Genomic DNA, 206,379 nt, shown 5'->3' with positions numbered 1-206,379 from the left:
AAAAAATTGGATAAGAGATTAAATGCTTTATTTTACCCTTTATGTGTTTTTTCTCTCTTCAACTGTTTATATTTTTAATTTTTCTTTCTATTTTTTTTTCTGTGCAGTGAGTCCTTTTTGGGTTTCAAGCCCAAGAAAACAACGGGCTAATAACGCATAACTGCAACAGTAATTTCTTTCTACACCCAAACAATTTGATGTCAAACACTAAAAAATGCTCCTTCAAAGGCATTCAAACAAAACATAATCATACTATGTTATCTAATGTGACGAAACTGATAAAATTAAGATTAGAACAAACACATCGTTGTAAAAATGAAACTTAAGATTAATAGGCCTCAAGAATGACAGCAAAAGATAAAAACTAGTATTAAAAGAGAACAATGATCTTCTCCTCAACAAACCAACTCCTTCTCCAATCTCAAATCTTGATGTTTTGTGGATCCCTTGGAGATATCAATCTCAATTAAGTTTTCATCCTCATTCATCTCATTAATTTCTGCCAAGAGCTCTGTGAAACCTTGCTGTTTGAAAAAACATTCTGGCCACAACTCTGAAAAGTGGTTGTTTGGAAGTTTGATTTCAATCAAGCCATCCTCCTCCTCATAATCATCATCTCTATCAAACACCAAGTTATCAGATATATCAAGATTCTGATTTGTACTGTGATGAATCTCAGTACTTTCTCCACCCATAGTTGAACTGGTGCTGCTTTCAGTATCTGATGGAAGTGAAGTTTTTGACTTTGGATCAGCTATTTGCTCACACTTCTCAGCACTGAGTTCAAAACTTTTATCTTTATCCATGATGTTTCTGCTTTCACAACTTTGTTGGGTAGTAATATCTCCCAATGAAGGATGTAACTCCAATTTCTTCTGGTTATGTTGGACAAGATTTTCATGCAAGGACCCTTTTGGCCTTGCCAGTGTGACAAGAAACATGGTAGATAGAAGAGCAATCAGTAGTGTACCAAGGGGAGGAGAGGATTCAGAAACTGAAAAGAAAATGAAAATTGAAAATAGAAGGACAAAAACCAGAGTGATTGGTAATAATAAACTGCCAAGACTTGGACACAGCTTGTGACTGATCTGTTGCGTTGTTACTTTCACCATGATCATTCGCTAGAAATATACTTCTTGTGTCAAAGGCAAACCAAATGCAAAGGCTGCAAGAAGTACTGTTGAAAAGGAGAAGATCTGTGGAAAAGACTACAAGAAAGGGGTGGAAAATGTGTTGTTCAATCTCTACTTTTTTGACCCTCCTTGGTTATAGGTACAGATTCTCTTGGAGATAGCAAAGCTATCTGTTTTCCAAGAATATTTACAACCTGAAAGCCTTGGAGTTGTCGAATGCATGTGCCAGACATATATGACCCCTCCCCCACACATGGTTAGATACCTGACCCAACAAAACAATTTTATCAAATCAATGGATAATGTGCTCAACAAGGACCTTACTTCTCCCTCTATTTTACTCACAACCACAAAAAACTCGTTTACAGAAACCCAACACACCAAATCAGGAGGCTACAAATTTCTCAAAACAACACTTCTTTATGAGAGTTCCTTTCTTGAGACACTTCCCTAGATGACATTTTCTTGAGACACTTCCCTAGATGACAATTTTCCGTACTAGATTTCCATCACATACATCAAACAAACGTTTGAATTCATATTAGTATGACTTTTTTTGCCGCAATGAAATTTGAGTGTGATGGCAGGTTGACAAAACTCCCCTGCAAACAACTACAATTCTTAATAAACTAAGACATTAAAAAAAGCAATGAGCAATATTTTGTAGTTAATGAATTATCTACTTGATATGATTGCTTATGCTCATCATACATACAAAAGTAATTGTTCTAGAGTCCTTTTCTGCTTCTGCATGTCATGCTCATGCAGACTCTAATGAAGTGGAGGCCCATTATAGAATATATGTATACCAATCTGTATTATCATGAGCAATGAGCCAAGCCGGATGTTGTGTGATAATGGATCATCTGCTGATCTTCTTTTTAAGGTTTTGATTCTATAGCAGCATAAATCATGGAAATCTCGAAGAATCAGAAGTAAATTTAAAGGGCAACATTCATTATCGAAGAATGACGATATTAAGGCCAGATACAACGGAAATGGACCGAAGAGGACTAATATATATGTTCCGAGAAGGCACAAGGAGCGCACAGATTAGACTAATTAAGAGTACACTTATTCTTGATTACACTGAGTGTTCTAGATTGGAGATCACCAATACTTTTGTTTGGAACACATTCCTTTCCTGCTGCACACCATATCAGCTACTAGGACCAACTAGTTCCAGTTTTCATTTACAAGGTTTGAAGAGTTTGCGTAAGTAAAGAGTATGTTCAACCATTTACACAGCTACATGCCTATATTTTGTTCTTGATTATGAAACAAATTAACTATTAGATTTTCCTAATTATTTTAGACCAAGATGGTGCTATGTAGACGTTACACATGCAGCTAATAGTTGTTTCCAAAAATGAACAAAAATTTGGTAAAAGGCTTTCAATGCACATTATCTTTGTATTGATTTCTAGAAAAGAATTTTCAATAACATATCAGAAACGTGAAATGTCCCTGTCAGCTTTTTCACCCTTTTCTACCTTGTTCTATACAATTCTTAGCCTTAATCCCTCTCATAATCATTTGCTCGTGCCAACGCAGAAATGATGTTGTAAAAAATGAAGAACAACAGACAAGAAAGCCATGGAAACAAGGCCATTCACAAAAAGACATCGCATTCATCGAATGCTTTGTCATGACTTTGATTTGATTGTGTTTCTTGGTGGGAAATCTGGTGCATTATTATGCCTTCTCCTCAATGATATTGTTCTTTACATTTTTAAAAGTCTCTTACTTTTCATCATTTGTTTAATACTTTTCATCAATAGTGTTTTCATCATAATACCATTATGTTATGAATATCAACATTGTATTATTATAAGTACTAAAACAATATCACTCCACTTAACGATTTGATATTTTAAATTATATAATTTCAAATTATATTTGAAATTAGGTAATATTTTTTTAATAGATTGGAAGGAGTTTTAACATAAATATATTGGTCATGGAAAATAGAGAATAATATAAAAAGGTGTAAAAAGGAAAATATTATACTAAAGTTGTAACAAAATAATTTTTTGTCTTTTGAATATTACTAATGAAATATTGATTAGGAATTAAAATACAACAGAGACAGCATTTATAAAAAATGACTTAATAAATAATATTTGCGAATCTTTTTTCTTAATAAATTTTCAATCATTCTACCAAAAAAGGAAAAAACAATCTAAGCATATGCTCTGAAGAATCCCATTCGAGAATTTCAGTGACAAAACTACCCTTTAGCAGTGGAGAACTTAAGCCCGATCTTTATACAATTTTGCCCCAAACGAAAGGGGCAATTGAGGCACGCGATCAAACGCGCACAGCGAAACCCTAGAGTTGGGGTTTAATTGCCCTCTCAATTTCCTCCACAAAGAAAGCATCTTTAATCTCTGGGTTGATTGATTTTTTACGTAATATTCTTTCTCGAGATCGGAGTTGGTGAAATTTTGAGTGTTCTCTCTTCAACAGGGCTTCATCGCCCAGTTCGCGTTCAAATCCATGGTCGTCAGTTTACGATGGACCCCTCTCCTCAGATTCAACAACAAGAAGACGAGTGGGGTATGCCATTTTTTTCCTTCAATTTTTGTCTTATTTGGTTCTGGATGAGAGAACGTAGAGCAGAGAACGAGTGTAGAAAACAGGGATCTTTTTGAGGTTGTTTTGTGTTTTGTGTTTTCCTCTTTTTCTTTCGATGGGGTGGGGTTTTACTAATGGATTTGTAAATGGGGGTCTTTAGATTGTTGAAGATGGCAAGGATGATTTGTTTATGCGTTAGTGTCAGATTGAATCTTGTTGATATATTGCATCTATGAGGATCTTATTTCAATCACAACGCAAATTTTTAGAATTGGATTGGTTATTATTAATGTGATTAATTAATTCGCTGTTCTAGTTTGTGGGTTCTGTCATTTTTTCTGATTTTTTTTCTTTCTGGGGCAATTGCCTGTGTCGCTCGGTGCTTATGTTAGGATCGTATCCGTGTGGAATGCTTATAGGTCCAGCTTAATCTGATTCAATTTTTTAACGCTGTTTTATTTTTTATATAAATTAGGGGCATTTAGTTAGAGTTGAAATCATGTCCTTGCATACAGAGAATTTTAGCATTGATTTAGGTTTGTTATTACATGTTCTTTATGTGTATTCTTACCGATGAGTATGTTTTAAGTTTTGTGATTTATTGTGCTGTACGTTTGCAATGAAAATGTCCTAGTCTGTGACTGTCTTGGAAGATTTTTTCTCACTGACTATGGAACAGTTGTTTCTTTCCTCTTACAACTTAACTTCTTCGGGGGGAAATGCATTTGATTTTTAATGGATGGACTCTTTTTTGTGGTAGACACTGATGGATTTGTGATTCCAAGTTTGGGAATTGAAGACTCTGATCAAAGTAAACCTCATGTTCCTATTGTAGAATCTTCGAATTCTGCAGCAAAGGTTAGCTACAGAATTCTTATTGGAGACTATAATTTCCTGTCCTGGTGCGAAGACAATCTGAATGCTAACTACATTAGTTTGTTGTAGGCTAAGAAGGAAGAGAACATCTATCTGGGCCCACACGGAGCACCTCCTTCACTAGCAAAACAGCAAGAGCTAAATTCTTCTAACCGGAAGCAGAGGCTCAAGCAAAAACTGAAAGAAGCTGACAAGAGAAATGGTGGGATGGGTAGGGAGAATAAGGTGGATAATCTGAGGGAGCTTGTGGGTGGGGGCAAAGTAAGTGTGAACGTGGTAAAGGGATCCCCAAAAGACTGGTTAGATCCACATTGCCAAGAATCTCAGTTTGAGAGAAGGTAATGCATTGGAGATTTTGGTGTCTTTGGACTATTTTTTCTTGGAGATTGTCCACTTTAGCACCTTTTGTTATACAGTTTGATGTTTCTCTCGAGACACCCAATTTGGGAGGTTATGTACCATGATAATAAATTTATCACTTAGGGTGTGTTTGGAAACGTGGTAGGGTGGTGTTGAAGAGAAGTTTTGTACTTTCAATTTATTATACGAAGGTTGAGTTGGATTGAATTGTAATCCAAACACACACTAAGTCGATTGATAATAAAGGTCTTGTGCCGCACAGTAAACTGTAGCTATTTGTGGGAATAGACTTGATCTCAATAATACCCATTAATGTAGACCAATGAAAAACATTGAGGTGGTAATGAAATGAAATAGATTTATGAATAGGATGCAAAGTGGGATTCGATGAAATTTCTTGTAATAATATTATACAGTACGGGCTTGAATTTGGAATAAAAAATAGTTCTGTAGTATTGACTTTGTAAAAACTGTTTGATGATGCACCAAGAAAGTGCTACAAAATGTCTTTAGCCAAAAAAATATCTTTAAAAATGTGCTACAAAATGTTACTAATATGTTTCATTGAGGCAATGATTTCCTTAAGACACGGGCGAACAAGATTTATTATTGGAAAGAGATATGGATAAATCAATAATAGTGATATTAGATTATGAATCCAACTCATTGGAGAAATACTAAGTATAATAGTCCTCACTTTGAATGCCTTGTCATCACGATAGTAATTATAAGTTTACCAAAGAATGACATTCCTACCCCACTCAATATCCTCACTTCTAACTATACACATCAATCACTACAATGTCCTCAGTTCTAACTTCTAAGTGGCCACTGTCAAAACTCTGAAGAAACCTATTCATTCGATGCCTAAGAACTCCAATCCAGCTGCTGTCGGTGTCAAACCCAGCCCAGACAAGTATTCAGCATTACAGAACTTGCTCAAATGTCTCATTCCACTATCGCAGAGTATGGTCACAATTGTGTGACCAGGACCAATTGCCTGTGCTACTCTAACTGCTCCGACACAGTTCATTGCAGAAGAACTGCCAAGGAAGAGCCCATCGTTCTTCAAAAGAAACCTGATACAGACATCAAAGACGACAGTCGTGACAAGCTCAGGCATGATTTCATGTAATCATTTTTTTCTGGTTGAGACAGAAAAGAAAAGAACAAACAAGTGTCAAAAGTAAGAAAAGTGGGATGCCAACAACAGAGTAAGTAACAAAACCTTGCCATTTCAACAGCCTCCCGATCGGTGCCTCTAAAAGCGCCATGAAGTTTTGCCATCGCAAAATTCTTTGTTATCCTGTTAATTCCAATTCCTTCTGTTATAGTGTCGAATGGATTCTTAAGTCTTCTTCCTTCAGCCTCCTCTTTGGTGTACATCACTCCCCGAGTTACCTTATTAAACAAACCAGAGCCTGGAGGATCTACGAGGAAGCATTTGATGTCTGGATTCTTTTCCTGTTGAACATAGGACAATAAATAATTCAAACGACTTTCACACTCAAAATGGCATCTAAAAAGTGGAGGAAGGTGGGCTGTGGTGAACCTGGAGAAACGTAGAAACACCAGCCACAGTGCCACCAGTGCCTGCTGCTGCAACAAATGCATCTAACTTTCCATTGGTCTGTTCCCAAATCTCAGGTCCTGTACCATTGTAATGGGCCCTGAAGTTCGCTAAGTTCTCAAACTGATCAGCAAAATACCCACCTTGACAGTCACTAGGAAACAGAGAGCTATAATTGTGTCCATCAGATTCATCGCCATTTATTTTTGCAGTGTCCTCCTTGCCATTCAGTTGTGAATTTCTCTGTTTCAGCGCAAACTCATTTGCTTCAGATGCCCGTCTTCTTGCGATATTCACAAAATGGTCTTTGTGAGTAATGGACACTGGTCGCACTCTTTCAACAGTTGCCCCAAGGGCTTCAAGTATTTGAGACTGAAAATTGATTCAGGCAAGACAATCATCAATCACATACAAAATCTTAGGAGAAACTATTAAATGGTATGGGACAATCACGGTTTTGACTAATCACATTCTTTTTTACATAGTGGAAAATTTGATGATGTGTAATCTAGAGATTCACCGAGACTATAGATGCGTGGTAGTCCCGGACAATCTAAGGTGGTATTCAATATGTACTTATGAATAAGTTGTTTATGTAACTAAAAGGAAAATAAGGTTAAACAGTTTTCATATAAGATATAAGCTATCTTAACAAGAAATCCTGCACAGTACAATATTTACAAGATTTAAGTTCTTCTAAACGGGAAAAAATGGTCAAACCTTCGAAGTTTAGGACTAGATTGATTTGTAGAATTGCAGGATTACATTACAATAATTATAAAACACCTTCTCAATGGCAGCATCATCTGGTATAACCACGTGGGTTTTGCACCCATAAGCAGGAGCAACAGTGGCAATGCTAATGGCAGTACTTCCAGCACTCCCTTCGGTGACTATTCCACCTGGACGTAGCTGGCCAGATTCCAGAGCCTGCGCCATCAATCATAGAGAAAAGCTTCAGGCTGATACGTACAACTAATCAGATTGAGAATGAATAAATATGATGACAAAATTGACATTGAACACCAAAGAAAGCAATTGTGTTAAAAAGGAAACTAGCAAAAGGATAAACAAACAAATAAATAAATAAAGAGTAGTGAGAAATCGATAGGATGAACCGAAGCTTTGATAATTGTACGAAAAACAGTGAATAACAGCACACGATAATGATTGAAACTACATTGAGTTAACCTCTTGAATGATTTGAAGAGCAACACGGTCTTTGACGCTGCCTCCGGGATTCAAGAACTCGCACTTGCCGAGAATCTGAGGAGAAATTGGAGGTGAGCGGAATGAATTCGTAAAGAGAAGAGATGAGAAGAGATAGAAAGTTACTTGACAGCCAGTGGCAGCGGAGAGGCTGTTGATCCGAATGAGAGGGGTGTTGCCGATGGCCTCCACGAGCCCATTCTTCCTTGATACGTTCTTCTTCCTAGAGCGGCGGTCACAGATGAAATACGTGGTGAGAGCGACTGAGATAAAGATTGCAACACCAACACCGACGGCGCCTGCGCTTCTCGCTGCCGCCGGCGCCATTTTTCCTTTCCACCCTCTGTTTCTCTGCTCCACTACCGCCATTCCCAACACCATAAACAACAATCAAAGTTATTGGGCTTTCTCACATGCTTGGACCTCTCTTTTCTCCTGGCCCATTTACAATAACACTCCCCCAAATTGCTCCTGCACCTTCAAATTTTCCGCACACTGTCTTTATAAGAACAAAAAAAAATTTACACTTCTAAAAATATATTTCTTAAATGTATTAAAAATCTGTTAGTTTTTTAAAACAAAAATTCCACATTATTTAAATTTTAAATTTAACTATTTCGAATTATTTATCCAAAAACATCCTATTGCAAGATTTGTAGTTGCAGTTGTAAATTTTTTTTTAACATAAAATTTAAGAACTTTGAAAATATTTTTTGGAAAAGCTTCTTAAAATATTCTAAATTTAGTTTCATGTCGTCCGTCGGTGGTGAAGTATTCAATTTAAAAAAGTATTTATTAGATTTTTAATATTTTTAAAAAATTCAAATTCCGTATCTATATTCGATTTGTGTGTTTGTCAGTGTCTATGATAAATATTATCGTCCCTTCTCATTTCAAAGACCGAAAAACCAACGAAACAAACACTTTTTTTTTGTCTGAGACTCTCTCTCTGCACACCTTCAACATCACTGCCATGGAGATCCAAGAGCAGGTCCTGAAGTTCAGATACCATTTTCTCGGGGCACTTCTCCTCTGTTTGACGCTCTTCTCTCTCATACTCATGGCTCCAAGATTCATCACTCTCTTGGCCTATTTCTGCCCACTCTTCCTCTCCACTGCCCTAGTCCTCGCCCTTGTCTTCGTCTTCGCCAAGACTTCCCCCTTACCCTCCTCCGACGCCACTTCCCTCCACAGTGCCGGCCAAGGCCTCCTCAATTACGTCGCCGGCCACCATGACCTGCCGTTCGACACTCGCCACAACTCTGATTAATCAAGCTTAGGTAAACACACTGCTCCTTATAATTTATGTTTTGTGGTTTTTTAAGAATAATTATGTCTTGATGTGCCGTTTAACGGTTGGGTTGTGTCAATTAACGTTGTAACTCCCTCTCTCTTGTTTTGGAAATTGGTTTTGCAGAAAAAAAGGGGATAATTGGTGAGAAGTGAAGTGAAAAATGGAGTTGCTGTTATGGCAGTGGTTTTAGATTTTGTTGACAGTGACAGTGAAGGATGAGAAGTGGCGTACATGTTGATGACACTTGATGAAATAATGCTTAGGTCATTGTATCTTGCGTCAGTCTATACAATTTTGTTGCTTTATTAGTTAATCTTCTGTTTTCACAACACAATTTACCAACAACACTTCATCTATTGTTTTTAGGTTTTGTTTAGAAACATAATTTTGATCTATAAGACTTTGAAACCTCTTCTTAAATAGTATATTTGTGTTGAATATTTTTCTTGAATGGTGTATTTGTGTGAAACACGTCTTTTAAATGGTGTATTCGTATCAGATACGTTTTTAAATGATATTCATGTTAGATACGTCTCTTAAATGATATTCGTGTTAGATACGTCTCTTAAATGGTAGACACCAGATACGATAAAATGTTTAATAAAAAATATTTATTAAATTTATGACAATTTTAATATAATTATAACACAATTTTAAAAATAAAAAATAATAAATTTTATAAAAATTCAAATTTAATGAATAAATATTTTCTACTAAAAAAAATTAAAACATAGTTATACATATAAATATATAAATATTTATTATTAATTTATATAATTTAAAAAGATTATAGATATATTCGTCTTAGATAAATACTTTAACCAAACACCAAACACCAAACACATTTTTATTTGTTTTGAACTTTTTAATGTATTTTTCAGTGATGGGAATCTAAAACGGCTCTCGAAAGTTGTGTGGAAGTGTCGTAGTCGAACAGTGTGCATCATGTGCCTTTCATCTTAGCTGCTAAGTATTCATCTGCAAAACAAAAATAATACTTTTCAGAACCCTAAAATAAATACATCAATCTTACAATCATTTTAATAATATAATAACACTTATTAATATTTTAAATTGAAAATTAAAATAAATATAATTAAACGTTATTATTTTAATTTATTAAGTAAGTATTTTTTGTTCGATGAATGTCAGAATATGCCGAATCGGTTGACTAGGTCACCACAGTTTTTAATCTCAACTCACGTTTCAATGTAAAAGGTGTGTGAGAGAAAAATATTTTAAATAATGTTAATCAAAAAAATTTCTAAGGATCTATGCATGATAAAAAAATGTTAAAAAGTATTGTTTAAGGTTTTTAAAAAATGCTTTCGGTCAATTCAAAAAGTCACCTTTAAATGGATTTAAAAATTTGTTTGGTCAATTTATATCATCTATTTAAAAATAAAATACTTAATTTGAATAAAATTAATAATTATTTATTATGAATTGTACTATTCATTATTTAAGATATAGCAGTTATAATATATGGTGGAAAAAAACTCCTAAACAATTATGACAGATTACAAGTATTCAAAATAATAGGATACACGACAAAAAAATTGACTTTAACAGTTATCATAAAGTAGTTAATTTATTACATTTCAATTTAAGCAAGTTTATAAATATTATTATTCTCTAAAAAAGCAGTTTAATATTATTTTTTTCATTCACTCACTTACAAAATCACTTATATTTTTATTGATATTTAAGCATTGAAAAATCTTCTAAAAATTCACATTATTCATACAATATCTCGAAAAAAAGACAATTTATCCTCGATTAAAACATAAATTATGTAAATTATATATATTCATTTTACAATAGATATTAAAAAAAAGAGTGTTAATATATTGACCATTATTCATTAAATTATAATTAAAAAACAATACAATATATGATAATTTTGAAATTACATTGTGTTAGATATATTTATTTGTTGTGATCACATTTATAAAGTGATATATTTTTGTTTTTCTATATAGTTATTAAAATAATTTTTTTTTTTTTATGTATAAAAGTAATTGAGTACGACATAAGAGACAATGATGCAGAAAATGGCATTATGGTTATTGGTGGACCAATACTTTTTATGAAATTGATTGCAATTTCAGAAACTACAACACAAGCCACGTATCATAGATCTAGAAGCAGTAGATAACAGCCACACAACTTTAAGCACAAATATGTTTAAATTTTCCATTTTCTTTCTTCTTTTCCTTCTGTGATGATATCAACTTTGAATTTGCAATTTCGTATAAATTATTCAGATTGCTTATTATAATTAGAAAAAAAGCACATATTAAAACAATGATAAGTAATTTAGTATACTAACTTAACTCCCTTCATTGCTTAATTTTAAAAAAATATAATTTTAGTTTTATTTCTTTTTTTAATCTGTCTTTTTCTAATATAAAAATTTAAATCAAATTTTAATTAAATAGAATATTACTATAAAAATATCACAAACATATATTAAATAAATATATATTATATATTTCATTTCACATTTTTTAAAAACGAATATAGTAGACTTATATACACTTTTTTATTTTAACTCATGACAAAATCATAATAAAACTCTGATTTGAGTCTAATAATGTTATCAACCGATAAAATATTGAGATTATTAAATCATAGCATTTAACAGAAACAATGAATATTTGTCAGTGTGTAGTTGAACAATTATAATAAGTTTTCAATTTCCAATCGATATATTTAAGATATACACTGTACATTTTAAATTAGCTTATACGAAAGTGGTTTGTCACTGACTTTTCTGTTAACTATTATTTGTGAAAAATATAAACACAAATAAAAAATATATTTCATTTTAAAAATAAAATAGTGTTGACAAAAGAAAACAAAGAAAAAAGGAAATAATATCTTTATTTTTTGTTAAGTAATGATGCTAGCTAGGATTCTACTTGTAATTATATACTAAAAAAATTAAATACATAATGAAATTTTGTTTATGACTTAGTTTTGCATTGAGCTTTTCAGAAGATTGAAATTTAAACCTAATTTACAAAATTGATTCTGAAGTGTAAAGTTTCAAGCTTACATTGAATTGAAAAAATTAAGTATGGTCGTTGATTTAGTGTCAACAATTTGATGGTAAGAGACATGTCAATTCGTTCAAAAGAAAGAAAAAATAGAAAAATATATATTGTCAACTTATTTTAATATATAATTTTTCATCGATTATACGAAGAATGAGTATTTTTGTCATTTCATGAAAAAAAAAAAAAAAAACCTAAAATTTTAGGTAAAGAAATGAGATTGTATACTGGATTAGGTTGTCAATATATCATCAAATTAATCATAGAGGTTGTATACTGAGCGTGTTTTCTTCATATCATCAATCAATAAGAGCAGATTTTCTTCATATCATCAATCAGAGGTTGTATACTAGAAGATGTTTTCAATATATCATTTATCAAAAAATATGAACACTCTACAATTTCTAAGATGAACACTCTACAATTTCTAAGATGACTGAGCAAGTGTTATATCTGAAGTTGACAGTGTACCAGAATCATCAACATCTAGCTGTTCAAACTCCTGCATCACAAGTGATATATCTTCTTCACTGATCTTCCCCATCTCTTTCAGCTTATATATAACAAATTCAGCAGCCCTATGAGAAACAAAACAGATAAAACAAAATTAATGAAACCATGCTTTTATCATTGATTGCATGATAATATATATGACTTTGAAAGAATGCTCAACTAACCCAACACTCCCATCCTCATCAAGATCTGCAGCCTCCAAATCTAAATTGGTCACTTTCCTTGTAAGCACCCACTTCACAAGTTCCTTTTGTCTGATTTCACTGTTTAGCTCTGCAATGTAGAGGAAAAACTGAGCTAAAGTAATAGTACCTGTCAATATCCAAAACACTGCAAATATTCTTCCTGCTTGAGTTGAGAAACTTTTGTCTCCATAGCCAAGGGTTGTGATTGTAGAACAAACACAGTAGAATGCATCAATAACATCCAATTTCTCAACAGTGACCAAAAAAATTATCCCCGCAATGATCAGAATCAAAAGGAGGAAAAAGACTACAAAAAGTTTGTATCTTGTTTTGTTGGTCTCAAGCTCCCTTAAAATTCCAGTTAAACCAACTTTTTGGTGCATGTGCATAGCTTTAACTATCAAAAGTTCCTGTTTCTCAACTAAGTAGTCTGCTGCTTTGCTTACAGTTATACCAATCAATGCCATCCCAGAGAAAACAAAGGCACATGCAAATAGTTTTGTTAGGTGGCTGTTTGGTACAAGATCTCCATATCCAACAGTGGTCATTGTAACAATTGTGAAGTATAAAGCATCAAGAATTCCATTTGTTTTCGTCCCCTTAATCTGGTCCCTGACAAGGAAGAAGATCAAAGCACCTACACCTAAATATACTGCGAGGTAGATAGCCACTCTTTTGAAATTTGGGTGTAAATTCTGAAATATGGATGCAGTTTGAGGAGTTGATTCTTTGCCTTGTCTCTCAGAAGGAACACCTTCTGTGTGTGGAGCACTTCTAGAACGGTGTAACCTTCTCCTGTTTAACTGCCGTTTAACCTTTTGAGTCTCATCCAGTGACCCTGACAGCAAGGGCTCCTTTACATCATTGTTGGCCATGCAGCTGAATTAAAAAACAGGGATCGGTAAAGTAGGACCTGATTCAGTTGCAAAACAGTCCAACCAACAACATCAGTCAAATAAGAGAGGAATGTATATGCACTATATTAGAAATACAAGTAGTGTTAGAGATCCAACATTATCATAGATAAGAACATTTCATAGCTGGTTTTATAAAGTTTTGTTAGACTTAAAGTTCACTTTTTAATAAGATGTTAGATTACTAACAAGAGTTTGTTGTCTTTATCCCATAATTCTTTTCATTTATATGTTGCTCAACTAATTCACTTTTATACATGAAATTTCAGCTAGTACTTGAATTCCAACAACCTCTCTCTTAAATGAGTGTCTTCCACACTAACATATTATTCATAGAGCAGATGCATTTCTTTGGTGGTGACCCTCACTTCAACTTTCAACCACAAACGCAAGATGAACTCATTTGGATAATTGCATACAAGCCATATGGATCTTCTCAATTGTGTGCCTTGACTTCCTTCTTTTGAAGAAAAGGCAGAAAATGCATCTATTTCTTCTTAGCTAAAGAGGAGGACTGTGACTTTGTAAGCATAATAACTAACATAGGGGCTTATCAGTATCAAAACATTGACTTTGCAAATGTGGTTCTAGTTCCAAAAAGAATCGTAGAGCGAACACAACTAATGAACAAGGACTTCTTGTTTAGCTCTCAATTTCTCAGTGTCCAATTTAAAACACTTCAAATTCCAATGAAAATTATTCCAGCTTCATCATATTTAACATTCCTACCAAGTTTTCGACATAAAAAAACAGAACAAAAGGACTAGAAAATGTGATAAACCTGAAGTCAACGAAGTTTGATTTTGGAAAAACAACACAGTTTTGAAGTAAATTCAAAATTCACCTGTAAGCCAAAACAGTTACCAGCAACAGTAACCCAAAATTACAGAAAGCAAATCGGAGTTTATGCCTTAAATAGCAAATTGCAAGCCTTTGAAAATAAATAGAACATGGTTCAATATCACAACCTAAAGGCAAAGGAGCAAAAACAATCCCCTTTATAAGAAGTTGAGACACTAGTGATGTCTTAAATTCGGGAGAAACTAAACTAACAAAATGGATCTGAGTTGAAAGGTTGATCATGCGAAAGACTCATTTCAAGGAGCATGAAATTTCCTCCTTTCCAGAAACAACCAGTGCTGTTCAAGTTCAACCTATCACAGTCTTTACAGAGAAAACAAGTTTGAGAAATTTATAGATCACGGATGACTAATCAACAACACCCAAAAGAGAATTCAAACGAAAACAACAAGCAGTGGTGATTCCAAAGAAGTAGGAATCGAGCTTGTAGAAGAAAGGCATGTGCTGAACCAAGAATCGAAGAGGAAAAAACCCATCACAACAAAAACAACTGAAATTGATAGTATGAGGAAAGGTCTAACCTTTGAAGTGGTTTATTGTTGCTGGAGGAGATGAGATAAGAGTATGGCAATGGCTTCTGAAAGCTTCTGATTCAGTGAAAGTGGATCCCATTTGACGTAGTTTCTTCAGAATTTAATATTAATCACGAACCGATTTGCTCGTCAAAGAGAATACTGGTTTGTTTATTTAGTAAATAGAAAATTGGTTCTTTTTTCAGAAGGGACAAAACAAAAAGTCTCATGTACGTGGTCCACTCGGTAGTTGTTCATGTTCTTTCATGTTTCCTCAACTGTATTTTAGTTTATCTTAAAAGGCTGGTTATATGTGATTCAACCATAATAACTTAATTATTTAGTTAATGAATTTTTTTTATCAGCATTTAGTTAAATTTAGTTAATGAAGATGGATTTGTAGTAACACCTCCTAACATTCTTTCGAAATTTATTTTCCCCCATCCAAATCAATAATAAAAGTCGTGATGTAATTGTCTTTCATTCAAATTAATAAGAATACAGATTATTTTGTACGTGAGTAAATGAATAATAAGGTGACATGAGAGATACTTTATCTTAATTGTTTAAGTCACTTTTTTTTTTAAATATAATTTTATTATTAAATTGACTTGATAATTATTAGATAATTAATATAAATTATAAGATGAATTATCATAATTATTTTTGTTTCAGATAAGAGTATGAACGACTTTAAATCTATAGCATTCAATTTAGTTAAGAATAAGTGTATTCTTAATCGAATGTTCATATAATTTCTGGTTTTGTGTTCTCTAATTTTTTCCGTATTAAGTCTCAAGATGGACTTACTTCAATAATAAAAGTTAATTATTCACTATCTCTTAATTTGTGTTGATAAAACATTACTATCTTTAAATATAGTATCAGATGACAATGTTTTTATCCAACAAGTCACACTCGCCCATGATCCTATAGTTTTAACATTTTTTATACATATAAATCCCAATAATTTTGATAGTTGGCACTAATTTGATGATCTTTTCTTCTCATTGAACAAAAACAAATTCAGGTTACAAAATACATTAATATTTTATTTTTTCACATCAATTAAACTGATTATAAACTTTTTTTCTTCTTCATTTTCTCTCCATCTATATATTCTTAATATTTTTTTACTCCCAAATAAATCATAAATATCCGTGTATATATATATATATATATATTAATATATTAAAATCAAAATTTGAAGAGGAAGAAGATTAGAGGGCAGAAATGGAGGGAAAGAGGAGGAGGTTAGAATCGGAGTCACAAGCACAGAGCGTGATTCTTCTGATGAAAATCAAAGGTAACGAAACCATTCAAATTCACTTCCCCAAAGCCGAACAAATTGCTATTCAAATTGTTCTCTCTCTGCATTCGCAGAATTCACTCGAGCTTTGCTCACAGACCTCACCAACGGACGCTCACCACTCATTCTCATCGATCGCTTCAGAAGCTACTGCGCCGTTCCTGACGCCAACTGGTTCCCTTCTAATCCCAACCAATCACCGTTTCACTTTTTCGTTTCTGACACGTTTTTTCGCAATGCAGCTTTTGTGCCTCCGATTTGCCGTGCGGAAAGGAAGCTCTCACACTCCGCAAGAAATCCCACGCGCACAGACTAGGTCACTCTCCTTTTCATTTCACGGCTTCGAATTATTGTGTATATTTCCTTTTCGATATTCTTTAACTGTTTACGTGAGATGAAATTGTACACACGTTTCCGAATTACGAGGCTCTGTGTTTGGATGGGTTCCGCTTTCAGTTGTCATGTTGAGAGTGATGCTGATTGTTCAGAAACTTTTGCAAGAGAACAAGCACAGTTCCAAGAGAGACATTTATTACACGTATCCTTCTTTATTTTTGGGTGAGTCTTTCGATTTGCATGGATTGTATTCTTCACTGTAACTTAAATAGACGATGAATGAGAACCATTAGTTGGATGGCGAAATCGAGTCGAATAGTATTGATTTTTAAAACATTAAGGAGAAAGTTTGCCATTATTATGGATGTTGAAACCAAATTTCCTTTGAAGTATCCCATGCTTTTGTCACTAATTTATGGCTTCAACTGTGTTTCTCTTCTTCGTGGTTTGAGATCTCTATGCTTTGTGGATCTGGCTGTTATTATAAGTTGATGTTGCATTAGTTCTAGGATACCATTGACTAAAACATGGTTGTTGTTTCTCAATTGCTGCCTGGTTGAAATCAAGTTGATTGGTTTACAAGTTTCATTTCTACTTGTACCATTGCCCTTAAATACACAAAAAAAAAAAAAAACTCAGATGTTTTCTCGTGACAAGTTTGCAAAAATGTACCATAATACTCAGGTTCAAATTGTCACAATCTTGGGTATTATGTTGTTTAAAAGTCTGTGCCAATACCTGTTTAAAGTTTATGGTAAAGGTTTAACTTCCCATGACACACTGGATTTTTTTTTCGTGTATCTATTTTTTTTTTTACAATGCAGATCAGTCTGTGGTGGACCAAGCAATTAATGATACATGTATTCTTATGCAGTGCAGTCGCCATAACCTTAATGTGGTAGTTTTTTGCTCTATCATTTTTTTGCCATTTTTCTTTTGGTTTGGCTCCTGATGAATTTTGGCGGAAAAAACCTCTATCCAAGTTTCGGATATGCTTGTTTTGCAACTTATTTGTTGTTAGAGACAGAAAGATCTACGTTTTGGATGCTTATACTTTTTTAATTTTTCATTTTTTCAGGTTTCAGCAGGGAACGGGTACAATATCAGATCTCATCCAATCTTGGAAAATGCACTCTGTTGTCAAAATTTTCCTAATAATAATAGTAGTGGTTTTTATTTTCACATGTAATAATATTTCATGGATGTGTGTACATTTTTGTATAAAAATAAAATCTCGCCTCTGGCGCATCTAGAAAATAGAATTTGTTGTGAAGTTCAAAAGACACGTATTTTTTAATTACCCACTGCTGTAATGTTATGAGATCCCCTGTTTCATTGATATTATAGTTGATGATAGTGAAAAAATATGAGTCCATTAACGTACATCAATAACGCTAGCATTCGTGATTCTCCTCTACTGCTGCAGTAGTAATGATTAATTAATTTTCTCAAAGCTGATAATTTTTGCCTTCTATCGAGCTTTTCATATTATAATGACCTGTTTAACTAGAAGGTGCTAAGACTTATGGATCAAGTTTGTTTATGATGTAGGTTAATTATGGGCTGGATAAGATTCTCCGAAGGAGAAAGGATATTTGACTGCATAAGTTCTCCTAACAGTGTAAGAACTAAGAATGATCTGAATGAAGTAGTTGGTTTTTACCATTTAAACTAAACGCAGACATTTGACTTTTGTGCAGGTCCATCCCGTTCCCGTTCTTGTTGAAGAAGTTCAAGGTATCCTTGTTTCTAGGTGAAAATACTGCAATTGTTCAGTTTCCTTCTTATAATTATATTTGGTCTTCATATTAAGTTAAAATGCAAAGTGATTAGAATTGGGGAGATTTCCTAACCTGGTCATAGATATCATTAGTGTTGCGCAATACATATTAGTTGTGGAGAAAGAATCAGGTAAACAAATGCTTTCTTTTTGGAGAAAAAGAGGAAACAAAAAGAAGGTTCTATTGAAACGACCGTCCATGTTGAACTTCACTTGCAGTTTTCCAAAGACTGGGAAACGACCAATTCTGCAATGCAAATCACTGTATTGTCATCACTGTAAGCAATCTTCGGAAGACATTAGTTTCTTTCGCAACAATGTTTCTTTATTTGAATTCTATCTTAATACAGGGAAGAGGCTACCCAGATATTCCTACAAGAAGGTGTGAACTTTTTTTTCCGTATACTTAAGATGTTATGCTATCAAGCCATAAGCCAACTAGCCTTTTCATAAATCCCAGCAAATGTGTCTATTTGTGTGCACAATTAAGAACTTACAAACTTGATCTATCTTTGATTTTATGCATTTTGTATACTAACAGGTTTTTGCGGCTTCTGGTAGAGAATTTGCGCCTGCCTGTTTATTGCTTGGTAGATTGTGATCCCTATGGCTTTGACATTCTCACCACTTACAGATTTGGCTCCATGGTCAGTATTTATAAGTTTATCAATTCAGAAATACATCTACATGTATATAATTTTAAGGATCTGATTATCAAATGTATAGGATCATTGAGTGGATTGAATCTATCTCTATAATGGCGTAGTTAAAGTTTTATATCCTACCTAACTAATCCATTTCTCTGGATTATGCTAGCAAATGGCTTATGACACGAAACATCTTCGTGTCCCAGAGATACGCTGGCTTGGAGTTTTTCCTTCAGATTCAGAGAGATATTTTGTTCCAAAGCAGTGTCTCCTTCCTTTGACTGCTGAAGGTAAATACGATACTACTTGCAGTGTGTCAGATTGACCTAGTTGCACATCTGATCCATTAATACAGTGCTCTCAATATTCCTTGTAGACAAAAGAAAAGGTGAAGCCATGTTACTTAGATGCTACCTTGAAAAGGAGGTACCACAATGGAGGTATTGATCACATACAGTCAATGTCCTTGTCCACCTTTTTCAACTGGATTGAGATTTGTCTTGTTGGTTGTGAAGGTTGGAGCTAAAGCTGATGCTGCAAAAAGGAGTGAAGTTTGAGATTGAAGCCTTATCTGCGCACGCACTTTCATTCTTGTCAGATTCTTACATCCCATCTAAAATTGAACGTAAGTTGATAATGTAGCATGTTGGTCATTTATGTGTCAAGTTCTACACTAGCATTGCAGAATCGCATCCCACACAATGCTTCGAAATTCCGCGTGTTTTGCAAATTATAAGTTACTTCTGGGTAGGGGAATGGGCCTATTGGCTTGTATGGGTAGAAATGTGTCGGGCCAATTACTCCCTGCACCCCATTTTTAAAATTCTCACACTTTTGAAATTTTCTTTCGAGAAAGATTCTAAAACCCGTGAACACAAAATCTTTCTACAAAATTTTAATTTTAATTTTCAAAATGCTTTTTTTGGAAATGTTTGCTAAGGTTTGTTTTTTATAGGAATTTTGGAAAGTCTTGCATCGGAGAACCGACACTAAAGCCGCCATATACTGAACCGACAATACTTACTAAAAAAAGCCTATGCACACTGCAATACACTAATAAAATCATAATTTTATTATTTTAGTAATTTAATTTTATATTATAAAATACTTTTATGAATAAGTTTGTATTGACTTTTATTAGTTTAGTATACATAAGTAATTTCTATAATAAAATATTGTTTATTAATTTACTTAATATTAAAATCGTTGATTAGTATGTTATGTTCTAGACTTGCTTAATAATTAAATATTTTATTAGATAATGATTTTAAAATTATTAATGATTATAAATCATTAACAAATAGATTAATTATACAGAATTTAACAAGAAATAAATATTTTTAAAATTTATTATTTTAGATTTTTGTCATCCATCCCGCTTATCACGTAATAAAAATTAAATTGACAAGAGCTCAACAATCAATTATTGAATAAATAAGTAATTACTAAATAAAGTAAAATTTAAAAATTAAAATCACGTCTGTGTGTGATGATAAAATATAAGTTTTGTATAAAAAGTTATTTGAAACACTAATCTGAATAACTTATTAAAATAATAAGTTAAAAACTATCACAAAAAATTACCTTGCCAAACATTGTGTAAAACTAATCATAATGAATAGTTAGCAGTAGATTTTTTTTTCCTCACACTTAAATAAATTTTCCTTTTTCCTTAAGTTTTACTCACAATTTCAATTTAGTACTATTTTTCTACTAGATTATTAGAAGAAATATTGTAATTATATAATAAACTCATATAATTTTTTGCATAACATAGAGGGATATAAAGAGAATAGAGAAAAGTGTGGAATAAGATAATTAATGCGATAGAAACAGAGAAAAAAAAAATGTTGTTAATCATGTTTTAAAGTATTACTCTTAAAGTACAATATGACACTTTAGGCATTACCTGAATTCTTAAAGAATACAAATGTTTCCTATGCAGTAGCAACACGAAATTAGAAAGAAGCAAAAATCTTAATCAGTTATCCTACATAGTATTAATTAGGCTTTTCTCAGATGATTTGGTAGAATTAACATCACATGCAGAGTTATGTATCCCAAAGAACACAAAAGTTACTTTCAAGAGTGACCAAAAGATGTGTGGTGTACACCATGTGTGCCCTCCTCTTGGATTTATATCCATGTTTTTGCTTTGAAGTGCATTATTGATATAAAATCAGTGAAGTAATCAATTGCAAGCATACACCTCCCATTTCTCATTCTCTGCATGAAATTAACTCTACTTTCAAGGGGCTAAGCCACCTAATTGAAAGACCCCACTTCATTATTTTAAATGTAGTTATACATTATTGATATTGAAGGGACAATCTTATGGGCTGTCCTCATCAGTGTGATTTACGCATACAACTTCCTATGCTTAGTTTTACACATCAAGAGGGGTCAATAATTCGTGTCAGAGACACCCTTTTGATGTAACTATGTTACATATGTATTCTTCTTTATTCTTTATCTTGGATTTGCTTTCTTTGTATTATTGCCTTGTTTATGCATGCACGAACTAGTACTTTGTAGGACACAGAGACAGTAGTTTTTTTTATCTAGAAGGAAGATATCAATAAGACTTTACTACTGTTATGTAGTTTTTATTGTCTGGTGAGAGTTAGTCCAACCAAGTTTGGCATTAGAAGGAAAATATCAAACAAAAGCTTTCACTTTCGAGGTTGACTTCACTTTGGTGGAGAGGATCCACATGGAACTTAACCTCATTTAATGATAATCCAGTTAAGAGAAGCTGAAAATGAAATGCCCATAGTTTTATGCCTAATCACTGTAATGGCATTTATGAATTTTTGGCCATATGTACACCATGAGTGTAAATAATTGACACACCCTTGAGGTTGCTTTCAGAAATAACAACAAAATTCTCTCTCTATATGCTTTTATGAATTCTATTTGTAAGTAAAATAATATTCATCTAAGATAAGATTTCCTTACATTATACTATGCCCTCTTGTCTCTGTGTATGAACAGGTGTTATATAAACTTGATTGAACATAGAAGAGTTATCCCTTGGGTTTCTTGCCCTTTGGGACCATATTTCTCCTGGTCCTTGGCTCCTCCCACAGATATCAACATAGACAGCAGAGAATCCTAACATGGCCTAATTTTATGCAGGAAAAGTTGGTGCTAAACTTTAATAAGGTGAAGTTTTATGTGTAGAAAAAAGAAGGTGTCATGTAGTTTTATCTTTGTTTACCATTTTATGCAGAAGTGGTATTACAGATAAATCAGGGAGTATATGGCTGCAAAGAGAAAAAAGGAATTGCATACTAAGTTTGATTGATCCATTCTTTCTCTTGCCAATCCATGACATTAATATCATTTAATAAACATGGCTATAATAGTTACCACTCAAATTATTTGTTGTAGGCTATAATTGTTTATAGATGTCTTCAACTTCATCTGTATTATGTATAAGATCATATTTGTTTGGAGAAGTGAACTATTTTTCATATATTTTTTTATCAATTCTTTGAACCTGAAAGAACTGTGAATTAATTATTGATATTTCCTTGGCCATTCAGATTTTATATTTATGAAAGTTCACTTTCACTAGGATGTCCTAGGTTGGATTAGGTGCATGCAATCATTGACTTGCATTTGCTACTAGCCACTTTGAGAGATCTATATCAATCTTTCTAATGCATAAAAAGTAAAATGTTCAGTGTTTGATGGAAGTAAAAAGAATAATAACAAAAGGACATCAGTTATAGATAATGACTGTTCTAAAAGACAGACACATGCATGCAAGTAATTGCAAAACCTGATTTGTAACATAGTAACATGTTTTCAACTTTCCATTACAAGTACTATAGAAGTGTTCTTGCTAGATTGATACAAATGATTATGATTTTAAAAGGATCTTCAGGAAATATTTTGTAGGTGCTAAAATGTGCACACACAAAAAATTGAGGGTGTCACCTATATAAAATATATTAAAATTAAAAAATCTTTATATCAACTAGATTGAACAAATTAGTATATTTTTATTTAAGTTCAGATTCAATTCAATCTTAACATGGAGAACAACCATTTTTTTTTATTGTTCTTAGTTATTATTTTTTCTTTTAAAAAAGGATCTAGAAACTAGTTTTCATGAAAAATAAGTATGTAGACACAATAGAGACTAGGAGATTTGGACTCAAGAACTCAAACAAACTAACTAAATAAATCTCTCATCACAAAAGAAGGAATTTAGATTAAATAACCATGAAAGTAATGAGACTTTTAAAGAAAAAGACCTCTAATAAACAAAATATAGATAAATAAAAAAATAATAATACCGTACTGTGTTTGTACTTTTCTCAGCTATGAGTGAGTAACCAATTGTTTGGCTGAGCTGTAATAAGTTTTCCATTATTTGGAATACTGTTGAATAATAGAGAATGACCACACTTGAACAGGTTTTCTTACCACTTGTGATATCAGACAATTGGTTTGTATTTGTGGTCTCATCTTTCAAGAACTAATTAAACATGTTGTTATAAACATAGTACTAACATTCTTCTTAGTATGAATCCATGTTCTTAAATCACTTGTTTGTTTGCATTCATATTACTAATATTTTTTCTTTAATAAAACAACAGGAACTATCACATCTACTCCCAATTAATTTCTCTTTAGCATGTCAAATTACTCTAAATACTGCTGCTGCTATCAATCATGTGATGTGAGTTGCTGCATAATAAAAATTGTTTCCTTTTCACCCTATTAAGATCATATCCTATCATTCCAGAACACAAAACCGTCCAAATTTATTTCTATTTTGGTGCATGACATCATATTGTTAGATCTTAGCAGTGGTGATGCTTTTGATATATCCTCCAACTGTGCCATTAAAGTGGTGATCATTTACTTGGATTGTGGCTTCATTTTAAACAGGAAATTCATATTCAGAGCTTGCTCTTTGGTGAGATCAACCATAAGAAGAGAACTAATTTTGTAAAATTTCAGGAGATGCATATATTACATACAACTATAGTTCAAAAAGATAAAAGACCTCACAAATGATAACTAGGCCTCCCTAAGAAAGAAAAGAAGAACATCACTGTTGTTACTAACTCAAACCATGACTAATTTGAGCTTCAATTCTTAGATCTTCCTTCATCTTTCTAATGAAATCTTCAAATTTTTTGTTCAACTCCTCTGTGCTCAACATACTGCTTTCTTCTTCCTCTTCTATGCTCTCTTCAATCAGAATGTAATCAAGTTCTTCTGACCCTTTATCCAATTGTTCAGTTTCTTCATCTAGCTCATTCTTCTCTGCTTTCAAGAGTAGGTTACTTCCTTTTTCTTGTCCTTCATCTACCACAATGATCTTCTCTATGTTTTCTTGTACTTCTGCTTCAGCACAATTTTCTCTTTCTTTTACTTTCTCTGCTGTAGTGTTCTGCAACATTAACTCGCTGGCCTCCATAACTGAGAACTGGGATTGTGAACCATCATCTTTAATAAAAGTAGAAGGCTTATCATCAGAACTAGACCGGGAGAGAGATTTAGTTATACCAACAAAAACAAGGAGACCATTGCAAAGGAGAAAAATGTTGTTCTTGTCTATGTTGTGTGTGAAGAGTTGGGAAGGGAGTGTGGAGAAATAGAATTTGAAGTAATGTAGAAAAACAAGGAAGCAAGAAGGTGAGAAGAGGAAGGAACACACAGATACTGAAACGAATAATTGGGTAAACATAAGTAGATAGTAATGAGCTTTTAGGCTCTGAGCCAAGGTTGTTATGTTTTGGTTTTTAAGCTGATCCATAGTGTGCTAAAGAAAGGAAAGGAAATGACACTGGGGAGGGTTGGTGACAGAGTTTTGTATCAGATGACATGGTTGGTGTATGGGACTCACCTCCTTATATAGAATGCTGGGATGATCCTGTTCTTTTTCTGGTTTCCCAAAAGGCCCTAGGATGACAAATAATTGTGGGCAGATGGCATATTAGGCTCAGTTGCTCTTTATGAACAGTTCCACAAATGAAGATAACTACATGCAGGATAAGTGCCAGTTGTCTAATTACTGTATATATAGCACACATCCCACCAACAAACACTCGACACAACACGAAAACGGACACTTCGATACGTGTAATCTTCAAAATATAATACATGAAGACATGCACAATATGATCTATATGTTACATCATTATGAATTATATAAATTGACAATCAAGATTTATGTGAACAAATATGACTGAGTTTTTTCATTGTGAATGTTCAAAATGATTTTTTTCTTATAATACAATAAAAACTTATATAATAAATTTGAGTTTTTAAAAAATTATTGTATTTGTGTTTTTTGAAATTGTGTAGAATTATAAAAAATCTAACAAATATTTGTTAAATTCATGTGTGTCTGCAGAGACGTCTGTGAGTTTCATAGAGTTTTCTTCATGTTCACCAATTTGGGGTTTCCATGTCAAGTGGCACTCTTCATAGACAGTTGTGAAGGGTAAGAGAGAGAGTTGAAGGAAGGCAATAGCCTCCAAAGTCACCTCCACTTTAATCCCATAGTATAAGTTCAAAACCATGAGCTCAATGCTTATGTGTTGTTGGTGCTTGAACATGGCCTATGTAAGTGACAAAAAATGGTCATCGAACCGCGTACCACCTAATACATCTCAAGCCCTATAGTTATCATGCTGCATCTGAAAACTCTGCTATTGGATTATTCCTCAGAGAAATTAATCCTTATATTATATCCTACCCTACCAACATTATAATCACTTATTTGGTTCAGTGATTAACATTTTGAGTATGGAACATGTCACATTGAAAAGGTTTACTATTTCTAGTAATTCTACAATTCTACTGTGCTTCTCTTGTTTGAGTTTTTCAATGCAGGGAAAATGGAAAACAAACATAAGACAACCTGAGCTTAGAAAGAAGATAAAGATAGACATGCATGGAAGGTCAAGTTGTCACTTGGACTTTAGCTTTTCTTATTTTGGCATTTATAGAAAGCTATAACATAGATCAATTTTTTTTTTCTAAAGAGAGTGTGATCAAATTGAGCAAGGCCGTGGAATTAGATTTGAATTTAAAGGAATAGTTTAAACATGTATGGAATTATAGAGATTGAAATGACATAAGACTAGTGTCAAAATTTTAGAACAAAAACATATCTACAATTTTCATGTTGATATCTAATGTTAGTTTGATTATTTAAATAATTGATTTAACACTTTGTGAGAAATGAATGATGAATGTAACGATAGATGATGTTTGTTATTATTTGAAGTGTCAATCTAGCTGAAATGTCAAGTTGCATAATCATTCTTAATATGAAATTTTTTATAAAAAAAAGTGTGGTGAATCATAATCTATCTCACAAGATTAAAGTCTTAATAAATGAGTTTTAAGTGTAACTCAATCCTATAAAATTGAACTTATAAAATGAGATTTATCTTTACTTATTATTAAATGTTTTTATCATCTTTATTAATATAGAATCTTCAACATACAAAATGATATATATATTTTTAATATATATTTCTTTAATTTACAAAATTTCTGACTGTAATGCACATTTACAACTTTAGTTTCATACATCACTCAATGAAATACATTTTCAGGTAGTAATAGCAAAAGAGTGTGGGAATAGTAAATTCCATACCAAACACAAACAAATAAATTTTTTCTAAAGTATAACAACATAATTACACACACAAAAAAAAATCCAAAGTCCAAAAACAAAGAGTCTAATGAGTAAGTAATTAATCAATGTTTCTCCACATCATATTAAACAACATTCACAATCTTTAACTTTAAAATATGCATTAATCTCTTTTATATTGTAATATAGAATATCATATATTTTAGTTTTCAAATAAATATTCATTTTTTTATATTTTTAATAAACGATTTTAATTAATAGTATAGTAAGTTTAAATTATTTAAATAATTTTTATAAAATTAAATAATCAAAATGATAAATTGTATTTAATAAAGTGTTATTTATAATTAAAAATATTTTTTTAAAGCTATTTATATTGCGAATAAGCTACTACTAATTAATAAATATAAATAAAAAGCGTTAATACGAAGTAATAGAATAATAGCACGTAGCCAAACACGGTATAGTAGAAGAAGCTCTTTCTCAAGGGCGCTAGCGCAAAACCCTACTTGAACCCCTTTCACTCTCTCTCACTGCTCCCAAAATTCTGATTATGTCGTTGGGAATCCTTCGATCTCGCGCGATTTCATTTGCATCGAAGCGATTCCTCTGCACCAATGCAGCTTCCGCTCCTCTTCCTCCTTCTCCTTCCGCCGCCACTTCCAGGCGCTGGAACTTCCTCAAATACGCCGTCGTCGGCACACTTACCGGAGCCATCGGATTTTCCGGTTACGCCTCTTACGGTTCGTTTTTTTTTTCTTTCCATTTTCATTGTAGCCATTTATGGTTGATGCATTGATAGAATCTAAGTATATTTTACGTGTCTCTCTTTGTGTTCGTGTTTTACTTAATTCGGAATAGCCAATTTTATATGTTAGGGTTGTTATTCAATTATAGTAGTCTGGAATTTATGTTAGTCTTCTGTTTTTGTTGGATCGCGGTGTGCAGCTTACAATTTGGAGGAAATAGAAGAGAAAACGAGGTCCCTCCGTGAATCTACCAAATACACTGCTGCTGATGGAGCCACTGCGCTCGATGTAAGTTCTGATTCCTTTTCGAGCTTTCTTCATATTCAATTTTCTTTGCTGATTCTATGTTTTGATCTTATTATCTGGATTTGTTAGAAGAATCATATTACGGGTTTAAATATCTAGCCTTAATTTTGTTGATGGAATGGCCCTTTGGATTGTTGTTTATTGCTACGTTATACGAAGGTCCACCATTTTAATGTCCAGATAATGTTTTGATAGGGATTGCCAGCGACACACTTTGTAACGCAAATTACTATTGGTTAAAGTTTGTTGAAAATTACAATCAAGAGAGAGACTCATTAAGCAATAAATTTTTTTGATTATCAATAAATTTCAGCTAACAATAGAGTCTGTTCCCAACACTGTTCGTCATTTGATACTGTAGTTTTTCATCGTTTGTGTAAATACTTTATTGACATTCGATTAGTTCCTATTATTCTCCATCTTTTAAATGCTCTCAGTCGACCTTAGTGTTACATAGTTTTGGATTCTGACTGATTTTTATATAATAGTTATCAGTTTCTTCAGTTTAATATACTGTAAGGTGACATGTTCTAGTCCATATTTTGTGCAGAAATTTCAAGGTTTGCTCTATTCAACTGCAATGACCGGTGTGTTCCCTGAACTTTAGTCTGTACATCACTTATCCTGTATTAGTGTTACTCTGTTCCTTTAAATAAATGAATTATTCTAACCTAGTGTTCATATTAAGATAAGCCATAGGTTCTGTCTAATTATAGCCATTACATGCCCCTACTTATACTGGAGATTTTTTTTTTTAAATGGATGAGAATGTGGTATATAATCACGTTTCTTGCCACCACCTATGAAGGGTGTGGGGGTAGAAAAATAAGAAAGCAGGGGCGAGAACTTGTTGTATTGTTGAGGAGGATTACTGGAGACCAATTGACATTGTGTGGACTTTTTTTAGGGGGAGGGGTGTGGTATTCAATTCCCAATTCGTTATAAATATGTATGCCTTTGTTATTAATGACATGCTGATTCATTTTCATGTGATACCCCAGTGCCTGCTAAAGCAGTAGAGCTTTATTTGGATTCAAGAAGGCTAATTGAAGAACAAGTTAGGGTATGTGCTTGCTTTTTAATATACTGATTTTGGTTGACAGTTGTCATTTAAAAAAATTCTATTTCTTACCTTGTTAATTATGGTACTCTTGCTTGTTTTTAGAGTTATACAGAACCATACACAGACAAGCTCCTTCCTGATTTGCTTCCTCAGGAGCAACATGTGTTTACACTTGTTCTTGATCTGAATGAAACATTGATTCACTACATTTGGACGGTAAGATGTCAACTGCAAACCCACTTTTTCTTTGTTGGTAAAAAATATAATTGGTAGATCGTGTTATGCTTTTTCGAGTAACAATTCCCTTTATGAGAAATGGTAGCAGGCAGCACCACAGCCACATTCTCTTTTCAGCTCACTCTTTATTATTGGTTGAAATTCATGTGGGATGCACTAAGCTGTTGTAGGAGCCAATGATTTTGAGACTAGTGAATTTCAACCAACAGTGAAGAGTGTGTTGCTTTGCTTACATTCCTCAATCCTTTTTGTACTTTGTGTCACAAAAAATGCTTTGGATCTCTTATTGCATTGCTTCTTGCTAGTGGTCCTTACATATTGTAGATATATGACCATAATATTTAGTTTTACTTTTATATGGTATGTAGCGAGATACAGGTTGGCAGACTTTCAAAAGACCTGGAGTTGATGCCTTCTTGGAACATTTAGCCCAGTTCTACGAAATAGTGGTGTACACAGACGAACAGAATATGGTAATCTGATTTTTCTCTATATTCTCTATACTCCCCTGTATAAGATTTCCTTACATTTGTTGATTTGTGCAGTTTGTTGACCCTGTTATTGAAAGGCTGGATACCAAGCACTGCATTAGATACAGGCTATCAAGGCCAGCTACTAAGTATCAGGATGGGAAACACTTCAGAGTATGTTTTTGTGTTCTTATATTATTGTCTCTCAAATTATATATGTAAAGTCCTGTAGAAGGAGTACAGCCAATCATGGCAAATAATAAGAACAAGTGCCTTGGCAATATTACCTGTTTATGTGTATAAGTATAATATAATATTAGTAATATATAGTTTTCTTACACCTGAAGATTGTAAACAGAAAACGTAGAGTTTTATTGTGATACATCACATATGGTTTTCTGGATATTCTTTTATTGATATTTTTTCCCTTTTTCGATCCTTTGATTGGCAGGACCTTTCTAAATTAAACAGAAATCCAGCAAAAGTCCTTTATTTAAGTGGTCATGCTCTGGAAAGTTGCCTACAGCATGAGAACTGTGTTCCCATTAAGGCATGGCAGCAGCAAGATATAGATGACACGGCCCTTTTGGATTTTATACCATTTCTTGAGTGTAAGCATTCCTTTAAGATATGTTGAAGAATGAGATCATGTTTGAATTATAATTTTTTTGTCCATAACACTCCTGGAGTGTAACACTGTTCCCTTGAGATGTAATTATAAACAAACTCATACTTGAAATTATTGTGGTGACTTTCTTATAAAAGTTGTTACCTTCTCCTTATCTGTTTGCAGTTGTTGCCCGTAGTAGTCCATCTGATATAAGACCAGTGCTAGCCTCTTACGAAGGATGTGATATTCCCAGTGAATTTATCAGGCGTTCCAAAGAGCATCAGAGGTAACATTTAATCTTTTAGCAAACCTCAAAGATTATACTATTTTTAGTATATTCTTAACAATTTTAAAATAAAAAACTAATGAAAGCAGTGTATATAATTTTATAATTATAATGAAAACATAAACTTAGTAACAAGTAAACAAGTCAAACTTGTTCTTGATGGCTTTTGGTTCGTGTTCAATTATGTTTTTACAGATAGTTATGTGACTGAAGTGTTTTCAATTTGTTTTGAAGTAAATGACGAAACTAAGCTTTTGTTGTTATTCCATTTTCCTTTACATATCTACTCAAGATGAAACAGGAAGTAAACCTGATTCACCTTTACTTTTCTGGTCTAATTGCATTTTAAAGTTCACAGGATTTTTATTTTTTGCATCAAATTTGAGGATATTGTTATATTTCCTCTATGTTAGTGTGGCACATTACAAGGGACGGTCTTGAGCATGGATGATGAAGTTAGAGTCTTGTTTTCTGATCCATCTATGAACATGGGTTATATACCAGTGGGATTTTGGGAGTGGGAAACAGATGGGGTGGTTTTCATAGATATTACAATTGCTTGTCCCCCCAACCCAAGTTTCGACCATTTTATTTAAGGATTTGGGTGCATTTGAAATATTCTGTACTAGATGTTACGAGCTTCAAAAGATTCCCATGAGGCGTGGAATGTGAAGTCGAATTATAGTTGTTGGGTAGTTTATGTATATCCCCATAAGATTGACTCCGTGTTGGTGGCTTAAGGTTTTTGTTGTGCTTTTAGTTGATACACTAGTAATTTATCCTGTTTAGCTAACATTTTTACTCTGGGTATTTCCAAATGATGCAGGAGAATGCAAGACCAGAAGCATCGTAGTCGCTTCTGGAAATAAGATTGTCAGTTCCATTGCAAGTCTATAACAATTTGTTCTTTGTTGAGGCTAGCAAATGAGATCGTCAATTTCATTGCAAGTCGATTGATCAGTTTACCATTGATTTTGAGGTCACTGCAAGTTGACAAGTGATTACATAAAATAGAGAAAATGTAGATTTTGTTTTACGCAAGTCTTGCAACCCCATGTCTTCGAACTAGTTTTTTGCCTATTGTAATTTTGTTGCTGGAAAGCATTTATTAATTCAGGGGGATCGAGTTCTTTTTCACCTGATGAGTTTTTGATGCCAGATGTTTCTTGCAAGGTTATGTAATCTTGATTATATTTGCTCAGAAGTGGCTATGGATTCAGTTGCACAGTTTTTACAACTGACATAATATAAGATTTTACCTGATCGAGTTATAGTTCATTTTGTTGGAATTTTCTGTTCTGTCGCTTGATCCAGGTATATCATATTTTGATTTTCAACATCCAATGTTAGTGGCTTGCATATCTGAGTATTAATTATTCCCTCAATTTCATATTGATTGTCGATGTAGCATTAAAAAAGGTTTTCATATTGTTTGAGCTTTATAGTTTTCCAAGAAAATATTGGAAGTTTTTATTTTAATATTTGCTCTTTAGAGGAAGTACGTATTGTGATAATTGAGATACGACTAGTGGAGTTTTGAAAAGTAATAGGTTATAGATGTGAAATTTGTCCAACCAAATTGTTAAATAAGTTTGTTCATGGATTAGCTAACTGTATTTTTGATAATTTAACCTCAATATATTTAAAGTCTTCTAAGCAGGGAGAATTATTTGTTTAGGTCTTTAAATTAATTTTTTAAACTGTTTTTTAAAATTTTTGGAATTAGATGGTGTTAGTGATAATGATAGTAATCTATTTAGCACTTGGCATGAATTAATTGAGTGATGTTTTTGAAAAGTTTATCAAGACTTTAAATATGCCTTTTAGTCTTATTGGGATTAGTTTTTTTCCTTCTCTATTTAAAGATTTTAATATTTTAATTCTTCGGTCATGTGAAATGTTAGTTTTGAGTATATTTAGAAATAGATAACGTTAGTCACTATTCTTTTAAATTATTATTTGAATTTTTTATCAATCTTTTTACAAATACTAACCTTTCTTATTTTATTTCCAAATTGAGTGGTATAATAGTTTCAATATAAATCAAAATCCTTTTATTAAGATCAAACTCGAAGCACTCCTCTGTGGAGAGTGAAGTGGTGTAGCTAGTAATAAGAGTATCAGTGAAATTCGTCAAAAGAAAACCAAGATGAAGAGAAAGATTAGGTAAAAGTATATATATTTCCAAAGTCACTTTTAACATATATATAGATAAAATAGTAAATTATTTGATAATAATAAATATATAGAAGTTAAAAAAATACTTTTTATTTAAATTATTTTATTTTAGGATATTACAGTAATTATTTTATAAAATTATAGCTTCCTAACTCAGTTTGATCTATTAAACTGAACACTTCGTTCCGTTTGGCGTTCCAAGATCTTAACAATGATTATTTTATTTATTTAAAGTAAATGGTCCACCGACCAATCATGTCTAAATACACACTTTTTAATTTTCCTTCTTCACAAGCCTTTTCTTTTCTCTTCCATTGCCCTTTTGTTTTTAGTGTATTCAATGGAAGCATAAAGATGCAAGTGATAGTGGTTTCGTTTCATGGGAAGTGCTGCTTCAAGTATTAACAAGAGTATGAGAACGTCAATATTCTTTATTACTATGATATGATACAGATTAAGCTTATGGGAGCCTGTACACACACTAATCACATATCACACATACACATAAAAATAATTCCCTTAACAAATGAAGGGTAATATGTGGGATATGTAAGATTATTAACGAGTAGAAAACTAATAATGAATTATATAATGTGATGAAATACTGCATCTGATCTGAATGTTATAGTCTGAGCCACTCGTCTCCATCTATGAAACTCTTATGAAGGAAAGGTGCTACTTCATCATAGCTGAATGACTTTGACCAAGGTGCCCTGTTGCTTCTATCTGCTCCTTTTCCATCGCATAGATACTCACCAAACACTGCAGTCCTGAAATTCCATACACATATTCTGTATATGAATTCTATAATGGAATAATAACTTCACATTTCAACAAAAGCTAGTAACTAAACCATTTTTTTTATGCAATGATCTTGATTTAGAATAATATCTTACTTCTTTCTATCTGATTGATTCCAATCTGACCACCCTTCAGGAATGATAATGTCATCCATATTGCATTTGGAGTATATAATTCTAGAGTAGTTCCCCCATGCTCTGCCAAGGTATACTCTGCCACTTCCTCTGATATTGCACCCTACAAAAGAAAAACCTGTGTCTTCAGTTGCTGAATTCCTATGATGTGCTGCTATTGCTCCAAAGTCGTCCGTTATTGACTGCAGAAGGCAATTCTGCTCCATAGTTCTCAAGGGTCAGAATTAAATAAACTTGGTCACTGCTTTTTATTCTTGTAACATAGAAAAAGGCTCATCTTATATTATTACCTTGTAGAGTGATTTTGCACTGCCAAAGATAAAATCAACTTTTCCTAGGATGTCACACTCTAAGAAGTAATGATTTCCTGTGTTGTCCAAGAGACTGTCCTGTGCTCCCTTAATCCTCACTTGATAGAACATGGCTCTTTCACTGTTCACCCTCAGTGCCACTCCTTGCATCCCTTTTACACCAGCCGTTGCAATCACTGAGTTCTGCAACCACACAAAGATTGCCATTTGTCATGTGTTGGATCGGATAATGCAGTAACTTTTCCAAAAATTCATGCAATTTTAGCGGTTGAGTGAAACATGATGTATTTTTTAGGTTGCTTGAATGTGTTGAGAATTTTATACAAAAATTGTGTTGTTACCTCAAAAGTGATCCCAGTTGCACAGAAATAATCAGAGTCCACTCCAACTGTTGCTGTATCAAAGGTGCCCAGTGCCTGACCATTTGTGCCTCTATCAGATGACTTACTGTTCCAAGTAATAACAGGACTTGCTGTTTGATTTCTTTTCCCTACGAATGATACATAAGGCTTGTTCACAGCCACACGCACTTTCTCTCTGCAAATATTGCATACAAACAAAAGGGTATACAAAACATAAGGAAAGTTTTTAACTTCAACAAAAGTAAGAACAGGGACTTGATCACTAACGAAGTTTTTGGAAACCAAATAAGTGTTCATTACCCGAAAACAAAAGATTGTGTTTTCAAAAGGAGAATGAATAGAAACAAGGATTTTGATTAGAATTGAATAACAATGACACAGTGGTGATGAAAGTAAAAGATGAAATCCAATTTTGAAAAGCACAAAACATAAGAGTAGTTGCATATGATTATTTGAAATAAAACTCTAATTTTGAAAGAAAAACATCACCAAAGCTGCCATGTAAATTATGCAAGTAGCTACTGACCTGTAAATTCCTGGATAAATGTAAATTTTCACCCTATGTTTGTTATTTTCAGGAACCATATCCACAGCACCTTGAACAGTTTTGGAGTGTCCCCCACCATATTTGTTCACAACAATAACTCGAACATCGTCATGGCGCTTCAAGGTCAACCTTTGCTCATCCACCTGCAAATCTTCCCAACTAATGTAGTTCCTAATACCACCATGCCCATTTTCACCTTCTGCTAAATTCACACGAACCCACATCACGAAAACCGACACAAACAAAAACAGAACTCTGGAAGACACCAACTTCATCATCATCATCCCTGTGTGACCACACAAAGAATAAGAAACCAAGCATGAAGGGGCGTGTGTGTGTGTGTTGAAAATGTTGTTGAGGTGTTATTATAGGATCAAAGTGGGAAAACGAAACTCCAAATGAGAACAAAAAGCTTGTGTTACAGATGAATAAGTGGAGTAACGTTTTTTTTAGAGTTGAGGCATGGAGTAGCTGATAGCAATAAATGTGCGAGCGTTATGGTCATATATAAGCCATGCATGTTGTTTTTATGAAACATAAAGAGAGACCAACAAAACAAAATCATAGCTTTGTTTTTTGGTTTAATATAAGGAACTTAGAAAACCTGTCTTTGTGACTGAGACTTTTGTTTTTTGTTTTCTGCTTTTTTTTTAGCATAAACGTTGAATAAATGGGACTTTGTCTGATGCAGAAGAAAGAGTGTTGGGTAACTGAAAGTGTATTTTTTTTTTTAAAGTTGATCATGTAAAAGAACAGAACGTGGTATATGGTGTGAAAAGATGAACAAGGCAACAACAGTTAGAACGGTTGAAGATTCATGCGTGTAACTTCTCCCCACTATGTTACCTTTTGTCGTGGATCTTTCTTTTTGATTCATGCAACACTTTCAAATCTTCTTTTTCCCTCCTTTTATTTATTTATTCCTTTTCTTTTTGTTGTGCAACAATTTATTTTGATCTGGTTTGAGCTGGAAGTTATGGTTGAGCTACCAGTGTGAACGTTAAAGGGTTTTGTGAAAATGAAAGTGAAATGATTGTATCAACTTAGCATAATATTTAATTAACTGGGAGTGGAGACTTAATTGATTTCAGTAACATATTGAGTTATTCAAAAGTTGATGAATTAACTGCATTATGTTACATTAATTCTGAATTAACATTTGATGAATCATAGAGTTGGATTGCATTGATCTGAAGAAGAAAAGCAAAGAGCAGTTAAAGTTGAAAATCAGAATAATAATTGTGTGATGACAGAGTATATATATATAAGAACTGTTACAATAATAGATTACTTGCCAAATCATTTAAAGTTCTTGGTTTGTTCATCACAGAATCTCTGAACATTTAAGGAGAAAAGAATTAATAAGGTTGAGTGATGAGTCACGATGGAGTTGTTGGTGTCATGAGTTCCATGACAATGGAAACTATTAATATCTCTTTCTCTCTTTCTCATGCTTACCGTTACAGAAAACAATAAACATTCATTTTCACTTCCATAGATAAACTTCATTTTTCACTTCTTTTCCACCGTTTCACAGAACAAAATTTAAGGAAGTGTTTATTAAGCAGAGCAAAAGGTTATGATGAATTGAGAGGAACAACCAAATGATGGCTAAAAAATTACCAACCAATGAGAATTTCTGCTATTTTTTATCAGAAGATTCTTGTAACTGTTCATGTATGCATGGAACATATTTTGTGAGCATGAAGTTTCATTTTACTAATATATTCAAGGAAAAGATTTCTTTAACATCTATTATAATAATATAATAATATTTTTAATTAAAAAATAAAAGAAATATAATTAAAATATTAGCTTATTGGAATATGAAGGGTATGTTTGTATTGTTTATGTGATCTTATAATTAATATTTGTATTGTTTATATGAAGGGTATGTTTGTATTGTTTATGTGAAGGGTATGTTTATATTGATTATTAAAATATTATTTATGTGATCTTATAATTAATATTTATTATTTATTCTATTGCCAGCATATATGATTTAAAAAATATTCATATTTTATTTCTCACAAATAACCTAATCACCCACTAACTTTAAAAACATCTCCACTAATACACATCTTAATCGCATCTTATAATTTTCCTTAATTAAAATAAACTGATGTAATAATGAAATTTTAAAACTAAAAAATATATCTTATATAAATTAAAAATTACAAAAGTGTGAGGTTGTTATTGTGATATATCCACGAATGATACGATTACAAAATTTAACCAAACAGTTACAAATGTGAAACGTAAACAATCATACTTTATCAAGAAATGCAGCAAAACACTATTTGACGTGTGTTTAATTTCTATAAATAAATAAATATTTTTTTATCTATTTTTCAATGAAACCTCTAACACCCAATTAAAATTAATTATAAATTTAAGAATTTAATCACAAGCTTTTAAAAGGCAGGGATCTTAAACATTTTCAAATAATTTATAATTAATGTACTATTTTATGTTATTTGATTAATTCCGAAGAAGGTGAATTGTAGCCAAAATTACAGATGAATGGCTATAAACACTTTTGAAATGCACACAAAATTGTTTACAATTTAGGATAATTATGATTCTAAAACTATTTTTTTTTTTTTAAGATAGAGATAATAATATTTTATAATACATAAGTAGATGTAAATCTTATTTTATAAATCTTATTTTATAAACTGCTTTTATGAAATTGAGTTAATCTTAAACTCCATTTCTTTCATAATATTCTTGAGTCATGTTTTGTTAGTATATAAAGAGTAAATAAAGAAAGAGATGAACAGAGAAGCATGCATAGGTTTCTATAGTCTAAGCCATCCATCTCCATATATGTAGTCTCTGCTCACAAAAGGCACAGCTTCTTCTCTGCTTAGAGCTTTTGACCATTCCACTCTCTCACTTCTGTTTGATCCTTTTCCTGAACACTCATACTCCCCAAACATTGCAGTCCTGTCCAAACCACAAAAACAAAACAATTTTAGAAAATTCTTCTGGTTTTTTCCCAATGCTTTTCAAATGTTATTTTTCTTTTTCATATCATCATTAGTTATTAGCATTTCCAAGTTTTAAAAAATAATATTGGTTGAAGATCCAAGTCGACTATACCACGCACGAGTTGACTAATCTCGGTATGAGATGTGTCGACTAGTACCACACACAAGTTGTCAGATATGAGATGTGTGTTAGAGATCTTATAAGACTAGAGATAAGACCAATCATAAATATATAGTTTTAAGGACAAGTTTCGCTAATCTCGTCTTGGTATGAGATGTGTCGACTAGTACCACACACGAGTTGTCATATCACTACAAGAAAATCATCAAATAGAAACCAATTTTTAGAAACCAAAATAATTAGTTGCAATAGTAACTAAATTAGAGACTATTTTAGAAACTAAAACAAAAATTGGTTTCTAAATTAGTTTCTATTATTTTCTATTATGGTTAAATAGTTTCTAAATTGGTATCTAATTAGCAACCAAGGTTTTATCTACCAATTATTTAGTTTCTAAATTTAGTCTCTAAAACTTTGGTTGCTAATTAGAGATCAATTTAGAAACTATTTAACATTAATAGAAACTAATTTAGAAACCAATTTTTGTTTAAGTTTCCAAAATGGTCTCTAATTTAGTTACTATTGCAACTAATTATTTTGGTTTTTAAAAATTGGTTTCTATTTTATGATTTTCTTGTAGTGGATCTCAGTATGAAATGTGTGTTAGAGATCTTATATTGACTATAGATAAGACCAATCATAAATATATAGTTTTACGGACAAGTTTCGCTAGTCTTGAAGTTAAGAAACGTGTTAAAAATTCTACTTCAGTTACTGCTTCATACTATATGAAATTTATGATAATCTAAATGTGAGTTGGAAGTATACTCTTGTCTTGATGGATCATTCCAATCGCTCCATCCCAAGGGATTAATAACATCATCCATGTCACAGTTTGAATATATTGTTGTTGCATAGTTCCCCCATGCTCTCCCAAGAAATACTCTACCACTTCCTTTGATTGTGCAGTTAACAAATGAAAAACCTGTATCTTCATCTTCTGAGTTTCTGTGATGAGCTGCAATTGCTCCCCAAAACTCAGCTACAGAGTATAGAACACACTCCTGCTTCCACACACCAACACCACTTTGGTGTTAGAAGAGAAAAATGAAAAATGAAAAATGATCTTGCATGAACTATGTTTGTAGAAGAAAAAAAGTAAACATTGAAAACAATCAAAATGAGAAGTTATTTACTTGAAACAACGATTTGGCATTGCCAAATATAAAATCAACAGATCCTTGAATGTAACTTCGGTAGAAATAATGGATTCCTGTGTTATCAAGGAGGGTGTCTTGCTCCCCCACAAGCCTAACTCCATAGAATACAGCTTTATCACCGTCTACACGCAATGCTACTGCTTGACGTTTATCTGCATCTTTATCTACCAAATTCTGCAAAACAAATACACATCATTGCTTTTCTACTGCATTCTGAAGTTTGTTTAATCAGACATTCTTCTAAAAAAATAGCTAAGTATATCATTGTAGTGTCATAGACCGATCCTGATTATGTGAAATAAGCAGATCGCCTTCTGATATTGATACTGATATTAAAGGACATTAATTTCTGTATTAGCATAAATTAAGGGATACTGAATAATCAGTTTTATTGCTGAAATTGGATCAATAACAAGGCCAAACACAAGGAAGATAGGGTAGAGACTATATGTGAGACAAGACACAAGTGAGAAAGACAGCTTACACACTCGACTAAAAGTACACTTGTTCTTAGTTACTGGGTTTGAGATCGTCAATACTCTTGTTTCGAACAATTATACTATCTCATAATATCTCATAATATCTATTACATTGAATAATTATGCTTACTTCAGTTCCAAGTTAGTTCTTAATTAATTACCTGAATTGTGAGAGAAGTTGCGCAGAAAAAATCAGATTGTACCCACACAGTTGCTGTACTAATTGTGCCCATTTGTTTGCCGTTGGAGTCTTTATCTGATGCCTTTGTACTGTTTGTGATAATAGCTAAGCCAATGCCATTACCTATAGCCGCTATATTTGCATCCATTGTTATATTAGGTTTACCTATTAATGATATGAACGGCTTGCTTTTCGGCACATTCACTCTTTCTCTGCATAAGTTAATTGTGTGCCACCAAAACATTCATTACTGCACATTTCATTATCATACCAATGAGTAAGCCAAGAACTTAGGCTAATTCAAATCTAATAACTCTTCTTTTACAAACAAGCTTTGATATTCAAAAGAAAAAAAATTATCATCAAGCATAATTCCAATACCCATCCAACACTCCTATTCATAAGTTACTGAAAAACAAACAAAAAAGTTAATAAAGCCACAAAAACAAGTGTTTGATAAAAATAGTGTTCATCCCAAAATGGTGAACTAGCAAAGATTTAGGATGAGGAAGCTTAAAAGAAATGTGAAAAAGTATAGAAATCTAAGAAGTCAACTTTGAGTCTAACTCAACCTCATAAAATCGATTTATAAGGTGAGGTTTGCACTCACTTATATACTATGAAATGTCCTAATCTCTAGTCGAGATCTCTAACACACCCCTCACACTAAAACTACCAACTCGCGCATTGTACTACATATTATGGGTGGTCCAATAACGGTCCGATAGTGGGTGATCTAATAAGTCCAACAAACAATCGTTAGATAGATTCGAAATGATTCATATTAAGAAGTGAACTTTAAGCTAACTCAAGCTTATAAACCTATGAAAATGAGTAGAAAAAGTTAATTGTTGTTACAAACCTATAAATTCCAGGATAAATGTATATCTTGACCCTTTGTGTGTTGTTTTGTGGAACCATATCCACAGCTCCTTGAACCGTTGTTGAATCTCCATTACCACTTTGATCGACCACAATAACTCGACCACCAACGTTGGATGTTGTCCCTTCTTCATCCACCAAGAAATCATCCCACGTAATCACGTTTCTAGCATGATCACTATCGGTATCACCCTTCACCCCAACACACTTCAACAGCAAAACCAAGAAAACCAAACCTGATAATAACATTAACCTCATCTTAGTCCCAAACAACACACTTATAAACTCTGTAATGTGACAGAGAAAACAGTGTTGAAGGGTGAGAGAATAACAAAACTGTAAGAATGAGATTGGAGAGAATCATGTGCAACTTAATGAAGAAATGGAACTCAAAGGAGTGATTTTGTTGGTCTAGTTTACAAGTTTATAAAGAACTCATGAGCAAGAAGAAGAGGTTATAGTTTGTATATATTAATTAGGTTAGTTAAAGAAAAGGGTAGATTGAGAATGGTCAACATGCATGCATATATACATTCATATGCATGCTTGCGGTGGACACTGTTAGGTTATTGGGACCAACCACCAAATTAACCTGTTTCTTCCTCACTTCACAATTTGCTTTCATACTTCAATTTATTATATATTAGATTGGATTGCATTACAGTGCACGCAATGTTCAATGTGTCTGTGGCTACAGTGAAAGATACAGAAAAATCAATGTTGAGAAAATATAAGTTACTTCATGTTTTACTCAGATCAAATAATGGCTAATGGGTAGGGTGAAAACAATAAATGTGCCTTTAGAATGTAATGGTAATATATATGAAAAACTTACTTACACAACAACATAGTTAAACATATGTTACAATTTTTCAAAATTTCTATATCTATTTAATGATTCATGTTTTAGTAAAAAAATATTTTTCTATTATAATATGAAACAATTCATTGTCTTGTCAACATATCATCAAAACTCATCTTTGTATATTAACACTCATGCCATTGTTATTGAGTATAAACAACAATCAATAAAAAAGGATTTTACCTTCATTCATGGCTACCACCTTCATTGCTGTGCTATTCCTTATACCACCTTTCTATTTCTTTATTATTTATTTTAATATATTTTTGAATTTTTTTTTCTCCTAGTTTGTTAAAGTTTCTATTGAATTAAATTGGCCATTCCATTAATTTATCACACTAACTTAATCAATTTGATAAAATATTGCAGCCAATCATTCTCCGTCTTATTGACCAAAATTATACTGTTAGTATTAAAGAGATATTTTATGAAACTATTTTTTTAAAAAAAGTTATCTAAAATTATATTACTCAAATGCTATTTATTTATTTTGTAGCGTGTGAATGTTCGGTTGGGCCATGTTTGATTGGACCTAGATCGGCCGCGTCTGAGTTAGGGCTGTTTCTTTCTGCACCCCGACAAATGACTTCCTGCATCCATAATTTTTTGAAAAGACTATTTTATCCCTTTTAAAAATAATTTCCGAATTATATTTTATGGAATATTTTTGAAACATACTTTCCAGAACACATTTTATGAATTCTATATTTACCATTCCAAAAATTAAAAAATGTGTTTTTTAAAGGGATATTCGATAATGATGTTTTTTTTTTTTGGATTTTCTATTTCGAAAACACATTTTGATTAGGGAACCCATATTTCAGAAATATTTTTTGCTTACAGAAGTCTTATTCCGGAATCATCCAAAATTAACAAGGATAATTCAGGTATTACATAGAATGTAGGGGTGCAGGAAGAGAAATATAGGGGTGCAGGAAGAAATACTCCTGAGTTAGACATTGTAAGTCTGGCCCATAATTGAAATTTAAAAAGTCTCAATAAATTTAATATTTTTAATTTTTAAAAAATTTAGCGATTAAAATAAACCTCTTTGCCACCAATATCTGAGGTAAATAAAAAAATGAGAAGTAAAATTAGAATCAAAGTTGTATATGTATAAACCAGCCGCCGAGGAAGAAGACAATTATGTTTTGTCTTCCATGTCTTGTCCCAAACAAATTTTAATTTTTTAAGCCCTTCACTTTACAATGCCAATAATGTAAAATAGCTTTAAAATATTCAACTTTTTAAAATTATTTTCAGGACCCTAGATATCCACCATACCCAAAAGATTCTCTTTTTTTTTTCACAAACAGTTTATTTGTGGCATATCATTCAAAAACAACTTACAAAAAGCATAAAAACCCGTGTGCTATAACATATATGATACAAAATACATTTTGCCATACATAATTATTAGTTAAATATTTTTTCTATATTTAATATTAAATCAAATAACACTTTTTATTGTTTACAATAAGTTCCTATATGAAAGTATAGTATATAATGTATAGAGTTTCAAGGAGGCAGAAGAGAAGTGTAAATGACTCTTAAAATTGTATTTTTTAAGATAGGGTAGAGAAATGAATTATTTAAAATTGATTGGTAAATTATTCTAACATTTTTAAATTCAATTTACTAAGAAAGGAGTATTTTTTCCAAATTTTATAATGCATAAATTGAAAGATATTGACTTGTTAAATTTAAAAATGTGAACTTTTTTGAATGTGCATCCAAAGGGTATTATTATTTGTAGGAAAAGAGAGATTATCCTGAAGAACACCAAAATCTATCTTTGACAATCCACCAATGAATACAGTTCTTTCTACTTTTGTTATATTATATATCTTATGAAATTTATCATTCAGTGAAATTGGGATGTGGAATCTGCTCTCCTTAACCTTAATCTTTGTGTTTTCCTTCAAATCACAGATCAAAGTCACAGCATTTTTTCCTTCAAACTCTTCCAATTTTGCCTCAAAATCATGATGAGATGGTACTCCCTTCTGACTTCAACTCCAAAACAAGTGTCTCTCCTCTTTGTTAGCCACTTCCACTCCACTTTTGTCACTCCATCACCAAAACAAGTGTCCCAAATCCACCATCGTTGGTGGGGCTACCCCAAACCCAGTTTCACCCCCTCCTCACCCTCTTGCAGACAAAGGGTCAACACCTTGCACACTGGTTCCTCTGTAGAACAAATTCAAGTTCATGAAGTTGTTGAGCACGATGTTTGGATGAAGATGCAGGATGAAGCTAGATTTGATGCCACTGAGGAACCCATCTTGTCTAGTTACTACAACTCTTCCATTCTCTCTCACAAATCACTGGAAACCGCTTTGGCCAATCACCTTGCAGTCAAACTCAGCAGTGCATCACTTCCTAGCAGTGCCCTTTCTGATCTTTTTGTCAGGGTTTTGGAAACTGATCAAGCCATCATGGATGCTGTGAAGAGTGATCTGAGGGCAGTGAAGGAGAGAGACCCCGCATGCATAAGCCACGTGCACTGCTTCTTGAATTTCAAAGGCTTTCTGGCATGCCAAGCTCACAGGGTGGCTCACAAACTGTGGCTTCAGAGAAGGAAGATTCTAGCTGTCATGATTCAGAACCGGGTTTCTGAGGTTTTTGCGGTGGATATTCATCCGGGGGCTAAGATTGGAAGTGGGATTTTGCTGGATCATGCAACTGGGATTGTGGTGGGAGAGACGGCTGTGATAGGGAACAATGTGTCAATTCTGCATAGTGTGACATTGGGAGGAACTGGTAAGGTTTCTGGTGATAGGCACCCAAAAATTGGTGATGGGGTGCTGATAGGTGCTGGAACATGTATTTTGGGGAATATTAAGGTCGGTGAAGGGGCTAAGATTGGTGCTGGTTCAGTGGTCATCAAGGATGTGCCTCCAAGGACTACAGTTGTTGGTAACCCTGCTAAGCTGGTTGGAGGAAAGAACAACCCTGTTAAGTTGGATAAGATTCCTAGCTTCACCATGGACCATACTTCACATATTTCTGACTTTTATGACTATTGTGTTTAGACCTTGAAGTGTAATGTAATGTAGTGTATTCCTCAAACATGCTTTGGAATTTTGAGTTTAGAATTTTAGGTGAAGTGATCTTGATTGATTGGGGTGGCTCTTGTTTGTTAAGGGAGAATTCATGTTCTCCTACTAACAAAAAAATAACGATGAGAGTTCCCTTGATTAAAGGATGTTATGTATACCCTGCAGCTATACTTATGTATGTATACCTGTGTCACTGCTATATGTGAATTTCACTGTTATTGTTTTCATTATCTATTTTTCTTGTTGCTTAACCTTGTGGAGATTGCTTAAGTTCAGTAACATATGGTTCTGTCTGATTATTTGAAATTTCCATTCCAATGCTGTGAGTAATAAGGGTAAGAAAAGCCAGCTATAGTCATGATAAAAAAATCTTTGGAAAGGCTACTTCAAACTCTCATCCCTGCTAAGTTATTTTTATTTTTATGGTCTGATGTGTGTTCTCAGAGATATCTACAATGAAATTACTCTTTAAAAAACTTACATGCGTTGGTTTATGAATGGTTTTTGTATCTAACATGTGCTCCTAATCAAGAACAAAGTTTCTTTAAGTCAAAAGCACAGACAATTCAGAGGCTGATAGTTTTTGAGGTGAAGTTCATCGATCACTCTTTATCCGGCCATAACAGGCTAAACATAAAAAATGCCAAGGAAGATATAAGAACAAAATTTGAAGGGGTATGAAATAAAAGCCACCTTTTTTCATTTTTAGTAACACAATTTTGAGTAAGTTCTTTCTCCGAACAATTTTAGCTTTTACTGTGATTTGATGCATGCAAACAAGTGCATTGGACAAGTAACACATGGTTGTTCATCAGGTCTAACTACTAGTTTTTAGGAGATTGCAACAAGAGAATGCAAAATGAATGTTGCAAGTGGAATATAAAATGGTTAAGATAAATGGTTAGTCTACTTTTAAATAGTTAAGATAAATGGATAGTCTTCTCTTAATTTAATTTAACTTCTTATTCCGGTATCATTAATATACTCTCACATTTTTTACGAGTCGAGACTAAAAGACAATTTATATACTTCTTCTTTAATTCATTAAGATATTTTTATGAATAAAACCGTGATGAAACACTAATGTTCAAAATGGACAATACCTCTATGATGATTTAAATTAAGATTAGTGTTATTTTTTAAAATTTATATTATTGAAGAGAAAACAAATTAGATTAAAAATGGATAAATATAATGTATATGCTCTTACACTAAAACATATTTTTTTTTCTTTCCTTTACTTGTATTCTTAAATTAATTAGAGTATGTGTAAGTTTTTTATTCTTCTACAATTGATTACTAATTTAGTCTTTTTCTACACAATCTTTCAAAATTTACTCGTAATTTTGTGTTTATAAATATTTTTAAATTTTTTATACTTTTATTTAAAAAAACTTATTTATAGTTTTTCATATTTTTTACATATGTTTAAAAAATTGTACATGAATTGCAATTCATTCTTCATTCATAATTTAAAATACTTCTATATTAAATAAACTTTTTAATTTATACTTTTAACAGAATATTTCCTAGTTATATTTATTTTCTTAAGAAATAGTAACAATTATCACACATCTATTTTTTATCAAAAAAAAAAAAATCACACATAACTTAAGTATATAAAAATTAAGCTAACTTTTACTTTTCTTTTTTAGTTCTTTAACTTGGTTTTTATTTTCCGTTGATTCTTTAGCTTTCAAAAGAAAATCAATTTAATATATATATTAGTAAGTTGTAGACACTGCACTCTTGCATAAATTTTCGGTTCTTTTGATAATCACTTTCAAACCTGCGCATCCTTAGTGTGAGTATTTTTTTTTTCTGTCTTCTCGTTTTCAAAGTCCTAGGTTTTCAGAACATTGCGTTTTTATGTTCTTTTTTGTTGAATTGGAGCAGTTACTTAATGTTGTGCTGAATTGGTTTTGCAGGGTCGATTTGCATTTGGAATATGTCTTCGTTGTTGGATCTTCCTCCAAAGGGTGGCTTCAGTTTTGATCTATGCCGAAGAAATGCAATGCTTGAAAGCAAGGGCCTCAAGGCCCCAACGTTCTTGAAAACTGGAACCACCATAGTCGGTTTAGTTTTTCAGGTTTGGAATCCTCACTCTTCTATCTGGCTGTGATTTATTTGTTTGTTGAGGTTTACTTGTTATTAGAAGGGTTTGTGTTCACTCTTTTCTTTGCTTCTTTATTTATTCTGAGTTTGTAACTGAGATTGCGAGCGGGTTCCGTGGAATCATGGATCCAGACACAGGATGTGAAATCATTTTTCGGCTTGGGAATTGTTGTATGAATTAAATCATTTGTTCTGGTTGTCTGGCCTTATGGGGTTGCCTTGTGCGGCTGAAGGAATTTCAGCTTGTGTGAATGTTACTAGTTTGGTTGAACTGGGGTTGGGAGGCTTTGCTTAGCTTGTGAGGTGTTTATTGCTCTGTATTTTGTTAGGGCAATAGTTGGGTCTGAACTTGCATTGTTTGATAGGGAGAGAATATGTGATGCCTAGACTGGCTCTGAATATCTTTTTTGTATGTTTGGGAAACTTCTACTGAGTAGGACTATTATTCCACTCTCTCATCTGACAAATTTGATTATTGATGCCAAAAATATCTTGTAGTAAAATGTTTAATTTGGTTCTTCAATACATGGATGATTTTCGTGGGTTGGACTGGGTGGCATAAAGAAACCGTTGGCAAGAAAAGTAATGTCTTGAAGCTCTGCATCTATTTACAAAATTTGTAATCTATAATTGCCTACTTTAAGAACAGCTATCAGCTAATCAATTGAACTCAACAGTGGATTGAGCAGGTTACTTTAGCTTTTCTCCTGTCTAACTTGTTCCATCTAGCTGAGGTATAATCAATGAGGCTTTGATTTTAATGTTACAGCCTAGGTTTAAGACGCACATCTTTTATTGTAATTTTGAAACTTAGTTGTTCCTTCTATGGAGTAAATGCTACTTTCTTGTGTAATTGTGGGAATTGTACAATTTTGTATTCTGCTTATAATGAATGTTCATGACTGTCATTTAATCCCAACAGTGTTTTGTGACTTCTTATGTCGATTGCATACTTATACTTTAATTGATTTGTATGTTATAATCTAAAGTTGAATTTTCCCACATAATAAATTTGTCTCAGGATGGTGTTATTCTTGGAGCTGATACTAGAGCAACTGAAGGGCCTATAGTGGCTGATAAAAACTGTGAGAAGATTCATTATATGGCACCCAACATATATTGTTGTGGAGCTGGCACTGCCGCTGATACAGAGGCTGTAACAGGTATTTGTTTTAAATGCATCTTTCTTCTTTCATTATGCCTTATGGATAGTTGCATATGGATAATCTTTAGTGTTGCTTGATATTATTAAGTAGAACACTTGAAAATGAGAAGTTTGTTATTTACTGTAGACATGGTTAGCTCACAACTGCAGCTACATCGTTATCACACTGGTAGAGAATCACGTGTTGTTACAGCTCTGACCCTTCTCAAAAAACACCTATTCAAGTTGAGTTTCAGAACTTGCTTGTCAGTTAATTCTCTCTCTATCGACCACTGCATCTGACTCTTTTGAACCATTGTGCAGTTATCAAGGTCACGTCTCAGCTGCTTTAGTGCTTGGTGGGGTTGATATCACTGGACCTCATTTGCATACAGTTAGTTCATTGCTTAGAACTTTGCTGCTATTATACTTAAGTTTCCTTTCTATGAATGTCTATAGTTCAATTTCTCATTACTTTTGATGCCTTGCTTTACAGATTTATCCTCATGGGTCTACTGACACCCTTCCATTTGCAACAATGGGATCAGGTTCACTTGCTGCAATGTCTGTATTTGAGTCCAACTATAAGGAAAGTTTGAATGTAAGTAAGCATATTAAGGACCAGACTTGGAACAGACTTTAGTATATTTGCACTTGGTATATTTGTGTTAAATGGTGGTGCCACAGTGGAATCGTGTGATGGATTTTTTAGTGAACTGTCAGCAATTTGTGGGAGGTCTACTATGACAGTTCCGTGGATCACAATAACATGTTTGTAATTCATATTTTTGGCCTTCTGCCATTGATAACACTGGTTTGTTTGCACTCTGTCAAGAAGAAGTTGATCAATTTATAATCATTTCAATAGAATGATACGAAGTAAATATTTATTTCAATAGAATGATACGAAGCAAATATATCTATTTCAATTCTAAATGTAAAACTGCTCATTATATTTATTAGACAGTGGTGCATATTAACTTACCATGTTGAAATGCTTAAATTTTGTTTGAAATTTGAATTTGATATAGACATTTTGATGTGGTGTAGAGGGATGAAGGCATAAAGCTAGTTGTTGACGCAATATGTGCTGGTATATTTAATGACTTGGGAAGTGGAAGTAATGTTGACGTTTGTGTGATAACTAAGGTTAGTTCCTTCATGCCCCAAGTCTACCGTTCGTTCTTCGAAGAGGGCCGTCTAACTTAAATTTCTAAACAATTTCTTCACTGATGCTTCACAGGGACACAAGGAATATCTCAGGAACCACCTTCTACCAAATCCACGTACTTATGTCAATCCAAAAGGGTTTGAGTTCCCCAAAAAGATAGGTTTGTTGCTAACTTTGCCAATGTCTTATACTTGAGACTGTAATAACCTATGGCTTTGCATAATATTGTGTCAATAGTATTAGTAGCATGGCATTGTGTTTCATCATGTGAAAATTATGATTTTGGGAATTTAGTGTTATGAAGTATTGCCGAAGTTTTACAATTTTCTTTCAATTTATAGTAATTTGCATTTTGTCTCTTTGTAATTCCAAATTGAACTATCTGCTTGAACTGATGATTTAACATTGTGTAAATAGTATCTTTTGTTGCCTTATCTTTAAGTAAGGTATCCAATAGCTGTGCATATATTAGGATTGCTACTGAGAGTTTGAGATGTTAAAACAATGAATGGCCTGTCTTTTATTTTATGTATCTTACTGCATATCCTTAATCTGCTTCCTTTATTCTTCTACCATATTAGAAAACATGGAGTATATTCCTGTACTGTACTAAATATAAATTCTTCATCTTCATTGCAGAGGTTCTCTTAACAAAAATTACTCCATTGAAGGAAAAGGTTGAAGTGATTGAAGGAGATGCCATGGAAGAGTAACAATCCTCCCAGCAAATAGTTGGTGTTTTGAATATGAAAATTGTTGTACTGTCATCAGAACTTTGGCTTTTATTACCAGAAAAAATTAATTTGATTGTGGAAATTAATTTTGTCAAATTCTATATTGGATTGTCACTAGAGAATGCTTATTAACAAAACTCCAAATAGAAACAAAAATAAGTACCGAGTAGGTCTATACATTTTGAATGATGAAAGATGTTTTTTTGGTCTATACATTTTGAAAGATGAAAGATGTTTTTTTGGTCTATACATTTTGAATGGTGGAAGATGTTTTTTTATTTATCTAAGTTGTTTTTTAAGGAAAAAAAGCTGTCCCTTACAAGTTTAATTTTGTTAGTGAACTTCTGAGATAAGGAATCAAATTTTTGGGGATAACTGTCTTTAAGGAGCAATTTGTATATTACATTTAATTTAATTTAATAGGGCAGTTTGCTTATTAAATAATGAAATAAATTCAAAATAATAATTATTTTTTAAAGTATTCATTTGAAATATATTATTATCATCAAGTTTTTCAAATAATATTAAAGTATTAAATAGTTGAGTTAGTATTCAAATAATATTATTGATTGAAAACATTATATATAATAGTTTTGTTATACTAATAAATAAAAATATGTACATGGTGTCAATATTTTATTTTTCTACACTTGTATGGTCTTTGTAACATGAAAATTAACATATATTTGGATATACAAAATGTTGGATATCTAGAAAATATAAAGTGTAAAATCGCCAATTTTAAAGTATAAAAAGACTAAAATTAAGTAAATAAAAATTATAATTAACGATTGCATTACACAAAAAATATATGTTAACAACATCCCAATTCCAATTGATAAACACGGTCAAAACTTGTGTTTTGAATTTAAAAACAATAATCTTCATTATATCAATGTTAATAAATAAATATTTTCAAACCTCAAGCTATTATTTAATTTGAGGATTGTTTAAAAAATTAATATATTTAAGAAATTAATATATTTCAGTTGAATGTTTAATTAAACTAAATTAATATTAATTTAAATTATAATATAATATACTGATATTATCACTTGTGTTCCGAACAAACAATCATGCATTGTAAATATAAAATAATTTTATATTATCAATTACTTAAAATTACTATGAGCAAACATTTAAAATATTTATTGTAAAATTAATAAATTTACAATATAAAATTTATGATTGAAAACGATATAAAATTGATTTGAAGTCTATGCATAACCAGTGTTTATAAAATTATTGTGTTGAAAATTTACTAAATATTAAATAATATGAAATGAGAACAAGAATGAGTTAAATAGTTAAGATATGATATCAAGTTATTTTGAATTTATCATAATAATTCTTTGTTAAATTTATTAGACAATTTATTATATGTTGTCAGAATACTTATAATATAATATTATCTTATAAATTAGTTTTATAAGATTGAGTTACATTCGTAAACTATTTTAATGGTTTTTACTATATATCAGAATCAATTAATTTTTGCTGGAGAGAAAATAAAAGGAAAAGCACATTTCAAACAAGAACAGAATCATTCGTATCGTTTTGTTTGTTCACTTGCAATTTTACAACTAATATACATATTTAGTTCATGGTCTACTCTGTTTCTCTCCAATTGCTTTGCTAATATCAATAGTTTCAGATTTGAAGTGTGCGAGCACATGAAGATTCTCTCAAGGGTCCAAGGTCGTCTTTTTTTGTTTTCCCACCTTAAATAACTGCATTAATATTATCATATGAATACCCGTTTCACGGTTGTCTTTTATAATCTGATTTTTATTTTTGGTTGCAGTTCTAAATTTTCGGTTTGTTCTTAAATGTGGGAAAATAGACCCTTTGTCCTGCAAGTTTTCATCCTCCTTTTCAAATGGGTCTTCGTCTGAATTGCATGGGAAAGCTAAAGTTAATTCCTTTATGGATGATACCTCCCATTCCCAGGACAATGAACTGAAATCGGAGAGCATGAGAAAGATAGTGCATGATGTATGCAGGGTCTTGGACACTGGTCCCTGGGGACCTGCCCTTGAGGACGCCCTCAACACGTTTGATGACATGCCTCAACCAGAATCGGTAGTTGGAGTAATAAGGAGGCTGAAGCATGTGCAGGTGGCATTGCAGTATTTTAGGTGGGTGGAGAAAAAAACTGAACAGCCGCATTGCCCTGAAGTGTACAACGCACTTCTCATGCTCATGGCCAAGACCAGAAATTTGAACTACTTGGAACAGATTCTTGAAGAAATGGGTCAAGCTGGATTTGGACCCTCTAATAATACTTGTATCGAGTTGGTTTCTAGTTTTATCAAGTCTCGGAAGCTAAGAGAAGCTTTTGGTGTTATTGAAACAATGAGGAAGCTCAAGTTTCGCCCTGCTTATTCGGCTTATACCACACTGATTGGTGCCCTCTCTGCAGCTCATGAAGCCGATCTCATGCTCACTCTCTTGCATCAAATGCAGGAAATGGGTTATGAGGTAAGCGTACATTTGTTTACCACACTTATTCGTGTATTTGCCAGGGATGGCCGCATTGATGCTGCTCTGTCCTTGCTGGATGAGATGAAAAGTAACTCCTTTAATGCCGATATTGTCCTCTATAATGTATGCATTGACTGTTTTGGGAAAGTCGGTAAGTTGGACATGGCCTGGAAATTCTTTCATGAAATGAAATCACAAGGGTTGATGCCTGATGATGTGACATATACTAGCATGATAGGGGTTCTTTGCAAGGCTGGGAGGTTGGATGAAGCTGTAGAGTTGTTTGAAGAACTTGATAGAAACAGGAGTGTCCCTTGTGTTTACGCTTATAATACCATGATAATGGGTTATGGTTCAGTTGGGAAATTTGATAAAGCATACAGCTTACTTGAGAGGCAAAAGAGAAAAGGATGTATACCTAGTGTAATTGCATATAATTGCATTCTGACTTGCCTTGGAAGGAAGGGAAAAGTTGAGGAAGCATTTAGAATCTTTGAAGAAATGAAAATAGATGCAGCACCCAATCTTGCAACCTACAATATTTTAGTTGACCTGCTTTGTAAGGCAGGGGAACATGAAGCTGCTCTGAAAGTTCGGGACTCCATGAAAGAGGCTGGCTTATTCCCTAATATCATGACTGTAAATATTATGATTGATCGACTGTGTAAAGCTCAAAAACTTGATGAAGCTTGCTCCTTGTTTTTAGAATTGGATCATAAAGTTTGCACCCCTGACACAGTAACATTTTGTTCACTTATTGATGGCTTAGGCAGACATGGCAGGGTGAATGATGCCTATTTGCTTTATGAAAAGATGTTAGATTCTGATCAGATTCCAAATGCAGTGGTCTATACATCTCTTATTATGAATTTCTTTAAGTCTGGTAGGAAGGAGGATGGTCACAAAATATATAAAGAGATGATGCATAGGGGCTGTTCTCCTGATCTGATGCTCCTTAATAATTACATGGATTGTGTTTTCAAAGCTGGTGAAACTGAGAAAGGGAGGGCTTTATTTGAAGAAATAAAGGCTCGGGGTTTAACTCCTGATGTTAGGAGCTACTCAATTTTAATTCATGGTCTTGTGAAAGCAGGATTTTCAAAAGAAACATACAAGTTATTTTATGAGATGAAGGAGCAAGGACTACATTTGGACACCCGTGCTTACAACATTGTTATTGATGGATTTTGCAAGTCTGGAAAGGTCAACAAAGCTTACCAATTACTGGAGGAAATGAAGACAATGGGTCTCCAACCAACAGTTGTAACTTATGGTTCTGTCATCGATGGTCTTGCTAAAATTGACAGGCTTGATGAAGCATATATGTTATTTGAAGAAGCAAAATCAAAAGATGTTGATTTGAATGTAGTGGTCTATAGTAGTCTTATAGATGGGTTTGGGAAGGTTGGAAGGATTGATGAAGCATATTTAATTTTGGAGGAGTTGATGCAGAAAGGTCTGACTCCAAACACATACACATGGAATTGCTTACTCGATGCATTAGTGAAAGCTGAGGAAATTGATGAATCTCTTGTGTGCTTCCAGAACATGAAAAACTTGAAATGCCCTCCGAATGAAGTAACTTACAGCATTATGATAAATGGTCTATGCAAGGTTAGAAAATTTAACAAGGCCTTTGTGTTCTGGCAAGAAATGCAGAAACAAGGGTTAAAACCCAATACTATCACATACACCACCATGATTGCGGGACTGGCAAGGGTTGGGAACGTTCTAGAGGCAAAAGATCTCTTTGAGAGATTTAAGTCAAGTGGGGGCATACCTGATTCAGCTTGCTATAATGCTATGATAGAAGGATTAAGCAATGCCAATAAGGCAATGGATGCATATATACTTTTTGAGGAAACTCGACTTAAAGGTTGTCGTATACATAGTAAAACATGTATTGTTCTTTTAGATGCTTTGCATAAGGTGGAATGCCTTGAGCAGGCAGCGATTGTTGGTGCTGTCTTAAGGGAAATGGCAAAGTCTCAACATGCTACAAGATTTACTTGAGAACAGGTTGTATATTGTATTGGTACTGGAACCAATTAAGTGGTGGTCTTCTCAGAAAGTGCTTGCGTTGATAACCCTTTTCCCATTGATCATGCAAATTCTGAGACAAAGCAAGAAATTTTTATGTCCCCAGTTCTTTTGAAAGTATATGGTCCTAGCCTCAAAGGTAATTCTTACTAAATTACAGTAGTTATTCAAGTTCCAAAGTATCCGACTGCTTCATGTAAATGAGTTTTGATTGTTTTATGCTACACATCGTTCTAACTTTTTACCAATATTTAGTATGGGTTTGAGATTCACATGGATTTTCATGCTTGATGATTTTCCTGGGAACGAGTGTCTATAACTTCATTATTTTGTATGATTACATGTGTGCCACATTTTTTAATCTGTTTCGAAGATTGTAATACTGCATAGTATATTATTTAGATTCTTATAGATGTCTGAGCAAAATATTTTATGGTAAAAAAACAAGATAATAATCATGCAGTGGTCGATATGCCATGTCCATATTCTCAAATCACCTTGTTAACTTATGCTTGTTTGAGGCATAGGTATGAATGTTCTAAACCATGGATTCTGGGCCTTCATTGTTATTTAGTTTTGAAACATAATCATGATTTACTACGAAGGTATATTCTTAATGTGTTTATAAATTTTATTGCAGGGGAAGTTCCTAATTGATATCTCTCTTTTGTAATTTTTTCCCATTGTTGGAAGGATATTAACTCAAATTTGGCTGGCCATGGACTGTCTACAGGTTCTATCAATACTGAGTTAGTTCAAAGTTGGAGGCAATTTTTTTTACCAGTCTCACTCATTTGCCAACTCCTCTTGAATGATTCATTTTCATACACTTTAAATTTTCTTCAAAAGTAATTGACACTTCAGGAAAAGTGTATTTATGGTTACATGATGTTATTGGAATGTAATGATTTTGGCATCATATGAGATTTACTTCAATCCTGTGATAATATATTGTAATGACATTTGGTGTTGGGTATCAATAAATGTGATCAGAAAGAGAAAGAAAGAGGAAAATAAGAATGTGAATGGAAAGAAGAAAAAAAAAATGAAGATAAAGTAATTTTTGTACATTTTTAGTTAATATTTTCTTCTTCTTTTATTCACTATAATAAAAAAAATGTTTAAAACAACTAAAATACTCCAATAATATAATTTTAAGTTTAATTGCATTTAAGATTTCCATATGTATGTTTACGATGCTCTAATTTTTAACAATTCACATTTTTTTCATAATTTTTCAATTGTTCAAACTAAGTCTCGTATTTCAATTCATTCTATAAGTGGGATATAACATTGACTAGCACATGAAAAAGTATGTATAAAATATTCAAATAGTAATAAAATTAGCTTCTATTAAGTTTTATTTAAACATTTTATATATATTTTGCTTTTTAAATCTGTAAATAATATATTAAATGGAATGTTTAATTTAAATAACTATAGAACTATAAGGATTATGTGATTAATTAGACACAAATCTATTTTAAAATTAGTAGCAAAACTATAACAAATTTGCTCTCGCATTTTTTTTACAAACTCTATATATCGTTTGATTAAAATTTGAGCTATAGAAGTTTTATAGTTAACATTTATTTATATTTTGACATTTTGTTAATACATTATCATAATTTTTAATAACTTTCATAAAATTATAATCCGTTTTCTTTAATATTGTTCACGTCATAGGACTAATAGAAGGTAAGCGTGTACAAAGCAAGACAAAATAAGTGACTATAGCTTCTTCTTTTTATGAAAACAGTGATTTTCAATGGCTATAGCTAAATATTATAATATTTTTTTCTCCATGTTTTTGGACTAACTACAACATTATTCATTACTGAATATTAATAAACTATTTCGTGCACTTTGTTCTTTCATTTTTTTATTCTCGCGTGATTGATTACAACATCTCTTGCAGAATATCTGTTCATTTAATATTTCATTGGGTTGAATATTCAACAATGGGTTAGTTCATAAGTTCATAAACCAAATCATATTTTTCAAAGCTTTTGCTTCTCTTCTCCTAATCATAATCTTGATTTGGAAAGCCATTGTTGACTAATCTGAGAGCCAACTCGGTAGCATGGGATTGGAGCTTCTCATTTCCTTATCTACAATCCTTACTTTCTTCATCTTAGTGTTCATGCTAATCAACATATTTTGGAGATCAAAAGCAACCAATTCAAACTCTAAGTTGCCACCAGGGCCAAGGAAGCTACCCCTCATAGGGAACATACACCAAATTGGAACTCAGACTCATAGTTCCCTATCAAGATTGGCATGTGAATATGGTCCACTCATGTATCTGCAACTTGGAGAGCTTTGCTGCATAGTGGTATCTTCACCCGAAATGGCCAAAGAAGTGATGAAAACACATGATATCATCTTTGCAAATAGGCCTTATGTGCTTGCTGCAGATGCTATCACTTATGGCTCTAAGGGCATGACCTTCAGCCCGTATGGATCTTATTGGAGGCAGATGAGAAGGATTTGCACCATGGAACTGCTAGCACCAAAGCGTGTTGACTCCTTCAGATCAACCAGGCAGCAAGAGTTGTCAAATTTTGTCAAGGAGATATCTTTGAGTGAAGGGTCACCTATTAATCTCACTCGGAAGATTAGTTCTTTGACATATGGGCTTATATCTCGGATTCTTTTTGGTAAAAAATCAGAAGACCAAGAGGCTTATGTGGAACATATGAAGGGTGTGAGTGAGACAGTTGCAGGGTTCTCTCTGGCTGATCTGTATCCTTCTATTGGAATTCTTCAAGTTATTACTGGGATTAGGACTAGAGTTGAGAAGATCCATCAAGGAATGGATAAGGTACTTCAGAACATTGTCAGGGATCATAGAGACAAAACTTTGGACACATTGGCTTTTGGGAAAGATAGGGAAGATATAGTTGATGTTCTCTTAAGGCTTCAGAAAAATGGTGATCTCGAACACCCCCTATCAGACAATGTTGTCAAAGCAACCCTTTTGGTATGTTTCTATTAACCATCTACGCAAAATTGCCTCATAAAATCAAACACTTTGTACATGTGATGTTTTTTTCTCGTTTGGTTGATGATTGTTTGATACAGTCCAAATAGATCGATAATACAAGTTTATGGATATGACAAGAACACATTTTTTATTGCTGATTGAAATTTATTGAAAGTAAACAAATATTTATCATATATAAAATGATATGAGTTGATTTTAGATTGACACATTTTAAATGATTAAGCATTTTGAGATTAACAATTTAAGGTGAGAACCTAATTATTTACAAACATTTTTGTCTTGTAAGAAAACACAAAGAAAAAACATTTGATATTCTGATCTATGCCTAGTTCTTTTCTGCTGAGGTTCTTCCGATATTTGGTGAGACCTTGTCTTGGATGCTAAGATGACTGATTAAAGTGTGAAATGTCTCTTGTGTTCTTATTCATCTGTTTGACTATTTGGACTGTATCATAAAATTTAATGAAAATCATTGAAATATCAGTAAAAGCATGTTGTTAGTCATTTTTAAGTTATTTACAATAAGCTAAACTGATAGATTTGACTGTGATGAACTTTTGGGGATTATTGAACTTGTTAGAAGTGTAACAAACCCTGATATTTCTTTCAGGACATATTCAGTGCTGGAAGCGAAACTTCAGCAACAATTATGGATTGGGTGATGTCAGAACTGGTGAAGAACCCTGGAGTGATGGAGAAAGTGCAAACTGAGGTAAGAAGGATCTTTGATGGAAAAGGATATGTGGATGAATCAAGTATTCATGAGCTGAAATACTTGAGAGCTGTTATCAAAGAAACATTGCGTGTGCATCCACCTGCTCCATTGCTGCTTCCAAGGGAGTGCAGTGAGAAATGTGAGATTAATGGGTATGAGATACCAGCCAAAAGCAAAGTGATTGTCAATGCATGGGCCATTGGGAGGGATCCTAATCACTGGATTGAAGCTGAGAAATTTGATCCTGAAAGATTCCTTGATAGCTCAATTGATTACAAAGGTGATGAGTTTGAGTTTATCCCATTTGGAGCTGGAAGGAGGATATGCCCTGGCATCAATCTTGGCATTATGAATGTTGAATTCTCACTTGCAAATTTGCTTTTCCATTTTGATTGGAAGTTGCCTCAAGGGAATAGGCCTCAAGACCTTGATATGACTGAATCCTTTGGGTTGGCACTAAAAAGGAAACATGATTTGGTGTTGATTCCTATCACTCACTACTCACCTCTTTGAACACTCTATTGTATTCTTTAGTGTTCGTACGTTGAAAACTATGTACCATATTATAAATAAAAAATGAAACAACTTTTTTATTGAAATGGAGTAATTTTAAAGATTCTATTGCATTCTTTATCGAGTGTTGATATGTTAAAAACCATACACCAGATTACTGGTCAAATCATACTTACAAAGACCTTTAGAAAATCGAGGGACAACAATCCCGTTTGAAAAAAATATCTGCAAACCATCAAGGCAATTAAGACCATAATAAATTAATTCAGGAAAGTGAAACCATAATAATTATAATTAATACCTTAAAAAAAACAACAGAGACATTTGCAGTATCTTCACGTTCTCTTGTGTATACAGTCTCACTTTTTTCATACTATTTACAGTTATACAAACTAGTAAGTATTAGAAAGCAACAGACAAAATTTCATGTGTCCATATTAATGACAGCGACTAAACAAGTTATTTAGAAATTAGTAATCTTCTTACCACAAGAATCGAAACACTCAAGTAAGTTGACAAGACTATCTTCTTTATTGATCTTCAAATTTTGAGCTTCTCACTAGGTTGGACTTTCGACTTCTCTTTAAGTAGGGCTTCCGACTTCTCTCTAGATAGGATTCTCGGCTTCTTCTCGATGGGTGTGTACCTGAAGACGCTCCGATGTCAAAGTCAGAAATAGTTTTATGTTCATCAGATAAAATTTACTTTTTCTTATCTCTGTCTTATCCTCTATTTATAAGATTTTCTTTTTTTACTGGACTCATATCTTATTTGCACATTTCTTTCTACATCACTTTATTACTTTACACACTCATTAATTTGGATTCTTATTAAATTTATTTTATTCTTTCAGAGGACATAACCTCTCAATTATAGCTTTCGGACCATCAGTACAAGTACAATACTAAAAAGGTTGTTTAGACGACAAAGAAAATGAGAGGAAACGAAACTCTTTGCTATTAAATGACAATGACTGACACATACTATTTATAGTGTCTGTCATAAAGAGGCAAAGAATAAAACCTACTCTTTCCCTAGTCTTCCAGATGGCACATGAACAAACTGCTCCCATATAAAAACTTGAATATAATATACTTTCCTAAAAGAAATATATTAATTATAAATATTCTTCATTAATTATTAATAGCTTTAAATGAGTCACCCTCTCCCTTACACAACAATTACAATTTAATATTCTTTACACGTATTATTTTTATCTTTTTCTTACCTCTGTTAAAATAAACGGCGAGTTATCCGTTAATTTACGTGCGAATAGAATTTACCCAAATGTTCTTTTCAGTTATTTTATTTGAAGAAAAAAATAATTAATATGGTACAACAATGTTTTTTTTTTGTTTAATTAAATTTTACATCTTCTATCTTTCAAAATATTTCTCAATCATGATAAAATCCAATGAAAATCCAAGTTTAACTGTAGGAAGGAAAAAAAATAATCCACGTGGATTATGAGAGTTTAGACTTTCTTTCTTTCAATATTTCTTATTTTGCTTTGAAACTAAAAAAACCAAAATTTCCAATATATGTGTATATATATAATCTTCATTGATTCTCTTAAAAAATATTTTTTTTTAAATAAACATTTATAAATTAGCCCAATTGCAGGAGAAATGTATGAGGAAAGAAAAAGGGTTAGTTGGTGCCTTTTTGTTTTGCCGTTAAAGACTAATGAAAGTGAAAAGGTTGTTTCAATTATTGTTTTGTTTTATTTATAGTCCTTTTCTTCAGTATATGTCGTTCCATGTTCCTCTCTGTAACGCAGAGTTTCTGCTTATTACTGTTTCAAGTTTTGCTCTGTAACGCAGAGTTTCTGCATCGAATCAAAATCAGCAGCAGCAAAGCATAGCAGCCAGGTACGTTTCAAATCAAATCACATGTCCTTTCTTCCTTCGTTCTCTCATACCCAAAACAAACTTTCATTCTGCAGCCCAAATTCCATTTCTTCGCACCAAGTTTACGTGGAGCAGAGGTAACGAAGTTCCCCCCTCAAAAAAAGTCTGCGGCTTTTGGACTTTTCATGGCGTTTCAACCCAAAGCTGAACCTGGGTCCTTGGCTAAGTCTTTGCCAAGGCTCATTTCTACCGCCCTTGCAAAAGGGTACAGTGAAATGAGCATTTCTGAGCTTGTTTCAGTTCTCCGTGTTGCGTATCAGACGGAGGACTTTGATAAAGTTGAAGAAGAGTTGGTGAAGAGGGAGGCCAAACTCACGGCGGAGATTGGGCCACTCCGGGCGGAGGTTGGACCACTCCGGGCGGAGGTTGGGATACTCGGGGAGAAGATTCATATGGCGAGCCTCAACCGTATTGAAGCCGAAGAAAGGCTGAAAAGCATAGAGGAACAATGTGAAAAGGGGAAGAGATCCCAGGAGCATTATGAACAGTTGTTGAAGGAAGTGAAGAAAAATGGGCTGGTTGAGGAGTTAAGGAAAAAGAACGTTGCTTTAGAACGTGAAGTTTTTGAGCTGAAGGAGTTCAAGAGAAAAATGCAAGTGGATGTGGCTAGACTAAGGGCCAAGATCCCTGTGTTGGAGGAGGAGAAGGCTAGGGACAAGAGTACTCTTGATTCCCTTAAGATAAAGAACATGGAATTGGAAGAAGCAGTCAAGAAGAATTTGACTGTGATAGAGGGGTTGAGGACTGAAAATTGTAGATTGACAGATGAGAAGCACAAAAGTAAGACATCGTTTGAGTCTTTGGAGAGGAAATATAGTGAACTCAGTGCCAGTGTTGTGAGGCTGGAAGATGATATAAAGCTTTTGTTGAGTGGAGATGCCTCTAATTGTGGGAACACTGAAGTGGAGCCTAACCCTGGAGTTTCTTATGCTGTCAAAGATGAACAGGTTATTGATGACTACGAGCTTGAAAATGACAATGGGGAGCCTGTTCCTTTCCAAAGGACTAAAGATACTCGTCACTCTCTTGATGCTGCCACTGCTCACACTTCCAAAAAAGGGAACAAGGAAGATGCTCTACCTGCATCAGGTATGGAAATGAAAATTCTGTTATGTTTGCATCCCTTATATCTATAATACGGATTTACATTTATATAATCTCCTTTGAAAATGTTGAATTGGATCAAACTGAATGGATTAATGTACTTTGGTCATATTTCTTGGTAAGTTGAATCGTGATGATTTTATTGAGAGAAGGTAATAGCTATTTCTTGGCCAAGTTTACACAAAGAGTTTATTAATTTTGGAGAATAACCCAAGTTGTCCACTTGCAAATGCAAGGTAAGGAAGCCTACAAATGATCCACATAGTATGTTGCCCCTGTTTTCAGGCCAAGGTCGATTTTCCGTTCTTATCTCAAGTCAAACACAGCATTGTTCGTGTTGTCTTGTTTAGATGTTCAACTCATGGTTTGATTTGTAGAGTTCTGGTTATTCTATAAGATATGAAGATCCTGATTTTTAACTGTAACGTTGAGGTTTTCTTCTGCTTTATGTTCTATCATCATATTTTGGTCCCTTTTGGATACTGCAAATCATCTTTTTTGTGATTTCAATAACAAAAGAAAGAGCAAACTGAAGCAGGCAAGGTAACTCATTTTGTTTTTCCCATACAAACAAGATTGCATGTATCTGCTCTGAATTTGATAAAAGCATCCATTGTTAATTACTTGAAGAGCCAACTGTTTACTCGTATTACAGAATCTTCTAGTCTTTATTCTCCTATCTTTTGCCTGAAGTATAATGTTAAATAAGTTTTAACACATTTTTTGTGCTATCAAATTCAAATCAGAAAAGGAGATCATAGACCTAAGTGATGATGATGATGATGGGTGTAAATATCAAGGATTGCATAGAGAGAAAGCTATTTCTCAAACTATTGGAGAAAATGAACATGCACAGAGGGTTGAAACGATCAAAAGAAAACATGCTTCTGATATTGAAATTTCTGCTCCCACTTCTACATCCTATGATGATTTATTTAAAGTGGATACATCAAAGAGAAGTAAAACTTCGTTGCCAGGGTAAATGGGACAATGTCCTACGTTAAATATCATCACTAGTCATATGCCCATTTGTTTGGTTATACTGAAAACAACTAACTCACCCTTTTGTTTGTCCAACAGATACTTCCTCAGTCGCAGAATCTAGACTAGTGCAGGTGCTTCTCTACCCAATCTTATATGTGAAAATTGTATATTTTGCTATGCTATAGCCGCACTTTTTACCAAGTATGACTTTGTTCTAAATGCCTGATCTTTACTAAAGAATCAGATTAATCATATTTAGGAAGTTTTCTCTCCCAATCATGTTTTAACCTTTTTTTGTTTCATCCTCAAAGCTGAAATTATAGACTTTGTTTAAAGGGTATAAGTTCAGGGTAGCTCAGAGCAACATGTTGGTGAGAAAGTTTGTATTTATTAAGTATACTTTTTGTATGACTGAATTCTAAACTATTTATCCGTATATGTACAGAGAAAGTTGCATCCTTTCCTGATTATAATGAATTTCTGATGTGTTTCTGCTTTGAATAATTTCTACTGATTAGTGTTGAAACTGGTATGTTAAAGATTTGAAGCTGAAAATCTTAATTTCCATGACATTGTGGGGTTAGGAAGAAACTAACCTAAAGTAAAAGAGGTGACCAACTGTTCTAAACTATAAAGAAAAATTAACTATTTTTTTTTATTGAAATTTAATCTATTTTTAAAAACAAAATTACATAAAAAAAAAGTTTATTGCACTACTTAAACTACTGTGAGAGTTGAAATTAACATCCCATTGTAAGATTGAAATTTCCAAACATCGGACACACAAACCATAATATATTTTAATTTAAAATATATTCCTTTTGTAGTAATATAATGAAAACATGATATGGACTATGAAATATATTATTTTTGTTCTATTTTAAATTTGATATAATATAATTTGAAATATAACATAAAAAAACATAATAATTTAAAGTGTACTTTTAATTAAAATTTAAAATTAATTAGAACTAAAATCATACTAACTCTAAAATATTTTTATCGGTAAAATTAAAATTAAAATTTATATAAAAGAATATAATAAAATATCTATTTTTTATTTGGAATTTATTAATTACTAATAATTGATCAAAAATGTGATTTAATAAGTTATGACAGTTTTGGTCCGTCCATATTTGACCTATAAAAAGCATGAGGGGTCAGATCAATCCGTATAAACAAAGTCTACCAATGCAAATATTTTAATAATCATTTATTTTAATGTTTTACATATTCCACCTCATGAATTTATTATTGATAATAAAATTTAAATAAAATATATAATTTAAGATTAACATTCACGTATAAATATGTAAAAATTATTTTTTTCATAAAAAAATATAAAAGAAATCATTGTTTAATTTATTAAAAAAGTTATAACAATTAATCATCATTTTATCTTGATTTAAAAAACATTATAATTGATATTGTGTTTCGATATGAGATATAATAAAAGAAATTTATTGCAGGTTACGCAGAAGGAATCTAAAGAGATTAAAGAGTTTAAATAACTTTGTTCCTATTTTTCGTAGGTTGGAAGACGGATTCCGTAGGTTGGAAGACGGATTCGCATTATCATCCATATTCTTAACCATAACCAATAATATTTTGAATAATATAATATAATTTTTTTTAAAAGACTATACATTAAATATTTTATATTTCGAACAAATTTTTATAATAAGATTTTTAAATATTTGAAACAACTTTATAAAATTATCATATTTGAAAATGGACTATAATTTTATAGAAAATTATTCAAAATTATAATATTTGATATTTATTATTTAGCAGTCAAATTAAAATAATTTTAATAGGGACCGTCTAATGCATTGCTAGACCGTTTAACATCGAAAAGATGGTAGTATAGATAAGGTTAGATGATCCACAAATTCTCTCCCAACAAATCCAATAATAAAATGAATCAAATAATGTTCATAATCTATTTGCAAATAGTAAAATTAGTAATAACAATAAAGTAAAAATGAAATTTTTAAATCATTGTGCGTACAAGTAAAGTAGACGATAAAAAAAAAAAGCAGTTTAACTCTATAAATTTTCGAGCAACAATAAATTCTTTACTAGTTGATAAATATTCATTCAATCATCTATACAAAATTGAATTAGTCAAATATACAACAGACCAAAAAACAATTGAATTTTATTAATGAAACATGTATCCATTAATTTATTCATTACCTTTCGACACTCTAGTCAAATTTTTCTTTAAAGATTAAAATATTATTTTAAATGTAATTTTTAAATTGATATTAATTATTTTAATATTATACTAAAATTAATAAATTAGTAAATTTTTTCATATCAAAATATTTTATAAATTAATAATTAATAATTAATTTTATAAAATTTAATTAGTTCAAAATTAGTATCATAAATTTAAATAATAGTGACTAAAAATTTAAGTGTCTAATTATATGATGATTAGAAACTACAAAATTAATTTCTAATTTTATTATTTTTAGATACCAAAAATTAGTTTTTAAAATAGATTAAAAGTGACTAAAAAATAGTTTCCATCTACATTTTAACAAGAGACTAAAATAATGGTTTCTATAAAAAACTTTTTCTTATTTTTATTTTTAACTACCAAAAATATAGTATCTAATTATATTATAATTTTTATTAATAATAGATACCATTTTAGTAACCAATAACTTTTAGTTTATAAAATGGTATCTAAATTAGTTACTATAGAAACTATTTATTTTTGGTTTCTAAATTAGTTACCATTCAATCATTTTCTTATAGTGTTTAAACCATGTGTGTAATCACTAGATCGTCTAATTAAACTCTGTACTCTAGTTACAAATACAAAATTAACACAAATAATAGTTAATCTCATAATAAACTGAATTAAATGAATCTTAATTAAAAGAGTTATTTATGATTACATTAAAAAAAAATCTTTGACTAAAGCTTTAAAGTGTGAAAAAAATCAACCTCATCAATATGCAATAAATTATACCTTATACAAAACATCATATTGTGAAATATTATTTGCTGCCAATAAAAAAACGCGTTAACGAAATAATTAATAGAAATGACAATCCTTCAAACAAAACAAATACTGCTTATAAACATAAATAATCAATTTAACTGTAGATGTTCTGATACACATGCAATTAGCAAATAAATGAAAGATTACTATAAAGGATAATTTATTTATAAATTTTAAGGAGAACACAAACTTGCTACATTTATAAACCTTAAACACTCTTACAAATTCACCACAATTAAAGAAAACAAATCATATTTGCATGAGCTGATTTATATGAGTTGTCAACTCAACACAGTGTTCCTTTTCAGCATATAACTAACTTAACCACCAAACATTCTCACAAGCAATTTAGGCTTTCCAATAAGAAATACAAAGCTTCCCATCACCACTCCAAACACCATTCCACAACCATATCCTATAGCCACTGCTTCCCAACCAAATCCAAATTTCTCTTCTCTCCACAATGTTTCTGAAGAATGTTGATCATGCTCCTCCCTACATTTCACTGACAGTGGAACTCCACATAAGCCCAAGTTTCCCTCATAGGAATCATTCAAAAAAGAATCAAACTGCTTTCTCTGAGGTATTTCTCCCACAAGACTATTATAGGAAAGATTCAGCACTTCAAGAAAGTTCATATTCACCAATTCTGTAGGAATCCTACCAGTCAGCATATTTGAAGAGAGATCCAAAGACTCCAATTTTATCAAATTTCCCATGGATTGGGGAATAGGACCACTGAGTCTGTTGTGGGAGAGGTTCAGTCCAATAAGTGCTTGAAGCTCTCCAATTACATTTGGAATCTCTCCTTCAAATTTATTTCCTGATAAATCAATGCTCACAAAGTTTGTTGGAATTTTTTCGAATAGCACACTCGTGCCTTTTGTTGTTACAGTCGTAGGAGAATAATAATATAGTGAAATAATAGATGGCCATTGCATGTATTGCTGTGGATTGCCAACCACCTCATCTTGAACAATATTCTTCATGGATTCAAAACTTTGTATGTAGTCTTCTGGAATTGGGCTGCTGAAGTTGTTGGATGACCAGAAATGGGGTGACATGTGACTCCAGACCAAGAGCAGCAATCTGTTCCATTTTCCCATGTTGCTATGGCTGGATAAACCTGATGGCAATAAGAATAATAATAATTATAATAATCAGTATACATAGTATTATTAATAGTTAAGGAGGCCTTGAAGTGAAGCAGTGCAAGGTTGTCATGGGGGTGACAGAAGGAATGGGAGAATGAAAAATGAAAGAGCAGAAAATGGCAACAGAGAGGAAACAACCACCCCATTCCCATGGATGATTTCATTCTAACTTGTGTGCAGTCTACCGTGGTCACATAGACTTAGTATAAAGGAGATATACTTGGATGAATATTTTTATAGCCAAATGAAAAGTTGAGACAAGGTTTTGGTGGGTGAAATTAAGCTTTGATTGTGGTCCTAGACTCCTAGTTTGTCAAAGAAAGAAATTTCAAACCCTTCTGTTCAAATTGTTGGTGGATCATTGACTTTGCGGGTCAGAGTAGTCATTTTAGAGTTTTTATTTCTTCAATTATTAAGTTAAACAAACACTTCCTCTGTCATTTTCTAATTTTTTTAAATATATAGAAACTAACAAATACAACAATTTTTTTTTTGGATAAATAGATAATTAAGTACAATATGCCGTAAAAACTGGGAGTTTTTGTTTTGATTTTCCATCTTAAAACTTATGTTTTGTATCTTTATCCTACAGGGAGTGCCCACAGGAGATGAGTTGTTTTTAATACCACTCTGATATTAGTTTTACTTAATTCTTAATGATCTATGCATGCAGATACAATTAGAACTGAAATACTTTGGCACTTGCCCATTAAATGATGATGATGATTTCTGAAAAGGCCTCCTAAATGCACATCTCTGTTTCTTTCCATCATTATTCCGATATTACAATGTTGGCGCTATTACACTTTCCTATTACAAAATGCCAAAAATAAGGAACAAAATAACATAATGGGTGCGACACAAGTTTAATGGTAGATTTAGTAGATATCAAGAAAACCAAAGAAAATGAAACTTGCACGGTACATTTGGATTGAAACTGCTTGTCTAAAAAACTTTGCTATTTATGTATTAAAATGATTCTTGATCCAATCATCAAAACATCTTATGGTGGTGTATACAGATTCCAGTTCTGATTTCAGCAAAATGATATAACATGAAAGCTTACTATATCATTACCAATATCAATTTATATGATGCATTTAGAATCCGTTTGTAACTTGATATGCATCATGCTATTTGTTGGTGGAAGTATCTGTATGGTACATTTTCCATAAAGAAATTACAATTCTTTGTTTCAGTTTCAATCAGTGATCATCACCGTGTTCTCTAGCAACCTTGTTGGGGTGTCAACATACTCCTCAATAAGTCCTGCATCAATGTCTAGCCAAATCAGAAAATGGTGAAACATGAAGATGCATAGAATATCAATGCTATGCGAAGAATGAGAGGCTTTCCTAACCCTGACTAAGAAGCAGAACCATATCACTGTGAAGAACAGAAGTTATTCGGTGTGCAATGGTAATAACTGTGGAGTCAGTGAAATGTTGCCTAAGAGTTTGTTGACTCCACAGTTATTACCATTGGAGAGCTTCAAGCACTCATTGGACTGAACCTCTCCCACAATAGACTCAGTGGTCCTATTCCCCAATCCATGGGAAATTTGATAAAATTGGAGTCATTGGATCTCTCTTCAAATATGTTGACTGGTAGGGATTCCTACAGAATTGGTGAATATGAACTTTCTTGAAGTGCTGAATCTTTCCTATAATAATCTTGTGGGAGAAATATATAATTGGTAAATATCATGATTTGAAACGTACCTGGCTATGCTTTGTTGCTGCTGATTTAAGTAGCTGAGACTGTGATGAAGTATGCAATAGAGTGATCAAAGCTTAAGTTGTAGTATGAATATTTTTGTCCAAATATATAATTTTAAGTGTTACATAATTTAACTACTAAATATAAAATAGTTAAATTTTTAACATTTCATTTGAATATTAGTAATTTTAGGAAAATAATAAAGAGTTGTTAGGTTGTGATTGATTTAGTGGATATAGGATTACATTTATTATTTAATAAAGACCAAGCCATCTTATAATAAAGTAATAGTGTATCTTAATTTCACGTCACCTTCTACCTAGACCGACAACAATAAAATATAAAAAAGAACTTTTTCTACTATTCTGTTCCTTCTACTAAACTCAGAGTCTTGCCTACCAAGTTACAATCTTCCTAACCAAGTTACCCTTTTGTCTCTTACATTTTTTACTACACTTTTCTGCAATCAATTTCCACTGCTTATAACCTCTAAATCTTCAAACTCTCTTTTACTGTCCCATTCTTCCAACTACACATCTCATTTTGAGTTCAGCAAATTTTGTTTTTCAACTTCATTTTAACTGCCATGTTGTCTCACAGGCACCTTTCCAACGATGTTGTCCTCATCAAATTGCATCATTTGCCTTCATTATGATCCAACTTTTGGGAATTATAGCAGTGATGTCTCAGGCTGCATGGCAGGTTTTCGTTGTCTTTGTACCTGTGATTATAGTCAGCATTTGCTATCAGCTATTAATTTGACTGCAGCAAGAACTATCACGTTTAGTTGGAGTCTGCAAAGCCCCACTCATTCAACACTTTTCTAAAACAATTTCTGGTACTTCAACCATTAGAAGCTTTGATCAGCAATCAAGATTTCAGGAAACAAATATGAAACTGACTGATGAGAAAGACTGAAAAGGGTACTTTTTGCACTGAATCTACCCTGAAGAACAAAAAATAAAAGAGCAGAAAATGGCAACACACAGGAAACAACCACCCCATTTCCATGGATGATTTCATTCTAACTTGTGTGCAGTCTAGAGTGGTCACACAGACTTAGTATAAAGTAGATATACAAATTATAAGATGGATATTTAGAGCCAAATTAAAAGTTGAGATAAGGTTTTGGTGGTTAAAATGAAGCTTTGATTGTGGTCCTAGACTCATAGTTTGTCATAGAAAGAAATTTCAAACCCTTTTGTTCAACTGATTATTAGAAGTCAAGTCATTGCCGTGATTAAATTTGTCACAATTTTCTAACCAATGGAGTAATAATAAAATGCTTATAGGCACATCAATGGTTTGAGAAATTTAGAGTTTCTATATTTTGAGTATTTTGTCAAACAAATAGTATCAAATTTCTACCCTAACCATTACGGATCATTCCTAATACTGCCACTTGGAAGTCATTGCAGGTCAGAGTCGACACAGTTATGCTCTGATTTTATTCATCACAGAAATTTAGAGTTTTTATTTCTTCAATTATTAAGTTAAACAAACACTTATTTCTTTCTACACATCTAAAACCTCGTTTCCTCTGTTATTTTCTATTTTTTTAAATATATAGAAACTGACAAATACAACAATATTTTTTGGATAAATAGACAATTAAGTACAATATGCCCTAAGAAGTTGGAGTTTTTGTTTTGATTTTCCATCTTAAAACTTATGTTTTGTATCTTTATCCTACGGGGAGCGCTCAGAGGAGATGAGTTGTTTTTAATACCACTTAACAGCTGATATTACTTTTACTTAATTCTTAAGGATCTGGCCGATTTTGATTTCTACCAATTGGTTTCTATTTCATGATTTTCTTATAGTATACCGTGAGGTCCAACTCCAGTTTGGACAAATCCGATGATCACTGATTGAGACTGAAACAAAGAAAAAGTTTCTAGATAATGATGAAAATCTGGAGGATTACATGTATTGTAATTTCTTTATGGAAAATGTACCTTACTGATACTTCCACCGACAAATAGCATGATGCATGTCAAGTTACAAACGGATTCTAAATGCATCATATAAATTGATATTGGTAAGCTTTTATGTTACATCAGATCTGGAATCTGTATACACTACCATAAGATGTTTTCATCATTGGATCAAGAATCATTTTAATACATAAATAGGAAAGTTTTTAGACAAACAGTTTCAACCCAAATCTACAGTGCAATATTGAATTTGATGTATTATCCTTTATTACGTTTTTCATTTTCTTTGGTTTTCTTGATATCTACTAAATCTGCCCTTAAACTTGTGCCATGTCCGTTATGTTATTTTGTTCCTTATTTTTGGCATTTTGTAATAGGAAAGTGTGAAAGCGCCAACATTGTGCCATTTGTTTAATTTCAGACTTCACTTGGCCGGCCACAAAAACAAAATATTTTCTTGTCAATTAGAAGAAATTGAAGTGCATTTAGGAGGCCTTTTCAGACATCATCATCATCATTTAGGGGTCTAGGGGTCTAACTGTATCTGCATAGATCATTAAGAATTAAGTAAGAGTAATATCAGCTATTAAGTGGTTTTAAAAACAACTCATCTCCTCTGGCCACTCCCTGTAGGATAAAGATACAAAACATAAGTTTTAAGATGGAAAATCAAAACAAAAACTCCCACTTTTTAGGGCATATTGTACTATTGTCTATTTATCCAAAAAAATAATTGTTGTACTTGTTAGTTTCTATATATTTAAAAAAAATTAGAAAATGACAGAGGAAGTGTTTGTTTAACTTAATAATTGAAGAAATAAAAATTCTAAAATGACGACTCTAACCCGCAATAACTTCCAAGTCAATGATCCACCGACAATGACTTCTGATCCGTTGAACAGAAGGGTTTGAAATTTCTTTCTTTGACAAACTAGGAGTCTAGGATCACAATCAAAGTTTAATTTCACCCACCAAATGCTTGTCTCAACTTTTCATTTGGCTACAAATATTCATCCAAGTATATCTCCTTTATACTAAGTCTATGTGACCACTGTAGACTGCACACAAGTTAGAATGAAATCATCCATGGGAATGGGGTGGTTGTTTCCTCTGTGTTTCCATTTTCTGCTCTTTCATTTTTCATTCTCCCATTCCTTCTGTCACCCCCATGACAACCTTGCACTGCTTCACTTCAAGGCCTCCTTAACTATTAATAATACTATGTATACTTATTATTATTATTGCCATGAGGTTTATCCAACCATAGCAACATGGGAAAATGGAACAGATTGCTGCTCTTGGTCTGGAGTCACATGCCACCCCATTTCTGGTCATGTGACTGCCATCGACCTTACATGTGGTGGGCTTCAGGGTCAAATCAATGCAAACAGTACCCTTTTCAGTCTTTCTCATATGCAATCACTCAATCTTGCTTTCAATGACTTCTCTAACTCTCAGATTCCATCTCCAATAGGTGAGTTTGTGAACCTCACACACCTCAACTTGTCTTTTTCAAACTTTCAAGGTGAAATTCCTCCCCAAATCTCACATCTTTCCAAATTGCAATCACTTGATCTCTCTCTCCAACAGTTAAAGTGGAAGGAAGGCACATGGAAGAAGATGCTCCAAAATGCAACCGAATTAAGGGTGCTAGTTTTGAATTATACAGATTTGTCATCAACTTCAATGAGGTCACTCAATTTGTCTTCCTCTCTGATCACTCTAAGTCTTGGAGAAACTGGGTTGAAGGGAAAGTTGACAGATGCCATTCTTTGTTTGCCAAATCTGCAATACTTAGATCTATCAGGTAATTTTGAACTTCATGGCCAACTTCCAAGCCTGAGATGTAGTTCAGCTTCTCTCAACGTCTTACAAATCTCAGGTTGTGCATTCCAAGGGCCAATCCCTCCTTCTTTCTCTAACCTTACAAGTCTTACTTTATTGGACCTCTCATACAATTCCCTCAATGGTTCAATTCCATCCTCACTCTTAACCCTTCCACGTCTAAATGTTCTGCTTCTCTGTTATAATCATCTCAGTGGTCAAATACCAAATGTATTTCATCAATCAAACAGATTTGAAAAATTGGATTTGAATTGTAACAATATCCAAGGTGAGCTGCCATCAACACTTTCAAATCTTCAACATCTCATTTACTTGGATATATCACGTAACAAATTAGAGGGACCTATGCCCAACAAAATACCAGGGTTTTCAAATCTAGCTTTGTTATCCTTGACTGACAACATGCTAAATGGTACAATTCCTTCTTGGTGTTTCTCTTTGCCATCGTTGTTGTATTTATCTCTATCGAATAATCAGTTCACAGGCCATATACCTGCAATCTCCTCATATTCCTTGCAGGATCTAGTTTTGAGTGACAACAAGCTGCAGGGCAATATTTCAGAATCAATTTTCAACCTTGTCAACCTTACTTATTTATCTCTGTCATGGAACAACTTCAGCGGTTCTGTCAAATTTTCACTTTTCTCCAAGTTCCAAAATCTTGAAATTCTTAACCTTTCAAATTTAAGTCAATTATCACTAAAGTTTGAATCAAGTGTCAATTATAGTTTCTCCCGCTTAAAGAAGTTGGACTTGTCTTCTTTGGGTTTAACCGAATTTCCAAAATTAAGTAAAGTCCCAGTTTTGGAAATTCTCATTTTGTCCAACAACAAATTGAATGGAAAGGTGCCCAATTGGTTGACAACACCAGTGGACCAATTCTCTAGGAACTACCAACTCAGAAAACTTGACCTTAGTTACAACTTACTCACTGGTGGTATCTCTTCGTCAATTTGCAATGCAAGTTCACTTGAGATTCTTGTGTTGTCCAACAACAAGTTGACAGGCACCATTCCACAATGCCTTGCGAGTTCATCGTCCCTTTTCATTTTGAATCTAGAAATGAACAGACTTAATGGAACTTTGCCAAATACCTTTTCAAAGTACAGTCTCCAGAGTCTGAATCTCAATGACAACCGATTAGAAGGTCCTTTGCCACAATCTTTGTCCAACTGCATGCGATTAAAGATTTTAAATCTTGGCAACAATCAAATAGAAGATACATTTCCCCACTGGCTTCGAACTCTACCGTTTTTGAAAGTGTTGGTTTTGCGGGCTAATAAGTTGCATGGTCCCATTGTCATATTCAAGACCGAGCATGGATTACCCAGTTTAATTATTTTTGATATTTCATCCAACAACTTCAGCGGCCCAATTCCAGAAGATTACATGCAAAATTTTGAAGCGATAAGAATATTGTTCAAGATGAGGTGGTTGGCAATTCACAGCAATACCTGCAATGGGAATTTAGTTTTGCAGTATATTATTCACCTATGACTGTAACAACAAAAGGAACGAGTGTGCCATTCAAAAAAATTCCAACAAACTTTTTGAGCATTGATTTATCGGGAAACAAATTTGAAGGAGAGATTCCAAATGCAAAGGTAATGGAGGACGTTGGAGGTGCTGTAAGAACAGACGGGTCATGGCATGAAGCAAACTGTTTTTTAGATGGACGTGTAGTAGCTGGAGCTAAAGGCATAAGGCCACTAATGGGTCATGTGATAAAAAACCTGAATTATGCAGTTGCAGTTGCAGCTGTTGTTGCTTGTACTTGCTGTTTTTGGTCCCTCTGGTTTCTCTGGCTTTTGGCTCAGTTACTGCAGGAATAGCTTACTGCAAGCTCAAGGCAACTCTGGCTTTTCTCATACAAGCTGTGTTAGATGATGTTAAAAGGCCAAATCAAGGTTGTTGCTCTACAAGGCTGATATTGCTGGGTCTTTGCTCTAAAAGAAGTACTTGCTTGAATCATCAAGAATATGATCCCTGTTTTTAGGTGTTAGCTGTTTTATGTTCCATGGACGGTAGTTTTTTGTTAGGAAGGGAAGAAGTGTCATATAGATAGATATCATCCTATGTATCTATATACTTTATCTGTAAAGGAGTTAGGATACCCCTAAAGTATCCCATTTTAATTTATTTAATTCTTTGCTGATAAAAAAAAATAATCCGTAATACCAATAACAATGACCAAAGTGTCGGAATTTCTCAGATTGGTTGTTGTCTCGGCATTTCTTGAAAAATCCAGCCTCGGGCTCTTCAAGTAATTAACAACAAATTATTTTGCCAAATTCAGAGCAGATACATGTAATCTTGATGATTTGCAGTTATCTAAGGAAACAAAATACAATAGAACATAAAGCAGAAGAAAACCTCAAATCAAACCATGAGTTGAAGGTAGACCACCTTAGTCTATTCTTCAAAAGTAACAAACTCATTGTGTAAACTTGGGCCATCAAACCTCAAACTTGTGATGAACTTAATTATGACATTAATTGTTACTTCAACAACATGATTGGATGATGTGAGGAGTGTATCTACTAATTGTTGCAAACTATGATGAGTTTTTGACTATTTTAATGTAATCCGGTTCAGTCATCAATTAATCCAGTTGAGAAAGAATTGCTTCCTCACCACACCATTTCAAATAATTTACTCAACATGGTTCTTGCCAATAGCCATTTCCTTCTCTCAAATAAGTCATAATGGTTCAAGATACCAAGAAATATGACCAAAGTGCATATTACTCCATTCAGTTTGATACAATTCAATATTTTAGAGGAACTTATGTAAATGTAAATCTGTATTATAGATGTAAGAAATGCAAAGAGAACAGAATTTTCATTTTCATACCTAATGAACCTACAGCTTCACCCTTGTTCCCTTTTTCGGGAGACTGAGCAGTGCCGGCATCAACAGAGTAACGAGCATCTTCATTCCTAAAGCAACGTTCTTTGTCCTTAACTCCTCAATAGTAATATTTTCAACCAGGCCACTTTTCTTCACCTCCTTCAACAACTGCTCATAATTCTCCTGGGCTCTCTTCCCCTTTTCACATTGCTCCTCTCTCATTTTCAGTCTTTCTTCGGCTTCAATACTATTGAGCCTCTCCAGCTCAATCTTCTCCTTGAGTGACCCAAGCTCTGCCCTAAGTTTGGCTTCCCTGTTCACCAACTCTTCTTCAACTTCATCAAAATCCTTCATTTGAAACGCAACACGCAGAACTGAAACAAGCTCAGAAATGCTCATTTCATCGTAGCTTCTTTTATTGGTGCCAGAAATGGACCTAGGCGATGACCCAGGTTCGGTTTTGGGTTGAGATGTCATGAGATGTCCAAAAGACGCAGACTTTTTTTGAGGGGGAAACGAGGAAAGGAAGAAGCCGCTACTGGGTTACCTCTGGCGCAAGTAAAGTTGGTAGGAAGAAATGAAATTTGAGGTGCAGAATGTGAGTTTGTTTTGAGTATGAGAGAATGAAGGAACAAAGGAAGTGTGATTTGAAACGTACCTGGCTATGCTTTGTTGCTGCTCATTTTGATTAGAAGCAGAAAATCTAATTGATGAAGTAAGAAGATGAAGTGAAAAAAGTGGAAGCGGGAACGACGTATTGAAGAAAAGAACAAGTTACCAAGACAAAATTTTGAAGTAGTTCAGTAAACTTACAAAATTAAATACTAATTGATTCACATTCTCATTTTTTTTAATACAACCTTAAAACATATGATTCACATTATTTGATGCAAAAGAGACTTAGAAAGTTTAACATGTTCTTTACTAAATTTATATTAATTAAATATTTAACAAGAAAAAAAATATAGCTTTTATGATATGTATCAAATATATAGAACATATAGTTTGAAGAAAAAAAATCTTCAATTTATACAAATATTACATTTTCATGAAAAACGTAAAACCTCAAACAATGAATAGAAATTTGAAAAGTATACATATGCCCTGAAATAAACCACCAATTTGTTCTCTGTAAGACCTTCTATCTCGGAAATCATAATAATGGATGTAGGTAAGTGCTTCTTAATTGATTATTATCCTAGAAATCAAAAAGGTAACTATACCTAATTTTATTAGTTGATCAAATATTTAAAATGTTTAGTGCTGCAAATATTTTATCACTAGTTCGATCAAGTTTCTGCCCAGATGAGTACCTCAAGAATATATTTTTAAAACGGATTATAAGGAATATTATAAATTATGCTTTGTTTCAATGTATTATTTTAGCTTCAAAGTCACAACATTCATCTGTATCTTTATAAGTGACTGTGGTAAATGACTAATTAATTCAAGATATGAAAGATATATATTGGACAGTTTTATAAATTTAAAATGCTCATTACATTATTTAATATTAATGTCATGGTCTTAAATATTATAAAAAAGTGAAATGAAGGAAGACCTTTTAGAGGTCTTTTAGGATTTTTTTATCAAATGGTGCAATTTTATATGTTAGTTATATAAATATATGTTAATTATATGAAGTAAAGATATCATGAACCATTCTTAAAACTTCTGCATTTTCACAGACTCTCTCTTCCATTGTTGGCATAGTCTCTGTCATATTAAACTCAGATTCTATCCCAAGCTCCATTCTTTTATCTCTTCTGCTATATCTCTCTTCAATTCCTTTTTTAGTTCACTTTTCTGATCACAATTTCCTACTCTTTATAGATCTCAAATACTTCATCTTTCACACAATCTTACACTGTCCCATTCTTCCAAGTACACATCTCATTTTGAGTTCAGCAAATTTTGCTTTTCGTCATTCATTCTAATTGCCATGTTGCCTCTTTCCGACATACACTTTTCTAAAGATATTCTCCTCCAACCCGTTTTTCTTCATGGCTTATCCGGCTTCCTCCACCTTCTGTTGCTTGTCGCGGTTTCATTGTCATGGGTTTGGAAGAAATTCACGACACGTGTCAGGGATGAGTCTAAGGAGAAGCTCGACAACACCCTCTTTAAAACGACCGTGTTTGTTTCTCTGGGTGTTTCTGCTTTCAGTTTTCTCCTCTGTTTCTTCAATTACTTCTACTGCTACTCTAGTGGCTGGTCAGAGGAAGAGCTCGTGACCCTTTTGGATTTGGTGCTCAAAACAGTTGCGTGGGGCGTTGTTTGTGTTTGCTTGAACAAGGGGTTCTTCAGTTCAGCCGAAAGAAGGTTCTCATTCCTCTTCAGAGCTTGGTGCGTCCTGTACCTCTCTGTTTCTTGCTATTGCTTCGTGGTGGACATTGTTGTTATATCAGAGAGACGCGTTGCTTTGCCAACTCAGTACTTGGTTTCTGATGTGGTTTCCACTTGTGTTGGTATGTTATTCTGTTACGTGGGGTATTTTGTGAAAAACCAAGGTCAGGTTCCAGAAAAAGAAAATAACGGTATTCAGGAACCTCTTTTGAATGGTGGCGCAAATGATGGTGATGCCTTGAGATCAAAAGGGACCAGGGGTGGGGACACTGTTACCCCTTTCTCATATGCTGGAATTCTGAGCTCTTTTACCTTCTCTTGGGTGGGTCCTCTTATAGCTGTTGGCTATAGGAAACAAAGGATTGTTCGAGGAGTACAACTTCTTTTTCTGGAGGATTAATGCACTCCCTTCCACTCATGTCATTGTTTGGAGGGTGATTGAAAACCAGATTGCTACCAAGGTTAACCTGGAGAGACGAGGGGTTCATGTTGAGAGCAATCTTTGTTGTTTGTGTAGGGTGTTAGAGGAGTCAACAAGTCATCTGTTTTTCAATTGCAGAGTCGTTTGGCTAGGTTGGAATCTTTGTTACACTTGGTTAGGAGTGGGTTCGGTAAATCTTCTCTCTCTTGGGTCACATTTCGAGACGTTTAAAATTCTTGATGCGACCACTTCAGTTAATCTTATTTTAGGTAATGTTTGGATTGCGTTCATAAGTGAGATTTGAACATAAAAATAATTATTTATTCAACGGAGGAGTGGTAGACTATTATGAAGTCTTCTCCTTAGCACAAATGAAAGTTTGGTCTTGGATCTCATCAAAGATACATTCAACAAGTTTCTTGTTCTCTGATTGGTGCCTAGTTCCCGGGAGATTAGCTCGAGCCAAAGGCGACAGCGAGGCCCGTCCCAGAAATGGGGCGGGGAAGGAGAAGTGGGCATGTGGGTCTCCTTCACTTGATCCCCTAGTATGTATGTACTCAATTAATAGTTGCTGATAGAGTGGTGGGGTTGGTCTTTGGATTTTAAATAGTTTTTTAGCTAGTTGTGGCAGGATAGGGAGACGGGATTTTCTTGAGGTGTATGTCTCTATTGCTTTGAAAGAGGGGTTGGACGACCACCCCTAAAGTGAGCCACATTTATTATTTCTTTTCTTGCTGATAAAAAAAATAATAACAATAATGATGTTTTTAAAGGCTCTCATTCTTCACATGCTCAACTTGTTGCTGAGTACAGCGTGAGGTCCAACTCCACTTTGGACAAATCCGATGATCACTGATTGAAACTGAAACAAAGAAAAAGTTTATAGATAATGATGAAAATCTGGAGGATTTAAGGGCATATTGTACTTAATTGTCTATTTATCCAAAAAAAATATAGTTGTATTTGTCAGTTTCTATAAAAGTCATTATATCTATTCCTCGCAAATAAAATTTCTAAAAATATTCTTTAAATATCTATTCCTCACATAATTATAAGAAACAAGTTTTTAGATGAGTTGAAAGAAAGAAGTGTTTGTTTAACTTAATAATTGAAGAAATAAAAACTGTAAATTTCATTGATGAATAAAATCAGAGCATGACTGTGTCGACTCTGACCCGCAATGACTTCCAAGTCAACGTAAGTGGCAGTACAAGGAACGATCCATAATGGTTAGGCTAGAAATTTGACATATTATTACTCCATTGATTAGTAAATTATGACTTTGGCTTTCTTGAAGCGAAATAGGAACCCAAGTCATGCATGCTTTAATCACGACAAAGACTTCTAACCAGTTGAACAGAAGGATTTGAAATTTCTTTCTATGACAAACTATGAGTCTAGGACCACAATCTTTAATTCCTTATCCTTCCATGTATATTTCCTTTATACTAAGTCTGTGTTAGCACTGTAGACTGCACACAAGTTAGAATGAAAGCATCCATGGGAATGGGGTGGTTGTTTCCTCTGTGTTGCCTTTTTCTGCTCTTTCATTTTTCATTCTCCCATTCCTTCTGTCACCCCCATGACAACCTTGCATTGCTTCACTTCAAGGCCTCCTTAACTATGAATGATGATCGTTATTGCGACCAGGTTTATCCAACCATAGCAACATGGGAAAATGGAACAGATTGTTGCACTTGGTCTGGACTCAAATGTGACACCATTTCTGGTCATGTTACCGCCATCGACCTTACATGTGGTGGGCTTAAGGGTCAAATCAATGCAAACAGTACCCTTTTCACTCTTTCTCATATGCAATCACTCAATCTTGCTTTCAATGACTTCTCCAACTCTCACATTCCATCTCGAATAGGTCAGTTTGCGCACCTCACACACCTCAACTTGTCTTCTTCAAACTTTGAAGGTGAAATTCCTCCTCAAATCTCACATCTTTCCAAATTACAATCACTTCATCTCTCTTGCTCTGGGTATCATAAGTTAATGTGGAAGGAAGGCACATGGAAGAGGATGCTCCAAAATGCAACCGAATTAAGGGTGCTAGTTTTGAGTTTTACAGATTTGTCATCAACTTCAATGAGCTCACTCAATTTGTCTTCCTCTCTGATCACTCTAAGTCTTAGAGGAACTGGGTTGAAAGGAAAGTTGACAGATGACATTCTTTGTTTGCCAAATCTACAATACCTATATCTATCATATAATTTTGACCTTCATGCCCAACTTCCAAGCCTGAGTTGTAGTTCAGCTTCTCTCAACGTCTTACAAATCTCATTTTGTAAATTCCAAGGGTCAATCCCTCCTTCTTTCTCTAACCTTACAAGTCTTACTTTATTGGACCTCTCGGACAATTCCCTCAATGGTTCAATTCCATCCTCACACTTAACCCTTCCACATCTAAATGTTCTGCTTCTCTATAAAAATCATCTCAGTGGTCAAATACCAAATGTTTTTCATCAATCAAACAGATTTGAAAAATTGAATTTAAGAGAGAACAATATCCAAGGTGAGCTGCCATCAACAATTTCAAATCTTCAACACCTCATTTACTTGGATATATCACGTAACAAATTAGAGGGACCTCTGCCCAACAAAATAATAGGGTTTTCTAATCTAGCTATGTTATTCTTGACTGACAACTTGCTAAATGGTACAATTCCTTCTTGGTGTTTCTCTTTGCCATCGTTGCTGTATTTAGATCTATCGAATAAAAACTCTTCTATGGCATGTCATACTGTGAATAAACAATGGAAATTGTCAGACAAGTAAAAGTACATGACCAAATGGGTTGGTTAGTATTTAAGCTTACATCTTCATCCGAAGTTTGTTGTGGCAGTGATATGTAGCGAATGGTATGGTTAATATACCATTGCATATACGTGGTGGTGTCACGCAAATGACCATTACCATTAAATTGAACACCTTGAATGAGTCGATTATGTCGATCATTCCATAGCACTATCCATCTTTCATGGTATTGTGGCCAATACCTCTCTGTGCGGCCCCTCATATCCTCTTTATGAAGTTGATCCAGGTTTGGCGGATCCGGGGGAATGGTTTGTCGAAAGTCAAATTGTCGCATGACCCGATCAGCCTGGTGAAATTCAACTGTTGCAAAACAAATCAACGGAACAACAGCTCGACAAACAGAAGACACCTCACCAATGATCAATGCAGCAATATCATCCTCGGTGTATGGACACCAGATGAACTGCAGTACCATTTCATTAGAATAAGTCAATGGCAACAATGGATAACATGAGGATTGAAAATTGAATATAAAAGATAACCTGTTTCGACTGTAACTGGTCCAACATTGACCTTATTAATGACACTGAACTTGTAGGTTGGTGTTGCCTCTGAGAGAGTGCACGTGACCACCTGTAATAAGCAATTTGAAGTTTGAGGGTTTAACAAACAAGTTACTAATGTAGGCGTATTAACAAGTTTTGTGGAAAGTAAATGGGTTATAATGTTTATACCTTTTTGCAAGTGGATAACCAAGTCCAGAAGCAATGTCTTCTGCACTTAGGGGTGGCAAAGAAGGAGAGATGCACTTAATGCGTTCCCATGCCCAACACTGAAGGAGCAGCATACAACCACCAATATTGTCCTGGTTGAAGTTAATACCGTGATCTAATGCACGATATAAACAGGCAAGAACAGCTGAACCCCAACTATAACTGGAGACGTTATTCAAATCATCCAATAATAACAAATACATCAAATGCACCCGAGACCCCGATGTATCTGGCATAAGTAAACTCCCAATGAGGGTAAGAATATGTGCCCGTGCATAGTGAGCAACGACATTTTCAGATGCATCATCAGGAAGTTGATGGAAGTTGTTGTTTAGCCATGACAATCTTATTGTATTTCCTATGACAACATTTCCAGGGGGTATGATCCCCAACAAGTGTCTGCACATAGACACCCAATCCCCATTGGTGAAGCCGGTAACAGGTTCTCCATCAATCGGAAGACCCAATAGCACGGAGACATCTTCTAACGTCACAGTGGTTTCTCCGTGTGGAAGATGAAATGTGTGTGTCTCAGTTCTCCACCTCTCCACTAAAGCCATCACCAGGTGATGGTTGATGTCTATATTGGAAAAGGTGAGCAGGTGTCCGAATCCAACGCCATCCATCATGGCTTTAACACGAGGATGGACTAAATCTGCATGGTTCATAATCCATATTGCATGGCGTCGTGGACGAAGTAATCTTTCGTTCCCTTCCCAAACTGTCTTAGTCACATGTTTGTCTTGGAGACGTAAAAGAGACATGTCTGAAGGGAGTCTTTGATGACCAGCCATTGGAATGGATAAACTACAAGTCACACAAATAAATACAAAAAAAATTACATAATATCTGCATTATAAATGAGCTGCATTACGACCCACACATGCAAAGAAAAGAATTCGAAAGACTAACTACAAATTGCATCCGTAATGAAATGGATGAGGCAGTTCCAAATAAGCTGAAAAAATGTTCATATTGTCGAAACAAAGGACACAACAGGGGAAAAACACAAATATTGGTCTTATAATTTAAAAAGAAACATTTCATGATAACATTCAATCAAAACATGCTGCATCAAACAAATTTCTTAAATAATAGACAGAGAGAGAATTTGAGGACCTACCTAGATTGGCGTGAGAGAGATGGTGAGGAAACCCAGGGAGTGCCCAGTGTGTGAGTTGCCAATGGCGCTAAACATGGAAGAATAATTAATACATATCATAATGAAAATAAAAGTAAAGAAATTATTAATTAACATCTCTTCTTTAGACACAAAATATCCACAAGTAATGAAATTGTGTTTTAAATTGATTATTCTAAACTGGTGAATTGAAATCATTATATATAAGTGGCAACTGTCACATTAAACATAATAAGGTTTTCCTATCTGAGAAAAATAGCTTAACAGAGGAAGAATATACAATTAATATTACCTACATCTTCAAACACTAATAGAATAAGATGAGAAACAATTAAACAAATCCTAATAGAGGAAAAAGAAGTGAAATAGAGGAAGATATAGGATAATGGAATAATTTTTTACTAAAATACATGTTGGTCAGAGATATACTAAACTTATATCCTTGAAACAAAGTCTCAAATCTGAGCTTTGAAGATGAAAACAATAAAAGATAAAAATTTGATTAGGTGAGAAAACTCTAGTTAGTATAATTAGTCAGATTTTCCAATAAATAACAGTCATCGACCAAAGTCATATTTCATGCCAGTGTCATAATTATTCAGAAAGATACAAAGTGTGAGTACCATAGCTAGATATACAATTCCAACAAACTGATAATTTTAAACTAAGAACTAATATAAAATTCCACATATGATATTGGTTGGAGAACTTACTTCTCTTTACAGGGAGATTATCTATTTCAAAAAAATCAGCAGAGGATGTACATGTGGAAGTAGAAGGCTGAATATCAGAAGCACGTTTTCTTTTCATCATTTCAACCCTTTTTAGATGTTCATTTTCTGCAATTATTTGAGAATTAACTTTCTCTCCATGCAATCCTTGTGATGGACACCTAGCATCATCATCATTGTCGTCGTCATCATCATCACATAGGTCCACAATCTCCTTTTCCAATTTGAATTTTACCCCTGCAGGTACAAAAAAGTTGTGTTAAAATTTAACATTATATACTTCAGACGAAAGCTAGGAGAATAATAGTAGATTCCGTAATACAATTAACAATTTGGTTGTTGTCTCGGCATTTCTTGAAAAATCCAGCCTCAGTCTCTTCAAGTAATTAACATTAACAACGTATCCTTTTATCAAATTCAGAGCAGATACATCTAATCTTGATTGTATGGAAAAAACAATATGAGTTCCCCTAGCCTGCTTCTGTTTGCTCCTTCCTGAGTTCTTATTGAAAGAAAATATTATCATAAGAAGGAAAGAAAACACAAAAGAGATGATTTACAGTTACCTACGCAAACAAAATATAAAAGAACATAAAGCAGAAGAAAACCTCAACATTACAGCTTAAAATTAAATCTTATTATACGTGACCATGACTCTACCAAATTACCAATCAAACCATGAGTTGAACATCTAAGGAAGACAACAGGAACAATGCTGTGACGTTAAATAAACCTTAGGCATCATTGCACTGTAGACACCATAGGCTGGAAACAGGGGTAATTTGGCACTATATAGCTCCATCTGTGTGGGGGTCCAAGGAATGTCTGATCTACCATGTGGATCATTTCTAGGCTGCCATACCTTGCATTTGCAAGTAGACACCTTAGCCTACTCTTCAAAAGTAATAAATTCACTGTGTAAACTTGGGCCATCAAACCTCAAACTTGTGCTGAACTTAATTATGACATCGTTACTTCAACAACAAGATTGGATGATGTGAGGACTGTGTGTTCCTAAATTGTGTACTAATAGCTCCAAACTATGATGAGTTTTTGACTAGTTTAATGTAAAATGATTCAGTCATCAATTAATCCACAGTTTGAGCAAGAATTGCTTGCTTCACCACACCAATTCAATTAGTTTACTAAAACATGGTTCTCGACAATAGCCATTTCCTTCTCTTAATAAGTCGTCACGGTTCAAGATACCAAGAAATATGACCAAAGTGTATTACTCCATTCAGTTTGATACAATCCAATATTTTTAGAGGAAATTATATAAATGTAAATCTGTATGATAGATGTGAGAAATGCAAAGAGAACAGAATTTCCATTTCCATACCTAATGCACCTACAGCTTCATCCTTGATCCCTTTTTTGGGAGACTGAGCAGTGCCGACATCAACAGAGTAATGAGTATCTTCATTCCTTTGAAAAGTAACAGGCTCCCCAGTGTCATTTTCAAGCTCGTGGTCACCAACATCCTCTTCATCCTGGACAGCGAAAACATCTTCAAGATTAAGTTCGTTCTTCTCGTCTGTTAATTTACCATTTTCAGTCCTCAACCCTTCTATGACAGTCAAATTCTTCTTAACTGCTTCCTCCAATTCAATGTTCTTCATGTTAAGGGAATCAAGAGCACTCTTATCCCCAACCTTCTTCTCCAACACACGGATCTTGGCCCTTAGTTCAGCCATAGATTTGCCTTCATCTAGAATTTTTTTCTTGAACTCCTTCAACTCACAAATTTCACGTTCTAAAGCAACGTTCTTTGTCTTTATCTCCTCAATAGTAATTTTTTCAAGCAGGCCACTTTTCTTCACTTCCTTCAACAACTGCTCATAATTCTCCTGGGCTCTCTTCCCCTTTTCACATTGCTCCTCTCTCATTTTCAGTCTTTCTTCGGCTTCAATACTATTGAGCCTCTCCAGCTCCATCTTCTCCTTGAGTGGCCCAATCTCTGCCCTAAGTTTGGCTTCCCTGTTCACCAACTCTTCTTCAACTTCATCAAAATCCTTCATTTGAAACGCAACACGCAGAACTGAAACAAGCTCAGAAATGCTCATTTCACTGTAGCTTTCTTTATTGGTGCCAGAAATGGACCTAGGCGATGACCCAGGTTCGGTTTTGGGTTGAGATGTCATGAGAAGTCCAAAAGACGCAGAATTTTTTTGAGGGGGAAACGAGGAAAGGAAGAAGCAGCTACTGGGTTACCTCTGGTGCAAGTAAAGTTGGTAGGAAGAAATGAAATTTGAGGTGCAGAATGAGAGTTTGTTTTTAGCATGAGAGAATGAAGGAACAAAGGAAGTATGATTTGAAACATACCTGGCTATGATTTGTTGCTTCTGGTTTTGATTTGAAACAGAAAATCCGTGTTACTGAGCAAAGGGTAAGTAAGAAGATGAAGTGAAAAGGTCGAATAGAGAACCACGTACGGAAGAAAAGCACAAGTACGAAAAGAAAACTTTGAAGCCTGAGCGATTTCAATCAGTAAATTTGAAGTACTTGATATATACTTCATAAACTTAAATATTAATTAAATATGCTTCTTCTCTTCTACAATCATTATAGTTTAAAAAGAATTTTTTTTAATATATATTTATAATTTTATATTAAAATATATAAAAAATATGATTAAAATAAATTTTAGAAATATATACACACACTCATTACTATTTAATAAAAACAATTTGTTTGGAATTAAGACTATTCTGTTCAAATTCTTATATATTAAAATGGTATTTATTTATAATATTTTATTTTTATTGATATTGGTATTATTATTTTATTCTTAAAATTTGAATATAATAATTCTATATGCAAGAAATCAATACAAATAATTTTATATATTCATCAATATCAATCAAGTTACAATGTTACATGTTTTTATTCATTGAAAATACAAACAAGTGACAAAAATTAATCTTAGTTCCAATTTCCTCAATTGAATTATATTAATTGTTTACTTTGTTTTCATTTAAATTTTCACGTAAATTTATATTACCACTAACTCTTGAATCAAACTTTTACACACCTTTTGATATTTAGTGAATAATATACATTTGAGATTTTAAAAGAACTATTTCTTATGAGTTTGATATTTATCCTTAAGAACATTGTTATTTCTAACTCGGTACATTTGACAAAATAACATCATCAGCAACAAACAACTGAGTAGAATCTTGTTGAGATAGAAACTCCTACCGCAACCGCTGTTTTTCTCCTCAAACTCTTAATGCATCTGCTCACTCTACTGGTTAAAATTATGTTGCATCTTTTGACTTAAATCCTTCGTGATTTGTTGTCGTAATTTTTTAATCATTTCTTTATTGGGCTATGCAGAGGATGAATTTCGTGGTGCAACACCGAAGAATTGTAGAATTCCAACCCCTTTTCCAGCTGCACGCACACGACCACTGTGCTCAGGTCGTCCAATAGCTTCACGCAGGATATCTTGACGACTATAAGGTACAAAATTACCTTGGGTGCTTTGCTCAACTAAGGAATCCTACAAAAAGTTCAAAATTATATAAGTTTTTTTAATATAATTAATATTTTAAAAATAGATGCACAACTAGATGAAAATAACTTACAATTTTTTCTGAGATTATTCGTGATTGCTCAGAACTATATGTACCCGATTTTCTCATTCGAGCCATCTTCCATTTTTGGTGGCGAGTAGGAGGAGATGGAGGTTCATTAACCCTTGTATCATTTTCATAAGTAGTCGTTTGTCTTGATTTCTCCTTCTCATTTACCAAAGTTTGTTCAAGCTTGCGATAACCCGCACGAGATAGTAGGTGTGGGGTCACATTTTGGGATGCTATGTTTTGTGCTTTTTTCCTAATACCCTGTGAAAAATGGAATAAACAAAATGAATAAAGTGATATTAAATAATTAGTATTATGATCAATAAATAAAATAATTAAATAATTTCACTTACTGTCCACTGTTCATATTCACGACTTTCAACGAAAAGACGCCACGTCTTCTCATCAATATTGGAGTACTTTAAACCAGGATTTTGGCCTTTATAAGATCCAAAAACATATTTTGTCGTCAACTGTGACTTAAAAGTACGAAATTTATTGGCAACCGAAGATAAAACCTTTGATCTCAAACTTTGCACATTAGGGATATCAAAAAACGTCTACAAAAAATACCATTAACTTAAAATTGATCAATTAATATTAAAAAACAATATATGATAACAATAATAATGTATACATTACCAGGATATCTTCCCAAATCATGGTTCGATCAACCTCAGGCACATGATCCCACAAAGGTATCAATATGGAGATCTTCTCACGAGCCACAACTCCAAGATAGCTATTGAATGTATCAGCATTAGGACCAGAAACTACCCCAGTGATGACATCAATGATGACTGGTGTTTTGACACCTCTAGCACGTCTCAATAAGAGACGTCTGAGTCCAGTAGGTCCTCTAGTGGATCTGCCGGAAGGGTGGTTAGAAGAAATCGGAATATGATCGTCAACCATATCTGTGTTAAGAAAAAAGGTAAAAAATAGAGTTTATTCTAGCAATTCCTAAGTTGCTATAATTGATAGATGTGAATTAGTAAATTTACTAGAGAATTTATATTCAATCTATCGGGCAATCCAAAGTTACAACAATTATATAAGCAGGAACATCTAACATGCCATACAATAAAAGATAAAAATTTGATTAGGTGAGGAAAGTCTAATTAATATAGTTAGTCAGATTTTCCAACAAATAACAGTCATAAAGCAAAGTCATATTTCATGCGAATGTCATAATTATTCAAAAAGATACAAAGTGTGATTACCATAGCTAGATATACAATTCCAACACGCTGATAATTTAAACTAAGAACTAATCTAAGCTTTCACATATAATATTGGTTAGAGAACTTACTTCTCTTTGCAGGGCGATTATCGATTTCAAATAAATCAGCAGAGGATATAGATGTGGAAGTAGAAGTCTGAATATCAGAAGCACGTTTTCTTTTGATCATTTCAACCCTTTTTAGATGTTCATTTTCTGCAATTGTTTGAGAATTAGCTTTCTCTCCATGCAATCCTTGTGATGTACACCTATCATCATCATCACCACCTAGGTCTATGATCTCCTTTTCCAATTTGAATTTTACCCCTGCAGGTACAGAAAAAATGTGTTAAATTTAACATTATTTTGTTAACATGATATACTTCACACAACATCTAGGAGAATAAAGACTAGTAGATTCTGTAATTCAATTAAAAATTTGGTTGTTGTCTCGGCATTTCTTGAGAAATCCAGTCTCGGGCTCTTCAAGTAATTAACAACGTATTATTTTACCAAATTCAGAGCAGATACATGTAATCTTGATTGTATGGAACAAACAAAATGAGTTACCTTTGCCTGCTTCCGTTTGCTCTTTCTTGTGTTCTTATTGAAAGAAAATATTATCATGAGGAAAGAAAGAAAACATAAAGGAGATGATTTGCAGTTATCTAAGGGAACAAAATACAATATAACATAAAGCAGAAGAAAACCTCAACTTTACAGCTTAAAGTTAGGACCCTCAAATCTTATAGATGACCATGACTCTACAAATCAAACCATGAGTTGAAGGTAGACACCTTAGTCTATTCTTCAAAAGTAATAATAAACTCATTGTGTAAACTTGGGCCATCAAACCTCAAACTTGTGGTGAACTTAATTATGACATTGTTACTTCAACAACATGATTGGATGATGTGAGGAGTATCTACTAATAGTTGCAAACTATGATGAGTTTTTGACTATTTTAATGTAATCTGGTTCAGTCATCAATTAATCCAGTTGAGAAAGAGTTGCTTCCTCACCACACCATTTCAAATAATTTACTAAACATGGTTCTTGCCAGTAGCCATTTCCTTCTCTCAAATAAGTCATAATGGTTCAAGATACCAAAAAATATGACCAAAGTGCATATTACTCCATTCAGTTTGATACAATTCAATATTTTAGAGGAACTTATGTAAATGTAAATCTGTATTACAGATGTAAGAAATGCAAAGAGAACAGAATTGTCATTTTCATACCTAATGCACCTACAGCTTCATCCTTGTTCCCTTTTTTGGGAGATTGAGCAGTGCCGGCATCAACAGAGTAATGAGTATCTTCATTCCTATGGAAAGAAACAGGCTCCCCAGTGTCATTTTCAAGCTCGTGGTCACCAACATCCTTTTCATATTTGATAGCGTAAGAAACTGCAAGATTAAGCTCCACTTCAGTGTTCCCACAATCAGAGTCATCTTCACTCCTCAAAGGCATGATATTTTCTTCCAACTTCACATCACTGACGCGGAGTTCACTATATCTCCTCTCCAGAGACTCAAATAATGTCTTAAGTTCGTGCTTCTCGTCTGTCAATTTATCATTTTCAGTCCTAAACCCTTCTATGACAGTCAAATTCTTCTTAACTGCTTCCTCCAATTCAATGTTCTTCATGTTAAGGGAATCAAGAGCACTCTTGTCCCCAACCTTCTCCTCCTCCAACACACGGATCTTGGCCGTTAGTTCAGCCACAGATTTGGCATCATCTATCATTTTTTTCTTGAACTCCTTCAGCTCACAGATTTCACTTTCTAAAGCAACGTTCTTTGTCCTTAACTCCTCAATAGTAATATTTTCAACCAGGCCACTTTTCTTCACCTCCTTCAACAACTGCTCATAACTCTCCTGGGCTCTCTTCCCCTTTTCACATTGCTCCTCTCTCATTTTAAGTCTTTGTTCGGCTTCAGTACTGTTGAGCCTTTCTATCTCAATCTTCTCCTTGAGTGGCCCAATCTCTGCCATAAGTTTGGCTTCCCTGTTCACCAACTCTTCTTCAACTTCATCAAAATCCTTCATTTGAAACGCAACACGCAGAACTGAAACAAGCTCAGAAATGCTCATTTCATCGTAGCTTCTTTTATTGGTGGTAGAAATGGACCTAGGCGATGACCCAGGTTCGGTTCCGGGTTGAAATGCCATGAGAAGTCCAAAAGACGCAGACTTTTTCTGAGGGGAAACGAGGAAAGGAAGAAGCGGCTACTGGGTTACCTCTGGTGCAAGTAAAGTTGGTAGGAAGAAATGAAATTTGAGGTGCAGAATGAGAGTTTGTTTTGAGTAAGAGAGAATGAAGGAAGAAAGGAAGTGTGATTTGAAACGTACCTGGCTATGATTTGTTGCTGCTGATTTTGATTCGAAGATGAAGTTGAACATGTTTTTTACTAAATTTATATTAATTAAACATTTAACAAAAAAAAATATAGCTATTATGATATGTATCAAATATATAGAACATATAGTTTGAAGAAAAAAAATCTTCAATTTATACAAATATTACATTTTCATGTAAAACGTAAAACCTCATAGCAGGGTTTTCAAATCTAACTGTGTTATTATTGAGTAACAACTTGCTAAATGGTACAATTCCTTCTTGGTGTTTCTCTTTGCCATCGCTGGTGGAATTATTTCTATCGAATAATCAGTTCACGGGCCATATACCTGCAATCTCCTCATATTCCTTGCAGTATCTATCTTTGAGTGACAACAAGATACAGGGCAATATTTCAGAATCAATTTTCAACAACCTTGTCAACCTTACTTATTTAACTCTGTCATCGAACAACTTCAGTGGTTCTGTCAATTTTTCACTTTTCTCCAAGATCCAAAATCTTGAAAGACTTTACCTTTCAAATTTAAGTCAATTATCACTAAACTTTGAATCAAGTGTCAATTATAGTTTTTCCCGCTTAAAGGCGTTGGACTTGTCTTCTATGGGTTTAACCGAATTTCCAAAATTAAGAAAAGTCCCAGTTTTGGAATCTCTCATTTTGTCCAACAACAAATTGAATGGGAAAGTTCCCAATTGGTTGCATGAAATAGATTCTTTACATGCTGTAAACCTAGCCCAAAACTCTTTGACAACACCAGTGGACCAATTCTCTAGGAACTACCAACTCAGATATCTTGATCTAAGTTACAACTTACTCACTGCTGGCATCTCTTCATCAATTTGCAATGCAAGTTCACTTCAGGCTCTCGTGTTGTCCAACAACAAGTTGACAGGCACCATTCCACAATGCCTTGCGAGTTCATCGTTCCTTTCCATTTTGAGTCTAGAAATGAACAGACTTAATGGAACTTTGCCAAATACCTTTTCAAAGAACAGTCTCACGACTCTCAATCTCAATGACAACCGATTAGAAGGTCCTTTGCCAGAATCTTTGTCCAACTGCATGCAACTGGAGCTTTTAAATCTTGGCAACAATCAAATAGAAGATACATTTCCCCACTGGCTTCGAACTCTACCGTATTTGAAAGTGTTGGTTTTGCGGGCTAATAAGTTGCATGGTCCCATTGCCATTTTCAAGACCAAGCATGGATTTCCTAGTTTGAATATTTTTGATATCTCATCCAACAACTTCAGCGGTCCAATTCCAAAAGACTACATGCAAAGTTTTGAATCCATGAAGAATATTGTTCAAGATAAGGTGGTTGGCAATCCACAACATTATTATTCACCTACGACTGTAACACTAAAAGGCAGGAGTGTGCAATTCAAAAATATTCTAACAAACTTTGTGATCATTAATTTATCAGGAAACAAATTTGAAGGAGAGATTCCAAACGTAATTGGAGAGCTTCAAGCATTCATTGGACTGAACCTCTCCCACAATAGACTCAGTGGTCCTATTCCCCAATCCATGAAAAATTTGATAAAATTGGAGTCATTGGATCTCTCTTCAAATATGCTCAGTGGTAGGATTCCAACAGAATTGGTGAATATGAAGTTTCTTGAAGTGTTGAATCTTTCCTATAATAATATTGTGGGAGAAATACCTCAAAGAAACCAGGCCGATTCTTTTTTGAATGATTCCTATATGGGAAACTTGGGCTTATGTGGAGTTCCATTGTCAGTGAAATGTAGGGAAAAGCATGATGATCAACCTTCTCCACCTTCACAAACATTGTGGAGAGAAGACAAATTTGGATTTAGTTGGGAAGCAGTGGATATAGGATATGGGTGTGGAATGGTATTGGGAGTGGTGATGGTAAACTTTGTATTTCTTATTGGAAAGCCTGCCTTACTTGTGAGAATGTTTGGTGGTTAAGTTAGTTATATGCTTAAAAGGAACACTATGTTGAGTTGAGGACTCATGAAAAAGAATAAATCAGCCATGCAAGTATGATACTTTATATGTTGTTTTCTTTTTCTTTAATTGTGGTGAATTTGTAAGAGTGTTTCAATGTTTATAAATCTAGGAAGTTTGTGTTCTCTTTAAAATTTAAAATTAAATTATCTTTTATAATAATCTTTCATTTATTTGCTAATTGCATGTGTATCAGAACATCTACAGTTAAATTGATTATTTTTGTTTTAAAGCAGTATTTGTTTTGTTTGAAGGATTGTCATTCCTATTATAATTTTGAATAATTTTCTATAAAATTCTAGCCTATCTCCAAATATGATAAATTTATTTAAAATTGGTTTTATAAAAATTCGTTCAAAATATAAAATCTTAAATATATAGTCTTTTACAAAAATTATATTATATAACTCAGAATATTATGGTCTTCAACCTCGCAATTATTTTTTGCTAACACATATGAACACAATTATTGAACAAAAAAATGTGCATTGTTGTAATGCTTCAAAATTGGTATAAATGTTCAAGACATTTCTAAGTTCTATAAATTTACATCCCCATTGTAAGATTGAAATTTTCAAACACTTCACAAAAAAATTTCCAGAGCATCTTCTAATTTACTTACAGTGACATGTGATCTGAAATAGTAAAACATCTCACTATATCTGAAAAGGAGCATGAAAAAGATTAGACCAAGAGTTGTCTAATTATAAATAGTATCCTTCTGTGTGACAGTAGAGAAGAACCTGTTTACTAGCTTCTTAGTCTCCTAACCAAAATTAAACTAATTCTTGATATATAATTTAAGAACATAAAATGCTAAAATAAACTGATGACGACTTTGAGAGTTTAATGATAACAGTTACGCTCCACATCTTCCACTTGTGCTGCGTGGTATTATGTGCAAATTTCCTGGAGGACTGAAAAGTGGCATTGTTGGGAGAAACAGGAAGTGGTAAATCCACTCTCATACAAAAGCTTTTCCAAATTGTTGAACCTGCTGCCGGGCAAAATTTGATTGACAACATCAACATCTCTTCAATTGGACTTCATGATTTGAGGTCTAGACTAAACATTATTCCTCAGGATCCAACAAGGTTTGAAGGAACAGTAAGAAATAATTTGGACCCCTGGAAGATAACACTGATGATCAAATTTGGGAGGTGGGTTGGTATAAAATATTATACTTGTTGTAATCGTTCTTCACAATTTGTATTGCGTTCACTCGTTAACATTCTTTTTAAATAGGCCTTGGATAAATGTCAACTTGGAGATGAAGTTAGAAGGAAAGAAGGAAAGCTCGACTCCAAAGGTTTGTCTTTCAAACCTTGTTGAACTTAACCGTCTACTAAATCTAATCTTGATTTTATTGCTAATGTTGAAGTTGATGTTGCAGTTAGTGAGAATGGTGAGAATTGGAGTATGGGTCAGAGACAGTTGGTCTGCCTTGGCAGGGTTCTGCTTAAGAAAAGCAAGGTTTTGGTTCTTGATGAAGCCACTGCATCAGTTGATACAGCTACGGATAATTTGATTCAGCAAATTCTTAGGCAACATTTCACTGACTCCACAGTTATTACCATTGCACACCGGATAACTTCAGTTCTTGACAGTGATATGGTTCTGCTTCTTAGTCAAGGTTAGGAAACCCTCTCATTCTTCACATACCATTCATATTCTTTGCATCTTCATCTTTCATTTTCTGATTTGGCTAGACATTGGTGCGGGACTTATTAAGGAGTATCACACCCAAACAAAATTGCTAGAGAATAAGTCATCATCTTTTGCTCAACTTGTTGCTGAGTACACCCTGAGGTCCAAATCCAGTTTGTAGAAATCCGACGATCACTGATTGAAACTGAAACAATGGAAAGGTTTATAGATAATGATGAAAATCTGGAGGATTACATGAATTGTGATTTCTTTATGGAAAATGCACCTTACTGATACTTCCACCAACAAATAGCATGATGCATGTCAAGTTACAAACGGATTCTAAATGCATCATATAAATTGATATTGGTAATGTTATAATAAGCTTTTATGTTACATCCTTTTGCTGAAATCAGATCTGGAATCTGTATACACAACCATAAGATGTTTTGATCTGGAATCATTTTAATACATAAATAGGAAAGTTTTTTAGGCAAGCAGTTTCTATCCAAATCTACCGTGCAACAGCATTGTGATGACTGAATATTGAATTGGATGTATTATTCTTTATTACGTTTTTCACATTCTTTGGTTTTCTTGATATCTACTAAATCTACCCTTAAACTTGTGCCACACCCATTATGTTATTTTGATCCATATTTTTGGCATTTTGTAATAGGGAAGTGTGATAGCGCCAACATTGAGCCATTTTGTAATGATGGGAAGAACCAAAGTATTTCAGTTCTAATTGTATCTGCATGCATAGATCATTAAGAATTAAGAAAAAGTAATATCAGCTGTTAAGTGGTATTAAAAACAACTCATCTGTAGGATAAATACAAAACATAAGTTTTAAGATGGAAAATCAAAAGAAAAACTCCCAGTTTTTAGGGCGTATTGTACATAATTGTCTATTTATCCAAAAACAAAATTGTTGTATTTGTCAGTTTCTATATATTTAAAAAAAGATAGAAAATAACAGAGGAAACGAGTTTTTAGATGAGTAGAAAGAAAGAAGTGTTTGTTTAACTTAATAATTGAAGAAATAAAAACTCTAAATTTCTGTGATGAATAAAATCAGAGCATAACTGTGTCGACTCTGACCCGCAATGACTTACAAGTCAATGTAAGTTGCAGTACTAGGAACGATCCATAAAGGTTAGGCTAGAAATTTGATACTATTTGTTTGACATATTGGTCCAGCCAACTGTCCTACCATTAAAACGAATATGATGTGAAATGAAATAGGAACCCAAGTCATGCATGCTTTAATCACGACAATGACTTCTAACCAGTTCAACAGAAGGGTTTGAAGTTTCTTTCTATGACAAACTAGGAGTCTAGGACCACAATCAAAGCTTAATTTCACCCACCAAAACCTTGTCTCCACTTTTAATTTGGCTATAAATATTCATCTTTAATTCCTTATCCTTCCATCTATATCTCCTTAATACTAAGTCTGTGTGACCACTCTAGACTGCACACAAGTTAAAATGAAATCATCCATGGGAATGGAGTGGTTGTTTCCTCTGTGTTGCCTTTTTCTGCTCTTTCATTTTTCATTCTCCCATTCCTTGTGTCACCCCCATGACAACCTTGCATTGCTTCACTTCAAGGCCTCCTTAACTCTTAATAATACTATGTATACCTATTATTTTCGTTATGATGATGATGATGATTATTGCCATCAGGTTTATCCAACCATAGCAACATGGGAAAATGGAACAGATTGCTGCTCTTGGTATGGAGTCAAATGTGACCCCATTTCTGGTCATGTGACTGCCATCGACCTTACATGTGGTGGGCTTAAGGGTAAAATCAATGCAAACAGTACTCTTTTCAGTCTTTCTCATATGCAATCATTCAATCTTGCTTTCAATGACTTCTCCAACTCTCAGATTCCATCTCCAATAGGTCAGTTTGTGAACCTCACACACCTCAACTTGTCTCGTTCAAACTTTGAAGGTGAAATTCCACCTCAAATATCACATCTTTCCAAATTACAATCACTTGATCTCTCTCTCTCTTCCTTCCTGTATGATAAGTTTCAGTTAAAGTGGAAAGAAGGCACATGGAAGAGGATGCTCCAAAATGCAACCGAATTAAGGGTGCTAGTTTTGAATCATACAGATTTGTCATCAACTTCAATGAGGTCACTCAATTTGTCTTCCTCTCTGATCACTCTAAGTCTTAGAGGAACTGGGTTGAAGGGAAATTTGACAGATGGCATTCTTTGTTTGCCAAATCTACAACACCTATATCTATCAGGTAATTTTGACCTTAATGCCCAACTTCCTAGCTTGAGTTGTAGTTCAGCTTCTCTCAACGTCTTACAAATCTCAACTTGTGAATTCCAAGGGCCAATCCCTCGTTTTTTCTCTAACCTTACAAGTCTTACTTTATTGGACCTCTCATACAATTACTTCAACGGTTCAATTCCTTCCTCACTCTTAACCCTTCCACTTCTAAATGTTCTGCTTCTCCATAATAATCATCTCAGTGGTCAAATACCAAATGTATTTCATCAGTCAAACAGATTTGAAGAATTGGATTTAAGTGAGAACAATATCCAAGGTGAGCTGCCATCAACACTTTCAAATCTTCAACACCTCATTTTCTTGGATATATCACGTAACAAATTAGAGGGACCTCTGCCCAACAAAATAGCAGGGTTTTCAAATCTAGCTTCTTTATCCTTGACTCACAACTTTCTAAATGGTACAATTCCTTCTTGGTGTTTCTCTTTGCCATCGTTGATGTATTTATATCTATCGAATAATCAGTTCACGGGCCATATACCTGCAATCTCCTCATATTCCTTGCAGCGTCTATCTTTGGGTGACAACAAGCTACAGGGCAATATTTCAGAATCATTTTTCAACCTTGTCAAGCTTACTTACTTATCTCTGTCATCGAACAACTTCAGTGGTTCTGTCAATTTTTCACTTTTCTCCAAGTTCCAAAATATTGAAAGACTTTACCTTTCAAATTTAGGTAAATTATCACTAAACTTTGAATCAAGTGTCAATTATAGTTTCTCCCGCTTAGAGGAGTTGGACTTGTCTTCTTTGGGTTTAGCCGAATTTCCAAAATTATCAAGAAAAGTCCCAGTTTTACAATTTCTCATTTTGTCCAACAACAAATTGAATGGAAAAGTTCCCAATTGGTTGCATGAAATAGATTCTTTACTGGCTGTAAACCTAGCCCAAAACTTTTTGACAACACCAGTGGACCAATTCTCTAGGAACTACCAACTCGTGTATCTTGATCTAAGTTACAACTTACTCACTGGTGGTATCTCTTCATCATTTTGCAATGCAAGTTCACTTCAGATTCTCGATTTGTCCAACAACAAGTTGACAGGCACAATTCCACAATGCCTTGCAAGTTCATTCCTTTCCATTTTGAATCTAGAAACGAACAGACTTAATGGAACTTTGCCAAATACCTTTTCAAAGAACAGTGTCATGACGAGTCTGAATCTCAATGACAACCGATTAGAAGGTCTTTTGCCAGAATCTTTGTCCAACTGCATGCAACTGTGGCTTTTAAATCTTGGCAACAATCAAATAGAAGATACATTTCCCCACTGGCTTCGAACTATACCATATTTAAAAGTGTTGGTTTTGCGGACTAATAAGTTGCACGGTCCCATTGCTTTATTCAAGACCAAGCATGGATTTCCCAGTTTGAAAATTTTTGATATCTCATCCAACAACTTCAGCGGCCCAATTCCAGAAGACTTCATACAAAGTTTTGAATCCATGAAGAATATTGTTCAAGATGCGGTGGTTGGCAATCCACAGCAATACATGGAATGGCTATCTCTTCTTGAATTATATTATTCACCTACGACTGTAACAATAAAAGGCACGAGTGTGCTATTCAAAAGAATTCCAACAAACTTTGTGATCATTGATTTATCAAGAAACAAATTTGAAGGAGAGATTCCAAATGCAATTGGTCAGCTTCAAGCACTCCATGGACTCAACCTCTCCCACAATAGACTCATTGGTCCTATTCCCCAATCCATGGGAAATTTGATAAAATTGGAGTCATTGGATCTCTCTTCAAATATGCTCAATGGTAAGATTCCTACAGAATTGGTGAACATGAAGTTTCTTGAAGTGCTGAATCTTTCCTATAATAATCTTGTGGGAGAAATACCTCAAGGAAAGCAGTTTGGTACTTTTACGAATGATTCCTATGAGGGAAACTTGGACTTATGTGGAGTTCCATTGTCAGTGAAATGTGGGGAGGAGCATGATCAACATTCTTCAGAAACATTGTGGAGAGAAGAGAAATTTGGATTTGGTTGGGAAGCAGTGGTTATAGGATATGGGTGTGGAATGGTATTTGGAGTGGTGATGGGAAGCTTTGTATTTCTCATTGGAAAGCCTGAATTTCTTGTGAGAATGTTTGGTGGTTAAGTTAGTTATATGCTGAAAAGGAAGAGTGTGTTGAGTTGAGGACTCATGAAAGAATAAATAAACTAAATGTGATACTTTATATGTTGTTTTCTTTTCTTTAATTTGTAAGACTGTTTAAGGTTTATAAATGTAGCAAGTTTGTGTTCTCTTTAAAATTTAAAACTAAATTATATATCCTTTATGATAATCTTTCATTCATTTACTAATTGCATGATAAAATTGTTTTATTTTGATTATAAATAATATTTCTTTTGTTTAAAGGATTGTCATTCCTATTATAATTTTGAATAATTTTCTATAAAATTCTAGTCTATCTCCAAATATGATAAATTTATAAAGTCGTTTCAAAGATATTTAAAATTCGTATTATAAAAATTCGTTCGAAATATAAAATCTTAAATGTATAGTCTTTTACAAAAATTATATTATGTAAGTCATAATATTATTGGTTATTTTTAATTAATAATAAAAATTTGATGAGTTAAAATATGGATGACAACAACGTGAAGAAAAAAGGGATAAATTTATTTTGATTCTTTAACTCGAAGTATGTGTGAATGGCTCAGGAAAAATTAACCCGCATAATTCTTCAAAATAGCTATAAATGTTGAAGACATTTCTAAGTTCTACAAATTTACAACCCAATAGTTAGATTGAAATTTTCAAACACTTGACAAAAAAATTTACTGTGCATGGAGTGAAGGTCTCTATCATCCATTCTTAAAACTCCTGCTTTTCACACATGGAAAGGCCATTGTCACCAAGCTCCATTCTTTTTCCTGGAAAACTCCACCCTTTTGTCTCTTCTGCTATTTCTCTCTTCCATTTCTCACTCTTCCTTTTTTACTTCACCTTTCTGCACACCATTTCCTACTCTTTCACACCATCCAAGAATACAGCAAACTTGGTTTGAAACTGAAACAAAGAAAAAGTTTATAGATAATGATGAAAATCTGGAGGATTACATGAATTGTAATTTGTTTATGGAAAATGTGCCTTACTAGTACTTCCACCAATATATAGCATGATGCATATCAAGTTACAAACGGATTCTAAATGCATCATATAAATTGATATTGGTAATGGTATAGTAAGCTTTTATGTTACATCATTTTGCTGAAATCAGATCCGGAATCCGTATAAACAACCATAACATGTTTTGATGATTGGATCAAGAATCATTTTAATACATAAATAGGAAAGTTTTTAGACAAGCAGTTTCAATCCAAATCTACCTAATGACTGTATATTGAATTGGATGTATTATCCTTTATTACGTTTTTCATTTTCTTTAAACTTGTGCCACACCCATTATGTTATTTTGTAATAGGGAAGTGTGATAGCGCCAACATTGTGCCATTGTAATATAGGAATAATGATGGGAAGAACGTTGGAGGCGTTATAGAAAAAATGGGAAAATTAATTTCAGACTTCACTTCGCCACAAAAACAGAATGGGCATTTAGGAATAAAACATTTTCAGTTCTAATTCTAATCATTTTGAATAATTTTCTAAAAAATTATAGTCTATTTTCAAATATGATAAATTTATGAAGTTGTTTCAAATATTCAAAATTCTTATTATAAAAATTCGTTTGAAATATAAAATCTTTAATGTATAGGCTTTTACAAAAAGTTATATTATATTACTCATAATATTATTGGTTATGTTTAACTAAAAATCAAAATTTGATGGCTAGGAGTATAGATGAGAATGTGAATCAGAGCATAGCTGTGTCGTCTCTGCCCCGCAATGACATCAAGTCAATGATCCACCGACAACGACTTCTGATCCGTTCAACAATGTTTGAAATTTCTTTCTATGACAAACTTTTAATTTGGCTATAAATATTCATCTTTAATTCCTTATCCTTCCATCTATATCTCCTTTATACTAACTCTCTGTGTTATTATGTTGCCTTTTTCTGTTGCCTTTATACTAATTCATCTCTGTTGCCTTTTTCTGCTCTTTCATTTTTCATTCTCCCATTCCTTCTGTCACCCCCATGACAACCTTGCACTGCTTCACTTCAAAGCCTCCTTAACTATTCATACTTATTGCTAATGTTGATGTTGATGTTGCAGTTAGTGAGAATGGTGAGAATTGGAGTAATTATCAACCTATTTAACATCATGTTTTAATTACACTATCATATTTCAGCATCATCACTTTATTTCTTGATGTAGAAAGTACAATATTTTTTAGAATTTGTTATTTCGACACTAACCCGCCTAAACACGGAAAATTCAACACAATGATTGCATCGCAAAAACACATATGAACACAACCATTGAACAAGAAATGTGCATTGTTGTAATGCTTAAAAATTGCTATAAATGTTCAAGACATTTCCAAGTTCTATAAATTTACATCCCCATTGTAAGATTGAATTTTTTTTTCATATTTCCAGAGCATCCTTCTAATTTACTCACAGTGACATGTGATCTCAAATAGTAAAACATCTCACTGTATCTGAAAAGGAGCATGAAAAAGATTTAGACCAAGAGTTGTCTAATTATAAATAGTATCCTTCTGTGTGACAGCACAGAGGAACCTGTTTACTACCTTCTTAGTGTCCTAACCAAAATATAACTAATTCTTGATATATAATTTAAGAACATATACCTTGTTTAGTGTCCTAACCAAATGTAGGGGCCAAAAAACTCATGCTGATTATTGGTGTGAGTGAGTGTTCTCCTTTGATGGGTCTAAATCAGCACAACTTCCCTTTGTTTGCGAGAAGAATGAGGAAGGATCAACTGAAGACATTTCCTGCATCTCCAGGGAACCCTATAACCAACCAATTTATCATAAATACCTAAAGAATTTACTTTTATAGCAATATTAATTAAATTAAATATTATTTTAAACACTAAAATAATCTCAGCGAAACTCAAAACAGATATAGAAAACATTAAAACAAAGTTGTGAATTTTGCTTTTCTTGAGAATCTCAACACTTGAATTATTATTAATAATTTTGGTTATACTTTTAATAAGACTTTTAAAAAAGTAGTTATATATTTTATATATGGGAATTTTTGAAGGATGACAACATTATAACAATAGCATAATTTTTGTCATGTTAGGGTAGTTTTATGCTTTCTTTTAAGTTGTAATTTCATGAAAGTCTACCATGAAGGTAAATTTGGAAGTTGGTATCCATCACGATTTATTGTAATAATACCAAAATTAGCTTGTAATTAACTATTGTATTTATATTTATGTACAATTTATGTGTTAGGGAAACATAACTTTGAACCCTATTTGTGGAATACATAATGGGGGAAAAGTACTCAATAAAAAAGTTGAATGAAAGTTATGAATTAAAATTCAAATGAAATTTGAAGTTCCATATTACAAGAAGGGCATGATTTATTTATGGAATGACATGCCACAAGGAGGTCTTCCTCTCTGCAGTCTCAGTCTTCTTTGCTCGTTATGAGTTGTAGATTGGGAGGTGGTGGAGGTGCATCATCGTTGTCATCCATCCTTTTATCATTTCCCATCCATACCTTTTGAGGGCATTGTCAAATGATATTAATGCCTGGATGAAGACAGATGAAGTGTAGATAGAGGGGTGAATGTGAAAGTTTCGAACATATTTCGTTGAGCAGAAAAAGCATCTGATTGGTGGAAAGACATAGGGTGATGATAGTCCATGAAGGTGGTGGTTGGTGGTTGTGAAAAACCAGAGTGACTTTATTGACCAAATGATGGTGATGAAATTGTTGAGCATGAAAAGAAGAGCCAACATGTTGATACAGAGATTAGAGGTGGGGTTGGTAACTCTTCTATGGCATGTCATACTGTGAATAAACAATGGAAATTGTCAGACAAGTAAAAGTACATGACCAAATGGGTTGGTTAGTATTTAAGCTTACATCTTCATCCGAAGTTTGTTGTGGCAGTGATATGTAGCGAATGGTATGGTTAATATACCATTGCATATACGTGGTGGTGTCACGCAAATGGCCATTACCATTAAATTGAACACCTTGAATGAGTCGATTATGTCGATCATTCCATAGCACTATCCATCTTTCATGGTATTGTGGCCAATATCTCTCTGTGCGGCCCCTCATATCCTCTTTATGAAGTTGATCCAGGTTTGGCGGATCCGTGGGAATGGTTTGTCGAAAGCCAAATTGTCGCATGACCCGATCAGCCTGGTGAAATTCAACTGTTGTAAAACAAATCAACGGAACAACAGCTCGACAAACAGAAGACACCTCACCAATGATCAATGCAGCAATATCATCCTTGGTGTATGGACACCAGATGAACTGCAATACCATATTTCATTAGAATAAGTCAATGGCAACAATGGATAATATGAGGATTGAAAATTGAATATAAAAGATAACCTGTTTCGACTGTAACTGGTCCAACATTGACCTTATTAAAGACACTGAACTTGTAGGTTGGTGCTGCCTCTGGGAGAGTGCACGTGACCACCTGTAATAAGCATTTTGAAGTTTGAGGGTTTAACAAACAAGTTACAAATGTAGGCGTATTAACGAGTTTTGTGGAAAGTAAATGGGTTATAATGTTTATACCTTTTTGCAAGTGGATAACCAAGTCCAGCAGCAATGTCTTCTGCACTTAGGGGTGGCAAAGAAGGTGAGATGCACTTAATGCGTTCCCTTGCCCAACACTGAAGGAGCAGCATACAACCACCAATATTGTCCTGGTTGAAGTTAATACCGTGATCTAATGCACGATATAAACAGGCAAGAACAGCTGAACCCCAACTATAACTGGAGACGTTATTCAAATCATCCAATAATAACAAATACATCAAATGCACCCGAGACCCTGATGTATCCGGCATAAGTAAACTCCCAATGAGGGTAAGAATATGTGCCCGTGCATAGTGAGCAACGACATTTTCAGATGCATCATCAGGAAGTTGATGGAAGTTGTTGTTTAGCCATGACAATCTTATTGTATTTCCTATGACAACATTTCCAGGGGGTATGATCCCCAACAAGTGTCTGCACATAGACACCCAATCCCCATTGGTGAAGCCTGTAACAGGTTCTCCATCAATCGGAAGACCCAATAGTACAGAGACATCTTCTAACGTCACAGTGGTTTCTCCGTGTGGAAGATGAAATGTGTGTGTCTCAGTTCTCCACCTCTCCACTAAAGCCATCACCAGGTGATGGTTGATGTCTATATTGGAAAAGGTGAGCAGGTGTCCGAATCCAACGCCATCCATCATGGCTTTAACACGAGGATGGACTAAATCTGCATGGTTCATAATCCATATTGCATGGCGTCGTGGACGAAGTAATCTTTCGTTCCCTTCCCAAACTCTCTTAGTCACATGTTTGGAGACGTAAAAGAGACATGTCTGAAGGGAGTCTTTGATGACCAGCCATTGGAATGGATAAACTACAAGTCACACAAATTAATACAAAAATAAATTACATAATATCTGCATTATAAATGAGCTGCATTCCGACCCAAACATGCAAAGAAAAGAATCCGAAAGACTAACTACAAATTGCATCCGTAATGAAATGGATGAGGCAGTTCCTGATAAGCTGAAAAAATGTTCATATTGTCGAAACAAAGGACACAACAGGGGAAAAACACAAATATTGGTCTTATAATTTAAAAAGAAACATTTCATGATAACATTCAATCAAAACATGCTGCATCAAACAAATTTCTTAAATAATAGACAGAGAGAGAATTTGAGGACCTACCTAGATTGGCGTGAGAGAGATGGTGAGGAAACCCAGGGAGTGCCCAGTGTGTGAGTTGCCAATGGCGCTAAACATGGAAGAATAATTAATACATATCATAATGAAAATAAAAGTAAAGAAATTATTAATTAACATCTCTTCTTTAGACACAAAATATCCACAAGTAATGAAATTGTGTTTTAAATTGATTATTCTAAACTGGTGAATTGAAATCATTATATATAAGTGGCAACTATCACATTAAACATAATAAGGTTTTCCTATCTGAGAAAAATAGCTTAACAGAGGAAGAATATACAATTAATATTACCTACATCTTCAAACACTAATAGAATAAGATGAGAAACAATTAAACAAATCCTAATAGAGGAAAAAGAAGTGAAATAGAGGAAGATATAGGATAATGGAATAATTTTTTACTAAAATACATGTTGGTCAGAGATATACTAAACTTATATCCTTGAAACAAAGTCTCAAATCTGAGCTTTGAAGATGAAAACAATAAAAGATAAAAATTTGATTAGGTGAGAAAACTCTAGTTAGTATAATTAGTCAGATTTTCCAATAAATAACAGTCATCGACCAAAGTCATATTTCATGCCAGTGTCATAATTATTCAGAAAGATACAAAGTGTGAGTACCATAGCTAGATATACAATTCCAACAAACTGATAATTTTAAACTAAGAACTAATATAAAATTCCACATATGATATTGGTTGGAGAACTTACTTCTCTTTACAGGGAGATTATCTATTTCAAAAAAATCAGCAGAGGATGTACATGTGGAAGTAGAAGGCTGAATATCAGAAGCACGTTTTCTTTTCATCATTTCAACCCTTTTTAGATGTTCATTTTCTGCAATTATTTGAGAATTAACTTTCTCTCCATGCAATCCTTGTGATGGACACCTAGCATCATCATCATTGTCGTCGTCATCATCATCACATAGGTCCCCAATCTCCTTTTCCAATTTGAATTTTACCCCTGCAGGTACAAAAAAGTTGTGTTAAAATTTAACATTATATACTTCAGACGAAAGCTAGGAGAATAATAGTAGATTCCGTAATACAATTAACAATTTGGTTGTTGTCTCGGCATTTCTTGAAAAATCCAGCCTCGGGCTCTTCAAGTAATTAACATTAACAACGTATCCTTTTATCAAATTCAGAGCAGATACATCTAATCTTGATTGTATGGAAAAAACAATATGAGTTCCCCTTGCCTGCTTCTGTTTGCTCCTTCCTGAGTTCTTATTGAAAGAAAATATTATCATAAGAAGGAAAGAAAACACAAAAGAGATGATTTACAGTTACCTACGCGAACAAAATATAAAAGAACATAAAGCAGAAGAAAACCTCAACATTACAGCTTAAAATTAAATCTTATTATACGTGACCATGACTCTACCAAGTTACCAATCAAACCATGAGTTGAACATCTAAGGAAGACAACAGGAACAATGCTGTGACGTTAAATAAACCTTAGGCAACATTGCACTGTAGACACCATAGGCTGGAAACAGGGGTAATTTGGCACTATATAGCTCCATCTGTGTGGGGGTCCAAGCAATGTCTGATCTACCATGTGGATCCTTTGTAGGCTGCCATACCTTGCATTTGCAAGTAGACACCTTAGCCTACTCTTCAAAAGTTATAAATTCACTGTGTAAACTTGGGCCATCAAACCTCAAACTTGTGCTGAACTTAATTATGACATCGTTACTTCAACAACAAGATTGGATGATGTGAGGACTGTGTGTTCCTAAATTGTGAATACTAATAGTTCCAAACTATGATGAGTTTTTCACTAGTTTAATGTAAAATGATTCAGTCATCAATTAATCCACAGTTTGAGCAAGAATTGCTTGCTTCACCACACCAATTCAATTAGTTTACTAAAACATGGTTCTCGACAATAGCCATTTCCTTCTCTTAATAAGTCGTCACGGTTCAAGATACCAAGAAATATGACCAAAGTGTATTACTCCATTCAGTTTGATACAATCCAATATTTTTAGAGGAAATTATATAAATGTAAATCTGTATGATAGTTGCAGTACTAGGAACGATCCATAAAGGTTAGGCTAGAAATTTGATACTATTTGTTTGACATATTGGTCCAGCCAACTGTCCTACCATTAAAACGAATATGATGTGAAATGAAATAGGAACCCAAGTCATGCATGCTTTAATCACGACAATGACTTCTAACCAGTTCAACAGAAGGGTTTGAAGTTTCTTTCTATGACAAACTAGGAGTCTAGGACCACAATCAAAGCTTAATTTCACCCACCAAAACCTTGTCTCCACTTTTAATTTGGCTATAAATATTCATCTTTAATTCCTTATCCTTCCATCTATATCTCCTTAATACTAAGTCTGTGTGACCACTCTAGACTGCACACAAGTTAAAATGAAATCATCCATGGGAATGGAGTGGTTGTTTCCTCTGTGTTGCCTTTTTCTGCTCTTTCATTTTTCATTCTCCCATTCCTTCTGTCACCCCCATGACAACCTTGCACTGCTTCACTTCAAGGCCTCCTTAACTATTAATAATACTATGTATACTGATTATATTTATTATTATAATAATTATTATTATTATCATTATTGCGATCAGGTTTATCCAAACATAGCAACATGGGAAAATGGAACAGATTGCTGCTTTTGGTCTGGAGTCACATGTCACCCCATTTCTGGTCATGTCATGATCACTGCCATCGACCTTCCATGTGGTGGGCTTAAGGGGAAAATCAATGCAAACAGTACCCTTTTCACTCTTTCTCATATGCAATCACTCAATCTTGCTTTCAATGACTTCTCCAACTCTCACATTCCATCTCCGATAGGTGAGTTTGTGAACCTCACACACCTCAACTTGTCTTCTTCAAACTTTGAAGGTGAAATTCCTCCTCAAATCACACATCTTTCCAAATTACAATCACACTACAAGAAAATCATTAAATAGAAACTAATTTTTATAAACCAAAATAATTAGTTACAATAGGAACTAAAATAGAGACCATTTTAGAAACTAAAAAAAAAAATGGTTTCTAAATTAGTTTCTATTATTTTCTATTATTGTTAAATAGTTTCTAAATTGGTATCTAATTAGCAACTAAGGTTTTAGATACCAATTATTTAGTTTCTAAATTTAGTCTCTAAAACCTTGGTTGCTAATTAGATACCAATTTAGAAACTATTTAACAATAATAGAAAATAATATAAACTAATTTAGAAACCAAATTTCTTTTTAGTCTCTAAAATGGTCTCTAATTTAGTTACTATTGCAACTAATTATTTTGGTTTCTAGAAATTGGTTTCTATTTCATGATTTTCTTATAGTCACTTGATCTCTCTCTCCCACAGAATGATGAGTTCCAGTTAAAGTGGAAAGGAAGGCACATGGAAGAGGATGCTCCAAAATCCAACCGAATTAAGGGTGCTAGTTTTGAATTATATAGATTTGTCATCAACTTCAATGAGGTCACTCAATTTGTCTTCCTCTCTGATCACTCTAAGTTCCAAAATCTTGGAGTTCCTTACCTCTCAAATTTAAGTCAATTATCACTAAACTTTGAATCAAGGGTCAATTAATTATAGTTTCTCCCACTTAGTGGAGTTGGACTTGTCTTCTTTGGGTTTAACCGAATTTTCAAAATTAAGAAAAGTCCCAGTTTGGGAATATCTCATTTTGTCCAACAACAAAGTGAATGGGAAAGTGCCCAATTGGTTGCATGAAATAGATTCTTTACTTGCTGTAAACCTAGCCCAAAACTTTTTCACAACACCAGTGGACCAATTCTCTAGGAACTACCAACTCAGATTTCTTGATCTAAGTTACAACTTACTCACTTGTGATATCTCCATCAATTTGCAATGCAAGTTCACTTGATACTCTCCTGTTGTCCAACAACCAGTTGAAAGGCACCATTCCACAATGCCTTGCAATTTCATCGTCCCTTTCCATTTTGAATCTAGAAATGAACAGATTTAATGGAACTTTGGCAAATACCTTTTCAAATAACAGATTTAATTGTCTACTTTTCCAAAAAAAATTTGTTGTATTTGTTAGTTTCTAAAAAAAATTTGTTGTTCCAAATACCTTTAAAAAAAATAGAAAATGACAGAGGAAGTGAGGTTTTAGATTAGTAGACAGAAAGTGTTTTTCTAACTTAATAATTGAAGAAAGAAAAACTCCAAATTTCATTGATGAATAAAATGAGAGCATAACTGTGTTGTCTGTCTTTGACAATTGCCTTACTTATATGCTCCTCGTCCCTTGCTTTCTTATTCTTACACCGATTACTGCCGATGAAGCTTTGGACATCGATTCTATTCTCTATAACGAAAACGAAGATTCAAAGTTTCCGGACTTATACTGCGCCATCTCTGAGCCCCTCTCTTTCCAGTAAGAAAGGAGACTAGGGCTTTCATTTATACTGGACTGGATCCGACGGAGCCTGCTGATGTACAAGAAGATTAAGATCTTATCATAGAAAAGATTCTCTTCAAGCGAACCGGCCTATCCTCTGCTCTGTATAGGGCTCAGTGGCAGTATTAGGACGATCCATAATGGTTAGTGTAGATATTTGATACCATATGTTTGACATAATACTTGAAGATATAGAAACTCTAAATTTCCCCAACCTATTGATGTGCCTATAACCAAGTTATTATTAGTAAATTATGACAAATTGGTCTAGCCAACTGTCCTACCTGGGAAAATATCTGCAAAACAAGAGAAGAAGGTGGGCTTGGAATTAAAGATATTCGTTGTTTTAACTATGCGTTGTTGGCCAAGTGGAAATGGAGAATTCAAGGAGAAGAAAGAGGGAAATGGAAGGAGATAATTGAGTCGAAGTATGGAAGTGGAACAGATCAGTCACCTATCCCTATTAAATACCAATCATGGTGGTGGAGAGACCTCATTAAGGTGTGTGGAGAGGAGAGTTCGATGGGATGGTTCCATAAAGAAATCAAGTGGAAGATTGGTGTTGGGGATAAAATAAGATTTTGGGAGGACTCTTGGGTCAACAATAATAGTTTAAAATCAATTTATCCTAGACTATATACTTTATCAGTTGATCAGGGGTTAAAAGTGAAAGAAGTTGGTAGTTGGGTGGACTCGGTATGGATCTGGAATCTAAGATGGAGACGTCCTGGATTTGAATGGGAAGTTGCATTACAGGAAGAATTATCAAGAACTTTGGCTGGATTTAAACTAGATAGAGAGATGAAGGATTGTATGACATGGAAAGGCGAAGACTTCTCTGTTAAATCTGCATATGAACGTGTTACAAAAAGTGATTCATGTAATAAGAGTATAATTTTCGAACATCTCTGGATGTCTAGAGCATTTCCAAATGTTCAAATTACAGCATGGAGGGTCTTATTGGATAGGTTACCAACAAGGATAAACCTTTCCAGGAGAGGTGTAGGGATAAATACATCTCTTTGTGCTCTGTGTCATAAGTGGCCTGAATCGGCTCAACACCTGTTCCTAGAGTGTGAATTTGCAATACAGGTATGGAACTGGTGTTTTAGATGGATTGGAATTATGTCTGTACAACAAAAAATCCTCAAAGACCATTTTGAGAGCTTCTATTTGATGCAGATGAATTATTAACAAAATTTTGTGTGGAAAGGTGTATGGACAGCTATAGTATGGAGCATTTGGGATCAAAGGAACAGAACTATCTTTAAACAAGATAGTGTTGATATGGAGGAAATATTCCATATGGCTCAACTTAAAACTTGGTTATGGTTGAGGTATAGAATGAAGTCCTTTAATTATTCTTTCTCTGATTGGCTTTTAAACCCTATCTTGTGCATTAAAAGTTGCTAGTAGATGGAAGGAGTATAGGGAAGGAGTCGCTAATTGCATAGAGATGAAAGGAAGATAGGTTAATGGTGGAAGGGTATGAGGGGTTATGTAGGAGGGATGGATGAAGTGTAATATAGAATTAATTCTAAGATTGTTATAACTGTTCTTTATCAATTTGTATTACTTATATCCTAGCTGAAAGCTAGGAAAGGTTTTCTGGTTTCTGGTTGGAACAGGATACCATGGTTTGCGTGGACAGAATGGTACAAGATGGGGAACTTATGGTTTATTGTTGTGCTGGAAGGTGTGTACTAATACAAGGAACAGCTTGTGGAGATCCTGTAGCCACAAAGGACTAACGCATTGTTGCTGTCTTTATTCTTGGTGTGGTCTGGTATGGGGGAATGGTGCTGTCAAAGGTTATTCTGCTGCACAGAATTCTAAGTAGCCAAATACAATTTGTGTTTTTTTCTCTTAGTGCAGACTTTGAGCTACTATTATTTTGTTTTAATGCTGATGTTGGTAATAGTTTTAGGAAAAACTGGTGCAGAATTTACACCTGTGTACACCAGTTTGGAATCAATTAGTTGTAGGTTTTTGACATCTAAAGTTTCAGAACTTTTGGGTAATTGATTTTGCTCTATATCACAAGGAATGGAACTTTGTGATTGTGTATATGGGTTGGGTTACCCCTGAAGTAACCCTCTAATTTAATTTATTCATTGCTGATAAAAAAAAAATGATGTTAAATGACTTTGAAGTTCATGCTTGTATGTATAGGTGAAAGAGTTTTAATGACGACAATGACTTCTAACCGAATGAACAGAAGCGTTTGAAATTTTCTTTCTATGCCAAATTAGGAGTCTAGGACCACAATCAAAGCTTCATTTTAACCACCAAAACCTTATCTCAACATTTAATTTGGCTATAAATATTCATCTTTAATTCCTTATCCTTCCATATATATCTCCTTTATACTAAGTCTCTGTGTTAGAATGAAACCATCCATGGGAATGTGGTGGTTGTTTCCTGTGTGTTGCAATTTTCTGCTCTTTCATTTTTCATTCTCCCATTCCTTCTGTCACCCCCATGACAACCTTGCACTGCTTCACTTCAAGGCCTCCTTAACTATTAATAATGCTATGTATACTTATTATTATTATGATGATTATTATTATTGCCATCAGGTTTATCCAACCATAGCAACATGGGAAAATGGAACAGGTTGCTGCTCTTGGTCTGGAGTCACATGTGACACCATTTCTGGTCATGTGACTGCCATCGACCTTGCATGTGCTGGGCTTAAGGGTAAAATCAATGCAAACAGTACCCTTTTCAGTGGACCAATTCTCTTGGAACTTCCAACTCACATTTCTTGATGTAATTTACAACTTACTCACTGGTGGTATCTCTACATGAATTTGCAATGCAAGTTCACTTGTGATTCTCGTGTTGTCCAACAGCAAGTTGACAGGCACCATTCCGCAATGTCTTGCGAGTTCATCGTCCCTTTACATTTTGAATCTAGAAACGAACAGACTTAATGGAACTTTGCCAAATACCTTTTCAAAGAACAGTGTCATGACGAGTCTGAATCTCAATGACAACCGATTAGAAGGTCTTTTGCCAGAATCTTTGTCCAACTGCATGCAACTGTGGCTTTTAAATCTTGGCAACAATCAAATAGAAGATACATTTCCCCACTGGCTTCGAACTATACCATATTTAAAAGTGTTGGTTTTGCGGACTAATAAGTTGCACGGTCCCATTGCTTTATTCAAGACCAAGCATGGATTTCCCAGTTTGAATATTTTTGATATCTCATCCAACAACTTCAGCGGCCCAATTCCAGAAGACTTCATACAAAGTTTTGAATCCATGAAGAATATTGTTCAAGATGAGGTGCTTGGAAATCCACAACAATACTTGCAATGGGAATTTAACAGTGCAGTATATTATTCACCTACGACTGTAACAACAAAAGGTACGAGTACGTCATTCAGAAAAATTCCAGCAAACTTTGTGATCATTGATTTATCAGGAAACAAATTTGAAGGAGAGATTCCAAATGCAATTGGAGAGCTTCAAGCACTCAATGGACTCAACCTCTCCCACAATAGACTCAGTGGTCCTATTCCCCAATCCATGGGAAATTTGATAAAATTGGAGTCATTGGATCTCTCTTCAAATATGTTGACTGGTAGGATTCCTACAGAATTGGTGAATATGAAGTTTCTTGAAGTGCTGAATCTTTCCTATAATAATCTTGTGGGAGAAATACCTCAAGGAAAGCAGTTTGGTTCTTTTATGAATGATTCCTATGAGGGAAACTTGGGCTTATGTGGAGTTCCATTGTCAGTGAAATGTGGGGAGGAGCATGATCAACATTCTTCACAAAGAGAAGAGAAATTTGGATTTGGTTGGGAAGCAGTGGCTATAGGATATGGGTGTGGAATGGTATTTGGAGTGGTGATGGGAAGCTTTGTATTTCTCATGCGAAAGCCTGAATTTCTTGTGAGAATGTTTGGTGGTTAAGTTAGTTATATGCTGAAAAGGAACACTGTTGAGTATGATACTTTATATGTTGTTTTCTTTTGTTTAATTGTGGTGAATTTGTAAGAGTGTTTCAAGGTTTATAAATGTAGCAAGTTTGTGTTCTTTTTAAAATTTAAAACTAACTTATCCTTTATGATAATCTTTCATTCATTTACTAATTGCATGATAAAATTGATTAATTTTGTTTATAAGCAATATTTGTTTTGTTTGAAGGATTGTCATTCCTATTATAATTTTGAATAATTTTCTACAAAATTATAGTCCGTTTCCAAATATGATAAATTTACAAAGTCGTTTCAAATATATTTAAAAAATTTATTATAAAAATTCGTTCCAAATTTAAAATCTTAAATGTATATTCATTTACAAAAATTATATTATATAACTCATAACATTATTGGTTATGTTTAACAAATAATCCATAATAATTCCAAATTTGATGACTAAAAAATCAAATTAAAAATTCAAATGACAATTAGAGTTCTATTAGAAAAGGATCAAAGTTATTTTAATTCTTTAATCTGTGTTAGAGTCGTGTAACTCGAAGTCTTCTGTACTAATTAATGATGGGTGAGGAAAAATTAATCCATATAATTAATTTGCAAAAAAAAATCATTATATTCCATGTTATTGAAATAAAACATTATATGATTAGTTACATACTTTTTTAGTAATTGAAAAAATAATATTTTTAATATTTTTTTATGCAAGATTTAACTTTGATATATTTAGATGTGAATGTTTATCATATTTATTTAGTGAATTTAAATTTTATTATTAATAATAAATTCATGAAGTTCAATAAATATGTAATTATTAAAATAAAATTATTATTAAAACATTTACATATAATTTTTCTTTTAGACTTTGATGTTTGTTTAGGTCAAGTATGGACGGACCAAAATTGTCATAACTTATTAAATCATATTTTTGATAAATTTGTAGTAATTAATAAATTCAAAATAAAAAAAGAGACATTTTATTATATTCTTGTATAAAATTTAATTTTAATTTTACCGATTAAAATATTTTAGAGTTAGTATGATTTTAGTTCTAATTAATTTTAATTTTTAATTAAATTACACTTTGAATTATTATGTTTTTTAATGTTATATTTCAAACTATTTTATATCAAACTTAAAATAGAACAAAAATAATATATTTACAGTCCATATCATGTTTGCATTATATTACTACAAAAATAATATATTTTTATTAAAATATATTATGGTTTGTGTGTCGGATGGTAATGAAACTATTTTAATATTGTAGAATAATAGAAATAATAAATTTTATTAAAATAGTTAACTAAGATTCTGGATAAATTATTCATCAATCTCATCTTTATTCATTCTTTTCCATCCTTTACCCTAAACAAAGTGTAATTTTTTTCTTTTAAATAGTTTTATATATGCCAAATGTAGTAATTTAGTTATATTTTAAAAAATTAAAATGAAATGTCAACTGAAAAAAATATATTTTGTCATCTTCTATTATTTAAAGAACCCATTAACAACTTAATTTTGATATTGCTATAATATTATAAATAAAATATTATTATTATTATTATATTTTTTAGTGCACTTTTCAACATTGTGGTTTTAAAGAGTGAAATATCTGTAATTGAATCCCACATGTGCCTCGGATCCAGCAAGGTGTGCATCGCACGCGCCACCTCTCCCAGTTTTCACTACACCCTTTCAAACCCTAATTTTTCTCTTATTCTTTTCTCATTTCCATTTTTTTTTATTTCAAGACACCCAAAAATATAAATTATTTCGCGTATATTCGTTTATTTGTTCCCCTGCTGTGTTGCATCGCCCATTCCACGGTACCCATTTCATCACTAAGCAAAATACAATTACTTTCAGGGCATAGTTGGGTTTGTTCATTGTTCTGTGCATGAAGTTTTGATTTTTAATTGGTGGGTGTTGTTGCTCTGTTATGACTGATGGCACTCGAATCTTGGGTTCTGAGTTACCGAAGCTTCAACCCCAGATCCAGATTATTTTACCCTGAGCATGGAAATCGGCGAAAGAGCATACCGATCAAAGTTTTGGGTAGAAATGCTAGATATCCATTTCCCTCTGTTTCCAGTTGTGTTGGTCCATCCACTTTTTCAACCCTTCAGGCTTCAAGTTTTGGAGCAGATGCCAAGTTACTAGATAGAACTCGGTTGAGGTGTTTTGATGGTGGCAGTGATGGTTTGAGTGAGAGGAATGCTGTTTCCGATACCAATTTGAACTTTATGCATGAATTGTTGAAGAGGGGAATCATCCTAGCTGCAACTGTTTGTGGGGTTTTGGTGTTTGGATGTCCACGAGTGTTTGCTGTTGAAGGTGTTGTGGATGCAGGATATGGCGTTATTGGACAGAGCATACTTCTGCTTAGGAATACTTGGCCTAAAGTGTTGCAAGTTCTTCGTATATTTAAGGAGCAAGGTTTGGTGCTGGCAGTGCTTTTGAGCCTTTCAGCCTTTTTCTCTATGGCAGAGACTTCAATCACCACACTTTGGCCTTGGAAGGTATCTTGTATGCTTTATCCTCCTTTTCTGAATGATAATTTTTGTGTTCTTTGAAAGATCTTCCTAGGAAACGTTACTTTATATCCCTTATAATGGCATTGTTCAGTTAGACCTACTAAATAATTATATTGCCAAGATGACCAAAGAAAGTTAAATGTTACTGATTTAAGAATCAATTGCTATATTTCCTTTTCTTTTCAAAAATGTTTTTCGGTCCTTTAATATGCTTGCAGATTTTGCACATCAGATTTGTTATTCCCTATTATTAATTTAGTTTATTAAAGTTTGAACCTTAAATCCTAATATCTGTTTATGACAATGTGTAAGGTTCGTGAGTTGGCTGAAAAGGAGTCTGAAAATGGCGTTTTCAGACTACTCCGAAGTGATGTTACTCGATTCCTTACAACAATACTTATTGGCACAACGTATTCTCTTTTCTTTGATCTTATTATTGAAGATATAATTTTTTAAACTAGAGTATAGAATGTATCTCATGCTATTTGTTGTATGCAGGGTGGTCAATATTGGGGCAACTGCACTGGTCACTGAAGCAGCAACTGCTATGTTTGGTGAAGCAGGTGTTAGTGCCGCAACAGGAGTGATGACTGTATGTTTTGATTCTCTTGCTCAAATGTAAAAGAAATCTACTATTTCCAGGACCTCAAAACATGCTTAAATGGCTTATGCATTGTTTCGATCATAAAAAAAATCATATTCACTGGGCCACTTGATTATTATTCATTTGGAACATTGAATCTTTCAGTATGTCAACATGCCGCCCCATTAAACTTGCAAACTCCTGAATTGATGTGGTGGGAACAACAATTTGACATGTAAAGCTTGCTAGCTTTATCACCAATTTGTGAAAAAGGTGCCCAAGCTAACTTTTGAGTAAGATAGAAAAGGGGATATGATCTATTATTTGAATTTATACAATAAAAAGCTGTCAAATATCAGAAGTTTAGACAACATTATAGGATATAGGATATACTTTATCTTATTGTGTTAATTTTTTTTTTTTGGTATAGGATTTACTATACAAGAATAAATTATCTTTTCAATCAGATCTATTCTAGCAGATTGATCACAGAACAATTCATATGGTGTGTGCACGTTTGTATATTTGTATTCACATGATTTTTTTTCTCATATCTGGATTTTCTTTTCTCTCTGTAATCAAACAAGGTTGCCATTTTGCTTCTCACTGAAATCACTCCAAAAAGCATAGCTGTTCATAATGCCACAGAGGTGGCCCGTTTTGTGGTAAGTTGTAAATTTCATGCCCATTCTTTTAGTAGTTTATAAAATATTATAACATAAATGATGCTGATCATTAATCATTTTGTTTTTTTTTAACACGTAATTCAAATTTTCATGATATTTCTGCTTCAACTTCTTATGTAACAAACATTGATATTGATCCTAATGCCTCTAGGTCAGGCCAGTTGCATGGCTTTCCCTGGTGCTGTATCCTGTGGGAAGAATTGTTACATATCTTTCAATGGGGATGCTGAAATTGCTTGGCCTAAAAGGAAGAAGGTCTGCTGAAAAGATAGCCAAAGATTAATTGTCTTTTATCATATTGTATATATTTCTTTTTCTTCTTTATGGATGTTTTATGAAATCTAACTTTTATCTGATGCTAAATATTAGTTTCTTCATCTCAAGGGTGATTCTCTTTTTATTTTTCATCCATACTCCTTGAGTTTTTTCCTCAATGGTGAAATGAAATCATTTTATTCATAATTGTTTTTGGGTTTCTAATTTGGTTGAATCATGTGGCACAAGGCAGTAATCCTTTTTCCTTTAAGTATTTTTTACTCATGGTTTGGAAGAAGCCTTGGTTTGCCAAATTTGTTTGTTCATCATATGGAAAGTGACATCTGTTTGTTGAAGTAATGATTGTGGAACATATTGTTATTAATTTTTTTGAACCTCAATGCTAATGTTATTGCTTACTTTACCAGTGAGCCATATGTAACAGAAGATGAGCTAAAATTGATGCTAAGAGGTGCTGAATTAAGTGGGGCAATAGAGGAGGAAGAGCAGGTAATAAATATTGGGTTCAATATTATAATAGTATCATTATATATTTGTCTTCAAAACGTTTTGCCTTTTCTCTCTTTTATTGACTATAGAATTTCATAAATATGGTTTGTTACAAGAATTTGTTTCTCTTGAATTGAAGTACATTATGTCTTTAAGAAATAGAAACCGAAATTTCATCTGAAAAGCATAAATAAATTTTCACTTTTCCATTTAGAAGTGTGCCCCTCCAATTTTTCTAATAGTAATGTATGTTACTTTATTGTCATTCCTCTTCAGACACACTTACAAAAACCTAATCTTCATTGATTATTATCGATATTTTAATCCATTTTTATTTGTCTGTATCTGTTAACTATCTTAAATATATGTGTAATATGTCACAGGATATGATTGAAAATGTTCTAGAGATAAAAGACACACATGTCAGAGAGGTTATGACACCTCTTGTTGATGTTGTTGCGATTGATGGAAGTTCAAGCCTGGTAGACTTTCATCACTTGTGGGTCACACATCAGTACTCAAGGTATTTTAAAGGTTTCCTGGTTTCAAATTTACAATGATGTAACTTCCAATGTGCTAACTGGATCATGGCATGTTTGCTAGGGTACCTGTTTTTGAGCAGCGCGTTGATAATATAATGGGTATAGCATATGCAATGGATCTGCTGGATTATGTTCAAAAGGTTGGGAGCTTTTACTCCCAACATTTTTTTATTTACAAGTGCTTTACTTATTAATTTATATCCCCCAATCCCATAGTTTGCAGAATTATAATCTGTTTGATTTTGAAGGGGGAGTTGCTTGAAAGTACTACTGTTGTAGATATGGCTCACAAACCTGCTTATTTTGTACCTGGTAATTCTTTTTCATCTTGAGTTCACCTATGGTCACCCATATTCTCGCAATGTAAGCACAGTCACATAAAAGCATTATTTATTTTACCTGATGACTATATTTGGAACCAGCAATCCTCTCCTTGTAAAATTCATTTTCATACTTTTTTTATGTTCAGCTTTTTGTTCATCTGATGCATTAAAACAAGTTTCTTATTCACTCTTTATGTTGTTATCTTTGCTGTGTTGATTGTGTTATTCCATTTATTTCAGTGCATTTTCCAAATCTATTTTAAAATTTAAACACACTCTTCTTTTTGTTTCATCAAGATATCCTTTCTTTCATTGACAATAAATTTGCAATATCTTTTATGCCCTGTTATAAACTAATAATACATACACACCAATTGGAATGCAGAAGGGAAATCTTCAACAATTTTTATTTCTGTTGTGCTAGTCTTTTATGATGAAGTATTCATTTCTGTTGTGCTAGAATTAAGCAGCAGCTTACTATGTCTTGACTACTAAATTTAATGATCACATCACGATTCATGATTTTTCTCTTCATATTGAAATTAAATTGTTAAACTGATTGAATTATCTGAAATAGGAACACATCTATATCTTTTTAACTTGGTGCAGAATGTTGAAATGGAATATTATTACTGATTTTTCAGATTCAATGTCTGTTTGGAATCTTCTTAGAGAGTTCAGAATCAGGAAGGTTCACATGGCGGTTGTTCTTAATGAGTATGGTGGAACTGTGGGGGTATGTGCACACCATACAGAATGCAACCACCTCAGATCTTTGTTTGACATAAATATGAATATAAATCTGTAAATTTATGCTTTATTGTTAATGCATACCACTGCTAATTACAACCACTGACCCAAAAAGAAGGATATTTCCCAATTGGTTTTATTTATTTCAAAATCTTTTCCAATTATATACCAACCTATTTTCTATTCTAACTTTAAATAAAAAGCTATCGGACCCGACATTGAGATCATTCCCTTCACAATGAACTATGGCAAGAAACTTTATAAATGATCCTGCAGAAATGTTATCTTTTATTGTGTAGATATGTGTCTATGTTGTGCTACACGTTGTGTGCTGTATATAATTTAAATTGTTTTTTCTCACTTTACTGATCTAAAATCATTGTAACAAAACCAACAGTCTTTCTGGTTACAAGGCTATTCTGACTCACTAAATGCCCTTATTTACCACTATTTCCATAATGCACTTGCCTTTATCATCTTTCCTGCTTATGGTAGCAATTAAGTTTGAATGTCTAATGGCTGTGTTTCTTTTATGAGTTCATTTTTTAAATGATTTTATGGTTCATCCTTCCACACGCCTGTTGATTTTAGCAATGGCTAATTCACAACTAGGTGTAGACATAAATTGCTTTTATTGATGGCTAAATCAAAAGAAAGGTTTATTTCTTCACAGTTTATCAGATTGTAATTACACACTTCAAGTCTTCTGAAATCCATTCTACATAATCTTATAAGTTCTACAGTTTTCAGTTTATCGAATCTAGATGTCTAATTTATATTGGCATCTAACAGATTGTAACTCTTGAAGATGTTGTGGAGGAAATTGTTGGCGAAATCTTTGATGAAAATGACTCAAAGGTAAAATGCTTTTGCTTAATCTTTACTTTGTTTCTTTTAAATCACTGAAAGTGAAGCATATGTTGAATTTATCTATCTTTACTCTCTTTCACCCAAAAGAAGAAAAGAAAGTCCTTTTTATTCTGTACATTTTTTTTCAACCGTTTATATGGACTATTTATTTGTCTTTCCTGCATAATCTTTATATGATAACTATCAACAATTTAGATGTTGACAAATGGTCTGTTTGATGGCTACCGGTGGTGCTTTGCTGAAAGTTCAGCTTGTGTTTTAGGCTCTCCATTTTCATGGCTTCAGATTGATATAATTCAAAAGCATTTAAAAAGGTGTGAGTTTTTTTAAGTAATACAGCATGGGCCGAACTTTATAGGGTAAAGTAATGGAAGCTCCAGCAGGAAAGAAAGTGGTTAAACTATTGAATGGATCAGTGTTTATTTGACGAGCTAATGTTGTTATTTCATAACTAGGCAGTCTTGGTTGATAAAGAATTTAAAGTAAAATAAAATTTATTTTTAGCCATTCTCAATTACAAACTCTTCAAATTATAATGTAAATGTGTGAATATGGAATTGAAGTAAATGAGTGGGGAATCAGTGATGCTGTGTAAAAGTGATAATAATGCATGTAAGTGCAAGTCATTGTCTGTAACAGCAGTAGGACCTTAATGCACTTTGAATTTAGCCATCAGTGCCTAATCATTTTATTGTTGATGACTATGACTATTTGCTCCATTATAAATTTTCATTAAACAACCATTTTACATACTTTCCTGGTGATTACTACAGGAGGAGATACAGAAAAAAACTGGTTACGTAGTAATGCGAGCTGAGGGCATTTTTGATGTGGATGCAAACACATCTATTGATCAGCTCTCAGAAGATTTGAACATCAAGATGCCGGAGGTCTACAACTTCTTTTACATGCAACTGTCATATTTGTCTTCTGATGACCCTACTAATTTGACTGGACATAGTGTAGTTTTCCTGTTTGTATAGCAATAATTAAGTTGTTTATGAATTTACTCGGAATCATTGTAGCATTATAGACCTATATTTGCATCTCAAATAGGCAGCCACTCCATTGGATTTCAAGTAGGCACCGTGTGAACACATTTTTTATTTTTTATTTCAACTCAAGTTATGTACAAAATTGGGAAAATGCACAAATTTGCTATATTTTGGAGAAATTTATGCTATTAACAATAACAGCATTTCATGCATCCTTGGGTTAGAGTTGAGAGACAATGATCTCATTTTGGAATTAATTTTTCTTACTATTCATATTGCCAAATCTGTTGAAGAATTTCAGCCCTCTTGATACATAGGTGACATATGCTATTTCAGGGTCATCAATATGAGACAGTATCAGGCTTTGTGTGTGCGGCATTTGGATACATTCCAAGGACAGGTGAGTTCATAAAAGTAGTTCTTGAAAGGGAAGATGAAGATGATAACAATGAGGCCAGTGCTGAACAGCAGGATCAGAAGGAAAAGAACCAGATTTTCAAACTTGAGGTAATGAATCTGTTCCTGTCTAAAATTGTCACTTGTGGAATTTTTGCTTATATTTGTCCAGAGTTGAAAAAAATGGATGGTGAGCACATAAATAATACAACCAACTATAATGATAGCATCACACAACTATAATATACTTGCATGTGTCTTTTAAATATGATTGCTCTACTATTACTCGAGCTACACTAAAGATGTCAATGCCATTTTCATCAAAAAGCTTGTTCACAAGTTTGTGCTTTGATTCTGATTTTTGAACTGTTAAGTAGACTTTAAGTCTAACTCAACTCTCCAACATTAACATATGGTCAGAGAAGCTATTTAATAGTACTTTGCATACTGCTAGCTTGTCGAGAGATTGGAATTATATTTTCATAACCATTGCAATTTTTTAGCTTGCGTGAGCCACATTCACAACGTTTCAAAATAACCTTTTTTTGGCAATCTGTATGAACTAACAAACTGAATCTAGAGCTTCTCCTTAGCCTACCCCAACCCCTTTTCTTTAGAATGGAAAACATGCATCTTCTTTGTCTTCTGTGCAGATACTAGCTGGAAATGCCAGAAAGGTGAGCGCAGTTCGGTTTGAACGAATAAATAATGATGAGATGTTGGAGACTAAAGTCACTCGCATGGTCCCCAAAATCATGAAAAGAAAATGGATCAGTGCTGAAAACTTGGAGGAGGATGCAGAATATGATGGAGATGCATTTGCAAAGAAACCACAGGATGACAGTTCTGGAGAAAAATTAGTTGAGCAGGAAAATTCTAGTTCAGAATAAGTTAGTTTCATTCTTCATCTCCTTTTCTCTCTTTCTTTATACCTGGCATGCTTTTGTGCCATTTTTGCAACAATCTGTAAGATGGGAAAATTGAGATACGTGTACAAAATGAGAAGCAATGAGACACATAAAACCCTGCTAAGACAAATTAGAGGCGTCTGTGCTAACACAAGTCTTTGAGGCTTTGGTGTAATAAAGGTAACAGGTTTTTGTTAATCCCCTCCAATTTTTCTACCTCACCTCTACAAAACAAGAAAAACATATCTATATTTGGCTGCCTATTTATGGCTTTATGCTTTTCAAAGCTCTCTGAGTTCAAAGCTTTTACAGTTATTTTGTTGTACAACAAAGACATTTCTTAAAATCAAATATGAAGCTTATGAAAAATGGGTTAAGATATGTATACAAAGGTGATATATATGTATTTATATATACCTTAATTTGCATGATTGTATCTGGTATTTAATCTCTCTTTTTTGCAACTAACATCTTGTGAAATCGATATGATATTTTGTTAAGAATAAACTTAAATCCCTTTATAATCTCTCTGAAATAATTGACTTAATTCCTAAATGGAGAAAATATTAATTTTTGTAGTTAAGATATTTATTTTCATGTTTAGTAATTCCATTATAAATAAATTATAGTTTGTATTAGAAAAAATCTATTTAAAACAAATAAATATTGTAAATTTTTAACTTATTTCAATGAAACAAAATTTTAACTTGCTCCAGTAAGTTTAATGACAATTTATGATATAGGATGGCTTTGTTGTGTTTTTTTAAGTGATTATTTAACAAACAAAATGATTTTGTTTGCTCTTTTTTATATGTTTGTTTTAAAAATATTTTTTTTAATTACTTTTAAGAAACAAATGTTTATATATTTTTTAATAAGTAATATTTTAAAAAATATTTCAAAAAGACTTATTTTAAGTTCAAACAAAATTGTGCCTAATATCTCATGTACTAAAAGCTTGTTTAACAAGGGCCTAATTAAGTTATCAAAATATTGGTTTATATTTTTTAAAAGTTGTTAGATTACTATTTTTTTAATGTAAATATTTTTTATGTTAAAATTACTCATTTTATGTTGAGATTTTAAATTCCCAAATGTCAATCTTAATTACTTTAAAAAATTATATTAAATTTAATCTTCTATCTCAAATTCAAGTAATACTTCAAAATAAATTGCTTTCATTTTATAAATTACTTCAAATAAAGGAAAAAAGTTGTTAGATTAATATAAATAATAATAAATTAGTAATTTATGTTTGATTATTTTACTTTAAAATGAAACTTAATATAAATTCCTTAACATAGAGAAATATACAAAACGAAATTTGAAGGAGAAAATTTAATCCCCTTGTCAATGATGCTCAAGCGATACAATTCAATTTCATTCAGCATATACACTTTTGGCTTTTACACAAAAACAGTTTCATTAATTACTTGTTTAATAAATTCTTTTTGCTTCCAACTTTAATTCTTTAAGTATACTAAATTAGTTAAAATAAATATAAAAAATATAAAAAAATTATTTATTTTTAGTATTTATTTCTATTAAGTTAGTGTTGATTAATCTATATGTTATGAATTTGTGAACTTTCACGACAACAAACATGAATAGAAAATTATTTTTAATTTAAATATCTAAATTTAAAGATGATAAATCTCTAACACTCACAATTTTTTTATAATTTTTTATATAAATATTTTTTCATTCACACACAAATCTCTTTAGATCGACTCTCTTTATCCGTATTCATCTTCTTCATTCATATATCTTTCACTCACACTCATCTTTTTTATTCACATATATTTTTTCATCTCTTTCATTCACACTCATCTTCTTTTTCTACTACAAATTTTTTTTATTAAAGATAAAAGTATTTTACCATAAGTTTTTTCTAAATCACATAACATTGGCCAAAACCGACAAAACTTAAATTAATATTAAAATTCATATAATAATTATTAAAGTTCATTGGAATATGGAATCATATCCATAATACTTAATATGAATATTATGAATGTCTCTTCATGCATTTGTGTGTTCATCCTCTCCCTCAAACGTGCTGCATCTACTTCTCCCACTATAAGAAAAATCCAATTTATCTACGGACAAAATTCGTAGGTAATAGCCAAAATCCGTAGGTAAATCAACATTACCTATGGATTACCCACGGAAAAAAATCCGTATGTAATGTTGGCGTCGGTAATTTACCTACGGATATTATGTCCATGGGTAACGATCGAAGCCAAGTCCCTTGAGATATGTCCATAAAAGCTTTAACTATTACACCAGTCAAGTTTTGTTGTCATGTTGTGATTATTATTATATTTATAAGTATGATTATCAATATTAATATAATTAATAAAATAAAAATTAATAACATTATTCATATATTTAATATCATCATTATCATTAATATTGTTTAATATTATTAATATTATTAATATTATTAATATTATTAATATTATTAATATTATTAATATTATTAATATTATTAAATATTACTAATATTATTAATATTATTTATATAATTATTATGATAATAGTTGGTAGGTAATAGAGATATGATAGTTCGTAGGTAATAGAGATTTGTGAGTAATAGTTGGTAGGTAATAGAGATCCGTAGGTAAAAGTTGGTAGATAATAAGATTCGTAGGTATAGTTGGTAGGTAATGCGGAATTTACCTACGGATTCAGAATTCGTGGGTAATAGTTCGTAAGTAATGCTGAATTTACCTACGGACTCAGATCCATGGATAAAAATCCGTAGATAATATTGATTTTTTTTGTAGTGTCCTTTCATCATCTCATTAATATATTCATGCACAGTGAAGATTGCAGAGTGAGTAAGAATATTCAGCAATACAGAATAAATCATATGGTCTATAAAAGTTTCAAATTACCATCATCATTATACAAATAAAACAAAACATGCTCCTTATATATACGAGGTACAAATAATCATGGATACAATTTTGTTTGATACTTTAGGAAAGTGTCACCAAATAAAATCACTTTCACTTTATGGTTTATATTAGAAATAACTTATACATCAGACTATAATTCAGATTCTAAGTTTACAACAAAACGAATTGAAACATAGAAAAAAGTCATCACAACAAATAACAACATGACATGAATGGTGAGTGAGGTTGGTATCTCTTCAATATTGTTCATGTATCCTTAGCCACACTAATTAGCTCAGCATACTTGTTCACCTTCTTCCTTAAGCATGCTGTCAACCCTGCTGCATCCACTCCTTCTCCTTTAATCACCACTTTATCTTTGCCTCCCCTTTCAAAACTAACCGAACAAACACCTACAAAACATTATTCAAATCTTGTGAAGAAAAAACTTATTAAAATGGAAAATTTCACTGCTATCAATCAGATTCTCTGCTATACATTAGTATAGTGATTGTTAAAACTGATAAAAACATTCTATATATACCATCAGCAGTGGTGCATATCGACATAATCTTCTTCTTGCATCCACCACAGTGGAGTGGCACCTCAATTTCTATCCTTTGCTGCATAATTTACAAGTACAACATTTCATGAGCAACCTTGTATACATGTATATCTAGAACTATATCTTTATTAAGAAGTGAATTTTAAACCTAACTCAACCTCTTAAAACTGGCTTATGAGAAAGGTTTGCACCCAACTTATATATTATGAAATGCATTATGGATGGTCTGATAACCGATAGTGGGTGGTCTAATAAACTCAACAAACTTTCGCTAAGTTAGGTTCGGACTATGATAATACTATATTAAGAAGTAAATTTTAAGTCTTACTCAACCTCATAAAACTGACTTATGAGGTGAAGTAGGTGAAGTTTACACTAAATGTTCTATAGATAAACAAACTGCATGAAACTTTCTTGAGAAATAGGAAAAATTAAAAACTGAAACTAAATGAGAAAATTGCATACCCTCATAGTCATATTCTCCTCAGATTACAGTGAAACAGCTTAACTTCTGATTCTGGCAAATCTTCTTAACTTCTGATTACAGTGGTGAATGATCCACCAATTAATGCATTACACATATATATAAGCATGTTTTAAACTAATTAACTTGCTATACCTTGGTGTGATCCACTTTTCATGGATTCAACGCGGTTGCCACACTGCATCATGAGAAATATAATATACATTTAAAAACTATTTTATTCTTTTAATTTATTAATTAATATTTCTCATCTGTCAGACAGTAATCTAAATGATAACATAAATGTTTTTGTGTATAATAAGGTACGTTATTGATCAACTCATCATTTCATGAGTTGATGATGTCATTAGGTAAAGTGACTTGTTCTCACAGCCATGCATGTTCATGCAGCCTTCTAGATACAATTTTGTTATATATCATTCAAAAGTCAAAACTTCACTCATAGTCTTCGTAGTTTTGTTCTTTAAGAATAGTGAACATTTGGATACTATCTACGCTAAACATGTGACTTAAGGATGCATTTAGAAGATTAATTAAACTATATATTACTAATTAGTCAACTCGATACAAATTAGAAAGAATTTGTTCTCATTTATTGTGTAAATGCAAAATGTTTTAAAGATATATGAATTCAAATTATTTTATATAATTTGTTTATTATTATAAAGTAAAAAAAAGTTATTATATACAGTAATTATGTAATTATGATAATTTGATTTTGTGAGTGAAAGCTTGGAGAGGTGGATTTGACTTAAATATACAGAAGGAAATATAATATAATGATTGGATATATATAATAATAATGAAAAGGCTGTGAATTAGGTCAGAGGAATGAATCTAGTTATATGAAGGTTATACTAGTAAATTAGTAATTAACTATATGAAAAAATTATTTAACTGAAGTTGATAAAAGATAATGATTTGGGTGGTGTTGACTTTTCAAAGTAATTTTTCTTAATTATGTGGTCACACCAACACAAGATATATTGCTGAATGATCCTTAATTTAGAGTTATTTACATCACAATTCGTCATCCGAATTCTACGTTTTTTAATAAAAAAGTTAATTAATTAATTTTGTTTCCAGAATAATCTTATTATATTTATTGATACTCTCTCATTCAAAATTTTCTTTAAGAACTTTGGTACAATATGCAATTCTGAAGAGTATTCTTGCTAAAAGTTTAGTAGAATCTTGTTTCATATGTAAGAAACTTTTAATATTCAATTTTTATTTTATTTTAAGTAATAAATATCAGTAGCAAATTGTTTCTTAATAAACTTTCAAAAAGATTTTGATAAGTTTGCTTATGAATGTGAGAGTTAGACACAAAATTTTGCACATGAAATATAGTATTCACTCTCGTGATAATTGGATACATTTGTATCCATTAATTGCAATTGACTTTTTAATCTCATAATAAAAGTTAGAAACTGTGATTTATATATAATGTTTGAATACTTTTATTTTAAAAATAAAATTGAAATGAACCATAATATGAAATGCTCAACTTGAAGTAGTTAAATATACATTTAAGAAGCAATAATAGTTGACTTTGTAACTACACATGCATGGTGATTTTTGTTTCAATGTTTTCTTCCACCTTTATATGTGAGTGAGTTTTTAGATTTAAAGATACAAAATTCAATGCCTTGTTAATAACGTAAAACTTTATTCATTCAACATATAAAAAAAACAAACAGAATGTCCACATAAAATAAATTAAGAAAAAGTCAAGAAAGCACTTCAATATAAAATAGATTTATCACTTATTTGAATATTATAAATATCCATAATATTTAATATGTATATATATATATATATAAATATTATAAATATTTATTCATTCATTATACATCATTAGTATGTCGGTTCAACCACTCCAAAACATTCCTCTCACTACTCGTCAATTTGTGATTTGTGTGAGGCTATATATTTATAGGTGATTCAATAGTGGGTGACATGATAGGTTTAAGAAATTCTCATTTAGAATAGATCATAAATGACTTTGATACTATATTTATAAAAAGAACTTTATCTTTACAAAATGAACAAGTCTAACTCAACTTTATAAATTTAACGATGAAATTTGTAATCAGTAATAAATGACTTAACAAAAAAAAATATTAATAAATGAATGTGTATACAACAATTAGTCTTATATCGATATCTATATTTAGAATTTTGATAACTTATGTAAACTAAAACTTAATTGTAATGTAGTTTTAAGAATCATGAAAGATTTCTTGACAAAGAATAAAATTTTAAAAAGCTAGTTGCTTACTCTCTTAAAATTTCTTGAAACAACTTATTAAAGTAGGTAGCTCTCAAATACAATTTTAATTTTTTAAATAAAAAATGTACAATCATGCACAACTTTCATATTTTTTTAAAAGAAAAAGTTTAATAGAGTATATAGTATTTTAAATTGAAGAAACCATAGTTAAATACAACTTCATACTTGTAGTATTTTTAGTTTCATGAAAACCGTAGCTGGTGAGTATAACAGCCCAAGTGCATGTTTGCACTATCGTTCTAATAAGTTTTTACTTTCTGCACCCCTATTCTTTTCCTTCTCAGCCCAAGTGCATGTTTGTACTATCGTTCTAAGAAGTTTTTACTTTCTGCACCCATATTTTTTTCCTTCTCACTTCAAAACAACCAATCTACCTTTTCAAATAGTGTGAAAACGAGTTATAGAAAGAGAAGATAAATCAATTAAGATGAATGAACCTTATTATACTCACTTTTCCTTTGTATTTGCAAGAATTCATTTTAGTTTCTTTGGTTATTTTGATTGAAGGTTGAGAAATATTTTTGATTGGGTGAGTTATTCGGTGCCATAAACACATGACAAAGACAAGACAGAAAAGTGGCATGTGATCAAAACACACTGCATGAAATTTTGAAAACATAAATCGTTTCCAGCATGCAAACTCCTCTTATTGGATCAGTATCTATCGACATCCAAGGACTTTTTCTAATTTTTTAATCTGAAAAAAACATGAAATAAAATGTCCATGCACCAACACGAGTAACAACACATGTTTATGGACCACTCCTACAGAGGTTGGAGATGGAAAATAATAGGTTGTGTATTAAGGTTTTTAGAATGAGTTGAAACTAACCACTATCACCTGATATCTTCTTTTCTATTTTCATAAACAACAACTTTACTATATAAATAAAGTATAAGAGCTTCTTATTTTATATGATTATGTTACAAATATTTTTTTAAAGCATTGTTTGAAATAACTGTGTGTAACTGTTACAGAATTATCTTCAGTATGGATGCGTTTTATCTATATAAAAAAATCCATCAAAATATATATATACAACAGTGCAACAACTAAATTATTATATATATAGTCTAGTGAAAAAAAGATAAAGTTCAACATTAATGATTTCTGTGATAATATACCAAACAAACAACTGAAAATGTAATTAATTTCTCTACCGGTGTACACAATTTTCAAAATTAGTCAAATGGAATTTAATTAGTGCATATTTCCAACCATTTAAGGGTAAGAGTAATTCATAATTGGCTCTGATCCAATCAAGTGATATTATTGGTGATTTGAAATAATCAGAGAATATAAAGGATTGTAGAGGAGATCATTGGCATATGCTAGTCTTTAATAAAATAAAAAACATATAATTAGAAGTTATACATAACAAAAGTAAATTATAAACTAGTAATAAGTTTATTTAATTAATTTATAAACTATAATTTAATATATTTGAATAAAAATTATTAAAATAATTTCATGATAATACACTTTATGTCATTTTACATTTATTATTTATCTTATTAACTAAATTTAAAAAATATTTATAATTTAATAAATTAGTTTTGAATCTAGAATTTATAAATTATGAGTTTATCCATAACCAATTAAAGCTATATAAATGATAACAATAATCCCCACATTACATATTACATAACACAAGTGTTGTGAATAAATAATAATATCCTAGTATAATATTTTATGTCAATTAATCTAATATGACCTAAACCCTAAACACCTTTCATACTTGTAAGTATAAAATTAGTAGTTAGTCCTATTAGAATAAGGTGAAAAAAATAATAATATAAACATTAATTGCTGTAGTTTCATATGTCTTTTTTTTTTTTGCATATAAATGCAATGGTTGTATCCTTGAAGACAGATTGTTCTTTTGTTTTATTTTAATTAACCACTTCATGTTGGTATTTTTGGTCTAAAAGAAAGTAATAATCCATACTTAAAATTCTTTTAATAAAATACGATGCTAATATGATTTTTTTTTAGGAATGACAATGTTAATCAGCTCATTAGAAAAAGTGTAGGATGGTTAAATATTTTAAATTGTATACTATCAAATTTCTACTATAAATAATTAAATCATAATTTTATACTATCAAAAACTCACAATTTGTAATCTTTTTATTACATAACTATATTATTGATTTTATAAGTGATAGTTGCCATGTAATCTATTTGTAAGCAGCCATAAGAAGAAAAGGTGACTAACTAGAATTAATTTATAAAATGTAAATAATAAAAAATTATGTTTTTGAAGGATTAATTTTGTGGATATTCTTAAAGACTTTTTTTTTATCAAAGGGATTAAAAAAGGATTTAGGATTTTCTTAAGTAATTCATATTAAATTAGTAAAAGTTAAATTTTTAAAGTAGACCAAAATTAACCACTTTCAAAACTTATTTTTATATTAACTTTTTTCTTTAAATATTAAGTTTTCAAGGTCACTTTTTTTATTTTTCTCAATAAGTAATTACTTCATTCATCTTTTCATCTACCAAAACAACTAAAATTCACAGTGCAATCCCTCCACTCAATAGTAAAAACCCATTTGCATATTCTAATAAACTACATTATCTCATTTATATTTATATTCTATTTTTAAATGTTCACTTAGATCACATTCAAATAAATTTAGTGTAATTTAGTAGATGTAGTATGTTATGAAAGTACAGATAGAATGATCATCCTTTTTATTGATCAATCATGTTAATAGTGAACAAATAATATGTTAAATGATGATTAACAACTCTTTCTACTATTGTACCTAATAAAGCACAACTATTTGTTCTATTATCAATAGAAATTATTTAGGCCACTTTTTAGAACAACTCAACCATTTATTGGGAGTTTTTTAATCAATAAAAGAATTAACCACAATCTTATCTTTCAAACAATTGGTCTTTTAAGAGTTAACTTTATTGATTTATGTACACCAAAAATATTTAATTAATAAATGTAGCACAAACTATATTTTTTACTTTTTATTCAAGTACTCTATATACTTTTCTTTTATAAATCTATACAAATTAATAATATATCACATTTACCTTCTATCCTAATTATTAAATGAAATTTTAGAACAAAACAATTACAAATTCTACAAATTAAAACAAAGAAAACTAAGATATCACATCATATGAGAATTAAGTGTAACAAAACAACCCATTTCCATACATTATTGACCACAAAAATTAAGGTTTGAGGTGACATGAAAGGATAAGATTTAGGAATTTTTGCCTTTCATTTGATACCCTCCTTCAGGTAGGGCCTAATATAACCAAACTGAGAATGAATTGCCAAATCAGCATCAATAAGATTATAAAATGACATTGTTGGATGTTGTGGACCATCTCAGAATTTTGAGGGTCCCATTTACCATTAACAAATAACTCAACCTAAGTGGACCTTTCACTTGGTTTTGTGACATAGATTTATGCAACTTTTTTAGTTTATAGTATTTAATATAAAGATTTAGAGAAGTGGCATTGTCCCATCTGTGATTGTGTTCCCTCCCAAACAAATTGAAATGCAAAATGTTGCACCACAAGCAGCCCTTTAGACTTAGCCTCTTTCCAAGGTCTATATTTTCCCTCTCATGGTCCCCCTTCACCATATTTGAGTTCCTAAATCTTCATCATCATCACACATTCAACCAATGTCTATTTTATCTGTTTTTTAATAATGATTATTTGGATAAACTTTTAAATTTAGGATTTTGTTCTTTGTAATAGTGTTCAGATTTTTTAATACTAAGCCTACTTTTAGAAACAGAATAGTTTAACTCTAAGTATAGACAGATAAAAATTGCAGTATTTTTTGTCACCCTACCTTGGTGTGAAGTTGAGCAGTTGAAGTCCTAAATTTAGTACCACGTTGGATCTTCTGAATTATTATTATTATTATTTTGTAAACAGAAAAGAAGGAGAGTTAAAAGGGTGATACTGAGCAGTTCCAAGCAGTTATAGTCACGAAAATCAAGCAAAATATTTTGCCTCGAGTTTGTGACTATTCAACACCTGTGATTCTATAAAGCTTTTAAATTTGGAAGGAAATAGATACTGTACAGTCACTACTTCAGAGTTCACTGGATTTTGATTCTGAAAGAGAGAAACATGAATGGTGTCTTTGTCCTCTCTGGATTCTGAGACTTTACAACATCCATCTTGTTTTCTTTCTTTGCCTTTTGTATTAAGATGAAGTTCTTCAGAGAGGTTGATGGAATGATGAAAAAGTTCAGTTTTTGAAACATTTGCTGCACTGTTTATCTCCTGCTTTTTTATGGGTATGCAGTTTTGAAGATTTTTGTTAATTATTTGTTTTTTTTACTCTTGGGGAGAGGTTTTTACTTGATTTATTTAGAGAAGGGTGTTTGAGATTAAACTTACTCTTCCGAGGAGCTTTAGACATCCATCTTCAAATGTCAGTTTTTGATTTGCAAATGATGGTTGTTTTCTTGTAATCATTTGTTTTCTGTTATGACTTTGTAATTTTTGGTATGTGATTAATGCATGTGGTATTTCTGAGAGTGTTTCGTGCTCATTTCCATATCAGGAGCAAGTTGCATTTCTGGACTGCATTAAAAATCAGTCCTTTTTGAGTGATGACAGAGAAAATTGAGGAAAACATAATGCAGTGTGTTGCTAGGTTATTTATAATTGATCCGTGAAACAGGGTCTCTTTTTGAGAAGGAGCATCACCATTTTTTTTTCCGTTGGATTTGTTAAATCTAATGCTTTTGTTTTTTTGTTTTTGTTTGTTTAGTTCATTGTTATGGTGTATTAGGTCCTCAATTTTGCTTTTTTAAGATCAGGACTCTGGTTTTTCTTTCATCCCATGTATTCTGTGTTTAATCTTTGCGATGTGGTTGAGTTTCTTTGTACTTGTTCTCTGAACAGTATTCACTCAATTTTGTTTATACGGGATTTTTTTGCAGTGACAATATAAGAGTTATGGATATTTCTCAGTGTACAAGGATTGTGTTTGATAAAATTCATAAATTTGAGCCAGAGCATGCTAGAAAGATAATTGGCTATCTCCTCCTAAAAGATCATGGAGAACTAGAAATGGCAAAATTGGCTTCTTTCCCTGACTATTTCATCCGTGAAGTGGCATTTCAGGCCAAAAGGGAGCTCCTAATATTGTCTATACCAGATATGCTCCCAATTTCACATATTCTCAACCCTGAACAATGTTTAAGCCATTTAGCAGTAATGTCCCCTAGAACTCCTACTTCACCAAGCTTTCATGTTCCCTCTCTCTATTGGGATCCACAACCTGCTGGCAATATCAATGCAGACTTTATGGCAATGAACTACATGGATTCCATCATGGAACTTCAGAAGCAGACACAGTTGTGCAGTTTGGAGAATCGTATAGATGCTGTAAAGACTAGCACAGTAGGGGTTGCCAACGATTACTATAGAGATGCTTCTGCTGCCAATCTGGGTGGAAAAGCTAGGAGAAGGTTTTCTGAATTTCCAATGAAAGTTTGTCACTATTTCAACAAAGGATTCTGCAAGCATGGAACAAGCTGCAGATTCTATCATGGCCAAGTTGCTCCTGAGAATTTATCTCAGATGTATGGAAATGATGGTGTTGGTGAGGATCAGGTGATTTCCCCAGGGTCACTAGCACAGCTAGAATCAGAAATTATTGAGCTTCTAAGATCAAGGGGCAGTCCAATATCCATTGCTTCTCTGCCAATGGCATACTATGATAAATACAAGAAGGTACTGCAAGCAGATGGTTATTTAACTGAGAGCCAAAGACATGGCAAGTCTGGTTATAGTTTGACAAAGCTTCTTGCGCGACTGAAAAACAGTATTCTGCTCATAGGCAGGTAAAGTCTTATAATTTTTTTGCATGTATTGTGTATTTAGTGTTTGATCTTTCTGATCCTAATGTGACTTTTTTTGTGGTTAAGTTACAGACCTCATGGGCAGCATTCAGTGTTTCTGGCAGAAGATGCTCCCACACAAATGCTGGAAGGAGAGTTTGCTCGAAATATCAGTGCTTCACGACAAATATATCTGACATTCCCTGCTGACAGCATTTTCACAGAGGATGATGTCTCAAACTACTTCAAGTACATTGCATTTTTTGTTGTTGAAGTGCAAGTTCACACTACTTTGTATTTTTGCAGTTGATTATTTGCAATAGTGAACTGACTTTATATATTTCATTTGTAGCGCATTTGGGCCTGTTGCAGATGTTAGAATTCCAAACCAGCAGAGAAGGATGTTTGGATTTGTGACATTTGTTCATTCAGAAACTGTCAAAGCTGTTTTGGAGAAGGGGAATCCCCATTCTGTTCGGGGTTCTCGGGTTCTTGTGAAGCCTTACCGGGAGAAAGCAAAGATTAATGAGAGGTGAATTCCTTGTCGCTTCCTTTCAATCTCTTATTTTTGAAGTTTTTATAGTTTTATGGCTTCAAATCCTCATTTATTCTTTTAAATGCAGTTGTTTTGTGAAGTTCGTGTTGTAAGATCAAAGCTTATAGTTTTTGGTTTGAAATGACAACATAATTGTTATATGTTTTGCTTAGAGTTAGCAAAATTTAATGATTTTTTCTTCCTTGTTGATTCCCTAGTTCTTAGTTCTTCCTCCTTGTTCTCTCCTTTCGTCTTACTGAAAGAAAGAGAAAAGAGACAAAGGAGGAAACCCTGTCAAATTTACAATATTTGCATAATTTCAAACTGTTTACATAGATATTCTCCATCAAGCTGGAGTATATAAATCATATGGCACTTATCACCTATAATTTGAGGACCTTTCAGTTCAGTGCCTTCGAGGAAGTCTGTTACTTGAACATTTGAATTGTCAAACTCAGTAATGATGTCTCCTGGTAAGATCTTTTCCTTGATGATGTGGTGATCTCTCAATGTTTGGTCCTCAAGTCAAGAAGTATTGAATTTAAAGCAAAAATGGAGGGCTGCTTTTACCTCATTGTCTGTAAAAGAGATATATGGATGGCTATGAACAAGACATACCAAATAACTAAACCACAATGATGAATATGCTAAATCATGCATGGAAGGGGAATTGATGAAGACCATATAATGATTTCAAATGCATTATTTGAAGTCTGTAGCCTATTTACATCTTAAGAAATCTTATATGCTGCTTATATTTGTTTTTCTCATATTAATTTCCACATGCATTTCAATTTGGATGCAGGAATAGAATTGAGCACACTGTTTATTATTCACCACGCTCTGTAGATACGGACTCTGAACTCAACTCAAGTATGATATTATCTAGTCTAGAATCTAAATATTGTTTCTTTATTATGGTTATTTAGAAGAGCATATTTTCTCATCCGAGGTATTTAATGTTCTGCTTTCTCCTGTTCCTCTTGTGGTAGAAGATTTTGTACAATCTAATGCATAATTGTAATCTATTTAGTTCCAAGAAGTTTTGGGAATCCTAGATCCATTAGGAGTCAACTGATTGAAGACCAAGACCAAGAGCAGACTCTGGAACATGAGAGGAGAAGTTTTGCACAACTGCAGTTTTCCTCAATACCTTTATCCACCTCACCTAATTTTGGCTTGTCCTTGGATGAAACAAACATTTCAGATGGTGTGTAAGAATACATTACATGTTTGCTTATCAAAAGTTTCATTTCAGTATGTTCTATCTATCCTATTATGTCATATTGATTGAAATAAAGTATCATTCAGATCACTTCAATTTCCAACCACTAGAAGAATCTTTCCATGGTAAATCCATACATACAGATGACAAATCCTCTGATGAGGAAAGGTATGCATCCATTTCTTTTCTTCTCTTACACTCTAGTGCCTGCTTTTTTTAATACATTAAAGTTTAATTTCACTCTTTGTTTCTCTACTATGTGCCATTTTTTTGGTCCTTTTGCTTGAATTTAGTGCTGCAATTTATCAAGTACCTATGTGCCATCAAACCCTTTAAGTGTTTTTCATCCAAATCCATTAAACCATTTTAAACTTTCTACTAAACACTTGAGAAACTAATTCAAACAAACAAAAATTGGTCAGATAGAGTGACAAAAGGTTTAAAAATGAAATTATATGCTTTTGTCATCTATTTTCTAAATTCCTAGGATTCTGATACATGCTCAATACCTGGCATAATTCTTATCTGACAAAAAGATCTCTAAAACAATGTTTCACTTGGTATTCTTGTAAGAAACACAACAGCTTTTGTTTTGTGAAGTAGAAAATGAGACCTGGTACAAGTTATATGTGTAGATGACATTATTTGTCTGCAAACATGCAGTTTGACTGCTGCAACACATCTCCTGAAACATTTTTGTTGACTAAAGATCATGTAATTTGTGTTTTGAATTTTATCCAGCTATGAAGGACTCAACCTCCCAGACAGTCCATTTGCGTTTCCAATAGATAGTGAGATGTAAAGAATCATAGTTTGAGATACATATACAGGAAATATAGAGAGTTCAAACAGATCAAGTCCTGTTGTAGCAGCTCCATTTTGATACACAAGACAAGACAGTTCTTCTGTTGAATTATTTTTCAGCTAGTGCAGCAATTTACTCAAAATTGCTGAAGAAGAGACATTAGAAGGATTTTGGAATTGGTGGCATTAACAAAAGTTTGATGATACATGTAAGAAGGTTATAGTTTTTAGTTACAGAAAAGGTGGCAGTGGTTTGAATTTTAGAACATATAGTTATGTTTTGTTTGAGGAAGTCATTAGTGGATAAAAGGAACTATATCCACATTTTTTACTTTGAAATATTTGTCTATTACTGAATAACTATGCTCTTTTCAATAAAGGTTTTTAGTAAGCCTTTTATATTCTAGAATTTGTGTTCATATTTGCTTTGGTTTCACATAATACTTCCTTCTTCACCTTCATAATTATGTTTCAAATTATATAATCACATAATATATTTTATTACGAAAATTGTACCCAAAAAAAATTAACAAAAAAGTTGTAAAACGACTTTAATATAAATAGATTAACTGTTACAACTTACCTCTTTTCTGAATTTCTGTTGCGTTTTTGAAATTAAACTTATTTTATTTTATTTTTCTTATTTTAAATGATGGAATAATTAGTGAATAGATAAAATAATTATAATAATGTAATAATTTTAAAAAAATTGAATGTAAAATGAATTTAATTATAAACGGTTTCTGAACCTTAATGGTACACTTTATAAATTAAATCTAGAACCCTAAAACCTAAAATTTAAGGATTTATCCTTTGCAGTACGATTTAGTATGTTTTTCTAGATTTACTATTTATATTTAGGGTTTGTTGATACTTGTAAGTTTTAGGTTTTAAGGTTTAAGTTTAATTTTGTACTATTTATGTTTTTATTTTACGATTTATATTTACTATATTAACTAATATAGGTTTTGGGATTCAATATTTACGATTACGATCTAATTTTTAAGATGTACTATTCTAAATCTGTTTTTAATTAAATTAATTTTACATTAAAGACAATAACTCAATTTTTCTTAGATCATTCTATTATTATAACAATTTTATTCATTCATTAATTATTCCATAGTCATCACCCTCAAGTACGACTTATCTATTACGGAAATATTTTTTTTTTACCTATTTCAGAAATTTTCATTCCAAATTTCACTGGGAAAAAAACTTCAGCATTAATCATAAAATTTTCTTTCTAGTTGATAGAAAGAAAGGAAATATAATTAATAAAAATAGATTAAAAGTAAAGAAGAATTAAAAAGTATATTTACATGTTAAATTATATGATTTGACATTTGATTGTGATTGGTGTGCCTTTGATACTTAATCATTGTTGTGATTGTGATTTAGTGACTTAACACTTTTGACCATCTAATCTAAATTAATTCAATTTTGAACGTTTTTGGTCAATAAGATTTGAATATTTAGAAACTTCTCATTAGAAAATTTAACAACTATATTGACCATTTTTATTAAATTGATTATCTTATAATTTGCAATTTTCTTTAGTTATAACCCTCCTTTTTATTTTTCTATCTCTCTAATGCTAGATAATCAAAGATGTTTGAGAAACATATTTATCACAATTTTTCTATTACAAAACCAGCAAATCAATATAAATACAGGATAATGAACAAGCTGCTAAGAATTGAGTAAGAATAGTCATCATTATAGAGTAAAACAAGGACTAATGTAATCTGTGAATAATCTATTCGAACATATGCCTACATTTAAAGAAAAAAATAGTTTTCTTACATAAATATCTACCTATGTAACACAAACCACTCACACTATACTGACACTATGTAACACAAACACAGACTCTGACAAACATGGACAAAGAGATACGTATAATCTCTAAAATGTAGGACACGAGAACACGAATCTATATATTATATAATTATGAATTAAATCAATTGACAATAAAGATTTATGTGCATAAGTATGTTTTAATTTTCGTTTAGAAAAAAAAAATGTTTCTCATGGATTGTTAAAAAGAATTTATTCCTTATTTTTGTAATTATAATAAAAATGTATATAATAAGCTTGAGATTTTAGAAAATTAATATATTTCTCATTTTTAAAATTTTGTTAGAATCGTGTTACAATTGTCAGAAATTGAACCAATATTTTTTGAAGTGGACATGTCATTGATATGTGTCCTACGTGCCCGATACGTCGCACCGTTTAAGAGACGTTTAAGAGGCGTGTCCGAACGTCATAACCAAGATTTGATTAAAGATTTTCTATTTATTTACAAGTGAATGATAAAGAAAGTGATGTATTACACCAACCGAAAATGTATACATCTAATAAACCAGGTAGAATTAATTACAAGGAACTGAAGAGAATAAGAATGTTATTTCATCAACTCACTTGTGATAAAAATTGCCGCAAGGTAACAAAAATTGTACAGGTCTGGTGATGGCAACGAGTCCTATTCATTTCAGATACACAACAGAAGAAAACAGAAGAAAGATATATCTACAAACACATGTCATTGAAGGTAAAAAGGAAGCATGAGAATGGCGATGACAGAATCCATAAGTTGAATCTTAAAGTTGATACACCTTCGTTCTTCAATTTATACCAATATAAGTTTGCAATATTGTCCACAACCTGTGATAAAGTATGGACTAAAGGGTTAATAACAACATACTGAATGTGTTAAGTATTAACCAGCAACAAACTCACCTTAGGGAGGGAGACAAAGTGTACCATGTGTTCTGCTTTTCAGCCACAAGCACTTTGAAAACAACTGTTTGAATCCAGCACAAACAGCAGGAATAAATTTCACACTAGTTGAGCAGCTTCTCCCCAGAACAAGTCACTGATTCGAATGTCATTAAATCATGTGCAGAACAAACTCTAATGACTGACTGAGCTTCAGCCACAAGAACATTTTGTAGCAACTCGTTCCATGACAATAATATTTCAAGAGATTTCTCTTCCAGTACTCATGCAAGTTGACTGTACAAACTTGATTCTGATTTGTCACATTTTTCTTTCATATTTCTCAGCAAACTTTTGAAGTAATAATCTCTGACGGAATGCCAAATACTTATCCAAACTTGTTCCAGCCCATTGTTGGCAAAAACATTCATCAGTTGGTACAAAAGATCCAAGGGGAAATGGTCCTTTTGGAGCTTTCTTTAGGGAAACTAAGAACCTATGACGAGGACGAATTCTCTGGTCCAAGGATAAACTAAGATACATTGGGTACTTGGTCAAGGATTGCACCTCATTGTTAAGTTCATTAACCAAGTACAAATATTTGGGTTTTAGATTTTCCTCCAAGGACAGAGATAGCACCTGCAGACAGTAGCCAACATTAACAAGAGGTACAAACTGTTCTTTACATTAAGAAGTATCAATCCAAAAGATACAAAAATGAAAATTTGGAACAGTGAAACAGGATACCTTTCATAAATTAATAACAAGGAAAATACCTGCAAAATTTACCTGTGTTAGGCTAGTCAATACTTTCAAGATATCTGAATTTTTCATTCCTATGCTCCTTAAGAAATTTATTCTTGGAAGTAATCCATCGTCTATGCTGTAATGGAGAAGTTGGGGATGTTTTTTCACCATCTTCACAATGCTATCCCTGGGTGCACCCAACTCCTTGGTAAGAAACATATAACGCATATTCCATGAAATGTCAATTCTTTGCACAAGAATTTGGGGACTAAGCTGAATGACCTTACCCAAATCTTTTTCCTTGATGCCTACTTCCTCAACTAAATATCTAACTGTAGGTTTTAACGAATTCTCAACACTGTAAGAAAACAAGGATGGAGTAGCAGCAATGATTTGCCCTATTCTAGAATTCGGTATGCCTAGGCCTCTCAAGAAAGCAACACGAGACTTCAAATTGTTCTCCACTGTATACTCAAGAATTTGTGGCTGCCTCAGAAGGATTCTTCTTACATCTCTATGTTTAACACCAACACTCATCAAGTATTCTAACCTTTCCTGTGCAGAACCAACGTTGATTTGAAGTGCTTGCATGTGCCTCTCATATATTTGGATAAAGTGTGATTCCTTCATTCCAAAGGTGCTCAAGTAATCAAGAAGTGGTAACCATTTCGAATCCAAAGGAATCTCTTCAGACAACCGAGGATATTTTTTATTCTTTACATTTCTACTAACCTGCAATTTGTGAAAAGAAAAATGAGGCTCAAGAGCAAAACAAGTACACCATTTGGTACTAAATAGCATGATTTGACACTAAATAGCTCACCTTATCACCATATGGTACCTTTCCACTCTCATTTCGTTGTAAGGATGCCACTCTCTCACTTCTAGGCAATCTAATGCTTTGTTCATTGTCCAAAGATCTCAAACCCCACTCCCACTCCTTCTCTTTATCTTTTCCTGCACAAGCAAGGTTATGAACATTCAACTTTCCCCTTTAAACTACTCAATAACACTCTTTCAATTCTACATACCTTTAACTGTCTTCGACTTCAATCTCTTGTTACCAACACCAAATTTAGCAGGCTCAGCAAATTCCTCCTGCACACACGTTCAACAATGAAAGGTAAATTAACAATAAACAAGCAAACATCAATATCAGATTTAAGCAGAGGATTCAACATTCCACACTTTTGTTACATTTTGGAAAAAGGAAGCATTTCAAATGCCTAATCAAAAACCCACTTCACTTATCCATTGAATTTAAGGCATTAACTTTGACCACACAATGAAAGCACACAACTCACATCAGAAAGCCAATCATCATCATCATCATCATCATCATCTTCGTCGTCCTCCTCCTCCTCGTCCATTTCTTCATCTTCATCATCACTATCGTACAGAGACAGTGCCTCTCCATACTTTGACCTTCTGTTGGTCTTGAGAATGTTCGGATTCGAATGTGCTGCAAGTTTCACTAAACTCTTCAACCTTGCAGAACCCAAATGCCCTCTCTCCAAGTTCCGAAATTGAGAACAAAAACACAAAGGAGTCGAAAAGTATAGGAGGGGTTTATAGGGATAGAGAGACATAGAAGCAGCCATTGCTAGAGAGAAACAGAAAAGAATATACTCCAAAACCCTAAATCAGAATCTCTCTGTGCACTACCAGAGGTTTATCCTCTTTCTATCTAAAACGGTGTCGTTTCTGCTTAAAACCATATCTTGAACATGAGTCCCACAAAATAACGCGTAGGTGGCGCGAGCCCGTGGGCTAAAAAAGCCCACGTGGCATTCTTTATAACGGTTGTAGTGTTGTGAAGAGTGAAATGAACGGGCTTGGCGAGTTAGTTAACTATGGAAGGAGCAGTAGCAGCATCTTCTTTGTCTCTGTTTTCATTGGGGAGTGTGAAAACTAGGAGCAGAGTGTGTCGGATATCTCCCATGTCTGAAAGACAAGGTTGTAATGTTTGGATTAAGAATGGAAGAAGAAGGGTTACGGTTGGTGCAGTGAATGTGGAAGATATAACCACAGTACTTGATCCAGCTCCAGTGGAAGTTACATGGCAAATTGTGGTCGGAGCTATAGGTACCTTAACTCACACAAACACAACCTTTGAAGTTTTTGCTTTACTAGAAATGTTCTTATGGGACAAACAAATCTTAAATGCAGATGTTTTTAGCTGTTTTCTGTTTTGTCCTTACATTGATGGAAAGAGAATGGTGTTTTGTGTAAGAAATTGGGTTTTGATTTTCTTTGAGTTTGAATTCTGCAGCTGGGGTTACCCCTTTTGTGGTGGCAGGGATTGAATTTCGCAAAAGAATTGTAAGTCACTCTTTTGGTTGTAAGTGATTAGGTATGAAACTGGTGTGTTTCATGTGTTGATTGTTGAATACTGTTACAGATAGCTCAAAAAAGATGTGAGGAGTGTGGAGGATCAGGGCTTGTCCTAAGAGAAAAGGAATACTTCCGTTGCCCAGAATGTGGTATGATTGCATTCACTTCTTCTCATGTATTGTACTCTGTTTAAGCCTCTGTTTAAGCAATTAAGTATGCAGGTGGGAGAATTTCAATGTATCTCTCTGAAATATTCCTGATTAATTGGGCTTTTTTATGTGTCCTGTAATTGAACATCAAACTCAAAATATTGAATGCCTTGGAATTGTAGAAATTCTTGCATTACCAAGCTAATTTTAATATCCGTTGCCAACCTGAGAATATTGTGGTGTTAAAATGAAGATTTTCATTGGTCCTTTTCCTTTTGGTTCACAATTCCTGTCATTTTGGTTGAGGAGCTGTGACAAGTGATATAATGGTCAATTCTAGCACAAGTTAAAAGTGCTTTTGAGAGTTTTTTTTCATTAGAAGTAGAGTTTTTCTATTAGAAGTTTAGAGTGTTTTTCAACAGATAAATTCTCAAAAACTCTGCTAGCTTAGAATCCAATGAGATTATTAGTACATGTTTAAGTTATTGGCATCACTAGTAGCTTCTGTTTCAAACCCTTTAACTGGATCTCACAACCATAATATTGATGTAGAAAAATTGGTAAATTATGATCGTGAGTATGAACTATGAGTATGTATGAACGAGTTTATGCCTTGTTGCTTTTCCATTTATGTATTGTTGATTTACCCTTAACCAACTGCATAATTCATTATCTTGCAGTCCTTAATAAGCTATCTATTGCAGGAGGGTTTCTTCCTTGGCAGTCCTGGAAAAGATTCTTTTCAGGCTAATTTCAACAGCGTTGTACAAAAACCATACTTCAACAGTGACAACTTTATTTAACAGAGATTCAATGTTTGTGAGAATATTTCATCATACACAAACGTAAACAACATAGTAAAGCTATTTGCAATACCAACTACCATATTTATTAGAAACATTTTAATTTCTTATTTATTAGAAACATTGTAATTTCTTTTTGAGACAAATAGTATTTGCTACCCTATTGATATGTCCACCTCTAGGAAAAATAATTGTGCAGCAACAGAGACATGATGTTTGTGAAGTCTCAGTATTTGGACGATTTGTGAAAGTGGTAGAAGTTTGGTTTTCTAGCTGTTTTTTCATTGTAGGTTGTTCCAATGCCTATGATTCTGATTGAATAGACTCCAATTTTCATAATCTTCAAATGCATAGGATATAATCAGACTGAATGTGTTTAATAAGTTGATAGAGCAAGGATTTAAATCCCATAGTAACCATTTTAGCAAGGGGTTGGCTTACCCAGTTCTCCATTTTAAGACTATCACATCACAGAATAAATTTGATAGAAGATCATCTGGCCACCACATTTTAGAAAGAGTTTTTTATTTTTCTCCAACATTGAAAATATATACATAGCCGTGTAGGTTTTATTTGGGTTTGTTTTGGAACTAATTCTCATGGGTCATGTATTGGACCTAATAGAATAGGGTGTAAATAGTAAACATGACATAGGAAGCATGAGGAGTTCACCTAGACATAGACAAGGGAAAAAAAACATGAATGTTCACGTGTCATCTCTTCGATAGAGAAGATTTTTCATCAAAAATGGTTACTCTATGTCATCTTTTTGTCACCATGGGAGTGGATATTTTTATGGTTAAAATCTACATCTTGGTTGTCCTTGGCACTATAAATAAATGTGTTAGGCCTCTCATAAATACAACTTAAATTGAGTAAGAAATTTATGCCAAAATGTTCTCACTTGACTCAAGTTCACTCTATGTTAGCAAGTGTGTGGACTCTTTAGAAGTTGGCTTACATCTTATAAACCTCTACTTTCACACCTCATCAAATTCACCTTTTTGACCTATTCTTCTATATAATTTTTGCAATGTCTCCATGTAATCAATTTAAAATTATAAACTCCATAACAAGCAAGGATTTAAGACGGGGTTTTCATCAAAATTTAATTCATAGCATATGAAGATTAGATGTGGTGGAATCAATAAAATTTTGTAAGCATTCTACATATTATGAATAAGTTATGAGGAGAATAATATAACCAATCATCTAAGAGCCCCTCAAAGAATTTTAGTGATTTTGAAAATGAATAAGAAGCATGAGCAAGCCATTGCATTTGCACTCGCATACACTGATAGGTGGAAGAGTTGTATCTACATAGAGAGAGAATCCTTTCAGAAACTTAATAAGTGACACTTTAATAAATAATTTAGACATTTATAGACATGTGATCCAATAAGAAAAACAAAATGTTACAAATTATTAAAAAAACCACAACATGTGCTGGACTTAATCTATATTTTAAAAGAACGTCTAAAAGGTGCTGATGTTGTTACAAGTTTTTTGAACATGTATTTATTTGATCTCATCCCTTATCGAAATAATACATATCTTTTACACCAATCATGTCTCTCAAGGGAAGATTATCATTTTAAGGTGGTCAACATCAGTTTTCTTCAGATTATAAAGTCCTTTTTTATCGATACCAACTCCATAAGAAGATTCTTTTCAAATTATGCAGCTTCACTTATTCCATTACTGATGTCAGATAGGAGCAATTGTTAGTTGACCCTTGGCTACCTAAAGTAGTCTACACGAATCTGTAACAAAATCTTCTCACCTTATCCTTCATCTACCTTTTAGGTGTATAGTCTTACATCATTGATAATTATTTCAAGACTTTATCACATTGCTTCTGAAGACTGCATCACCATCTCTGTGCATGGATCTTGCAGTAAGTAAGGCTTTTAAAAAAATAAGTGTCACAGTTTTTTTTGACATTTCACGTCGACTAGTTATAAAAACATTTCATTAATCGATAAGTTTAAAGTCTACTTGATATGATATCAGAGTCATTCAGTCGTTATCCAACCACCCAGATACATAGTCTCACTTGACAAAGTCTTAGTATTAGGCTTGAAGTCTACTTGTAATTCTGGTAGTATGGTGATTATTTCCTCATTTCTTTTTCTTTTTTGGCTGTTTTACATTTAACAATCCTTGGCTTGGTGCTTGAGTTGCTACTCACAGCCACTCTTTTGGACTTCAATGTTTTCTGTCTATTAATGAAATTTTAGTAGTATTGATGGATTTCAACTCCAAATTTTGTAACTTTATTGGGTCCCTTTCCTTGCTTTGCAAAGGGTGATGTCATGAATCATGAACGTGGATTCTTTACTTTGCAACAACTTGTGGCTCGAACTCCTCCAAATCACAGTTGAATATCACATCAATTGGTCAATACTAAGAAATTGTAAAGTCATTTGACCAATTCACATAACACTGGTCAATCTTCAATTAACAGGCACAAATCTTGCGATTACTGAGTAGTCATAAAACAAAATGAGAAACAAAAAGAAATGAATTAAAAATGTATGACGTATGGGTGACAATGGATTCGTGTCATCCTATATTGTGACTTACGACATGAACAATAATTGTGGTGTGCAGCATGTTGGTGGTGAAAGTTAAGACAAACGGAAAAGAAGAAAGTGAAGACTCTGAGTTCAAATTTCAACTAAAATTCCAGAATTGGAAACATAACAAATGGGTTTTGAAGAGTGAAAAGAAACAAAGAAATGCAGCATTCATTCTGATGTGAAACAGATGAAGACACATTTATGCATGTCGGTGATTGCTCGTAAAAGTTGTTGAATTGAATACAAAAAAGTGGAGTTGGTGGTTAATTAAATGTCTAACTACATCAACTTAGTGGACTAGTTTAAGAGCTATTTCTCATTATTTATGTTTAGTTTTTCAATTTAACAGTCAAATATAAATTACTTATTAAATAGGTAATTTATATATATATATATAGAAATTATATCATTTTTTTGAATAATTAAAATTAAAATTTTCACCTTAAATATCCCTTGGCTCTGAATAGTATTAAGAATGGAAAAGCGTGTGGGGCAAATTATGTTGGAAGAAACATGCATCAACCACTATACCGACATGAGGAAGATGTTTAATCTAAGAAACCACACATGTTTAGGGTTACTTTAGCTACAAATTTTCCACTCAAAGTAGCTGGATTTTTTTTATCTGATAAAAATTTATATCTTAATTACTAAAATAAAATAAAAAAATATTAAAATTAATAAGTCGTGTCAAGATGACATGATTTCAGTATAAAGAAATCGTATTAAGGTGACACGACTTTAGTTATTTGAACTAAAATCGTGTTAAGGTAACAAAATTTCATTATAAAGAAGTCGTGCTAAAATGATACAAATATTAGTGTGTTTAAACTAAAAATCGTATCATGAAGACACAACTTTAATATAATCAAATTTTAAATAAAATTGTGTTATTAAACAACACGGATTATGATAATTTTTAATTTATTTATTTATTTAGATAATTAGCAGATAAAATTATACCAAATCAAAAAATCTCAAGTAAACCATTCGTTACATATAAACAAAAAAGGGATGTGAGATAATACAAATTTAAAATTTATAAAAATATAAATGAAAAATAGTGATGATTGAGAGGCAAAGAATAAATCTCCTTTAAATAAATCTAAATTAAAAAATATAGAAAATTATAAATGGTTTGGAATGTCATCAATCTCCTTTAAATAAATCTAAATTAAAAAATATAGAAAATTATAAATGGTTTGGAATGCCATCAAGAGAATTTTAAGTATAAGTTGTTTCATATTTTTCAATAAACAAACTCATGTGATTAGTTTCAGATAATTATTCAAAACACGTTTTTTTATAAATTAACTCATCAAAGTATACGTGTTGACTCCTGATATGATTTCTTTTCTGCACGCGTGATTCAATTTTACAGTTATTGATTACTGTAAAGAGGGTTAAGTTTTTTTATATTCAAATCATAAGTTTTTTTTATAAAAAAAAGTTTATGTATGTTCTACACGTGTGTCTGCATTTGGAACAGTGAACCCAAAAGAACACAACGGTTTCAGACTTCTTTGTTATGCATTGATGCTTTTAACAGGTGAATATGCAGAGGAATTTTAAATAAAAATATAATATTTAATATTGTTAAGATATTTTTTTTATGGTATTTTAGTCAACAAATTTAATTTACGTGTTTATTGACAACTAATAAACAAAATAATTAGGAGATAAAATTTAAACGTGATTGAATATTGAATATTGAATATTGAATCCGTTTGTGCAGTGGCTTCAGAGTAATTTCATAAGAAGAAAAAAACAATACTTATTCATTGTTTAAGTAAACGTTTTCTATAAAATATAGCACTCAACAACCTTGTATTTGGTCTTGCCTCCATCCTTGAATAAACAAAATCCCACATGCATGACAAGCCCTTGTTACTTTTAGCTGCAAAAGTGCTTGGTCCTTGGATTTGTTCTCTGTTGTTTTGGCTTCAAAGTGCACACCATGCTTTCCTTTTCAATTGAGGTGAGAGTCTCTGAAACTATTTGGTGATCTTGTTTTGTATGATGATGTTGTGGGAGGAAACTGGTTTTACATATTCTACCATATACAAGTGTCTGTGCTTGTTAAGTTGAAGTTGAAGGAGATGCAGCATCTTGTTTTCTTTACCAGTGAAGAAAAGAGTTACTTTTTATGGCAGTTAATGAGTTTGTGAAAATTGGTTGCTGATTAACTTTTTATGTGGTTTGTTTAATTGGGAGCTATTACTTTCAAGTTTGAGCTCTTTGTTGTTTTATAGTAATGATTTTTGGTTTTTTTTTTTCTGGCTTTTCTGTTTTCTTAGGGAAAAGCTTAGTGGAACACTTCAGATTTGCTGAGGGATTTTTCAGAATTTCTTTGTCTCTGTGTGTTTGAACACAGAATGAATTTGGATTTGATTGCTTAAACTTTTTATAGTTTTTACTTGGAAGTTCATATTCACCTTTCTGTGTAATTGAGTTGAAGTTTAGAGCATGTTCCAAGTTTGAGTTCAAGAAAATACTAATGGATCTTCTGAGTATTCCTTTTAAGGAATTGAAAATCATGAAAGGAATATGGGAGGCTTTTCTGAACAGTCCTATCTTTTCACTTTTATATGAACAAGGAATGATGGGACAAAGAATGAAAAAAGTTCTTCCTTTAAGCAGCAGCAAGTGTTCCAAGATTCATTATTTAATTAGGTTTATCAAACTAATCTCCATTTCTGGACTGCATCAAATTTGAAAGACAAACAATAACATGGTGGAAAAGTAAAAAACTAAAGCAGAGACTGATAAGTAATAATTATGAAAAGATTACAGTTTTGTTCATATCTTAAGAGCTGTTATGTGCATGAGGATTGTGAAAATCAGACACTTTCTCTTTGTTGTTCGACCACACTGAGACTGCATGCTTGTTTTATATGGTTGTAGCTCTTGTTGTTGTTTTTATCTAACTTTGTTGCTTTAATTGTTGTGTCACCCTTTCTGCAGAATCTCTCAGATTTTGATACGGTGCTCAAATTCAGCTAGAATTGGAGTAAAACGAGGACAACGATCACATAGCTCAAATTGAAGTCACTGACAATTGTTGTTCCAAAAGAGGAGAAAACAGAAAACTTTGGAGTGTTTAAAGCAGAAAAACATATTGGTATTGGTGGTGTCTACATATATTCAAAGAACCATATATTTTTCAAATGCAAATGTCTCATAAACATAAAATGTCCTATGAGCCTGTCCAAAATTTTGGGTCATGCTGCTTCCTACAAAGTGAGAACCAAGACTACTATTCATCCTCTGATAACAGTGGCCATGCAACCTACCCTTCTGTTCGTACTTCAGAACAATATTGCACCCTGGAATCTTCTACAAAGAACAGTTTTCCTTCCCTTAATTCCCCATCTACTATCAGTTTCTCACCCAACAATAGCCCAGTCTCAAAGCTGCAGCCGAAATCATATGTGTTGAGTTCACAGAATTCTCTTGAAATAGCGAATGATTCACTAGAAAATGAATCTTGTTTGACCCATAATGACAATGAGCTGAGGCACAAGATAAGAGAGCTTGAAAGTGTTATGTTGGGACATGATGCAGATATTCTGGATATGTATGATCCTGTAATTCCAGAGGAATCTGAGTCATTTTTTCTAGAGGCAGAAAGGTGGAAGAAAATGATGGAAGTGATATCTAGAGGGGATTTGAAAGAGATGCTTTGTACATGTGCAATAGCAGTGGCAGGAAATGATATGGAGACAACTGAATGGTTGATGTCAGAGTTAAGGAAAATGGTCTCCATTTCTGGCAATCCAATCCAAAGATTGGGGGCATACATGCTGGAGGCTCTTGTTGCAAGACTTGCCTCTTCAGGAAGCACAATCTACAAAGCCTTGAAGTGTAAAGAGCCTACTGGTAGAGAACTCCTTTCACACATGCATCTACTTTATGAAATCTGCCCATATCTCAAATTTGGGTACTTGTCAGCAAATGGAGTTATTGCTGAAGTGATGAAGGAGGAAAGTGAAATCCACATTATTGATTTTCAGATCAACCAGGGAATACAATGGGTGAGCCTAATCCAAGCTCTTGCTGGCAGACCTGGAGGACCCCCCAAGATCAGAATAACAGGTTTTGATGACTCCACTTCAGCTTATGCCAGAGAAGGAGGCCTTGAAATAGTGGGAGAAAGGTTGTCAACACTTGCACAATCATATAATGTACCCTTTGAGTTCCATGCGTTGGAAGTTTCTCCCACTGAGGTTGAAATTAAGGACCTCAAACTTCGACCTGGTGAAGCTATTGCTGTGAATTTTGCCATGATGCTGCACCATCTTCCAGATGAAAGTGTGGATAGTCAGAACCATCGAGACCGGTTGCTGAGAATGGCAAAGTGCTTGTCTCCAAAGATTGTGGCACTAGTTGAGCAAGAATCACACACCAGCAATCTCCCATTCTTCCCCCGTTTTGTTGAGACAATGAACTACTACTTGGCTATTTTTGAATCAATTGATGTTGCTCTTCCAAGGGAGAACAAAGAAAGGATTAACGTGGAACAGCATTGTTTGGCTCGAGAAGTTGTCAACTTAGTAGCATGTGAAGGGGCAGAAAGAGTAGAACGTCACGAACCTCTCAAGAAATGGAGATCACGTTTCACTATGGCTGGATTCTCACCATATCCATTGAACTCCTTTATAACTTGTTCCATTAAAAATCTTCAGCAAAGCTACCAAGGACATTACACTCTAGAAGAGAGAGATGGAGCTCTATCTCTTGGTTGGATGAATCAAGTTCTTATTACTTCTAGTGCTTGGAGGTGATGATCCAAACACAACTGGTTCCTATTTGTTATTGCAGACTTTTTGTTAGTTTATGTATCATCCTAATCTTAAGCAGAATTCCTCATTTCGAAGTCAAATTACTCTGTAGTTTGTTAAAACACACTAGATTTATGTCAATAATTCCAGTACCAGCAAACACGATATCATTTCAGATGATTGTTGTTACTTGAGGTATCAGTTTGAGGTATCAGCTTAACTGAGATGTCAAGTTTTACATAATGATGTTTAACATGAAAGCTTTTATAAAAAAAAACACACTATCATCAAATTTACAAACAAAAAGAAAAACAGAAGCATGTATTCTGTATTTTGCTATGAAACCCATACAAAGATAAAAAGAATGATGACAATTTACACCTACAAAACTTGTTAGCTGAAAATTATTACAAAACAAGGAAGAATAGAACTGGGATTTTTTGCTACAAATTTCTCTAAGCTAAACTGCATTTTTCCTAACCCAGTTGAGCCAGGTCCTTCATATTCACCATCAACTTCATTTACTGGAGTTCCAGCAATTATCCTGCAAATTATTGCAGCTTTTTTCACACTGTGTACCCTGGCAGCTGCTCTGTTACTCAACTCTTTGTTACTTGTATTGAGGTGAATGTCGGTGTATTGTGTCTTGAAATTAAATTGAATTATTTGGCAAAGATAACAAGATGGATCTTTACAGAGGTCATGAACTCTCTTTGTAGATTTCCCTTGGAAACATCTCACTGTAGTACCATAGAACCGCAACAGCTCATTCCCATCAACTGTGCTCCTTGGATGCCTTGGATATTGCACAGAGGCCACCTTCTTCACATTTTCTCTATAATTTTCAAACCTTTCAAGGACTTCTTCTGAGCAGCTCACCCTGAGGACTGTTCTAACCTTTTTCAGTGGCTTTGATGTGTTGAACCAAGCTTTTTGAAAGATCATTTCCACAATTTTTCTTGATGGGTCTCCAACACTCAGTTCTGCCAAAGTTTTTGAATGATGTGAACGAGTTCAAAGAATATAACATACACATAGTGAAAGAAAAAAAAGGATAAAAGAAGTTTCAAGTATACCTCAACTGCTCCAATTAGTTTTCCTCTTAAAAGTTACAAGCCTGTTACATTACAATGACTTCTGAAAAATCATAATTTTTATATTTCAAGCTTCTTTATCATGAAACACTGAGTTTTGAAGACATGAAAGCATGTTGTGTTGATGCAAATAGTAGCAGCATGCAACTTGGTAACTTACCATGAAGCCTTGCCAGTGTATTGCTTGGTCTTGAAACTACCAGGGTGGTTGGAGTAGGCATTAGAGGTCTATTATATCCATTCATTTTCTCCCATTCTGAAACACAGCCACTTCCCTTGCTGCATTTTGTTTGCTGCTTGATTACATCGTTGATCTTGTTTCCACATTTGACATTATCCTTCAAGGAGACCCATAAGGCATGCATCTTGTTCTTTGCTCCTCTTCTTCCCTGTGTTGAGTGGAATATATGACCACAAAAAAAATGGTTTCTAGTGAACAAGTTCGTTGTCTCAGTAACATGCACAAAGTTGAGGGACAAAGAAAGCAAAGAATATATTTTTTGTTCACTAAACTCATTTCAATTTTAAAATTTAGTGGAAAGAAAAATATAATCTGCCATTATAGGTATAATTGTTTTTATTTCTTGCAGTATGTTGACCATTATGTATAGAGATAAAAGATTATGCGTTTTTATATATTTTACCATGACCTTGTGTTATTTTTACAGTATTGTAACAGCAACAAAGACAGGGAATAACATTAAAAGAAATTAAAACAGTGTTTTGGTACACATTCTGAACTTAAATTCATTTGGTATTAAGACAAACATGTTTTAACCTTTTCTTTCTCCTTCTGTGACAATGGGACAGAGATGATGGATCTGTTTTTAAAATGAGAAAGAAGTGTCTACTCTGGAATGTTTTGAGAAAGGCAAGACACCAGTGGACTCCTCAGTCATTTATTGCTCTTTTGTCAGTTTTGGCCCAGCGGTCCTTTGATTCAAATTTATTTCCAATGTCAATATCAAATGCTTAGCTAGTCAAATTTTACTAAAAAGTAAGATTAACAACACCAGTTCAATCAGGAAATATGTACCTAACGTGTACTTTTGAAGGTTTAACCTTATATTACTTATACAAGACTCATCGATATCGACACAAACACACAAACACGAAAATATGTATAATTTCTAAAATATAAAATACGGAGACACAGACTTATATATTATATTATTATGAATTATATAAATTGACAATAAAGATTTATGTGCACAAGTATGTTTCAATTTTTTTTAGTAGAAAGATGTTTCTCATAGCTGGTTCAAAAAAATTTGTTTCTTATTTCTATAATCATAACAAAAATTTATAGAATAAGTTTGAGTTTTTAGAAAATTAATGTAGTTCTTCTTTTTAAAATTGTGTTAGAACTGTGTTAGAATTGTTACAAATCCAATAAATATTTTTTGAATTAAACATTTCACTAATATGTGTTCTACAAGTTGTACGAGTGTCGGAGTATGATAAGTATGTCGGACACGAACACACCATTCAAGAGGTGTGTTCAAGCTTCATAGTTTTTTCCAATATCAGTTTTTATCTGTATTTCTCTTTACCATAGTATTTTTCTTTTAAAATGTACACACTTTAAACTTATTGTATAATATAATTTCTCTTTTGATCTATGAAAAAGAAAAAGCGATATGCTCAATTCTAAAGACAAAATAGAATATCAGTCGTTTGTATATTGGTTCTGAAAAGTCCCTTCATATATCAAAGACACAATCATACAGAAACATGATTGTCTTTTTTCTTTGGTATAAAGAGTCATGCCACTAGCACTGCCACTGCTTTTCCATTTACATGACAAATAAAGCAAACTAGAGATCAAACTCTGTTATCCCTAATTTGGTGTTTATTTGTGTGAAATTTAGAACCATTTGAGTAGGCATAAAAATATCATAATGCTCTGAAGGGTTACAAATTATGATAAGGATGTAGAATTGTACTCATGGGTGGTTGATCTGACTCTGAGGGAGAAGGAATCAGCCCTGAATCTATACATCTTGGTTCCACAAATGACAAATATATGAATTTAAGAAAGTTGTACTTTACTTGCAGCGCAATTAAAGGCCAACGTGAACATGTCAGACTGGTTCAAAGATAAAGCCAAGAGAATCCAATCGTCATCAAGGATGTACTCTACCAATATTCACAACAGTAACATTATGCTAATCCTGTTGCTGATTAACCAATTCAAGAAATTCATCCTAAATCTAAGAAATGTCTGCATGATATTTACTGTAGACATTGCTAAAATTCATTTTGCTATTTCATCTATTCTTATAATCTGGTACTGAATATCCCCTATCAAGTGTTATTTCGCTCAATCTTCTTTTTCTAGCCGTTAAGTGTATGTTTGAAAGATGGGGATACTTGCAAAAACACTCCAACACTCAAATCAGTTGGGTGTTGGGATGCTTATGAATTCAGAACCGAAAGAGTCATTATCTTTTTTTCATAAACACTCCAACACTCAAATCAGTTGGTGTTAGAATGCTTATGCATTCAGAATGAAAAAATCATTATCTTTTTTTCATGAGAGTATGTTTTATTTATAGCTTTCTATTGGACTTTAATGACATTGGCACATGTCCAATAACTCTCTAATCTCAAATAGGGACTCATTACCTTCAAACTAATCTGATTGACCAACCAGATTATATCCTTGCTGGCCGTGTGACCGTTTAGTTCTAATTATGCAATTGGCTCCATCACCTTTCATCTGTTTTTCTCTTTCTAGAAACATTCTTGAATGCACTCAAAATTCTTCTAGCTAAACTAAACACGCCTTCACAAGTGACAACGGAATATAATAACAGCTAAACTAATGTTAATGCAATGTACTAGGAAATGTGCAAAAGAAAAGGAAAAGAAAACCTTATTTTTTTTCTGTTCGGTTTTCTAGAAACAAACAAGCACAGCACAGTCGGCAATGCTGGTCCCCCTCTCAAAATTACAGACTGAAAGGTACTGTGTCCTTTTCTACGCTGAAACCAAGGGATTTCGCTTTATCAGTTGCTAAAGTGAGGATAAGGTATATATGTACGTAACAACGTATAATATAACATCCACCGAGTCTTTCATGTGTGAATAGAGAATAGACACATCTATCTATGTAAAAGTCTAATGGTTATAATCTCTCTGCACATTCTTGTCAATCACGCAAGAGGGTGTTTGAAACGCGTTTCTGAGATCATAAATCGTGTCAATGATGAGAGAAATGCAAAAGCTAAATCATGTGGCACTCACTTTGATGTGAAAACCCAAATCCATGCTCCATTTCCAATCAAGCACTAAAATTATGCAAGTTTAATCTGCACAAAACAGTGAGAATGTCCAACATTTACAGATCTGTGGTATCATCACGTGCATTCCAACTTCATTATATCAGAACAGATCATCAATCACGGGGTATGTACGACTTGTAATCAGTGCAGTGGGGACTAGGGACCGAGTCTAAAAATTGTGAACACGAGATACAATGTTTAGCAAAGGGTTTAATGCACTTTTACAGGATTTGTGGGAGTAACTTTGCTACAAGCCTGATATTTATACAGAAGAATTTGGATATGATTATAAATAATTATACAATTACAAAGATTTAAAAGTCAACATGATGATGGAGCTGCTACAAATTCTACATAACGGCAGCTCTGGAATAGTGATATAAACATGAAAGAACTATCTGCATTTTCTTACAGAAAATGAGATGTTACACCTTTGAAGCTATACCCGCCAAAAATTTAAAAAGAAAGTAAAATGTTACTCAGAATTTTTATTTTCATGTCTGGTGTGTGATCAATTTCCTGGACCCATTAGTATTCTTCCCATGCTCTGTGGGCAAGGATACGAGGCATGGTTTAAAGCTGGACCATCACTCCTATTGTCTCTAGAACCATAGGGATTAGAGCTGTTATTTAGAACACCAAAGTATACTGGAGCTGAGGTAGTATGAACAAACTTGAAATTGGAATTACTTGTGTGAGTTTGAGTGTTCCCAAATTCAGAGTGCATTATTTTGCCTTGTGCGTTTGATCTATGTTCAGCAGCTGAGCTAATGCCCATCCCAAGGTCAAGGCTAATGGTATCACTTTCTTCTAACTTAATTCTTGTCTGTCCAGCTGCTGCAACTGCCATGTCATGGCTGCTATTCCTAGCAGCTGGTACATCATGATTGTGTTTACCCTCATATGTGGTTATCACTGCTTTTGGATCATGAGATGCCCTCTCCACATGTTTTCTGACAGGGCAACCCGCATTTGTGCATTTGTAATAACTCCTACATAAGCAGCATAGTAAGATACAAGATTAACAAGAAATATGTAGTTGAGTAGCATATTTTAGCACTGCAATTAATTAGTATGAATCATAAGGATGGATCATAAACATGCAACAAGAATATCAAGGTCTACCAAGCACATATTTGATTTGAATTCCATACTTTTAAAGCATTTCCTGAAGTAGCCACACAACACACTAATATAGCAGAGGAATCATAAGAAGTAACCTTTTGAGTCTTTAATAATGACATCCACATTGATGATTGTCTCCATGAAATATGGTACAGACACTTCCCAGGACAACTATAACAACAAAATTAATTCATGTATATAATGCCCAACTTGACTTCATCAAATGACAGCAAGCTTAGTTGTAACATTGGGATCAGCTACACCAGTCATTCATTAAAACAAGCAGGATTAATCCTAATAAAATACACTGCCCACATGTCCTTCAATCTTTATGACTGTGTATAAAGCCTGCAATGATATGCATATCTTCTTGTCCTTCCCCTCCCCGCACCCTAGATTTTCTCATAACTTGGTATGGGCATGCAAAAATAATGTTTGATCCTTTCCTTTTGAAAATACTTCCCTATTATTAATAATCTACTGCCACTTTAATTATCCACCGTACTTCTTAGCAAAATTTTAGCAATCACTCTATTAATTTTCAGTTTGTCTTACCTATGCAAGTATTTAATCATTCTCATCAATTTTATACTACAAGTACAAAAATAAAAAGCTTCTGAATGAATATTAAAAACAGCTTTCGAAGTCATCCAAGTGAAATTTCTCCACCTAATGCTTTCAAGAGCTTAAAATTTAAAATAACAATTTCATAATCTAGCAAGTTATTTTTCCATTGCTGTTCTTGAAACTGTAAAACATCATCTACCTCACTCATAGATCCATCAAAGTATCCCTTACCAAAAAGTTTACTGTTAATGAGGATAGTCTAATACCAATAAATATATATATATATATATAATGTGTGTGTGTGTGTATATACCCTCACATTTTCATGTCTGAATATAATCAAGTGCAAGATACAGATTTTCTTTATGGACCAGGTTAGCATCATGGCTGCAACAGGGGTCTCATAGCGAGAGACTAGCTAACACTAATCATACTAAAAGAAAAGATTGTAAAGCAAAATGATTGAAAAGTGAATATTTAAGTTTCAATAAACTATTATATCATGTTAATTCCTCATTTAAATTGTTGTCTACCCAACAAATACAAGAGCAAAAGCTTGACAATAGTAAAAGAAATCATTTGACAAATCACATACAATAAATTGAATTTATTAATTTAACTTCGACCCAGTGAAGACATACCTTGGGTTAGGATTGCCTCTCACCACCTTTTGGCCATACTTACGCCAGCGATACCCATCATCCAATATATCAACCTCACTCAAAGTTTGTACAACAACCCGTGGCTCCCGGATAGGCTTAACTACAGGAGTGATGTCAACATTTCCAAGTTCCATTTTTCTACACAATGAAAAGGAAAAAACTCAGCAGCAGCAATGCAACCGAGCACACATGCTGAAGAAATTCAGAGCTTCAACCAAATTGTCATACCTTCGCTTTGAGAAGGGATCATCATCATCAGCGTCATCACCAATCCTGTTTGACACAAACCCTACACCCTCTAAACCATCACCATTTGTTGCTACATGTGATGGCTCAGAAGCACTGTTGGGCTCAGCAGCATGGGACAACTGACCATACATGGAGGGTGCTTTGTCTACAATAAAAAGGTAGAAGATAAAGAAATCCAGCTTATTTTCTCTGCAACAAGTAATGATAAAATGGAAGGTATGATAAGCATCTGGCTGGTATTACCATCTAGGCCAGCCAAAGAAGAACCCTTATCAGATCTCTCTACTTGAATAGACATAATAGTACCAGTAGAGTATCGGCAGCTTGGTTGAGGCTTAGGATGATCATGTGTTCCCTTGTAAATTATCTCAGTAATTTGACCATCATGAGAACGTTCAAAAAGTTTTTTCACTTCACAGTTAGGATGTGTACATTTGTAATAACTGCGTGGAAATTCACTTCCTTTAACAAGTTTTTGGCCATATTTTCGCCAATTGTATCCGTCATCAGATGTTTTCTCAGTTGCAACTGAAAGTCCACTGCCTCTAACATCCACATGTGATGCTTGAAGCCCAGTAGCTGTGTTGCCTTTGTGGTTAACGTCATCCAAATCAACATCAACAGAAGCACTAGGACAAGAACTAACCATTTGTACAGGTGATGATAGACTTAATTCGTTAGCAGGAACTGCTATCTCACTTTCAACTAATGGCGAGGAAACAAATGATTGAGCTTTTCCTAGACCTTCTACTTGAGTTGATTGTTTGATAGCACGGTTATTGAAGTCTGCAGGAACCTTAACATGAGCAAATAGCATTGGATAAGTGCTATGAAATTAGTAATCTTCAAAACAATATTAATCAGAACATTAAAACACCATTTGTTTTTGTCTAACACTGTAATCATGCATAGGACTATAAATTATAAAACTATTCAAATGAAACAAGACTTTAGGAATTGATTTTGTCTCATGCGACAAAGTTTGAGTAACATAACATCAATCTTGATAAATTTGAATTATGATTAATTATCCCACCTTGTTTTGTCAGTTAGTACACAGATTTAAACCAAGTAAAGTCAGGATGGAAAACAAAATTTGAGCCCATTCGTCCATGTGATTTGAAAGTTATTTTAATCAAAGTGTTGCCAACATCAATTTCATTACCATATTCAACCTGTTGAGTGGTTTAAACTCAAAGAAGCTTGATTTCCTGTCATCAACAGTATTGTTACTGAAGCATGAAGTGGTTACTGCAAATGTGGCAGAGGCAGCAAAAGCCTTAGAACCATGTACTGTTTGCTGAAGCTTGCGGAGGGACCCTGTAGTTGGTGAAGACTCCACCTGCAACAAATGGACAAATAATATTTAAACTATAAGCTCTTTGAGCAACAGTTGTGGAGTGAAATGAAAAATTATAAAGTAAAATGAACAGAGAGATACGGGGAACAATTTCTCTTCTCAAAAACCAACAAAAGGAAAGTAGGGAAAAGGCAAAACAACAGCAAGTTCTTGAATATCTGAAAACCCTAAGGCCTCAAACAGCAATCAATAAACCTAGGAAATCAGTAATAACAGCAGAAAGAGACCACATATATAATCTTCTGAGTAAACCAATAAACCTAAACTAATTGAATGGTGTTATCAGCTAGTGATGTAAGCAACCCACTATTATTGAGCGTAAGCAAAGTTTTTTACTTTCTCCTGCTGCTGATATTGCATGTTGTTTATTTGGAGTCCGTTTGACAAAGATACCACAGTACGTTATAATTTGCAAAAGTTAGTTATATAAACAATCAATCATAACAAAGAAAAGACACTCCTACATGAATGTAGCAAAGAATTCCACTCGAATTAGGACCATACAGACTATTAGCGTCTAGAAACAAGTCCTTTCACAAAATCCAGACCCACAATCTTTCTGACATTCCCTATATTATTCTCACAGCACATATAACTAAAATCAATCCACTAATCGTTGGTAATACATGATTCGTTTGCTCCACATATATAAATAGTAAAGGAAAAGAAGAGGATTTTCTGTGCACTCTGCTGCACCGTTGAAACAAAAACAAACAAAAAGGGCAAGCACCAACAAAAAAGAAGATTCATTATGTGAAAAAACAACACTGACATTAAAATAAATAAAGGAGAATGTCGAGCGATCCTCAACTAAAGTTATATTCCACCAAAGAGAATACCGTATTTAAGCATAAAGCAACCAATACATAATCCTATAAGAGCAAAAGCATCAGAAACTAACGGACCCATTCACCAAAATGTACTACTAAATGAAGGATAAAAGAAGTAAAGAGCCAGCTCTAAAGAAACAATTTTCCACGAGACTGAACCAGCATATTAGAATTTCGAATTTTACATAACAAAAAAAAAAGCATCTTCAGCTCATTACTCACCAGCATTCAAATCAAGTCATTTTAAATCATCAAATTATTCCACCAAATCGATACGATTTGACACCAGCCCAGATAAGCCCTATTGGGTAGCTGAGAAACCCCAACAAAATCACAGTGAAAAGAACAAATTTTTTATATGCCACTCCCTATAAGTGGCCTTTACCTTACATGCGTCAAGTAAAAAAAACAGTAAAACACAACCTTTGACCAACGTGAACTAAAAACGACAACATTCCCCTGTATTCACTCGAGCATTTACCTTTCCTTCTTCTGTTCCATTTCCTCTCAGAAAACACAAAACCCTCTGAAAATTGAAAATTCTCTCTAACAAACACCAACCCGCTTATTTCCATTCTTCACCAAACCAAACACCTCAATTGGAGTTCCCAAAGCAGAAGAGGAAGAAGAAGAAGAAGAAGCAAAAGAGCACACACTCACTCACTCACCTTCATATTGGAAAGAAGAACCGGTGATTCCAGAAAGGACGTCGGACTCAGTCCCGGGGGAATCGTGATGCACGGCGACCTCGAGATCGGAAGCTTCGCCGGCGCAATCAGCTTGTATCTCGCCGTCAAATTCTGACCCGACCCACTTCGATTTGGATCCTCGGATGCCCCATTGAGCCGGAGCTCCGAACTGGGGCCGGGCTCGGCGGCGGCGTCCATTGTGGGTGGTGGCGTTGATGAGGGTCAGAGCAGAAGTAGAGATATAGCAAAGGGCAAAAGGGTCATTTCAAATATGCATGTTTTTTGTTTTGTGGGTGGTGTTGTGTTTTGTGTTTTGTGTTTTGTGTTTGAAGGTTGTGTTGTGTCAGAGATGGTGGAAGTGCAGAAGGACTCAGTTGACTTGCAATGTTGGATCTCACTTTCTCTCACAAACAACTCACTCACATGTCTGTGACTCTCTTCTCTGTCATTTTAAACCCTTCTTTCTCACCTTTTTTTTTTTTTGTTACTTCTCTGTAACTAAACTCACACCATCATAAAAAAAAAAATAAAAAAAAACAATCATCATGGAAGTAATAATTGAGGTTGAATTGTAAGAGTTTCTGGATTAGATTCATTTGGGATTACAGTAAATTTAACATATTTAATTGGATTGGTTTACTTTTGAGTTTTGAAACAAAAAATTCTTAGTGTAAATTAAATTGGTTATTATGATAAAAATAAATTATTATACTTTTTAAGTTTTGAGTTTTATTTCTTATTTGTTTTATATAATTTTAATGTTAGTCTAATGTAAGATAACAAAATATTATTTGGTATTTAATTACTTTTATTAAATATTTAGATTTTTAAAGATATTACTTTAAATGTATTATTAATTTTATTCAAAAATATAATAAACATAAATATTTTTTTTTTTAAAACATGGTAACATCAAATTAAATTCATAAGAAAAATAATTTTAAAAAGAGGAAAAAAATAAAGTACTAATACCTAATCTAAAAATTAAAATTCAATCTAGTTTAAAAAAACATACATTTAAAAAGTGAATCAATTAAAATTGGTTTGATTAAGATTGGAGAGAGTGAAATGAATTAAATTCAAAAAATGTTCAATGTACTTATAATTTAATTGGAATTGTGAGGTAAATGGAATCAACTTAATACAAAATTATTGGTATTAAATTGTTTGAGTTTAACAGGTACGTATTGATGGTGTAAAAGTATAAAACTTTTTAAATAGTAAATTAATTTAGAGTTTAACAAATTTAAATGACAAGTAAAAAGTAAATTTTATTTATTCACTGCTTTAAAAGAATACATTAAAGGGATGGAGAGAGAAAAAAGAATGGGTTGTGTGGATTTATAGCTTTTGGACTTTTTAAAGCTGATAGGTAGATGATTATGTCAATGAATGATACACAATTGGATAAAGATTTTGTAACAAAATGATTATTTTACCATTCGTTAAGAGAATTATTGTTTGCTTAATTTAATTTATGATGTTGTTGTGTTCATGGCTAGTTATTAAGCTAGGTAAGAGTTGAAAGTGAAAAGTGGTGTGCCAAGTACCAACCAACTCTATGTTACTCTTCACCTCAGACAATGAGTATTAGTGAGTGATTGGTGCAAAACTGTGAAACCCTTTTGAAAGCCAAAGCCAAACCAGAATCATTTCACCAAAAGGGTTAGATTCAGATAATTTAACCTCATGAATGGGAGAGTCAGTCTCAAGCAATGACCTCAGTGTGTAGTTTTTGTCTATGTTACTTGAACTCTGATCAGATGATTCAGTTCAAGGAATGCAGTGTCGGCAATTCCCACAGGGAAAGTGTTTCATGTGTTGTGCACTGAGTGAAGTGACAAAAAATGAGAAACAGAAATGGATTTAACACCAATTAGTTCACAGAATGGAGTGGTGCTAGAGGTTTTGGACACTCACTGACTACATTGTTTAGGGGGTCTAAATGTGGCAATTGTTGACCTGACCACTTAAATTAAATTCCATTTGGGTGTTTTTCTGTCACAATAATAAATGAGATTGTTGTCAATTTTTCATGGATATGCTGTAAAGATCTTGGAAAGAGTAAGTTAACATGTTGGTCTCACTGTATTAAATATCTTCTTTCTTTACTGATATCACACCATTTTGTTCAAAGAGGCTAAAAAGGAGTTGAGGCTTAAGTTTTGGTTTAGTACTATAATGTATAGGGTATTATTAATGAACATGGTCTAGAAAAGCACAAGAGATTGAAACATTTCATTAGAGTTTGTTTTCCTTTCTCAAATTGGTGTGGTTTTTTACTTTTAGCAGTTTGAAGACAGAGGAATTGGAAGGGTGTACTTGGGCTATGATTAGGTGAAGAGAAAGGAAAGCAGCAACAACAACAAATCTAAGCATTTAACGGCTTGAGATGCAGTTAAAGCAAAGTTCTCACTGGTTTTCTAAATCTTTACAATCTTTGTGTTGAGTAATATTCTTCCTCAAATAAATTTGTCTATATTAAATGCTAAAGCACGTCTTTTGTCACATCCAAAATTCCCTGTCTTGTCCATCTCTCATCACACTTATTTGGTAAAAATTTCCCAATAAAATTGAAAGATGAATTGCTTATTCACCATGCATTTACTTTCTCCAATTTATTTAATGCATGAAATTTTAAAACCGTACAAAAAAAGTGTTATGTTATATAGGAAAGAGAGGTTGTATCACATAGAATGTTCGTATCAAATATCAACACTCATAGAACACGTACTCATAGAAGTATCTAATTCAAAAATTATTTACAATTCTAACACGATTTTAAAAAAGATAAATCCATTAATTTTTTAAAAACTCAAATTTATTATGTAAATTTTTATTATGATTATAAAATTAAGGAACAAATCACTTTGAACCAACCGGAAAAAACATATTTATGCACATAAATCCTTATTCTTTATTATCAATTTATATAATTCATAATTATATAATATAAATTCGTGTCCCTTGTCCTATATTTTAAATATTATATGTATCTCCATGTTCGTCCCGTATCAGTTCGCGTTGGTGTCTGCACTACATAACTTATATCTCAAGAATTTTATGCAAAAACCAAAGAGGTTTTTAAAGTTTTAAAACTAATTTTTAACTTTTTGATGCTTATTTCTCAGTGTGTATGAAAGGTTTTGCTTAAAAAAAATCTCATTTGAATCCTTATGATTAAAAATGCCACAAGATATAAACTCACTATCTGAATTGCTTCTTGTAAATTGAATTGCTTTACTTTATTGATAGCTTTAGGATGGTAGTTCATATAAAAAAATGGCAAATGAAAACAAATAAAATACCCATAATATATGACTTAATAGCTTAAGATAAAATATTGAATCTGGGTAGTGTATTTCCTACTAATGTTAAATCTGGTAAAACACAGTTCATATATAATATTATTCAGTGTTCTTTGCCAAATGAAAAGCATCAGTCATGAATAGGTGAGGGATGCAAGGTCCATTTTCTTCTGAATGAAATTCTCAGTACCAAAAAAGAAGAGAGATGGCAAGTCATCTACGGCCAATTTCCATGGAACACACTGAGAATACGTCTCAACCATCGTTAGTAAACATACAGAAAACGAGGTCTCTTACATGTTGCATTACCAAACCATCAATACAAAAAGATAAGAAATGGTCTCTCAGAAGGTGAGATGAATAATCTTCACAGACACATCTTATCATAGGTAATAGATCACTTCAAAGGTACAACAGTATCAGATCCCTCTCATACACTTGCCCTTCTTTTTGTGTTAACTTAACTATTCATAGGTAACATTCAAGCTAATTCATTCATTCAGCTAATAACTTCCCCTAGTCAGAGATGAAACTTAAAAGATCAAACTACTGTGCAGAGGCATAAATCATAAAACCAAATGGTGCTAAAAAATTGCCAAGTGACCCTACACCTAGTAGGATATGCATGCACACACACACACTAAAAAAGAATTGTCGAAACTCATTTCACAAGTTAATCTTAACTTCACCAGCCTCAATGTGGCAATTTCTCTGTATTCCTCCTTTTTTTTGCTGGGGGCATTGCAGGAGGAAATGGCTGTCAAAATCCAGATATAGCATAGGTCCACAGGCCATGCAAAGGACTCACAACAATAACCCACCATCAGAAAACATGGCGTTCAAACATAAGCCATGTGATTGTCATGGGAAGTGTGACAATGTGAGGCAATGCCCCTAGGCATTTTTCTTCATGATTAAAAAAATACAAAATATTAGACTTCAGACAGCCCAAAAGTTTACTTTCCTACATTTTCAGTGTCACATAACCTGGACTAGCCCAAGGCGATAGGAACCCAACAAATTGTAATTTGGGCTGCTTTCTAAAAATAGAGACCTCAACTACTATAGACCAAAGCATACAGACCATGATTCAACCAAATACCACTACCATGATGACATTTAACATCAATTCATCTACATATACTGAAGATGCAATATACTGAACTAGAATTGGTTCTATTAGACAAAATAAAAATATTATTCATTGGATGTAAGTTGTCAACAAAACAAATGTCAAATGCACAATGAGATATGATTCAAACAGATGATTATTATAGTACAGTGGCAGCCATAATCCGTAATAAGCACCCTTCACGATCAAGAGATATGAATCAGTTCAAAATACAGAGGAATTTTCAAATCAAAGATATTAAAACATAGTTTCTTTGCTAATTTTGGCACAAAAAACATGTTTAAAAGAACCAAATAAAACCAACAATTTATTTTATTTCATACAGAAAACTCATTGGCCAAAAGACAAAGAAACCATAGATAAGAAACTGTACTGAAAATAATTTTTTCACACGAGCACAACAGACAGTTCATACAGGATATTGACAAAATAACAAAACAAATATGTTGTATTTTTCAATCCATGTGGATGATGCATAGTCTCGTGGATGAGAACAATGAACACCATTCCCCTAGGATTATTTTAAGGCTTCAGGAACGGATGTATTACCCTCTGTTTTTGGACTAAAATCCTTAAAACCGATGGAAGAGAAAATTGAATTTCTTTGTACAGTGTGAGATGCAGCCAAACAAAAGTTAAAATCTAGATAGAGTTGTCTGGGTGTGAATAATGCTAAATACTTATCATTCCATTAATAAATTTTGATAAGATAAACCCATAACTGAATTTAATTTTTTTTTTATCATTTACTAGTATGAAATTATGCACTAGGACGTGGAAAAAAATGAAACCCTCTTGAAACAACTATAGCGCAGACTCGTGTAATAACTAATCACAAGCAACACTAAACCTAGAAAATTTGGAAAGTTTCTATTTGCACGGGTTATCCCTTTGAAACCCCCTATCTTAGGCCTTAATGCCTGGAAAAGAAATAAGTCTAGGCAGCGATGAAGTGCGAAAGCAGTGAAGTGAAGTTTAAAGAAGACCACGATCAACCAAAAAGGAAGCTTATAGAAGTAAAATTATTCAAGTAATCAAATTTGTGAAAAAAATCATTCCCTCACAACCCTTCGTGCAGAATCTAGTTCCTTTCCTATACTCATGGAGATCAACAAAGCAAGCTATGTTTTTACAATTTAAAGGCCAGAAGTGCAAAGTCGTGGAGAAACTAATACCAAAGCTACCAACCCAGGAGTTCAGCATTCAAAAGAAAAAGCAATTTCTTGATCTACTGATGATAAGAGGTTTGATAATAATGTTGCACACCATAAGCAGAGACACTATCATGATAACCAGACAGCACAAGTGGCTCTGATGAATTTGGAAGAGAACTACCATGACCAAGATTGCCACTGGGACCCATTGGGACACCATCAAGACCATAAGGCCCAGTTGAGGTGCCTGTATAAGGCAAGATGGTTGGGGATGGAGCCTTCATGCCATATGACATGGTTGGCAAGTTCATGTACGGATTTCGATGTTCCGATAACAAACCTTGTGACTGGAAATGAGGTTGTGGTTCAGGCAGCAAGCCTGATGACTGGAAACGAGGTTGTTGTTCCAACAACAAACCTGGTGGATGGAACAAAGGTTGTTGCTCCAGCAACAAACCTGATGACTGGAAATGAGGTTGTTTGTAGTGGTGAGGGGTTGAACTGGCACCACCGACACTATTCAGAACAGCTGCAGAACCAACTGGGGCAGAAATTCGAGGACGCTTGATCCCACTTTGTAGCTGCTGATGAGAAGGAGGCTTGGCAGAAAAAGCAGACGCATTATATTTTAAATTTGCCTTATGCTTCGTCAATTGGTCTATACGCTGTTGAAGGCTTTCAGGTGGATATTCTGTTTGAAGATTATGACTTTCAATAACCTTAATTGCCGATTTCAGTGCATGGACTTCTCTGGCTGTGATTTCATTCTGCAAAAACACCCAAATAAATACAGGCAGTGACATCATATACCCCGGGTAACAATCATGGGGAGAATACTTACAAGTGACTTCCCTTCCTCAGAAAGTCTTTTAGCAAGTTTCTGAGATTCATTCACGTGAGCTTTCAAAATGGGAATTGGTGGAATCTTATCAGCAAGATTGAACTCAAAAACATACTTGACAGCTAGAATATGTCTGCACCTGTCAACAAGTTTGTGAACAAGACCTGCAAAACACCCAAAACAAAATTTCCCTCACAAATTAAACACCAAAAAGGGAAAAAGTAGAAATCAAATAACGGCAGCATAACCATTTCAACTTACAACATTACACTATTTTTAAAAAATTCCAACTCCAAGACCACATAACATAAACACTAGTGGTTACTAGTGTTTTCAGTCGCTGAAAATGGATTATCTTTAGGTTTAGTTCCCAACTTATTCTAGATCAAGAACTAGACCCAGAGGTATCATCACAACCAGAAACCATAGGACTAATTCCATAAGGAAGTAGATTATCAGTTATCAGTTATTCGCATATTTCGCCAGCTCCTACACCAACAGGTGTTGCACTATTCGCATATTTAACCATCGAAATCCTTTCATATGTTTAAAAGATCCAAACAACTATTTGTGTCAACCTCGTCAGTAATCCCCAACATTCAAAATGATAAGTTTCCACCTAGTAATTTTGAAATACTCAACTTTAGCCCCTAAAAGTTAAAACTCCTGGGGTAAATACTTGCTGATTCACAGTTTAAGGGATTAACATTTGCAAATTTCAAGATTACAGAAACTAAAAACACCATTAACCCTAAACACTAGAGTCACAACAACAGGTAACAAGCTACAAGCCTACAACAACAAAACACAAACGCGGCTACGTAACAGCATCTCCTAACACCTCATCATACTAAACCAAAACATCAAATTCAAATGAAAGGGCTCCAACCTGGAACTTTGTCTGTCAAACCAACACTTCTGTATAGCTCAGGAAGATCATCATTGGCAGCAGCCATGGCAGAGAAGCTGACAATCTCATTCTTTGTCAATTCAGAGAACAACCCATAAGCCGCCACAAACTGCAAGAAAGTCATGGCCCCAACACCATCACCACCACCTTCACTTGCCAAGCTCCCCTTCCACTCCACACACAACCTCTTTGCTCTCTTACTCACCTTAGAACTCACAGAAACGGACGCAGCCCTCAACTGCTGAAACAACAACCCGCAAGTCCTCTTCCTCTTGCGCAATTCCTTGTCATCTTTCACTACATTCGCACCCACGACACCGTCCAATGCATCGAGAACCATCGACGCGGGATCGGAAGCACGCTTGAAGGCACTCTGGAGGTCAACCCCGAGCGCAACCTTGTCTTTGAAATGATCCCCAACGTAGTCCCGCAACCCTTTTCCATCCATGCAGTTGCAGAGGGCAATCATGCGTTCCGCGTGGGTTTTGGGCAATGCAGCATCATTTCGCGATGATGGGTCAGAACGGGAGGGCGGAAAAATGGAATCTTTGGAGGGAGAGGGTGGTGAGTGAGTGTGTTGCTGTTGAGAATCGAGGGAATGAAGAAGCTGAAAGCGTTCAGAGAGGGAGTTGTGGAGGGAGGTGAAGTGGGCATCGATGTGGGACCATGAGGGAGGGAAGAAGGAGGAAGAGAGGAGTGAGGAATGGGTTTGGAGATCGTCGTAGGCTTTCTTCAAACTCTCCTTCTTGGCGTCCACCAGTTGCAGAGCCGCAGAGATGGTCTTCGTCGACGTCTGCATTGCTGTTGCTGTTCCTCTGTTCTCTCGGAGAGAGATGAAGGATTATGAACACTTTTATTTCCAAATTCAAAACCCTAAAATTGAAACCACAATGATGATGATGATGATGTTAGACAAGGTGGTTCAGTGCTTTGCTTTGTGTTCCTGAATGAATTGTTGTGATTAGGTTGCAGAATGCAAAATACAAAATCACCGTGAAATCTGAAAATGTTGTATCTGAATCTCACTGGTAATTGTTAAGTTGGGCCTGTGTTCCCACAATGTGTGGGCTGATTTGTTTAAGGTTTTTGCATTCTGCACCCCGTTAATTAAAAGGCAATTGCTTCCTGCACCCAATCAATTTTAACTGGCACCCGACGAACTTTTTAAAACCTCATTGTACCCTTGTCTTCTTTATTTTGAAAAAACGTGTAGAGTGAGGTGCACAAAAGCTTGGTTTTTGTTTTGGTGGTGATTTGAGCTGCAGAGGAGGTGCTTTTAGTGTAGTTGTGGAGGGACGTTTTCAAGCCAAGGTCTGGTTGACATTGTTGTGAGGTAAGAACTCATTTAAACTAGTTTTTCGCATTTCGTTATCCAGAAGCCTGGTTATTACCTTACAGATGTTGGCATCCAAAATTCATTATTAGTCACTTCGAATGTAAAAATTCGTAATTATTTAACATTTGCAGTTGAAGCTTCGGACGCCCGTATCCGTAGTGTAAAAGTAGCTTACAGATATCATTATCCAGAATAGGGTTCTGCATTTCGGATGTACGTATCCATAATGATAATGTATGTGTTCCGGATTTGGGAATGCGGAATTATGTTTTTTGCGTTATGGATTTATTTATCCAAAAGCTAAGTGATGGTTTTTTTTTTCAGCATTGTCAATGCATACAATGGAAATTCCAAGGGAGATTGATGTGTGTGATAGATTAGATGATGTTGATCTAAAGCAGTCAATAACTTATAACGCGTTAGACAATGAACATAGGGCACATGAGTGTAGTGAGGCATTTACTACAAATGATGTATGGTAAATATTAGGCTTGTGAATGTTATTTTTATGAATGATTTTAAATTTTGGCATATGTTGTTATAGGTATTTCGTGATCGAGATGAGCTGTTAGAGTGGGCGAGAAGTGTTGACTATAGTTATGGGTTTGTTATTGTTATATTGGGGTCGGATACATGGACGGGGCAACGAGGAAGGATGACCTACGTATTATTAGGTTGTGAGAGAGAAGGTAAATACAAACGGTATAAAAAAGACGTAGATATCAGTCAAACGAAAAGTAGGAAGTGTGAGTGTCCTTTCAGAATGCAAGGCAAACCAATGAAAGGTGGGCAAGGATGAATGGTTGAATTAATTTGTGGTTCTCACAATCATGATTTGGCAGAGACAATGGTGGTTCATCTCTATGTTGGCCCTCCTAGATAGCCTTCGTCATCAATTTCAACTTCTTCTTGTTCAATATAATCTTCAAAGTCTTCATTTGGAACTGAAGTACTAGGACCACCCCGTTTTCTTCTAACCGATGCAGTTGGTCACACACGGTCCGAATTAGAACGTCTTTCACCTCTAGTCCTCACCATTTTACTATTCATAAATGTTAGAATAGATGGCTTTAAACTAGAGGGGGGTGAATTGTTTAAAGAGGGTTTTCGTAAACTTTTAAAACAATAATGAAATTATCTCAAGAAACAATTGATTCAGAAATTCAGTTCGCCAAAATAGCAAGCAAAAGCTGCAGTACCAGAAAAACAATTGGTTGTTTCGCAGAAACAATCGGTTGTTTATACTAGCAAACAACAAAATAAAACTGAATTTAAAGAGTTAGAGATAGAGAGATTGTACACAGTTGTTTATACTGGTTCACTCCAAACCCAGAGCTACATCCAGTCTTCTCAGAAACCCTGAGGAAATCCACTAAGCAATCACACCTTGATCACTTACACAACAACCAAGAGAAGACCTAGAACACCTCAAGACACACACTCTTCTTGGCTAACACACCAACACTAAGATTGCTGATCTTGATCCCCTCAAGAACACACAGCCAATCTCAGCAAACACAGAAACGAAACTAGTTTTTCAGAGTACAAGGATTACACTTGTTACAGAAGATAATCTGAAATCAATACGAGCAGAATCCTATTCCATACACTTTGATCAATCCCAAACTCTTAGCAATCTCAGCTCTTTGAAAAACTCAGAAACTCTTTTCAAAACTTGTCAAAAGATTAAAATGTCAAATCTGTTTTTCTGAATATATTCAAAGATGTAGTTTGTTATCAAATCTTAACAAACTCTTAAATTGCATTTAAAGATTGGTCAAAGCATTTAATGACGAGAGCGTAAGCAGTTAAATCATTTAAAGCTCAGTCAAAGATAAAACAGTTTTTCTGTTATGGTCCCAAAACAAACAATCGGTTGTTTTCTCGAATCAATCAGTTGTTTTGGTACTTAACAGTTCAACCATTTTAAAAACAGTTTTCAATCTTTTTCTCAAAACACCTAAGTATAAACAATCGGTTGTTTCGACAAAACAATCGGTTGTTTTAACTTAGTTTGAAAACATTTTACTTTCACAAAGATTGAGAATGCCTATGCTTTAGATTTAATCAAAGGGTGGATTACAACATCCAAACTACCCCAGAACTATACTAAACCAGCACAGCAACACCAAGCACAGCCAAGACTTCAACATCCTTCAAAGGATTTGAATTCTTCAAAACTTGAACACCACTTGGTTCAATAATAAAAATAACATCCAATCAAAATTAAAATGGAACAAAGATAGTATAAAATAACAAATAAAAAATACCATATTGCTAAGTGCCCTAATCTTATAACACAAATTGTAAGGGCAGAGATAGTAGGAACATCAATGATCATAAAAAACCAGTGCAAGAAACGCTTCTGGATCCCTTCATCCGCAGTAAATATGGATATTAATATCCGGAACTCATTCATAAGCAAACCCTTCCGATGTAGCCATATGCAACATGTAAATACCTTTCGCACAAGCATATGCGGAAGTAAAAAATGACTTCCGCCTAAAACTATCTCCAACACACACGCATGTTAAAACTGATTGTCTTCTTCGGTGCCTTCGTTCATTTTCATCGTCGAACTCTCTCACAGATGATGCTTCACTCAGCGTAACAATGGACGACCTTCGCGCTCCTAGGTTTATCTTCGTTCAAGGGATCCTTCAAGTCAAGCCTCCGTTGTTGGGTGCGAGAAAGAAGTTGTTGGGAATGCACACTTACAAATTTTAGTATATGAATGCATATTAAATTCCTTTGTTCACAAGGTTTTTTTTTTCAAAAAACAAATACACTCTAAAATGTGATAAATGAAATAATACATTATAAAGTCAAATGTAATATTACATTTCACATTACACATTCCAAAGTATACCCCAGATTTATAAATACATTATAGAATGTAGAATTTGGAATTTAAATTTTATCAAGATAACTTTGTCATTCCATTCATTCATAGGGTGCAAATTTAAATTAATGGAGTTGCAAAATGCAAAAACCCTTTATTCAAATCCAATCTATTATTTTTTTATTCGTGGGCCACCTCCATTCCACTTGAAATTCCTAAAATTCCTATGTGAATAATTTGTACATTCCTTTTTGAAAAGTACTTTTATACTAATTAAAACTTAACATTTTATTTTTTTCTTCTTAACATGAAATTATTTATTATTTAAAATTGTTGTAATGAAAATCATGACTCTTTAAAAAAACATGTTGGAGCAACATAAAATAACTTAGATATGTACAAAATTGAATATTGGACCAAATTGAAAACTCTTTAAAATCTAGTGACTAAACTTAAAAAACAAATAGAATTGTAATTTAATCTATTTTTTATTCATTTTTAATAAACTCTTTTATATATTGTAACTTGTACATTTGGTGGGGCAAGAACCAAACAATGAAATAAAAAGAAAATTTTGATATGAATTCTATAAACTTTGGTCATCAAAGGATGTTGTAAAGTCAGAAATTAATTAATGATTAATTTATTTTGAAGAATTTTTCAGAATGATAAGCATAAATGTTAATAAAGGAAAATAATTATTTCACATGATATTGGATATTGATTCCACCACACGCCATGGATAAAGTCAAACTACAATATTTTTAGGTTTAACTTCACTACGAATCAAATATAATAAAAAAATAATGTTTAGTGAATTTATTATTGGTTAATTTTAATTTCTTAAACATGATTTACGCTTACTATTTTAAAACACTCTTATTATTGTTAAATTTAAACATATTTGTAATAAACATAACTGAGAATCATTTAAAAAATCACAACTTTATTATACGAAATCAAAATTATTAAATAAATTTGATCACTATTTTTAATAAGCATACAAATATTTAATTAAAAGTATATCTTATTCGCATAATTTTTTTAGAAAAAAGTTTAATATTTATATATTTCATTTCATTTGTTTGTTCGTACTATTACGAAAAAGTTAAATAAAGTCCTTTTATATTTTTAAAAGAAATATTCGTTTTTATATCACTTTCCACTTTGAATCAGATTATTTACTTTTTTTTTGCATTGAGAAATTTGATTAACTTTTTTATTAATAGTATAAATAACTAATATATAAACTTAGTATTTTTGTATTCTAATATTACTTGAGTTTAATATTTTATTTGTTTTTGGTAGATTCATATTTTTTATTTCTGCTAGCATTAGATTTTATTAATTAGTTAAATAAGATTACTAAAAGTGTTTTACTTTTTCAATGAATTATCGAAAAAAAATTATATGATGCATGTTTGACTAATGAAAGCAATTAAAGAAAGCATCTTCAAATAATATATGGTTTGACTTATATAAAACATTATTTATAAGGAAATTGTTTATTTTATAGTTATATTATATCATACTACAACATCACATGGGATTCATTAGTTTATAATAATAAACAAGGTATTGGTTTAAATAAGAAATCGATATCTTTAAATTTTAAGATAATACAATTTTTTCATATTATTTTAGTTTATGATAAACAAAATTTATTATAATATATTATTAGTTTTATTCATTGATAATTTAAAGAATATTAAAATTCAAGTTTAAATTAAAATGGTAAAATGAAGAACAATGGTCAAAGTCAAAAAGTTGTCAAATCAAAATTTTGTAGTCTATAGTAAAAATCTAATGTTAAAAGACTCAATAATTTACAGTATAAATATATGACTTGATTAAAAGGTAAGTAGAGTGTTTTTTTAAGAAAGATAACAACTTAATTAAAACAATTCTGACTTTATTATCAGAACACCTTATAAGTACACACTAGCTGTCCGACATAACCGAGAAGTTGTGAAAGAAAAAAATCACGAAAGACACATCAAAGAAAGGAAAGACGAAAAGTGTTGAAAAATAATTAAATTCATTTTGATAAAAGTCAAATAAGAACAATAATTAAAAATATTAAGAAATCAATATATAACATTAATTTAATTTAGTGGAATAGTCTCCATATTAAGAAATTTCAAAATAAAAAATAACTTTTCCCATATGATAATTACTACTTATATTCCAAACAATAACAATAAAAATGTACATTACACTTTAAAGATTATACTAATTGATAGAGTACTATATATCTCCAATATTACAGATCAAAATTCAAAAAGGTAATAAATATTTTAGAATAATAATGTAGTTATTTTAAATTTAATTTTAATGAGATAAAATTATTTTATACTTTATTTTTTTTAGTGTAGGATGTATAATTGAAAAATAAATGAAAAGAAAATAGTAGAGAATGAGAAAACATTTGAGAAAATAAGAAAAAAATATACCACTTTAACTATCTTTTTGTATTAAAGCGCGTCAAGGCGCGAAAAAGTTCAATAGAAAGATTGTAATGAAAGTTTAAAAAACGAGAAAAAATATTAAAAACATGAAAAATATGTTTTCTTTACCTAAAACTAAAATTTGTAGAGAAGGTAAAATTTGTGAAGAAAGTTTAATTATATGCTATTTTTTTATAAAAATTAATAAATTATATATGAAAATTATATTTTGATATATATACACATATTATTATAAGAAAATCATTAAATATAAATTAATTTTAGTAAAAAAATAGTTAGTTGCTATATTGACTAAATTAAATATTATTTTAGAAACCTAAACAATTATTGATATGTACCTAAATTAGTTTCTATTACTGATAAATAATTTATAAATTAATATTTAATGAGCTATTAAGATTTTAGCTACTAATTCTAAAATTTAAATAATTTAAGTAAAACCTTTTAGCTAATTAAATACCATTATAAATACTATTTATCAGTTATAGAAACTAATTTAGATACCAATAATTTTAATTACTTTTTATCTTTAAAATTGATCTCTATTTAATGATTTTCTATTAATGTATATTTAACATTATAGTTTCTTTATTAATATTAATATTTTTTATATTATAATAAAATAAATAATGGAAATAAAAAATAATTATTTTTTATGTATTTCTATTAATATTTAATATTAATTTTGTAATAATATTTTAAAATTTTCTTATATTCATCAATTCACTCTCAATTTTTTAAAACTTTCTTATATTTTTTTTTACTTTATCTATCTTAATCCAAACAATCTTAATATTTTTTCTAAATCATTCTAAATTTTTGTGTATCTTAATCCAAAAAATCTTAATTTCTTTACAATTTTTTTAAAATCATTTTAAATTCATCCTCTCAAATTTATTTCTTGATAAAAAAAAGTCATAAATGTTCTTTATTTGCTCAAGAATATCATAAATGTTACATTTATTTTCTCAAAAAAATCATAAATGTTAACTTTAATTTCTCAAAAAAATCATAAATGTTAACTTTAATTGCTCATTTATCTTTATTTGGATTCTTGTGACCACGAGGAGAATGTGATTCGAAAGCCACCCCTTCCCTCTTTCCCGGAAAATAAAAACATGCAATCATCACAACTCTCCACACGCGCCTTCATCTTTGTTGGCTCCTCACGCGCTACCACTCACGCTTTACGCGTTGACCGACAAACAAAACGCAGTCGTGTTAATTCCCAGGTTGCAGGATTTGACTTTCTTCAACAGAAAAAAAAAAAAAAAAACACACGATTGACACGAGTATTCATTTTTTACTTTTCTAATACAGTAACTATTTAACACTTGTATAAATATTTATTTAATGAATATATTTAAAACATTTAATGATACTTTTGTATTTTGTATGCTTCATTCATAAATCAATAATTAGAATAACACAGAGATACAATCATAGAAAAAAATTAAAACTATTATCCTCTGTAAAATTTAAAAAATCAATTTGTTGCCTTATTCATTTTTTTTCTTTCTAAATTCATTAATGTTTGAAAGTCATATAATTTAAGCAATTAAGAATTGAGTAAATACACATTGAGATCAGTAAATGCTTTTGTTTACAAAATTTGAATAGGAAACCTATTTAAAGGAAAATAAAGTTAATATTTTCATAAAGTATATGGAATTTAAACAAGGGAACAATTTTTACTATTATTATTAATATATCATAGATGTTTCGTAATTGATGAAATAATTGTCTTAATGATTGTGACAAATAAAATCAGGTTTATGTTTATTCATATATTTAATTAAGGAAACATGTGTGCTGATAAATTGATTATTGATATTTATGATTTATTTATAGAGAATTGTAGTTTACTTTTAGAATTTTTTATGAATATATATAGTTTATATATATATATATATATCATTTTTGTTAACATATAACTTTGATTTAGTTTTCCTTTTTTTATATTTTTTCCTTTGTTAATATATAGTTTATTTTTTTGACATAATAAAAAAGCATGAATTTTTTTCCTTTAATTTAGTTTTCCTTTGTAATAATATTTTTTTTTTGTAATGACATATTATTGTTATTATTTATAGTGATATCGAAGATGAAAATTTTATATAAAAAACAAAGGAACAATTTCAAAGATATAAACTTTTATATTACAGCCAATTTAGTGCTCACACCACCCCATTAGAAAATGTAGAAAAGTTGAATTCGAAAAAGGATAAAAAGAATAGAAGAAAACAAACAATATTGAATAGTATGATTAATTTGGCCCTTAATTATTTCTATATAAATAGTAGAACGTTTGCACGTCTCTGACACCTTTCATTTGTTTTTCTGTGGAAAAATTGAGGTTGGAGCGTAGTCAGCTCTCTTTTTTTCTGCCGAAAGCTGCAGAATTTCATGCTTTTTTCTTCTGGGGTTCAGCAATCGGTTCCCTTCAAGGTATATAATCTTCTCCTTCTTCTTCTTTCATGCATTAGATTCATTTACCATTTTTCTCTTATATGCATACTCATGTAGTTCACCAGATTTGAAGTTGAAGCCTTTTGTGTGTGTTTTCTGTTTTACTCATGATGTCTGATAAATTATTGGATGTTCTGTGTTCACAATTCCAGGTAATGTTTCATGTCACACATACATGGTTTTATTGACTTTGTTGGGTAAATTCAAAAGTTTTGACTACAATTAAGTGGAGATGAATCAAAATTATGAACATATGTGGTCACACTAAAAATTAATGACCAAGATAAAAAAAATTGTTTTTTTGGCTAATTTTAGGTTGTTACATTTGTCTGGCAGGTTTTTTAATTTTTTTAGAAAATGTTTTATCACTAATTTTAGTTTTTGTTTATCTGTTGTTATGCAATAATTCCTCCAGTGTGACACAGGTCTGTTCTTCTTTGATAATTTTTGTTTGAATAAATTTTCAATTTGAAAACTTTAAGGGGTTTGTTTTGTTATTATTCGTTTCCTCTTTTTTGTGGCATGCTGAATTTGGTTTGATCTGATTTGATTTTGGCGTTGCTGAGTTTCTGATTAGTGTGGTATGTGACAGATGCCGTTTGTTACACCTGACCCTTCAGACAAAGATTCTGAGCCCTTTGTTGAGACGGATCCAACTGGTCGCTATGGTAGGTACAGTGAGTTACTTGGGTGTGGTGCTGTGAAGAAAGTGTACCGTGCATTTGATCAGGAAGAAGGAATAGAGGTGGCTTGGAACCAAGTGAAGCTGAGGAACTTCTGTGATGATCCTGCCATGGTGGATAGGCTTTACTCTGAAGTGAGGTTGCTTAGAAGCTTGGCCAACAACAACATCATTGCACTTTACAATGTGTGGAGGGATGACCAGCGCAACACTTTGAATTTCATCACTGAGGTTTGCACCAGTGGTGATTTGAGGGAGTATAGGAAGAAGCACAGGCATGTCTCCATGAAGGCCCTCAAGAAGTGGTCTAAGCAGATTCTGAAAGGGCTGAATTATCTGCACTTGCATGATCCCTGCATCATTCACAGAGATCTCAATTGCAGCAATGTGTTTGTCAATGGGAATACTGGCCAGGTGAACCCTTTTACTCAATCATTGTTTTTCTTTCTGTAATGTGTTTGATAGATTGACAAGGTGAAAAAAACTTTGGAAAATGGTTTTAATCTTTTTGTTTTTTTATTAAATTTCCTTGCTCCGAAACGTTCTGTGTGACATCTAAGTAATTAACTCGAGCAAGTTATCATGTCTCCTGTTTGCTTGACAAAAAACAATCGAATTACATTGTTCATAGAATAACAATTTGATGACTGTTTTTTATTTCTTGTTCTTAAGTTTTGCTAAAAAAATTGATTTTATGAAGAAAAATGAGAGGTGAAATAAGTGATACATTATCACTGTGTATACTGGTTTCCACCTAACATTTGTGTTTCTAAGCTTTTGATCTTTATATCAAGTTGTTCAATAACTTCGTTAGGATGGCATAAGAATTATCTTTAGGAACTGTTCTTATTAATCTTTTTTTTCAAAATAGAAAATAGTTTTCAAGGACCAAGAAAACAAGCCTTTAGCCACCTATTAAAACCAAAGACAATCTTAATTATACTGTTATGTTATGGCAAAATGTGTTTTTAGTAAACTTTTTTCCGTTGTTATCAGGTTAAGATTGGTGACTTGGGTTTGGCTGCAATTGTGGGCAAGAACCATTGTGCCCACACGATTCTTGGCACACCAGAATTCATGGCTCCGGAGCTATATGATGAAGACTACACAGAGTTGGTGGACATTTACTCATTTGGCATGTGTGTGCTGGAAATGGTGACAGTGGAGATTCCTTACAGTGAATGTGACAATGTTGCAAAGATCTACAAGAAGGTGTGTTCTGGAGTTAGACCTGCAGCCCTGAACAAGGTGAAAGATCCAGAGGTGAAGGCCTTCATTGAGAAGTGCCTTGCTCAGCCAAGAGCTAGACCTTCTGCAGCTGACCTTCTCAAAGACTCCTTCTTTGATGAGATTGTTGATGATGACGACTAAACTTGTGCTTCTTCTTACCAGTAAAACTGTACTCAGTCCTTACATTGGTATAATATGTTGATTTGATGTAATGGTTCCTTAATTTCATTCACCTACCTATTTAGGGCAGGCTAGAAACTTTTTTTTTTCTCTTTTTTTCCATTTGACAAGCTGTGAAATTGGACAAGGGTTGGATTTGGGTGTAGCAGGGGAAGGTTTGATTGGTGATGGTGTCATTTTGTACATAGGAAAATTTACAGTTGTGCAGCATATACCGAATGATGATTTGATTTGATTTGACAATAAATGCTAAAAAAGATGTAATCAGCAGTCATTCAATAGATGCGTGATGAAACATAACTACAAAATCTTGAAAAATATAATAAAATCAGTGCTGACAAATTTATGAAAAGGTTTAGAAAGAAGATTGTATTTTGAAAAGGTGCGTCATCCCATTTTAAACAAAGGAACATGTGTTAAGGATTTCTTCCAAACATAAAATAACAATTTTAAAACTACTCTTACTATATATATATATATATATTGAAGTCTTCATCCATGAAAATAAAAATGAACAGTTTGTGTACTGTTCAAAAAAGTTTTACTTAATCATTTTATATAAGTTCATTTAAGTAAACTCTAAATTTACAAGCCTGAGGTTTGAAGTAATCAAGATAGAAGCACTTCAGTATCTGTGATATGAACAATGAACCCTTCCTTTCACTGTCACTTTGAAGAGAGAAATGAGATCTTGAAGCAATCAAAATGGGAGGGTGAAAAAGGGTTGTTTGAATTGTTTTGAGGGCAAAGAAAAAAGTGAAGTCAAGGGTTTGAAAGCAATTTGGGCAGCAAGATTTGTAGTTGGAGGCCAGGCTACATAGAATAACTACAACAAGCAAAATGAGTTGTTGATATTAAAAAATAGGAGTAAAGGTAAGCTTAATGATGAAGAGGAGTGGGTGTGAATAAAAGGGTTTAGAGAGAAAACATGTATCGTGCAACCCCACTATTTTTTGTTGGGGAATTATTGTAGTGACCCCTTAGGTGTACCACATCTTTTTTTTCCTTAAAGCAAATCCAGATTTTGACAGAGAACACTTGGCACAATTGTTACACATGTAAAGCCTTATATTCAATAGAAACAGACAAGTTGAAGATCATACCAGAAAAAAATATGAACTTAACACTATTGATGAAGATTTTCTTAGTATTTGTCTTCTCATATTATGAACAAGTGATATCAGAATGATACTCTTCTTGTTTACATCAGCAAATGTCCTCTTCTGACACAAAGAAAGTGATGAATTTGGAGAGAAAGAGTGTGTTTGCATCCTTTGAAGGAAGCTAATTTGAATGGAAAATATTTGTAGACCTTTACATAATTTGAACCTCTCATGCAAATTGTGCATGTAGCTTAAAAATAGTATATCAACATGCAAATTCTGCATTTCTCCTCCATTTTGAAATCGAATATGTTGTCTTTTGAAGCTTCATTTGCATAGAACCAGCTGCAATCATAGATCTTTGGTGGAGGGTTTTTCCTGTGTTCAGTGTTTAGATTTCTTATTTATTTAAACATAATGCTGTTTTACAAAACTAAAACTGTGGCAGGTATCAAATAATCCATAATTATCTTTTTAAAAGGTATCTGATTCTATAATGTTATTTTTCAGGCCTTTTTCTTTGCTTACAATTTTTTTTTTTAATTCAAATAACCTTACTTGAACAATGTTTCTGCAGAGTGGAAAGTCAAAGAATGTTTATACTGAATGATTGGCTGTTCATGTGCAGCATATTCATGGCATGCCAGTTGCTAGTTAATCTAACCATGTGTAAGACAGCTATTTGCCAAATTGTTAAGAAAAAACCAATTTATTTTCAATGTAAAAAACATTTTGGCTAATACATATGTAAAAAACAATAGATTATTTAACAGTTACATTGCATTTAAATGAACTTTTTTTAAGAAGATATAGTTTGTTTTATATAATAAATTTAAAATACTTTATAGCAAAATATATGGGTTGTGTATTTTTTTAAAAGAAATTAAAATTTTAAAAATATGTAACAAAATTGATTATGAAAATTTCAAATTTTACTCCAAAAAATTCTATCATATCTCTTTACTCTCATATTAAATATTTAAAATTCAAAGAAGTGGTTTAGTGTAATCTACCTCTTAAGTCTTTTAACATCAACTCATCTTATCTCTAACTTAGTCTTTTCTATTCATTTCCTTTTATTTTCTGTCTTCTTGTCTTGTTTCTCCCAAACAAGGCCTTCTTTTCTTTCCCTTTCTGTTTCTCATTCATTCCTTTTACCCATAGGACATCATCATAAGAATTGAGAAAATAAAGCAAAAAATAAATAATAAATATAGCCAAAAAATCTATGTATGATGAAGATCTAATCATGTCTTCAAACTTTTTTAATTTTATTTTTTAGTTTTGTGTTTTGCCTTTAAAAATCTTAGCCGGCACACCTAGATATTACACAAATAAATAAAAGTTATTCTTTCTTTCTTATATATATTGACCATTATGTGTGTCTTTAATATGTTTGGACATATTTCTTTTCATTAAAATGACTCATGTATTTTTTTACCTAATAAATGATGTTTTTGGATTATTTGAATTCTTACATTCTATTTTTAAAGGGTAAATCCAAGAACCATACATATATATAAAAGAAGAGATATGTCAAATTTAGTGAAGAGATGAATATTTATATCACATCTTTATTAGTGGTAAAATTTTGTATAAATAGTGTTTCTCTTTATGAGATCCGTTTATATAATTGCCAAAATTCATATAAAAACTGTTTCAATATATAGTAGTTTTAATGCAAAATTCAAATTGTTTTAGTTAAAATCTCAAACTAAACACACTGTAAAGTTTAAAAGTGTCTGTAAAATCACTTCCTAAGAAATTCTAAGGATAAATGCTTCATGAGAAGATTTATACTGACATGATATCTTGGAGTTTTGTATCAATTTTAACTTTTTAGCTTGCATGTAGTTATGAACATAGTTATTAACAAAACATCGATGATAAAAACAAGTAATACAAGTACCAAACGGAAGTTCCTATGAAGAGACATGTCTTTATCCAATGTACAAATAGAGAAGCATGCAGCACTAGCACGATTCATTTTGACAACAGAGGAAGAAGCAACAGGGACGACCACAAAAAATGCAGAACACAAGAGGTTTTTCTATGTTGATGCTATTTTTCTTTGCTACCCTTTTCTTTATCATAGAATGTACAAGAGGTGAGTTATCAGAATCTGAGTCTTTCTTCAATTTCCTAAGGGCACTTGATCCCCAAAACGTGCGTAATAACACTACCTTAGTTGGATCACCATCACATTTGTGCTTGACCAAGTTGAATGGTGTAAGATGTGACTCAAATGCTACCAATATTGTGCACATAAGGCTTGAGAACTTGAACCTTAGTGGCACAATTGATGCAGATTCCCTATGCATGCTCCAAAAGTTAAGAGTGTTGAGCTTGGCCAACAACAACATTAGAGGAACCATTCCACCTTCAATTTTGCATTGTACAAGGTTGACACATTTAAACTTAACCAACAACCAATTGAGTGGGAGGTTGCCAATGGCCTTAACAAAATTGAAACATCTAAGGAACTTAGACATCTCCAATAACATGTTTTCTGGTATGATTCCTAGTAAACAACAATATAAGAGACTATCTAGTTATTATGTGACACCAAGTGATAAGTTGGAAAACAATAGTACCACAGAGGGGCTAAAAGAAAGTGACACAAACACATTGCAACCACTGACACCAGATAATTTATCAGACACTGTTTCTGATAATGGCAATGGTTCAAGGAATTGGAAGTCTGGAACTTTGGTGGTGTTACTTTTGGGCACTGTGTTTCTTGTGTCATCCTTTTACTTTATGGTGAACAAGTCATCAAAGTTGAATGAAGGGAGAGAGGTAGTTAAAGAGAATCATGATGTGTTAAAGGCTCCACCTAAAGAAGTTCAAGAGGTGAACCTAAAGGAAGGAGATTCTGAGCTTGTTTTCTTTGTTGAAGATCGTGAAAGGTTCACACTGGAGGATCTGCTTCGAGCCACTGCTGACTTGAGGAGTGAAGGATTTTGCAGCAGCCTTTACAAGGTGAAACTGGAGAACAATGACCACTATGCAGTCAAAAGATTGAAGAATTTGCAGGTTTCCTTGGAAGAATTTGGTGAAACATTGAGGAAGATTAGTAACTTGAAGCATCAAAATATTCTCCCCCTTGTAGGTTATCGTTCCACCAGTGAAGAAAAATTCATCATTTACAAATATCAGAACAATGGAAGCCTACTTAATCTGCTAAACGGTATGTTTAGATTAAAAATTTTCATCAGTTCCAATACTCTATCCATCACTTTCTCTGTGTTCCTAAATATGTATTGCATGCATAAATATGTTTCTGCCTTGATCATTTTGCACAACACAACACTTGTTGAAACCTCACTTTACTACAATAGTACAAGGAACCCTGATGCTAAAAAGGAGAACATTAATTATTATATCATGGTATAAAAGTTATTCAGCACTTAAGCATAAATTTTGCTAATCATTGCTCTTTGAAATATCAGAAGTGAATAACATTTTATTTCTTACTTTCTTAAGCATTGCACTCCAGATAATAATTAATGAAGTCATTTTAAGTAAGAATTATGTAGAATATACCTATAATGTAATGAGCTTATCCATCAAGAATTATATTGTACAGTAAAAGTCATGTTATTGATAGTACAAATACACTAGGAGTAACTGATTTTGGTTTTATAGCAGATTATTTAGCAGGTAGAAAAGATTTCCCATGGAAACTGCGGCTGAATATAGCATGTGGAATTGCAAGGGGCTTAGCCTTCATATATAGGAAGTTAGATGACAAGGAGGAGGTGATTCCTCATGGAAATCTGAAGCCATCAAACATCCTTCTAGATGAGAACAATGAGCCACTGATAAGTGAGCATGGTTTATCAAAATTCATGGATCCAAATAGAGGTTTTCTCTTTTCCTCTCAGGGATACACAGCTCCTGAAAAGAGCCTCACAGAAAAGGGTGATGTGTACAGCTTTGGAGTGATTCTCCTTGTTCTGCTAACTGGAAAAAGCATAGAAGTTAGCAGAATAGACCTTGCTAGATGGGTGAGGTCCATGGTGAGGGAGGAATGGACAGGAGAAGTGTTTGACAAGGAAGTTAGGGAGAATGAGCATCAATGGGCGTTTCCTCTTCTGAACATAGCCCTCTCGTGTGTGTCACGTTTCCAAGAAAATAGGCCAACCACTGTGGATATTCTGCAGAAGATAGAGGAGGTCATGGATCAGCATGAACAATATCAGGAACGTTTTGCTTCCAAATGCTGTTCCAATGGATCCAACCGTGATGAGTGTTGTTCACTTCACAAGATCATACCTGAAACATGGGATTCTCCAGGATCAAATTATTGATTTAACTTCATGATCAATGCTCCCTATAACATGTATTCACCTACTTATATATCATAAGGGCATCATCATCATCATCGTCTAGAACATGAACATGTGATACTTTGTAGTCGTGTGTTTGTTATTTAGGAGTTAATCCTGTATTGTGAAACTATGCTTTTGAACTCACAGATACATGTTGTTGTAATCTTTTGTTAGTTATGAATTTGTTTAACTATATTTGCTATGTAAATGTACATAAGCATCAAGCTGTTTACACAGACAACAACAAGCAAAAACACAAAGGTGTTGGAGTAAGTGCACTTAAAATTGAATTTCAACAACTTTGTAGAGAAGAATTATGTTATCAAACTCTACATATACTAAAATATTGATTACTTTTTCTATATGAATGGACAAAGAGAAACCTAAATAATATTTAAAATTTGTTGTATAATCGTTGATGTATCGGTTGTTTTTTCGTTTCTTTCTTCAAATTTTTTTCTTTAATTGTTGGTGTTCGATCGAAGTTGACCTGAAAAATACTTCGATGCTTAAGTAAGTATTATGAATGAAGAATATTTATTGTAAAGCTCATAACTTATTTTACTTACACATCTCTAAAGAGTTAAAGCGTCTTTAATATATATTAATATGGTCGATCGGTCGTCAAGACCGAGTAACTTAGGTTTTTCGATACCAATTGTCCGATATTAACCAGTACATCTTTTATTAATCAGAAAAAAAAAGGTGTAGCATGGTGGAAGCCATACTCAAGCTAGCTACATGAATTCATGAACTTTTACACATATGAAGAAATGAATAATGATAAGCATGTCATGCGTTTGAAACTCGTTGGGTTGAATTTTTGAAAATCAATGAGCAAGTGCGAATGATAATCACTGCTACAAAAAAGATAAAGCAATCAAACAGTTGATTGAAGAATAATTATTATGTCCCCTCGAGTCAGTTCAAGTGAAATTGCAAAACATGAAATTAATACTTTTTATGAACATGTTTAGTTTGATGGAACAAAATAGAATGAAGTACATGGAAAGATAATACTATAATAGAGTGAAATGAATTGGAAAAAATAGATTTAAAATTGGCATTTTTTTATTTAAGTATTTTATAATAGAAAAAAGATGAATTGTAATTTTTTAATTCCCATGTCTATTTTATGAAAAAAAATTATATAATTCAGTGAAGATATAAAAAAAAGTAACTTAATAAAAAACCATGTTTTAATTTTGTAATTTTGAACATAATTTATACCATAAAATGTTAATTTTTTTAATCATTCAAAATTTATTATGATTTATAATAAATATTTGAGAAGGAAGAAAAAAAACAGAACATTTGTATTGAGATCATAATTTTAAGTCTAGAATGTTTTAAGATCTCATGATTAAAGTATGATGAGATAATATAAAATTTAAGACCCTAAGCAATAAATAAGATCTTAGATCATAATAATTAAACAATACTTTTTTTGGAAATATATATTTCTATCAACAAATAAATAAACCATTAGTTAAAGTGTGAGTTATAAGACTCTTAAATTAGAATAAAAGTTGTATAAAGGTCTAAAAAATTATGTAATAGAGTGGAATCCACAAAAAGTAAATTAAAGCATGTAATTTTTTTTATAAAGTTAATATATGATTTTCGTCTAATTCTTTCGTATTTTTTTATATATTTTTTTAAAAATATTTTTTTATGTGATGTTTGAGATGTCAGTCTAACTGAAATGTCAAATTGTATGAAAGCTTTTGTAAAAAAAGCCAAAAAAATGAAGTACATGTGAGTGATTTAATTTGTTGCTAAATCCACTCAGATAAATTAGTTTTCTCATTTCCAAAATAGTTCTTCGAAAGGATATTTATTGCAACAACAAAAATAAGCCTAGCTTAGAATAATTTCTATAATAGCTTTTATACATTATGTATCTATCTATTACTTAATTAATGAAGTTCAAAGTTGTCATTTTGATTTTAGGTTTTAAGGTTTGTTATTGGTAGTAAAGGTTTCATTACTAGGAAGTATTTTATGTTTAGAAGTTGTACTAAAAAATTATACTTTAAAATGTTCATTATTTAGGAATTTACTTACATAAATAAGATTCTAAGTAGAGATGACAATATACGATAGGTTATGCAGGTCAACACGTAACGAATTGGATCAGTTATAGAAAAAATATGAAGTGAGTTATAAATTTAACTAGGTCAACCGGTATAGGTTTATCACGTCTTGTTGTTATCAGCATTAATTTTTATTAATTTTATTTTTTAATATTTATTATTGTAAATAATTGATTGTGTGTTGAATATAAGTAAGTACTTTTATTTATTATTTTATTAATATAATTTATTTATAAGTAAAAATTATATTTAATTTCATGTTATATTTTAATATATTTTTTTCTTGTTTACTTGTAATAAATAATAAATCATTAACTTTCAAGTTTTTATTTAATTATTATAGTCAAAACTAAACAAGATGGAATGCATCTGATACCAAATTCGCCTACAAAAATGAACAAGAACTAGTTTTTAAGCAAGCAGTAAATTATAGAAAAAGACTTAATTCAAAAAAAAAATATTGTGTAATAAATACATGGATATACTGGTCAAATTAGTAGTTGTCATTGTTGACACATAGGTAAATTTAAAATTGAATATCCAAAAAATAATAATAAACAATTGATCTAAAATTTCGAAAATCAATCAAAACAGATTTTTTTAATCTATTTTTCTCTCTCTTAAATGATTGGTTTGATTCAATATTTAATTGAAAAACTAAGAACAAAATCAAACCATTTATTATACTTAAATGTAATATTATATATTTTATATTGTAGTTTTAAGTCATCTAGGACAACAAGTTGAAATTACAAATATAATAACAATTATAAAAATTCCAATACTAATTATTTATTTTAAAAAAATTATTAAATATTTTTAATAATTTATAAAATATTATAAAAGTTTATCCAAATGATACAAACAAATATTACTTTTATTTGATTTGAAATTTATATTAAAATTGAGAATAAAATCTTATTTAATTTTATATTTAATGAAATTTTTAATAAAAAATAAAACCAAACACATCTTTATTAGTATAAATAAATTATTTTCTTCTATAAACAAATTAATTTTTTTATTCTTTATCCATTTATTTCTCCTTCAACCTTTTTCCTTCACCAAACAAATAAAAAATAAAGAGGAGACAAAAAATAATAATTATAAATAATAAAGTAAAATATACTTCATTTCACTTTTTTCAATGAGCATCATTCTAATTTATAAAACCCAAATCAGTATTTGAAACTTTTCTTTGGGCTTGTTATTTATTCCCTTGGACAAACAAAAATAGTCTCATTTTTAAGAGAAAAATTCTTTTGCCTAATAACCTAGCAAAGATACTGAAAGAACATTGATAAGAATAGAAAGATACCTATAATTTCTATATTATATAAATTAATAATATAATTTCTATATTATATAATTATGAATTATATAAATTAATAACAAAAATTTATGTGCACAAATATCTTCAATTTTTTTTAACAGAAAATATTTTGATTCAAAAAACTTTATTTCTTATTTTTATAATTATAATAAAAATTTATACAATAAGTTTGAGTTTTAAAAAAATTAATGTGTTTTTTTTAAAAAATTGTATTAGAACCGTATAGAATTGTTAGAAATCACATAAATATTTTTTGAATGGTACATTTTACGGATACGTGTCCTACAAATATTTTACAAGTATCGGTGTCCGATACGTGTATCCGACACAAACATATTATTTAAGAGACGTGTTCGAGCATAGCTCATAACTACACTAATTAATGTGGAAAATTTGACTTTTAGTTTTATTATTACATGAAGATAACAACTTTAAGAAACCAAACTTCTGAAAAATAACTTGCTACCCAAAACATGAAATTTGAAGGTTGTGTGTAAAGGGTGTTTAGGACATAAAGCCCTAGGAAAAGAACATCTCACTGTGAGAAAATTCCAAAAAAAGAGCCTCTCAACTGCTGAGTAACATCAAATGCTTCCAAATCTCAAGTCAAACTTGGCTTTCCCTCTGATATTTATTGGCCTTCACAGCATTGATTCCCTTAAATGTGCTCATAATTTTAAGACATGTTTTTGATCCATACATGTAGGAACTGTGATGGCCAGTGGGCTCAAACTGCAGTTAAAAGAAGTCCAATGAGGAAGAGGGAACAATGATGATTCAGTCTTGAAATGTTTATTCCTTTTGTTTTTTATTTTTGAACTGCAGAAACAGTGAAAACATCATATTTTTTTCCAATATTTGTTACACAAAAGGTTTGAAAATAAGAAAGAGAAAAGATGAAGAATAATGTGAATGTGCAATGATTAGATTGTACGTTATGATGGGTTTGTTTTGGAAAAAATCCAAGGTAAGAGGTTAGTGTAGTTGAGCTGCAAATACTGTGACTCTGGCTAGGCCTTTTAGAGTAGCTTTCAAGGTGTCCATAGAAGGAACTAACTCATCAAATCACTGTGGAAAATATGTTACCAACCACTCTTCCTTTTCCTTCATTTCTCAACTTTCCTTAACTCTTTCTTCAGTCTTCACATCACATTTTAGATAATAATGGAACCATAGACTTTAAGTCAATCTAGTGTTCCTTCATGCTAATCTAGCTTCTATTTGTAATCTCTCTTATGTTTTTTATGGTTAAATAAGTTTTTTTTTTAAATATATTTTTCGTCTATGTATTATAACACAAAATTCATTTTTGTTTATGGTTCAAACTTTAGATTGTCTAGATATTTGTAGTATAAAAATGATTGAAAGAATCTTTTCATGTAAAATGATTCTCAAGAATAGATAGTTTTTTTTAAAAAATTCTTTATTATTTTGATTGTAGACTGATTTTCATTATCACATATAAAAATTTATTTTTGTTTTCTGTTCAAACTTTAGACCATCCCGATATTTGTAGTATAAAACTGATTGAAATAATTTTTTATGAGAAATGATTGCTAGATTTTTTTCAAGGATTGATAGTTTTTTTTTAAATTAGTTGTTAGACTGATGTCCGTTATCACAGACAGAAAGACTCATTCCAATCATTTTCACACTACAGATATAAATGGTATAAAATTTGAACCAGCGAAAATCAATTTCGTGTTACAATACAGAAATTTGAACCAGCAAAGTACGAACAACATATCAAACCCATTTTTTTTTGTCTTTAAAAATGATAACTTTGAAAATTTTCAATACTTATATTTTATCCCAATATTTAATAAATATATTGGAGGTGAGTTTTGGAGAGTTATCAAAAAAAAAGTTTTTGGGTGTTGTATTGTTATTGGTTGTTATTGTATAGACACAAACTTTGTGAATCATTTGTTGTTGGTTTTTGCTTTGTTTATAGGAATTGCCCGTCGGATTGCATTGCACTTTCAGTTGGTTCATCCATCAAAAACTCATTCAATTTTTAAATTAAATAAACACATAAGTTGATGCTCCATCTACTCCCACCATAACCTAACATTTTCATATTTTTTTTCACTTTATATCCTTAAAAAACTTATAAAAATCTTACACTTTTAAAGCATATTTTGTCATTATTTGTATTAACCTCAACCATGAGTAGTGATATCAAATTTAAAAACGTTTGTGCAAAAGCCAAAAAAAACCTACAATTTGAAGTGTAACGTACATATTCCTCTTATGGCTTTCCTATTTCCAATGCAATGATTTGCTTCCTAAGTAATGCATATATCCAAAACAAAAATAGTTAATAAGTTATAATTTTTTTTTCACTTCCACCAAACTAAGTTATCAAAATCTAAAACACCATTTTGTACCCAATTATGATGGAACCTCTTTCTTTTGTTTTTTTTTATATTATTTTTTCTTTGGTAACACATGTTAATAAATTCATTTGTTTTTACCACTATCAAATTCCTTCAATCCAACACTAATGAAGCTAATCTTATACCCTCTATTTTCCAACTCAAGACAACATGTTTTTGTTTTCTACATTCTATAATTTACATTCTGAAAATAAAATAAAAAATATTTTATTATTTGAACCAATCTACTCACCACATTTTTTAATATTTTATCAGAAATTTTAAAATCTTATACACGTTCCTTATACAACAATCCATTCAACAACTCCACTGCATTCACATGAATTTCTTTTGTGCAAATCAATGTTGGTATTATATTAAAGAGAAAAATAGGTGGTGATTCACAATTTTTTTTTCCTTTTATACATAGTTAAATCATTTGATTTATACAAAAAAAAAACATGATCTGTTGTCATTTGCTGGCTCCTCCAAATATTCTTGCACGATTTGCAGTGTGTGTCTGTCTCTCTCTTTCTTTGTGTTGTGTTCTTTGTATGTATAGGTATTTATATATAAATTGTGAAGTGTTTTTGTTTGGGGATGAAATTGCATTTGTTTTGAATTAATTAAGGGTGGGTAGTGGAAGCAAGCAAGGAAGGAACAAGATAAGAAAGCAGAAGAGGAGAGGAGAGAGGGTGCCATGCCATGCCACATCCTCTGTTTTCATTCCCATTCTTAGTTTTCTCTTCCATTCAATTTTTTCACATAACCTCTCATTATTATTATTAGTTTTACTTTCTTTTCTTTCCATCACCAACCATTCATCTTTGAATGGTGATTTTCCTTCCCATCTGGGTTCCTTTCATATTCCTTTCATCTCTTCACCTCTCAAAATCCCTTCTTCTCTGATCCCAGAAGAAAAAAAAACACTAAAAAACATACAAATTAAAAATTAAAAATTTATAAAAACTAGATACAGCTGCTGGGGTGGTTTCTCTCTCTGCTGGATTAGAAAGTTTCTGGATTGAGGCTGCGAAGATCCGATTAGATCGAATTTGAGATTGCCTACTTCGTGTCTGATTAAAGCACCAACTGGGTTCTGGCTGAGATTCAGGATAAGGTGACCCTTCTTCACAGATTTATCTAATCTGCATTTCTGATCGCTCTGCTTCGTTTCTCTCTTTGCTGGATTAGATATTTTGGTTCGGCTTTTGATTGATGCTCCGAAGATCCGATTCTCTTAGATCGAATTTGGCATAACCCACTTCATATCTGATTGAAGCACCAACTGGGTTCTGTCTGGGATTCAAGATAAGGTGACCCTTCTTCACAGATTTATCTAATCTGCATTTATGATCGTTTTGCTTTGTTTTTGCTCGTCAAAAATTGAATCTTTCCGGGGATTGAGCTCAATTATGCATTATTCATTGAGCTGTGTATTTAGATTGGTTCTGGGACTGGAACTTTGGCCATGACTCAGTAATCTACAATCTAGATTGTGTGCGTTGAGTTTTGTAATTTTTATGTCGTGTTGTTTTTTGGTTTGGCATGAGAATTTTGATTCCGTGAGAGTGGTTGGATTGGATTTGTTTGATGAAATGAGTAATTGATGGCTAACTGGGCATGGTTGGTGGCAGAACAGATGGAATCGGATCTTGGCAAGCTCTTCATTGGGGGGATTTCCTGGGACACTGACGAGGAACGTCTCAGAGAATATTTTGGGAAGTATGGAGAGGTAATAGAGGCTGTGATCATGAGAGATCGCACAACAGGTCGCGCTCGCGGTTTCGGTTTTGTTGTCTTTTCGGATCCTGTTGTTGCTGAAAGAGTCATCATGGATAAACACATAATTGATGGCCGCACAGTGAGTTTTTCATTATAGATTTACTAAGCATTATGTCAATATATGTTGTTTGGATGGGCAGTGATGGGACCTATCTGAATTTATGTTTGTCATGGAGATCATTGTGTCCCTACGTTTGTATTTTCTACTATGTTGGTGTGATATAAATCATGTTCATTTTGGGCTCCATTGAGCTGAATTTATGGCTGCATTGTATTAAGCTTGGACTTACTTTGCTTATAGGACAGGAAGCTGAAAATGACTTGTAGTTTTGATCCATCTGTGTTGTGCTCTCAATTTTCAGGTTGAAGCTAAGAAAGCTGTTCCTAGGGACGATCAGATCACTGTAAACAGACAGCAGACTGGTGGCATCCAAGGATCTCCAGGTCCTGGACGCACCAAAAAGATTTTTGTTGGAGGTTTACCATCAACAATCACAGAGAGTGATTTTAAAAAGTACTTTGATCAATTTGGTACAATTACTGATGTTGTTGTAATGTATGATCACAATACCCAGAGGCCGAGAGGTTTTGGCTTCATCACATATGATTCAGAAGAAGCTGTGGATAGAGTTCTTTATAAAACCTTTCATGAACTCAATGGAAAGATGGTTGAGGTCAAGAGGGCAGTTCCTAAAGAGCTTTCGCCAGGACCTAGCCGGAGCCCATTGGTAGGATATAACTATGGTTTGAATAGGACCAGTAGCTTCCTAAATAGTTATGCTCAGGGTTTCAACATGAGCCCAATTGGAAATTATGGAGTCAAGATGGAAGGAAGGTTTAGTCCACTTACTAGTGCTAGAAGTGGGTTTACCCCATTTGGCTCCAATGGTTATGGAATGGGAGTGAATTTGGATTCAGGATTGAACCCAAGCTATGGAGGGACTTCTGGTTATGGTGGCAGTCTTGGATATGGTCGGATAAGTCCCCTGTACAATGGCAACCCAAACAGATATACCACTCCTATTGGCAATAACGGTGGAAGTGGGAGAACCGATTCTCTAATGAACTCAGCTTCTAGGAGTGTTTGGGGAAATGGGGGCCTGAACAGTGCTGCCAATAATCCAGCCAGCCCTGGCACTTACTTGGGATCTGGAAGTGGGGCTTTTGGTGTTTCAATCGGAAATAGTGGAGCAAATTGGGGTTCTTCAGTTCCAACCCAGGGAGGAGGGGCTGCTTCTGGGTATAGTACTTGGGGTAACACTTATGAAGGTGGGGATAACAGCATTGGTTTAGGAGGTGGAGGGTATGGAAGGAACAGCAGTCCAAGTGTGCCTCAATCCTCAACATTTACAGCACCAACTGGTGGTTATGAAGGATCTTATGGGGACTTGTACCGCAGTGGTTCAGTTTACAGTGACTCAACTTGGCAGTCTGCTGCTTCTGAAATGGATGCTTCTGGTTCGTTTGGTTATGGTGGGCTTGGTGGTATGGCTTCAGATGATCCAGTAAAGAGTTCTGAAGGTTTTATTGGAAACTACAATGTAATAAGTAGACAAACTAATAGAGGTAAGATCTTTGGTACATTCTTGATTCCTAAAGAAAATTAGGTCATAGTTTATATACACCGTCTGTTGTTTATTTCCATTTGTGTTTTTGACTTCTATATTTCAGAATCGGAATTTCACCGAAGGAAGTTGATAACCAAATTTGTTTACTTTTATAGTGCTGTTACATACACGTCTTTAAGCTTATGATCATCATGCTTGTAATTGTGATATAGATCAAGATAACATGGAAGCATTGTTAATGTGGTTCTTCACTCTCTTGACATGGTTCCTTTATTCCTGAATTCTCAATACTGTTCTTGTAAATTCTTACTGCAGTCTAAAGGTATAAGTGGCCCGTTTGGTTTGTTTGAGAAAACATTTTATGTTCTCCTTTCTTATTTTCACAAGTGATTACTAAAATGTCACTTTATTTTATGTTTAAAATTATTTGTACAGGAAATAGTAAAAACAAAACAACTGAGAAGTGTAAATATATGGGAAAACGGGAATAAATAAAAACGTGATGATTTCTGTTATTGTTACTGAAAGAACAGAGAATGAAATATTCTCAAACCAAGCATGCCCTTAGCTTGCTGTATTAATGTTTCTTGATTGCTGCCATTTAAATATATTGGAATTTGATGTTTCATGTGAAGTTATACAAACTTGCAAGATGCTAGAGATGTAGGCATAGATTACTCACTCTTGTTAATTGTGTGTATGATTATTTTCTCAAGAACTAGTATTTGAGAGGTTCAAACTGTAGCAAAATATAGATGTAGATTGCACCCTTTGATTCATTATGGAAAATGAGTTCTGATTATAATACTTTATCGTGCTATACTATTGTGAAAGGGTTGGCATTTGAGCATTTCCATTACATTTTTCACCTGTTCTGGTTCAAGTTCATTTTGTACTAATTTTCTTTTGTTGATGCCTACTTGTTTCAGGAATTGCTGCGTAGGAGATATGTTAATTGGATATGTTATGTTATGGTAACAGTAGATGAAGGGGAAACTGGTTAAAGAAAACGAGGTATTGTGAAACCATACAGAAGCTAAATCAGTCACAAGGGATTTTGTGTAAGGTTTGGGATTTTTGTTTTGTCTTTATTTTTCAAGGCTAGGATTCCTTTCTTGGAATTTGATTGAGGTGTAACATCAGATTGCGGGATATACTCAGGAAGATTGGTTCCAGTAGTTTGATAGTGCAATGCTGGAGAGATGCACCATCTTTAGTATGCTTAATGATAGTTTTTTAATTTTTGAATTTTTTCTGCCACTGTAATGCTTGGCAAAGGTGTTTGTTCTTGTCACCATCTTTTTTATGGGACATGTTTCTGATCAAATTGTAAGTGAAGTTCAGTTTGATTTATCAGGTTTGATACATTAGAGGGGCACCCATCTTGGATCCCCCATCAAATAATTAGTTACTGGACAGATATTATTTTTTGTTAGACTTTTGTTATACAACTTCATACCTGCATTGTTGTTACATTCCAAATCTGCTTCCTACTGATATTACCACTTTTCACAGTAGTTACTTTCTCTTCTGTTTGGTTTTTGTATCTTTGTTGTGAAAACATTGAGCATGTTATAGCATCCACTTATGGATCAAAATTGATTGGTTGAAAAAGGGAGAGTCGTTCAAGATTCTTTGGTGGCTTGTGTCTGCCAATAGTAAATAGTAACTTTTAGTTTTTTGGTTGTTTCTTTCTTGCTGTTCCTTCCTAATAATAGCAATTTGGATTTGGATCTTGGATAGAATTTGTGTGTGGTCATGCTAACTCTTATCCTTATATGGATCAGGATTTGTCTTCTATCCCTTTCAGTTTTCCCCTATCCCTTTCAGTTTTCCCCTGAAAAAAATCTCATTACACTGTGGTCCTCTCTCTACACAGACATACATAATTGTCTGTATATACACATATATATATATATATATATATATATAGTTGTGGGATTTTTACTAGTCTGGTGCAATTTCACAATGTAATTACCAAAATGGATAAAATTTTAAAAAATTACCTAAATAGGTAAATCGTGTCAAGGTGGTACAACTTTCTGATCATACGTTGACACAACTTCAGTTCAAATACATCGAAGTCGTGCCACGTTGACACGACTTCTTCATACTGAAGTTGTGTTACATTACACGATCTACTCATTTTGGTAATTTTTTGAAATTTTACCTATTTTGGTAATTAATAAGTGAAATGAAACCAGAATGGTAACCATTCATATAATTGGAGCTGTTAAACAGCTTGCATTAAGTTGGATATGATCATATGAGCAATAATTAGTACAATATTTGTTTAAAGTATCATGATTAATCCAGGCCATGCAAGCCTGTCTTGGAGGTTTTAGAGTATTGTGTCACATGCTAATCCATACAAATGCACATGCCTCAATTATGTTGAAGGTTATGGTTGTAGAGATATGGTGGAATCTTTAATTTGAAGACAATAGCTTGTGTCAATGTTGGCTTTTAGACATCCTTGGACATTTAAATATGTGAGATACCATAATTCATTTCAAACCAAGTTTTGTTTTTGTCTTTTCATTTTATTGGACATTTTTTTAACTTTTATATCAAATAATATTAGTATAATTTAAATGCACATATTCTTTTAATTCTAATTTCATTGATCAACAATGAAAGATTCGCAATTTCCTATTCACACAATCCTACATCAACTAATACTTTGAGAAAGCTTAAAATGCATGTAATTTTTGAATGTGAATAATTCATGTATTAATAGTGTAAATGTCTTCTATATTACCATTTAATTTTAACATGCTGAGTGTAGTCATTTTTATTTTATTACAACAGTTTTTAAAGTACACTAAAAGTAATTTTTAATTAGTTTTGGCAATGTTAAAAATCTTCACTAAAAATATACGTTTGTTAAGAATCTGTTATGATAATAATGTGTTAACTTCTATAAGTTAAATGGTTTTTATTTTTCTATTTAATCTCCAAAGCATAATTATAATAAAAACTTAATATGAAATCTACAGTTTAACATTTGTTACTATTCTTAAACCTAAACTTGCACGTAAGATTTTTCAATTCAAACATGAAATTGTTGAAACTAGTTTCAAAGAAAACTAGAAGGTTGTTCAACACTTCAACTAATCCACTTTTACAGTTCAACATAAAACATTTTTAATTTTTATCACAGAAAATAACCTCCCAAAAACACTTTCCATTTTGCATTTAAAAACACTACAAGCAAAAAGATGTCACCAGCACCATTTGCAGAACAGTGAAACACCATTAAGGTTGTTTAAAAATCATATCAGTGACTAAAACATTGAATTATGCAGTGTTTTGGAAAAACAGTTTTATATTCCAAGTTGGGCTGTAGAATGAGAGTTTTCTGTGTGTGTGTCTGTCATTGACAGCAAATGGTTTCCCTATGGGATTGGGGGCCATGTGTTTGTTCCTTCCACATTTGTTGTCAAACCAATGCTCACATCACTTTGCAAGCAATCAAATTCCATAGTTGATGCCACAAATGAACTGTTACAACAAGTTCACAACTTTTTCCACCCTTTGCTTCCCCATTTGTCATCTTCACTCACATGGTCCCCATCCACTCCCCATAATTGTTCAACCACTATGCTCAAATCAAACCAATTCTACACTACAATTATAAGATTAACTAAAACCCAATTATGCAATCAAATAAAAGTTCAAGTTGAAACAGAACCTCATCAAACTTTAACTTGATATGCCACTTTCTGGATAAAGTTGTGACAGTAGCAATTTGACAATTTGTCTCTTAGCTTACACATAGAAATTATTTTAATGATGAAGAAATAGCACTATAAAAAAATTATTAAATAAAAATTAAGTTTAGAGATTAAAATAATTAATTATTATTTAATTAAATTAGAAATCACTTTATAAACTAAAAAAACTATTGATATTTAAAGTATTTTCTATTTAATAAAAATTTATAAAATTATTTTTAAATTAAGTATCTAACTATTAGTTACTAAGATTTTATTTACTCACTACTCTATATTCTAAATTAGTCTCAATTAGTCTTTTAAAAACTAATTTAGAATATAAAATATTAGTCGCTAAAACTTAGATAACTAATTTAGATACAAATTTAAAAACTATTTTATAAATTTTTATTAATAATAGAGATATTTTTTATATGAATAATTTTTTAATCTTTAAAATAGTATTTAATTTTTAATTTTTAAATTTAATTATTATTTAATGATTTTGTTTGCGTTTGAAAACTTTTTGTAAACTTATAGTAGAAGCTACTTTTCTTTTTTATTCTGAGGTATACAAGGGAAGGGAAGAGAAAGTTTTTCAATTTTTTTTCTCTTCATTTTTCAAAAGCTTAAAACTTGAAAAAATGGAGAAAATAAATAAATAAAGAGGATAAAAAACTTATCTTTCCTAGTGTCTTTTCATACATATTTTTATTGTTGGTTTTCGTAATTTGAAAATAAAAACTACTGTTTACAAATCAAATATTTGGTGGCCATGAAAATATTTTGGAACATGATGCACCCAGATTAATAAATTTACTAAAAATTAATTAGAAAAAAAAACTAACTACATTTTATTATATATTCTTTAATTAAGTATTCTGATTTAATTAATAATATACCTTTTTTCATTTTCTTTTTTATAATTTTAGCCATTGAATATTCTAATTTAATTAATAATATTTATTTCATTTATTTAAGATTATTTTGAATAGAGCTGAAATTGAAATATATTAAAAAACTACTATTTTAAAACGAAAGAAGAAAATTAAGGCTTAATTATCTATAATAAATTAATAAAAAAATTAAACAAAATGCACAATCAAACTGATAAGTAATCATACCCTTTTTCACTTCCTTTTTTATAATTTTAGCCATTAAAATACCTTTTTTAAGAGTTTACAAGTTATCAAAGAAGAGATAGTAATAAATTCTACATCCAAAAAGAGATGGTACTATATACTGTATATTATATTAAGAAATTATTATGTTAAAACTATTTGTTATAAATTAGAATTTCACATTGAATTGCTTTGGTGCTCCCAATTTCTGTAGGAGTATTGCATCAGTTTTTATCTTTGTCAGTTTCTTAATATTGGATTAGTGATAACATCTTTTATAGGTTTTTCTTTATCTAATAGTTACTTTTTCTTTATACATGTAAGTGGTATAAATACACACCTCTTGTGCACTACTGAGAATAGATTTTCTCATGTTAAATTTTCTTATGATCATATCAGTTGAAAACTATATTAACAAGGTCACACTGTATTAAAATTTATACTACTTTAAGGAAAACAGATAAAAACATAAAATCTTCACATAGTATCAGCCATGTGAAAAATCATGAAACAGCTAAATTCTTGGTACTCTAAAAGATTCAAATATCTTGAGACTCGGACACACCTCTTAAATGGTGTGTCTGTAGACAAATCGGGAATGAAGTGTCACTCTCGATCTTTATTATCAATTTATGTAATTCATAATTATATAATATATATATATGTGTTCCGTGTCCTACATTTTAAAGATTGTATGTATTTCCATATCCGTGTCATTGTCTAGGCTACATAACAAATACCAAAAAGATTCTGCATTAGATTATATTTTGCTCAACCTGAATTTCTACATAGTTGACATTATAGGAGTATTTACTTTTAGTTAACAAACAGCATCATTCCAAGAATCCAAAGTTGTTGAACTTGAATACAAAGTGCAGGTTTAAGGCCCAAAGAAGCATGTGTATTTATGAAAAAGAGAAACAGAAGGATGATGATTCTGTAGGACACTGTTGTTCGTGTGAAATAGAGGAAAGCAAAAGCATAGATGATTTGGTCCCCATCAACTTTAGTATTAGCCATGTGAAAAGTGGGACCATGTTATGTTACCACTCGTGATTATACACAGCATGAACCTTTTGGTACATGAATCAGCTTTCACAAATGTTGACATCCAAATCAAAAAGAAACACAAGAAAATAAAGACTAAGACAGAAAAAGTTCATGTAGCAGTTAAGATAGGACCAGGCCTGTGAGAGTACAAAGTTAAGATTCTCTGTTGCCTATAACAGATCAAGAACAAGTACACAAGCTGAGAATCTCACTGGACAGTGCATTATTTCATTTCACTACTCATATCAGTTTTTTTTGTTCATTCTAAAATCTAAGTCACCTGAAAGTATTCCCATGAACCCAAGCAATCCAAAAGTTCAGAAGAAAGCTCTGCTGCCATAAAACACACGGGAGTTAGAGCTCTTTGGTGTCTGTATCTTCTGCTGTTCGGAGCTTGAGTTTCCTGAACTAGTTGGTCCACTTTCAAAGTCCATAGGAAGCTTCATTTTCGCCAATGACTCTGTGAATTGCTGCATGCTTTTCATGTACATGTCTACTATGTCCTGCTGCACCATGTTTGACTCAGGCTCGATGTTAACTGTCACAACAGGCTTAGGGAATGGCTCATTCAGCACCCCATTTGAGGAATCAGTCTCACCATTTTTGACCTCCCCATTTTTCTCTTTGTTGGCAGAAGCTTGTTCCTGATTGGGAGACTTAGAAGCAGCAGCAGCATCTGATGAGTCTGAGCTTGCAGCCACTGAGGGAGATGAAACTCCATTTGTTGACACACTGGTAGGTGGAGAATCAACCTTAGGAGGTTCAGCAGACTCCACACTGCATGCTGAGAAGCTCTCCACAAGCTGAACGCCTGCTTCAGAAGTCAGATTTTCAGTATCAGTAGTGGTCAAGCTACCAGAACACTGACTCTCCTCACATGGAATACCAAAGTATTCTGAAACCATAAGGTGGTCTTCATTTGCAATTTTTGGATCCGGGAACTCAATTTTGTCTAAATCTCTGACCAGTGATTCGCAAGATTCGGAGTCCTTCTCAGTAGGCATTGCAGAAATGGCAAAAACATCAGGCGAAGTGCCCGTGTATGCAAGAGACAACTGCACAAAACCGGCTGGTGAATGGAACAGATCGGTTGAGGAAAGAGAGAACTCTTTCTCTAGTTTGCCTTCCTTCACCAATACTTCTGATAAAGGCACCAAAGCAAAGCCAAGCAACTGATCTTCAAGATAGTTCTTCACCCTGCTCAGCATCCAGATTTCACATTTGACAGCAGAATCAACTGTCCTAACGCTTAGACGAAGATTCTCATTGAAGACAGGGTTCCTTCCTCCTCCATTGATAGTCTTGGTAGAAACAGCATTCTCAGGATTACTAGTCAAGCTAATTTTAGCATAAACATCTTGCTTGTGGTATATGCAGATGTTATGAATGTCCCTGGCCTGATGAATGTAAACATCAACATCACCAATGAAGTCCTCAGAACTGGACCTGACAGCTTCCTTTCCATTGACTTCAATGTCCTTAGAGAAAGGAACCGTGTAAATATCAGACTTATACTTCTCAGCTTCACCCAAGACAGAGTTCTTGAATGGTGACACAACAGACTGTGGGGATTCCATGATATCAGTGATTTGGGAACCTGACAAAACACAAAAAACTCCTACAAAATCAAGTCACTTTATGTTAAGCAAAAACTTCAAACTCACACCACAAATTATTATTTGAACTCAAACAGGAATAGATAGAATTAGCAAAACCAGGAAGAACACAAAATTCACTATTCCATGACCAAAACAACTAAACTCTCCTCGAAAAATGTAACAGTGACAACCTAGGAGGCTCAAGAAGATCCAAAATAGACACAGATTTTCTAGTATGAGGAGCAGATACAAAAAGAAAGCAAAGAAAGGCAACAGTCAAATCCCAAATGTGAAAGAGAAGTAGGAAGCTTCAATTTGAATTACTCGAGGTTGTCGTGTGAGTTGAGTTCTTAACTCACGGGAAAGAGGTCAATTCAGAAACAGCAACCTCAGTTCAAACCTAACTTTTACACCTGAAAATCAACGTCCACACAACCCAAGTAGAGCAAAACGAATTCCACCACAACTCCAGCTTCAAAATTCAAACTTTCAACTTTCTAGGGAAATACCAAAATACCCAGAATCGGCCAAAAATTTAAAAACTATCAATAAGAATAAACAGTTCCAGATTTGACCAGAGCCTAATAAAGCTATGAGCTTTTCTCTGCTGCTCTCGGCATAAAAAACTCCCACAGGAATCCAAGGGAGAGAACCAGTGAAAGCAAAACCAAAATTCAGAGACAAACATGAAACAAAAGAAAACTAAAACACAGAGAAAGACTTTGATCAAAAACACCAAAGAAGGTGGCTTCACACACCTGCCTTAGATCCTCAGAGAGTTGGTTAGCCTCCAAAGTCAAAGCGGAATGTGCTATCTCTGTGGCTCTAATCCAGGATGAAGGACACAAACCGTGTTGGAGATGAGAAGGAATAAAGCTGGCTTGTTTAGAAAAAGGGAAGGATAATGTGAAAGGAAAAGGAGGAAATAGTGTGAACAGTGAAGAAAATAAAAATCTTGAGGTGATGTAGTGTTGTTGTGACTGGGGGAGCTTGTGTGTTGGTCTATGATCTTGTCGTGTGTATTTGGAGTGTGTATGTTATGAGTATATATGAGTTATAAATATGGTAGCATATACATACACACACAGAAACACATTTATTGTAATGGTTGGATTGGATATTTTGTGGGGATGAAGGGGGAAAGGATAAGGTATGATTATGGAAGGGATGGTAGCAGCCCCAATGAGAGAGGATTTGTATGCATTTCGCAGTTGGAAGTGGGGTATGCTGCTTATGACTTTTTTCTTCTCCACACTTCTCTTTCACACTCTCACTGTCCCCACCTACGACTTTCACTCACTGCAATTCTGTCCTCTTCTTCTATTTCTTCGTGTTATCATCCTCAAAACCCTTATACTTGAGGCTTTGGCTCATACACCCACAACTGCATAATAATCAACTGAATCTCTTTCTCTTCATGTATGATCACATAAAGCAACATGTTTCTCAATGTCATTCTTTTATCTGAAAAAAAATATAGTTAAAATGCATGAGATTCAGATATGTATGTCGTTGTATAATACACGCGTATTAGATATCGACATTCGTACAATTTTGAATGATATAAGTATATATTTCAATTTTTTTTAATTATACAATATATAAATCCGTATTTTTTATCTATATTTTAGAGATTATCAATAGATCTGGATAGTATAAGTGTCGGTATTAGTATCCATATGTCTCTTGTAAATTGGTCAAAATTTCATCATAGAAAGAAATGCATGATTATTCTGTGAGTCTAGAACATGAGAGGGTTTCTTGGCATGATACCAACGGTCGCCCACTCAAGAGAAGAGCTTTTGCACTTTAGTTCTAGAAATTTGCCCTTTTTCTTTGTTCATGGGTCCCCTGCCATATGCTTCACCAATGCATTTAGCACCAAGGTTTTACAAAAAATCAAAGATTAATCATGGTGGGGTCTTGTGCTTTCTTCATCAACTGAAAATGACTTTGGGGTATCAATTAAAAATACAAACTTGGAGGAGGTAGACAACAGGGGCGTCATTAATTCCCTATTCAACAACCCTAAATTCTGTCTTTGAAATTCAAAACACTAAAATGGTGTGAATTGGTTTCATCAAATCACCATAATTAATTGGTGTGACCCATTCTTATTCGTGCCCTTCACCAATTGGATCATTATCTCTTGTTTTTCTGAATATGGCAAGTGGCTTGAAATAAAAAAGAAAAACGAAATGAAAATCTCCATTGTCTTCTCCCTTTGTCTGTTTCTCTTTTGCTTTGATAAGGATGGGTGTGAGACCTGGTTAAACAGAAGGTTTTTCTACTTTTGCTTATCAAAACCCTCTTTTTCATCTATTTATGTCGTAATTTGCGCTCAAAGATTTCACACATTAGACACTTTAATCAAAATTATTGAACAATAAAGCTACTTATAAATACTAAATTAATATCAGATTTCAATCTCTTCTTTGATCACTACCATACATACAAGACTGTTGCAATCTATAATGAGGTTCAGATAAGTTTTTTAATTAGTGTGTATGTCGGATATAGGACAGAATATCTAATTCAAAAAATATTTATTACATTTTTAATGATTCTAACACAATTCTAACGTAATTTTAAAAATAACAATATATTAATTTATTAAAAAAATTCAAATTTATTATATAAAACTTTATTATAATTATAAAAATAAAAAACAATTTGTTTTCAACAGTCATAAAAAATATCTTTCAATTAAAAAATTGAAATATATTTCTACATATAAATCTTTATTTATTAATTTATATAATTCATAATTATATAATATATAAATTTGTGTCTCTATATATTATATTTTAAAAATTATAAATATTTTTTATTCGTATTCATGTAGTATAAGTATACATGATGTGTTAGATTGCAATTTGTTCTTAGATTGCACATAAAAACAAATATCCCCTCAGTGTCAATAGTGTGTTGAACCCTTTCTTGGTAATGAATTGGGTGGATTAATAGAAATTAAAAAGTTAATTTCGTTTTCTCATAATAGTTTTCAATCAAACCACATTCTTTGACTATAACATGTTCGTTCACCGGCCGGCACCGACCCAATCCTATTTTCTTTATATGCAAAAAACTATGAGTAAGTGTCACTTTTTATCTCTGTTTTTTTAATAAAATAAAATAAAGAATAGAGATGAAACTTTAATAAGATAAAATAAAAAATGAGATTGTGGAGTTAATTCAGTTTTCATACCATTCTATTCTTATTTTATTTAGTCATATTATTTTAAAATACACCCTAATTAACTGATATTCTATTTTTAATGGCTATTTTAACCCTTGATGACAAATTTTAACAAAAAGACATTTTAGAAAGAAATATAATTAGAAAAATTAAAGGATGCTAACTATTTTTTTTTTTAGCATAAAAATTAGGTAAATTTTATTCCATTTTATTTCGGAGAGAGAGTATATATTTTTTAGGATAACGGTACAAAACTGCGTACAGAAATATATATTTTTATTAAAATTAACTATGTATAAATTGCCAACTTTTTTTAGTGAAAAGTATGCTTAAAAATGTAAAATTTGGAGGGTATATTAATTTAATTTATTAAATAATTTACTGTAAACTATATTTTTAATATATATATATATATATATATATATACACCATTTGATCATAAGTCTTTGTTAATAATAAACCTTTCTTAGTAATGACTCTGAGAATATTTTCTTAAATTCTATTTTAAAAAACTTGTTAAATGCATATATCATCCATCTTTTGAAGATCATATATATGTGGAATTTTTTTTGGAAGCATATGTATTTCATTTTATCTTCTTTAATTTTTTTCATTTTTTAACTGAGTATTGCTTGGAACATTTTTATTTATAGTCGTTAATGATATTTTGCAAGAAGATAAACTACAACATTCTTCTTTAATTAAAGATTTCTTAATAAACTTCAAATTTATTATATATATATATATAGACTAAATGACACTTAAGGTAATACAATATCTTCTAGAATGTCAAGAACTATAGATAGTTAATAAATTTACATCAAACGTTATATCAAACCTAATATAATTAGTAAGATACATTAATATTTTTATAATACTAAGATAATGTACTTTAGGACCAATTTTATTTATTTATTTTTCTCTGGTGTTCTAAAAGATTTTTATCAAAGAAATTTTTTGTCATCACTATAATATATAATGAATATGTTTAAACCTTTTAAATCTCTATATAATTAGGGATGACAATGTGAGTTGACCCACCCCTGGTTTCACATAGAATATGTACATTGATCTTTTTAGTCTGTTCCGCATAAGGATTGATCTGCGGACTTGCGGGTCAGTTCGCATAAGAAATACCTTTTCTAAAAATTAATAAAAAAATATTTTTAATTCTTTTTTTTATTTAGATGCACTAAGTAAATGGTCTCATAATATTATTCTCACGAAACATACGTAGTAAAATGTTATTAAAAAAATTGAAATGTGAAATATGAGATTGCATGAAGGAAATATAGGGGGTGGAGAAAAAATTTCTACATTTTTTTATGTAGGTCATGCAGCCACCCCATCCTACCCCGCACTTGGCCTGCATGGACTGCAAGTTATACAAAGCGGGTCTAAGAGAGTTAGCAAGTTGGAATAGACAATTCGTCCAACATATTTCTCAGCAGGCTGCGAATCGATCTGCACAACCCGTCCCACTTTATCATCTCTATATATAATACAAGTCTCATGTTTTACAAAAATACCTTTATTTAATCAATTTATAATATGATTTGAGATTCTTCATCTCAACTTATTTCATTAAATAATCAATTGCCTTTGTAAGTTATTGAAAAATTCCATAAACAGAAATTATAACAAATTTATTTTCTAATATTTTTCACATAAAAACGTCCACATAAACTTATTTTATTTGGTTGAGTTATTTCTAAATTTTTTTTTATTCATGTAAAGACTCGTGATCATGTTTTTTATTCTGTTGAAGGAACATCTTTAAAACTTTAATAAGTTTATGATACTTTGTGAGAATACAATGTATTTTTAGTGTGCAACTTTTGTTCCTTCATGTAATGACACATTTGCTCTTTTGGAGCCTTCAATTATATTATAGGACCACATATATTCCTAATAATGACTACTTTAATTATTAAATAAGAGAAAAACTATTATTTTTAATAATTTTGTATAAGTTATTGCACTACCAACTAATATTCATTATTCATATTCTTGAAAACTAAGAGTTGTTGTGCTAT

At 32.7% G+C, this 206,379-nt stretch overlaps 35 protein-coding genes and 2 pseudogenes across 57 annotated transcripts; 22 read left to right on the top strand and 15 right to left on the bottom strand.

Annotated features, from left to right (window-relative positions):
• Positions 1 to 306: 306 nt before the first annotated feature.
• On the bottom strand, positions 307 to 1,772 carry LOC150025706 (uncharacterized). Its single transcript, XM_090293403.1, has one exon. The coding sequence runs from the start codon at positions 1,116 to 1,118 to the stop codon at positions 396 to 398; it is 723 nt and encodes a 240-aa protein (XP_090149529.1). The 5' UTR covers positions 1,119 to 1,772; the 3' UTR covers positions 307 to 395.
• A 1,502-nt stretch (positions 1,773 to 3,274) lies between these two features.
• LOC137826322 (Na-translocating NADH-quinone reductase subunit A) lies at positions 3,275 to 5,259 on the top strand. The gene is made up of 3 exons (XM_068632252.2): positions 3,275 to 3,692; positions 4,471 to 4,568; positions 4,656 to 5,259. The coding sequence occupies exons 1-3, from the start codon at positions 3,650 to 3,652 to the stop codon at positions 4,926 to 4,928; spliced, it is 414 nt and encodes a 137-aa protein (XP_068488353.1). The 5' UTR covers positions 3,275 to 3,649; the 3' UTR covers positions 4,929 to 5,259.
• Positions 5,260 to 5,572: 313 nt separating this feature from the next.
• Positions 5,573 to 8,230, bottom strand: LOC137826319 (Pyridoxal-5'-phosphate-dependent enzyme family protein). The gene is made up of 6 exons (XM_068632248.2): positions 7,852 to 8,230; positions 7,708 to 7,782; positions 7,303 to 7,446; positions 6,499 to 6,888; positions 6,175 to 6,410; positions 5,573 to 6,025 (listed from the first exon to the last, which is right to left on the bottom strand). Exons 1-6 carry the CDS (start codon positions 8,104 to 8,106, stop codon positions 5,803 to 5,805), a joined length of 1,323 nt encoding a protein of 440 aa, XP_068488349.1. The 5' UTR covers positions 8,107 to 8,230; the 3' UTR covers positions 5,573 to 5,802.
• A 365-nt stretch (positions 8,231 to 8,595) lies between these two features.
• Positions 8,596 to 9,470, top strand: LOC137824433 (uncharacterized). Its single transcript, XM_068630080.1, has 2 exons — positions 8,596 to 9,005; positions 9,143 to 9,470. The coding sequence occupies exon 1, from the start codon at positions 8,699 to 8,701 to the stop codon at positions 8,993 to 8,995; it is 297 nt and encodes a 98-aa protein (XP_068486181.1). The 5' UTR covers positions 8,596 to 8,698; the 3' UTR covers positions 8,996 to 9,005; positions 9,143 to 9,470.
• Positions 9,471 to 12,374: 2,904 nt separating this feature from the next.
• Positions 12,375 to 15,229, bottom strand: KCO1 (Outward rectifying potassium channel protein). Its single transcript, XM_068632354.2, has 3 exons — positions 15,073 to 15,229; positions 12,756 to 13,689; positions 12,375 to 12,656 (listed from the first exon to the last, which is right to left on the bottom strand). Exons 2-3 carry the CDS (start codon positions 13,649 to 13,651, stop codon positions 12,506 to 12,508), a joined length of 1,047 nt encoding a protein of 348 aa, XP_068488455.1. The 5' UTR covers positions 13,652 to 13,689; positions 15,073 to 15,229; the 3' UTR covers positions 12,375 to 12,505.
• A 1,040-nt stretch (positions 15,230 to 16,269) lies between these two features.
• Positions 16,270 to 22,264, top strand: ATSPO11-1 (Spo11/DNA topoisomerase VI, subunit A protein). 3 transcript variants are annotated; one of them, XM_090293874.1, is made up of 15 exons: positions 16,270 to 16,369; positions 16,447 to 16,546; positions 16,615 to 16,688; positions 16,829 to 16,930; positions 17,533 to 17,606; positions 17,787 to 17,803; positions 18,260 to 18,329; positions 18,409 to 18,445; positions 18,572 to 18,619; positions 18,708 to 18,870; positions 19,030 to 19,135; positions 19,305 to 19,425; positions 19,512 to 19,575; positions 19,651 to 19,760; positions 22,130 to 22,264. In XM_090293874.1, the coding sequence occupies exons 1-15, from the start codon at positions 16,297 to 16,299 to the stop codon at positions 22,138 to 22,140; spliced, it is 1,170 nt and encodes a 389-aa protein (XP_090150000.1). In that variant the 5' UTR covers positions 16,270 to 16,296; the 3' UTR covers positions 22,141 to 22,264. The 3 variants fall into 3 exon arrangements, with proteins under 3 accessions (XP_090150000.1, XP_068486115.2, XP_068486114.1); XM_068630014.2 differs by lacking the exon at positions 22,130 to 22,264 and having other exon boundaries at positions 18,708 to 18,766; positions 18,839 to 18,870; positions 19,651 to 20,001; XM_068630013.2 differs by lacking the exon at positions 22,130 to 22,264 and having other exon boundaries at positions 19,651 to 20,001.
• TIM50 (Haloacid dehalogenase-like hydrolase (HAD) superfamily protein) lies at positions 22,164 to 31,767 on the top strand. Its single transcript, XM_068630015.2, has 11 exons — positions 22,164 to 22,300; positions 25,515 to 27,511; positions 27,717 to 27,805; positions 28,374 to 28,410; positions 28,825 to 28,886; positions 28,989 to 29,102; positions 29,492 to 29,596; positions 29,669 to 29,767; positions 30,045 to 30,204; positions 30,387 to 30,489; positions 31,316 to 31,767. Exons 2-11 carry the CDS (start codon positions 27,322 to 27,324, stop codon positions 31,356 to 31,358), a joined length of 1,002 nt encoding a protein of 333 aa, XP_068486116.2. The 5' UTR covers positions 22,164 to 22,300; positions 25,515 to 27,321; the 3' UTR covers positions 31,359 to 31,767.
• LOC137824382 (uncharacterized) lies at positions 24,084 to 25,003 on the bottom strand. Its single transcript, XM_068630016.2, has one exon. The coding sequence runs from the start codon at positions 24,912 to 24,914 to the stop codon at positions 24,216 to 24,218; it is 699 nt and encodes a 232-aa protein (XP_068486117.1). The 5' UTR covers positions 24,915 to 25,003; the 3' UTR covers positions 24,084 to 24,215.
• A 1,442-nt stretch (positions 31,768 to 33,209) lies between the features above and the next one.
• On the bottom strand, positions 33,210 to 35,707 carry LOC137825584 (pectinesterase QRT1). Its single transcript, XM_068631285.2, has 6 exons — positions 35,669 to 35,707; positions 34,802 to 35,108; positions 34,255 to 34,450; positions 33,893 to 34,096; positions 33,564 to 33,799; positions 33,210 to 33,437 (listed from the first exon to the last, which is right to left on the bottom strand). The coding sequence occupies exons 1-6, from the start codon at positions 35,697 to 35,699 to the stop codon at positions 33,290 to 33,292; spliced, it is 1,122 nt and encodes a 373-aa protein (XP_068487386.2). The 5' UTR covers positions 35,700 to 35,707; the 3' UTR covers positions 33,210 to 33,289.
• A 1,799-nt stretch (positions 35,708 to 37,506) lies between these two features.
• LOC137827128 (pectinesterase QRT1) lies at positions 37,507 to 41,040 on the bottom strand. Its single transcript, XM_068633345.2, has 5 exons — positions 40,619 to 41,040; positions 39,737 to 39,968; positions 39,073 to 39,270; positions 38,705 to 38,940; positions 37,507 to 37,771 (listed from the first exon to the last, which is right to left on the bottom strand). Exons 1-5 carry the CDS (start codon positions 40,894 to 40,896, stop codon positions 37,624 to 37,626), a joined length of 1,092 nt encoding a protein of 363 aa, XP_068489446.1. The 5' UTR covers positions 40,897 to 41,040; the 3' UTR covers positions 37,507 to 37,623.
• A 2,192-nt stretch (positions 41,041 to 43,232) lies between these two features.
• On the top strand, positions 43,233 to 44,792 carry LOC137825464 (serine acetyltransferase 1, chloroplastic). The gene has a single exon (XM_068631128.2). It carries the CDS (start codon positions 43,486 to 43,488, stop codon positions 44,533 to 44,535), a length of 1,050 nt encoding a protein of 349 aa, XP_068487229.1. The 5' UTR covers positions 43,233 to 43,485; the 3' UTR covers positions 44,536 to 44,792.
• A 1,443-nt stretch (positions 44,793 to 46,235) lies between these two features.
• Positions 46,236 to 49,973, top strand: LOC137826043 (proteasome subunit beta type-7-B). The gene is made up of 9 exons (XM_068631885.2): positions 46,236 to 46,366; positions 46,491 to 46,651; positions 47,699 to 47,840; positions 47,970 to 48,066; positions 48,146 to 48,215; positions 48,318 to 48,422; positions 48,872 to 48,970; positions 49,065 to 49,152; positions 49,632 to 49,973. Exons 2-9 carry the CDS (start codon positions 46,511 to 46,513, stop codon positions 49,703 to 49,705), a joined length of 816 nt encoding a protein of 271 aa, XP_068487986.2. The 5' UTR covers positions 46,236 to 46,366; positions 46,491 to 46,510; the 3' UTR covers positions 49,706 to 49,973.
• A 1,257-nt stretch (positions 49,974 to 51,230) lies between these two features.
• Positions 51,231 to 55,197, top strand: LOC150025705 (Tetratricopeptide repeat (TPR)-like superfamily protein). Of its 2 annotated transcripts, none has more exons than XM_090294639.1 (3): positions 51,231 to 51,424; positions 51,531 to 54,389; positions 54,891 to 55,197. In XM_090294639.1, the coding sequence occupies exons 1-2, from the start codon at positions 51,400 to 51,402 to the stop codon at positions 54,221 to 54,223; spliced, it is 2,718 nt and encodes a 905-aa protein (XP_090150765.1). In that variant the 5' UTR covers positions 51,231 to 51,399; the 3' UTR covers positions 54,224 to 54,389; positions 54,891 to 55,197. The 2 variants fall into 2 exon arrangements, with proteins under 2 accessions (XP_090150765.1, XP_090150766.1); XM_090294640.1 differs by having other exon boundaries at positions 51,235 to 51,424; positions 54,984 to 55,197.
• A 965-nt stretch (positions 55,198 to 56,162) lies between these two features.
• On the top strand, positions 56,163 to 58,571 carry LOC137825058 (cytochrome P450 71D9). Its single transcript, XM_068630732.2, has 2 exons — positions 56,163 to 57,233; positions 57,868 to 58,571. Exons 1-2 carry the CDS (start codon positions 56,334 to 56,336, stop codon positions 58,483 to 58,485), a joined length of 1,518 nt encoding a protein of 505 aa, XP_068486833.2. The 5' UTR covers positions 56,163 to 56,333; the 3' UTR covers positions 58,486 to 58,571.
• Positions 58,572 to 60,193: 1,622 nt separating this feature from the next.
• LOC137825453 (uncharacterized) lies at positions 60,194 to 62,960 on the top strand. Its single transcript, XM_068631118.2, has 4 exons — positions 60,194 to 60,356; positions 60,431 to 61,484; positions 62,246 to 62,477; positions 62,580 to 62,960. Exons 2-4 carry the CDS (start codon positions 60,521 to 60,523, stop codon positions 62,602 to 62,604), a joined length of 1,221 nt encoding a protein of 406 aa, XP_068487219.2. The 5' UTR covers positions 60,194 to 60,356; positions 60,431 to 60,520; the 3' UTR covers positions 62,605 to 62,960.
• Positions 62,961 to 65,727: 2,767 nt separating this feature from the next.
• Positions 65,728 to 66,840, bottom strand: RLP25 (receptor like protein 25). Its single transcript, XM_090294642.1, has one exon. The coding sequence runs from the start codon at positions 66,606 to 66,608 to the stop codon at positions 65,823 to 65,825; it is 786 nt and encodes a 261-aa protein (XP_090150768.1). The 5' UTR covers positions 66,609 to 66,840; the 3' UTR covers positions 65,728 to 65,822.
• Positions 66,841 to 71,321: 4,481 nt separating this feature from the next.
• LOC137825451 (receptor-like protein 41) lies at positions 71,322 to 74,123 on the top strand (annotated as a pseudogene). The gene has a single exon (XR_016515223.1). The product of XR_016515223.1 is annotated as a receptor-like protein 41 (transcript).
• Positions 74,124 to 80,411: 6,288 nt separating this feature from the next.
• On the bottom strand, positions 80,412 to 90,245 carry LOC137827138 (uncharacterized). The gene is made up of 12 exons (XM_090294177.1): positions 89,236 to 90,245; positions 88,085 to 88,321; positions 87,415 to 87,689; positions 87,126 to 87,332; positions 86,776 to 87,033; positions 86,549 to 86,690; positions 84,525 to 85,394; positions 83,165 to 83,419; positions 82,434 to 82,500; positions 81,272 to 82,117; positions 81,080 to 81,170; positions 80,412 to 81,000 (listed from the first exon to the last, which is right to left on the bottom strand). The coding sequence occupies exons 1-12, from the start codon at positions 90,167 to 90,169 to the stop codon at positions 80,509 to 80,511; spliced, it is 4,674 nt and encodes a 1,557-aa protein (XP_090150303.1). The 5' UTR covers positions 90,170 to 90,245; the 3' UTR covers positions 80,412 to 80,508.
• Positions 90,246 to 90,268: 23 nt separating this feature from the next.
• Positions 90,269 to 92,295, top strand: LOC137827141 (receptor like protein 27). The gene is made up of 2 exons (XM_068633360.2): positions 90,269 to 90,293; positions 90,557 to 92,295. Exons 1-2 carry the CDS (start codon positions 90,269 to 90,271, stop codon positions 92,293 to 92,295), a joined length of 1,764 nt encoding a protein of 587 aa, XP_068489461.2.
• Positions 92,296 to 92,815: 520 nt separating this feature from the next.
• LOC150025703 (ABC transporter C family member 3-like) lies at positions 92,816 to 93,972 on the top strand (annotated as a pseudogene). The gene is made up of 4 exons (XR_016514944.1): positions 92,816 to 92,844; positions 93,194 to 93,494; positions 93,580 to 93,643; positions 93,728 to 93,972. The product of XR_016514944.1 is annotated as an ABC transporter C family member 3-like (transcript).
• A 1,449-nt stretch (positions 93,973 to 95,421) lies between these two features.
• Positions 95,422 to 98,566, top strand: LOC137827136 (receptor-like protein 6). Its single transcript, XM_090294636.1, has one exon. It carries the CDS (start codon positions 95,475 to 95,477, stop codon positions 98,409 to 98,411), a length of 2,937 nt encoding a protein of 978 aa, XP_090150762.1. The 5' UTR covers positions 95,422 to 95,474; the 3' UTR covers positions 98,412 to 98,566.
• A 3,156-nt stretch (positions 98,567 to 101,722) lies between these two features.
• LOC137827139 (serine/threonine-protein phosphatase 7 long form homolog) lies at positions 101,723 to 106,202 on the bottom strand. 2 transcript variants are annotated; one of them, XM_090294637.1, is made up of 7 exons: positions 105,199 to 106,202; positions 104,859 to 105,113; positions 104,128 to 104,194; positions 102,970 to 103,810; positions 102,778 to 102,868; positions 102,295 to 102,696; positions 101,723 to 102,219 (listed from the first exon to the last, which is right to left on the bottom strand). In XM_090294637.1, exons 4-7 carry the CDS (start codon positions 103,674 to 103,676, stop codon positions 102,205 to 102,207), a joined length of 1,215 nt encoding a protein of 404 aa, XP_090150763.1. In that variant the 5' UTR covers positions 103,677 to 103,810; positions 104,128 to 104,194; positions 104,859 to 105,113; positions 105,199 to 106,202; the 3' UTR covers positions 101,723 to 102,204. The 2 variants fall into 2 exon arrangements, with proteins under 2 accessions (XP_090150763.1, XP_068489459.2); XM_068633358.2 differs by having other exon boundaries at positions 104,859 to 106,130.
• A 313-nt stretch (positions 106,203 to 106,515) lies between these two features.
• LOC150025702 (receptor-like protein Cf-9) lies at positions 106,516 to 107,109 on the top strand. The gene has a single exon (XM_090294638.1). It carries the CDS (start codon positions 106,542 to 106,544, stop codon positions 107,094 to 107,096), a length of 555 nt encoding a protein of 184 aa, XP_090150764.1. The 5' UTR covers positions 106,516 to 106,541; the 3' UTR covers positions 107,097 to 107,109.
• A 382-nt stretch (positions 107,110 to 107,491) lies between these two features.
• On the top strand, positions 107,492 to 112,538 carry LOC137827142 (receptor-like protein 54). The gene is given in 3 exon segments (XM_068633361.2): positions 107,492 to 107,716; positions 107,718 to 108,005; positions 111,378 to 112,538. Coding segments are annotated over 3 exon segments (1,584 nt in total). The 5' UTR covers positions 107,492 to 107,533; the 3' UTR covers positions 112,491 to 112,538.
• Positions 112,539 to 114,106: 1,568 nt separating this feature from the next.
• LOC137823500 (DUF21 domain-containing protein At1g55930, chloroplastic) lies at positions 114,107 to 122,066 on the top strand. 4 transcript variants are annotated; one of them, XM_068628670.2, is made up of 14 exons: positions 114,107 to 115,035; positions 115,363 to 115,460; positions 115,549 to 115,642; positions 116,221 to 116,298; positions 116,471 to 116,574; positions 117,003 to 117,084; positions 117,468 to 117,607; positions 117,688 to 117,766; positions 117,875 to 117,938; positions 118,594 to 118,685; positions 119,492 to 119,557; positions 120,343 to 120,459; positions 120,901 to 121,071; positions 121,614 to 122,066. In XM_068628670.2, exons 1-14 carry the CDS (start codon positions 114,463 to 114,465, stop codon positions 121,848 to 121,850), a joined length of 1,995 nt encoding a protein of 664 aa, XP_068484771.1. In that variant the 5' UTR covers positions 114,107 to 114,462; the 3' UTR covers positions 121,851 to 122,066. The 4 variants fall into 4 exon arrangements, with proteins under 4 accessions (XP_068484771.1, XP_090149691.1, XP_090149692.1 ...); XM_090293565.1 differs by having other exon boundaries at positions 114,155 to 115,035; positions 116,476 to 116,574; XM_090293566.1 differs by lacking the exons at positions 114,107 to 115,035; positions 115,363 to 115,460; positions 115,549 to 115,642 and adding an exon at positions 115,799 to 115,906 and having other exon boundaries at positions 116,476 to 116,574.
• A 2,665-nt stretch (positions 122,067 to 124,731) lies between these two features.
• On the bottom strand, positions 124,732 to 125,906 carry LOC137826011 (heavy metal-associated isoprenylated plant protein 47). The gene is made up of 3 exons (XM_068631850.1): positions 125,802 to 125,906; positions 125,316 to 125,394; positions 124,732 to 125,184 (listed from the first exon to the last, which is right to left on the bottom strand). Exons 1-3 carry the CDS (start codon positions 125,811 to 125,813, stop codon positions 125,039 to 125,041), a joined length of 237 nt encoding a protein of 78 aa, XP_068487951.1. The 5' UTR covers positions 125,814 to 125,906; the 3' UTR covers positions 124,732 to 125,038.
• Positions 125,907 to 131,769: 5,863 nt separating this feature from the next.
• On the top strand, positions 131,770 to 136,933 carry LOC137826019 (zinc finger CCCH domain-containing protein 18). Of its 2 annotated transcripts, none has more exons than XM_068631859.2 (8): positions 131,770 to 132,409; positions 133,061 to 133,966; positions 134,057 to 134,212; positions 134,316 to 134,495; positions 135,304 to 135,371; positions 135,532 to 135,708; positions 135,810 to 135,891; positions 136,465 to 136,933. In XM_068631859.2, exons 2-8 carry the CDS (start codon positions 133,077 to 133,079, stop codon positions 136,523 to 136,525), a joined length of 1,614 nt encoding a protein of 537 aa, XP_068487960.1. In that variant the 5' UTR covers positions 131,770 to 132,409; positions 133,061 to 133,076; the 3' UTR covers positions 136,526 to 136,933. The 2 variants fall into 2 exon arrangements, with proteins under 2 accessions (XP_068487960.1, XP_068487959.1); XM_068631858.2 differs by having other exon boundaries at positions 131,902 to 132,409; positions 134,051 to 134,212.
• Positions 136,934 to 138,843: 1,910 nt separating this feature from the next.
• On the bottom strand, positions 138,844 to 141,734 carry LOC137824500 (Mitochondrial transcription termination factor family protein). 3 transcript variants are annotated; one of them, XR_016514991.1, is made up of 7 exons: positions 141,303 to 141,713; positions 141,030 to 141,096; positions 140,822 to 140,955; positions 140,286 to 140,730; positions 140,041 to 140,185; positions 139,273 to 139,890; positions 138,844 to 139,197 (listed from the first exon to the last, which is right to left on the bottom strand). XR_016514991.1 is itself a non-coding variant. In XM_068630165.2 (5 exons), exons 1-5 carry the CDS (start codon positions 141,597 to 141,599, stop codon positions 139,573 to 139,575), a joined length of 1,506 nt encoding a protein of 501 aa, XP_068486266.1. In that variant the 5' UTR covers positions 141,600 to 141,734; the 3' UTR covers positions 138,844 to 139,572. The 3 variants fall into 3 exon arrangements, 1 of the variants encoding a protein (XP_068486266.1); XR_011083263.2 differs by having other exon boundaries at positions 140,041 to 140,730; positions 141,303 to 141,734; XM_068630165.2 differs by having other exon boundaries at positions 138,844 to 139,890; positions 140,041 to 140,730; positions 141,303 to 141,734.
• Positions 141,735 to 141,851: 117 nt separating this feature from the next.
• LOC137824501 (uncharacterized) lies at positions 141,852 to 143,556 on the top strand. The gene is made up of 4 exons (XM_068630167.1): positions 141,852 to 142,083; positions 142,271 to 142,320; positions 142,400 to 142,481; positions 143,186 to 143,556. Exons 1-4 carry the CDS (start codon positions 141,852 to 141,854, stop codon positions 143,230 to 143,232), a joined length of 411 nt encoding a protein of 136 aa, XP_068486268.1. The 3' UTR covers positions 143,233 to 143,556.
• Positions 143,557 to 147,582: 4,026 nt separating this feature from the next.
• On the top strand, positions 147,583 to 150,807 carry LOC137823743 (scarecrow-like protein 21). Its single transcript, XM_068628997.2, has 2 exons — positions 147,583 to 147,844; positions 148,831 to 150,807. The coding sequence occupies exon 2, from the start codon at positions 149,034 to 149,036 to the stop codon at positions 150,648 to 150,650; it is 1,617 nt and encodes a 538-aa protein (XP_068485098.1). The 5' UTR covers positions 147,583 to 147,844; positions 148,831 to 149,033; the 3' UTR covers positions 150,651 to 150,807.
• Positions 150,808 to 150,953: 146 nt separating this feature from the next.
• Positions 150,954 to 152,241, bottom strand: LOC137823744 (uncharacterized). Its single transcript, XM_068628998.2, has 2 exons — positions 151,902 to 152,241; positions 150,954 to 151,630 (listed from the first exon to the last, which is right to left on the bottom strand). Exons 1-2 carry the CDS (start codon positions 152,104 to 152,106, stop codon positions 151,041 to 151,043), a joined length of 795 nt encoding a protein of 264 aa, XP_068485099.1. The 5' UTR covers positions 152,107 to 152,241; the 3' UTR covers positions 150,954 to 151,040.
• A 3,048-nt stretch (positions 152,242 to 155,289) lies between these two features.
• LOC137823461 (putative WRKY transcription factor 20) lies at positions 155,290 to 161,026 on the bottom strand. Of its 8 annotated transcripts, none has more exons than XM_068628605.2 (6): positions 160,490 to 161,026; positions 158,797 to 158,973; positions 157,875 to 158,427; positions 157,611 to 157,776; positions 157,362 to 157,520; positions 155,290 to 156,020 (listed from the first exon to the last, which is right to left on the bottom strand). In XM_068628605.2, the coding sequence occupies exons 1-6, from the start codon at positions 160,706 to 160,708 to the stop codon at positions 155,540 to 155,542; spliced, it is 1,755 nt and encodes a 584-aa protein (XP_068484706.1). In that variant the 5' UTR covers positions 160,709 to 161,026; the 3' UTR covers positions 155,290 to 155,539. The 8 variants fall into 8 exon arrangements, with proteins under 8 accessions (XP_068484706.1, XP_068484707.1, XP_090150669.1 ...); XM_068628606.2 differs by having other exon boundaries at positions 157,938 to 158,427; XM_090294543.1 differs by lacking the exon at positions 160,490 to 161,026 and adding an exon at positions 160,044 to 160,159.
• Positions 161,027 to 164,175: 3,149 nt separating this feature from the next.
• LOC137823462 (FRIGIDA-like protein 1) lies at positions 164,176 to 168,857 on the bottom strand. The gene is made up of 3 exons (XM_068628608.1): positions 167,835 to 168,857; positions 166,946 to 167,109; positions 164,176 to 166,871 (listed from the first exon to the last, which is right to left on the bottom strand). The coding sequence occupies exons 1-3, from the start codon at positions 168,652 to 168,654 to the stop codon at positions 166,179 to 166,181; spliced, it is 1,677 nt and encodes a 558-aa protein (XP_068484709.1). The 5' UTR covers positions 168,655 to 168,857; the 3' UTR covers positions 164,176 to 166,178.
• A 7,823-nt stretch (positions 168,858 to 176,680) lies between these two features.
• On the top strand, positions 176,681 to 179,341 carry LOC137825627 (Protein kinase superfamily protein). 2 transcript variants are annotated; one of them, XM_068631344.1, is made up of 3 exons: positions 176,681 to 176,949; positions 177,563 to 178,066; positions 178,649 to 179,341. In XM_068631344.1, the coding sequence occupies exons 1-3, from the start codon at positions 176,908 to 176,910 to the stop codon at positions 179,021 to 179,023; spliced, it is 921 nt and encodes a 306-aa protein (XP_068487445.1). In that variant the 5' UTR covers positions 176,681 to 176,907; the 3' UTR covers positions 179,024 to 179,341. The 2 variants fall into 2 exon arrangements, with proteins under 2 accessions (XP_068487445.1, XP_068487446.1); XM_068631345.1 differs by having other exon boundaries at positions 176,825 to 176,949; positions 177,548 to 178,066.
• A 2,726-nt stretch (positions 179,342 to 182,067) lies between these two features.
• LOC137826861 (putative leucine-rich repeat receptor-like protein kinase At1g68400) lies at positions 182,068 to 184,704 on the top strand. Its single transcript, XM_068633011.2, has 2 exons — positions 182,068 to 183,355; positions 183,817 to 184,704. Exons 1-2 carry the CDS (start codon positions 182,194 to 182,196, stop codon positions 184,476 to 184,478), a joined length of 1,824 nt encoding a protein of 607 aa, XP_068489112.2. The 5' UTR covers positions 182,068 to 182,193; the 3' UTR covers positions 184,479 to 184,704.
• A 5,918-nt stretch (positions 184,705 to 190,622) lies between these two features.
• On the top strand, positions 190,623 to 195,094 carry LOC137823329 (RNA-binding (RRM/RBD/RNP motifs) family protein). Of its 2 annotated transcripts, none has more exons than XM_068628410.2 (4): positions 190,623 to 191,622; positions 191,949 to 192,170; positions 192,454 to 193,657; positions 194,589 to 195,094. In XM_068628410.2, the coding sequence occupies exons 2-4, from the start codon at positions 191,949 to 191,951 to the stop codon at positions 194,600 to 194,602; spliced, it is 1,440 nt and encodes a 479-aa protein (XP_068484511.2). In that variant the 5' UTR covers positions 190,623 to 191,622; the 3' UTR covers positions 194,603 to 195,094. The 2 variants fall into 2 exon arrangements, with proteins under 2 accessions (XP_068484511.2, XP_068484513.2); XM_068628412.2 differs by having other exon boundaries at positions 190,778 to 191,622; positions 191,944 to 192,170.
• Positions 195,095 to 199,633: 4,539 nt separating this feature from the next.
• On the bottom strand, positions 199,634 to 202,619 carry LOC137823700 (Calcium-dependent lipid-binding (CaLB domain) family protein). Of its 2 annotated transcripts, none has more exons than XM_068628925.2 (2): positions 201,903 to 202,619; positions 199,634 to 201,164 (listed from the first exon to the last, which is right to left on the bottom strand). In XM_068628925.2, exon 2 carries the CDS (start codon positions 201,121 to 201,123, stop codon positions 199,864 to 199,866), a length of 1,260 nt encoding a protein of 419 aa, XP_068485026.2. In that variant the 5' UTR covers positions 201,124 to 201,164; positions 201,903 to 202,619; the 3' UTR covers positions 199,634 to 199,863. The 2 variants fall into 2 exon arrangements, with proteins under 2 accessions (XP_068485026.2, XP_068485027.2); XM_068628926.2 differs by having other exon boundaries at positions 199,634 to 201,143; positions 201,903 to 202,570.
• Between the last annotated feature and the right edge of the window lie 3,760 nt (positions 202,620 to 206,379).

Source organism: Phaseolus vulgaris, chromosome 8, assembly GCF_051622355.1.
Source record: "Phaseolus vulgaris cultivar YP4 chromosome 8, ASM5162235v1, whole genome shotgun sequence".
Classification (NCBI taxonomy): domain Eukaryota; kingdom Viridiplantae; phylum Streptophyta; class Magnoliopsida; order Fabales; family Fabaceae; genus Phaseolus; species Phaseolus vulgaris.
The sequence above is the reverse complement of the archived record's forward strand: the minus strand, read 5'-3'. Positions and strand labels throughout refer to the sequence as shown.

Coding starts and splice junctions, on each gene's coding strand:
- LOC150025706 (XM_090293403.1), bottom strand. CDS start 1,118: ATGATCATGGTGAAAGTAACAACGCAACAGATCAGTCACAAGCTGTGT.
- LOC137826322 (XM_068632252.2), top strand. CDS start 3,650: ATGGACCCCTCTCCTCAGATTCAACAACAAGAAGACGAGTGGG. Junction 3,693..4,470: donor ACAACAAGAAGACGAGTGGG/GTATGCCATTTT, acceptor TTTTTGTGGTAG/ACACTGATGGATTTGTGATT. Junction 4,569..4,655: donor CTTCGAATTCTGCAGCAAAG/GTTAGCTACAGA, acceptor AGTTTGTTGTAG/GCTAAGAAGGAAGAGAACAT.
- LOC137826319 (XM_068632248.2), bottom strand. CDS start 8,106: ATGGTGTTGGGAATGGCGGTAGTGGAGCAGAGAAACAGAGGGTGGAAA. Junction 7,783..7,851: donor CCGCTGCCACTGGCTGTCAA/GTAACTTTCTAT, acceptor ATTTCTCCTCAG/ATTCTCGGCAAGTGCGAGTT. Junction 6,889..7,302: donor ATGATGCTGCCATTGAGAAG/GTGTTTTATAAT, acceptor ATCAATTTTCAG/TCTCAAATACTTGAAGCCCT.
- LOC137824433 (XM_068630080.1), top strand. CDS start 8,699: ATGGAGATCCAAGAGCAGGTCCTGAAGTTCAGATACCATTTTCTCGGG.
- KCO1 (XM_068632354.2), bottom strand. CDS start 13,651: ATGGCCAACAATGATGTAAAGGAGCCCTTGCTGTCAGGGTCACTGGAT. Junction 12,657..12,755: donor GATGAGGATGGGAGTGTTGG/GTTAGTTGAGCA, acceptor TGTTTCTCATAG/GGCTGCTGAATTTGTTATAT.
- ATSPO11-1 (XM_068630013.2), top strand. CDS start 16,297: ATGGAGGGAAAGAGGAGGAGGTTAGAATCGGAGTCACAAGCACAGAGC. Junction 16,547..16,614: donor GCCGTTCCTGACGCCAACTG/GTTCCCTTCTAA, acceptor TTCGCAATGCAG/CTTTTGTGCCTCCGATTTGC. Junction 19,426..19,511: donor CCTTCCTTTGACTGCTGAAG/GTAAATACGATA, acceptor TATTCCTTGTAG/ACAAAAGAAAAGGTGAAGCC.
- LOC137824382 (XM_068630016.2), bottom strand. CDS start 24,914: ATGGATCAGCTTAAAAACCAAAACATAACAACCTTGGCTCAGAGCCTA.
- TIM50 (XM_068630015.2), top strand. CDS start 27,322: ATGTCGTTGGGAATCCTTCGATCTCGCGCGATTTCATTTGCATCGAAG. Junction 27,512..27,716: donor TTCCGGTTACGCCTCTTACG/GTTCGTTTTTTT, acceptor CGCGGTGTGCAG/CTTACAATTTGGAGGAAATA. Junction 29,597..29,668: donor ACACAGACGAACAGAATATG/GTAATCTGATTT, acceptor TGATTTGTGCAG/TTTGTTGACCCTGTTATTGA.
- LOC137825584 (XM_068631285.2), bottom strand. CDS start 35,699: ATGAATCAAAAAGAAAGATCCACGACAAAAG. Junction 35,109..35,668: donor AGAAAGATCCACGACAAAAG/GTAACATAGTGG, acceptor GTGGTCACACAG/GGATGATGATGATGAAGTTG. Junction 34,451..34,801: donor ATTTATCCAGGAATTTACAG/GTCAGTAGCTAC, acceptor CAATATTTGCAG/AGAGAAAGTGCGTGTGGCTG.
- LOC137827128 (XM_068633345.2), bottom strand. CDS start 40,896: ATGAGGTTAATGTTATTATCAGGTTTGGTTTTCTTGGTTTTGCTGTTG. Junction 39,969..40,618: donor ATTTATCCTGGAATTTATAG/GTTTGTAACAAC, acceptor TAACTTATGCAG/AGAAAGAGTGAATGTGCCGA. Junction 39,271..39,736: donor CAACTTCTCTCACAATTCAG/GTAATTAATTAA, acceptor TTTGTTTTGCAG/AATTTGGTAGATAAAGATGC.
- LOC137825464 (XM_068631128.2), top strand. CDS start 43,486: ATGATGAGATGGTACTCCCTTCTGACTTCAACTCCAAAACAAGTGTCT.
- LOC137826043 (XM_068631885.2), top strand. CDS start 46,511: ATGTCTTCGTTGTTGGATCTTCCTCCAAAGGGTGGCTTCAGTTTTGAT. Junction 47,841..47,969: donor TGATACAGAGGCTGTAACAG/GTATTTGTTTTA, acceptor TATTTACTGTAG/ACATGGTTAGCTCACAACTG. Junction 48,216..48,317: donor CTGGACCTCATTTGCATACA/GTTAGTTCATTG, acceptor CTTGCTTTACAG/ATTTATCCTCATGGGTCTAC.
- LOC150025705 (XM_090294639.1), top strand. CDS start 51,400: ATGAAGATTCTCTCAAGGGTCCAAG. Junction 51,425..51,530: donor GATTCTCTCAAGGGTCCAAG/GTCGTCTTTTTT, acceptor TTTTGGTTGCAG/TTCTAAATTTTCGGTTTGTT.
- LOC137825058 (XM_068630732.2), top strand. CDS start 56,334: ATGGGATTGGAGCTTCTCATTTCCTTATCTACAATCCTTACTTTCTTC. Junction 57,234..57,867: donor TTGTCAAAGCAACCCTTTTG/GTATGTTTCTAT, acceptor TATTTCTTTCAG/GACATATTCAGTGCTGGAAG.
- LOC137825453 (XM_068631118.2), top strand. CDS start 60,521: ATGGCGTTTCAACCCAAAGCTGAACCTGGGTCCTTGGCTAAGTCTTTG. Junction 61,485..62,245: donor AGATGCTCTACCTGCATCAG/GTATGGAAATGA, acceptor AATTCAAATCAG/AAAAGGAGATCATAGACCTA. Junction 62,478..62,579: donor AGTAAAACTTCGTTGCCAGG/GTAAATGGGACA, acceptor TTTGTCCAACAG/ATACTTCCTCAGTCGCAGAA.
- RLP25 (XM_090294642.1), bottom strand. CDS start 66,608: ATGGGAAAATGGAACAGATTGCTGCTCTTGGTCTGGAGTCACATGTCA.
- LOC137827138 (XM_090294177.1), bottom strand. CDS start 90,169: ATGGCATTTCAACCCGGAACCGAACCTGGGTCATCGCCTAGGTCCATT. Junction 87,034..87,125: donor GTGAATATGAACAGTGGACA/GTAAGTGAAATT, acceptor CATTTTTCACAG/GGTATTAGGAAAAAAGCACA. Junction 82,501..83,164: donor TAATCTCCCTGTAAAGAGAA/GTAAGTTCTCCA, acceptor TTCCATGTTTAG/CGCCATTGGCAACTCACACA.
- LOC137827141 (XM_068633360.2), top strand. CDS start 90,269: ATGAAATTTGAGGTGCAGAATGAGA. Junction 90,294..90,556: donor ATTTGAGGTGCAGAATGAGA/GTTTGTTTTGAG, acceptor ACCTCATAGCAG/GGTTTTCAAATCTAACTGTG.
- LOC137827136 (XM_090294636.1), top strand. CDS start 95,475: ATGAAATCATCCATGGGAATGGAGTGGTTGTTTCCTCTGTGTTGCCTT.
- LOC137827139 (XM_090294637.1), bottom strand. CDS start 103,676: ATGAACCATGCAGATTTAGTCCATCCTCGTGTTAAAGCCATGATGGAT. Junction 102,869..102,969: donor GGTTATCCACTTGCAAAAAG/GTATAAACATTA, acceptor TGCTTATTACAG/GTGGTCACGTGCACTCTCCC. Junction 102,697..102,777: donor ACCAGTTACAGTCGAAACAG/GTTATCTTTTAT, acceptor ATGGTATTGCAG/TTCATCTGGTGTCCATACAC.
- LOC150025702 (XM_090294638.1), top strand. CDS start 106,542: ATGAAATCATCCATGGGAATGGAGTGGTTGTTTCCTCTGTGTTGCCTT.
- LOC137823500 (XM_068628670.2), top strand. CDS start 114,463: ATGGCACTCGAATCTTGGGTTCTGAGTTACCGAAGCTTCAACCCCAGA. Junction 115,643..116,220: donor CCGCAACAGGAGTGATGACT/GTATGTTTTGAT, acceptor TAATCAAACAAG/GTTGCCATTTTGCTTCTCAC. Junction 120,460..120,900: donor TGAACATCAAGATGCCGGAG/GTCTACAACTTC, acceptor ATGCTATTTCAG/GGTCATCAATATGAGACAGT.
- LOC137826011 (XM_068631850.1), bottom strand. Junction 125,185..125,315: donor GATATGCACCACTGCTGATG/GTATATATAGAA, acceptor AATGTTTTGTAG/GTGTTTGTTCGGTTAGTTTT.
- LOC137826019 (XM_068631858.2), top strand. CDS start 133,077: ATGGATATTTCTCAGTGTACAAGGATTGTGTTTGATAAAATTCATAAA. Junction 134,496..135,303: donor AAAGCAAAGATTAATGAGAG/GTGAATTCCTTG, acceptor ATTTGGATGCAG/GAATAGAATTGAGCACACTG. Junction 135,372..135,531: donor GGACTCTGAACTCAACTCAA/GTATGATATTAT, acceptor TAATCTATTTAG/TTCCAAGAAGTTTTGGGAAT.
- LOC137824500 (XM_068630165.2), bottom strand. CDS start 141,599: ATGGCTGCTTCTATGTCTCTCTATCCCTATAAACCCCTCCTATACTTT. Junction 141,097..141,302: donor ATGATGATTGGCTTTCTGAT/GTGAGTTGTGTG, acceptor ACGTGTGTGCAG/GAGGAATTTGCTGAGCCTGC. Junction 140,956..141,029: donor GAAGTCGAAGACAGTTAAAG/GTATGTAGAATT, acceptor TTGCTTGTGCAG/GAAAAGATAAAGAGAAGGAG.
- LOC137824501 (XM_068630167.1), top strand. CDS start 141,852: ATGGAAGGAGCAGTAGCAGCATCTTCTTTGTCTCTGTTTTCATTGGGG. Junction 142,084..142,270: donor AATTGTGGTCGGAGCTATAG/GTACCTTAACTC, acceptor TGAATTCTGCAG/CTGGGGTTACCCCTTTTGTG. Junction 142,482..143,185: donor CTTCCGTTGCCCAGAATGTG/GTATGATTGCAT, acceptor TATCTATTGCAG/GAGGGTTTCTTCCTTGGCAG.
- LOC137823743 (XM_068628997.2), top strand. CDS start 149,034: ATGCAAATGTCTCATAAACATAAAATGTCCTATGAGCCTGTCCAAAAT.
- LOC137823744 (XM_068628998.2), bottom strand. CDS start 152,106: ATGCATGCCTTATGGGTCTCCTTGAAGGATAATGTCAAATGTGGAAAC. Junction 151,631..151,901: donor TACACTGGCAAGGCTTCATG/GTAAGTTACCAA, acceptor AAACTTTGGCAG/AACTGAGTGTTGGAGACCCA.
- LOC137823461 (XM_068628605.2), bottom strand. CDS start 160,708: ATGGACGCCGCCGCCGAGCCCGGCCCCAGTTCGGAGCTCCGGCTCAAT. Junction 158,974..160,489: donor TTCTTCTTTCCAATATGAAG/GTGAGTGAGTGA, acceptor CATTTGTTGCAG/GTGGAGTCTTCACCAACTAC. Junction 158,428..158,796: donor CACTCAACAGGTTGAATATG/GTAATGAAATTG, acceptor GCTCATGTTAAG/GTTCCTGCAGACTTCAATAA.
- LOC137823462 (XM_068628608.1), bottom strand. CDS start 168,654: ATGCAGACGTCGACGAAGACCATCTCTGCGGCTCTGCAACTGGTGGAC. Junction 167,110..167,834: donor TTTGACAGACAAAGTTCCAG/GTTGGAGCCCTT, acceptor GGTGTTTTGCAG/GTCTTGTTCACAAACTTGTT. Junction 166,872..166,945: donor CTGAGGAAGGGAAGTCACTT/GTAAGTATTCTC, acceptor GTGTTTTTGCAG/AATGAAATCACAGCCAGAGA.
- LOC137825627 (XM_068631344.1), top strand. CDS start 176,908: ATGCTTTTTTCTTCTGGGGTTCAGCAATCGGTTCCCTTCAAG. Junction 176,950..177,562: donor AGCAATCGGTTCCCTTCAAG/GTATATAATCTT, acceptor GGTATGTGACAG/ATGCCGTTTGTTACACCTGA. Junction 178,067..178,648: donor TCAATGGGAATACTGGCCAG/GTGAACCCTTTT, acceptor CGTTGTTATCAG/GTTAAGATTGGTGACTTGGG.
- LOC137826861 (XM_068633011.2), top strand. CDS start 182,194: ATGCAGAACACAAGAGGTTTTTCTATGTTGATGCTATTTTTCTTTGCT. Junction 183,356..183,816: donor CCTACTTAATCTGCTAAACG/GTATGTTTAGAT, acceptor GTTTTATAGCAG/ATTATTTAGCAGGTAGAAAA.
- LOC137823329 (XM_068628410.2), top strand. CDS start 191,949: ATGGAATCGGATCTTGGCAAGCTCTTCATTGGGGGGATTTCCTGGGAC. Junction 192,171..192,453: donor ACATAATTGATGGCCGCACA/GTGAGTTTTTCA, acceptor CTCAATTTTCAG/GTTGAAGCTAAGAAAGCTGT.
- LOC137823700 (XM_068628925.2), bottom strand. CDS start 201,123: ATGGAATCCCCACAGTCTGTTGTGTCACCATTCAAGAACTCTGTCTTG.